This window comes from Macaca mulatta, chromosome 15 (genome assembly GCF_049350105.2).
Source record: "Macaca mulatta isolate MMU2019108-1 chromosome 15, T2T-MMU8v2.0, whole genome shotgun sequence".
NCBI classification, from domain to species: Eukaryota; Metazoa; Chordata; class Mammalia; order Primates; family Cercopithecidae; genus Macaca; species Macaca mulatta.
In genome coordinates, this window is record NC_133420.1 from 44,971,328 (window position 1) to 45,251,599 (window position 280,272).

A 280,272-nucleotide genomic window follows, 5' to 3' on the forward strand; every position below is an offset into this window, starting at 1 on the left:
CAGCCTGGGCGGTGGGTGACAGAGTGAGACTCTGTCTCCAAAAAAGGAAAAAAGAAAAAAGAAAAGAATGAAGAAAAAAACAGAAAACATGCTCTTAGTGAGGTTTTTATTGTTCTTTCAATTACCTGTATATAGTTAAACAAAATGAATGGAAGGCCATTGTTTTGTACTGGGCTTCTACACTAGGCCTCACCAGACTAGACCAAAACAAAATGGAGTTACTCATGCTAAATTTCCACTTCACCAAACCAAAACTAAGTTGTTTATCTGAACTTCCAAGAAATTGAGAGAGAAAAGAGAAAGAGAGAGCATATTAAAATCCCCAAACAGTACAGAATTAGCTGGAATGATAAGGAAGTCCTCTCTGTTTTAACCCTGAAAGGAAATTAACTTTGAAATGAGCAATCCTCTTTTTTTTCCCCTTATTTCTGTTTTTTTTTTTTTTCCAGCTCTTTTCTACGTACCTATAAAGCCCATCTCCTCTGTTCAGCTCATTGGAATATTCTGTTTTATAGAACGAGGTGTTGCCTGATTCTAGAAGTGCTAATAAAAGCCAATAAGGTCACTTAACTACATTTGTTGTAATTTTGTCTTTGGCCTACATATACATATATATGCACTGTGGAGAATGAATGTATTTCTTTATGAGGTTAAAAAAGTTTGAAAGCTGCTTAGAGCTCTTAGGGGACCTCTGGAGGCTTCATGGGCACGGGCAGGGCTGTATTTGAACTTCAGGCACTCTGAGCTAGGGAGAGAAGAATGGACACCTTTGTTACATTTTAGTCATTCAACAGATTTATTGAGCCCCTGGCCTTCGACACTGGGGATACAATGGTCAAGAAGAACAAAGTCTACTTTCATGAACAAATAAAATGCAACAAATGGATATGTAATATAATGTCAGTAATGATAAGGGCTATGAAAAAGATCCAAGTATTACAGGAAAAAATGCATGATAGAGGTGCTGGTGTAGAAAGGATGGTGTAGAAGGCCTTTCAGGTAAGTGACACTGGAAAAAGCAAGGCATGAAAACATCTGGGGAGGAGCTTTCCAGGCAGAGGACTAGCAAGTGCAAGACGTTTTTCTGTACCATCAACTCTGCTCCCCAATCTTCAAAGAACCTCACACGATTTACAATGTGTGAAAACCTGCTACAAATATACTTACAGGTCCTCACACATAGGTTAAAGCATTCCTTAGCTCCCACTATATGATACAAGCTGGAACGTATTTATTTTATAAGATTGGGATTATGTGTACAACCTGCTCTCTAACCTGCCCTTTCACTTGCTCACTTATAACATTTGGTTTGGATCTTTTCTAAAAAACTTAAAAAAAAAATAACTTCTGGACCAGGCACAGTGGCTCACACCTGTAATCCCAGCACTTTGGGAAGACGAGGCAGGCAGATCAGGAGGTCAGGAGATTGAGACCATCCTGGCTAACACAGTGAAACTCTGTCTGTACTAAAAATACAAAAAAAAAAAGAAAGAAAGAAAGAAAGAAATTAGCTGGGAGTGGTGGCGGGCACCTGAAGTCCTAGCTACTCGGGAGGCTGAGGCAGGAGAATGACATGAACCTGGGAGGCGGAGCTTGCAGTAAGCCGAGATAGCGCCACTGCACTCCAGCCTGGGGGATAGAGCGAGAGCGAGACTCTATATCTCAAAAAAAAAAAAAAAAAAAAAAAACCGAAAAAACAAAACCATAAAAAAAACTTCTGTAGAGACCTGAGTCTTGCTATGTTGCTAGACCAGTCTCAAATTCCTGGCCTCAAGTGATCCTCCCACCTCAGCCTCCCAAATTGTTGAGATTACAGGTGTGAGCCACCAGGCCTGGCCTAAACTTTTTTATTGTAATGAACATTTTGGAAAGTCTTTTGGAAAGGACTATTCTTCCCTAGCCTTTACTTTCCCTCAGGCCTTCTGCTCGGTGTCAGGCCCAGCCTTTTCTGCCTGCCTGGTGGGGCCCTGGCCTGGCCCAGCCCAGCCCCCTTCTGCCTGGGCCTGTGTCCATTCCTCCTTCCTTCTCAGACACTGATCCAATATCTCTGGTGCCAGGACTGGAAGTCATCTGACTGGAGTTTGCATGGTTTCCAGGAATAGCAATAAGACTACTAACACTGTGGCTTCTTTTCCTCCTGGGGTATTTTCACAGTACAGCCAGCTTTAACCATCACTTTTAAGAGGGATTTGGCAGCCTGCCATGCAGACAAATTCAGATCACATGGGTCCTCTATGGTGAAGTCCAAGTCTTCCAATGACAGAGTCCTCTCTGCTCAGCCAGACTGAACTAGATGAGAACAGCTCACTTCTCTAGAGGGCTCCTTAGACCAGCCCACTTCACAGGAGGGATGTTATCAATCTGGGCAAGTCCAGGAGAGAACAACCAACTCAGGCCATAAAGAGCCAAAAACTAGGATTATATTTAAACAAGGCAGAGCCACAGGCTGCTGTGGTTTGAACGTGTCCCCCAAAGTTCATGTGTTGGAAACTGAATTCCCATTGTAATAGTGTTGAGAGGTAGGGCCTTTAAGAGGTGATTAGATCATGAGGGCTCTGACCTCATGCATGGATTAATGATGTTATTGTGGGAGTGGGTTCCTGATAGAAGGATAAGTCTGTCCCCTTCCCTCTCTAGCTCCTGCACGTCACCATGTGATGTCTTCCACCATGTCATAATGCAGCAAGAAGGCTCTCACCAGATGCAGCCTCTCGATCTTGGACTTCCCAGTCTCCAGAACCATGAGCCAAATCCATTTCTGTTTGTAATAAATTACCCAGTCTGTAGTATTCTGTTATAGCAGCACAAAATGGACTAAGACAAAGGCACTGGTAGTGTAAAGTTGAGGGGATGTGAAGTGAGGAGCCAGAAGAGGTCAACATGAAATTATGTTGCTTATACCCATAGCATTCTATCATGTCCTGTCTGTCATGACTGTCTTTCTCTTTTAATCTTTGTTCAAAAATATTCAATGGCCATCTACCATGTGCTAGCCCTACACTGTTCAATACCATAGCCACTAGCCCCATGTGGCTATTTAAATTTAATTAAAATAAATAACTTTTAAAATTCAGTTCTTCAGTTGAACTAGCTACATTTCAAGTGCTCAATAGCTAGTAGGGCTAGTGATTAGTGTATTAGACAATGCAAGTATAGAACATTGCCATAATTGCAGAAAGTTCTATTGTAGTGCTGTGCCAGACCCTGGGTTAGACACCAACAATACAAGTGTAAATGAGACTCAGTCACTGCCTCTGTTGCTTGCAGTTGAGTGAGAGAGAGAAGTAAATGAAAAGTTATACTATGTGGTGGAAAGTGTGGGAGCTTTGGAAGCACAGAAGAAGAATAGTTAACCCAGTCTGGAGAAGGGGAGAAAGGGTTAGGGAAGACTTGGGGCATAGAGAGGGAAATGGCCTCTAAGCTGAGTATAAAGTCATATCCTGCGTAATAACATTTTGATCAATGATGGACTGCATGTACCTGGTGGTCCCATAAGATTATAACACTGAGTCGGGCGCAGCGGCTCACACCTATAATCCCAGCACTTTGGGAGGCTGAGGCGGGCGGATCACGAGGTCAGGAGTTCGAGACCAGCCTGACCAACATGGTGAAACCCCGTCCCTACTAAAAATACAAGAATTATCCAGGTGTGGTGGTGCATGCCTATAATCCCAGCTACTTAGGAGGCTGAGGTAGGAGAATCGCTTGAACTAAGGAGGCGGAAGTTGCAGTGAGCCGAGATTGCACTACTGCACTCCAGCCTGGGCACTTACATGGCTGGCATTTGGTGCTAGCTACTGGATGGGCCATGTCTCTCAAACAGACTAGCCTGGTCCTCTTCCCATGCTGGCAGTGTTCCAAAAGGATAGGAGCAGAAACTGCAAGGCCTTTTGTAGCTTAAACTCAAGAAGTCCCACAATGTCACTCATGCTGCATTCTATTGGTCAAAACAAGTTACAAAGCCAGCCTTAATGGGAAGAGCTACAAAGAAGTCGTGGTCGTTTTTAATCTATCACACCCTGATGTTGGCCTGAATCCAGGTGGTAGGTAGAGAGAAGTGAACAGATTTTTATTTTTATAATGTTTGGGAGGCAGAATTGAGAAGTCTCGAGGGTTGTTCTTGAACGAGGAAGCGAGGGTAAAGTTACAAATGACTCCTAGATCCTTGACTTGGGTGACTGGTGAATGGTAGTGCCCAGCACTTAGAGGGAAAAGAGGGGGAACAGGTTTGGGGGGAAGATGATGATGTTTCCAGTATGAGTCATGTCAAGAATGAGGTGTCTTTTAAACAGCCAGTTGCAGATGGGCGGGTGGCAGGTGGATATACAGGTGCGGCTCAGGGAGAGGCCTGACTACAGGTACCAGTTTGGGAGTCTTTCATGCCTTAAACCTAAAGCCTCTCTCTCAGAGGGAAGAACATTCCCAGAGCAGGAACATTTTGGGGGCAGAGATCTAGTAACTCAACTCTGTAGCTGCACTGAGCCTAGCCCAGAGTCCCAGGACAAAGCAGTAAGTCTATCCTGGTTGTGGCTTGCCCAGCTGTTGTGGGGAAAAGGGATTAAGTCTGTAAGGAGAGCCATCGGCTCTGAACGAAGATCAGAGTTTCAGGTGGCATAGGGGTAGATACGTTCTCCTGCCAGAGGGAAATCTCCCAACAATAGGTCACTAGCTTAGAAAGTAATGAGTGCATCATCACAGAGCAAGCATCAACTAGGGATACAGATACCCCATCAGGGATGCCATGGAGGGGATCCCTTCCCTGGATTGGAAAACAGACCCAATCGCCAGTATGTGGAGGCAAACTTCTCTCACCACTCCCACATCCTCAAAGGCACCCAATTTTCAGAAGCTCCACAAATCTTCATCAAAGGCTGTTTTGCCAGATCAACACTGCAAAGGCACCTACTAGGGTTCAAAATAAATGTTAAGGCCAGGCGCAGAGGCTCATGCCTGTAATCCCAGCACTTTGGGAGGCTGTGGTGGGTGGATCACCTGAGGTCAGGAGTTCGAGACCAGCCTGGCCAACATGATGAAACCCCATCTCTACTGAAAATAGAAGAATTAGCCGGGCATGGAGGCCTGCACCTGTAGTCCCAGCTACTTGGGAGGCTGAGGCAGGAGACTCACTTGAACCTGGGAGGCAGAAGTTGCAGTGAGCCCAGATCACATGACTGCACTTCAGCCTGGACGACAGAGCAAGACTCTGTCTAGTAAATAAATAAGTAAATAAAAAATGTTGGCTAGGATCCCTGCCATTCATTCATTAATTCAACAAACATTCAACAAGCCCCTACTATATACCAAGCCCCATACTGTGCACCAGGAATACGGAGATGAATAGACTCCAGTCTGGAAGCAAAGAGACTACAGCTGTAAAAACTGTTAGTTTCTACAACTGTCTTCCCATTCGGATCTCAAGAAGTTACTGAGGGGTCTCTTCTTGCTATGGTACTAGGCTGTAACGGCTCGATGAAAAAAATAATGAAAGGGATAGAGGAGTGGGGGGCTGGGAGAGTGTCCAAAGGAGGAATTTCTAGTCGAAATCAGGGAAACTCCAAAGAAACACGGCAACATGTATATCTGAGCGACTAATAATTTAAAAGACGACCTTTATTAAGTGCTTTCTCCATAGCTATTACAAAGGTACCCGCTTTCCTTGGATTGTCTAGATTCTTCTGGCAACGTGGTCCTGGGCACAAGCGTCCTCTTCTCTGGACCTCATCAGTGCATTGTTACACGAAGAAAGTAGCACTGGGCGCTCAGTTCTGTCCCAGCTTTACGCTAGCGGAACTGCGGTTCGGCTGCCGGCGAGGGTGCCCGGAGGCTTTTCGTCAGCACTCCCACCCTAGCAACGTGCGCCTGCTGCTAGGGGCGGAGGCGGGGGAGGGCTCGGAGGCTGCTCACACCCGCCAGCTCCGCGTTCCCGCTGGCCCCAGCTCCAGCCCCCGAGCCCGCCGGTGGGTACTCAGCCTGAGGTGGGAGAAAGGGGCTAAGCGGCAGACTGGGAGCGGGCAACCTGCGCCCTTTGGCCGAAGCGGAGAGCGGTTATGAGGGCCGACCTTGTGTTGGGTGGCGCTAGGTTCCCATCTTGGGGGACTCCTCTCCCCTCTTTCCACATACACATCAAAAATAAGCTTTAGGCCGGGCGCGGTGGCTCGCGCCTGGAATCCTAGCACTGTGGGAGGTGGGTGGATTGCCTGAGCTCAGGAGTTCGAGACCAGCCTGGGCAACACGGTGAAACCCTGTCTCTACTAAAATACAAAAAATTAGCCAGGTGTGGTGGCGTGCGCCTGTAGTCCCAGCTACTTGGGAAGCTGAGGCAGGAGAACTGCCAGAACCCGGGAGGCGGAGGTTGCAGTGAGCCGAGATCGCGCCACTGCACACTAGCCTGGGCGACAGAGGGAGACTCGAGACTCCGTCTCTAAAAAAATAAATAAATAAAAAATAATAAACTTTAGTTGTTCGTATAATGGGCAGAGAGAGGAGCACTTGTGATCTGAAGCAACAGAAAGGAAAAACCACACAAGTCCACATGTCATCCCTAAAATTTGAGGCAACCTTGAGAGTGGCGGCCTAGAACTGGCTCTCTATGTGACTCTAGGCAAGACCCTCTTATTCCCTGGGCCTCGGTTTCCGCTATCTGTACCATTAGAAGGTCGAACCAGACCAGCTTCCAGGTGTTTCTACTCATACTTTTCTTTCTTTGAGCATTGTTTTGGCAGCTAAAGATGCGTTGGTCTCCCAGAGTGTAAGATAGAAGTGTGCAGAGGGAGATTTCCGGAGACGGAGGGAGATAAGATATCAGCGTTTGCATGAACAGGGGACCAGGGAAATAAGGTGCAGTCCACCCAGCTCTGCCCCTGTGACCTTCAGCAAGTCACAGCCTTCTGAGTCCCAGTTTCTTCATGAAATAGAGCAGTTGGATAGGTACTGGTGTATATCAAGGAATATTGCACTGGAGAGTTAGAGAATTCTCTGCTTTATGTTTAGGGTGGTTTAGAGTGACTACTGGATATCTCAAGGCCTTTGGAAAGCAGATTAGAATCGAAATAAGTGCTGGGATTCAGACTGAGGCCTGGTTTCAACTGGAACCAATGGGGACATCCAGAGCCGTAATTGAGTCTATAGATTTTCCCATGTCCTCTCCAGCCTTTCTGGGTCTGGAGTCTGGGATGAAACAGGGTGACTGCTCTCTAAAGGATACGTTGTTGGGCAGGTTAAAAGGGCCCTTATGTTGTTGGATCCTTAAAAAGTGTACCACTGGGCTGGGTGCAGTGGCTCACGCCTGTGATCCCAGCATTTTGGGAGGCCAAGGCAGGCAGATTACCTGAGGTCAGGAGTTCGAGACCAGTCTGACCAACATGAAGAAACCCTGTCTCTACTAAAAATACAAAATTAGCTGGGCATGGTGACAGGTGCCTGTAATCCCAGCTACTCGGGAAGCTGAGACTGGAGAATCGCTTGAACCTGGGAGGTGGAGGTTGCGGTGAGCCGAGATCGCACCATTGCGCTCCAGCCTGGGCAACAAGAGCCAAACTCCAAGCTGACTCTTCATCTTAGTATTCCATTAATTAATTCAACAAATATTTATTTGCCTTGCATTCATTCTCCTAGGCTAAGGTCAAATCATAGATACAAAAATGAACCAGAAATTATATCTCCTCTCAAGTATATTACATGTTCATAATAAAAATAGTGGAAGAAAACTTAGCAGTATTTTTATTTCTTAGTCTACTCATAATAAGTTACAACAACGTAGACGTAACCCAAATTCATATACTTTGTTCTTGAGACTTTTTAATTGCCTTGCTATGTAACATAATGAATTCTTAGCTTTATTGGGTCCAGTCACTCTGATCAGAGGCCATAATTTACTTCAGCTTTAATATCCGCTAGATTTATATATCCATTTGTATATGTTCTCTGTGTATATTTGTGCATTAATATTTGTGCATTGGCCGGGCGCGGTGGCTCAAGCCTGTAATCCCAGCACTTTGGGAGGCCGAGACGGGCGGATCACGAGGTCAGGAGATCGAGACCATCCTGGCTAACACGGTGAAACCCCGTCTGTACTAAAAAAATACAAAAAAAAAAAAACTAGTCGGGCGAGGTGGTGGGCGCCTGTAGTCCCAGCTACTCGGGAGGCTGAGGCAGGAGAATGGTGTAAACCCGGGAGGCGGAGCTTGCAGTGAGCTGAGATCCGGCCACTGCACTCCAGCCTGGGCGACAGAGCGAGACTCCGTCTCAAAAAAAAATGAAACAAAAACAAAAACAAACAAAAAAAAGAAATCCAAAATGCTTCAATGACTATTTCCTTCTTATGTCATGTCAGTGCTCAAAGAGTTTTAGATTGTGGAGCATTTTGAATTTTGGATTTTTGGATTAGATGCTCAGCCTGTAGTAACGGTATCTCAGAGGCTTGTGGAATAGATAAAATGAGTTAATAAATATAAAACCTATAGCAATTCCTGGTACATTTTAAGTGCTATTTTTAATCTTCGCAGAAGTCAGTGATGGAGTTATTATCCTATTTTACACATAGGAAAGTGAGACTTAGAGAGGTTCAACAACTTGCCCAAGGCCACATTGAGCTATAATTCACAACTAGTCCTGTCTAATGCAGATACTAATGCATTTAATCAAATGTTGTTCTGACTATTCTGTGCTGCCCTTAATTCTCAGAATAAGCTGTACTGTCAATCAATATTTAGAATTTATTTGAATTCTTAAAATTAAGTTATTAAAATGCAATAAAACTGTTTATTCTTTGTAGACATTTATAATGGAAATTCTGGACTAGAAGTCAAGAGATTTACTTAGTTATAATTTTGAGCAAATAATATTTCTATCCTTATTCTGCAGATCTTTAAATAAATGGTCGTAGTTATAATTTTGAGCAAATAATATTTCTACCCTTATTCTGCAGATCTTGAAATAAATAAATGGTTTATATATGGTGATTTTGAAAAGCTCTTCCATCTCAAATTCTAGGATAATTATTTAAAACAGGAGAAATTGCCTTTTTCACAAAAGCAGTAAACTCTGAAGTAAGCAGTCAACTCAAGATTTTTGATGAACAGAAGTACTATGTTAGGAGCAAAATCAAAATGTTTAATGATGTATTTAAATATATTTTGCATATTTTAAAAATAGATATATAATTAACATTATAGTATACTTTCCTGAATTGTGGAAATGTGAGAGAGATAATCTTGGAATTCTGTAAAATATTTCTTTCTTTGTGAGGGAAAACTACACCTAACCATCTCTTTAATAAACAAGGTCTTTATTTATCTTGTAAATCTCTTTTCAGTGCAAACATGCTTAGACAGAGAAGAGATTAACTTCAGTGGCTTCCCACTAATTACAGAGATTAAGAAGTGCCTGCCTGAATTATTTTCCAAAGGATACACATTACAAATTATTGCATAGGGGCAGCTCACCAAGAAGATCCTATTGGTTTGGGGGTAAGTAATTCTAAAAGTTATCTTTTCCTTAGAATGTCCCATGAATATGCTTTTCTTGGGAAGTATGGCTCTCTGACTATACCAATCAGTTTTGAGCAGAGCCAATCCATTTATAGCACCTGCAATTTCCAGTGACCTAGATCTGTGGATGACATCTGTCGTTAGTTTGATGACAATGTTGAAAAATAGGTTAGGCTGGCAGATAAGAAGCCCTGCACCCTCTATCTATAAACAATACCACATCCCAAGCTTTTTGAAAACTATCCTGAATTTTGCCTCTCAGCACATCTTGTGGTCTCTTACAGAAAATCCTGGACTATCTGAAGTGGAAGGGACTTTAGATTCGCCACTTCACAAGTATTTTTGTTGTACAGTACTGTGCAAGCCACTCGGGGTACAAAGATGAATAATGAAAGACCTTCTCTCATTATACTCATAGTCTACTAAAAATCATTTCATCTAGTGTCCTAATTTTTTAGCTGGGGAGACTGAGGCCAGAGTGGGGAATGGAGCTGCTCAAGGACACATAATGGGACGAGGCAGGGCTGGGGTAGATCCTGGGTCTCTTGATGCCGCTCACATTGTTTCCATTGCATTATGCTTTTCTGTATTGGTTATCTCGTCTTGTCAGGAGGTAATTCTATCTACTTCTCAAAACGTAGGCTGAAATTCTTCTGGAAAGCTCTATTTTTTTTAACGCTAATGGTATGAATGAGAATATTAAGTTGGTGCGTTTTAGCTGCTGTTCTCTCCTGTAGACAGTTCTTCCTAGAATTAGGTTGGTCATGCCCATAAGAAACTCATTTCCTAGAACTTTTAAGCAGAACCTCAGAAGAAATGGGGATTGGGTGCTCCCACTGCCCCCCATACTTCCTTCAGCTCTTTGATATCACAGCTTGTTGCAGGGGACACTTGACCTGGAGTAGTTGAGACTGGTCCTTAGGTTCCTTGGGTCCCAGCAAATGTTCATGCTGGTCACATCTTCAGGTTTCTCTTTTTTTCAGTTTCACCAGCAACTGGTGTAGGACCTACATAAATAGGGTGCTTAGGAGGTGTTTCCTGAATGAGTGGAGGAGCATGTTTGAATGCATAATACATTCTCTTTCTTTTCAGTTCTAGCCTTGTTAGTTGAGGGGGATGATACAAGTAAATCTGGAAAATGTTTCACTATTCTTTTTATTCTAATATGTAATCCAATATTAACATTATTTAAATTCTGGGTCACTGGCTCTCAAACTTTTTGGTCTCAGAACTTCTTTTCATTCTTAAAAATTAAAAACCCCCAAAGAGGTTTTGCTTATGTAGGTTATAGATTGGATTTGAATCCTGCTCTGCTACTATTGTTTGACATTAAAACTGAGATTGAATGCCACATGCAGGGTTTGTTAAATTTAAAAATAAATAAATGAGGCAGGCATGGTGGCTCACACCTGTAATCCCAGCACTTTGGGAAGCCAAGGTGGGTGGATCACCTGAGGTCAGGAGTTTGAGACTAGCCTTGCCAAAAAATGGTGAAACCCCATCTCTACTAAAAATACAGAAAAAAAAAAAAAAAAAAAAAGCCTGATGTAGTGGCGCATGCCTGTAGTCCCAGCTACTTGGGAGGCTGAGACAGGAGAATTGCTTGAACCCAGGAGGCAGAGGTTGCAGTGGGCGGAGATCACGCCATTGCACTCCAGCCTGGGTGACAAGAGTGAAACTCCGTCTCAAAAAAATAAATAAAATAAATAAGTAAATGAATTAATTTAAAAAAACAAATTTTAAAGATATTTACTTATTAATTTTCAATTAGTAATAAACCTATTGCATATTAACATAAAACATCATTTTATGAAAAATAAATATACTTTCCAAAACCAAAATATTTAGTTAGAAAAAATGGTACTGCTTTATGGTTTTGCAAATTTCTAATGTTTCCCTTAAACAGGAGACAATTTGACTCGGATATCTGCTTCTGTATTCAGTCTATTGTAATCTATTGTTTATGTTGAGGTATAAAAAGAAAAGAAGTCCTGCACTTTGGGAGGCCAGGGAACGTGGATTGCTTCAGCCCAGGAGTTGGCGAAACCCCATCTCTACAAAAAACACAAAAAAATTAGCTGGGCGTGATGGTGTAAGCCTGTAGTCCCAGCTCCCCGGGAGGCTGAGGTGGGAGGATCACCTAAGCCTGGGAGGTGGAGGGTACAGTGAGATCACACCACTGCACTCCAGCCTGGGTGATAGAGTGAGACCCTGTCTCAAAATAAAAAAGAAAGGAGAAGGAAGAAGGAAAAAGGAAGAAGGAAGAAGGAAAAGGAGGAGAAGGGAGAAGGAAAAAGGAAGAAGGAAGAAGGAGAAGGAGGAGAAGGAAGAAAGGAGAGGAAGGGAGAGAGGGAGGGAGAGAAGGGCCTCACCGAGAGATGTAGTTGGAAAAGGGAAGTCCTCCCAAACTCCCTAAAAGGCTCTCAGGAATCCCCCATGATCCATGGATCACACTTTAAGAAATGCTAGTCTAGGTCGTTACCTATATTGTCTCATTTAGTGTCATTATTTCTAGCATCTCAGAACATCTATTTCATGATTCTGGCACACTGAGAGGTGCCGTAGTGAAATTATTAAGAAAAAAAAAATCCAGCAACCAAGGAAGGTTACAACCTTTTAGAATAACTGAGGCTTTTCTTTTTCAAGAAGCTTCAGTAATGTGAATTATTTTTTATTTTTGATTACATCTTCTTAGTATTTATTTTATTGTGGCAGAGTGCATGTAACATAAAATTTATGATTAGTAACATTTAGTATATAGAGACAATGTTGTGCAACCATCATCACTATCTAGTTTTAGAACACTTTCATCAGTCCAAAAGGAAACTCTGCCTCTTAGTTTTTTTGTGTTGCTATAAAAAAAAAACTGAGCCTAAGTAGTTTATAAAGAAAAGCAGTTTATTTGGCTCACAGTTCTGCAGGCTGTATAAAAAGCATGACACGGGCTTCTGTTTCTGGTGAGGGCTCAGGAAGCTTCCACTGTGGCAGAAGGCAAAGGAGAGCCGGCATCCCATGGCAAGAGAGGAAGGAACCAGGTGAGGAGGAAGGTGCCAGGCTTTTTTAAAAACAGTTAGTTCTTGTGGGAACTAATAGAGTGAGAACTCACTAATTACCAGGGAGATGTCACCAAGTATTCATGAGGGATCTGGCCACATGACCAAAACACCTCCAACTAAGCCCTACCTCCAACATTGGGGATCAAATTTCAACATGAGATTTGGAGGGGGCACATATGCAAACTATATCTAGTCTATTAAGATATTCTATATTACATTCTATCTGTATCTATTAAGTAGTCACTCCCCAATCTCTTCCTCATCCCAGCTCTTAGCAACCACTAATCTGCTTTTTGTCTCTAGGTTTGCCAACTATGGATATTTCATATATATAGAATATGAACTATGTAGCCTTTTGTGTCTGGCTTCTTTTGCTTAGCATGATGCTCTCAAGATTCACCCATGTTGTAATATGTATGAGTACTTCATTCCTTTTAATGGCCAAGTAATATTTCATTGTATGGATTGACCACATGATGTTTATCCATTCATTTGTTGATGAATATTTGAGTTGTTTTCACTTTTCGGCCACTGTGAACAGTGCTGCTGTGAACATTTGTGCACAAATTTTTGTTTGAACATCTGTTTCTGTGTTTTTGGCTGTAAACCCAGGAGAAGAATTGCTGGACCATATGGCACTTCTGTTTTTTAGTTATTACAGGACTTCTTAGTCTTTTTTAAAATCAGTTTTGTTTTGTGTATCTGCAACCTCAGGGCCGTAAGGGTGAAGCAGGGTGAGGAGGAAAAGCAAAAGCATACAATTAATTAGTCTGAAAAAGGATTTATTTTCAACACCATACTACCATTATTGTGCCTAACAAAATTAACAGTATGTATTCTTTTTATTAAACAGGGAACGCAACTTCCAGCAGCCACAAGGAATGCTGCTACTCAGGTACCAACTGAAACAAGCTCCTCCACAGAAGGTTTGGTGTAGGTTTTGTGCTGTGATGGGGAAACTGCAAAGCAAACTCAAACACAGCACTTACAAATACAGGTACAGCAATCTTCCCCTGGGAGCCCAGGTTTTATCATGCTCCATTAAAACTCTCCACTAAAGAAAGAGAAGACCCAGGGTGAATGTTGATGGCCTTCCCTGAACAGTTTAGTGTGTTTTCTTTTGGATAAGAAACAGTCAGGGCTGGGTGTGCTGTCTCACGCCTGTAATCCCAGCACTTTGGGAGCCCGAGGTGGACAGATTGCTTGAGGTCAGTAGTTCGAGACCAGCCTTGGCAACATGGCAAAACCCTATCTCTACAAAAAATACAAAAATTAGCTGGGCATGATGGCATGAGCCTATAGTCCCAGCTACTTGGGAAGCTGAGGTGGGAAGATTGCTGGAGCCCAGGAAGTCAAGGCTGCAGTGAGCCATGTGTGCCACTGCACTCCAGCCTGGGCAACAGAGTGAGACCCTGTCTCAAAAGAAAGAAACAGTCAGTTTATTAGCTAGTGGCTGCACCCATACACAGAGGGGCCTAAATCTTTAGGATTAATTGCTAGTGTGAGCAAAGAAAGACTCCTGGCTTCTTGGCTTCAGGATCCCCCTTTATCAGATTCCAATCCTTCAGTCATTCTGCACATTTTCAGAATAAATAATACCATTGCTGACAATGTCAGTGGGTCTCCCTTCTCTTCTCCTTTTTAAATATTCCTCCTTAGTCTGGCCTGAATTGCCTTCTTAACCCACATTCTTCTCCCTACCCCACCACACCCCTATCCATTCCCATGCCATTGGGTCTCTCATTTTCTATACTCTTTTTAGCAGGCCTGATGAAATTATAGAAGAGAGAATTCAGACTAAAGCTTTTCAAGAGTATAGCCCAGCTCACATGGATACCGTCTCTGTCGTTGCTGCTTTGAACTCAGATGTTTGTGTCTCTGGAGGGAAAGATAAGGTGGGGTTTGCAGTGTTTCCTGGGAAACGAACTTTATTGCAGGGAAAGGAAGATATTTTGAAAGGAAGTCTAGGGTTTGCATTTCTGGAGCAGGGTTGATGAGTATAAAAATATGAGCTTTAGAGTTAGGAAGACTGGGTTTAAATCCCTGCTTGGCCACTACCCATTCGTTTGGACAAGTCTTTAAATTTTTTTGAGCTTCAGTCTTATCTGTTAAGTGGGAATAATAATGCTACCTCACAGGTGGTTATAAAGATTAAATCAAAGAACGTAGGTGAGATCCTTAACACTGTGCCTGACCACCCACATGTTTTCTATAAATGGCAGAGATCATACTTCCCACCAATGCCATGTTACACCTACATGGAGGCACAGGAGTTAATTGTCAGCAAAAGGAACTTTCTAATCTCTTCTTTTATGCTCTTTACACTGATATGCATTATGATTCCTCCTGTGTTTTTGTCCTCTTTCCTCCCATTCTCGCATTTCTCTCCTTCATATTTGGATCTATCATAGCACTCACACCTGGGATACTGGTAGCACAACTGCTAATTCTTTTTGTAGTGAATAATACTAATAATGGGGCGGGTGTGGCGGCTCACACCCATAATCCCAGCACTTTGGGAGGCCATGGCAGGTGGATCACTTGAGGATAGGAGCTGAAGACCAGCCTGGACAACATGACGAAACCCCGTCTCTACTAAAAATACAAAAATTAGGGGGGGCATGGTGACGCATGCCTGTAATCCTAGCTACTTGGGAGGCTGAGGCTCAAGAATTGCTTGAACCTGGGAGGTGGAGGTTGCAGTAAGCTGAGATCGGGCCACCGTACTCCAGCCTGGGTGGCAGAGCAAGACTCTGTCTCAAAAAAAAATAATAATAATGTCTCTCATTTTCAATAGCCTTTTAGAATCTTCAAATTCCATTTGCATACTGTATTCCACTGGTTCTAAGATGCATGTTTTCACATTTTATTTTATTTTATTATTATTATTTTATTTATTTATTTATTTTTTGAGAGGGAGTTTTGCCCTTGTTGTCCAGGCTGGAGTGCAATGGCTCGATCTTGGCTCACCTCAACCTCCGCCTCCTGGGTTCAAGCGATTCTTGAGCCTCAGCTTCCCGAGTAGCTGGGATTACAGGCATGTGCCACCATACCTGGCTAATTTTGTATTTTTTTTAGTAGAGATGGGGTTTCTCCATATTGGTCAGGCTGGTCTCGAACTCCCGACCTCAGGTGATCCGCCCGCCTTGGCCTCCCGAAGTGCTGGGATTACAGGCATGAGCCACCATGCCTGGCCCTGTTTTCACATTGTAACACTTCTTAAATCAGGATGCATCTAAGTATCCTAATTTAATTGGCAGTATTTTGTCTTAAAATCTAGGCCGGGCAGGGTGGCTCACTGCAGTCTCCACCTCCTGGGTTCAAGCGATTCTGCTGCCTCAGCCTCCTGAGTAGCTGGGATTATGGGCATGTGCCACCATGCCTGTCTTATTTTGTATTTTTAGTAGAGATGGGGTTTCTCCATGTTGGTCAGTCTGGTCTCTGACTCCCGACCTCAGGTGATCTGCCCACCTCAGCCTCCCAAAGTACTGGATTATAGGCATGAGCCACTGTGCCCAGCTTGAAATGGTAAATTTTTTTAAAAAGCACCACAACAAAAATATACAGCGCAGTAGGAAAACAAATCTAACCCTATGTGGAATTCTCCTTCACCATCTACAGCCAGAACCTCCAGTGGAATCAGTTCTCCTTGGGGAATGTTAGCCCAAACCCATCAGTAAGTTTAGAGCAGTGGTCTAGTGTGAGAGGGAGAGAGAGAGAACCACCAGGAGGAAAGAAAAGAAACTCAAAGGAGGGGCACATGAGGAGGGATGGCCACAACAGGGAGCCCCTAATGCTTTGAGCAAGTCCCTGAACAGAGAGGGAGTGAGTGAAGAGGGAGAAAGTAAGGTGGGAATGCAGTAGAGGCTAGTGTCACTTTAACAAGAATTGAGTAATGAAACTAAAATCTTCACTCTCTTCAGACAGTTGTGGCCTATAATTGGAAAACTGGAAATGTGGTGAAAAGGTTCAAAGGACATGAACATGAGATCACCAAGGTAATTGTCAAATGATTATTATGAAGGCAATCTGGAACTGAATAAAGGATAGCTAATAGTTCTAGATATTAAGGGTGACTGAATCTTTGATCTTAAGGAAAAATGCAAAGGCTTTGTTTGATGCTGTGAAGTCCTACTTCAGGAGAAACAGAGCAAACCATTCACTTAGTTGTTGTTACAGGCATATCGAACACAGTTTTTCTTTTGTCATTAAGCCCTTAATAGCACAGGTAGTAAACAGAACACAGCTAATAACAACTCTCTCTGACCTATCCTGACTCAGCAGGTACAGTACTGAAGGCTTACCCTGTGCTTACCATAGTTAGGAAAATGACAGAATCCCTGTGCTCAGCAACCTTTTAGTCTAGTTGGGGACATTTAATGAACATTCAATAACAATGAAATAAAAATTAATTTGTTAGATAGCATTACAGACCAGAGTGAGCTTCCAGCAAAAATGATAGAGAATGCCAGTTTATATATAATTCCCTGCTCTGAAGTCCACCTAAATGAACCAAAAATTAAGATACACACTTCTTTTATAATGAAACTAGGCATCAGCCACAATCCCATAGCACAGAATATGATAGTTGCTCGCCAGATACGTTGTGTTCTGAACTAGACTGATAGGGAACACCATGCTCTATTCACTTATCCCCAGATATTTGACAGAGTGCAGATTTCACTAAAAGAGCTGGTCCTGAATGGTCCTCCCAACAGCCCTTTATTTAGAAAGATGAGGACTAAGGATATAGATTGTTTACCAGTAAAACAAGACAATGTAACAAAATCGAGGCTGCTGCCAGCTTGCTTCTCTTTCTTCTAGTCACCCTAAAATGCCGAAGGACTGGCCAGGCATGGTGGCTCGTCCCTGTAATCCCAGTGCTTTGGGAGGCTGAGGCAGGAGTATCATTTGAGGCCAGGAATGTTTTGTTTTGTTTTTTGAGATAGAGTCTCACTCTCTCTGTTGTGTGATCACAGCTCACTGCAACCTCCATCTCGCGGGTTCAAGCTGCTATTCTGCCTTGGCTGCCCAAGTAACTGGGATTACAGACGTGTGCCACCACACCCGGCTAATTTTTATATTTTTAGTAGAGATGGGGTTTTGCTTGGTTGGCCAGGCTGGTCTCCAACCCCTGGCCTCAAGTGATTTGCCCGAGGCTGGGAGTTTAAAACCAGCCTGGGACATAGCAAGACCCCATCTTGACAAAAAATAAAAAAAACTAGCTAGGCATGTTGGTGCACACCTATAGTCTCTGCTATTTAGACAAGACATAATCAGCCATCAGTATTCAGGATGACAAATCAAGACATAATCAACCATCAATATTCAGCATGACAAATCAAGTTATAGTAGACCTTGGACTGAAAGGAAAGAAAGTGAGAGAGAATTGACTGTGTGTGAGTGTGTGTATGTGCGTGCACTTGTGTGTGTGTGCACATGCATGTGTGTGTGTGTGTGTGTGCATGTAATACTTGAGCATGTATCAAGCCTTGTTGAATTTACTGCCAAAGATTGGACTTGCCCTCATTCAAAGATGAAAAGATTAATAAGCAGAAAGGATCCAAAGTGAGGTCTATATGCCTAGATTTTTTTTAAATACACATATAACAAGCTAATGTCAGATGAAAATACACTTTGAAGGAAGAACTACTCAAGAAGCAAACATAAAATGTGATTAATGCTTTTTTACTCTATAAATTAAGAGAACATATACTCTATGAAACAATAAGTTGAAAAAATAAGACAAGCCAGGTGCAGTGGCTCCTGCCTGTAATTCTGGCACTTTGGCAAGGCAAGGCAGGAGGATTGCTTGAGCCCAAGAATTTGAGACCAGCCCAGGCAGCATAATGAGACCCCATCTCCACAAAAAATTAAAAAATTAGTTGGATGTGGTGGTGCGCGCCTATAGTCCCAGCTACTCAGGAAGCTGATGTGGGAGGATCATTTGATTCCATGAAGTTGAATTCATAGTGAGCTGTGATTATTTCACTGCACTCCAGCCTTGGTGACAGAGCAAGATTTGTCTCAAAAAAAAAAAAAAAAGTGAGACAATAGAAGAATTATCTGGGGGAGAAAAGATTTGAGGAAAAATATTATTACAAAGTAAAAATTGGCCAGGCAGGGTAGCTCATTCCTATAATCCCAACACTTTGGGAAGCTGAGGTGGGAGCATTGCTTGAGCTCAGGAGTTCAAGACCAGCTTGGGCAACATAGCAAGACCTGTCTCTACTACAAATAAAAATACAAATACATTCAGTGGTCATAGTGGTGCATGCCTATAGTCTAAACTACTTGGGAGGCTAAGGCAAGAGGATCGTTTAAGCCAGGGAGATGGAGGCTGCAGTGGGCTATAGTTGCACCATTGCAGCCCAGCCTGGGTGACATAGCGAGACCCAGAAAGAAAGAAAGAGGGAGGGAGGGAAGAGGGAGAGAGAGAAAGAGAGAAAGAGAGAAGAGAGAAAGAAAAAAAAGAGAAGAAAAAGAACGAGAGAGAGAGAAAGAAAGAGAGAGAGAAAGAGAAAGGAAAGGAAGAAAGAAAAAGATTATTTATGTGCGGAGAGTGTTGTTCATATGTAAAGGCATGGAAAGACATTCTTAAATCCGTAAAATCTTGCCATATGCAAAGCATTCCTGAATAATATAGTTGAGGGTATATTATTAAAGAATGTGAATGGGCCAGGCGTGGTGGCTAACGCCTGTAATCCCAGCACTTTGGGAGGCCAAGGCGGGCGGATCACCTGAGGTCGGGAGTTCAAGACCAGCCTGACCAACATGGAGAAACCCCATCTCTACTAAAAATACAAAATTAGCTGGGTGTGGTGGCGCATGCCTGTAATCCCAGCTACTCAAGAGACTGAGGCAGGAGAATCGCTTGAACCCAGGAGGCAGAGGTTGTGATGAGCTGAGATCGCGCCATTGCACTCCAGCTTGGGCAACAAGAGGGAAAGAAAAAAAAAAGAATGCGAATGAATGATGAATAATAAAGCCAACTAATATTAAAGAAGTTCCAAACTGAATTCACTGTATGAGTCTTCAATCCAATTAAACACAGAATTATGTCTAAAGAATTGTCAAAACTAGGGCTATGAGAAGAAATGTAATTGTTTTAATTCTTTAAAAAATTTATATGAATAAAATGCAAAATATTAATAATATGATAATAGACTGGATAAAAATCCAAGAGAGTACCTACAAAAGTGGGAATGAGTCAGAAGTAATATAATTGTGCTAATTAAAGAAAAAATTGTTTTTCCTTATAGGAGATTCTTTTCTTTCTGAAATTAATACAATGAGAATATGAGTTTAAAGATATTAATACATATATAGAGGTATCATGAGAAGAACTCAGGTTACATATTATTTAAATTAAAAATATAAAGAAAGGGAAAAATAAATCTAAAAATAAATATGCAATTTTATAGAAAAAGAAGACAATGAAAATATGACAAAATGTTTTTCAAAACCAGCAGAAAAGATGGAAGAAACAAGATCAAACATATATATGATAGCAGTAAATGTAATTGGGATAAATTCACTTATTGAAAGGCAGTACTCTTACTGAGTTAAAAACTAAAGCCACCTATACATTGTTTAAAAGAGACATATCTAGGCTGGGTACAATGGCTCATGTTTGTAATCCCAGCACTTTAGGAGGCTGAGGCGGGTGGATCACTTGAGGTCAGGAGTTCAAGACCAGCCTGGCCAACATGGCAAAACCCCATCTCTACTAAAAATTAAAAAAAAAAAAATTAGCCAGGCATGGTGGCACACACCTGTAATCCCACCTATGCGGGAGGCTGAGACAGGAGAATCACTTGAACCTGGGAGGCAGAGGTTGCAGTGAGCAGAGATCATACCATTGCACTCCAGCCTGGGCGACAGAGTGAGACTGTGTCTCAATAAATAAATAAATAAATAAATAAATAAATAAGACATATCTAATGCAAAGCACCTTTAAAATTTAAAGTGAAATAGTAAACATAGAACAGATATTTGTACATGCGCACACACACACACACATACACACACACATATATATAGCAACATTGTTTAGAATAGCCAAAAGCTGGAAACAACCCAAATGTCCTTTGACAGATTCATGGATAAACAAAATGTGGTAATATACATACAGTGGGCTATTTTTCACCCTTAAAAAGGAATGAAATAGGCCAGGCACAGTGGCTTATGCTTGTAAACCCAGCATTGTGGGAGGCCCAGGCAGATAGGTCACTTGAGCCTGGGAGTTCGAGGCCAGCCTGAGCAACATGGCAAAACCCCATCTCTACAGAAAATACAAAAATTAGTCGGGTGTGGTGGCACACACTTATAGTCCCAGCTATTCAGGAGGCTGAGGCAAGTGGATTGCTTGAACTCAGGAAGGGAAGGTTGCAGTGAACTGAGACCAGGTCACTGCACTCCAGCCTGGGTGACAGAGCAAGACCCTGTCTCAAAAAAAAAGGAATGAATTTCTGATACATGTTACAACATGGCTGAACCCTGAAAACATTATGCTAAGTAAGAGCCAGACACAAAAGGACAAATATGGTATGATTCCACTTATATGAGGTACCTAGAATAGTCAAGTCCATAGAGACAGAAGTAGAATAATTGCAGGTGCCAGCAGCTGCGGGGAGAGGAAAATGGACAGTAATTGTTTAAAGGTTGTAGAGTTTCATTTTGGGATGATGGAAAAGTTCTAGAGATGATAGTGGTGATGGTTATACAACAACGAATGTACTTGTTGCCACTGAGTTGTACATTTAAAAATGGTTAAAATTGTAAGTTTTATGTATATTTACCACAGTTCCAAAAAAAAAAAAAACAAACACACAAAAAAGAACACGATGGAAGAGATCAGAACAGGAAGAACAGGTCAGCAAAGATATATCAGGCAAATGTAAACAAACAGAGCAGGAGTTGGGATGATGATATCAAGCGAAGTTGTATTCAAGGTAAAAAGCATAAAATGGAACAGCGATTTACTTCAAATTCATCATAAGTACAACAGAATCACCTGTCATAACAGTACAGTATCCATTTTTGGGGTGCAGTGATGATCAGGTGTAAAAGGAATCCCACAGGAGGAAGTTCTATAGGAAGCCCAAGAAGGGAAACATCCTCACCAAGGTAACGTGATCTGAGGAGGTGAGATTTTTAACCTTACCCTGAAGGACAGGAGGAAATCTGCTACATAAAGGAAAAGGTAGCACAACATTGAAAAAGGTGGAAATTCAGACTGGCCCATGCTTTGCATTCATAGATTTCAAGCTTAGGTATTACTCTTGAGAAGTGTGTGTGGGGGCTAGGCGTGGTGGCTCACGCCTGTAATCCCCGCACTTTGGGAGGCCGAGGTGGGCGGTTCACCTGAGATCAGGAATTGGAGACCAGCCTGGCCAAGGTGGTGAAACCCTGTCTCTACTAAAAATATTAAAATTAGCTGGGTGTGGTGGCTGTCGCCTGTAATCCCAGCCACCCGGGAGGCTGAGGCAGGAGAATCACTTGAACCCGGGAGGTGGAGGCTTCAGTGAGCCAAGATCGCGCCACTGCACTCCAACCTGGGTGACAGTGAGACTCCATCTCAAAAAAAAAAAAAAAAAAAAAGAAGTGTGTGGGGAGGGAGTTATGCAGACTCATCTTTTTCCCCCAATTTGAAGTCCAGTCCAACTAGCACACCAGAGCTATTTCAGTGTTACTGTTTTTTCCCTGAGCAGGTAACCTGTATTCCCAATTCCAACCAGTTCTTCAGTGCCTCTCGTGACAGGATGGTCATGATGTGGGACTTGCACGGTTCCTCACAACCAAGGCAGCAATTGTGTGGCCATGCCATGGTGGTCACCGGATTGGCTGTGAGTCCAGGTAAAACAAAGTGAACCTCTTCCCAACACCTTGATACTTTGTGAAAAACCCTGTTCAGGTCCCATCTCACAGGCTGTCTTCTCACCATTGTTTCCAAAGACTCATCACAGCTGTGCACTGGCTCTCGGGACAACACCCTGCTTCTGTGGGATGTGGTGACAGGACAGAGTGTGGAAAGAGCATCTGTCTCCAGAAACGTGGTATGAACTCGAACTTGGTACAGAACAGGGCAGCAGAAAGGAGCATGGGGTGAAGGAAAGGCTCAGGAGAGAAATCAGGAGGCCCATGAGCAGAAATTAGAGCCTGGGTCCCAATTGCTGTCCCCTAACCTGCTGTGAGACCCTGGCCTCTCGGGGTTATTAGATTAGATGGTCCCTTGAGTCTTCTGCTCCAGACAATGATTTTACTCACTCATATGGGAATTAAAAATGGTCTTCATTATTTCACTATTACTTTTCTTCTGTGGGCCAGACACTGTGCTAGGAACAGGGTTAGTGACCAAGGACAGAGTTCCTGTCCTCCAGGAGCTCACAGCTTATGCTTATTGTATGTTCATACATGTAACATCATGTGGAGAAATAAACATTACCTTTTGCTTTATGTAGAATTTGCATTGCTTTTGAAGGACCAGTTGTTTTCTAGTAGCAGACTGGTATAAACTGCAGAGCCTTTGGAGTCAGTCATACCCAGGTTCAAATCATGGATCTATTACTTACCAGCTATGTTATCTCAAGGAATTTACTTAAGCTCTTAGAGTGTCTATGTCTTCATTTATAAAACGGGGAGAATTCTATCACCTGCTAAGGTTCTTCAGAGGGTGAATTGAAATACTAGATGTGAAATACCTGTCGTTGTACCTGACCTATAGTAGATGTTCTTTTAGTGGTCGTCAAATTTCAGTCCCAGTCATCTTTTCTAATTTTGAAGATGACTGCCAATGGTCAGATGTGCTTGCCCCATGCCCTCTATATTGGTGGAGTTTACTGGAAGAAAAGAAAATCCTGTTATTTTGGGTTATTTTGGAAACTGTTTTATGCCTGTCCAAGCAGGAGCCTGCAGGGATAAAGAGAAACATGAATGCGCTTCCTGATCCCCATGAGGTGTTGGGCTAGAGTTTCAGTGAACCCGCCTTACAACAGGGGCTGTTCTATCTGCCACACAGCTGGGGTTTCAGGCACTCTAAGGGTGCCTGCATGTATTTTGGTGCTCACAACTGGCCCAGCTGTTCCCTTGCTGCTGCTAACCTGGGAGATGCAGGTAGCATGACTGATAGGTATCTGCAAAATGTAAGATGCCTGTAAATGAATTTGCTAGTTCAGAATCCTTGAGAAGAGGCACAGTGATGCTAGTTAGCACATTTGACAGGAATTACAGCAGAGGAATGACTTGGTGTGAGAAGTTCTGAACATTTTGCTTTTTCTAGGTCACTCACCTGTGCTGGGTCCCCAGAGAACCATACATACTACAGACCTCTGAAGATAAAACCCTCAGGTGGGCTTACTGAGCAGCAGTGAAAGTGTTTCTTGTGAGGTTTGTGGCTCCCATGTGTACATGGCTCCATTCCCACTCTGCTTCTCCACATTGCTCTGCCCTTCCCAGAGCCTTCTGTTCCTCTCCCCTTCACTGGTGGTGGGGCCTCTCTGCTCTGGCCCCATGGATCATTAAGGTAGGGAGGGACTGTATACCATGAGATCAGGCCTGGTAAAAGCCCCTGTTCTAGATGGTTTCAAAGCATCTGATTCAGCCAGCTCCTGCTATGTGAATGTGTTCAGATTAACCCCAGAATCAGTCATTTGCTTGTCCCACCCTGTCAGGCTGCCTGGCTCTCCTTGCTACTCCTGCATGGCTCCTGGTGTTCTCAGTCACCCAGCCTTCAGCTGAAGCCCTCCCTGGGGAAGCAGGGTCGAAATCAGCATCAGGGGAGTCAGTAAAGTCAATAGTTCTTAGACCGGAGAGCATAACTAGAAACTTTGGATCTCAGAAGAGATTCTCCTTAGAAAATGATAGGAATGGGGTAAAGAGGTAAAAATAAAATAAGGAGCAAAACAAAATACTCCCCAGTGGACCCCATAGCCAAGGTTGGCCATGACCTATATGTAAATCTTCTGTAACTGATTCTGAATGATGACTGATCTTCCGTATCGTAATAAGTATCTTTTTAAAAATTTAAGTCACAGGCACAGAAATATCCTTTTGTCCATGGAAAGCAGTGCCTCAAAGGACCAAATTAACAAATTAACTTGTACAATTAAGATGCCTGGTCTCAATTTCTATTAACTGATCTCAAAATAGAAAGAACTCAGATGTCATTCAATTTGGTTACTTCCTGCCAGCTTTAGAGTCTCAGAGATTGATCTGGTTCATGCTGCTGTTTTTAGGTAAATCATGCCATTCCAATCTGGCTGGCCTACACAGCAAAGAGCCAAGACTTTTATGGTAGTGGGACAATACGGGTATATTTCAGCCACATTTACTACAAGCTAATTTCCTGCCCTAATCTCTTTCAGATTATGGGACAGTCGGGGGCTGCAGGTAGCTCATATGTTTCCTGCAAAGCAGTACATTCAGACCTACTGTGAAGTCAGTGTGGATGGACACAAGTGTGTCTCCTGCAGCAATGGCTTTGGAGGAGAAGGCTGTGAAGCCACGGTAGGAGACTGTGTGAGGTCCAGGTATCTGGTTGCTGATGAACAGATCACTTACTCTGGCCTCATGCCTGTAGCTGTTCTACACAGGCGAGCTCTGCTAATGGCTCAGGCCTCTTTCAAAATCATACTGTGAGTGATTCTTTGCATTCCAGTTGCTTCATTTAAGAAACATTCATAGGGGAGGCCGAGGCAGGAGGATTACTTGAGCCCAGGAGTTTGAGACTAGCTTGGGCAACAGAGCAAGACCCTGTCTCTATATAAAAATAAAAAGTTAGCTGGGCATGGTGGCGTGTGCCTGTGATCCAAGCTATTCAGAGGCTGAGGTGGGAGGATCAACTGAGCCCAGGAGTTTGAGGCCAGCCTGGGCAACAAGGGAGACCCCATCTCAAAAAAATAAAGAAAGAGAAGAAAAGAAACATTCATCAACTTAGGGCTCTCTGAATTGGTAGTAGGAAAGAGGAATGGGATGAGAGTCAAGATGGGGAAGAGCTAAACACAGAACTAGTCTGCTGATGTCTCTACTCGCAGCAGAGCTTGGAGAGGGGAGGGACTGTTTGAAGAACGAGATTTATTCCCATTATAGGCATAGCCACAGTAAAAGAAGCTCAAGCTTTTTAGGAAATTTGGAGCTCTAGTGTTGGTCCAGGGCCTACTCCATCCCTTACACATATACCTTCCTTGCAGTTAATTTTGGAATAGATTGCCTAGGCTCCTCCAAAGCACCTTAGATTCATAATTGTAGAATATCAATTAAAAGGGTTATCTAGTATTCAAATAGAACAATTATGCCTCCTATTTTATCGAACATTTCTTGTGTGCTGGGCACTGGGCTGAGCACATTACATGTAATATCTCATTTAATCCTTAAAAACAACCCCATGAGTTAGGTACTATTATAATTCCCATTTCACAGACAAGGAAATAGAGGCATGGCAAGTTGACATTTCTTGCACAAGACCATATCCCTAGTAAATGGTAGATTGGGGTGTTGCAGCCTTTGAATGTAGCATCTCTTTTCTAAGTGAAACATTTCCAGCTCCTACAGCTATTCCCTGGATAACATGCTGTCCAATAACTTCATTATCTTTTTGGACATAATTCAATTTGCTGTCCTCTCTGAACATTATTCTCCAGCTGTGATCTGATCTGTATCTATGAGAGTGGGACTGGCAGCACTGACTGGCACTTCCCTCTTGTAGACACTAGTCTTCACACATCAAGGTTCAGCATCTAGGCATTAAATCAGAATGTCTACATCTATATGTACTTATACCTATGAGGTACTTCTAACCATGGGGTCCCCACAGGACCCACAGATGCCAAGAGGTTGAAATAAGGCAGCTCTTGAGTTGCCATGAAAGCAAACAACCCCATACTGTTGTTTCGGGTTCCCCATGATGGAACACCATCATGCTGTAGGACTAGGAGCTTTTACTTCCCTAACCATTAAAAAGGCAAAAACTTATGACACATTCTTAACCAGGGTTGTTTGAGACATAGTTGAGGCTTAAAATAATCACTAGATGGGGGTTGTTGGGTCTGTGGATGGATGAAGATATGTGAGCAGGTAAGTGGAGGGAATAGGTACATCATGGGAGCGGGGGTGATGGATATTGGTGGACGAAGCTAGGCTAGTAAGTATGAGCTGGTACATGTCATTACTTTGCAGTTGTGGGACCTAAGACAGACTCGAAACAGAATATGTGAGTATAAGGGGCATTTCCAGACTGTTGCATCCTGCGTCTTTCTACCAAGAGCATTGGCCTTGATGCCTTTAATTGCTACCTCATCACATGATTGCAAGGTGAAGATTTGGAACCAAGATACTGGAGGTAAGGAGCCTGCTGTCAGTTCTCTTTGAAAGACACATGAAGTCCTAAAACCTTCTTTAAAACTCCCTCTTCCCATTGCTCAGCATTACAAAGCCACCCATCTTCTGCCACTGTCTAGTCCTGTGGTTAAGAGGTGATGTCAAGATGCTATCCCCATGTATCCCCTGGTACCATGTTGCATAGACTCATTTCTGAGAACTCACATAGATTTGGCTCTTACATTCTTTCTACCTGAAGTTCTTCATCAGATTCTAATTTGTGACACTTAAAATACCTGGAAAAGAGAACAAGAATTGCCACTTTTGAATTCTTCTTTCGAGGACTAAAATGAAACCCTCAGCTTTTGGTGAGGTTAAGGGGGAGTCAGGATAGTTTCAGAAAGTCTCTGCCCTGTTTTGATTCTGTAGCTGAAGTTTAAGAACACGGTAAGCTCATAACATTTCAAAGCATCAGAGAAAAAGGATGTCTTATGCAACCCAGGTCCCCAGATTCCTGGATCTGCTGGAGCCAGCCCCTGCTGGCCAATTGTTAAATATTCAGGATTTTTGTGAACTGGTTTTTAAACCTTTGGTGGCCTGAAATCTGATCATGGTGGAGGTATTTACACCATGAAAATTGACAAGTGCTATGAATCGGTGGTGGTAGTGTTTTTTCCTCCAGAAAGCTGGTTTACCAGCACGTCACTGCCTCCATCTGTTCTGTCCTGGACACAGGGTTCTGCCAGACAGAAATAGCATTGACTTAAAGAACTTTAAACCAAATCTCTCCTACAGCAGTCTTCTAGAACTCAGCTCCTCTCAGGGGAGACAGGGTAGTTCCCTCAGAGAATAGAGGCGGGACCGTGTCTTGTGGGCACTCTGCAAATAGCTGTGGCCACAAGCCAAACTTCCATAGTAAGGACAGCCTGCTGTACCGTCACCTGGAGCGGCTTCTCCAGCCACCCAGGTGTAATAGTTGCTTGAGGAAAAAGAGCAGATGTTTTAGACTTAATGATCATAAACCTTACCAGGGAGAACGAGGTCTGAAAGTGTTGACCTGACCAAGTGGCACAGATTCCCTGCCCACCAGGTATGAGCCTGTAGATTTCAGAAGAGTGGCCTCTAAGATGCAGATGGAGGGAGATGGGTCAGCTGAAACCCCTAAAGAATGCCTTTCAGGCTCCCCCATTATCCTTCATCTCCAAGGCATCAAGACCCCAGGAAGCCAGCAGCTAAAGATCAGTATCCTTGTATGTTTTTCCCTGCCTGGGCCCTGCTTTATTCTCTGGGCAGGTGACTGAGGGCAGCTTTGTAACATGTCTTTAGCTGGTGAGACCCTGATATTTCTTGGTGATGGTATGCATCCTGTTTGGCCCATGTGCCATTCTCTACCATTGATGTCGTGGGGTTGGCCCAAGTTCTGACCTCCCTGATATGCTTTCCTCTGAAGAAGTGGGGCCTCTCTCATACTGGTTAGATATGTACAGCAAATGCTTTATTTCCTTGCATTTCTCATGAAGACATCACGTTTCATGATGCTACACTCTTGGCCTAATCTGCTGGTTCCCCTTTTCCCCCCAGCCTGCCTTTTCACCTTGTCTCTGGATGGATCAGGACCCTTGACTTCTCTGGCTGTTGGTGACGCCATCTCCTTATTGTGTGCAAGTTTTAACAGAGGAATTCACTTACTCAGAATGGACCACAGCCGAGGGCTGGAACTGCAGGAAGTGGCAGCATTCTGAGGCCAAGAGACACTCACTGGACAATATCAAACCATGGCCCTTTCTCAGCGTGGCTTTGTGTCTTTCCCAGTTATCTTGTGGGGAGTGGGATGTAGGGCTGGTATTCTTTGTTTAGGTTCACTTAGAAGAGGTATCAGTGTTGTAAGTCAAATAATTTAAGTCCAGTGATTCAAAATCAGGCATAGAGTCCAGAAACATGGACTACACATAAGGTTCTCTATTTAAGTTAAATACAAATGCAACTTTTTAGTGAGCTTGTAGGACTACTCTTCAAAAAAAGTTTATTGCTCAGAATGATGACCTGTAAATGTAAGAGTGGCAGGCCTCTGTCTGTGAAAGTCAGAACACAGGGCTCAAGCCTCTGAAACTGACCCTTTCCAAGTCTTCACAAAAGAAAAAAGGCAATGGGGAGAGAGAGTGTTTTGGTTACATCAGAAATAATTGAGATGGGAAAGAATAGTGCAGCTCCATAGAGGAGACAGACTGTAGACAATGAGATTAAGCTTCAGTCACTGCTCCTCAGCAATGTGAAGAATCAAAGTCAGGGCAAGCAAGCGAAAGCTTGGACTTCTATTCAAAGTGGCAGCAGAGTGGGAGGGCGGTGCCCTTCTAGCCCAATGCTGCTGAACTTGTGTGAAAATCAGACCTGAGATGGCTTGAAGCGGCCAAGAATCACATGGGCATTGCCCAGAATTATAGGAGTTAGCACATCTGCTCTACAGATAAGAAAACATTGAAATTCAAAGATTAAGGCCAAAAATATCTCACTTGCAATTTTAATATTTGTATTTGGATTTATATAAATGAAACATATATATATATGTTTTGGAATGGCCAGAGTGAGGCAAAGGAGATCCCTGAAATAACATTAGAACATACAGGAAAAACGAGGCAGGCGGATCACTTGAGGTCAGGAGTTGGAGACAAGCCTGTACGCGCGTGCCTGTAGTCCCAGCTACACAGGAGGGTGAGGTGGGAGAATCACTTGAAGCTGGCAGGCAGAGTTTGCGGCGAGCTGAGACTGTGCCACTGCACTCCAGCCTGTGTGACAGAGTGAGACACCTTGTCTTGAAAAAAAACACATACAGGAAAAAGAGGGATGGAGTCAACTGTGCCCCAGACATTAAGCCCCCTTCAATGAGGAGGGGCAAGGTGCTCAGGCCTGCCTGTGTGGCCCCCAGGAGTCAGACCTCAGCCTCGTGCTCACAGGCCCATTTTCATCCAGGGAAAATGGAGTCCTTTCTGCCTTCAGAGATGCCCACACATAAGGCACATGAGGCCTGGAGATTCCCTTTCTGACAAGTCCCAGCCAAAGAAAGATTTTGCTTTTGTCTTCTCTGGCCTCTGCTTGTCTCTGATACCAGTGGCTGACAGCCACCTTCCTTGTTCCCTCTCTTGGTGTGATCATGGCTAACTGCAGCCTCAATCACCAGGGCTCAATCAATCCTCCCTCCTTAGCCTCCTGAGTAGCTGGACTGCAGGCATGCACCACCACACCTGGCTAATTTTTTGTGTGTTTGTGTAGTCTCCTGGGCTCAAGTGATCCATCTGCCTCAGCCTCCTCAAGTGTTGAGATTACAGGTATGAGCCACTGCATCCAGCTGAGAGTCTGTTCTTAAGCTAGTACAAACAGTCAGACCGGACTTTGAATCTCCACTTCTCCATTTAGCTGGATGATCTTGGGCAAGTTATAAAATCTGTTTCCTCTTCACTTTATAACATGGGGCTCATGATCATACCTCACCACAGGGCTGTTCTGAAGACTGGACATAGCTATTTTAAATGCTAGGAAAGGCCAGGTGCTGTGGCTCCTAGCACTTTGGGAGGCCGAGGCAGGAGGATCACCTGAGGTCAGGAGTTTGAGACCAGCCTGACCAACATGGAAAAACCCCATCTCTACTAAAAATACAAAAATTAGCCGGGCCTGGTGGTGCCCGCCTGTAATCCCAGCTACCCGGAAGCCTGAGGCGGGAGAATCGCTTGAACCTAGGAGGCGGAGGTTGCAGTGAGCCGAGATTGCACCATTGCACTCCAGCTTGGGCAACAAGAGTGAAACTCCATCTAAATAAATAAATGCCAGGAAAGGTGCTGACAAATGGTAACCATAATTATTTATTGTCCTCTCTGTCCAGACTAAATATTCCCTTTCCATATTAAACATTTACCGTTCTGCCAGATGAGTTGGCTCATGCCTGTAATTCCAGCACCTTGGGAGGCTGAGGCAGTCAGATCACAAGGTCAGGAGTTCGAGACCATCCTGGCCAACATGGTGAAACCTCGTCTCTACTAAAAATACAAAAATTAGCTGGGTGTGGTGGCGGGCACCTGTAGTCCCAGTTACTCAGGAGGCTGCGGCAGGAGAATCACGTGAACCCGGGAGGCGGAGGTTGCAGTGAGCTGAGATCATGCCACAGCACTCCAGCCTGAGCGACAGAGAGAGACTCCGTCTCAAAATAAAATAAATAAATAAAAATAAACGTTTACCATCCCTTCATCCATTCTTGGATCTTATCCTCTAACCCTTTGGTCTTGTTTTGCTCTCCTTTGATTCCTTGTTATGGGTCTTTCAACTCTGGAAAGACAAAGAGGTAGTGGGAGAGGAAGCTAGAGGACTGAATACATTTATTCTCATTTGTTATTCCCAGTATTCCCTGTGTTGTTATTTCCATTTCACAGATGAGGAAGCTGAGGGCTAGAGACATGCAGTACTTTGTCCAAAGTTACATAGATATTAAGAAGAGCTGAGATATGAATCTGGGTCTGCCTGACTCAAAGCACTTTCCATTGTATCATGTCACAAAGTCATAGACCATGACATTGTTTGTATCTTAAAGACCAGTTATTAACTTTCTGGCTCCAAGGAGATCCCCTGCCCAAGGGCCTAGGGGTAGTAGACAGCTGTCTCAGGGACAGTCTTAGCGTGTGCTGGATTATTAGTGCATCAGCTGACACTTTTTCCCAGAAGGGAGAGAGGCAGCAAGTCAGAAAGTCCACGGGAATGAGTTGGGAGGGGGTTCCAAGGAAGGGGGACAGGCTGCCAGGAGAAGGAAAGTACACGTGAGAAAATAGTAGGGCTCTGATGAGTTAGTAGGGTTATGTTACCAATAAAATTGTTTCCATAAACTGTATGTGTGCTTGATGTCAAATTACACATTTTAAGTAGAAAATAGATTAGTAAATGCTAGTGTTTGTAGAGGACTTTTTTCAGTCCGATATGCCCTAATCAGATACTCTCAGCACCTAAGATATAGGCTGCTAAAATTCATTCATTCCTCGAACATTCATTGAACACTTCATTCTAGAGGCTGCCCCTCTAAAATCATGTCAAGGAATTTTCCAAAGACAGTTGACTTTTTTCCCAGGAAGGTGGATAAGCCCTTGGAACCTGGCCAATTGCATATTTAAAATTTAAATAAATGTATACATTTACTTACATATTTATGATTTAAATATATATACTTAAGGGGAAATGGATGCTTATTATTAATGTTCTTCATTTTGGCACAAAAAAGTGTAGAACTTGGGTCACTTGGTGTTTTTATAATCCAACAGTGAGAAAAAAACTATTTCCAAATGGCCTTCTGAAAACATAATTATTAAAGAGCAGCTTTATCATTAGAAATGTAGACTGTGGCTGGTGCAATGACCCACACCTGGAATTCCAGTGCTTTGGGAGGCCGAAGCAGGCGGATCACTTGAGGTCAGGAGTTTGAGATCAGCCAGACCAACATGGTGAAACCCCATCTCTGCTAAAAATACAAAAATTAGCCTGGTGTGGTGGTGCACACCTGTAATCCCAGCTACTCAGGAGGCTGAGGCAGGAGAATTGCTTGAACCTGGGAAGCAGAGGTTGCAGTGAGCTGAGATCGCACCACTGCACTGCAGCTTGGGCCACAGAGCGAGACTCTGTCTCAAAAAAAAAAAAAAAAGAGAAAAAGAAAATAAAAGAAAATCCCAGCTTTGGATCAGGGGGTTGTTGTTACTTGGCACTGCGTGTTCAGATGCTGGACTCAGTTCCCCTGGATTAATTTTTTGGTAACTGGCTAATTTCATGCAATAACAATGCAGATGTTTAAAATGAGGCTGCATGGAAGCTGTCTGTGATTCACCCTACATGAAAAACACAGGAAACAAAAACCATCGTACAGCATCATCCTGTTTTGGTAAAAATACCTCCATACACATGTCTGTACATTCATAGATAAAGGCTTGGAAGAAATATGGCAAAAATATTAACAGTGTTGTACCTGGGTATTGAGTTTAAAAATGAATTTATTTTCTTCTTTGTTCCTTTCTATATTTCTTAATTTCTTTTGCAGTGAAGATGTATCAATTTTTTCAAATTTTAGTTTTGAAATAGAGAATACATTCACAAAGTAATAATCAAGAGTCCAAAAGATTATACAATAAAAATTCCTTCTCTCGTCCCTGTCTGCCTTCCATCTGGCTCCCTCCAGAGGTAAACAGTGTGACCAGCAACTAGTGTATCCTGTTAGAGACTTTATGCACATATAAGCAAATATATGTTTGTTTTTTACTATTATCACTTTTACAACCAAAGTAAAACTACCTTGATTTTTGAAGAAAAGGCTGTAGAAGACTCTTTGATTATATAAAAAGATGAAAAGTGAAAAACAGAGGCTGGAAAACTACGTACAGTGTGACATTTTATATGAAATTATATAAAATAATTATATATTATTTTAAAATATATAAAATATATATTTAAAATATAAAGAGAGAGAAAAGTTATAATCCAAATGTGTGGGCAATTATCTCTGTGTCTAAAGTTTTAGGTGAGTTTATTTGTTTATTTGCTTTTTTTTTTTTTTTTTTTTTTTGCAACAGAGCCTCACCCTGTTGCCCAGGCTGGAGTGCAGTAGCATGATCTCGGCTCACTACAACCTCCACCTCCCAGATTCAAGCAATTCTCCTGCCTCAGCCCCCCGAGTAGCTGGGATTACAGGCATGTGCCACCACACCTGGCTAATTTTTGTATTTTTAGTAGAGGCAGGGTTTCACCATGTTAGCCAGGCTGGTCTCGCACTCCCGACCCTGTTATCCACCCGCCTCAGCCTCCCAAAGTTCTGGGATTACAGGTGTGAGCCTACCACGCCCAGCCTGAAAACCAAGATTTTTCATTAAATTTGGTGCCAAAATTTACCTGATCTTGTGAAGTTTATTCTTTTTGGTGTCAATATTCATAATAAACTGGAGGATATTAATGTTTGAATATAGGGTACTGCCCCAGATCCCACTGGGAGAACTGGGAGAGTTGGCAAATGCATCATCTTACCTTCCTAAAATATGAACAATTCTGAATTCTGAAATACACTTGGAACCAAAGGTTTTGAATAAGGGATTGTGACTTGGAAAGCACATTCAGATGCTGCACGCAGTAGAGGCCGGGGGTGCCCATCCCCAGGTTGGGATTCACATTGCCCTGCCTAGGGGTCAGGTTCTTGGGAGCCTTTATGAATCCGAAGCCGAATATAATCAGAAGGTGTCAAGAAGTATATGTTGGAGGTATTTCTCCTAAATCAGTACTCTTCACTTTTAATGTCTCTCTGAATCTCCCAGGGATCTCGTAAAAATGCAAATTCTGCCTCTGTAGGTCTGGAGTGGGTCTGAGATTTTTCATTTCTTTTTTTTTTTTCTTTTCTTTTTTTTTTTTTTTTTGAGACGTAGTCTCGCCCTGTTGCCCAGGCTGGAGTGCAATGGTACAATTTTGGCTCACTGCAATCTCCACCTCCCAGGTTCAAGTTATTCTCCTGCCTCAGCCTCCCGAGTAGCTGGGATAACAGGCACCCGTTACCATGCCCAGCTAATTTTTGTATTACAGGCGCCTGTATACCACCCCCAGCTAATTTTTGTATTTTTAGTAGAGACGGAGTTTCGCCATGTTGTCCAGGCTGGTCTCGAACTCCTGACCCCAAGGGATCCACCTGCCTCAGTCTCCCGAAGAGCCATGATTACAGGCATGAGCCACCAAGTCCGGCCAGATTTTGCATATCTAACAATCTCTAATTGAAGCCTATGCTGCCGGAACTGTCCTAAATGCTAGATAAATCTCAGGCAAGGCTCTGAGTGATGATGACAGGGTGGCCCCTAGGGAGAGTTGTCCTCCGCCCTTGACTGGGACCTGCTAAACACTGACCATCCCGGATTCTAAACCTGCTGCAGTCTTCACCTTTTCTCCATCCTTCTGCCTCCTGCCACCTCTTCCTTCCCAGACGGGTTAAAACCACCCCACGCCTCTGCTCCAGACCTTGGCTGGGCTCCACCGAGTCTCATGACTGTTCACTCACTCAGGTCTAAGGTACTGCTTAGGTGAGGTGCCTTTCCGGATGGCTGACCTTGCCCCCACAAGCATGAACTTTATAAATTAGTTTTACTCTCAAGTTCCTGAGATGCCTCACTATCTGTCCCAGGTATCTCCCTGGAAAACTTTTCCAGTGTTGGAAAAGCACTCCTTAACCTGACCACCCACAGACATTATGATAATACACTGACTCACTAGACAATTAGTGACCTGGAAAAAGGCCACGACTTTTTAAATTTTATTTTCTTTTTTTGAGACAGAGTTTCACTCTTGTCGCCCAGGCTGGAGTGCAATGGTGCGATCTTGGCTCACTGCAACCTCCGCCTCCTGGGTTCAAGTGATTCTCCTGCCTCAGCCTCCCGAGTAGCTGGGATTACAGGCACCCACCTCCATGCCTGGCTAATTTTTGTATTTTTAGTAGAGATGGGGTTTCACCATGTTGGCCAGGCTGGTCTCGAACTCCTGACCTCAAGTGATTTGCCTGCCTCAGCCTCCCAAAGTGCTGGAATTACAGGCCATGCCTGGCCATGACTTATTTTATTTTTATTTCAATGCTTACAGTGTCATGACTGACTTCTTACCTGCCCTACCTGCTTATCTTTTTAAGTTCTGGATACCCTGGTTGCAGAAAACTCAGACTTAACTTACTCTCTAAGTGAACTTTCTTACTACAAAAGTAATACATATTTGAGAACTTAGAAAATATAAGAAGAAAGTGAAAACATGAAAACATGAGGGGCCATCACCCAGAGATAAATATTGTGACATTTTGCCTCACGGCCTTGCAGTCTTTATATATAAATTATGCTTTACAAAATCTGGCTTATGCTACATACTCTTTCTTTCCTTTTCTTTTCCTTCCCCTCCCTCCCTCTCTTCCATCCTTCCTTCCTTCCTCCCTCCCTTCCTTCCTTCTTTCCTTCCTTCTCCCTCTCTTTTCTTCTTTTCTTTTCTTTCTTTTTTACTTTTCTTTCTTTCACAGGGTCTTTGCTCTGTTGCCCAGGCTAGAGTGCAGTCGTGAGATCTGGGATCACTGCAGCCTTGACTTTCTGGGCTCAAGTGATTCTCCCACTTCAGCCTCCTGAGTATCTGAGACAACAGGCATGTACCACCACACCCAGCTAATTTTTTATTTTTTGATTTTTTGTAGCAATGGGATCACTGGTCTTGAAGTCCTGGGCTCAAGCAATCCTCCAACCTCGGCCTCCCAAAGTGCTGGGATTACAGGCGTGTGCCCAACCAACATGCACCTTTTTTTTTTTTTTGAGCTGGAGTCTCTCTCTGTTGCCTGGGCTGGAGTGCAGTGGCATGATCTCAGCTTACTGCAACCTCTGCCTCCCAGGTTCAAGTGATTCTCCTGCCTCCTTAGCCTCCCAAGTAGCTGGGATTACAGGCACCTGCCACCACGCCTGGCTAATTTGTTTTTTAGTATTTTTTTAGCAGAGACGGGGTTTCACCATATTGGCCAGGCTGGTCTCAAACTCCTGACCTTGTTATCCGCCCGCCTTGGCCTCCCAGAATGCTGGGATTACAAGCGTGAGCCACCCACCGCGCCCTGCCAACATGCACCATTTTTAACACTGCTTTCCCCCTCCATTTACAGTGTACTGTGACCATTTTTACAAGTCAATGAAAATCTTTCTATATCTTCATTTTAAATGATTATGTAGTTTTTCACTTAATTGATGGGGTTTTGGAATGCTTTCAATCATTTGGGATTCAAATAAAACTACAATGAATGTCCTCACTCAACCAAAATTATCTTTTTGATACTTCTGGGGAATTACATGATCAGGTCAAAGTAGATGAACTTTATGTTTTCTTATGTTGCCAAGTCAGAAAGCATGACTTCCAAACTCTCAAATACAAACCAGGTTCTTTGGACTAAATCAGTGTCTCGAAACCCCACTAACCTCAGTTAACCAGTAGTGACACCGAAAAGCAGGGAATTCCAAAGCTGAGAGGAACTTCGAGGCCATCAGTGATCAAATACCTCTCATCTCCAGCTCCGAAAGAGGAGAATTACTCAGACATTTTGTTTAGAGATCTAAAACTTCCCAAAGTCCACAGTTTTATTTTCACACAATTCTAGGCTAACTTAAAATCAGCATTTTTGCATTATTCTTTCATTCAATATTTATATATTTATAATCAGGGGATTAGATCAATAGGGGATTGGTGAAGTGATTTATGGTACAGCCATTCAATGAAATCTGATACAACCATTAAAAAACTGAAGAAGGTCTTATTATTATTATTATTATTATTATTATTATCTGAGACAGAGTCTTGCTCTGTCGCCCAGGCTGGAGTGCAGTGGTACAATCTCAGTTCACTGCAACCTCAGTCTCCCAGGTTCAAGCGATTCTCCTGCCTCAGCCTCCTGAATAGCTGGGACTACAGGTATGCACTACGATGCTGGCTAATTTTTGTATTTTTAGTAGAAATGGGGTTTCACCATGTTGGCCAGGCTGGTCTTGAACTGCTGACCTCAAGTGATCTACCCACCTTGGCCTCCCAAAGTGCTGGGATTATAGGTGTGAGTCACCGCGCTGGGCCAAAACCGAAGAAGGTCTTCATGTACTAATACAGAATGGTATCTCAAATACATCATCAAATGAAAAAAGAAAAAATGCAGAACAGGGTACATAATACGCACATTTGTGTAAAAAGGAGGTAAGGGAATACATAGATGTTTTGCCATGGACATGCTGTTTGTGTATGCATAAAACATCTTTGGAAAGATACACAACAAACTGATAGTATAATACTTTGATTTCCAGGGAAACTAGGTGGCTGCGAAGAGAAAGTTTTCACTGTGAAATCACACCTTTCACATGGTCAACCATGTAAATATATTACCTATTTAAAAATCAAATGTGGGAGCGGTGGCTCAGGTGTAATCCTAGCACTTTTGGCAGGTGGATTGCTGGAGCCCAGGAGTTTGAGACCAGCCTAGGCAACATGGAGAAACCCCATCTCTACAAGAAATACAAAAATTAGCCAGCCACGGCCGGGCGCGGTGGCTCAAGCCTGTAATCCCAGCACTTTGGGAGGCTGAGACGGGCGGATCACGAGGTCAGGAGATCGAGACCATCCTGGCTGACACGGTGAAACCCCGTCTCTACTAAAAAATACAAAAACTTAGCCGGGCGAGGTGGCGGGCGCCTGTAGTCCCAGCTACTCGGGAGGCTGAGGCGGGAGAATGGTGTAAACCCGGGAGGCGGAGCTTGCAGTGAGCTGAGATCTGGCCACTACACTCCAGCCTGGGTGACAGAGCGAGACTCCATCTCAAAAAAAAAAAAAAAAAATTAGCCAGCCACGGCGGCATGCACCTGTAGTCCCAGGTACTCAGGAGACAGAGGTGGGAGGATTGCTTGATCCCAGGAGGTTGAGGCTGCAGTGAGCTGAGATCACGCCCTGCACCCCAGCCTGGACGACAGAGTGAGACTCTGTCTCAAAATACATAAATACATAAAAATTATTGTTAAAAAAAAAAAACACAACATGAGGGGACTAGGGCGTTTGATTACATCACCAAGCAGATACATTTATTTACTTATTTCTCAAGTACTGCTGAAAATGTCAGTAAAGAAATAAGGGGCCAGGCGTGGTAGCTCACACCTGTAATCGCAGCTCTTTGGGAGGTCGAGGAGGGTGGATTACCTGAGGTCAGGAGTTCAAGACCAGCCTGGCCAACATGGCGAAACCCCGTCTCTACTAAGAATGTAAAAATTACCCGGGCATGGTGGCGCGCACCCATAGTCCCAGCTACTCGGGAGGCTGAGGGAGGAGAATTGCTGGAACCAGGGAGATTGGGGTTACAGTGAGCCAGTATCGCCCCACTGCACTCCAGCCTGGGCGACAGAGTAAGAATATATCAAGAAAGAAAGAAAGAAAAAGAAAGAAAAGAAAGAAGAAAGAGAGAGAGAGAAGAGAAGAGAAGAGAAGAGAAGAGAAAAGAGGACCATAGGTACAAAAATAATAGGTGCAAAAAGAATTTGAGCAGGAACAAAAGACGGGCCATGTGAACAGACCGGTCGTATAACAATAATAGTTCTGGTTAACATTTACTGAGTTACTGTGTGCCAGGCACTGTGCTATTACGCGATCTCGACACATATTACCTCGTTTCATCTACAGATCAAGTAGGTAGGGTACTATGGCCGTTTTCAGGTGAGGAAACTGAGGCTGGCAGATGTTAACTAATTTGCTCAAGTCTCCATCGCTAGTTAAATGGAGTTTGGATTCTCAGTGAGGATTGAACTCTGACCTAGAAGTGTGCCTTGCTTGAGAACCCTGGCTCTTCAGGCAGATGCTCAACTGTCTCCTGACTATTTTTCTGCTATATTAGTGGCAGCGTTTGTTAGTATTTTGCAAGAGCTGTTTGTATTTTGGTTGCAGGGGCTCAGCATAGGGAAGGATCTATCTGGGCAAAAGCCAGGAGTCCAGGCGGGTCAGCGCACAAAGGACAGTGGAATCCGAGGGGATGGTAGGAGATCAACCGAACCCAGAACAGAGGCCTGCAAGGATGACTGCGCTTGACCCCCTCAGAGAAAAAAGCCAGAGTCACTCACAGGAGAAAGACAAAGCAGCCAAAGCTTCCCGGGTGTACAGGAAGTCCAAAGTCATCAGAAGGAAGAAGAAAACCTGAAACAGTGAGAGCTGGCCAAGCGCTGCTAAGACCTATGCAAATGAGACCCACCCACGCTGCCTGGAAATCGGGCCTGGGAAGTCAGAAAACAAAGTACTTGCGTGCAGGGCTGCAGGGAAGGGAGGCAGAGGAGGCGGCTCCGAGGGAGCAGGTAAGGAGACAGAGAGGGTCGCGGAGGGACGGGTCACAGGGCCCCAGAGTCCGGAGAGGCAGCAGCCGTGAAGCGCGTGGCAGGTGAAATCTGGCCTGGGAGGGCAGGCTACTGGGTTCATCTTTCAAACTCAGCCACTCTTTAGCTGGGAAGCCTTCAGCAAGTCGCCTCAACTTTCTGAGACTTGGCTTCCCCATCTAGAAAATGGGTCCAACAATAATCATGCTAACCAGACTTGCATGTCTTCTGTATTCTACCGGGCACCTTATAGACTAGTCCTTCCCCAGAGCAACCCTGTAGGAGTGGGATGATTACCCTTTTTTACGGAGGAAAATGAAGTTCAGAGAGATTAAGCCATTTGTCCAAGACAAATGGTTCCAAATCTGGTTATAAAGCCGGCACACTTTGTCCTCCCCATTCAGCCTCTCTCACAGGGTGGTTTTAGAGTATGAAATGGCCTTCTGCAAACAACAAAATATCCTAAAAGGCAAGTAACCTATCTAGATGGATCACCACACTTAGATCTTAGCAAGGGCCAGGAACCTCTGTAAACTGTGAAGTGCTATGAAATGCCAGTTCCTGGGTGAAAACAATGGAGTGATGCTGGAGACAACTGATATTTGGTGATGACTTGTTCACAGACCAAGGAGATGACTTTGTGACAGTGTTTAGGATTTACTGTAGCTGAGATGTCCTGGCTTGGGGTGGGGGTGATACGTGGCCAGAGTCTCTCCCCAGCTGATCCTGAAACAACAGTGGATCCCTGGAAGAGCAGCACAGATAAAGATCCAGGCAATAATGATCCTTCCTCCTCTTGGACAGCCTTTTACAGCTCTGGCCATGGAATTTCAGAGAATGTAGGTCTGATCTGGGGGGAAACAGGAGATCTTGACGTGTAGTAATACAAGCTTACTGGAGTGAAGTTAGAATTTTCAGGTAAGAGAATTTAAAAAAAAAAAAAAAACTTATAATCTTGCCCCCAGAGATAACCACTGCTAATATTTGGTTATTTATCTTTCCAGACATTTTTTTCCATTGTGCACACATTTTTGAAAATTGGATTATATTGCAATATGGTTTTGTTGCTGGTTCTTTTTTGCTTAATGACATTATATCCTAGGCATATACCCATATTAATAGTTTTACCACATCATATTAAAGGCGGCATAATATCTCTTCCTATGGATGGAGCAGAATCTACTTAATCAATGTCCAATTACTGGATGATGACGTAGTTCTCCATACGTCACTGTTAAACCAGCGCCCAGATGGGCGTCTCTGTACTCACATCTTTGCAGAAGAGTCCTTGATGATTTCCGTGGAATCAATCCCCAGTGGGGGAAATGATGAGTCAGGGTTACATACAGTTTAAGGCTTCTGATAAGTATAAAAGGTCTGCTTCTAACACACTCTGGGATTCAGGAGCTCCTCAAAGCTTGATGCAGAGAACTTTGCTGTGGCTTTGAAGTCAACCTTGACCCTTCCTTTCTCTCAAATCCATTTGCATTAATAATTTCAGTTGCCTCATATATCCATAACAATGCTTTGGTCAACAGTGGATTACATATGTGATGGTGGCCACATAAGATTATAATACCATATATTTACCGTGCCTTTTCTAAGTTTATGTTGAAATACACACGTAATTATCATTGTGTTACAATACCTATAGTATTCAGAACCTAATAAGTTGTGTGGGTTTGTAGCCTAGGTGTAGCAGGCTAGACCACACAGCCTAGGCACGTAGCAGGCTCTACCATCTAGGTTTGTGTAAATACACTCTGTGCTGTTCACACAACAATGGGTTTCTCAGAACATATTCCCGTTGTTAGGTGCTATGTCGCTTTGTAGTCTTTACTGGGTGCTGGGCTCTAACTAAAAGCTTTACTAGTTTTGGCTTCCTTTTCACAAGGGGAAATAGAGGCACAGAGAGGTCAAGCAATTCAACTGGAATCGCAGCCCTAAATAGCCATGGATCTGGCATCATGAACCTTGACATAAACTACAACTGGATCCTTAGAGCTCCACTGCTTCTTGGGAAGTGGCGTTGATTCTGTCACCAAAGATATCACTTATCCCATCCCCTTTTATCTTCTCCGCCACTGCCTAACCTGCACCACCATCGAATGCCTGAGCCACACTGCTACAGCCCGAACACGTGCTCCCTTCCCGGTCTTGTCCCCTCAGTCTGTCCTCTGCCCTGCAGCTAGAATGGTGTTTTAAAAATGGAAATAGGATCAGGTACCTTACCCTACCGCTCACCCCTGTAATAAAATCCAGATGAGCTTCGCTCACAGGTCCTGCGTCCTGTCCCTCCCCACCTTGCCTACCCTGGCTCCAGCCACCACACCTTGATCACCCTGGGCTCCTTTCACTTTCTCAAATTGGAAGAATTTTTCTCGCCTCAGAGCCACACACGCTGTTCCCCGGGCCTGCAACGCTCTTCCTCCACTCTGCGTGGCTGGATTCTTATATACTTTGGTCTCAGCTCTTCTGTCACCTCTTTGCAGAAACATTCTCTGGTGGTCTCATCGGGAGCAGCGACCAAGCACCCGAAGCCCATTTTCCTTTTTGCCTTTTATTAACAACCATTAAAACTGTGTATTTATTTATTGCCCACTAATCATTAAATATCTCTTTGCCTCACTACACTCTAAATGTCATGAGGTCAAAGACAATGTCTATTTTGTTCACCATAATACCTAATAATACCTTGCACAGCACCTGGGCTAGAGTAAGACCTCAATAATGACCGAGTGGATGAATGGGCCGCAGAAGAAAGCACTGGTGCAGAGCCCTGGTAAACTACCCTAGTTTCGCTTAGGGCTCCATCTCCCTCCACATATCTTCATTTCCTCCTTCCCTGTTTGGAGCAGTGCCAGAGGTCTAGAAGAAAACCAGGAAGCCACGGGTCAAAGAGTATAAAGAGCAGGTTTTGCTTCAGACATTGACTCAGTCAGGATAGATGATATCATATCAGGGGCTTTAGGGAGACTCCCTTCCCCCCAGATCCCCTCTTGCACAGTTCCTGGATTTCTACCATGAGTCTTCTGGCTGTGAGGGATTCCTGATCACATGCAAACACTTATTATCTAGCTAGTAACACACACTGAGTAGGTGGACGGCGTGGATGTAGCCTTCCGTCTTTTCGAAAACCATGAGTCTGAAGACATGGGTCCCACGTCACCATTAACTAGCTGGGTGACTTTGGGTGAGTCACTTCTTGTCTCTCATCTGCAACATGAGTAGTTCAGATGGAGAATTGGTTTTTATTTTATTTTATTTTATTTTATTTTTATTTTATTTATTTATTTTTTTGAGACGGAGTCTCGCTCTGTCACCCAGGCTGGAGTGCAGTGGCCGGATCTCAGCTCACTGCAAGCTCCGCCTCCCGGGTTCACGCCATTCTCCTGCCTCAGCCTCCCGAGTAGCTGGGACTACAGGCGCCTGCCACCTCGCCCGGCTAAGTTTTTGTATTTTTAGTAGAGACGGGGTTTCACCGTGTTACCCAGGATGGTCTCGATCTCCTGACCTCGTGATCCGCCCGTCTCGGCCTCCCAAAGTGCTGGGATTACAGGCTTGAGCCACCGCGCCCGGCCTTGAGAATTGGTTTTTAAACTTTTTCTTTTCCCCAGTAGCTCAACTCTTCAGATTATTCAAATGACCTATATGAAAAACAGAGAAAAGCCAAGTATTTCTGGTTGAAATGGAGAAGCAGGGCTGGAGTGCGCCTCCCTCCAACTCGCGCTTTAACTCCCTAAGGTTGGTGGGACGACCAGCTCTAAGATCTCAGAAGGCTGACCCGCTGTGTGCTAAGAACAAAGCAGAAGGCAGCAAGGTTTGCACACGCTGCTTGCAGTTACTTAGGCACATTAAAAGATCAGTGGGTGACTGGACTGAATCTGATAGTCGGAGCTTTTAAGCTTCCAAGTAGGTGACTTTCACAGCAACCGAAGTGCTGAGCAGGCAGCCCCTTTGTGCAAGGAGGAGGTTCCAGCCACGTTCGAAGAGAAATGAGGACCCCAGAGAGAGGAAGCCCAGAAGACTCCCTTACCCTCTCCACATCTAGAAAGAGGAAATTGCCACCCTACCTTTCCAGACCAGGGGCTCCAGGTCTTGAAGGGACTGCCCACAATCTCACAGGTGTTTGGCTTCCAGGTTCAATTAGTTGCCACGCCCTGGGGGGAACTCAGGTCCTCCATCTCCCTCCCCACCCCACCCCCTAGGAAGCTCTCTGGCCTTGGCTCCAAGCAGGTGTGCTCAAGAGGCTGCAGACTGGGCCACCTGGCAGCCCCAGGTGCTGCGTGCCTGCTGCCATGGAGACAGGCCCCTGGGTTGGTGGCAAGAAGGCAGTCTCCCAAAGCTTTGCCAATTCAGGGGAGGGAGCGACTGGAGCCTCAGGCCCTCCAGTGTAGTCTGCCTGACCACCCTGGAACCCACAGAAGCCCAGGTGCGTGCCCTGAAGGTTTCCCAGGACAAAGGGAGGGAGGAGGAGCCAGGGTAGGCAGAGGACCGGGAAGAGGCTTTGGAAGGGGAAGAGGCTCTGGGAGGGCTGATCTGGGAAATGGGGCAGGGGAGCTTCTACAAGCCTTCCAGACAGGGAGAAAAGCCTTTCCAGGGGTCCCCTTGCCAGGCCAAGGACTGGGTGAGTAGGATCTGGAGGGTTGGCCCTCTAGCTCAAGGGGAGGAGGGAAAGAGGGCTGGCATTTGTCCCCATAGGAGGGATAGACCAGGGAATTCACAAAACCCATCTCTGCGCTAGTCAGGGATTTGAGGTAGCAGGGAAGGAAACATTTGTCCTCTAGCAAAATCCACAGACTGCAGCTTACCCCTAGCTCCCTGGGTTCAGGGCAGCCACGGCCACAGACACCGACCATAAGGAGCATTTGCGTCCAGCTCCAAAGCCCGGGGCACTGTCTCCTCCAATGCCGGCCCACTTGGGGGCTCTTGGTAGGGGTGGCCCAGGCCTTCACCTTGACAGAGGGGAGGCTGCAGGAGCATTTGACTCCACTCGATGGCTTAGGAACTGGTGATCAAGAACAAAACGCTTTTGAACCTGAGTAAAACATGGTGATGACACCTTTCAACACCCACAGAACACTTTGCCCCAGGCTAAGCACAGGGATGGGGCTTCATGGCTGTTCCTTTGCTTCTTTCCCCATTCTGCCAGGACGTCTCCCGCGAGGCCTCCCTGTGTGCGGCTGAGGATGGCTGAGCAGGAGGGCCGGGAGCTTGAGGCCGAGTGTCCCATCTGCTGGAATCCCTTCAACAACACGTTCCATACCCCCAAAATGCTGGATTGCTGCCACTCCTTCTGCGTGGAATGCCTGGCCCACCTCAGCCTGGTGACTCCAGCCCAGCGCCGCCTGCTGTGCCCGCTCTGTCGCCAGCCCACGGTGCTGGCCTTGGGGCAGCCCGTCACTGACTTGCCCACGGACACTGCCATGCTCACCCTGCTCCGCCTGGAGCCGCACCACGTCATCCTGGAAGGCCGTCAGCTGTGCCTCAAAGACCAGCCCAAGAGCCGCTACTTCCTGCGCCAGCCTCGAGTTTACACGCTGGACCTCGGCCCCCAGCCTGGGGGCCAGACTGGGCCGCCCCCAGACACGGCTTCTGCCACCATGCCTACGCCCATCCCCATCCCCAGCCACTACTCTCCGAGGGAGTGTTTCCGCAATCCTCAGTTCCGCATCTTTGCCTACCTGATGACCGTCATCCTCAGTGTCACTCTGTTGCTTATCTTCTCCATCTTTTGGACCAAGCAGTTCCTTTGGGGGGTGGGGTGAGTGCTGTTCCCAGACAAGAAACCAAACCTTTTTCGGTTGCTGCTGGGCATGGTGACTGTAGAGCCTCATTTGGTGGTGTCTTCCTTTGTAGTGTTGTTTATTTTACAATCCAGGGATTGTTTAGACCACGTGTTTGCTTCTGGGAACAATTAAAAACAAACAAACAAAAAACCGAACAGCTTGAAAGACTGGGAGATGTGGAGCAACCTCCGGGTGTGAGTGTGGCGTCATGGAAGGGCAGACAAGCAGTTCTGACCACAGAGCTCCACAGCAAGTTGTGCCAAAGGGCTGTACAATGGTATCCAGGAACCTGACTAGCTCACATAGCAAGTTGCATTTCTCACTGGAGCTGCTTCAAAATCAGTGGATTTGTTTTTTGCATTGCTCTTTTTACTATGGGTTGCTAAAAAAAAAAAAAAATTGGGAAGTGAGCTTGAATTCTGTGGGTAAATGTGTGTTTGTTTCTTTTCAGCTTTCTCTTTGGATGTCTTGCCGCCGGTTGCAGTAAAACTGTTCTGCATTCATTAATTCATTCACTTATTCATTCTATGACCATTTACTGGGCTGGTGCTGAGTGCCAGAACTAAGGGAAGAGAAGAGCAGGATTATCCAGGGGTAGCAGATGGCCCTTACTAGCAGGAAGGGGTGTGCTCATTCAGCTGCTGCTTCTATGAGACAACCTCTTGCCACCATGTAGTTCATGGAGTGTTAGGTGAAGTCTAACGGTGAAAGATGTTAGATCAGTGGACTAGGGGAAGTCTGGGATTTGGAGGAATAAGTCTTTCTTCCTCCAGGCAGATACAGAGGCCCTGATTAGAATGGACACAGGGTAGAGTTCTGATTCCCCTCCCCCAAGCTTAATAATCCTGGCTTCAAGAAGATGGAAACTCTGGACAGAGGCAAAGGCTTAGCTCCCATCCTGGATGGGATAGAATCCAGGAACCAATCAGATAGAATTTGGGGGCTCAGGCTATTGCTTGGTAAGTTGCAACCTTGCAGTGTCTAAAACCCTGATTTCTGTTTCCCCAGTTTCAACCTTGCCTGGTGGCTTAAGGCTCTGACACAATTTTAGAGTGGTTAAGATACCATTACAGCCTGGGCACAGTGGCTCACGCCTATAATCCCCAGCAAAGATGAGCTGGGCGTGGTGACGCATGCCTGTAATCCCAGCTACTGGGGAGGCTGAGGCAGGAGAATTGCTTGAACCCAGGAGACGGAGGTTGCAGTGAGTCAAGATTGCACCACTGCACTCCAGCCTGGGTGACAGAGTGAAACTCTGTCTCGGGGGGGGAAAAAAGATATCATTGTACAAAAAAGATACCATCACAAATACGTAAGGATAACATTTTGAGGTTTTGTGGTTTTTTTGATACGTGGAATAAGCTTTCAGAGGCCAGAATTTGAGTTGGTTGATTTGCTGCAAATAATGTTAGATTCCCCCCCACGGGTTTTAATGTACAAAATACATCAAAATATCCAAGACGTATATTTCACGTTTAGAAAAACCAAATGGTTTTAAGCTCCAGTATAAAGAAATATTCTCCATTACAAAGTTGGAAAACTGCCTACATACTCCTCTAGGGGACTAGCAACTGTCTCTCCATTTGTGCCATCAAAGATAATTACACTAAAGCTGGGACTCCACCTTTCCCCATTTACTTCATTTCTTTACACAGCTTTGCTCCTTAAACTTGTGGCAGGTAAGTTAGGCAATGATCTCACCATGTCCCCTGAGCTAAGAGGACAGGCAAGGGCAGCTCAGGACAGGAAGAGCTGAGGAAAGGCCAGGAAGGAACATGGGCCTCTGCACTAGGGCCTACTAATCTCAGCAAGCTTAATCCCCACTTTATAGATGAAACCGAGGCTCCGTGAGTTTAGCTACCTTGTTCAAGGTCACCCAGCTAGGAGGTGGGAGAGTCTTTTAAGTCAAAAAAGAACTTAGATCCTTGGAGTGGTTGATACACCACCCAAATAAGACAAGATGTAAGTTTGAGGGTTTTTCTGATAGGTGAGGATATACAGTCATCCCTTGATATTCAGGGGGAAATGGTCCCAGGATATCCTGAAGATTCCTGAATACAAGGATGCTCAAGTCCTTGCTATAAAATGGTGTACGTGTTTGCATATAACCTAGACACATCCTCCTGTATATTTTAATTCATCTGTTAATTATTTACAATACCTAATACAATGCAAATGCTATGTGAAGTTGCTATACTGTATTGTTTAGGGGATAACAAGAAAAAAAGTCTGTATATATTCAGTAGTGTATTTTCGACCTATGGTTAGTTGAATCCTTGATGTGGAACCCGCCGGTACAGATGGAGGGCTGCCTGAACATTATGGTGTCTCTCATTTTCACATTCAGTAGCTCCAGCCTTGCGGCAGCCCCATCCTCTTCAAAAGTATCTGGAAATGCACGGGAGCATCTTTTGTACTCAGTGGAGGGGGTGAACTGCGCTGCTGACATTTAGGGCTCAGAGGTCTGGGATACTAACACCTGCTGCAATACTTATGTTGCCACAGTTCCACAGGATGAAAGATCATCTAACTACAAATGCAAATAGCTATCTTGTTGATAACAATAGGCTCCTCATCCGTTCGGGATGTGGGGGAGTTACTTTAACTCCACTGGGCATGAGCTCAGAGATGGAAGTGACTTGTCAAAAGAGCAGTATACAAGGTGGGCACAGTGGCCCATGCCTGTATCTCAGCTACTCAGGAGGCTTAGGCAGGATGATCGTTTGAACCTAGGAGTTAGAGATCCTATCTTTTTTTTTTTTTTTTTTTGAGATGGAGTTTTGCTTTTGTCGCCCAGGCTAGAGTGCAATGGCATGATCCCAGCTAAGTGCAACCTCTGTCTCCCGGGTTCAAGCGATTCTCCTGTCCCAGCCTCCTGAGTAGCTGGGATTACAGGTGTCCGCCACCATGCCTAATTTTTGGTATTTTTTGTAGAGATGGGGTTTCACCATGTTGGTCAGGCTGGTCTCAAACTCCTGACCGAAGTGTTGGGATTACAGGTATGAGCCATTGCACCCAGCCGAGATTCCGTCTTTAAAAAAAAAAAGTGAGGGGCATTATACAAAGTGGAGAGTCCTTAAAAAGCTCAGACTTCGTACAGGAAACAGGCAATGCTGGCTGCACCAGTCCTTTTGTCTGGTCAGTGTGGGGAAATCTGTGAAACCTTCACAAGGTCACCAATGGTCAGATGACAGTTCAGATTCAGGCTCCATCACTTGCCAGTTGGGTAAACTTGAGCGAGTGTTTCTTGGAGCCTCAGTTTTGTCCGTAAAAAGGGAATAATAAACTCAAAAGATGGTGGAGATTAAACTAGGTATCTGAATGTGCTTGGTACACCATCTAGGTAGGCACTAAGTGTTCTGTGAACACTTCTGTGGCTGTTTATCTTGCCATTTTCACAAATGCCACGCCTGGCTTTGTGCTTCTTAACCACTTTCTTACAATGATGTTTTAATTCCTGTGAAGAAATAGCCCACGAGGTATCTGTTCTGTCAAAGGCTTAGATGAAATGTTTTCACCCAACTGCTACCTCTTGGAACAACCAAAAAACACAAACAAGTAGAAGGGAACTAATAGTAAAATTCAAACCTGAGAAACGAAAAATCTTTGTTAGCACATTATATCCAATTGCATGCTAATTCACCAGCGTTCATTATTTTACACATACTACAAAGGTAAGAAAAAAATTTCTCTTCATCGCAGTCTATGAAATAGAATTCATTAATACTTGAACAATAGTGAAGTGAGCAATAGAGGGTAGTCCTGACAATTCGGAAGCTGAACAACTACATACGAAATGCAACTACTTGGTTATAATTGAAATCAGATTAAAAACAGTATGTTTAGGTCAGGCACAGTGGCTCATGCCTGTAATCCCAGCATTTTGGGAGGCCAAGGCAGAAGGATTGCATGAGCCCAGAAATTTGAGACTGGCCTAGGCAACAAAGTCAAATCGTGTCTCTTCAAAAAATCAAAAAAATCAGCCAGGCATGGTGGCATCCTCCTGTGATCCCAGTTACACAGGAGGATGAGGGGATGAGGCAGGAGAATCACTTGAGCACAGGAAGTCAAGGCTGCGGTGAGCTGTGTTCTCATTACTGCACTCCAGCCTGGGCGACAGAGCGAGACCCAGTCTCAAACGGAAACAAAACAATCCAGCTGTTTGGCGATATATCACACATTCAGAGTCCACAGAACAGAGCTGACCAAAGCCATCGCCAGCCTCTCCGCAGCAGCAAATGAAAAGTTTTTTTTTTTTGAGATGGAGTCTTGCTCTGTTGCCCAGGCTGGAGTACAACATGATCTTGGCTCACTGCAACCTCTGCCTCCCAGGTTCAAGCAATTCCATGTGTGAGCCAATGTGTCCGGCCAAGAAGGCCTTTAATAACTCTGACAACCCTTTCTTCTTCCAAATGCCATTTTTTTTTTTTTTTAATTTACTGTGTAATTTGAGAGTTCAGAGGTTGTACAGTTGAGGTGAAAAGAGGAGCATGACAGGCAAGTAAGAATTGTAATGAGTCCAGACCTGGCTTACTGGTAGTCTGGCCCACAGCGTAAACAGCCCTCTATTTAAAAAAAATTGTTAACAAGGTGCTAAGGAGACATAAATCAGAGTAATCCATATTTGAGATCATCCATTATATCCCCAACCAAAAAAAAGGAGACCTCTATGGACCAATGGCTAGGATTCAGAAATGCTTAACTATAGAAAATAATTCTCTATAGCCTAGTTTTTGTAACTGGATTTTACCGTAGCAAATGTGGAATAAAGAAAAAGTTTAGGTTTAGGAATACCCATTAGGGTTTTTTTTCCCAGTTACTTTAACATAAAGTACCCTTTAATATATGAAGTGCATCCTTTAAACAGCCAACAGAAAGGAGGTTGTACAACAGAGACGTCATGTTTGCTTTCTAAACATTTGTTTGACTCCTGACACAATGGTTTTGCTTTAGGGTAACATGAAGGTTGCCAAACTTCAAAGTAAAATAAAAGAGATTTTCTGACAAAGCAAATGTTCAGTTCAGAGTTTCCTGATGCAGCCAGCATTCCAAGCAAACTCAACAGGAAGAGGTGAAGTCGTCTTCACTGCATAACCATCGGCGTGGCTGCGGTCCACTGCTTCACATCCCATTCTCCAGGGAAAGGAAGTGTTCGCTGTTATGCATTGTTTAACCAGTAAGTGGTGAGACGCGCCTCTTTACCTGAGGGCTTCCCGACTATAGTTCAGCCACCTTGCTCTCTGGGTCACATGTAGTCCTGAAGCATGGACCATGTTATGGAAAGCCAAGTTTCAATAATTAAAAATGCAGTCAGTCACAATCCTGGGCGCTGTGAGGATGGCTATAGGGCATTCGAACAAAAGATTTTTTTTTTTTTTGGAGACAGGGTCTTGCTCTGTCACACAGGATAGAGTGCAATGGCACAATCTCAGCTCACTACAACCTCCATCTACCAGGCTTAAGCAATCCCTCCTACCTCAGCCTCCCAAGTAGCCGGAACCACAGGCACAAGTCACCGCAACAGGCTAATTTTAGTATTTTTTTTGTAGAGACGGCATTTGCCATGTTGCTCAGGCTAGTCTTGGACTTCTGAGCTCCAGTGATCTGCCCAACTCAGCCTCCCAAAGTGCTAGGATTACAGGCATGAACCACCATGCCTGGCCAAACAAAAGATTAATAAAAACAATGTCTACACAGTTCATGGCAGGGCATAAAAAGGTAATAAATTTTCAACCATGAGATGGGTTCACCATTACCTAGGGATTGGGCCGCCTGCCTGGAGTGGGGGCTGACATGGAAATCCAATTCTAGTGAGGGTCTACGCATGGTAATTGGCAGAAAACATGATAGAACTAAACATTTCAATTCTTCTCTTTTGAGGAAAACAGCTCCTTAGAAAGAGCTTGAGGTTCAAGTCCTTTCTCCACTGTCATCTATTCAGCCATCCAGAGCTTGAAGGTCCTATCATATGAGCAAGTGGCTATGAGCTGCCCATCGGAAGAAATATCTAGGCCCATCACTTTGCCTTCATGGCCGGCCAGAGTCTTCAGCGGGGACCAGCCTGGGTGCGTCCAGATCTTGGCTGTGTTATCATAGGCACCCGTAAGCAAGAAGTTCCCATGGATAGCTACAGAAGAGAAGGGGAATTGCTTGAGGAATTCAGGTATTCAAAAGAGAAGACAACAAAAGCACAAAAGTCTGCAAAAACATACTATTTTTAAAAAACTTATTTCTACATTCAGAAAAAGTCAACATTGATTCTGTCTTCCTACTAGGCCTCCAGGTAAAGGGGATAACCCAAGGCAGACTTAAGGGAACAAATAACAGTAAGGTCCTCTGGCTCATTCCCTGACTGTAAATCTGTTCAGAATAATATTTAGAATTCAGTGCTCAGAGCATCCATGGGGGAAAGAATGAAGCAAAGCACTCATGAAAGTCTTTACTTCCAGCAACGAGAAGCATGCTTTCCCACAGATCTAAGGGTATGGCAGGGGGAAGGAAATTATAATTTGCTCCTTTACCAGTAGGTCAAATTCTCTCCTGTTCTACTTCTCAGTTTAAGCTAAAGTCTGGCCTGTATTGCACGGGAACACAATACTGTTTGTCTGTGTCATTTAGATCTAAAATAGGAGGAAAGCTTACGCTCAAACTTCACACCAGTCACTAAGTTCTGATGAGCAGGGATGGTGTAGACGCAACGCCGCTGTCGAAGGTCCCACACTTTGCAGGTGTTGTCACCACTGCCGGTTGCAATATGATAGCTGTGGATCGGATGCAGTACTGAAGTTAGAAATAGAGTACTTTCTGACCCAGAACCCTTTTTCACCCCTCATTCAGTGTGTTTATTTTACCCATTGGGGGAGAAATTTATTCCATAGATTTCTTTCAGGTGGCCTTCTAAGAACATGATACAACGTCCTGTGCGTAGGTCCCAAACTCGACCAAATGCATCCAGTCCCCTGATAAAATAATTTATAAATGAACACTTTGAATCCAGTTCTCTGTGGAAGCACGCATACATAAGAGGTGAGAGTACTGAGCTGCCCCTGGCTACATGGGAGAAGCCTTACCCAGTGCCAGCCAAAGAGCCATCTTGATGGAAGGCAATGTCATACACACCCATGCTGTGGCCTTCCTGATGCAGGATCTCCTCTTGAGCCTCCAAATCCCATAATCGCCATGAACGGTCATAGCTAAAACCAAATCACACTAACAATCAACCAGCTGGTATTTATCCAGTTTCTACAACATATAAAGTATTGTAAGTCATTATAGCTTGTTATTAATGCTTCTGAAACTATTCATATAACCATATTAACAGGAAGCTCCTTTCTGACATAAACAATGACTCAACAACTAAGCTTATCTGCCTTAGGTGCTGACTGAAAACCATGGACTCGCTATAAACCTCTAGTGCCTATTTATTTATTTATTTATTTTTGAGACAGAGTCTCACTCTGTTGCCCAGCCTGGAGTACAGTGGCGCAATCTCGGCTCACTGCCAGCTCCACTTCCTGGGTTCAAGTCATCCTCCTGCCTCAGCCTTCTACGTAGCTGGGACTACAGGTGTGCACCACCATGCCCAGCTAATTTTTGTATTTTTCGTAGAGATGGGATTTCACTATGTTGGCCAGGCTGGTCTCGAACTCCTGAGCTCAGGTGATCCACCTACCTTGTTCTCCCAAAGTGCTGGGATTACAGGTGTGAGCCACCGTGCCCAACCTAGCGGCTATTTTAACAGGATTCCCCAAGAATGGCCCAGCAAAGACTGTGTTGCCTTCTTCCTTCTTCCACTGTTATGCTCTTTCATTTATCAAGCATTTATACATTTACTAGGCCCTAAAATGGATGTTGGGAATACAAAAATCACTCACAGACAAATAGATCAACGGAAGAGAATAGGAAGTACAGAAATAACCACACATACATGGTCAGATGATTTTCAACAAGGGTACTGAAACATTTCCAACAGAGAAAGGAAAGTCTCTTCAGTACACAGTGGTGTAACTGACTATGCACATGGAAATAAAGACAAAAGAGACAAACTCAATTAAAAAAAACAGGCAAAGCATATGACAGGGCACTCAAGAGCAACAGTGATCAGGGTAATAAGAATGAAAATCATGGGAGATCACTACACACCTGCTAGATTGGGCAAAATGGTAAGTCTGACAATACCAAATGTTAACAGGGATGTGAAGTAACCAGAACTCCGGGAATGTAAAATGGTGTAACCGTTTTGGAAAACTGGTGGGGAGTTTAGAAAAAGTTAAATATACGTCTAATACCTCTACCCTATGACCCAGCAATTTGTACTCATGTCCACAAAAAGCCTGGTACAAGAATATTTATAGCAGCTTCATTCCGACTGGCCCAAACCTGGAAACAGCCCAAGTGTCCATCAACAGGAGAATGGATAAACTATGGCACAGTCATAAAAATGAACAACCCCCAGCAATAAAAAGGAATTACTGATACATGCAACAACATGAATGACTCTTAACAATGTTATGCTGAGAGAAAGAAGCCTGCCACAAATGAATTCACACAGTATGAATAGACGTAATTAATTTATGGTGATAGAAGTCAGATCAGCAGTTGCTTCAGAAGGGGAGTTGGCTGGAAAAGGGCATGAGGGACCTTTCTGGGGTGATGGGACTGTTCTCTACATTGACAGGGGTGTGGGTCACAGGAATGGTACACATTTGTAAAGAATGATAGCTTTGTACACAAAATAAATCCATTCCATTGTATGTAAATTACAGCTTAATGAAAAAGTTCTCTAGCAGATTCTAGCCTCTCTGAACTTACAGAACCAGGAAGGGAGACTTACATACCTGTAGCATTGGACAAAAGTGAAAATCCTTGTTTTCTGGTAATTTGTAACTCTGAAATTTCAGATCAATTGTAATTTAAAGGCAAATATGACTGGGTGCGGTGCCTCATGCCTATAATCCCAGCACTTTGGGAGGCCGAGGCAGGAAGATCACTTGACGTCAGGAGTTCAAGACCAGCCTGGCCAACATGGTGAAACCCTGTCTCTACCAAAAATAAAAAATTAGCTGGGCGTGGTGGCACGTGCCTGTAGTCCCAGCTACTAGGGAGGTCGAGGCAGGAGAATCGCTTGAACCCAGGAGGCAAAGGTTGCAGTGAGCTGAGATCGCGCCACTGCACTCTAGCCTGGGTGACAGAGTGAGACTCTGCCTCAAAAAAAAAAAAAAAAAAAAAAAGGCAAATATACTTAGCCCTCACTATATTAAACATTCTCCTCTGATTCCAATTCTCTGCAGCCCAAGAAAATCCTACCTAAAGATCTCTGCTCTAAAAATTTACCTGGCACATAGCCATAAAGAGTTAAGAAGATGCCACAGGCCTATATGGATAAAACAGTAACAGGATGGCTCACCAGGTGGTGCCCAGGAAACGTCCTGATGGATGCCACATTACCCGGGCCACACGCACTGTATGGCCTTCAATATCTGCCACTGGTTCATCACTGGAAAAGAACCAAACATATAAACAATTTTATAGACATATAAATATTCCCAAAACTGATTACCTTTTGTGCAGCTATACCCATTCTTTACAACATGAGAGGCTAAATTGTAACTACACTTGTAAAATACTTCGGCCCAATAAGCAAAATAGTCATTCTGTACCAAAGGAGTACCTGAATTCTAGAAAGAAAACATGCTTTGGAAGAGACATAAGGACACAGAAATCACACAGTTTTGGTACAGGATTACAGATAAACCTTTTTCAAATTTAGGCCTGTTCTAAGATCCAAATGAAAAAGGAACTCCTAACTAGAGATGAGGCTTAGTCTCCTTTTGGTGGCTATTAAATTCTACAATCCAGCAACCACCAAAAGATCTGAAACATCAGCAAAAGGAAATAAACATGAACTCTAAGGAGGGTAATTAAAAAGGGAACTTTGTCAATGTGCATACACAGAACAAGCCAAAGCCCGAAGGGAATAAATATTGCTAAGTATTACCAAAGCCAATTAAAACTCGCTGTGCTCGTAAGTCAGACCCTGCCTGGTGAGGAATGAAGACATTAATTAGCTCTTATAAAAATTCTCAAGTAAAAACCTTCATGTGTTTTCCCAAAGAAAGAAAACTAAGCAATTAAATTCAGATGTCTTTTGGCCAACGGGGTGCTTCCAAAGTTTTTTTTTTTTTTTTGAAAACAATCACATAAACACATGTTAAAAAACTGTTGTAGTTGGAAAATACATTCTAGGTAAAGGATGACGCTACTGGGAGGAGACATCTCCCTGGTAATACTGCTAGACAGAACCTCACTTTCCTCTCCCCTGTGGCTGTTTGCTAAGAACCAATGAATTGCCAAGAATATTATCTTTAGTTCATTGTTAATCATGTAGGAGGTAGCCTGGATCTTTCTGGAATAAATGGAGCCAGGAAATAGTGGTCACTAGGCTACAGGCAAAAATCAAGATCCAAAGTTAACAGGTAAGAAAAAACTGACGTAACTCCTTTAGTAAGAAAAGGCCTAAGAATGAAATCTTCCACTTACTTCATTTTCACACTAAGTTACCTTGACTCTTAAACCATCTTGGGGGTTAAATGCCAGATTTTTTTTTCTTTCAAGACAGAGTCTTGCTCTGTCGCCCAGGCTGGAGTGCAGTGGTGCGATCTTAGCTCACCACAACCTTCACCTCCCAGGTTTAAGCAATTCTCCTGCCTCAGCCTTAAGGTGTGAACCACTGTGCATGGCCTAAATGCCAGATTGTTAACCTGAGGTCCTGGGGACCAACCAATCAAACATCTTCTTTAGTGATGGCAGTGTGGGCCGCAGAACAGTGATATTCACCTGTCGAGACTCCAAAGCTTCACAGAGCCATCAGCCGCACAAGAGGCCAGGTTGACATCTTTTTGGTCCAAGGAGACAGTAGATTTGGGATGGAATACAATTGCTCCTACATTTGTGTTATGCCCTAAAGGAGTGTAAGAGATCCAAGTTAAAAGGTTCCTGCCTCTTTATAACCTGTGTACAAATACAGACTATGATGAACATCACAGGTAAGTATATACTAGGGAACATGTGGACATAGAGAGTATGAAAGTGACTATTCAACTATTAAAACATGAACTATTTTAAGCTACCATTTAAATTATATTTTTTAAAAAAGCAAAACAAAAAAAAAACCCATTGTGGTTTTGGTTTAGAGATTACAAAATGCCAGAGTGTGACTGGACATGACAGAAAAGTGGATGTGTATGAAGTTGTGATAGTCCAGTCTTGCAGCCAGAGAAAACCAAGTCAAATCAAATCAAGAATTAATGCTGTGTGTATGGGGTCTGAGTGTCAAGCAGAGTTTACGGTGTAACTGAGTTCACACTGGGAAAAAGACTGAGATTTAGATAAGACTCTAACTTACCTCGAAGAGTGTGAAGGAGGTTGCAATCAGGAACAGACCAGAGCTTGCAAAGCCCACTCCTATCAAATACAAAGGAAAGCATCTCAGCCAGGGTTGGTCTGGGAAGGAAAAGGTACCTTGGTAATATTACTAAAGGACAATCTCTTCTCAACCCCAACAAACTTTACAATGGCTGACAGAAACATAAAAGCCTTATAGTTGGAAGGGTTATAGAAGAAAAAGCTACCTCCAGCCTGCACGCAACTAGAGGCTTTTACTGGACTATAATTAACACTACACCAGTAGCCATTTTCCTTAACTTTTGGATCCACTTGTGAGGGAAGGTGGGGCAAATTAAACTATCCAATAATACTAATATTAATAGTGATACTATCCTTAAATATGAACAGTATTTTGCTGATTACAAAGTATTTAAATTTTTTTTTGAGAAAGGGTGTCACTCTGTCACCTAGGCTGGAGTGCAGTAGCATGATCACAGTTCACTGCAGCCTCAACCTCCCAGGCTCAAGCAATTCTATCACTCAGCCTCCTGAGTAGCTGGGACTAATAGGCGCATGCCACCACACCTGGCTAACCTTTAAAAAATTAAATAAATTTTTAAAAATTTTATGGGCCAGGTACAGTGGCTCACGCCTGTAATCCCAGCACTTTGGGAGGCCGAGGCAGGCAGATCACAAGTCAGGAGATTGAATCCCTCTTGGCTAACACAGTGAAATGCTGTCTTTACTAAAAACACAAAAAATTAGCCGGGCATGGTGGTGGGCGCCTGTAGTCCCAGCTGCTTGGGAGGCTCAGGCAGGAGAATGGCATGAACCCAGGAAGCGGAGCATGAAGTGAGCTGAGATCGTGCCACTGCACTCCAGCCTGGGCGACAGTATGAGACTCCGTCTCAAAAGAAAAAAAAAAATGTGTAGAGACAGGGTCTCACTATGCTGCCCAGGCTGGTCTCAAACTCCTGGGCTCAAGTGATCCTCCCACCTCGGCCTTCTGAAGTGCTGGGATTACAAGCGTGAGCCACCCTGCCTGGCTGGCCTTAAACTTTATTTAGGCCAGCCTAATTTTTGGAAAATTTTGGAAAATTTTCAACAAATTACTTTTATATCTATTATCTCAGATGATCTTTCTAACAGACCTGTGAAGTAGGTACAGCAGGAATGATCATTTATACTTTACAGTGAAGGTAATGAGGCTTGGAGAGGTGGACTGATTTGTGCAGTCCCTTGGCTTTCTCCTAAACCAGTCTCAAGGTCGGCCTAGTCAAGTAGCTCCTGTGTATTAAATCTAAGTTTCCTTTCTCTTTAGTTAGCCATGTCTCACAAAAAAACACAACCATTTGGGAGGCCGAGGCGGGTGGATCACAAGGTCAGGAGATGGAGACCATCCTGGCTAACATGGTGAAACCCTGTCTCTACTAAAAATAAAAAAAATAAAAAAAAAATAAAAAAAAAAAATTTGTCAGGCATGGTGGCAGGCACCTGTAGTCTCAGCTACTCAGGAAGCTGAGGCAGGAGAATGGTGTGAACCCAGGAGGCGGAGCTTGCAGTGAGTGGACACTGTGCCACTGCACTCCAGCCTCGGCGACAAAGTGAGACTCCATCTCAAAAAAAAAAAACCAAACCAAACCAAACAACCAAACTCAAACAAAACAACAAAGTTACCACATCCTGAGTTTTCTGCGTATGTGGTGATAAGAAAATAAAACAAAGATAAACCAATAATTAACATTTAATGAGCCCTTACTACATACCAGGCACTGTCAAGGCAAAATGCTTTACAAACACTACCTCATCCCACTTTACAGATAAGGACACTGAAGCTGACAGGGATTAAGTATCTTAGGGAGATCACATAACTGAAAAAGAAAAGCCAGACTGAGTTATGGATACTAGTTGGTCTGTAAACTCACTACATGACCTGCTCCAAAATACTAGTGTCAAGAATGTGACAGAGTGCTAGAGTGTAATGAATCTCTGGGGTCACTGGTGAAGACTGAGAACGGCTAAACCAAGTCTGCATCATATTATACAACAGGTAGAGCACTGACTGATATCTGTAGTTTGGTGTGATCATGAGAAGCAGAGAAAGAGGACGTACAAATAGACGTCTAAGACAAATGCTAATATTTTCCTGAGCCTGTTCCCCATTTAGGAAAAAATGTCACTGTAAAATGGAACTTACCAACAAGCTGTGGCCAGCATCTTGGAATTGGGACTAAAGTGACAGTAGGAGATAGGCCGATCATCCCCAATCTGACTGCAAAAATTATTCAAAGACTTAAAAAGAAAAAAAACACACACACACGATGATCATTAATAGGTTAATCTGAGTTCCTTGGCTTTTCCACCAAAAAAAGAACAACAAAGCAACTTTTCAGTTTTAACCCATCCCAAGATTCTTCTGTGGTTTTGAGACAGAGTGTTGCTCTGTCGCCCAGAGTGGAGTGTAGTGGTGTGATCTTGGCTCACTGCAACCTCTGCCTCCCAGGTTCAAGCGATCCTCCCATCTCAGCCTCCCAAGTACCTGGGATTACAGGCGCATGACACCATATCTGGCAAATTTTTGTACTTTTAGTAAAGACAGGGTTTCATCATGTTGACTAGGCTGGTCTCAAACTCCTGAGCTCAGGTGACCCACCCACCTCTGCCTCCCTAAGTGCTGGGATTACAGGCATGAGCCACTGCACCCAGCTGTTTTCTATAGTCTTAGTATCACAACTTCTGAGTCAGATAAATATAAACAGAAAACCCCAGAGAAACTTTGACGTATTAACAGGGAGAAATAAAGAAGAGAACCATAGGCCTCTGCTGAGTACAAAGCACAGCAAGCTCCTGTCACGTTAACTGATTGCTCCTTCCATGTCACAGCAGCTCAGCTCAAGCAGGGAGGGATCGCTCTAGTCACCTCTACCTTCCCAGAGGTGGGCCAAAGTAGAAAAATCACACAAATATGAAGAACCTTTAAGACGTGGGACAATCACTGGGAGCATCTTACCCGGAGAGACTTGTGCAGCTCTTGCATCTGGGAGGTCCTTGTTGTCTCAGGAATCTCCTTATGGAGTCGGGCCTCTTCCAAGCGTTTCATTGCCCTGTGACACAGAAACACCATCACCAGGAGCAACAGGGTTGTAAACAAGGGTCCACATGTATCTCTACCCCTCAATTTCATTTAACAACCACAGTCATTATCAAGCACTCAGTTCCTGAAACACACACACAAAATATGCTTCTTTCTTCTACTGGAGGCTCTCTTTACCTGGGCAATGAATAATTAGCAATCCATAGTCTTGCCACCTTCAAGCTATTTGGTCCTTCATGGTACCAGGTCTGCTGATACTGAAAGGCAAATTAAGAGCAGAAAGGTCAAATCTGAAGCATTCTACTCCTGTCGTTTCTCCATGTTAACTGCCCAGAAGGAAGGTGAATTCGTTTGGTAATAGTATGAAATCAGGCATATGGCTTTCTACCGTATTTTTTTTCTATGATATGTAAATAGATGGTTATACCAGGAATGCTATGATTCTTTCCTGACTGGAAAACTCACTTAGCTCCATTCATACTTACAAAGGAACCAAAACTACTGCCAGCAACTATTCTTGAATGGTAGAGCCTTCAAAGACACTTCCCTCCATCATCTTAGCAAAGCAAACCATTGAAAGCAGAAAATGAGAGACCTATCTCCTCATTTCCTTCATGTTTACACTGTGAAGTTAAAGACATGTTCTACCTCTTCTTTGGACTTCTTAGACTTCTCATCATCCTTTTTGGTCTTTTTCAAGGCATCAGTACCGACGACTGAGAGGATATTTCTTAACCTGTTAAAAAAAAAAAAAAAAAGATCAGAATTTAAACATGGTTGACATAACACTGTTTTTAAAGTACACTTTAACACAGTTTTAAACACTGTTTTTAAAGCTCCCCTAAGATGGGAGCAAGCCTCTACTATTCTCTTACTGTTCAAACCACCTAGCAACCTTTTTTTTTTTTTTCTTTTCAAGAGATGAGGTCTTGTTGTTGCCCAGGGTGGAGTGCAGCGGCACGGTCATGGGTCACTGCAGCCTCAAACTCCTGGGCTCAAGCGATCCTTCCACCCCAGCCTCCTGAGTAGCTGGGACTACAGGTATAATGCTACAACTGGCTAATTTTTAAATTTTTCTGCAGAGACAAGGTCTTGCTATGTTGCTCAGGCAAGTCTTGAACTTCTGGGCTCAAGTGATCCTCCTGCCTCAGTCTCCCAAAGTGCTGGGATTATGGGCATAAGCCACTATGCCCAGCCCTCCAACAACCTTCAAAGAGTCAAGTGGGGATGGCTAAACTCCCACTGTGGTTTCTCCCACTCAGTCTTCTCTATTTGGAAATTCCCAAAATTCAACTATAAGCAATTACTCTATGCAGTTTAGAGTCAATGAGCCCCTACACTGCTACCACTTGGTTTGTGAAGACTGCCAACTTTCACTCAGTGCCACAATGTACTGGATACGGACTCAGGTGCTAACTGTACAGTGATGACTAAGAATCCGTTCTTGATTTCAAGTAGCTTAGTCCTGGGGAAACGACAGAGAGTACTGGCGAACTATATTATATTACCTATCACGACAGCAGTAAGCACACAGTGCTAGAGGGGACTTTGTAAGGGGGATCTAACTAGGCTTAGAGGATCAGGGAAGGCTTCATTAAAAAAAGGTAGTATCTAAATTGAGTCCTCAATGAATCAGGTCAAGGGGGTTAAGAATGAGAAAATGTCAGGCAGAGGGTTAAACAAATAAGGCCTGGAGGTAAGAAAAACATGTTGAGCTTGCAGTCATAAATAATTCAGTATGGCTGGAGCGTGGAACATAGAAGAGGACCGGTGAAGAACAGGGCTGCAAATGCGAGGAGGGGCCAGGTCACAAAGAATTGCTAATGCAGCACTCAGGAGGGCTTACAGGTGAGAAAGATCACCGAAACAGTACGAAGAGTGGATTAAAAGGGAAGAATAATGGCAGGGAAATCAGACAGTACTGCTGTAGTGACCCTCTGAGTCACAACGGTGGACTGAAATTCAGATAGTAGCAGTAGTGACTCAAGGGATTCATTTAAGGAACATAATAATGAATAAGACTTTGCTGGTGGAAAAAACAAACTAAACAGTAATAAAAAAGTATACCCTTCGAAAAGGCTAATAAAACAACATACTATGACAGAGAATGGAGGGGTTAGGTGTGATGAAAGGCTTCTTTGAATGGGTGGCATTTATGCTGAAACAAAAGAATAAAGTTTGACAGGGATCCAGATTCAATAAAAAATGAAGAAGAAAGGCTCAAGCCTGAAATCCCAGCACTTTGGGAGGCCAAGGCAGGCGGATCACTTGAGGTCAGGAGTTTGAAACCAGCCTAGCCAACATGGTGAAACCCGTCTCTACTAAAAATACAAAACTTAACCAGACATGGTGCCACATGCCTGCAGTCCCAGCTACTTGGGAGGCTGAAGCAAGAGAATGGCTTGTACTTGGGAGGTGGAGGTTGCAGTGAGCCGAGATTGTACCATTGCACTCCAGCCTAGGTGACACAGCAAGACTCTGTCTCAAAGAAAAAAAAAAAGAAAAAAAGGAAGAAAAAAAGGTTCTAAAAGCCAAGAGAGAGGAATAAAAATAGACCAATTATGTGGGAAAACATAAAAAGAACTAGCATATTCCAGAAGGACCAATGTGGCTATTCTAGTAAATTGGGGAAGGGTGGTATGGGTAAGGCTGAAGACCTTACAGACCATGAAAAGAGTTTTTTACTCCAAGTATGAGATGACAATCTAGGATTTTAAGCAAGCAATCAACACAACATGTTTGGGGCTATCACAACAGTGCAGATTTGAAAGCAGTAAAGATAGAGCAATGATAGATTGGAGTTGTAGCTCGCAAGCAGAATAGATTAGATTTTGCTGATGAATTATAAAGGAGGCTAGGTAGATTTTCAACTAAGAACTGTATGAGTATAGGAGAGAGCTGGGGAAATATTTCAATTCAGATGCCTCAAGTCTGAAGTACCTGTGGGATGCCTCAGCTACAACGAGAGATCTGGGAATCAACAGAACACACACAGTGAATGATGCCAAGGGAGTAGATCTGATCATCAAGGGCAAGTAGAGAAGGCAGCCTGTAAAGGGTAGGCAGAGAAAAAGAGGTTTAGAAGGTAAGCGAGAAGAACTAGCTAGTGAGAGACAGGAAAATCAAGAGGATTTGGTCTTAGGAGAGTGAAGGAAAGGGAGTATTCCAAGGAGGGAGTGGCTGGCAGTATACTAGGGCTATTCTTAGTAAAAGTGGGTTGGTGACCTTAATAAGGAGCAATTTTAATGTGGCAGGGGTCGGTCAGTTTGCAGCAGGTTGAAGAGTAAATAAGGGTAAGGACCTCAAGAGAGTAATAGAGAAAACCCTTCCAACAAGCTGGATGATGAAGGGGAGATGAGACAGTGGATAGAGACCAGAAGGGCTCTTCATAATTGTGTATGACTAGACCACAACTAAAAGACTTTGCAACCTGTAAATCATAAGAGGGCATTACCCGAGGACCGTACCCCTCTTCAATAAAATCCAAAAAACATTTATCATTGTTTTAGGTTACTGACATAGAATGCATTTGATGTCTAAATTTTCAAAGCCCCAAAACAAATGTTTATCCAATTCAAAACTTGCACTGGGGAGGGGAGGCAAGGGAGCATGTTAGCACCCTCTTCCCAGTCTATAAAGAAAAACTGGCCAGGCGTGGAGGCTCACGCTTGTAATCCCAGCACTTTGGAAGGCTAAGGTGGGTGAATCATTTGAGGTTAGGAGTTCAAGACCAGCCTGGCCAGCATGGTGAAACCCTGTCTCTACTAAAAATACAAAAATTAGCTGGGCATGGTGGCGGGTGCCTGTAATCCCAGCCACTTGGGAGGCTGAGGCAGGAAAATTGCTTGAACCTGGGAGGTGGAGGCTGCAGTGTGCCAAGATCATGACACTGCACTCCAGCCTGGGTGACAGAGCAAGACTCTACCTCAAAAAAAGAAAAAAAAAATTAATAGTAGAATAAAAATTGGCCTAAGATAGATGATAGGCTAACTCATATAAACACAGTAAGATATTGGTAACATGATAACATGATTTGAGACATTCTTTTTTTTTTTTTTTTTTTTTTTTTGAGACGGAGTCTCGCTCTGTCACCCAGGCTGGAGTGCAGTGGCCGGATCTCAGCTCACTGCAAGCTCCGCCTCCCGGGTTTACGCCATTCTCCTGCCTCAGCCTCCGGAGTAGCTGGGACTACAGGCGCCCGCCACCTCGCCCGGCTAAGTGTTTGTATTTTTAGTAGAGACGGGGTTTCACTGTGTTAGCCAGGATGGTCTCGATCTCCTGACTTCGTGATCCGCCCGTCTCGGCCTCCCAAAGTGCTGGGATTACAGGCTTGAGCCACCGCGCCCGGCCGATTTGAGACATTCTATTCAAGTTCAACTAAAACATCAACCAAAATTTGGAGTAGAACCCTGTGATTATAATAAAGAAAAAAAGTAAATGTTTAGAAAGGTGACCTTTCTCTTCTTTCAGCAGGACCCTCTCCAAAAAGTGTGATGGGTTCCCCCAAGGCTCTAAGGCAAGCCTTGACCTCTGAGTCATCTGTGGAAACATTGATCTGCCGGGCTCGCTTCCTTCTCTCAAACTCAGCCAATACTTCTGCCTGTCGCTCACTGATATGCTCTTCAATTTCAAACACTTCTCCTGTCAAAAAGAAAACAGGCAACATCAGCAGATCTTCTTCAAATGGAGAGAAATAAATAATTGCAGTCTGTGTATGCCCTGAGAGAAAGGTAATGTCTAATATATTACACATTTTATAGTTTACTGCTTTTCAGTTTATTAAATTATGCCAAACACATAAACCTAAATGACACAACTTCAAAAGGCAGGAAAATGGTTCAAGCCACCTCTGGTTTCATTTATTAACTTTATACCTCTACATAACTTTACAAAGCTATTTATTCTCTAAAGGAGTCCCAGTATAGGGATACTTAACAAATAATTAACTAGTAAACTGCAAATAATTACCATGAAAATGAGAGTTCCACAACTATAAGGATTTCTGGAAAATCTAGCAATAGTTTTGAAACCCACACCAAAATACAAGTGTGATAAAAAATGAGAGGTACAGTGGTGACATTATGTTTAAAAACAGTATAAAAACTTTAAAAAGTCACTAGGCTACAGCACATGTGTTTAGAAAATGTGTGGGAGGATCAATGAGAAACCTGACAGATGTCCCTACTGCAGAAGAGTCTTCAGTTTTTTGAGACGGAGTCTCGCTCTGTCGCCCAGGCTGGAGTGCAGTGGCGCCATCTCAGCTCACTGCAAGCTCCGCCTCCCGGGTTCACACCATTCTCCTGCCTCAGCCTCCCGAATAGCTGGGACTACAGGAGCCCGCCACCACACCTGGCTAATTTTTTTGTATTTTTAGTAGAGACGGGGTTTCACCATGTTAGCCAGGATGGTTTCCATCTCCTGACGTCGTGATCCACCCACCTCGGTCTCCCAAAGTGCTGGGATTACAGGCGTGAGCCATCACACCCAGCCAGAGGAGTCTTCATTTTATGCCCTCTGGTATTGTCTGAATTTCTTATGACAAATATGCGTAATTTTATTTTAAAAATAGAGTGGACCTCTCATTACTGACATGGAGAGATATCCTCAATGGTATATAAAATGAAAAATGGGGGTTATACAACAATTTACATATCATGTTTTCACTTATGGAAAAAATGACGTATTTTTATAGCTGTATTAAAATTCTAAGATATACAATCAATTAATTAAAAAATACTGGATTTTCTACTTCACACATTCATACACTGTTTGATCTTTTAAAAGAAAAATAACTATTACCTTTTTTTTTTGAGACAGGGTCTCTCTCTGTTGTCCAGGCTGGAGTGCAGTGGTACAATCATGACTCACTGCAGCCTTGAACTCCCACCTCAGAACCCCAATTAGCTGGGAATACAGGCACGCGTCACCATGCCCGGCTAATTTTCTACTTTTTTGTAGAGATGGGGTATCACTATTTGCCCAGGCTGGTCTTGAATTCCTGGGCTCAAGCCGGACTCCCACTTCGCAGCCTCCCAAAGTGCTGGGATTACAGGTTTCAGCCACCAGGCTTGGCCACTATTACTTTTATAATAAAACAAGATATCTCAGCCAGGTGCAGTGGCTCACGCCCGTAATCCCAGCACTTTGGGAGGCCGAAGTGGGCAGATCATTTGAGGTCAGGAGTTGGAGACCAGCCTGCGCAACATGGTGAAACCCCGTCTCTACTAAAAATACAACAATTAGCTGGGTGTGGTAGCCGGCACCTGTAATCTCAGCTAATCGTGAAGCTGAGGCAGGAGAATCACTTGAACACAAAAGGCAGAGGTTGCAGTGAGCCACGGTTATGCCACTGCATTCCAGCCTGGGCAAGAGAGTGAGACCCTGTGTCAAAAAAAAAAAAAAAAAAAAAAAAGATATTTCCCTTTGGGTAAAAAATAATTGGAAAACTTCAAAAGGGAGATTATCACGAACCACTCTAGCTGCAAACCAATGCCAGAACTATGTTAGATCTCCAGAAGACAAATGGAATCAATCTGAATCCAAATGTACACTGAATTTTTGATAAGACTGCTCACTCGTAGAAGCAAAACTATGTAACACATTGTAAGAAAAAGGCTCTCTGCATGATTTTAAGGGGGTAGGCAAAATACAGCCTTATAGATGCAAGTTTAAGAATTGAAATTCTGCCAGGCGCAGTGGCTCACGCTTGTAATCCCAGCACTTTGGGAGGACGAGGGGGAGGGATCACAAGGTCAGGAGTTTGACCAACATGATGAAACCCCGTCTCTACTAAAAATACAAAAATTAGTTGGGCTTGTTGGTGTGCGCCTGTTATCCCGGCTACTCCGGAGGCTGAAGGAGAACTGCCTGAACCCAGGAGGCGGGGGTTGCAGTGAGCAGACATCGCGCCACTGCACTCCAGCCTGGTGACAGAGCGAGACTCCGTCTAAAACAAAAGAACTTAAATTTTTTGACATTATAAAACTGATGATATTCAAGTTTAGGAAAGTATTCATTACACAAAGAGGTAAAGATGGGTTCACAATTTGCATCTTACCAGAGGTTATATTAATATTTCCAGCTTCGATCCCTGCTTTAAGTCCTTCTTTCCCCAAAATCCCAGACTCTCCTTTGGCCAGACGCTCCCTCTCCTTCTCTTCCAAACTTCCATAATAGATGTGTGGTTTCTTCACAACCGGAGCAACTAAGTCATCGGGTGTTTTAGTTTTGGTTGCCTGCCAAATCAAAAATCTGGATTAAATTGAGGTTTAATCTTGGCAATTTACCGGATTTCCCGAGGATGAAGCTCGCCCTGAGTTTCACAGTCCTATTTCCTTCATAATTGAAAGGACAAATTGGACACTACTTAAGATGTTCTTCATCGATTTGAGGTGAAGGGGAGGGTGTTTCAGTCCCTCACTTTAGCTGACGGGATTGATAAAACTAGTGAGGTTCTCTCGAGTATTTTCATATGAAAGGTTTGCTCTGGAATCTGTTTACTTTATTCTGCTGGAAACGTGGAATCTCGTGTTTTACGATGTATCCAAGATTACTGCTCATCACTGGGGAAATATTAAGGATAGATGAAATAACCAACGCGGTGCTAAAGGATAACAAGTTACAACATTACGAGTGTATACATTTCAAACGTTTCTAGACGTGAGGTAGAAGTTAGTAGGTCTCATTAAAATTTTGAGATCTGCCAAACGCATAAACCTTGGCCAAGACACTTCCCTATTTCAGAGCACCGTTACTGGATGAGTCGGAAGAGATGTTTGCCCTTTGGGGCTGTAGTGGGAGAGGTGCAAATAAGCTACAGTCCACGAAAGCGCTTAGGGGTCAGGAAAACGGTGGTCCGCTGTGTAGAAGACCACTGAGTCCCGCAGCCTTCCTCCTCAGCCCTCCACCGCCTTCTCTCGCTCCCTAACGGCCCCTTCCCGCAGAGATCCTCTTCCCCCTCCGCGCTCCCTGCCAGAGTGAGTTGCGATCCCGGGCTCTGTACCGTGGAGGAGGTTCGCGAGGAAGCCATGCTGGGCTCTGGAGCCGCGAGGCCCCAGCGAAATCCAAGCTCTCCGTTTCAGACCTTCCACCGCGCGCCCAGCAGAGCGGAAGTGCGTCACTGACCGGAAGTGTGTCGCAAACAGGACATGGGCCAAGAGCCGTCGCTGCGCCCGGAGCGGCGCGGAGCATGATGGAAGTCGTAGTAGGAAATGGCGTCGTGGCATTGAGGGGCATCCCTCCTAGAACCTCCAAGAAAAGCTCGCGGAAGACGAGGTTCTGCTGAGAGAGAGGCTCCAAGCCGTCTGGGAAGTGTAGTCCAGTTGGCGTAGCAGTAGTTTCGTGGAGGGGAGCCGAGGTTCCGGGAAGGGGCTGAGCCGACTTGAAAAGAGGTAGGTAAGTCGACTCGCGCGGCTCGGGGCTGAACTCTGGAGCGAGTCGAGGGCTTCCGGGGCCCGCTGTGCCTCCCCGGGCCTACGGGGGCGTTTACGTCTTCTGGGAGCCGAGGACCGTGTTACCATAGAAACCCTGGGATCCGAGGTACAGGCCTGGAGCTAGGGGACGAGGACTGTTCTCTTCCATGGTCCGGAAGTCTTCCCAGGGGCCACCTATGAGCTTGATGGCTCGGCGGTGGATTTGGGCTGCAGCGAGAGATTAAGCTAGAAGAGCCCGCTGGTGCCAAAGTCAAATAAAGACCCGGCGGAGGAGCTTCGGCCTGATTTTGTTCATTTGTCTTCAGCCTGGTCTTTGTATCAGATTGAGAGTAAGATGATGGTTAGGAGGGTGTCAGGGAACTGTACGTCTCTCTGCCCTGCTGGATGCTGGGGTATTAGAGACGAACAGCATAAGGTTTTTATCTCCACGTGGACGGTGGGAGATCCTCAAAATATTGACGTTTCCGTAGCTGGCCAGATCCTCATCCAACCCCCTAGAAAAATTACAGCCATAATAGGTGTTATTTATTGAACATTTATTAAATGCCAAGTAATGTTCCAAGAGCTTACTCTGCATTACGTTATTCACTTCCTACAACAGCAAAGTAGGATACAGATGAGGAAACTAAGGCCTAGTTAGAAATGAAACTAATTGTTCAAGATCAGTGGCGCAGTGGGATTAGAACCTGTGCCCTTTAACCTCTACAGCCAGCACTTTTAACTGCTACTCTATACTGCTCCGTAGTGGCCAGTTTTTCGCAGTTTGCAGAAAAGGTAAAATGTATAGTAGACCTTTTTTTTCCTTTTAGGTATCCCTATCCCTCTCTTTCCCTCTTTGGAACTTTGGCTTTCTCTACCATTTGTCTGCATTGGAATCTGGTAGAAGATAATGCCTGATTTAGTACAAAGCAATTTGAAATGTAATGTGCCAGTGTTTTGTGTTGATAATATCGCCTGTAATATCCTAAGCTTCATGGGAGAAGGAAATATTTCTTCCTTTGTATACTTCACAGTCCCTAGTTTCATCCTAGATACATGTAATAATTTGTATCTCTATATACTTTCAAGGAGTTTTCACTTCCATCATTCTCACTTAATCCTTATCATGTTGACCTGTATAATTTTTATAGGAGGCTAAAATTATTAACCAAACTGAACAGCTTGCTTCGATGACTTCTTTATGTGTGAAATAGGAATCATTTTGTCAACTTCACAGGTTTTTGTGTTAAGAATGTAAAGAATGGGAATGGAAAAAGAGCACAGTGCTCAAGAATGATCTCACCTTTTATTCAACAAACATTTACTGACTGTTTTTATAGATACACTCTAGGGGATGCTGTGGAGAATATACAAATGATGCCATCAACAGATATTAAACTCAATTGGGGGAGTTGTGTTTTCTCAAAAACAAAACAAAACAAAACAAAATGGTTTTTGTTAACACAGTATTACCTCGGGATTTCAGGCTGTGGAATGCTCTTTTGAACCTCTTTTCTTCTTCTTCTTTTTTTTTTTTTTTTCTGAGTTGGGGTCTTATGGTGAGATCATGGCTCACTGTGGCCACCTCAAACTCCTGGGCTCAAGTGATCCTTCCATCTCAGCCTCCTGAGTAGCTAGGACTACAGGTACACACTACCAGCCTAGCTAATTTTTTTACTTTTTTGTAGAGACAGGGTCTTGCTATGTTGCCAAAGCTGGTCTTGAGCCTCCTTGTGCACTCTTCTCTCTGCCTGCCCTTCAGAAGTCAACTAAGATATCATTTTCTCCAGGAAGGCTTGCCTGACATCCTTGTCCACCCCACACTCAGCCCAGACTGGATTAGGTGCCTGTGTGATGCCAGTGCCAGTATCCTCATTAGGGTTCTCGTTATATGATATCACAGTTTTCTTTATTTTCCCCACAGATTATGACTGTACCTTTTAATTCTGTAGCTGGAGCACAAGAAGTGTTTGTTTAATGAATGACGTACACACATTTAGGATCTGTTTGGACGCTGAGGATAATCCTGTGAATTGGTGAGTTGGAGTCTTCATGAGATTTAGCAAACTGATTTTAGCATTCAGGAGTGATCACAAATCTCTGACAGTTCTCACGTAGAGTAGATTAAATTCACTGGTTTGTCCACTTTCCCCTCTAACTATACTGAGATGTGATAGTTTATTCTTTTAGCTAGAGTATTTCTTTGAATGTGACTAGAACATGAGATTAAAGTGATAGTTTGCTATTTTAAATTCTTACTGAAAGAGTTTTTGATTTTACAGAGCTGTAGATCTCCATAATGTAATAAAAATGTAATAATCATATACCTAAAGACTTTAGAAGTTGGCTGGGTATAGTAGCTCTTGCCTATAATGCCAGTACTTTGGGAAAATGAGGAGGGAGGAACACTTGAGCCCAAGAGTTTGAGACCAGCCTGGGCATCAGAGAGAGATCCCATTTCTACAAAAAACACAAAAATTAGCCAGATATGGTGGTGTACACCTGTAGTCCCAGCTACTCTAGAGGCTGAGGCAGTAAGATTGCTTGAGCCCAGGAAGTTGAGGCTGTAGTGAGCTAAGGTCATGCTACTGTGCTCCAGCCTGGGCAAAGAGCAAGATCCCATCTCTTAAAAAGACTTTAGAAGTCTGTGTGAATTCAAATAAAGTTTTAATACTTCCATTCACTTTAGTACACAGGCTTGCAAACTGATTTTATGTTTTGTATCTGAGACTTTATTACCTTCAGTTTTTCCTCCTCTCTTTCATTTTTATCAGCTAATAGTTCACTGGGTTTGGCCCTTAGTGTTGACTTCAGTATGCTGAGACGAAAACCAACACGCCTAGAGCTAAAGCTTGATGACATTGAAGAGTTTGAGAGCATTCGAAAGGACCTGGAGGTATGAATACAACTTTGTGTTTTTTTGAGATGGAGTCTCGCTGTGTCACACAGGCTGGAGTATAGTGGCATGATCCTTGGCTCACTGCAACCTCTGCCTCAGCCTCCCAAGTAGCTGGGACTATAGGTACATGCCAGCATGCCCGGGTCATTTTTGTGTTTTTAGTAGAGACGGGATTTTGCCATGTTGGGGCCAGGCTGGTCTCCAACTCCTGACCTCAAGTGATCCATCCGCCTCAGCCTCCCAAAGTGCTGGGATTACACATGTGACCCACTGCACCCAGCCAGTGATTGATTGCAGAAATCATGTCTGTTTGCATCACCATTTCCTACCATCTAGCTCATGGTAGGAGCCCCATATGTATTTTTAAGTGTGGCCTTGCTACATGGTATTAGATGTCCATTAATAAGACTTAAATTATTCAGTGGTCTACAGAATAAATTCCAAATTCCCTAGCATGGCATATGAGGTCCTTTGTGAGCTGGTCCTTGCTTATCTCTCCACTTTCACTGCTGGGTTATCTTTAATCTCAATGCCTATACACAAGTGTTCCCTTTGCCAGAAAAGTCCTTTATTTTTCTTTGCCAGGCTAACTCTTACTTCTTCCAGCCCCCAGCTGGGTTAGGCTCAACCTCATCCTCCTGTGCTAACCTCTCTCATAAGCACTGTTAGTCTCTGTTGTAATTGTCTGTTTGCTTTTGTTTTCCCTCACTGGGCCATAAGCTCCTTGAAGTCAGGGATTAGTATATTTCTGTCTGCATCTGTTCCCTGCAATACCAGGCCCAAAGGAGGGCTCAATACAAGTCTATTTTCATTTGCTGTCCTAGCAGATATCTTGTACTATATGGCAGAGGACAGTACATTTTGCATGTATTTACCAACAGCTTTATTATGGATTGTATATGCTTCATATTAAGACTAATAACTTAGATTTCTTCCCCCTGCTTCATCCCAAGACACTTTAGTGTTCTCGAAGCATCATAATTTCTGCTTTTAAAAAACTCATATATTATTAAGGATGAGCTTTAAAGTATGGCTTAAACTTCAGTTGTTACAAATCTCATAAAATGCTAGCATGCCGAACTTTGACTCTACAGAGTCAGCTCACTATTGAGTTAGTCTTTTCACCAAAGGCAGTTATCTAGTGGGTTTTGCCCTGTTTTAGAGTAACTTAGGAAGCAGGGACAGTCATGCCCTAAAGTGAAACCAGTAGAAAACTGGCCTGTTTCATTTATTACCAACATGAGTTTGATTATCTACTGTGACTCTAGCTTCTGAAACAGCAGTTGCTCAAAGTGGGAACCCTTTTAAGTGATTTCATTCCACTTGGATATTCTCAGAATGATAGAGTTGTTTGCCTTTTAGAACTTGTTTTCACAAAGATATTTAGGTAGAACTTTCTAACATCACTTACTAGTAATCAGGAAGGTCATTTGCCACATAAAAGGCAATACCTTATTTTATTCACTGTAATACTTTGTGAGTGTTGGCATTTATTTTATTTTTTATTTTTATTTTTGAGACAGGGTCTTGCTCTGTCGCCCTGCTGGTGTACAGTGGCATGATCACCACTCACTGCAGCCTCTACCTGCCAGGCTCCAGTGATCCTACCACGTCCGGCCCCCTGAATAACTGGGAATACAGGCATGTGCCACTATGCCTGGCTAATTTTTAAATTTTTTGTGGGCCGGGTGTGGTGGCTCACGCCTGTAATCCCAGCACTTTGGGAGGCCGAGGCAGGCGGATCACGAGGTCAAGAGACCATCCTAGCTAACATGTTGAAACCCCATCTCTACTAAAAATACAAACATTAGCTGGGTGTGGTGGCATGCACCTGTAGTCCCAACTACTTGGGAAGCCGAGGGCAGGAGAATCGCTTGAACCTGGGAGGTGGAGGTTGCAGTGAGCCGAGATGGCGCCACTGCACTCCAGCCTGGTGACAGACCGAGACTTGGTCTGAAGAAAAAAAAAAAATTTGTGGGGACAGATGGAGTCTCACTATGTTGCCCAGGCTAGTGTCAAACTCCTGGGCTCAAGCAGTCCTCCCAAAGCAGTGGGATTTACAGGCATGAGCCACTGCGGTCAGCCCGATGCTTGGCATTTAAATGCCCACAGTCCAGCAGCAAGTGGTGAAGAATGGTGGTAATTCCAGTGATTTGAGTAGCTGAGCCATTCTATTATTATTAAGGAATTTTGGATAAAACATCATTTCACTCTCTTAGAGAAAGTTATCATCTGTTGTCCTTACAGTCAGGTAGTGGCAGTTACGGGATAAGTGTTTCTTTTTGAAAATGATCAAACTGAGACATACTTTGTGGATTCTGCAGTCACATGTGACTTAAGAACCAAACCTTTTATCTGAAAACAAAATGAAGCCACAAAACCCAGACCTTTTGATAAGATAGCATAAAACCTTCTCATGTTACTTTTAATCTCATGGGATCAGTTAGGCTATAGATTTTTGGTGGTTATTTCTTTACCAGTCAATTTATTTTTCTGTCTATTCTCTAGAATAATAAATTTGTTGAAATACCCTTTGCTCCCCCTTGTCTGCTCTTACATCTTTCCAGTTGTAGCTTCCTGTTGTACCACCACACCCCAACTCCTTACCTCGTCTCTTTGGCAGTGTTGACTTCCCTCTGTCATAGGTCATAGCCCGGATCACCCTATAATCGTCTCTTTGGCTGTTTACCTATTAGACTGTGACATCCTGGAGGGCAGGGGTTACATCTTTTTTTTTTTGAGATGGAGTCTCACTCTGTCACCAGGCTGGAGTGCATCTCGGCTCACTGCAACCTCCGACTTCCTGGTTCGAGTGGTTCTCCTGCCTCAGCCTCCTGAGTAGGTGGGATTACAGGCATGTGCCACCATGCCCAGCTAAGTTTTGTATTTTTAGTAGAGATGGAGTTTCACTGTCTTGGCCAGGATGGTGTTGATCTCTTGACCTCGTGATCCGCCTGCCTCGGCCTCCCAAAGGGTTGGGATCACAGGTGTGACTCACTGTGCCCGGCCACATTGTTTATTTTTAGTAGAGATGGGGTTTCGCCATGTTTGCCAGGCTGGTCTCGAATTCCTGACCTCAAGCGATCAGAGGTTACAACTTTTAACACCGTATCCTCATTGTGCCCCTAAGTATTCCAAACCTAGGATTTCAGTTTATTGTTCTTTACACCCTAACTCTATCCTTTACCCCATGCCTAGTACATGGTAGGTACTCTAAATAAACGTTTGCTAATTGAAAGAATGTTGCCTTAATCCTAAAACGTTTATACTTTCAGACCCGTAAGAAACAGAAGGAAGATGTGGAAGTTGTAGGAGGCAGTGATGGAGAAGGAGCCATTGGGCTCAGCAGTGATCCCAAGAGCCGGGAACAAATGATCAATGATCGGATTGGTTATAAACCCCAACCCAAGCCCAATAATCGTTCATCTCAATTTGGAAGTCTTGAATTTTAGAGATGGATTATCTTGCATGCCAGAGCGCTGGAATGGAATAAAATGATGGCAGAAGTACAAACCAGATTTAGAGAATTGAGTGCTTGCAGTCAAGCAGAATGTACCTCCTGCAGAGACACATCCTTCTGCATGAGATTACTGATGCTTCACTTGCACGCTAAGCCGGAATCCAAACTGTGGTTTGTCTCTGGAAAATCTGACTCTATAAAACTGATCTGAGTTTTTGTTTTTAAAAATAAATATATTTTTGGAAAAATGTGAGGCATCCTTAATGAAGTATAACAGCACTGTTAACCCTCAGGCTTTAAAAGATAATTGCTACAAGATTAACATCATTCTTTCCATCTTTATTAAAAGACCCTAAGCACAGGACACTCTAGTTGATCCCTGCCACTTTCATTTAACCCATCTATTCAACAAGTATTTATTGAGTGCCTACCATGTGCCACTCAACAAAGATCCCTGCCCTTGTAGAAATTAAAATCTAGTGATATTGTGTAAATCTGAAGAAATTGTAGGTACCAGATCTCTTTACAGAATGGCTTTGTAACTAGTTTGGGTACAATGTTCAGAGGACAGACAATGGAGGGAAATAAGAGGAATGCTTCTAAACAGTTTTGCCATTATTCCAACTTTCCTTCCTTTCTCAACTTGCCTAAGCATTTTTCCCAGAAAGAACCAGTGAGGCAGCTCAGAGGATAATTTTGAATGTTGCCCTAATGTTTTGGAGTTAAATTTTTTTTTTTTAATTTTTATTGTTTTACGTAGAGGCAGGGATCTATGTTGCCCAAGGTGGGCTTGAGCTGCTGGCATTCAACAGTCCTCCCAAAGTGCTGGGATTACTATGCTTGGCCTGTTTTTACTAATTCAACCCAGGGAATCGCCAGCTGTGATCATAAGAGCCTCTTGAATCATCAGTTCTACAGAGACTCTTAGCAGGACGTTAGCCTTTTTGGGGTAGTTTGAGTAATACGAGTGGGAGAGGGCCTGGTGTGGTGGCTCATGCCTGTAATCCCAGCACTTTGGGAGGCCGAGGTGGGTGGATCATCTGAGGTCTGGAGTTTGAGACCAGCGTGACCAACATGGCGAAACCCCGTCTCTACTAAAAATACAAAATTAGCCAGGCGTGGTGGTGTATGCCTGCAATCCCAGCTACTTGGGAGGCTGAGGTGGGAGAATTGCTTGAACCCGGGAGGCAGAGGTTGCAGTGATTGCAACCTCTGAGATTGCACTATTGCACTCCAGTCTGGGCAACGAGCAAAACTCCGTCATAAAAACAAAAATGAAAAAAACAAAAGAACAACAACAAAAAAAACTAACCTACTAACCTTATCAAGAAAAGTGTACTTTTCATTTTCCTGAAAGCTAGATTAACAATAATCATAGATAAAAAAAATACACTAAGGCTTGAATGCGTATTTTGTGCTGGGTGCCTGATTCAAACAGGTGTTATGGTCAGGCATAGTGGCTCACACCTTTCCCAATCCCAGCACTTTGGGAGGCCGAGGCGGGCGGATCACTTGAGCTCAGGAGTTCAAGACCAGCCTGGCCAACATGGTGAAAACTCGTCTCTACTAAAAATACAAAAATTAGCCAGACATGATGGTGTGTGCCTGTAGCCCCAGCTACTTGGAAGGCTGAGCAGGAGAATCACTTGAACCCGGGAGATGGAGGTGGCAGTGAGGCGAGACTGCACCATTGCACTCCAGCCTAGGTGACGAAGCGAGACTCCATCTCTAAGAAAACTAAGGCTTAGGGATCATTAGACTAACTTCCTAAGGTCATATTGCTAGTAAGTGGTGGAGCCAGAATCCAAACCCATTGACTCCTCTAAGTCCACGTTCATGATACTACACTAAGAGACTAGGAATAGTGCTGACGGTAAGATACCCACTGGTAGCCAGTGGGAAGAGCAAGTAACGTCAGCATTTTGGCATTACTGAAGGGACTGGCAGGGTCACTGTGCATCTCAAGGTTTGGCGGTAAACTTCCTACAGGCCCAGCTCAGAGCCTCTTGCCTGACAGCAGAAACACGGAAGGGATTATGATGTGACAAAAGTTGGCTTTTAAATTCAGGAATCCTCAGTATATTGAAATACTTCTGGCTTTATGAAGACCCTGTCTCCTGTGCAGAAGGTCACACGGATCTTCTGGCATGTACCAGGCATGTCATTTTAAGTAGAGTAGGAGGAAGTGAGATGAAAACCTGAAAGGATCATACCACCTAAAATACTGACATCTTAAAAACTGATGTTAATGGCCAGAATCTATGCAGACTATGAAGAGACTAGCTTATTGCGTTATCACTCTGGGCAGAAAAACTTGCATAGAATCACAAAATCAAAATATTTATTTTGTTCTTTTTCATATGACACTGTTAAAACATTCCTACTACAGCAATACTGTTCTCCAGGAGCTTACAATCTAAAACAGTCAACATTAATTGTAGACCCAGTAATTAAGGCATTATATCAAATGCAGACTTTGTATCTTTTTTTTTTTTGAGACAGAGTTTTGCTCTTGTTGCCCAGGTTGGAGTGCAATGGCGCCATCTTGGCTCACTGCAACCTCTCCCTCCCGGGTTCAAGTGATTCTCCTGCCTCAGCCTCCGGAGTAGCTGGGATTACAGGCATGAGCCACCACACCCGGCTAATTTTTGTATTTTTAGTAGAGATGGGGTTTCACCACGTCGGCCAGGCTGGTCTCAAACTCCTGACCTTAGGTGATCCGCGCCCCCCTCGGCCTCCCAAAGTGTGTGAGCCACTGTGCCCGGCCGAGTTTGTATCTTTTGATGTATCTTTTGAAGGAGCAGCTGGAGAGGGCAGGATCAAAATTAAATGATATGAAAGTGTACTCCCCTCCTCGTGCTCCTTATAAGGAACCCCTTCTGACTAGAACCTAAGACCAGTACCCACAGCCTGAAAGGGAATTTCAGACAACCCTACCATAGAAGTAGTGAAGAAACCTTAATTTCTAATTTCCTAGTGGATACAGTGAGGATTCCATTTGTGGGCAATGGGGATGCTGGGAGTTCCTCCATCACAGACTAGAGACAGCACCTAAGATTCTGTAACTCTGGGAAGGGTACCATCCTTATAGAAATTCCAGTGGGGCAACTGCCTCTTGAAGCATGGTTAAAGTCTCTAACAGGTTTATAAATGCCAATTTCTGGTTGATATTTATATCCATAGCATAGCACTGTCTACTGCATCAACAGGGCTATGGAGATGTAATACACTAGACATGAGATTAAAAAAAAAAATTAAAGAAAAGGGAAAGGACAGCAGAGTAAGGGGGCCGAAAAAATGGTGATGCAGTCTTCTAATAGATGTGAATGGGGAAGAAAGAAAAGTTTGGATTCAAAATGAACAAAGAAGCATTAAATTCCAAATGAACAGGTATACAGAAATGAAAAGTTAATGAGATCATTGTATTATCACAATCCAAGAGCTCAAGATGGAATTTAAGCTTTTTCTCCTTCACTAGCTTCATCCTTTGGCACCTAGTCTAAGAATCTCTGAAATTCAGGTTTTAATACCTGTCTCTCCTGAATACCTGAAGACCTAATCTAAACTGATATTTCTGTGAATTTCAGTCATAGCATTTTGTCTTAACTGGCCTTGAATTTTCTTTCTTTTTTTTTTTTTTTCTGAGACAGGATCTTGCTTTGTCACCCGGGCTGAGTACAGTGGCACAATCATGGCTCACTGCAGCCTCGACCTTCAGGGCAAAAGCAATCCTCCTGCCTCAGTCTCCCAAGTAGCCAGGACTACAGGTGTGCACCACCATGCCTGGCTAATTTTTCATTTTTTATAGAGATAGGATCTCACTATGTTGTCCAGGCCTGTCTCGAACTTCGGGGGACAAGGCATCCTCCCACCTTGGCCTCCCAAAGTGTTGGGATTACAGGCATGAGCCATTGGGTCTAGCTGGCCTTACTGATAAGGTTCTGTTGCTGGGAGGGTATTCTATAGCAGTTCATGCTGAGATTTCTAGAGAGCACCAGTGTCACTACTAACTATTGATTCCTATTTATTTATCATGGTTTTAAGATTCCTTGGCTTGAGACAACAGGCTGTATTACACCTTTTTGTTGGACTTTGTCAGTACCTGTCATTCACCCTGCTCATGTTAAGTATCATCATTACAAGGTGACGGAATGAGAGAAAAGCGCAAAGCTCTAAATGTTGGTTCTTGGATTTTAACCTCAATCCAGTAGGCTTATAACCCTCTCTTGGTTCAAAGCCATACAAGTACACATTCCTTGCTCTCCAATATTTAACTGGCACCCATGGAGAAAGTACAAACTACAAAACCACGACACAGGCCAACAGGATAAGTTTCCTCTGCCCTGAGGCACAACTGGATCTAGCACCAAGAAGGGCAGGATTTAACAGACCAGCACAAGACAAATCAATTTAAAGAGGTAGTTTGAACCGGGACTAAGACTGCAGTGTAGACTACAACTGAACAGAATAAAAATCCAATGTGGTTCTTCACTGAGAACAGGGGTTTTGGCCACTTGTAATGTAATTAAACCCCCACGAATAACAAAGATGGTTATATGGAGGATGAGGATCTGCTTGGTATGAGCACAGTTGTTGGAGCCTGAGGAAAATCTGGCCATCAGCAAACCACACCCTGAGTCTTTCCAAAGAGAAAGCTGGGCTTTTGCCCTTTTGGCCCATGACTGGTAGATTTACACTGCAGATCAAAGGTCTCTCTCAACAATCAAATTACTTCCAAGAAACCACAGACCTTTAAAAATAAGGACTAGTGACTTCATACAGGCTAGTAAAAATACTTTGGCTACAGCCCTTCACACATGTATGCTTGGGTATACACACACACAGGTGGAGCTCAATAAATGTGGAATGATTAGGTATTGATCAGCAGTATTTACTACATGAGTTAAGTCCAGACACACCATCTACCAATCAGCAATTCAAATTTCCATGCCCAGTATCAGGCAGCCAGCCCACCAGGCAATATTTCCTTAGCTTAAAGCAGAGATTCTCAAAATGTGGTCCCTTGTAACATGAGCAGGAACTCAGAAGTGCCACTCTGGGGGCTTTGGGGTTGAGGCCCAGCAGTCAGTGTTTTAACAAGCCCTACAGGTGATTTTGATGCACACTAAAGCTTGAAAATCACTGTTTTAGAGGCAGACATGCGAAAACGGTAATGGAAAAAAATAATTCGAACTCTTTTGCTTCACTTCAGCTGGGACAAACCAAGGTATCAAGCCAAAGTAAACTGCGAATGGTTTTATTTAAAAATACCTATTTCTATTTTCTAAAACTGATTGTCATTTTTTGATTGGCAAGTTCATGCTAATCAAAGTGTTAAGTGGGAATGCAGGTTGATGAGTCAGCCATCCAAGAATACACACTCTGCAAGCTCTAAGCCTGTATTTAGTCTGAAACCACCCCTCTGCACACTACTAAAATTTTGGTATAATGCATCACATCTGGACAAAGGCACAATGTATTTCCCACTCATTGAATCCAAAAACTGGACCTTGTTTTCTTTTTCTTTGAGATGGAGTTTCACTCTTGTTGCCCAGGCTGGAATGCAATGGCGCCATCTTGGCTCACTGCAACCTCCACCTCCTAAGTTCAAGTGATTCTCCTGCCTCAGCCTTCTGAGTAGCTGGGATTACAGGCGCCCGCCACCATGCCCAGCTCATTTTTGTATTTTTAGTAGAGACGGGGTTTCACCATGTTGACCAGGCTAGTCACGAACTCCTGTCCTCAGGTGATCCAGCCTGCCTTGGCCCCCTAACGTGCTGGGATTACAGGCGTGGGCCACTGTGTCCGGCCCTGGACCTTATTTTCTAATGTTAAGTTTGAGTTCTGGGTTTAGTTGGGCAAGAATTTCCCTCAGCTGCCATCAATCCTGGCTGAAGTTAACCCCTTTCCATCGCTGACCCAGGGAAAAAAACTACCAAATTTACTTACTATCTGTTAAAAATTCAAAAAGGAAGCAGATGATCAAGTCATTGAACAAAAAGCTACATGGATTAGACAAGAACATATAACATGGCTCTAAGATGATGGAGAAGGAAAAGACATTTCATGGGTGGCTTCTCCTTAAAAGAAATGGGAAACTCAGCTTATTAGAAAAAACAATTTGGGAGGTTACTACTTTAGCTCAGAGACTGTAAACTAAACCTCTGTTGAGCAGGAGGTGTGTGTGTGTGTGTGTCTGTGTGTGTGTGTGTGTGTGTGTGTGTGTACGTGCACAAAGAGGAGCAAGAAGGGGTGATTGGAGCAGGAAATCACGTCTTCAAGTCTTGAACAGCTTCCCACTGCAATCGATAAGGCCACGCCAGAGTTTGACATCAATGGCAATGCTCTGTGATGTCCACTACCACTGCCTTCTTCCAGCTGAAGAGGAAGTATCCTGTACCGGCCCCTGCTGCTACTGCAATGCAGAGGTACCCGTTGTAGGTCATGAAGATAAGCATGAGGAAGTAGCTTATGACCACCTGGATGATGTGCAGCACTGTTTGCAGGAGGTGAGGAAAGCTCAGCATCTGCTGCCTGGAGAGTAAACAGGGACACAACAATCAGGGACTCCTAGGAGTTCTGCAGATCAGGAGAAAGAGGGAAGAGCTCTTGCCATGAGCTCAGCTGGAACTGGACAGCCACTCTGGCAACTCATGGGTACTTGAATGTTCTTTGATTGGTCCATGGAAATGAAACAGCACAGGGCTGTCAGGCTTATAAACATTGGTCAGATATGGCTGTGAGGAGGAACCCTTTTCCGGAGAAGGAGAAAAGGACGAGCAGTAATCTAGACTTATCTCCACCTTAGATCCTGAAAGGGAAGCGTAAACCCTCTCCCGCTCATCTGCCCGAATGTTTTTAGGTTTCCCACCTTTGTAAAGTTTACATTCTACAAACACGGAAACAGAGGCTGGGGGTGGTGGCTAATGCCTTTAATCCCAGCACTTTGGGAGGCTGAGGTGGGCTGATTGCTTGAGCTCAGGAGTTTCAGACCAGCCTGGGCAACATGGCAAAACCTTGTCTCTACAAAAAATAAAAAAAATTAGCTGGGTGTTGTGGCTCATGCCTGTAGTTCCAGCTACTTGGGAGGCTGAGGTGGGAGGACCACTTGAGTCTGGAAGGCAGAGGTTGCAGTGAGTGAAGATCGTGCCACTGCACTTCAGCCTGGGCAATAGAGGGAGACCCTGTCTCCAGAAAAAAAAAAAAAAAAAAAATAGAATTGAGGGTTGGGTAGTATAGAAGAAATTACTTAATTAGGGATAAGGAGCCCTGGCTATTCATCCCCTGTGCCACCTTAGGTAGGTCACAATCCTTCTGGGCCTCAGTAAGCTCATCAGTACAATGGAAATAAATAACACTGCTTGTTTGAAAGCAGGATGTCGGTCTATAGGATTTCTTAAGGTCCAATTTGGTTTTAAGACTTACATTTTTATTAAAACAATCTCAAAAAACATTTGCCAATCCATGGGAAAAACCAATAATCACCCAAATACTTTCTTCGACAGAACACAGAAATTAATACAGTCTTATATTGTAAACAAAAAGAGGACAGAACTGACTAGGTGTAATTTTATAGAATCAACTGCAATCTGCCATTCTTTTATATCTTGACCTGAATTTCTTAACTTGTTCATTATTATTTTGGTAAATATTTTAAAATATGGATTCTTCACTTCCCTTCTTCTGAAGTGGCCAATACCTACAACTCAGAACAAACATTCATATTTGCAGAAGACTTCCTCTCATTCCTCCTTTGGCCTGCTCATGACCTACAACCCAAACCTCTAAGGACAGTTTTGATCAAGGTCATACAGAACTCCTAACTCAAGAAGAGGGCTGCTGCTGATCACATAGCTGCACTTTGCTGCTTAACTGATCAAGCTCTTTAGGACTTCATCTGGATCTGTTCAGTTCTTACCCAACAGTTTTGTGTGTCTCCATAAGGATGGTTCCATTTGGTCCTGGGACAGGCATGGAATTGTAGCGAATGCTGACTTGTGACTTACGCAGCAGGCTCTCTCGGGCTATCTTGAGTCCTTCATAGAACATTGCTAGTAAAAACACTGCCACAAAAGCTCCAGCCATTTCTAAGTATGGAAGGAAAATATGGTGGTACTGTCAAACATGTGCAAAATCATTAGCCAATGTGCTGTCCAGCTAGAAAGACACACAGAAAAAATGCTACTCTCAGTTTTTGAAGACATTATATTATTCCCTCTTCTCTTGCCCAGATAGGAGAACAGCTAAGATGGTGTAACTGAAAACTATTGCCTCTGCCAAGAACATGTTTACTTTTTGATTAAGATAAGAAAAAAAATCAGAACAACAATAACCTTTTGGTCAGACTGCTTGATGTCATTAAATTAGGTTTGTTACACTGAAACACACAATGTAGAATATTCCTGAATAGGCATTTCAATTCTAAGTCTTTCACACTGGGAAGTGTTGGTAATGACATAAATGTATTCAAACTGCTAATTTAACACGTTACCTGAACGAAATGCTCTCCTTCTTCCCAAAACAAATTGATTTTATGGCTCCAAAGAGACATCTGGTACCTAAGGCAGTCCAACTGACTACTGAGTTTGCGCAAGTTAAATTTAAAGTATACCATACAACATAATAGACACAAAGAGATGGGTAATCATCTACCTCAAAACTAGGAGTGACTAAGATGGGCCATGCCAAGAATCAGGAAGGATGTGGGCCATAGTTTGGTAGACTAAAAGAACACTGGTCTAGGTAGCTCTGGAAGGTCTGGGTCCTTGTCCTAGCTCTGACATATTAACTCTATGATTGAGGGCAAGTCATTTCACTCTTTGTGGCACTTAATTTATCGTAAAATTGAAGTATTATATTAGAGCAATAGTTTTAAACTTAGAGTTATTTTGTGGTATTTAACTTGACTTAGTCTTATGTCCAGGACTAATAACTTATTAAATAAGTAAACACTCTGAGGCCAGGCATGGTGGTTCATGCCTGTAATCCCAGCACTTTGGGAGGCCGAGGTGGGTGGATCACCTGAGGTCAGGAGTTTGAGACCAGCCTGGCAAACACGGCAAAACCCCGTTTCTACTAAAAATACAAAAATTAGCTGGGCATGGTGGTGGGTTCCTGTAACTCTAGCTACTTGGGAGGCTAAGGCAGGAGAATTGCTTGAACTTGGGAGCGGAGATTGCAGTGAGCCAAGATAGCTGCCATTGCACTCCAACCTGGGTGACAAGAATGAAACTCCATCTCAAAAAAAAATAAAATAAAATAAAAAATAAACACTCTGGAAAAGAATGAAAGAAAATGGATTGCAAAAGACTTCTATCTGGTATCTAAATTATTTTTTAGAGCTCCAAAACATACAGGTTAGTTAACAGAGGTTTACCAGAGGACCAAAAAAGTACTGTGTTTCCTACCTTCTAGGTAGGAAATAGGAACCAAGATGGTTATGCATCATTACCATGTTGACTCAGTAGTTAGGACAGAAACAGGTGCTGGACTTCCAAATTATTTGTCACTGTCTCTCATGTGACTATCACCTTCCAGCACTACCTGATGGCTTACTCACCTCCAGCTGTATTGATCACCAAACCGGAAAACAGTAGTTCCACATTCTTAAAGCCAAAGTAGAAGGTCATAGGCTGCCAGAAAACCAAAACAAGTCAGTTAGAGATGAATGAAAATTCTAAATGAGAATTTGGGGCAAAGAAGCTTAGAACATTTAAAAGTAGAAGATCTGGATAGTAAGAAGAGACACTCACGTGAGTGGGAAGCCCTCATTTTAGTGTTACTACCACAGGCACCGAGCATGAGTACTCTACTGGGCCCCCACCATCAACATTTATCTTTCTTTCTTTTTTTTTTTTTTTTTTGAGACAGATTCTCTCTCTGTCACCCAGGCTGGAATGCAGTTGTGAGATCTCAGCTCACTAAAACCTCCACCTCCCAGGTTCAAGCAATTCTCCTGCCTCAGCCTCCCAAGTAGCTGGGACTACAGGCACATGCCACCATGCCTGGCTAATTTTTTGTATTTTTAGTAGAGACAGGGTTTCACCGTGTTAGCCAGGATGGTCTCGATCTCCTGACCTCGTGATCCACCTGCCTCCACCTCCCAAAGTGTTGGGATTACAGGCATGAGCCACTGCGCCTGGCCAACTTTTGTCTTTCTCTCTTTTCCACACAAGGCATAAAGACCAGAACTTAATTCAGAAAAGAGTTGATTTTAGACGGGACTACCAAAGAAAGAAGCCTAAAATCTTGGTTCTGGTGTGACTCTGTAAGTAGCCTGCCATGTAATCTTGGGCAAATTACTTGCTTGGGTCTGCTTTAGTTATCCTCACTGGTAAACTGACCTTTAAAGATAATAAGCTTCCAACACTAAAATTCCATTATTTCTATTACCCAAGTGGGTGGGAAAGGGCCTGCATTGCCCCTCCTATGGCACTCACCATCATCATCATGTGGCTGTCTCCTCCACCATGGGAGTGTGAGGCTGAAGTGGCTGGGTGATGGTGAGAAGGTTGCATGGTACTGTTGGAGTCCATATAGCTCATCCCCATATGGTGGGAATGATCCATTTTTTCCAGGAAAAGTTGAGAGTCAGCAGAAGATTCTTTTAAGAGAAAGAATTATATATAATAATTTAAGGATATAAAAATCTTGTTTCTTTTTTTTTTTAATTTTTAGAGATGGAATCTTGCCATGTTGCCCAGGCTGGAATGCAATGGCTATTCACAGGCATGATACCGCTACTGATCAATACAGGAGTTTTGACCTGCTCCATTTCTGACCTAGGCTGGTTCACCAGGCAACCTGGTGGTTCCCTGCTCCTGGGCTTGTTTCTTGGTAAATACTTTGTCTATATGGAATTTGTCTAATAAATGAATGCTCTCCTGGCATCTTTACTCAGAATTATTTTTCATAATCTACAGATGGAGAGAGAAGGAATTCATGCTAATAGAGATCACTTTTGGAGACTGTAGCAGAAAGGGTTTACATGTAGGGCTACAGATGCCTAATCCTTCCTTATTCTGCAGAATTGTTCCTTTTTTTTTTTTTTTTTTTGAGACAGGGTCTTGCTCTGTCACCCAGGCTGGAGTGCAACTCACTGCAGCCTCAACCTCAGCCTCCTAAGGAGGTAGAATCACAGGCCTTAGCTTAGTCCACCACCACCACCATGCCTAGCTAATTTTTTGTTTTACGGTACAGATGAGGTCTCATGTTGCCCAGGCAGGTCTCAAACTCTTGAGCTCAAGCAATCCTCTTGCCTTGGCCTCCCAAAGTGTTGGGATTACCCATGTAAGCCACTGTGTCCAGCCAGTATAGTTCCTTTAATAGGTATTGCTTAATATATGTTCAAACTTAAATATTAGATAAGGAGAAGAAAAGCAGCTTCTTTGGATTGCAGGAAACAGACAATCTGTAATAAGATACAAATGAACGCCGTTAATGAAATTTAACTGCTTTAAGGCTTTCTAATCATAAATGTCAGCAGATGAAAAGCAAGGACTTCAGATAAGTCACCTAATTGGGATGGCCTGTGCCTAATCTGGATATTTTGATTACATTTTCACATACAGGACAACCAGCCTTCAGCTAATTTAAATTTGAAGAAAGGTCTACTGTGGCCCTAGGCAAGCAATGTGCTCAGACTTTAGATATAATTTCAATCCTACCAGGACATTAGAGTGAAGAACATGAAAAACAAGGTATAAATTGGATACTCTATATTAAATTAAGTCCAGACAACTGCAAATTCAGCCTTGTTTCTTTACTACCACATCACTGTATTGCTGCAAAAGTCATCTAAGACATAAACCAAGGAGCAATAATTCCCTTTTCTTTAAATTTTTTTTTTATTTTTGAGACAGAGTTTTGCATTGTTGCCCAGGCTAGAGAACAGTGGCGTGATCTTGGCTCACTGCAACCTTCACCTCCTGGATTCAAGCGATTCTTGTGCCTCAGCTGCCTGAGTAGTTGGGATTACAGGTGTGTACCACCACACCTGGCTAATTTTTAAATTTTTAGTAGAGATGGGGTTTCACCATGTTGGCCAGGCTGGTCTCGAACTCCTAAGCTCAAGTGATCTGCCCGCCTCAGCCTCCCAAAGTGCTGGGATTATAGGCTTGAGCTACTGTGCCTGGCCCAGAAGCAATAACTCCTATAGCTAGAGTTGGAGTGGGAGAGTGGGAAGCTGGGGTGTGTGGAAGGGAAGGTGTTGATGGATTCTCTTTATGTGTCCCTCAACTCCGGTCTGTGGAAGAAAAAGTGGTTTTAAAAATTCCAAGTAGGTATTCGTGTTCATGAAACCAAGTATGCTTTTCATTATTCATGCACTCAATAAATATTTATCAAGCTCCTATTACATACCAAACTCTAACCTAAGTGCTAATAATTCAACAGTGAATATGACAAACAAGGTTCCTAATAGGGAGAGAAACAATAAACACAATTTCATGTTGTGAAGGAAATAAGCTGAGAAATAAGACACAATTACTAAGAGGTAAAGAAGAAATTGGCTAGGTGCGGTGGCTCATGCCTGTTATCCCAGCACTTTGGAAGGCTGAGGCGGGCAGATCACTTGAGGCCAGGAGTTCGAGACCAGCCTGGCCCAACATGATGAAACCCCATCTCTACTTTAAAAAAAAAAAAAGCAACAAAAATATTAGCCAGGTGTGGTGGTGTGCACTTGTAATCCCAGTTACTCGAGTGGCTGAGGCATGAGAATCACTTGAACTTGGGAGGTGGAGGTTTCAGTGAGTCAAGGTTGCACCACTGCACTCCAGCCTAGGTGACAGAAGGAGACTGTCTCAAAAAAAAAAAAAAAAAAAAAAAAGACTGTAGGTAGGAAATTTATATCGATTCAGGGAGCTATCTATTTATCTATTTTCTCCTTGTTAACTCCTACCCCATGGTTCTATGACAGCTGGCTTAAGAAATAGGTTCTTATTTCTAGTGAAGGATAAGGCAAAGCATCAGGTAGGCATAATCAAAGATCCCCTTTCATGCCAGACACTAGATTATTTTATAATTATAGAGCTTGACAGTGAAACCCCGTCTCTACTAAAAATACAAAAATTAGCCAGGCATGGTGGCATGCGGCTGTAATCCCAGCTTCTCAGGAGGCTGAGGCAGAGAATTGCTTAAACCCGGGAGGCGGAGGTTGCAGTGAGCAGAGATCATGCCGCTGCACTCCAGCCTGGGCAGCAAAGCAAGACTCCATTAAAAAAAAAAAAAAAAAATTACAGAGCTCAACAATCTGGTATTATTGATACCATTACCATAAAGAGATTAGATTGGAGGTATAAAAACATACATAACAGGGTCTTTGTCTACAACATTTTTAGAGTAAACACGAAAAAATACAATGCACAATAAAATAAAGACCACGCTCAAAGTGTCAATGATGGGACAAATGGCAGGTGGGCAGCTGTTTTCAGATAAAGAGGTAATCACGGTAGGATGGAGAGATCACTGGCATCTGAGTGATCATAAATTATGATATTGAACCAAACAAATGCAGTAAGAATGAAAAGACTTTCGCTAGCCAGGAAGACTATTAACACATCCTTATAAAAAGATAAAGGCAGAAGACACAAATACTGTTCTCTTCCAATAAGAGTCTGAAAAATGATTATAGCATAAGAAAACCATAAAGGATTATTTCATTCCATATTATCAATATGAATCGTGGTCAGGAAGAGGCAATGAATATTTGCAAGAGTGCCTTCTTAAGACCAAAGGAAATAAAGAAATGAACATGGAGTCTTTCCTCAAGGAGCTTTAAGGCTAAAAGCTAGAAAGGGAAACTGAACAGTCATAATTTTCATTTTGGGATATAAGATAACATGTAAAGGACTGTTAAAAAAGCAAGACTAGGCCAGGCACAGTGGCTCACCCCTGTAATCCCAGCACTTTGGGAGGCCGAGGTGAGCGGATCACCTGAGGTCAGGAGTTTAAGACCAGCCTGACTAAAAACCCCGTCTCTACTGAAAATACAAAACTTAGCCAGATCTAGTGGCAGGCACCTATAATCCCAGCTACTTGGGAGGCTGAGGCAGGAGAATCACTTGAACCCGGGAGGCAGAGGTTGCAGTGAGCCAAGACTGTGCCATTGCACTCCAGCCTGGGCAACAGACTGAGACTCCATCTCAAAAAAAAAAAAAAACCAACAAAAAAAGACTATAGTACCACAAACTACCTAAAAGTTGTAACCCTGATGATTTCCTTGATGAACTTTCATAACATTAATTATTACCATGAACTAATTTCGAAGACCCACAGGTTCTTAATTATTCAGGCCCCTCATTATCAATTAAGAGAAATCTACTCAATGATGACACATTATCAAATCTCTTCAGACATATCAGTGACTCAGGACAAGGTATATACAAATTTCCAGAAAACCTTTCAAAGTATGCACCTGTTTTGAAGTGTCATCTGTGCAGGATATATTTCACATCCAAATATACTAGGAGATAGAACAAGAGCAGAATCTACTTGCTCTCACTGTCAGTAGACAATGGATGTAATGTAATGGAATCCTATGCAAGGCTTACCCAATGGTGTATGAATAGGAAGGTACAAAGCTGTTGGAGATTACTATATAAACATACACTGTAGGCTCAAACACAAACCAATCCTGATAAGTCCTTAAGCTCACTAAAAGCTTTATTTTAGGAAAAGATCCCATGGGAATATGCAAAGCTAAATGACATCAAAAAAGGAAAAACTTACAAATTAATTATTAAAGCATAATAAATGAAAGTGATTATATTTTTTTATCTTCCCACTTAAATTTTCAGTGATGTGCTGTATGTATTTGGATAACTTATCTTCTAAAGCAATCAAACACACCTAACCCATTCTCTCTAGAATAGAAATTCAACTTATAGGAGGTAAACTACCATTGGTTCTTTTTAGCCTGTTCCTTTGGTAGCTTTAATCTAAGATGACTCAAGCTCAGCTGCTTCCAAAATAAAAATGGGTATTGATGTAAAAATAAGTTAAAATCCAGGGTCATAGCAATCTTTTTTTTTTTGGAGATGGAGTCTCGCTCTGTCACTCAGGCTGGAGTGCAGTGGACGGATCTCAACTCACTGCAAGCTCCGCCTCCCTGGGTTCATGCCATTCTCCTGCCTCAGCCTCCTGAGTAGCTGGGACTCCAGGCGCCCGCCACCTCGCCCGGCTAGTTTTTTGTATTTTTTAGTAGAGACGGGGTTTCACCGTGTTAGCCAGGATGGTCTCGATCTCCTGACCTCGTGATCTGCCCGTCTCGGCCTCCCAAAGTGCTGGGATTACAGGCTTGAGCCACCGCGCCTGGCCGGTCACAGCAATCTTTGCTCTACTTTTTTTTTTTTTAGATGGAGTCTCACTCTGTCGCCCAGGCTGGAGTGCAGTGGTGCGATCTTGGCTCGCTGCAACCTCCACCTCTCAGGTTCAAGCAATTCTCCGGCCTCAGCTTCCCTAGTAGCTAGGATTACAGGCATGTGCCACCATGCCCAGCTAATTTTTTATTTTTAGTGGAACCGGGTTTTACCATTTTAGCAAGGCTGGTGTTGAACTCCTGACCTCAAATGATCTGCCCACTTTGGCCTCCCAAAGTGCTGGGATAACAGGCATGAACCACCATGCCAGGCCAAATTTACAAATTATTTGTAAAGAACAATACTGTCTAAATCTGTTTTGTATGGCTATAACAGAATACCTCAGGCTGGGTAATTTACAAAGAAAAGAGGTTTATTTGCCTCATGATTCTGGGGACTGGACAGTCCAAGAGCATGGTGCCAGCATCTGCGGGGCTTCTGGCAGAGAAGCAGAAAGGCAGGTGGGCATGTGCAAAGAGATATGGACTCACTTTACAGCAACCCAATCTTGCAGGAACGAATCCATTCCTGTGAAAGCAATAACTCACTCGCTCCTGAGAGTGGACATTAATTTACTCATGAGGGTGGATCCCTAATGACCCAAATGCCTACCGGCTCTCACCACTGTTACAAATACTAACCAAAAAAACGTGAATATGTAACTCAGGGACAGAACTGAAAAACAAACAATAAAAAAACCCTTAGGATTCCTAACCTTTAATCTATGATAAAATCCACCTACAATATTTTATTTACCAAGTTGAGCTTATAACTAGGGTAGAAAGATTAGAATTACTGTGACCAGGTGTGGTGGCTCACGCCTGTAATCTCAGCACTTTCGGAGGCCGAGGAGGGTGGATCACCTGAGGTCAGGAGTTCGAGACTAGCCTGACCAACATAGTGAAACCCCATCTCTACTAAAAATATAAAATTAGCTGGGCATGGTGGTGCATGCCTGTAATCCCAGCTACCTGGGAGGCTGAGGCAGGATAATCGCTTGAATCCAGGAGGTGGAGGTTGCAGTGAGCGAAGATCCTGCCATTGCACTCCAGCCTGGGCAATAAGAGCGAAACTCCATCTCAAACAATAACAACAACAACAACAACAACAACCACCCCCAAAACAAAGAAAGATTAGAATTACTGTACTGCCCTTTCATTTACTTTTTTTTTTTTTTTGCCAATTGAGGTACACTAGTTTTCTTTAACATAATTCAAAATAGTTCAATACTGGAGGGTCACCTTTGCATTAAAATAATGGAATGACAGGATTTAACTACATAACTGAACACATCTATACAAAGAATTTGGAAGGTGAAGGTGAATTTTAAAAGAAAAGGAAGGTGATCTGATTGTATGTCCTGGGAAAGTTACTTAGCCATTCTGGAGCTGGTCTCCAGCCTATACAACTTGGAGGATTCTTGGGAGGATTATATGAGATAACATACATAAAGCATCTACCAAAGTGCCCGATAAATGGCAGTTATTATCATTATGTGGAAGATTAGGGGATAAAAGACCTTGCGTAGGGAAAATCCAATGAGTGAACTTCGTGGGAGAAGGCATTAGTCAAAATATTAGCTGGGTTTCTCTCCCCACTTGACTTTATTAAGACAACCCTTGACTTGTCTGTTAGCTTCTCTCCTACAAAGTATGCGAGTCAAGACTACTTTCAAGACTGGGCACAGTGGCTCACGCCTATAATCCCAGCACTTTGGGAGGCCGAGGTGGGAGGATCACTTGAGGTCAGGAGTTTGAGACCAGCCTGGCCAACATGGTGAAACCCCATCTCTACTAAAAATACAAAAATTAGCCGGGCATGGTGGCGGGTGCCTGTAATCCCAGCTACTTGGGAGGCTGAGGCAGGAGAATCACTTGAACCTGGGAGGCTGTGTTGTAGTGAACTGAGACTGCGCCATTGCTCTCTAGCCTGGGCGACAAGAGCAAAACTCTGTCTCAAAAAAAAAAAAAAAAAAAAAAAAAAGACTACTTTCAAGTCTCTTTCTGCCTGTCCTGATTCCTGCGACCATGCAGTGGCTATGAACACTCATGTGAACAGTTCATAAGACCTCTTCCTTCTAGCACAGAAATCTTGGATCTTTTTTTTTTTTTTTGAGACGGAGTCTCTGTCACCCAGGCTGGACTGCAGTGACACAATCTCAGCTCACTGCAACCTCCACCTCCTGAGTTCAAGTGATATAAAATAAAAGATGGCTTGGCCATCTTCTTGGATTATTAAAGAAGATGAGAAATGGTCTAGGAATTGACTATTTTAAAAAATTAAGCAAGAGGTTATATGGAATTTAGTTCTCATAAAATAGTTAAGAAAAGGAGTTTCTTTCTCAGGAAGGCTTTAAACTATTCAGTTTCTAGGGAACATTTATCTTCAGTTAGGTACCTGAAGTTGGCTATGTGCCAACTTGTTTCTGTTGCTCTGAATGCTATTAAATATAGGAAACAGCACATGCTATATTGACTCTTGAAGAGCTCAGCACTTCTATTGCTTTCCTCTCTCCCCCATTTAATAAGTACGGTATGATATTTTTCCAAATAACTTTCTTTTTTTTTTTTTTTTTTTGAGACGGAGTCTTGCTCTGTCGCCCAGGCTGGGGTGCAGTGGCCGGATCTCAGCTCACTGCAAGCTCCACCTCCCGGGTTTATGCCATTCTCCTGCCTCAGCCTCCTGAGTAGCTGGGACTACAGGCGCCCGCCACCTCGCCCGGCTAGTTTTTTGTATTTTTTAGTAGAGACGGGGTTTCACCGTGTTAGCCAGGATGGTCTCGATCTCCTGACCTCGTGATCCACCCGTCTCGGCCTCCCAAAGTGCTGGGATTACAGGCTTGAGCCACCGCGCCCGGCCCAAATAACTTTCAAAACCTCCTTATAGTCAAGGGTCTTTCATAGTCAACCTCCAAAGATTATCAAAAAAGTTTTCCCTATACCTGCCCTGTCACCTCCAAGACAGACACAGTCTGTAAAATCTAGTATCTTTAACAAAAATACATACAAATTTATGGTCAGGAGTTAGGAAATTAGCAAGATGGCTAAATTCTGATGCCTATTCTGAGTCTTAGCATTGAGTATTGGCCTTATTTCTATTGCACAATAAGAATAAGATATAATAATCCATAGGGACTATGGAGATTAGATTGCACAAAAAGACTACACAGAAGTAGTCATACATCTGCCACATGGGCTCTTTTCTCTAGCTCAGACAGATATAATCTGGAGCCCCAGACAATTCTTTTGGAGACTGCCTGTCTTTCCTGGCTTCCATGATAAGGAAGAAAGTCTTTATTCTTAAAATGATTAGGGTCATATTCCTTTTTAGATTTGTAAAAACATTAAAAAAAGAGAAATCTATCTAGTTTATCTTCTACTTTCTATATTCATTACTTATAATTGGTAACTGTAAGTTTTTGGCAAGCACTTATACAGAAAATTCAAGGTCAAAGACAGTACACTACCATAAACAGGGATGCATGCTTATGGACTACGTCCACATGATCAAGCAACCAGTTTAACTGGGCGAATCCTGCCTTTTGATGACCTGTATGGGGTTAGCAGACACTCTGAGAAATGACTCTGGCTTTGTTTTGATTGCTTCTATAGGTGAATTTTAAAATTACCTTGGTTAGGTACGGTGGCTCATGCCTTTAATCTCAGCACTTTGGGAGGCCGAGGCGGGTGAATCACTTGAGGCCAGGAGTTTAAGACCAGCCTGGCCAACATGGCAAAACCCCATCTCTACTAAAAATTAGCTGGGTATGGTGGTGTGTCTGTAGTTCCAGCTACTCAGGAGGCTGAGGCATGATAATCACTTGAACACAGGAGGTGGAGGTTGCAGTGAGCTGAGATTGTGCCACTACACTCCAGACTGGGCGACAGAGCAAGATTCTTTCTCAATAAATAAAATAAAATAAAATAAAATAAAAATAAAAATTATCATCCAGGTGTGGTGGCTCACGCCTGTAATCCCAGCACTTTGGGAGGCCAAGGCGGGCAGATCATGAGGTCAGGAGATGGAGACCATCCTGGATAACATGGTGAAACCTTGTCTCTACTAAAAATACAAAAAATTAGCCGGGCATGGTGGCACGTGCCTGTAGTCCCAGCTACTCAGGAGGCTGAGGCAGGAAAATCACTTGAACCCGGGAGGCAGAGGTTGCACTGGGCTGAGATCATGCCACTGCACTGTAGTCTGGGTGACAGAGCGAGATTCCATCTCAAAAAAAAAAAAAAATCTTAATGGCTGGGCATGGTAGCTTACACATGTAATCCCAGCACTTTGGGAAGCTGAGGCACGCAGATTGCTTGAACCCAGGAGTTTGATACCAGGCTGGGCAACGTGGTGAAACCTCGTCTGTACTAAAAATACAAAAATTAGCTGGGCATGCTGGTGTGTACCTGTGGTCCCAGCTTGAGAGGGTGTGGGAGATCACTTGTGCCTGGGAAGTCACGGCTGCAGTGAGTAGTGATTGCGCCACTGCACTCTAGTATGGGCGACAGGGTGAGGCCCTGTCTCAAAAAAAATTATCCTGATGGCTCAATAAATCCCACACACCTTTTGTGGAGGAGTGGTGGCAAAGGAGATGTAGGACAACAAAGGGGAGACCTTGATATAATACAGCAATAAACAGAACTTTGAGCTGGGTACAGTGGCTCACATCTGTAATCCCAACACTTTGAGAGGCTGGGGCAGGCAGATCGCTTCAGCTCAGGAGTTTCAGACCCGCCCGGGCAACATGAAGAAACCCCATCTCTACTGAAAATACAAAAGTTAGCCAGGTGTGGTGATGTGTGCCTGTAGTTCCAACTACTCAAGAGGCTCAGGTGGGAGAATCGACCTGAGCCTGGAAGGTCATGGCTGTAGTGAGCCGTGATTGCGCCATGCACTCCAGCCTGGGCAACAGGAATGATACCTTGTCTAAAAAAAAAAAAAAAAAGAAAGAAAAAAAAAAAGAACTTAGTGGCATTCTAGGTCAATATACTGGAGTTGCTTGGAAAAAACACAGTAGCTCCCAGTAAGTGGGAGGGGAAATACAATCTGATAAATTTTTAGGGAGAAGACTTTTCGCTTTGAAGGCTGTAATGTTTCCTACTCATTCCCTGGGTCCTGGCTTCATATTCCTATTCCAAACTAACTGACAGAGGTCGGGTGTGATGGCTCACACCTGTAATCCCAGCACTTTGGGAGGCCGAGGTGGGTAGATCACTTGAGGTCAGGAGTTTGAGACCAGCCTGGCCAACATGGTGAAACCCGTCTCTACTAAAAAAAAAAAGAAAAACAAAAAACAAACAAAACAACAACAAACAAAACCAAACCCAAATTAACCAACAGAAATGTGACCATAATTGGATGACGATAACCATATAATCCTTTTGATATTCTAGCTGCCTTTCCCTTGCCTATGTCTTTCTTGAGGTGCAGTGATCATAGGTATACTTAATTTGATCAATTCCTCTTATAAAAGGTAGGCTTGATTAAACTATGGGTCTCGGCCAGAACTGGCAAAAACTTAAAGACCCCTAAAGTTGTGCCATACCAATGTATTAAATATGGTAAGTAAAATGATCAGTGGAGGTAGTAAAAAAACAGGTCAGGTCAACAAGAAAAAAAAGAAATGTAAAATATCTTAAAATTATATACATTCAAACACATATTGTTCTCCCCAGATTAAGTCTGTCAAGTGACAGTAGTCCATATGGCACTTGCTACAACTGTAGTCTTACAAGGATAGTCTGTACTTAGGAAAGCAATTATCCCAAACCCACCATTATAATTACCTTTACCTCACACACCCACACACATATCTTACATTTTATCTTTTTAAAACTTCTCCAATAAAACCTAGCTACTGTTTTGCCTTTTGCCTTTGTTGATAATAACTCCAAGGGATCATCTATAATAAATTCTCACTTGCTTGTCTTCATAGCAATGTTGGGGCTGAGAAGGATATTAATAGAATTGGCCAAGAATTAATTTAGTGATTATCTGCAGATTTCAATAATCCTTATATTATTCTCTCTCATCTTGTTTTTTTCTGACCCTGACAGATGGAGATATTTTCTCTTCCTTCACCATATACCTTCCCTGAAGCACTTTTCATGTAGAAAAGCCAAACTATGCCATACTCAAGTAATAGCAGAATTTATGTGGATGAATTACTCATACATCAGACTAATAAGCTGCATCAAAAGTAACCAACTGTCAGAGACATAAAGGAGGAAACTACTTCAAATAATTACACTTAAAACTTTAAGTGCCTTCATTTATGAGTGGCCAATGATCTAGGCAAACAAGAAATGCTGCATGGATTGACAACTTTTTAAAATAATAAAACAAGCTATGAATTAGTAGGAATAGCTTTTTTTTTTTTTTTTTTTTTTTTTTTTTTTTTTTTTTTTGAGACGGAGTTTTGCTTTTGTCACCTAAGCTGGAGTAACTGGTGCGATCTCGGCTCATTGCAAGCTCCGCCTCCTGGGTTCAAGTGATTCTCCTGCCTCAGCATCCCGAGTAGCTGGGATTACAGGTGCCCACCACCACGCCTGGCTAATTTTTTGTATTTTTATTAGAGATGAGGTTTCACCATGTTGGCCAGGCTGGTCTCGGACTCCTGACCTCAGGTGATCCACCTGCCTCGGCCTCCCAAAGTAATGGGATTACAGGCGTGAGCCACTGCGCTTGGCTAGTAGGAATAGCTTCTTTACTCATAAGCTCTTGGCTAAAAATATCTATTTTAGCAAAAAAGGACGATAACTCAGGAGCTGCCCTGAGAATCTTACTTTGACTGTACTTATGGAATGATAAAAAACAAAAACAAAAAACCTGTGATTTAATTATAATCAGAACAAGACAGGAATAAGCTGGGGGCAGTGGTGCGTGCCTGCAGTCCCAGCTACTCAGAGGATCACTGGAGCCTGGGAGTTTGAATCTAGCCTGGGCAGCATAGTGAGACAACCCCCCCGCCCCCACATCTCTTAAAAAGAAGGAATAAGACAAAGAAACACTTTATCTCCAGTATCAGTTGAAGGTCATCCCCTTCTATCATAAATTTCATCTTTCTACATCACTCCAGCTTATTAAGCTGTTCAAACTCAGCAAAGGAGATGAGAAACCTGTTGAGGCAAGACAGATCCTGGAGAAAGTGATTACGTGATTAATTATACAGTCATTGAAGGCTATTATTTGAAAGAGAAAACATGCTAAAGTCAAACTCAATTTTTAAAATGCCCATTGTCCAATCCCTAGGTCACCTATGTCTTCTAAGTAAACATGAATGGACCATGTAATTACTATATAAACAACAAAATATAAAGGCAAGAACTAGTTTAAAGGTGAGAGAGGACACAGGTGACATACACTACATTGGGTAAGTTATTTTACATTTTAGAGCTTCATTTTCCTTAACTATAAGAATACTGAATTATATAATCCATAAAGTTTCACCTAGAGTTAAAACTTAAAAAAAAAAAAAAAGCCTAGAGTATAAAAACACAAAGCCCTTGGGAGGCTGAGAAGCCTAGAGTATAAAATACAAAGCTCTTGGGAGATTTGAACATTTACATTTTCTGGCCAAATTTACCTTCATAGATACTTTTGGAAAATATGTGTTTTGTGACAAATATGAGGACAGAGATTGTAAACAAAACTCATCCCTGTTTCTAAAAGAAGAAGGGAAGAGATTATACTGGCTGCTGTTGACTTTTAAGTGGTCTGAAATGCTAAACCAAAACGTTTTATGTGAATTAAATCTCTAAAGCATGAAGCCTTGACAAGTTCCATATAAAATGACATCAGGGGAAATGGAACAAACTGTAAGATAAGATCAACTTAAAAATGATTTTAGGCCGGGCATGGTGGCTCATGCCTGCAATCCTAGTGCTTTGGAAGGCCGAGGTGGGAGGATCACTTAAGAGTCCAGGAGTTTGAGACCAGCCTGGGAAATACAGTGAGACCCCATCTCTACAAAAAAGCAAAAAATTAGCCGGATGTGGTGTCATGCACTTGTAATGCCAGCTACTGAGGGAGGCCCTGAAGTGGGAGGATTGCTTTAAGCCTGGGAGGTCAAGGCTGCAGTGTGCTATGATCATGCCACTGTACTCCAGCCTGGGCAAGAGTGAGACTTTGTCTCAAAAAAACCAAAAAAACCAAACCCTACCTTTTCTGCCTATATGTACTTTATATTCCAGCCAAACAAGTCCAATGGCCAAAAGTTTCTAGTGCTCCTAGGAAACATCCCACACTTTTCTGTCTGGAATCTTTGCCTGCATTGTTTCTTAAGTCTGAAATGCCCATCCTTACTACCTCTAGTGCAACAAATCCATGCCATCCTCCAAGGTCTAGGTTTGTTTCTGTTTTTTGTTTTGTTTTTTTTTTGAGACAGAGTCTCACTCTGTTGCCCAGGCTGGAGTGCAGTGGCGCAATCTCCACTCACTGCAAGCTTCATCTCCTGGGTTCATGCCATTCTCCTACCTCCCCCTCCCGAATAGCTGGCACTACAGACGCCCACCACCACGCCCAGCTAATTGTTTGTATTTTTAGTAGAGACGGGGTTTCACTGTGTTAGCCAGGATGGTCTCGACGTCCTGACCTTGTGATCTTCTAGTTTTAAGAGCTCTGAAGATCCATAGTATATTGTGCCTTTCCTAATAATTCTAACTGGAACTAGGTCTCAAAATACTCTAAAATGTTTTTATGATATTTTCAATCAATGCCCATATCATCATACTGATAGAATGGTATTGAGAAATGGTAGGAGAAACAGTTGAATGAAACTATTCTAAAATTCCTTCTCATCTTTATCAACTGCAGATGCTTAATGAGCCCCTCTTGGATGCTACTCTTTCTTGAGTCAGCTAAGAAGAGAAGTCTGGCTCCAAACAATTCGGTCTGGAAAGAGATGGATGAGCCATTTCTTCACCTATATGTGGATCACCTGAAACTGAAACCTGAGTGTCCCGTCTCTTAATTTGTGGGTCACAGAATCCCACTAAGAATTGGAAGGACCTTAGCAGTCATTGCATGGTGCTCCTCAGTAATACTCAAATTCTATAATAACTGTTCAAACACCTCTGGGAACTTGTCAGGCAAGTATGTTGCTCCCTTCCAGAAATATAAGGAAGCAAAATTATCTTCCTAGCCAAGCCAAATACAGAAGATGCCCCATAGGAATCTGAATCTTGCTATTTGACAGTGATGATGCTGATGAACCGGTACTCCAAGCTAAACCAGTATTTGTACTGCAGATACTATTTGCATGTACTTCTCAAGCTGTAATTTGCTTCTAAGGCTGCACTCTGAAGAACTAATTTCTGGCCTGCAAAAAGAAACCTAGGTATCTTCACCCCCACTTTTGATATCAATACACTGATTTTTAAGCTATGTGGCATTTAAATCTGTTGCAGACTTATCTTTCCAGACTAATCTCAATCTACTCTCCTTCACATTCATATGTTCCACTGAAACTGACCTACTCACTGTTCCTCAATAATTTTTGTTTTTTTTTTGAGACAGTCTTGCTCTGTCGCCCAGACTGGAGTACAGTGGCGCAATCTTGGCTCACTTCCACCTCCTAGGTTCAAGCGATTCTCCTGCCTCAGCCTCCAGTGTAGCTGTAATTACAGGCAAGCACCACCACGCCCAGCTAATTTTTGTATTTTTAGTAGAGATGGGGTTTCACCATGTTGGCCAGACTGGTCTCAAACTCCTGACCTCAAGTGATCCGCCCGCCTCGGGCTCCCAAAGTGGTAGGATTTACAGGTGTGAGCCACCGTGGCCAGCCCCTCAATAAAATTCAGCACTTTGACATTTGTATGCGTTTTCAGGCTTTTGTAATTCCCTGGAATTCCTTTTATTTTTTCCCCCTCATTTTCTATATAGGTACTAATCCTGCCATTATTTATTCAACATTTATCATGCAATAAAATGTGCCAGAATTAAGGATAAAGCTAAAACATGGCCCTTGATCCTTTTGATTTATAACCTAGCTCATTCCAGGAGGTTTTTCTTTAATTCTGAAGAAATCTCTCTTTTTTGAATTTCCCTAGCAATCTTCTCTTACAGAAATTTTGACTTACAGTTTTTAAAATACAAGATAAAAAATGCCATATGTACACAGCAAGCTTCTTGAGGGCAAGAAACTTTCTAATTTCTACTTCCTTACAGCATCTGGAAGAATACTCACCAAATACTCATTCATTCAAAAAGTATGTATTAATTCTTACAAAATCCATGTAGGTTTCAATATCTACCTATAAGGAGTCTGATGCAAAAAGACAAGGTAATTGCCTTTGTGGGGCTACTCAAGAGGAAAAAGTCTCTCTCAGTAAAAATGTAAGCAAATAAATATATATAGGAATGTATAATTACCATTTGTGTAAGTGGTATGAAGGAAGTACAACAATGAACTGTGGCAGAAAATAACGGTGAAAGAACTAATTTAGATGGAGGACAGGTGGGAAGAGAAAGAGAGGCGTTTTCTTAAAGGAGCTGACTTTAAACAGACTGATAAAGTAATTATTGGAGTTTAGTAGAAGGAAAGAGAAGAGCCTTCCTGAGTCAAGAGAAGAAGTAAGAGATCAAGGTTAACATGAACAGAACATACTGAGTGAGTGGAGGACAGGCTAATGAGGTTGAAGAGGGAAGCATAAGGAATACTCAATTAAGAATGTCTGGGCGCGGTGGCTCACACCTGTAATCCCAGCACTTTGGGAGGCCAAGGAGGGTGAATCACTTGAGGTCAGGAGTTCAAGACCAGCCTGGCCAACGTGGTGAAACCCCATCTCTACTAAAAATACAAAAGTTAGCTGGGTGTGGTGGCGCATGCCTGTAGTCCCAGCGACTTGGGAAGCTGAGGCAGAAGAATCACTTGAACCCAGGAAGCAGAGGTTGCAGTGGGGCCAAGATCACACCACTGCACCCCAGCCTGGGTGACACAGCGAGACTGTGTCTCAAAAAAAAAAATCTTAAAGGTCATTTTAAGGATTCTAAGTTTTATTTCCAGGGCAATTGGAAGCTATTTAAAGGTAATATGCAGGGACTCATATTTCCTGTTTAAGTTCTTTGAGGCAGATTTACAGAAGGAAAAAAAATCTTTATAGATTAAATCCTTACGGCTACAGCTGTTTAGTTTGCCAGGATCCAGAATGGCATCTGTTAAAACTTTAGAAAGGTGAGAAGAACCATCTAATTTCTGGGCATAAAATGATTTGAGGGGCACAACTTAAGAATATTCTACAAGAACTAGTAAGGAATTTAAAATTTTTAAATTCCTGGATTTTAAGAGCTTCTAAAAGTCACATGCCACCCTTTGCAAGTGAGATTTGATCTTACAGACTATTGTTAAGAATCTGGGGGTAGGAGTTAAAAAAAAAAGTCTGGAGTCAGAAGGTATTCAAATCCTGGCTCTACTAATTTCTAGCTGAGTCTCCTGGTGACATTTCCTATAAAAGTCCCATGGGTCTTTAGTTTGGCAACAGGTACTACACATAGAGATTGCTACAGGGATCGTGTCCAGATTTCAACAGCATTTTGGTAAAATGACTCAAATTTGGTACTTGCTCAATAAATAAATCAATAAATATGATGAAGGTGAACTAGCCTCTGGGAGGGACAGGGGCAGCAGACTGTGAGACACACAGTAAGTGCTTAACAGACTACACAATCTATACTATACATCTTCAACAGTGATCTAAACAAACTCCACTTGTCACTCATACCTCTTCAAAACATTAGTGATTAATGTAAGACTTGTGAACTCCAGATTTATTTTTTAATTTAAAAAGAATTTTGAGACAGAGTCATACTCTGTTGCCCAGGCTTGAGTGCAGCGTCACAATCTCTGCAACCTCTGCCTCCTGGGTTCAGGTGATTCTTGTGCCTCAGCCTTCCAAGTAGGTGGGATTACAGGCGTGTGCCACCATACCTGGATAATTTTTGTATTTTCAGTACAGACAGGGTTTCATCATGTTGGCCAGGCTGGTCTTGAGCTCCTGACCTCAGGTAATCCACCTGCCTTGGCCTCCCAAAAAGTGCTGGGATTACAGGTGTGAGCCACCACGCCCGGCCTGTGAACTCTAGATTTCAATGCCCTGCTTTAGAGATAGTGAAAACACACTAGAGTGAGTCAAAGATGTGGATTCTGGTTCCAACTCTATCACTTTGAGTTCTTTTGGGGAAACACCTATCTCAGGGTTTCAACCTCAGCATTAACAACATTTTGGACTGGATAATTCTTTGTTGTCTGAGCTGTCTTGTGTATCACTGGGTGTTTAACAGTATCTCTGACCTCTACCAACTCAATGCCAGTAGCATTGCCCCAGTTTTGACAACCAAAAATGTCTCCAGACATTTCTCAATTTGTCCTATCCCCTTGAGAAGCATTTTCATACTCTGAATTTCAATGTCTCATCTGAAACTCATGGAAACATGGAGATAACATCTATTTTATCCTCCTTCAGGGTTACTATACGATTCAAATAAGATAATGAATGGGGAAAAAGAGGGGAGAAAAGGCCATATGTGTAAAAGCCTTATTATTACTCTGTGGTAATATTATCATTATGCTCTGTGAGAGCTCAACAATGAGGTTAACGCATTCATATCTTGTTTACAGAATTCACTATAAGGTTTAGGTAAAGGCTATATGCAGTCTAATATACCTTTTAGGTGGCTATTCAATAAATACTTGTTGATTGATCGATTCTAAGTCTGGGTCCAACAGTAACTTCATTTACTTTTGTGGCATGTTCTCATGCACACTTTTTCTGAGAATTGCTGAGTCACAACATTGCAGTATGTTTCCAAACTTAACTCCACTTAAAAGAATAGGCCTAGATTAAACAAGAATAGTTATTCATTTTTCAGATGGAAAACTGAGGTATAAAGGTTAAAGGACTAGCCAAGGTCACAGGGCAGTTAGTCTAGTGGTCATCATTACAAGCCTGATTCTGACCTCAAGCCCAGTGTTCTTTTTATTATTCGTAGCATGGTCTGTCTATCCAACTATCTCCTGTTCCTAATCTCTTAACACCAAGTTAGCTTTTTTTTTTTTTTTTTTTTTGCATTCTAAGGGCAACTCAGAAAAATGGAGGCAAGGAAACAGCTGTAGTTTTGAGAGAGGCTTGGAAAAAAAAATGTAGACCTATTCCTGTTGAGGCACAACTGGATATTCTCTACATTCAGGGTAAACCAATGTCAAGCTATCCTAGTGCTCTGACAAGTCTATGAAATCCTTGCCCATTAAGTTGTCCAGGAGCAGCTAAATCTAATCGTTACCCCCGCTCCAGAGCAGCTGTGTCCTGCAATGGTTCATACCATGCTGCTGGCATACAGTATGTGCTACAACTGTCATCTGCAGTATTCTTGGCTGCTCTACCTCTAAGTGGCTCTAAGTGGGGTGAAAATGGACTTCCATACAGCCCCAAGCTCTAGGCCACATTTTGGCATTCTGTGAGTAATGCGCAAAAGCCCCAAATGCCTTTCTACAATTTGTATTTTCAGGGTCAGAAACAGAACTTTTGAGAATAATTCATAAACATGTCACCATTTATTCTACTCCTTTAAAATGTCAGATAATCTCTGATTATCATGGCTTTGTGTGAACTTTCATATGCTGAATGTTGTCACAGGGTTGTCACTCTCAAACACTGACTCAACAGTGTTCTGGATAATTCCCAGGCAAGGGGAATTGGTGGGCTGGAGCCCACCTTAATCTTTATAATGATTACAATTTGAAAAATATAAGACTAGAAATTTTTGTTCTAGCCCTGGTTTTCCATTACACTAGGTAACTTAGCCTTTCTGGTCATAGCTTCCTGAGTCAAGGAACACACTGATTCATCTTTAGAGCCTATTTCGGTCTAAAAAGTTTAGGTGCGTACAAGAACAGTTTCAGTGAGAAACAAATGCATACTTCACTTTTCGAAACGCACTCTGAATAACAGGGCTGGGCGCAGTGGCTCACATCTGCAATCCCAGCACTTTGGGAGGCCAAGACGGGCAGATCACTTGAGGCCAGGAGTTTGAGACCAGCCTGGCCAACATGGCAAAACCCTGTCTCTACTAAAAATACAAAAACTAGTCAGGTTTGGTGGCGTGCACCTGTAATTCCAGCAACTCAGGAAGCTGAGGCTTGAGAATTGCTTGAACTTGGGAGGCAGAGGTTGCAGTGAGCCAAGATCATGCCACTGCACACCACCCTGGGCGACACAGCAAGACTGTCTCAAAACAAAACAAAACAAAACAAAACAATGAAATGCACTCTGAATAATGATAGATATACTTTAGCCATTCTAATATTTCAGTGGCTTTAACACTGATTAAACACATTCCAGAACATACTGTTCATATTACTTTCCAGAACCAATCTTAAACAATCATCTCCTCTGAGAGGCACCTTGCCAAATCAGAAACAGCAAGGGCAAGAGCCCACACTGTTCTCGGAGTCAGGCTGCTCACTGTTGCAGGACATTGCCATCTTTTTTCCCCCATAAAATAAGTACATTTTATTTAATTGTTACCCAGAACAGTAACTATTGCCAGTACTCCAGGAGCTCCCCTCCTGCCTCTCCCAGTCATGCTTCCTCCTCCTCTCCGGAGGGAACTTCTCTCCTGACTTCTAAAATCATACACAGTCTTCTGTGATTTTGAAATTTATATAAATGGAAGCAGATAGAATATACTACTGTGTCTGGGTCCTTTGCTCAACATAAGTTTTGTGAGGTTCATCCATATTGTGTGTAGCAGCAGTTTGTTATTTTTCATTGCTCTACAGTTTCCTTTGAATGAATATGCAACTTACCTTTCCATTTCGGCTCTGGCATCTAAACTGTTTTCAGGGTTTTTAGTAACGCCGCTGTGAACATTTGCAAATACTTCCCCTCTCCAAGACTGGTCACATTCTTCTCAGCACTTATTATAGTCAGTCTACTTAATTTTAGCCATTCTGGTGGGTATAAACTGAACTTTAATTTGCATCTTCCTAATGACTATTGACATGGAAACTTTTTCATACATGTATTGGCTTTTGGATATCCTTTCTTTTGTTAAGTATTTGTTCAAGTTTGTGGCATATTTTTCTGTGAGGTCTTTTTCTTATTGATTAGTGAAGGTTCTTTACATATTCTGAATGAGTCTTCTATCATCACATACATTGCAAATATCTTCTCCCAGTCTGTGGCTTCCCTTTTCATTTCTTTTATTGTGTCTTTTGATGAACAGAAGTTTTTTACTGTTAATGTAGTCTATTTATCATGCTTTATTTTTTATCCTAAGGGGCACTGTCATCCTTAAAACTCCTAATAAGTTACAAAAACTTTGTGAGGATAATAAGTACACGTAAAACTGGGATAAAATCTCACAACAGTATGAATATCAAATGTAAAAATACATATTGAAGAGATTGGCATGTTAATAACATATATAGTAAATAATAAATGTTAATTACTTTCCTCCTAACTCAAGTGCTTCTCAAAGTGTGGTCCAAGGACCGCCTGGATCAGAATCATCGGGGAAGTTTGGGTAAAAATAAAAATTATGGACCCTATGCCACACCACTGAATCACCTCTCAGGGAGTAGGGCCTCAAAATTTAGGTGCTTATCAAGTTCCATGGACAATTCTTATGCACGCTAAAGCCTAAGAACCACAGTTCTGAATTATAGAGATGTACAACATAGATACATAGTACACAGAATCTAAGAACTAGATGTTCAACAAGTGAGAGCTAAAAAAAAAAAAAAAAAAAAAGATGGCCAGGCGTGGTGGCTCACGCCTGTAATCCCAGCACTTTGGGAGGCCCTGAGGTCAGGAATTTGAGACCAGCCTGGCCAACATGGTGAAATCCCGTCTCTACTAAAAATACAAAAATTAGCTGGGCTTAGTGGTGGGTGCCTGTAATCCCAGCTACTCAGGAACCCGGGAGGTGGACCCAAGATCATGCCACTGTACTCCAGCCTGGGCAATAGAGCAAGACTCAGTCTCAAAAAAAAAAAAAAAAAAAAAAAAAAAAGAAAGCTAAACAAAAAGACAAATATTGCATGTTTTTAGTCATATGTGGGAGCCAAAAAAGTTGATCCCATGGAGGTAGACAGTAGAATAGTCACCAGAGGCTGGGAAGGGTGTATGTGTGTGTACTCAAGGTGGCGTGAGGGTGGGATAAAGACAGATGAGTTAACAGTACAAACAGTTGCTTAGATAGAAGGAGTAAGTTCTAGTGTTTGATAATAGCACAGAAGGGTGACTACAGTCAACAACAATACATTGTATATTTTGAAATAATTAGAATATCTGAAATGTTCCCAATACAAAGAAATGATACATATTGAAGGTGATGGATATCCTAAATACCCTAATTTGATCATTATACATTATGCAATTATTTATTGTGCCCATAAATATGTGCAATTATTATGTGTCAGTAACTAAAAAACGAAAGCCAAGATTCAACCAGGAACTAAAATAATGCATTTGTTTATTTTGAAATTCCAAAAAGGTCACAGAGTTAGCCCAGTCTCACATAAAATTTACACAGACCACCACCTAATAATCAAAGAACCTTGGGGGCTAACACTGAATTTAATACCAAATCACTCATCTTTGGAATCTGAGAGAGGTTTTCTAAAGCACTGTGTAAGTAAAATCTCTAAATCCCAGATGAAGGGGAAATTACATATTTTTGTAGTTTTATTTTTGTAGACTAGTTGTGAAATACAGGGATTGATCTACCAGAAAGACAGACCTCAAACAGGAAGTACACCGTTTTGCTGAGACTTTTACATTTGTTCCCAGCTGACCTTTCCAGAGTCTGTCAACTGTCTTTCTGAGATTGGAATTTGATCTGAGATCCTGAATAGCCCACCAAAAACAAAAAAACACAAGGAGGAAGCTGTGGGTAGAAAAGATATTTCCCCTTTCTTTATTATGGCAGCTATTTAAATATGCAAGGAGATCTTCTCATTCTCTAACCAGTAAAACTGTACCTACTAGTTGTGGGCCCTTTGGCAAATTACTTAACATTTTTGTGCCTCAACTCTAAAATTGGGAAAATAAAAGTAACCTATTTCATAGGATTGTTTTAAAGAATTATTAGCAGGAGTTCACTGAGGCAAAAGCACAGTGGTTAAGAGGGTAAGTCAGTTTCCTCTAAACTAAGGATGTTTATAGCAACTACCTCTTGACAGTATACACTTAAACACTTACTTAAGCACAGTCTCTAAACACAGGAAGTTCTTGATAAATACTCATAATTTTTACTTCTGAATCTACTGTTCTCTGTATATTTGGTATAAGTACAATTCCCCAAATCCTTGATTTGTCCACCAACTACCCCATAGCTAACCCTTCTTCCTAATCTCTGCTGTTTTTTTTTTTTTCGAGATGGAGTTTTACTCTTGTCATCTAGGCTGGAGTGCAGTGGCGCGATCTCGGCTCACTGCAACCTCTGCCTCCCAGGTTCAAGTGACTGTCCTGCCTCAGCCTGCCAAGTAGCTGGGATTACAGATGCTTGCCACCATTCCCAGCTAGTTTTTTTTTTTTTTTTTAATTTTTAGTAGAGATGGGGTTTCACCATGTTGGCCAGGCTGGTCTTGAACTCTTGACCTCAGATGATCTACCCACCTTGGCCTCCCAAGTGCTGGGATTACTGGTATGAACCACTGCATCTGGCTATCTCTGCTGTTCCTGATTTGGGAGTTTGCAGGGGTGTGCACATGAATCCCACCCATTTAAATTTACCGACAGAGGTGGCTTTTACCTATGTTGAATCAGGTGGTCAGTCATTTTTTTCAATTTGATTCCCATCTGTATCACATTTTCTTTCAAATGTTTTAAAGTTTCTGGCTTCTGCCTCCCTGTTTTCTGACTATAAATAATGCTTCTTCATATTTCTATGTTAATTTTACTAGGCTTTTGGGAAGGAAAAGAGATGAGGTCAAAACGCCATCTTGAAATGGAAATAATGATACATTATACTAGGTTTTTGTCTATCTTTTCTACATTCTAATTTTTTAAGAGTAGTAGCAATTCTAAGCTATAACATAGAGCCATGTATTCTGTGGTATTGCTAAAAACATAATGAAGGAACTGTTTTCAGGGCTACTTTCTAGAAAGTTTGTAAGCTTTTACAAGTTGCCCAAATAATAGACAGGAAGAAGTCCAGTGAGGCACCTAGTTTCAACTACCCAGCAGCAATTTTCCCTGGGAATATGGCATTGAAGAAAACATTTGGAAAGGTAGGACTGCCTAAGTGCTGCATGCTAGACCATACAATTCTGTTATCTATAACTTTACAGGAGTTATAGTCCACACGTGGGCCTGACTATCTCCTATCCCAGAGTTTATCACAACTCTTCCACAGAGATACTATGAGTACTTAATATATGGCCCACAGACAAGTTTTTTAAATCTAAAATCAAAAAAATCAACACTAATCAAACTCTATCTTCTAAATGTCCAATAAGCTAGAGTTCATATTCATCGACTATTCACTTTGATGATTTCATACACATAAAATAAAATTCATGTGAATAAAAAGATACATGTGTATTTTGAATTATATATTCCAATGCTGTTCCTACCAAGTGTGCCTAACTCCACAGCTACCACTAATGTATAACTAAATAAATAATTTCCCCATTTTTTTTTTTTTTTGAGACAAGGTCATATTCTGTTGCCCCAGCTGGAGTGCAGTAGCATTACAGCTCACTGCAGCCTACACCTCCTGGGCTCAAGAGATCCTCCCACCTCAGCCTCCAGAGTAGCTGGGACCATAGGTACGTACCATTATGCCCAGCTAATTTTAAAACTTTTTGTAGAGAGGGGGTCTCCCTATGTTGCCCAGGCTGGTCTTGTACCCCAGCCCTCAAGTGATTCTTCTGCCTCAGTCTCCCAAAATGCTCAGATTACAGGTGTAAACCACCGTATCCAACTCCCAATTTTTAAGTACAACACAAAGAACGGCAGTGGGAGCCAGAAAGACAGGTGTGTGTGCGCATTTACTTAAACATAGCCAGACATAGACTGCTCTTCAAAATAAATAATTTACTTGGCCTCTTGTCCTTTCCTGAACCAAATTAAGCATGTAAAGGGATGGCTTGACAGGTGTGTCAAGGCTGAGCAGGGAAAGGGAAGGATATGGCACTTGAGAGAGGAGCAAAGTAGAGGTCAGATCACTTTGACATCTACCTCAATTCAACTCAACAAGTATTATGAAGTAGCCTCTGCCCCAGAGGCTACAGGGAATTCAGAGATGAAAAGGATGGAGGCTCTGGCTTAAACTTGCTAATGAACAGAGAAAATTTCACAAATGGCTTATTGTACCTAGAAAGAGAATGAGGGAGGTGAGATGGGGAGAAAAGAAAAGTTAGTAGGTTATAGTCAAGAAAGTATGAGGGGCTGATACAATTCTGACCTACTTTATGGTCCCTAGCTTCCCCAAAAGACTAGTGACTATAGTAAACAATGTTATTGTGGATATTTCAAAATATCTAGAAAAGGGAATTCTGAATGTTTTTACCATAAAGAAATGATAAATTTTTGAGGTGATATATATGCTAAATACCATCGTTTGATCATTATGCAATTTATATACGTATTAAAATATCACACTGTACCCCATAAATATGTACAATTATTATGTATTAATTAAAAACAAAACAGGCAGCATATAGTGCTCATGCCTATAATCCCAGAACTTTGGGAGGCTGAGGTGGAAGGATTTCTTGAGTCCAGGCGTTCAAGACCAGCCTGGGCAACATAGTGAGACCTTGTCTCGACAAAAAATCAAGAAAAGTAGCCAGCTGTGGGGATGCAGGCCTGTAGTCTCAGCTACAGGCTGAGGCCATAGGATCTACTTTTGTACTACTTTGGCAGGCTAAGGCAGGAGGATCGCCTGAGCCTGGGAGGTTAAGGCTGCAGTGAGCTGAGATCGCACCACTGCACTCCAGCCTGGGTGACAGAACAAGACTCTGTCTCTCAAACAAATGAACAAACAAATCCCCAAAAGATTAGTAATTTTTATGGTATCATACATTTTGTAAAGTTATCACACACCTCATAACCATCCAAAAATTTGGGAAGACAGTAAAAAACAGATATTAGTTAGTCTCTCTTTGTTTTATCTTTCCATTTTCATTCCCTACATAAATTGTAATAAAGGGCAAATCTTCTGAATCTTCTGCTTGGTAAATACTAGTAAAGATAGTTGGGAGACAGTCTTGTTTTGTTCTGAGTTTATAATATTCACCTTGCAAATTAGCTTCAATAGTATCATACTGAAAAGCACTAGAAAAATATACAAGACCACGATGCAGAATTCAACATAATTTTGATGAGGTTACCTATTCTTGGTTCTTACTTAAGACTTAGTTCTGAATAGTAAGAGATAAAAAATTAAGATATTACCAAGAAAATGATACTTTTTCTTTTCCACTAATCATTTTTCAGTTAGTCTCATAGAAGATTAAAACTAGAACAGTCATCAGTCTGATGCCCACACTCTTTAACACAGTAATCCCACTTCTAAATATTCATTCTATAGATAAACTGGCACATATGGGAAATGTATGTGTATAAAGTTACTTATAACAGGATTGTCTGTAATAGCAAAATATTGAAAATACAACCTAAATGTTCACTGATAGGGCACTGATTAAATGAGTTATCCTATTTTCATACAATGGAATACTTTGCAGAATAAGAATGAGAATGCTCTTATATATTGATATAGAATGATCTCCAAGATATATTATGAAATGAAATAAAACCAGAGTATACTGTATGCTGTAATTTGTAAAAAACTTAAAAAGGGAACAGAGTATGTACATTTTATTTTTATATACCTATACTATCTGCAGGGGAGTTGGGGGGAAACAACAAAGTTGTTGGTTGAGCCTGGGAGGCAAAATAGGACCGTGGTCCCTAAGGGGAACTGGTCAGAGGTGGGTAGGAGTAAATCAAATACTTTTCACTGAATATCCTTGTGTACTTTTTGAATTACAAACCATGTGAATATATTTCCTATTTAAAAAATTAAATTATTGGCCGGGCGCAGTGGATCACGCCTATAATCCCAGCACTTTGGGAGGCCGAGGCAAGCAGACCATCTGAGGTCAGGAGTTCAAGACCAGCCTGACCAACATGGAGAAACCCTGTCTCTACTAAAAATATAAAATTAGCCGGGTGTGGTCGCGCATACCTGTAATCCCAGCTACTAGGGAGGTTGAGGCAGGAGAATTGCTTGAACCCGGGAGGTGGAAGTTGCAATGAGCCAAGATTATACTATTGCACTTCAGCCTGGGCAACAAGAGCAAAATTCCAACTCAAAAAAAAAAAAAAATCATCAACTCCAACTCCTCTATTTTACAGATGTGGAAACTGAGGCCCACGTTATTAAATAATGACACTAATACTCTTTAGTTAGGTGAATCCATAACATCTGCTTCTACTAGAAGGCTCCATAACACTAGACTAACCACTTTCTCCAGTCCCATTTCTCCGATGGCTTGCTGGGAAGCAGCTAAGCAGGAGGGGTTTCTGAGCTTTACATATCCTGTTCTGGTGGCACGTAACACAGAAGCTCCTATTTATCTTGCCCGCTCCCACCCTTCTGTACAAAGAAGATCAAGTGTACAACTACATTCTTCCAAAGGCCTTTAGAAAAGCTTTTATTTGCCTGGTTCTAATAGGACAACTCAAATTTGATATGTCAAACAAACAAACTGAAAAGGTCTTTTAGTTATGTAATGATAGCAGGGCCTAAGTCCAATGGGGAGTGGATCTCCCAGCTACTTTACTCCATTTCTGTGATACCTTTTGTTGTTGGGTAAGCCACATCCTGGAATAATGTAATCACAAGAGGCACCCTTTCATGCTCCTCTTACAGGATCCTTTTGTAGTCCTGACGCACTTCCAGTCTGCTAACTGTGCTTTAGTATGATTTATGTGAGGATTTCAGTGTTTTCTAGGTAGTATCTTAGAGTGGAGAAAGCATGGAGCACTAGGTATCAAAGGCTCTGAGCTCTGGACCCACATTTGCCATATACTAGCCATATGACATTAGGCAAATCACCAAAATTTGCAAAACAGATATTAAAATACCTACGCTGCCAATCTCATAGTATTGTAAGGGTCAAATAAAATATGCTAAATACTTTCCAATTTTAAGGTACAGTAAATATGAACTATAATAGCTTGCTTGCTCATTAGATGACAAAGTCTCCAAAAGAAGCTAAGTCACACATAAGGCTCACTTTCATGTCTTTTGAACTATACAGCGTTTCACAGTTTGATTTAAACAAAACTAGCTAGTCAGACAAATACACATTGGCAAAGCATTGCTTTAACTGCATTATTGTTATAATGAAAGGCAGACAATGGTCCTCCTTGTCTAAACTTTGCTTTAATTATATTATATAGTATTTAAACTCTCTGGATAATAATGTTGTTGGTTTGCCTATGAATAATATTGGGAATTAATATGGCATAAGACACAAACTAGAAAACATTTGAACTGTTCCCTTTATTTTACTCAGTAGGAAAATGCAATTAAATATGTTACACAAGATAACAGGAACTTGATTTAATGAAAATGCAATACGAGAATGAAAATGAGGCTGGGCATGGTGGCTCACGCCTGTAATCCCAGCACTCTAGGAGGCCAAGGCGGGCAGATTGCTTAAGCTCAGGAGTTTGAGACCAGCCTGGGCAACATGGCAAAGCCCCAACTCTATCAAAAATACAAAAAATTAGCTGGGCGTGGTAGTGCATGCCTGTAGTCCCAGCTACTCAGAAGGCTGAGATGGGAAGATTGCTTGAGCCTGAGAGACAGAGGTTGCAGTGAGCTGAGATCGTGCTACTGCACTCCAACCTGGGCAACAGAGCAAGACCCTGTTTCAAGAAAAAATAAAAGAAAAGAAAAGAAAAAAGAAAATGAAAACGAAAAAGTTGTTCAATATCTCAGATAGAGGCTGTATGGTGTGGCAGTAAAAGTACTGGGCTAGGAATTGAAAGAGGTTCTAGATCTGGCTCTTAGGTCTCATTTGCTATGCAACTCCGAGGAACTCAGACTATTCTTTCGTTATTTATTGCACACCTATTGAATGAAGGTACCACGATGAAACTCTAACCTTAAGAAACCCATTCTGGTGAAAGAGGGACACATGTAAATAATTTAAAAATAATGTAAAATGTACTAAGGTATAGATTATGCATATGGGTTGTATGAGAGCTCATAAAAAACCATCAGAAAAGGTAGGAGAGAGGATGCGGGTGTACGAGTTACAGCATTTCTCTTTCGTTTCATAAATTAAATGACTACATTCTAGATGCTCTAAACTGCTTCAAAATTATATAAACACTCATCATAGTTCTACGGTAACTCTTCTATCTAGGGAAATATGTCACCTGTTACTCTAATTTTGCACTCTTTATATGTTCCCTCCGAATCACTTCTCATATTTACTTTTGAGATTCAGGCTTCCATCTTACCATGCTGTATTTCATAATGTCCTTAGCCTACAAAAGCACGTTGTATACAAAAGCCTAGGGCCATTGTGTAAAGGAAAAGAAGTAGGGTGGACCCTTCTCAACCCTTTCCTTCTCTGCAGGGCTTTGCATTCCTAAGGATGGGCCCCTCCTCTGCTTGGGGATGTTACCTAAATTATAAAATGATATTACTCAAAGCAATGGAACTTCAAAAGCATTTCCTTCCCAGGCCCTACTATAAGATTTCTTTTGGCATAAACTGTTCATTGTAATGTATTAAGTATCAGACTTCTGATGACTTGTCATACTTAAGTCACAAAACTACAAAAAACTTTTAAGTTTTTAAAATGGCTTTGTTTTAAGAGCTGCATGCGGGAGGACAGGCATCAGCAACCCCCTACCCCTTCCCTCCCTTTTCCCCAGTCAGGCCTGCCCTGTCAACTTTAAAATGCAGTTATTTGGGTGATACCTTGTTACTAACTTATCTGACAACTGCTAGTTGAAATCAACTTGTCTCTGTAAATACTTTGCTTTTCTTTTTTTTTTTTTTCTTTTCAGATGGAGTCTCGCTCTGTTGCCCAGGTTGGAGTGCAGTGGCGTGACCTCGGCTCACTGCAACCTACGCCTCTCCAGAGTTCAAGCGATTCTCGTGCCTCAGTCTCCTGAGTAGCTGGGACTACAGGTGCCCGCCACCATGCCCAACTAATTTTTGTATTTTCAGTAGAGACGGGGTTTCATCATGTTGGCCAGGCTGGTCTCGAACTCCTGATCTCAGGCGATCCACCTGTGCTGAGATTACAGGCAGGAGCCACCATGCCCAGCCGAACGCTTTGCTTTTCTAGTGATAATTATATCATGTTTCTCTCTTGTAGCACTTCTGGTGGGAAAAGTGCAAAAATGAATTAACAGTAGAGATGAGTCTCTGATTCCTAAGTCCTTCTCTACCAAGACTTCCAAGTTGGAAACAAGAGGTAGAGAAAGACTTAGGAATCAAAGACTCTTATGAGTATGATATCTACTTTCAAAACAGTCATTTCATTTTATTCACATTCAGTATGGAAACTTTAGTTTTCTCAATTCAAAATTGAGACTATAATCCAAAGGAAAGCTGAATTGAAAATTTTAACAGATTAATACCAGTACCCCAAGTAGTGTTTACCATGCCTTCAGAACAACCCCATGTTCTAGGGGCCATTAAAAAATGAAATGGCTACTGACATGGAATGGAGCTGGGGAAATTTAACTTTTTACTTCATACATTCCTGAGCCATCTGAACTTTTTTACATCAATCATGCCATTTAGAACAAAAAAAATTCCACTTCCTACCAAGCTAAGTACAAACTTGTCACCTTGACCTTCAAGGTATTTGACAAATATGGTCCTGGATTCCTTTTCAATTTTAATCCATTACTTTCTTTTGGGAACTGTTGCCTTATACTCCTAGCAAACTATCCCAAAGAACTCTCTTATCCAATTTAACTGACACCACACCACGAGGCTATTCTCCAATGTGATGGGAACAACACTTCTGGTTCCCCCTCTGTGAAGTGTGCTTATCAATGGTGACAACGTGTTTATTCAGAAACCAATTTATGCCAGTTGTGCTTATTATTGAAAATATGTAAATACTATGTAAAGCAATGAAGTATAAATGAGAAGGGAAAAATGACAGCGGCAATTAACACTGAGTACCTACTACTTGCCAGACACTGTTCTAAATGCTTTACATGAATTAACTCCTATAATCTTCACAAGAAACCTAGAAATGGATACTACCATTATGCCTATTTTACAAAGGCAGAAACTGAGTAACTTGCCTATGGCCTATATAACTAGTAAGTGGCAAAGCAATTTGGCTCCAGAGCTCAAGTACTTAACTACTACAAGACATAGCCTCTCTAGTAGTTATTTCTATAAAATCCACATTGAATGCTTTGGAAAGACTAGATAAAAGTGAGCATACAAGGCCAGGTGTGGTGGCTCACGCCAGTAATCCCAGCACTTTGGGAGGCCAAGGTGGGTGGATCACCTGAGATCGGGAGTTCCAGACCAGCCTGACCAACATGGAGAAACCCCATCTCTACTAAAAATACAAAATTAGCTGGGCATGGTGGCACATGCCTGTAATCCCAGCTACTCAGGAGGCTGAGGCAGAAGAATCGCTTGAACCCGGGAGGTGGAGGTTGTGGTGAGCCGAGATCGTGCCATTGCACTCCAGCCTGGGCAACAAGAGCAAAACTCCGTCTCAAAAAAAAAAAAAAAAAAAAAAAAGTGAGCATACAGATAACACATAAACTTGCTGTTAGGTGTGGGAGACAACAGAAAAGGCTGGAAGGGCATTTCATAAACACCTAGAAAGATTCTGCAGTGAGACTGCTTTGCAAGTGACTTTAAGTATTCATTCTATGTTAAAAATACCATAGATAAGGTAGGCCAGGGGCTAGCAAGCTCTTTCTGTAAAGGGTCAAAAGTAAACATTTTAGGTGTTGAAGGCCATGTGGTTTCTGTCTCAACCACTAATACTCAATTCTGCCTTGTAGGCTGAGAGTAGTCATAGACAATACATAAACAAATGAGCAAGGCTGTGTTCTAATAAAGCTTTACTTATAAAAACAGGCAACAGGGTCCTACATTCCAAGAAAAGGCTGAGGCCTTATGTTAAAAGAATGGCAAAAGAATGTTTATGTCCTCGTTAAAATGTTATGTATGTAACTATTATCTGTGTGATTCCCTGCTTTAACGTACTTCTTCAGTTAGCCAACTAATGGCCCTAAAAGTCTGCTTTCAGTAACTGAGTGAATGTTATAGATGCCCTAGAAGCTGCATTTAATTCATATTCCTGTCATTATACCTGATATAACTTGGTTATAACTTTAAACTACTAATTTTAAAATGCATGCATCAGTACAGATTAGTATGGGCATACTCGTATATAAAGACTGTCATCTCTGTTGCAAAATTGCTGATAATTTGAAAAGTATTAAAATTGCTGCTTCCCTGAGGGAGGAAGGAGGGTGGAGGGTGGAGGAAAAAAATTGCTGCTTCCTGGCCAATCTTCAGAGGGTTGACAATACATTTCATGAATATTCTAAAAGTTGTATACTTAAGCAAAACAAATAAACAAAAATGCTTACTTTAAACTTGAGATCAAGGTTGTGCCTTACTTGCTTTTGTATCCCCAAGAATTACTCAGTAGAAGTCCAGGTCTAATCCACTTGTTTTACGGTGTTTAGGGAGCCTGGACCAAACTCAGAGTTGAGTTAGAAGGGCTGGGACAGGAATTCAGATTTCCTGATTCCTAGTCCAATATTACCAATCTGAAGATACACGAATTTAGGAAGACAGTGGCTTTCTTTTCTTTTTTTTTAGGTGCACCCAGTCCTGCAGTTCAAAGCCTGGGAAGACTCACCATCATCTTCCTCCTCCTCATACTGCTAATAAGAATCAGCAGCTGTGTTTCTACAGTGATAATCTGGGTATGCACGTTCGTGATGTTCCAATCAACAAAAAGGCTATTGATTTTAGGATTCCTGAGTACCTAAAAAGCTACTTAAACATCCAGGATAAAAACACCTCCACCCAAGAATACAAGATCAGAGTTCAAATATTCCCTTGGCCATTTTTTTTTTTTAAAAGAAAAGGCTGGAAGGACATTTCATAAACAACTAGAAAGATTCTGCAGTGAGACTGCTTTGAAAGTGACTTTAAGTATTCACTCTATGTTAAAAATAGCATAGATAATGTAGGCCAGGGGCTAGCAAGCTCTTTCTGTTAAACATTTAGATGTTTCAGGGCTGCAATCACAGTGACCAGTATTGGGGAGAGTGATTAAAAAGTGCCATGGTACTTAATCCAGTTATTCCCCCAACACCTCTAAGAGGTAGCCAAGTTCACACACTAAACAGAGCTACTGCAACAGTTCTAATGCTAGTCCTTAGATTCTAGTTCCATTTCCGGTTCTAGTGCTTAGATTCCAGTTGCATCATTCCAACTGTGAGGCTTCGCTGCTTTAACATCTTTGCCAGGAGGTGCAAAGTTCTCTGGGAGGGAGAACTTCGCTTCAATTTCATACTGACAGATTGAAACATTCAGGTAAGGGACACCTGTAGTACCAACCTGACTGTGAGGGGAAGCCCAAGAACTCCATTGAGTCTGTGGACGCTACACTGGGACACTATCTCCTGAGCCACACCTTACCTAAGCCAGGACTACCCCAGGATTGTTTCGAGAATGAAACCAGGTTAACCAAAAAAATACTTAGGTAAGATACAGATAGGGTGGAAACTGGAGTCAGAGGAGTCCGTCACAATTGATGTTGATTTAGGACTGTCGCAGGAAGACCCAGGGAAACCCACGCCAAGGTTGGGCTGGGGATGTGTCTGCCTCCAAAGTATCCTCCTTTCCATCACCCACCGCCAGAATATCCTAGTTCTTCTGCACCTCACCTGCGTAGAATACAGGTGGACTCTAGAAAGGGAATTTTCCTCGAGGTGTATGCTACAGTCTTTCAATAGCCATTCTGTAAGGGCACACAGTGCTTAAGGGCTGGTAACGTTCTTGTTCACGCACTAGCTCACTATGTCCTGAATCAAAGGACGAGGAATCCAGTCTCAGTCTGCCCTTTACTCTTTGTGACCTCGGACTAGTCACCCGGGTGCTTAGTTCCTTCGTCTCCCTATCTGTAAATTCTGAGATTACGAGGAGGCCGGGATCGAAATCGATGGCCTCTGAGCTCTAAAAGCTTCTGGACCAGCCGGCACATGGAAGCACTGGACAAATGGCCGGTTGCACACACGGGGAAACTGAGGCACCGAGCACCGCGGCCCAAGGTCACTCTGGCTAAGCCACTGCAGGGACCGGGTCGAAGCCCAAGTCTTTAACCCTCCAGTCCCGCGCTCTTTCTCCTTCCGCGGAGCTGAGGAGAGCGGCCAGAAGGGTCCTTGTCCCGCTGGGGAAAGCACGGTACCCATGCACAGGGGTGCTAGAGAGGGACCGGGAGAAGCCTTACCTTCCCAGGTCGAGTCCAGCCACTGGCGCCTCTCTCTCCCAATCTTAACCCGTCACCCCCTCACGACTCCTCGAACGGCCCGTCCACTTCTACCCGGCTCGACGTGTCCACGACAGCCTCCGAGGCCGAGGATTTCCCGCCCCCTCCCGCCCCCTAGCATTACCGACCAATCCCTGCACGAGACTGTGAAGCTCCGACCCCCTGCGGGCTGGAGAGGCCTGACGTCTGGCGGCGCGAGCCTCTCATTTGCCTTTGCCCCACCTTCTCCAGAGCCTAGACTACTTTCAGCCCAGAGACCGTGAGGGAGTTCACCCTGCCGGAAAGCAGCACGCCGCCGCGGCATTTTACGACGTCGGCGGTGACAAGCCCTGGGACTCTGGAAATACCCAGCTTCCTCCCCGCAGCCTGGTGAAAGCCAACGCAATGTTCGGTGCGGGGGACGAGGACGACACCGATTTCCTATCGCCCAGCGGCGGGTGAGTGACTGAGAAGTATGCGCTGGAGGGCGTGGCTGAGAGATACCGGCGGATTTTTGGAGGGGGGTCGATCTCTTCTCAGGCCTTTTCCCAACTTCCGGGGGGAGACTCTTGACACATTCCGGTGCTCTACACCTCTCAGAATCTGGGCAGAGCTTCCAACTGTGCTGACTCTGCCAATCTGAGGTTCGGGACCCGGCATCTCTCTTGGCGCGAAGATAACCCTGGGGTTTGCCTTTTGCATTCTGGGTCACAATTTCTCCTGTGAAATGGGAATGATTGCTGATGAAACTTCCTGCCTCAGAATTTTTGTAGGAGTCACCTGGGGCTGATAAGAGACTTTCTCTTCTCCGTGGAGAAGGCGATGACACTTTAGAACCGGGCCCTGGTGGGTCAGCTCTAGCATTCTTCAAGGCCCAGCTCGGATGTCACGTTTTGGATGCTTTTCCTTCTCCTGCAGCCTCAGGCAGAATGAATTGCTTTCTCTTCCTTATTCCTACAGTTAGGTGTGTTTGCCTCTGTTCTTGTACCCCAAACCTATTAGATTATGAGTCCTCACAGGACAGGGACTGCTTATGTTGTTCATTTCTGTCTAGCACTCAGCATGGTACCTAGCACATAGTGAGTGCTCAGGAAGTGGCTGTTGAATGAATAATAGCTGCGAAACTGCACTTTGTAAAGTTTAAAGCTTAAAACCAACGTAACAGACTTCCGTCATTCTCCAGTTTCTTCAAGCGTTATATTAATATATACCAGCCTGGGATAGAAATCTTTAAAGAGAGGCAGGGTTTTGTCTCTTTCAGTGGTCAGTTTAGCCTTTTCCATTGTGTTGTGCCGGTGGACAGCTTGACTTCCTCCAAACTTGTGAGCTACCAAGCTCTGATCATTGCAGAGCTTATCTTTGAACATATGCTTAACAAATTTTGTGCGTGCTGAAGAATGTACTGGAAAAATGACAAATACACCACATATGCTCCTTAATCTGCTAAATGCTAAGAGGTTACAAAAATTATTAAACTGCTGTGCCTCCCCTTAAGTTGCTTAGAGATCTATTGGGCCATGTGGTTTCTGTTGCAACCACAAATACTCAGTTCTGCCTTGTAGGGTGAGAGTAGTCATAGACAATACATAAACAAATGAGTTAATAGATGAATGACCATAAAATGACACTGGCCTTCTTTTGTCTTTAAATAGGAACTTTTGATTTACACTGACTAGCTCTGTATTACCTATCCTTAAGTCTTTTCACTCTCACCACTCTTTTCCCTTCGTATCCCCCTCTTTAGATGGCCTGCATTCACTTAGTTCCACTTTGAGTTCTTTCCGTTTCTCAGTTATTTTAGAGTTAAGCTGTGCTTTGGTTCCTTTTTTCCCTGTTCCACCCAAAACATTAACAAATCTCCATACAGTCCAAACTCCTTGCTGCTGTTGACTCTGTTTGTAGCCAGCCTTTTGAATTAATGTTCCTTCCAACAAACCTGTTTTGTGTATAGCCGTATATTAGACCACTTGAAAATTTCGAAGGTTATACTTTAAATTCACATCCTTCACTATGTGAAAGTATTTGGGAGAAGTCTGTAATGTTAGGGCTCCCAACTTTCTTGCAACAATCAGTCCAAGCTGACTGAAAATGATGGGATAAGTAATGACAGTCATGTGTTCTTTTCCAGATTCCTGGCCAGAGATAAATTCTTGGTGGCTCAACTATTCTTTTTTCCTGAGCAGTCTTCTCAAGGATCTGGGACACTTGAATTCTAGGCATGTGACTGTACTCCTAGACATAGACAACAGCTAATTTGATGATAAAAGACATGCTAAGCAAAGTTGCAGTTTATTTTTGTTCCCCACGGTTATCAGGAAAACCAAATCAAATTTAACACTGAGAATACAGAAAGTTTCACCAACATTCTCTGATTTAGCTATTCCTTTTTTGGTTTTCTCTAAGGAAGTAGAACATATGACAGTGAATACTGCATCTGCTTTTCACTTCCTCTTTTATAGCTATATATTACCATAAGTATACTTGCTTAAGTTCCAAGTCTCTTGATTTAAACACCTGACTTGCTTGGTTCCATTAAGGATATTCAAGCCTAATAGAAGTGGAAGTATCTGATAATCTGCCTTCTGAATTTCTAGGCCTCTTAGAGTTTACTATTAATGTAGAAGTAGTAATCAAGAGGCTTGCTTTTGTTTGTTAGTTTGTTTTAGCCCATTCCTCACTGTTGTGGGAAGTAATAGTAATGAAGTAATAGTACTTGGCTTCAGCTAATCCAGATAGGAGTAAAGCACAGTTTCTGTCCCTAAGAAACTTTTATTTTAGTAGTAGAATAAAATCAAGCCAGGAATAATAATTACAAAGCGTTTTTTAAGGGGCCAGTTATGTATATATTTGTTTTAGATTATAAAGGTATGTGTAGGCAGATCTGATTAGCATAGTAATGGTAAATCACCAATCTAAAGGGGTAAAAAGATAAATTAGCTGATCATCAGAAAGCATTTTATTTTTTAAAATTTTTTTATTTTTATTTTTATTTTTTTTTTGAGACGGAGTCTCGCTCTGTCGCCCAGGCTGGAGTGCAGTGGCACGATCTGGGCTCACTGCAAGCTCCGCCTCCCAGGTTCACGCCATTCTCCTGCCTCAGCCTCCCGAGTAGCTGGGACTACAGGCGCCCGCCACCTCGCCTGGCTAGTTTTTTGTATTCTTTTGAGTAGAGATGGGGTTTCACCGTGTTAGCCAGGATGGTCTCGATCTCCTCGTGATCCGCCCGTCTCGGCCTCCCAAAGTGCTGGAATTACAGGCTTGAGCCACTGCGCCCGGCCCAGAAAGCATTTTAAGTTCTGTAAAAGATAGGAAAAAGCCTAGATTCTAATGTTGATTCTATCCCCAGTTAGGAATGTGACTTTGGACAGATTATCTTCCATCCTTGTCTCTCCATACCCCAACCTATTCAGTAATGAGGTTTGACCTAGATAAACTTGGAGACTTTTCCCAGTTCTATAGTTTTAATGTTAATGCTAATATCAGTTTATGGTTGCAGGTCAACTTGTATGTCAATCAAGCATGCTTCCACCCTTGCAGGGGTATCTGAGTTGAACCACATTTTGAGATAATAGGATGTGTTCACAAGTATATAAATACATACTCTGTGCTTACTCAATGCTACACACTGTTCTAAGGAATACATAGACATTATTGTATTTATTCCTTCCTTCTACTCTATGAAGTAATTTTACCTACTATGCCCAGTTTACAAGTGAGAAATGTATATATACATTAGTGTATTTACTCTTCTCTATGAGGTACTATTAACTATTATATCCATTTTACAAATGAGAAAGGCTCAGAGAGGTAAGTTGCCCAACATCATGCAGCTAGAAAGTAATAGAGCCTGGATCTGAAATCAGGTAGGCAGATTCCACGAGACCTGCCTATGTGCTATTGTTGTTGTTATTGAAATAGATGTTTGATGTCAGTTTATTTAAAAAGTATTAATACTTTACCAACAAAAATAATCCATTTATTAAAATATATTGATACAATATAAATGCATGTGTTTTTGTTTTTGATGAGAAAGAAAAGTAATATAAAACTGAGGTGAGGTGAGGTCCTTGGTGACTAAATGCATTGTCTAACATTTTTTTTTAAATGTAGTTAATGTTGTAATGACTTTTCCTATGAATTATAAACATTGACTGAAGTCCAGAGTTTGCAAACTCATTCTTGCCAACATAAGGGAGAGTGTGTACATTTGAGAGTTCTTTAGTAGTGGCAAAATCTAAAAATTTATTCATTTTTGTTGATTTATTTATTTTTTGAGACAGGACTTTGCTCTGTTGCCCAGGCTGGAGTGCAGTGGTACAGTCATGGCTCACTGCAGCTTCGAACTCCTGGGCTCAAGCAAACCGCTTGCTTCAGTCTCCCAAGTAGCTGGGACTACAGGCGCATGCCACCACGCCTGGCTAATTTTTAATTTTTTGTAAATATGGGGTCTTGCTGTGTTGCTCAGGCTGGTCTTGAACTCCTAGCCTCAAGCAGTCCTCCTGTCTCAGCCTCTGAGAGTGAGCCACCATGCCCTGCTAAAAATTTACAAGTAACTTATCTCCCAAGTTGATGTAGAGTCCATTAAAAATATTAATAGAAAATGGGGCTGAGCGTGGTGGTTCAAACTTGTAATCCCAGCACTTTGGGAGAACAAGGTGGGAGGATCATGAGGTCAGGAGATTGAGACCAGCCTGGCCAACACAGTGAAACCCCGTCTCTACAAAAATACAAAAATTAACTGGGTGTGGTGACGGGTCTGGCCAACACAGTGAAACCCCGTCTCTAGAAAAATACAAAAATTAACTGGGTGTGGTGACGGGTGCCTGTAATCCCAGCTACTCAGGAGGCTGAGGCAGGAGAATCGGTTGAATCTGGGAGGCGGAGGTTGCAGTGAGCCGAGGTCGTGCTAGTGCACTCAGCCTGGGCGACAAAGCTACTCTCCGTCTCATTAAAAAAAAAAAAAAGGCTGGGCGTGGTGGCTTGCGCCTGTAATCCCAGCACTTTGGGAGGCTGAGGCGGGCGGATCACCTGAGGTCAGGAGTTCAAGACCAGCCTGGCCAACATGGTGAAACCCCGTATCTACTAAAAATACAAAAATTAGCCAGGCTTGGTGGCGGGTGCCCGTGATCTCGGTGATCAGGAGACTGAGGCAGGAGAATCGCTTGAATCCTGGCGGTGGAGGTTGCAGTAAGCTGAGATCCTGCCATTGCACTCTAGCCTGGACGCCAAGAGCAAAATTCCATCTCAAAAAAAAAAAAAAAAAAGAAGAAGAAAAGAAATTGGAATTAATCTGAAAACTAATTAGGTTGACCTGGCTTTTGGATTGACTTTGTAGTCTTCAGTTGGCTGGTCTTTAGAACATCTATGGAAACACAGTTCACTTATGACATTCTTGTCTTTCCTTTTAAAAAGGCTATACCTGCAAAATTAAAACAGCAAGCCCAATACCAATGGCTTACTGAAGCTAACAAGGACATTCTTTTCTTATATGTTATCTTAACTAGGTGCTAAGCTTTGTACATTTTTCACTATGTTAAAGACAGTGAAACCCGCTCTTCCAGAATCTTATTCCTTAGGCAATTTGCCCAAATTTTCCTGCCTGAAAGGAAAAATCTTGCTCTCTTCTAAATTCCATAAGCATTCCTTGATGTCTTTTTAGGCCAGTGCTGCTCTCACACAAGCACTGCATTTACAATCTCATTTGAACCTCTTAGTCCTTTACGGTAGGCATTTCTGGCCTATTTACAGGAAACAAACTTACACTAGACTACTTTGAGAAAAGAAGGTAATAGTTTCAAGTCATATCAAATTTATTTTGTAAAATGCTAGTGTATATTTCTCTATACATAAAACTAGTTTTGAAAAAACCTGAAAAGCCAAAATAACTTGTTGGGAAGTTTCAATGTTTACTTCACCTAAACTAAGGATGCCTTTGGAGAAGAGGCACTCAGAGCCAGACTAAGCTTTGAATTCATTTATTGAACCTATTACATACCAGACCCTGGGCATACCTCTTTTTTTTTTTTTTTTTGATTTGCTTTATTGTGCCTTGCAGATTTTTTTTTTTTTTTTAACAAAATAAAGGTCATGGCCAACCCTATGTTGAGCGAGTTTGTTGGCATAATTTTGCCAACAGCAAAATTGCTCCCTTCGTGTCTCCGTGTCACATTTTGGTAATTCTCTTAATATTCAAAAATATTCTCTTGGTCAGTTGCAGTGGCTCACACCTATAATCCCAGCACTTTGGGAGGCTGAGGTGGGTGGAACACTTGAGGCCAGGAGTTTGCAACCAGCCTGGCCAACATAGCAAAACCATGTCTCTACTAAAAAATACAGAAATTAGCAGGGCATGGTGGTGCGCTCCTGTAATCCTAGCAATTTGGGACGCTGAGACATGAGAATCTCTTGAACCCAGGAGACGGAGGTTGTAGTGAGCTGAGATTGTGCCACTGCACTCCAGCCTGGGCGACAGAGTGAGACTGCATCTCAAAGAAAAAAATAATAATAATTATATATATATATACACACACACACACATGCACACACACATATATCCTCTGAATATTGCAAACTTTTTCAATGGCATTATATCTGTTATGGTGTGATCTTTGGTGTTATTGTAATTGTTGTTGTCACAAACCACGCCCACATAAAATAGTGAACTTAATTGATAAATATTGTGTATGTTCTGACTGCTCCACTGACTGGCAGTTCTCTATCTTTTTTTCCTCTTCTTGGGCCTACCTATACTCCATGACTCAGCAATATTGGCATTAGGCCAATGAATAACCCTACAACCACCTTAAGTGTTTAAGTGAAAGGAAGAGTTGCACATCTCTCGCTTTAAAAAAGGTAGAAATGATCAAGCTTTGTGAGGAAGGAGTGTAAAAACAAAGACAAGTCAAAAATTAGGCCTCTTGTGCCAGTTAGCCGTATTGTGAATGCAAAGGAAACATTCCTAAAGGAAATTAAAAGTGCTTGCTCCAGTGAACACACAAATGATGAAAAAGCAAAACAGCCTTATTGCTGACATGGAGAAAGTTTGAGGGATCTGATAGAACATCAAATCAGTCACAAATTTTCTTAAACCAAAGCCTAGGCCGGACGCGGTGGCTCAAGCCTGTAATCCCAGCACTTTGGGAGGCCGAGACGGGCGGATCATGAGGTCAGGAGATCGAGGCCATCCTGGCTAACAAGATGAAACCCTATCTCTACTAAAAATACAAAAAATTAGCCGGGCGTGGTGGCAGGCGCCTGTAGTCCCAGCTACTCGGGAGGCTGAGGCAGGAGAATGGCGTGAACCCGGGAGCTGGAGCTTGCAGTGAGCTGAGATCGCGCCACTGCACTCCAGCCTGGGCCACAGAGCCAGACTCGGTCTCAAAAAAAAAAAACAACAAAACAAAACAAAAAACCAAAGCCTAATTCAGAGCAAGGCCCTAACTCTTTTCAATTCTGTGAAGGCTGAGAGAGGTGAGGATGCTGCAGAAGAAAAGATGGAAGTGAGCAGAGGTTCATGAGGTTGAGGGAAAGAAGCCATCTTCATAGTATGAAAGTGCTAAATGAAACAGCAAGTAATTTCCAGCTGCAGCAAGTTATCTAGAAGTTCTAGCAAAGAGAACTGGTGATGGTGGCTACACCAAACAACAGATCTTCGGTGTAGACAAAACAGCTTTCTATTGGAAGAAGATCTAGGACTTTCATGGCTAGAGAGGAGAAGTCAGTGCTTGGCTTCAAAACTTCAAAGGACAGGCTTACTCTTATTAGGGGATAATGCAGCTGGTGACTTTAAGTTGAAGCCATTGCTCATTTACCATTCCAAAAATCCTAGGGCCCTTAGGTATTATGCTGAATTTACTCTGCCTGTGCTCTATAAATGGAACAAAGCCTGGATGACAGCACATCTGTTTATACCATACTTTACTGAATATTTTTTTTTTCTTTTTTTTTTTTTTTTATTGAGACGGAGTCTCACGCTGTTGCCCAGGCTGGAGTGCAGTGGCGCGATCTCGGCTCACTGCAAGCTCCGCCTCCCGGGTTCCCGCCATTCTCCTGCCTCAGCCTCCTGAGTAGCTGGGACTACAGGCGCCCGCCACCGCGCCCGGCTAATTTTTTGTATTTTTAGTAGAGACGGGGTTTCACTGTGGTCTCGATCTCCTGACCTTGTGATCCGCCCGCCTCGGCCTCCCAAAGTGCTGGGATTACAGGCTTGAGCCACCGCGCCCGGCCTTTACTGAATATTTTAAATGCACTGTTGAGACCCACTGTTCAGAAAAAAAAAAAAAAAAGCCTTCTTTCAAATTATTACTGCCCATTGACAGTGTACCTGGTCACTCACAAGCTCTGATGGAGATGTATAAGATTAATGTTGTTTTCATGCCTGCTAACACAACATCCATTCAGATCAGGTCTTACCATTTAAGAAATATGTTTCATGGCTGAGCACAATGGCTCACACCTGCAATCCCAGAACTTTGGGAGGCTAAGGTGGGTGGATCACTTGAGCCCAGGTGTTCAAGAGCAGCCTGGGCAACATGGTGAAACCCTATCTGTACAAAAAATACAAGAATTAGCCAGGTTTCTTGGTGCATGCCTGTAGTCCCAGCTACTTGGGAGGCTGAGGTGGGAGAATCCACAGAGTGTGGTGGTGCATGCTTGTAGTCTCAGCTATTTGGAAGGCTGAGGTCGGAGGATTGGTTGAGCCCTGGAGGCAAAAGCTGCAGTGAGCCATGAACACCCTGCTGCACTCTAGCCTGGTGACAGATTGAGACCCTGTCTCTAAAAAAAAAAATTGTTTTAAAGAGTTAACACAGCAAGCCTGAGACTATTATTCCTAAAAAGCCCTGCTTAGAAGGTTGGCTCTTGGCTGATATGTTAGTCTGTTTTCTGTTGCTTGTAACAAAATACCTAAAGTGCAATAAAGAAAAGGAATTTCTTTTTTACAATTATAGAGGCTGTGAAGTTCAAGGTCAGAGGGGCTGTATGTGGTGAAGGTCTTGTTGGTAGGAACTCTCTGCAGGGTCCTGAGATGGCATGGGGCATCATATGGCAAGCATGCTGGATATACTAGCTCAGATCTTTCTTCCTCTTCTTATAACGCCACTGGTCTCATTCCCATGGCATTTATGATGATCTAGTAATCCTTTTCTTTTGGTTTAGGGAAGACAGGGTCTTGCTGTGTTACCTAGGCTGTGATGCAGTGGCATGATCATAGCTCAGTGTAGTCTCAAACTCCTGGGCTCAATTGAGCCTCCTGCCTCAGCCTCTCAAGTAGCTAGGACTCCAGATGTTTATCCCCAAGACTGGATAATTTTTTTTTTTTCTTTTTTTTTTTTGGAGACGGAGTCTTGCTCTGTTGCCTAGCCTGGAGCGCAGTGGTGCAATCTCAGCTCACTGCAACCTCTACCTCCCGGGTTCAAGCGATTCTCCTGCCTCAGCCTCCTGAGTAGCTGGGATTACCTCCATGCCCAGCTAATTTTTGTACTTTTAGTAGAGATGGGGTTTCACCATGCTGGTCTCAAACTCCTGACCTCAAGTGATCCTCCTGTCTCAGCCTCCCAAAGTGCTGGGATTATAGGCATGAGCCACTGTGCCCAGCCAACCCATGCACTTTTTACTTTTGCTGATTTTGCTGTATATCCTTTTGTAATAGATTTTAGTCGTGAGTACCACTATATGCTGAGACCATTGAGTCCTTCTCTGGAATCCTTGAAACTGGCAGTGGTCTTGGAGCACAAAAGGAAGAACAAGTTTTGCTGGGGCAGTGGGCATTGGAGGATATGAGTTCTGGTTTGGACATGTTACATTTGTATTACCTGTGGGATATCTATGTTGTCTGGCACTTGGGAGCAAGTTCTGGGCTGGGAATACAGATCTGAGCATCATCAGCATTTGGATAGCATTTGATACCAAGGTAAATAAGTAGAGAGAGACAGTATGAAACGCTACCAAGAGAGAGAAAGCATGAAGCCCTGGAGACATGGACATTTAAAGATTGGGCAAATGAAGAAGAAGAGCCCAAGGAGTTAAAGAGAAGCCAGAGAAATGGGGCAAAACAAGCCAGGGATTGCATTAGTATTTATTGATATCTTATTTGGACCTGTTCCTTCCACAACTCCTGCAGAAGTCAAGAGAAGAATTTCAAGAACAAATTAATTAACTGTATAAAAAGGTGGTATGAGGTCAAATAAGATAAGGTCTGGTAAACTGGGTTTAGTAACAAAGAAGTTGTGATGATCGGACGGGCCTGGTGGCTCGTGCCTATAATCCCAGCACTTTGGGAGTCCAAGGTGGGTGGATCACTTGAGGTCAGGAGTTCGAGACCAGCCTGCCCAACATGGTGAAACCCTATCTCTACTAAAAGTACAAAAATTAGCTGGGTGTGGTGGCACATGCCTGTAGTCCCAGCTACTTGGGAGGCTGAAGCAGGAGAATTGCTTGAACCTGGGAAGCGGAGGTTGCAGTGAGCCGAGATCATACCACTGCACTCCAGCCTAGGCAACAGGGTGAAACTCCATCTAAACACAAAAACAAAAACAAACAAAAAGTTGTTAGTGATCTTAACAAGATGAGTTTCAGTGGAATGGTGGGAGCATAAGATTCCTTGTGTGGGATGATGAAAGAATAGTTCTGTTAGATGAAAGGATGTCAGGGACCGTGTTTGATGGGTAAGTTTGTATCATAGCTTCATTTCAATTGAATAAACTGGCAAAAGCAGGAGGGGGGGTAATCAGTAAGGGTGACTAGAAACTGTGATTTGCTAAAAGCAAGAATTTACAGTTTGAAGATATCATAGAGAGCATCTGAACTAATCACTTCAATTTACAGGTGGAAAAACTGAGGTCCAGAAAAAAGAAATAACCAAGATCCTGGGGATGAGCAGGGTCAACTGATGGTGTTCAAATCACATATACAATCTTGATTTCAAAGACACTTTGCTGTGTCCAGTATTTTTCTTTCTTTCTTTCTTTCTTTCTTTTTTTTTTTAACCAGCTTTCCTAGCTGGAAGTGCTTCTAGTATTGAATGGTGGGATGTCGTCAAGGAAGTATTTCTTCAAGGTTGGAGATGAGCAGCTTTTATAGTAATTTCAGGTTTGGGATATATCAATAAAATTTCATTTTTCATTTTCTATTGACAGTGCCAGATTGGCCTCCCTTTTTGGTCTGGATCAGGCAGCAGCTGGCCATGGAAATGAATTTTTCCAGTACACAGCCCCAAAACAGCCTAAGAAAGGCCAGGGAACTGCAGCAACAGGTAAGTTAAGAGTGTATTGCCCGGGCAAGGTGGCTCACACCTGTAATCCCAGCACTTTGGGAGGCCGAGGTGGGTGGATCACTTGAGGTCAGGAGTTCAAGACCAGCCTGGTCAACATGGCGAAACCCCATCTCTACAAAAAATACAAAAATTAGCCAGTCATAGTGGTGCGTGCCTGTAATCCCAGCTACTAGGGGGGCTGAGGCAGGAGGATCTTTAGAACCCAGGAGGCAGAGGTTGTGGTGATCTGAGATCGTGCCACTGTACTCCAGCCTGGGCAACAGAGCAAGACTCCGTCTCAAAAAAACAAAAACAAAAACAAAACAAAATAAAAGCAAGAGTGTATTAGGGTTCTCTGGAGGGACAGAACTAATAGGAAATACGTATGTATGAAAGGGAGTTTAATTGAGAATTGACTCACACGATCACAAGGTAAAGCCCCATGATAGGCCATCTGCAAGTTGAAGAACAAGGAAGCCAGTAATGGATAAGTCCAAGTCCCAAAACCCCAAAAGTAGGGAAGCCGACAGTACAGCCTTCAGTCTGTGGCTGCAGGCCTGAGAGCCTCTGGCCAACTACTAGTGTAAGTCCAAGAGTCCAAAAGCCAAAGAACCTGATGTTCAAGGGCAGAAAGCATCCAGCACAGGAGAAAGATGAAAGTCGGAAGACTCAGCAAGTCAGCCCCTTCCACCTTCTTCTGCCTTATTCTAGCCATGCTGGCAGTTAATTAGATGGTGCCCAACCAGATTGAGGGTGAGTCTGCCTCTCCCAGTCCACTGATTCAGATGTTAATCTCCTTTGGCAACACCGTCACAGACACACCCAGGATCAATACTTTGTGTACTTCAATCCAATCAAGTTGACACTCAGTATTAGCCATCACAACTGGCACTAGGATTGTGTCTTAACAGGTTAGATGGAAGGGTTAGCAACCTTCCAAAAGTGACATGCCAGGTTGTGTATCCTTGACCAGTCTGTCTAAGCTCACCCCCAGTGGTGGGTGCTTCTCTAAGATCTGGGATCCTAATTTCTAGTAGCTGGATGGTGTGCGCTTTCTTGGGAACTGATGGAGAGATTCGAAAGCAAGACTTTCTGCCCCATGTGGACACCGCTCTCCCAAACTCTGCCCAAGGCACTCTTAAGTAGACACTGTCCAGTGTTTTGGCAAGAAGGAAGACCTACTTTTCACTTCCTTTATCTGGGCAGGTTAGCTGTAGGCTCCATCCTGAGGCTCCACCCCTGTAGGGCCCCACTCATTAGCATTGTCAAATGATACAGTTATAACACATGTAGTTTTAAGATCTTGGTGGGCTTTTATTTGAGATTCTAGAATTGGGCAACACTTCATTCTATAAAATGGAATGTTGTGATGAGCTGAGCAGAGGAGGTTGGCTTTATAGGCAGAAAAGGGCTGAAGAAAGCAGAAACAGAACAAAAAACAACTGGTCACTTCAAAGTTACTTTTGTTGTGTAGGTTAAAGCAAAGGGGCCTTCCTTCCTTACCATGCTGGCTAAAATTGGATTATACAAAAGATGTTCCTACCACTCTTATCACTCAGGAAATTACAAGAGATTTGGGAGCACTGTGTCAGGAACCGAGGACAAAGAACAAACATATTTCATATTATACCACAACCTATATATAGGCCCTTTACAGAAAATGTTTGCTGACCCCTGCTTTAAATATTACCTATTACTTTAGGCAGTTTTGCTGTAGGTGCTTCTCTTGTTTTCTAAGTCATAACCTGGCCAGATTTCTAGTAGGCTGTGCTTTTATATTTCCCGTGGTGCATCTCTTCATCAACAGTGTGCTTCAGAATTGAAGTGGTTGAGTTAATGGGAAAAAAAGAAACAACCTTAGTCACCACCCAATGAAAACACTTGATTTTTTATTTTTATTTTTTATTTTACTTAATTTTGGAAACAGAGTCTTGCTTTGCTGCCCAGGCTGGAATGTAGTGGCTGTTCACAGGTGCCATCCCAGTGCACTATGGCCTTGAACTCCTGGCCGCTGCACCTGCCTAACTTGATTGTGTAAATCAGAAGACAGCAACTATGAGTTTGTTATGCTTTTAGCGGGGAGCTCTAGAGGCAAGATTGCCTATAGAGTTTTCTTTAGGCATTTACAAATAAATAAAGTAGCAATACAGAAGACCTTCTCTGTTCAAGTAAAAATTTTTTTTTTTTTGAGATGGAGTCTTGCTCTGTCACCCGAGCTGGAGTGCAGTGGCGTGATCTTGGCTCATTGCAACTTCTGCCTCTGGTGTTTCAAGCGATTCTCGTGCCTCAGCCTCCCAAGTACCTGGGTGTCAGACCTAGGCACTATAATGGTATAATTGTGTGAGGCACTTGGGTGATTAGAAGCTCAGTTTCTTCACCCCCAGACTAGATCATAGGGCTGCTTTGTGGATCAGTTAAGGATAATAATAATAAAAGCATTACAACACTAACTGTGATCTTTATAATAAGATCAATTTTGAAGCTAGTTCAGTGGTTAAAAATTAGTTTAAGGCTGGGTGTGGTGGCTCATGCCTGTAATCCTAGCACTTTGGGAGGCTGAGGCAGATGGATCACAAGGTCAGGAGTTCAAAACCAGCCTGACCAACATGGTGAAACCTCATCTCTACTAAAAATACAAAGATTAGCTGGGTGTGGTGGTGCGCACCTGGAATCCCAGCCACTCATGAGGCTGAGGCAGGATAATTGCTTGAACCTGGGAGGTGGAGGTTCCAGTGAACCGAGATCGCGCCACTGCACTCCTGCCTGGGCAACAGAGTGACACTGTCTCAAAAAAAAAAAAAAAATTAGTCTAAACCTAGAAGTGAATGACAACTTTGTTTTCTTGTTCATCTTCAGGAAATCAGGCAACACCAAAAACAGCACCAGCCACCATGAGCACTCCCGCAATACTGGTTGCGACAGCAGTCCATGCATATCGATAGTAAGTCGCTGAGAAGGAACGCTCTCTGAAGTTTGGTGAAAGGGTGTGCAGTTAAGCTACTTTTTCTCGAAAAACTCTGTTTGTTGCAAAATGGTTATTCAGCCCTTCCACGGACAAAATCTCAGTAGTACTTTTAACATCTGAATTGGAGATTTCTGCCGTAAAACTTGAAAAGCCATTATCTTGACTACTCTCTTTAGGAAGTGCTTGTACCCTCAACAACTGTCAAATACTCAAAGAAAGCCTCTCCACTGAGATAGCAAGAATGATAGATATTTATATTTAAAGAGTAAGGAAGTAGCATACGAGCTTTAAATTATAAACTGCTGGGCCGGGTGTGGTGGTGCTCGCCTATAATCCCAGCACTTTGGGAGGCCGAGGCAGAAGAATCACTTGAACCTGGGAGGTGGAGGTTGCAGTGAGCCGAGATCGTGCCACTGGACTCCAGCCTGGCGACAGAGCGAGACTCTGTCTCAAAAAAAAAAAAAAAAAACAAGTAACTGCTCACCTGTGTGCCTGTCTAGAGGCTGAATGACTATTGTTCCCACTTCTCTGTGGCAGAAAAGAAAGCTGGTTCTGCAGAGTTTAGGGAAGTGTTAATACTTGTTGTTTCTCTTCCTTCTATAGCACAAATGGTCAATATGTAAAGCAGGGCAAATTTGGTGCTGCAGTTCTGGGGAACCACACAGCCAGAGAGGTGAGAGTGCTCCCACATCTCATGTATATTCAGATGTCCCACATAATACCAATGAGTTGGCTTTTATCTGACTTGCCCAATGTTTTGTTTATCAGAAGATAAAGATGATTGTTTGTATTGAATGTTAATTTATAATATCAGGTATATAGTAAATGATCACATTTTCGTTACTATTGTGCATTCAAACAAATCCAACCATTCAAAATTGTTAAATTTGACCTTTGTGATATGATCCTACCTTACAAATTTGGGCATTTTTTGTTTGTTGTTTAATTGTGGGGTGTGTGTGTACACAGACACATACACGAAAACATATATATACACACATACATATGCATATATAAGATAAAATTTGCCATTTAACTGTTTTAAGTGCATAATCCAGTGCTATTAATTGCATTCATAATATTGGTTGAGCAACCAACACTACTATACATTTCCCAAACAGAAACTGTAACCATTAAGCAACAACTCTACTTCTTCCTTTTCCCAACTCCCCATAAGGTCAAATCTACTTCTTGTTTTTATGAATTTGCCCTTTCTGGGTACCTCATATAAGTGGAATCATAACAGTATTTGTCTTTGGTGACTGACGTATTTCATTTCGCATAATGTCCTGAAGGTTCACCCATGTTTTAGCATGTGTCAGTATTTCATTCCTTTTCATGGCTGAATAATATTTCATTATAGGTATATACCACATTTTGTTTATTCATTCATCAGTTGATGGACGCTGGGTTGTTTATACCTTTTGTCTGTTGGGAATAGACAAAGTATGTACCAGGAAGACTGACATAAAAGTATATGGTCAAATTCCTGTTTTGGCTGTATACTAAGAGTGGAAATTACTGACTCGTATGGTAATTTTATGTATTGCTTTTTGAGAAACTGCCAAACTGTTTTCCACAGCAGCCGCACCATTTTACATTCCCACAAGCAATGTATGAGGGTTTCAGTTTGTTCACATCCTTGCCAGCATTTTGTTATTATTATTATTTTTAAATTCTTCCCATTCTAGTACGTGTGGAATGGTACTTTATTGTGGTTTTAATGTGCATTTTACCCAATGTCTAATGTTGAGTATCTTTTCATTTGCTTATTGACCATTCATCTATTTTCTTTGGAGAGATGTCTATTCAAGCCCTTTGCCCATTTTAAAAATTGGATTTTTTTTTTGTTGTGGAGTTGTAGTAGTCTTTTAATATATTCTGAGTATGAAACGCTTATTTGCAGATATTTTATTTATTTATTTATTTTTTTTTTTTTTTTTTTTTTTTCTTTGAGACGGAGTCTCGCTCTGTCGCCCAGGCTGGAGTGCAGTGGCCTGATCTCAGCTCACTGCAAGCTCCGCCTCCCGGGTTCACGCCATTCTCCTGCCTCAGCCTCCCGAGTAGCTGGGACTACAGGCGCCCGCCACCTCGCCCGGCTAGTTTTTTGTAGTTTTAGTAGAGACGGGGTTTCACTGTGTTCACCAGGATGGTCTCGATCTCCTGACCTCGTGATCCACCCGTCTCGGCCTCCCAAAGTGCTGGGATTACAGGCTTGAGCCACCGCGCCCGGCCTGCAGATATTTTATAGATTATCTTTTCACTTTCTTGATAATGTCCTTTGATGTACAAAAGTTTTTAATTTTGGTGAACTCCATATTATTAATTTTTTTCTTTTGTTACATGTACTTTTAGTGTTTTATCGGAGAATCCATTACCAAAACCAAGGTCACGAAGATTTACCTCTATGTTTTCTTCCAAGAGTTTTATGATTTTATCCCCTATGTTGTTTTATATACAAGTTAGGCCTACAGTCAAAAATTACTTGACATGTGAAGAGGTGGGAAAATGTAACTGATAATCAAGGGAACAAATAAACTAGGAGCAGACTCACAAATAATCTAGACATTGAAGTTAACATACAAAGCACTTAAAACAACTAGGAATAATATCTTAAAGAAAATAGAGGAAAAAGGCCGGGCGCGGTGGTTCAAGCCTGTAATCCCAGCACTTTGGGAGGCCGAGACGGGTGGATGACGAGGTCAGGAGATCGAGACCATCCTGGCTAACACGGTGAAACCCCATCTCTACTAAAAAATACAAAAAACTATCCGGGCGATGTGGCGGACGCCTGTAGTCCCAGCTACTCGGGAGGCTGAGGCAGGAGAATGGCGTGAACCCGGGAGGCGGAGCTTGCAGTGAGCTGAGATCCGGCCACTGCACTCCAGCCTGGGCGACAGAGCGAGACTCCGTCTCAAAAAAAAAAAAAAAAAAAAAAAAAGAAAATAGAGGAAAAGTACAAACGGAATGAAAAGGTGGAGAATTTAAAAAATTAGAATCTGTAAGAATAATCACATGGCATTCTAGATTTGAAAAATACAATTTCTGAAATTAAGAACATATTGGATAGGTTTAACAGAGTAAGAATACAGCAGAAGACAGAATTAGTGACTTCGAAGGCAGTTCCATAGAAAATATTCAGACTGAAGCACAGAGAGAAGAAATAATAGAAAGAGACTAGGGCAAAGATTGATGTGGGACATGGTCTGACGTCCATATAATTGGAATCCAAAGACAGTAGAATTACATCTTTAAAGTGCTGAAAGGAAAACAAAACCCTGCCTATTACAGAATTCTGTAGCAACAAAAATGTCCTTCGAAAATGAAGGCAAAATAAATTTTCAGCCAAACAAAAGTGAGAGAATTCATTGTAGTAGATTTGGACTGCAAGGAACATTAAAGGACATTCTTTAAGTTGAGGGAAATGAATGTCTGTGTCTTTCAAAAGACATGGAGAGACTGGGCGCAGTGGCTCACGCCTATAATCCCAGCACTTTGGGAGGCTGAGGCAGGTGGATCACCTGAGGTCGGGAGTTGGAGACCAGCCTGACCAACATGGAGAAACCCCGTCTCTACTAAAAATACAAAAAAATTAACCAGGTGTGGTGGCACATGCCTGTAATCCCAGCTACTTGGGAGGCTGGGGCAGGAGAATTGCTTGAACCCGGGAGGTGGAGAGGTGGAGGTTGCGGTGAGCCGAGATCATGCCACTGCACTCCAACCTGGGCAATGAGTGAAACTCCGTCTCAAAAAAAAAAAAAAAAAAAAATGACATGGAGAATGTTCATAGAGGTATCATTCATAATAGCCTCTAGCTGGAAACAACTCAAATGTTCATAAACAGGAGAATGAATGAAGAATTTATGGTATATTCACATAATATAATACTACATGACAATAGAAGAGAACAAAGTACTGCAACGTGAAGTATCAAGGCTTACTCTTACAGATACGGTGAGTGAAAGAAGCAAGGCAAAAGAGTATACTCTGTATAATCCCATTTATACAAATTTAAGAATAGCAAAATTGGGTGCGGTGGCTCACACCTGTAATCCCAGCACTTTGGGAGGCTGAGACAGGTGGATCACCTGAGGTCAGGAGTTCAAGACCAGCCTGGCCAGCATGGTGAAACCCAGTCTCTACTAAAAATACAAAATGAGCAGGGCATGGTGGTATGCACCTGTAGCCTCAGCTACTCTGGAGGCTGAGGCAGGAGAATTGCTTGAACCCGGGAGGTGGAGGTGGCAGTGAACAGAGATTGTTCCACTGTACTCCAGCCTGGGCAACAGAGAGACAGTGTCTCAAAAAGAAAAAAAAAAAAGAAAAGGCAAAATTAATCAGTGACAGAAGTCAGAATATTGGTTACCTCAGGGTGGGGATTACTGACTAGGAAGGGCATGAAGGAGCTTCCTGTGGTGTGGGAAATGCTCTGCTATTTTAAAAATCCTGTTAATGGTCACGTGGGCATATATATGTATAATGTACATGTATTTTATGTTTTTCATCAATTTAAAAACAATTTGTATTTTCTTTTACACAACCAGTCACTCTCTCTTAGTCACCCCTTGTATAAATGAAAACACTAACAAAAGGAAGACATTGCCAATTACAGTTAAACAGCAAGGCCAAAATGAGAGATTAACGTGGATAGTGAGAAGATAAAATTTACAGTTGAGGCCTTAAAGGATGAAAAGATTTTGAGTTTAATAGCTGTATGAAGCACAACCCCTGATACATATTGCTGATTTTATGTTGCCTTTTAACTTCTGTTCTCTTTTTTTTCTGTCGTTGCTTGTCTACAGTATAGGATTCTTCTTTATATCAGTCAGCAACAGCCAGTTACGGTTGCTAGGATTCATGTGAACTTTGAGCTAATGGTAAGACTTCATCATGTAATCATTAGCTCCTTCAGGATAGGTTTACAGGAGAGATTGGTCTGATTGTACCTAGTAGAAATTAGATCCACTTGTTCATCCCTGCGTGTCCTTGTAAGTATCTAACAGAACCTTTCAGAAAAGTCTCTTGGCTCCTTCTGGGAATGTGGACTAAAGGGTGAATGGTGGAGGGTGAGAGGGAAGAAGAAAAATCTCTGATACTTCTCTTTGGGTCCACCTGAGTCGTGACCCTACTCTGTGAGCTTAGGCAGTCATGTTTATCTGGTATAATACTGCTTGTGGATGCATTATCTTAACATTTCTCCTTTCTCCAGGTTCGCCCCAATAACTATAGCACCTTTTATGATGACCAAAGACAGAACTGGTCCATCATGTTTGAGTCGGAAAAAGCTGCTGTGGAGTTCAATAAGCAGGTGATAATATTCTCCCTGTGAGAAGCCAGAATACTTGTTTGGATTTCCCTTAATTTTAGGGAAACATATAGAAACCCCATAATCTGCTGTGTTTTGTTGGTGACTAGCATTAAAAAACCCACTAAATTTGCCACTTCAGCCTGTTGTATGATTTCAGGAAAATAATAGGAATACTTACTGAAACTGCTTGACAATTTAGCCTTCCTCTTTTTTAAAAGAGAATGTTTTAGGCTGGGTGTGGTGGTTCACGCCACGCCTGTAATCCCAGCATTTTGGGAGGCCAAGGCAGGTGGATCGCTTGAGCCCAGAAGTTCAAGACCAGCCTGGGCAACATAGTGAAACCCCATCTGTACAAGAAAAGAGAGAGAGAGAGAGAGTAGGTTACTACATACTCATTGTAGAAAATTTAGAAAAGCATTAAAAAAAAAACACTCATAATCTTACTACTCAAAGTAACCACTATTTCCTTTTTTCTATGCATAATATACATAAGTAGATACAATCCTTTAATCGTTCTTTATCTTGCTTATTGTATTTAAAAATGTATAATTCATCTTTTCCTATCTCATGAAAAACTATTTGGAAACATTTTTGAAGGCTGCATAATATGCGTGTTGTCAGTTCAAGCTACCGTAACAAATTACCATAGAGTGATTAAGCAACAGAAAGTTATTTCTCACGGTTCTTGAGGCTGAAAGTCTGAGATCAGGGTGCCAGCATAGTTGGGTTCTAGTGAGACCCTCTTCTGAGTTGCAGACTATCTTCTTCTTGTATCCTTACATAGTAGAAAGAGGGTGAGATGGTTCTCTGGTATCTCTTTAATAAGGTCCCTAATCCCATTCATGAGGGCTCCACCCTCCTGGCTTACTTACCCCCCAAAGGCCCCACCTCCTAATACTGTCACACTGGGAATTAGGATTTCAGTGTAAGTATTCGAAGGGGACACAAACATTCAGCCCATAACATTTGTTTCTTAGTTGATGTAATCATTACCTTATGTTATGCACTTAGATTGTTTTCTATCTCTGCAATAAATGACACTGAGGTGAGCATTTTTTATAGAAGTCTGTCCTTTTTTCCTCCCTACATATTTCCATAAGCTTTGTTTCAGTGAGTGAGTGATTCAGTTCAGTCAAAAGGTCCAGATATTTTTAGTTTTTATTTTTATTTTTTTTTTATTTTGAGACGGAGTCTCACTCTGTTGCCCAGGCTGGAGTGCAGTGGCCGGATCTCAGCTCACTGCAAGCTCCGCCTCCCGAGTTTATGCCATTCTCCTGCCTCAGCCTCCTGAGTAGCTGGGACTACAGGCACCCGCCACCTCGCCCAGCTAGTTTTTGTATTTTTTTAGTAGAGACGGGGTTTCACCGTGTTAGCCAGGATGGTCTCGATCTCCTGACCTCATGATCCACCCGTCTCGGCCTCCCAAAGTGCTGGGATTACAGGCTTGAGCCACCGCACCCAGCCTATTTTTAGGTTCTTAATACACTTTGGCACACTGCTTTTTCAGAAAGATTGTACTATTTCACATTTATAGCAATTTTCTCATTGTACCTTTGCCAGCATTTAGAATGATCCTTTTTTTCTTTTGGTCTTCATCACTTGGTAAAAATAATGATGCCTCATTGTTTTTATTTGATTGCAATAATGAATTTTTTTTTTTTTTTTTTTTTTTTTTGAGATGGAGTCTTGCTCTGTTGCCAGGCTGGAGTGCAGTGGCGTGATCTCAGCTTACTACAACCTCTGCCTCCCCGGTTCAAGTTATTCTCCTGCCCCAGCCTCCCGAGTAGCTGGGACTACAGGCGCACACCTCCATTCCTGGCTAATCTCTTGAGCTTGTGATCCGCCCGCTTCGGCCTCCCAAAGTGCTGGGATTACAGGCGTGAGCCACCGCGCCTGGCCTCTGGAACTTTTTAAAAGAAAATGAGCAGCAAGTTTCTAATGGATACTATATTAAAACATTGATAAAATTGGGTCTTGAATCCACATTTTTCTAAACTCATAGTCTAAAGATCTTTCGTAGTATATTGCTTTTGAGGGCTTAATAATATTAAAACACAAGCCCAAGGATAATTATTCATAAATAGAATAATTATTCACAGAGATGCCTCTGACTCCTTTGTCTAAGATTTATGCTAAGATAATATGGCCAAATCTGTAGGTGGCATTGATGTGGATTCTGGGATTGCAACATGATTTTGTAAATGCCCTTTCTACTGCAGTCTTTAGAAGTGCTTTTTGACATTTTTTCGAAGTTTCCCTTTCTTTCCTAGGTTCCCAAAAACTGAAACAGTAAATCAGTATCATAATCAATAGCTAATGCTTATTAAGTACTTACTGTTATTTGCCAGGTACCTTGTCAAGTACTCTACTTATATTAGCTCATTTAATTTTCATAACCATCCTATGAGATGTGTGAAGCATTATCTCCATCTTGGGTACATAGAGATTATTTGGCCAGGGTCACAAAGTTAATAAGTGGCAGTACCTGGATCTGTACTCAGACATTCTGACTACAAAGCCACACTCCTAGGCACTTTTGATTCCTGGCAAGATAAGTAACTTTCATTTGGTTTACTTCTAAACATGTAATCTGTTTTGTTAGTGGATGAAACTATTTGAGAAAGAGCAGTAGCAATAAAGGAATGAGTACTTACTGAGCTTAAACTACATTTATGCTGCTTCGATTTTGTCTTGCAGGTGTGCATTGCTAAGTGCAACAGTACCTCTTCCCTGGATGCAGTGCTCTCCCAGGACCTCATTGTGGCAGAAGGCCCTGCTGTAGAAGTTGGAGATTCTCTGGAAGTGGCCTATACCGGCTGGCTCTTTCAGAATCATGTGCTGGGCCAGGTAAGAAAATGCACCTTGCAAGTTCTTTTGTAAACTTACATAGCATGAGGGCTATTCCCAGGGAAGATACTATTACTGTGAACTGCTGCTGTTGTCAAATAGGAGTCCCACTTTAGACACTGCAATTGCTTTGGGGGCACATTATGAAATGTGAATGTGTAAAAGATCCTCAGTGCCACTCTGTCACTTCAACTTAGGGAAAGTGGGAACCAGTTTCCCAAGTACTATTATTTTTGCTAGTTGTTCATGTGTATGCTCCTATACCAGTGTTACACTTGAATATATTCTTATGGAATTAAGTCTTAAAACTTCTTTTTAGACCCTCCTTACAGTTTTTCTTATAGTAGATACTGTAAATACATTGAGCTTATTATGTTTTAATATTGTTAAGCCCTTAAAAGCAATATATTATATGAGAGAAAGACCTTTATGAGTTTAGAAAAATCTGGATTCAAGATCCAATTATATACTAATTTGACCTTGATGAAGTCATTTATACTCTTATTTTTTTCCATTTGCGAATGGAGGTTAATGATCTTGCTCTGCTTACTCGGCAGGGTTAGTGTCAGCATCAAAATGAGATGATTTATTTGAAAGTATATTGTGGATGAAAAATGCTTAAATACATAGTTGTAGGAATGTGTTTTTTTCCTAAACCTGGAAAATCACTGTTTTAGAGATACTCATTATGATAACACCCTTTAGCTATGATGTCATCTAACATTTCAGGTCCTTTAGAAACTATCTTCTGAGTGTATTTAACAGTCCCTGTTCCAGAAGTGCTGTGTGGTATGTAGTTAGTTGAATGCCATAATGGTTATTATTATTTTTGAAATTGGCTGGCCTTATTTCCTTCAATCAAATTGCAGGTTTTCGACTCCACTGCTAACAAAGATAAGTTGCTTCGCTTGAAATTAGGATCAGGAAAAGTCATCAAGGTAAAGGCTGCACTGTTTTTTTTTATGGTTTTATCAGTTGCAGTGGGTTTAACTTAGATTAAATTGTGTGGAATTTCTTTTCTTTTCTTTTTTTTTTTTTGAGACAGAGTTTCGCTCTTGTTGTTCAGGCTGGAGTGCAATGGTGTGATCTCAGCTCGTTGCAACTTCCACCTCCCGGGTTCAAGCGATTCTCCTGCCTCAGCTTCCCGAGTAGCTGGGATTACAGGCATGCGCCACCACGCCCAGCTAATTTTGTATTTTTAGTAGAGATGGAGTGTCTGCATGTTGATCAGGCTGGTCTCGAACTCCTGACCTCAGGTGATCCACCCGCCTCGGCCTCCCAAAGTGCTGGGATTGCAGGCGTGACTTTTTGACATCTGGAAATCTTTTTGACATCTGGAAATGCTTGGATGAAGAATATGAGGGGAAAATGTGTTACATTGCATTTGGGATATTTTTATCTATGAATCATTATATTGAAGATGGTTACAATCGTTTTCTGTAGTCCTGACCTTTTCTTTTCTATTCTATGACTCTGAGCATAGTATTTCATCCTTCCTATAGCCTAGTAGGGGAAAAGGTGAGACAGTTTATTCTAGAAACTTGTCATAAAGGGTTGAATCTCATCTGTCTGGGTTGCTTTGAATCAGCACTTTCCAATCACTGTGGGAGGCAACTGTGACAATAGCAGGAGGAACACTGGGATTGGAATCCGAGAACTTGGGTTCAAGTTGTGAATTTTTTCTTTACTAACTGTGCAGGTGTTTTAAAAATAAAGAATGTTTTACACATGTGGTATATTATGGTGTCAGGACATAGTAGTGATGATGCATTGTGCTGTACTCATTCATCTGTGTGGTAAAAAGGTTTATTTTCATGACCGCTTTTCCCAGAATCCTATGGAGACTTTTTCCAATAGATCGTAGCAGTTAAGTCATGATCCCTGAACCTAGACAGATCTAATGTTGAATCTTAGCTTAACAACTTACTAACTGTGTGATCTTGGGCTACATACTTAACCTCCACAAGCTTCAGTTATTGAAGTAAAATGGGGACAATCCTGACAACCTTATGAAGTTTTTGGAGGGGCTTAAACAAGATCGTGCATGTAAAGCACTTTCCACACTTCCTAGAAAACAGTCTTTTTTGATGGGGGGAAATGGAGTCTTGCTTTATCACCTAGGCTGGAGTTCAGTGGCATGATCTCAGCTCTCTGCAACCTCTGTCTCCTGGGTTCAAGCGATTCTCCTGCCTCAGCCTCCTGAGTAGCTGGGACTACAGGTGTGCACCACCGTGTCTGGCTAATTTTTTGTATTTTTGGTAGAGACGAGGTTTCACCATGTTGGCCAGGCTGGTCTCGAACCCCTGACCTCAGGTGATCCACCCATCCCGGCCTTTCAAAGTGGTGGGATTACAGCTGTGAGCCGCTGTGCCCAGCTGAAAACATGCTTTTTTAATGATAGCTTTTCTTACTCTTACTGCTCTTCTTTTATTCCTCCCATTTTCTCTCATCATCTAAGCTAAATATATTTCATGCAACCCCAGATATGCCTGCTTTTACAAGTAGGTTTAGAGGGTGTCTTCTAGATATTCTTATAGCAACACGGGGCAGTAGTCAGACCCGACCTCTGGAGGCACTGAGTAAACCTGAAAGTGTGGATAAGTGAAACCTGTTGCTCCTGTACTTCACTTTGTCTTCTGAGGAGCTTCTTGTTTGATGAACTTTTCCTATCTGATTTTTAAAGGGCTGGGAAGATGGAATGCTGGGCATGAAAAAAGGAGGAAAGCGGTTGCTTATTGTCCCTCCAGCCTGTGCTGTTGGCTCAGAAGGGGTAATAGGCTGGACTCAAGCAACAGACTCGATCCTGGTGTTTGAGGTGGAGGTTAGGCGGGTGAGTGAAACTGTCTTTGTTTTGTTTGATGAGTCTTCTGCATGTCTTTTTGCTAGTTAAATAAATAAATAAATGAAGATATTTGAAAACTAGGTTCTGAAGACGTAGATTTCTTTGAAAAAGTAGAAATGGAGTAGTCAGAAAGAGCAACAGCTTTGAAATCTAAGGATCAAAGTATTATGTCCTTCCTGGCTCTCTGTTCAGAGTCTAGAAGTGGTTGTGACTTTAAGAAAGTCACATCTCATGCCTGTAATCCCAGCACTTTCGGAGGCCGAGGTGGGCGGATCATGAGGTCAGGAGATCGAGACCATCCTGGCTAACGTGGTGAAACCCCATCTCTACTAAAAATACAAAAAATTAGCTGGGCTTGGTGGCAGGCGCCTGTAGTCCCAGCTACTTGGGAGGCTGAGGCAGGAGAATTGCTTGAACCTGGGAGGTGGAGATTGCAGTGAGATGAGATCGTGCCATTGCACTCCAGCCTGGGTGACAGAACAAGACTCTGTCTCAAAAAAAAAAGTCACATCTTCACTCTAAGCTTTTTATTTTGTCTACAAAATAGTGACTCCTGCCCAATGTATATACTTTTTATTTAGTGATTCTATGGCTACAAACTTGATATCTTTACATAAGTATGCAAAGATTGCGTGTGTGTATGTTTTACTACGACTACCTCTGCCACATTGTAGTAGCCAAAAACTGGCAACAATGTAAATGTCCATCATTAAGATACTGGTTAAATTATGTTTTTTTTCATAGACTTTTATGTAGCTCTTAAAGAATATGAAAAATCTATTGTTAAGGAAGCAAGTTGCAGAACATTGTGGATAGTATGGTCTCATGTGCGTGTGTATGTGTGTGCATGTGTGTGTGTCTGTGTGTGTATACACATATACATATCCATATCCATAGTCATATGTACATATATGTGTATACACACACACGTAATACACACATATATGCTCATATATTCATAGAAAATTCCTGGAAGCTTTAAAAGAAATCATTAAAAGTGATTTTTTTTTTCTGTAGAGTGGAAATGGAGTTCAGAAAGTTTTACTTTTTGTCACTGTACATTTTGTACCATGTAAAAAACTTAACATGAATATATAGTTTCTGTGCAATAAATTGTGCTTAGTCAACTTAATACTACCTGTTCCCTGCCCCCAAATGATCCTGTTTGCTTTATACTGTTTGTTAGATTCAAATGTGATAGGGTTTGTTACTGTAAACTCTAAAATACAATACAAATAGGGAATATTATGGTCATCTTCTTTGTGGCTGTTACACCTGCCACAGAGAAAGGATGTGCTTCCCTTCTCAGTGATGCTTTCCTAACCGTTCCTAACTGGACACTTTCATCCTTCTGGGCTGCTCTAGCCCTCTTTCAATGACATGTGACCTGCTGCCTTTTTTCTTTATTACAACTTTTATATTCTCTGTCAATTTTCCTTTGAGTTTGAAAAATCATGGCTGGTGATAGGTAACAAACCAATTTGAGTTTATCATGACTGGCACATGAAACAAAAAATTTTCTGTTTTACCAATAATCAAACAATGACAAATTGACCTGCATATCAAATTCACAAGGCTGGTAGAGAATGATACCCCGTGTGGCAAGTGTTCAGAAAGATTTATACACTACTGTGGTGTATAAACTAGTTCACTCTTTCTGAAGGGAAATTTAATAGTATCTATTAACCCATTTATGCTGGAGGTTGCAAAATTTTGGGGAAAAATCAGACCTTGGTGATGACCTTGAGCAGTAGGATATAAATTACTCCCACAAGCTTAACGTTCCAATAAGGGACCACTTGGCATAAATGGGTTAAAAGCTTTCAAAATGAGCATCCCTTTTATCCAACAATTTTAACTAATTTATAGTTTGGAAATATTTAACTAAAATTTAACTAATTTATAGTTTGGAAATATTTAAGATTATGTACAAAAATACAGATACAAAGCTATTCATGGAAGCATTGTTTATGATAGAAATAAGCTGAATGTCTAACAGTGAGGAATTGGTGAAATATACTTTGTAATAGAATATGTATTTATGACTTTAGTTCCTAAAATCCTTTGGAGACTTTTTCCTATAGATCATAGCAGTGAAGGGCTGACCCTTGAAGTTAAATATACTCTTCAGTAGTTAAAAATAATATTGCAAATTATTATTTAATGATATGGAAATAGGTTAATATGTCAGTGAGTGAGCAAAACAGGTTACAAAACAGCATGGCCCATTTTTGTAAAAGCTGTATACAGAGACAGATAATATAATGGTAGTTGGATTGCAGGTGATTACTACCTTTGTCTTTTTGGCTGAGCTACATTTTCTGATTTGCCTGCAGTGAACAGGTAATGGCTTGTGTAATGAAAAATAAGTAAAATGAAAGGAGGGTGAAAGGGGAAGGGTATTTGTCGCCTATTCCACCTGCGATGACTCTTTCTCTAGGTGAAGTTTGCCAGAGATTCTGGCTCTGATGGGCACAGTGTTAGTTCCCGGGATTCTGCAGCCCCGTCTCCCATCCCTGGTGCTGATAACCTCTCTGCTGATCCTGTTGTGTCACCACCCACATCAATACCTTTCAAATCAGGGTAAGATACTCCAATTGTATGAAGCTCTTTTATGGCTCATAAAAATGATTCTTAGAGGGGTTCAGAAATAGAGATATAGTTAAAAACTAAAATAATTTTAAATAACTGGAAAGAATGGGATCAGGGAAATGGGGAAAATACTTGCATCAGATTTTTCTGACAAAAGTTTAATATTCATAGGCCTCAAAAGCACTAACTCAGAAGAATACTTACAAAATTCTGGAAGAAAACTAAGCAGAGGGCATAAATACAAAATTATATACTCATGGAAAAAATGTAAATAATAAACATTTGGATGGAAAGTTGTTCAACTTTACTAGCATTCAAAGATTATGCAAACTAAAGAAGAGTTAAAATTCTGTTTTACAGTCATTAAATTGGCACACATTTAAAAAAACAATTTGCTTATCCAATATAGTTTGGACTTGTGATTCTGGATTTTGTTTTCAATCTTGGAATATGGTCTGTTTGCTTTCAGGGAGCCAGCTCTTCGTACCAAATCTAACTCCCTCAGTGAACAACTTGCAATAAATACAGTAAGTATAAGAGTCGTGGCCAGGCATGGTGGTTATCACCTGTAATCCTAACACTTTGCGAAGCTGAGGCAGGAGGATCACTTCAGCGCAGGAGTTCAAGACCAGCCTAGGCAACATAGTGAGACCCTGTCTCTCCCTTAAAAAAAAAAAAAAGAGTTTTTCTCCCTCACCCCTAGTGTGCTGAGGTTTTATGTGCTTAGGATATGGTAGGTTAGAGAAAAAAAAAAGTTAAGAGGCTAAAATGTTTCTAGGCTAAATCAATGGTTACTTTGTTCATTTCCCCTTACTTGGGAGTCAGTGTAAGTTAGCCTCAGCTTCTGCATAGAGATTCAAATCTTGATTCTTATAAGCATGTGGCCTTGAGAAAATTGTCTAACTTCTGTGATCCTCAGCTTCTTCATTAGTTAAAAGGAATTCATTCTCATAGCCCCTTTTTACAGTTTTTGTGAGGATTAGAGATAATTTGTAAAGTGCTGAGCTCAGAGCCTTCGTTTAGTGTGTCTTTAATAAGTGGTCACCGTGATTATTATCAGGAGACTGATGTTCAACTGGGGGAGGAGCCTCTCTCAGTTAAAGTGCTCTTCAATTTTAGAAATATTATTTATTCCGAGGATTGTGTTAGTGGTTAATCCTAGGCACTCTCTTCTACTTGCTTTCTGTGACCTTGAACAATTTAGCTTCTCTAAGCTTCATGTTTAAATCCTCATCTGTAAAATGGAGATGTTGCCTATCTCAAACAGATTTTTATGACTTTTAAATAAAATAATGCCTATGGAGTTTTTAGTATTGTGTCTGGCATATTGTAAGCACTCAGTAAACATTAGCTCTTGTTATTATCATAAATGTTGCTAACATTACATATCTTTATACTTTCATTCTCACAGAGGAGCTCTGTATTAATTCACCAGCTGATTGACTTTGAGCAGGACAGTGAGCCTCTGTGTTTCCCCAGTTGTAAGATGAAAGTGCCAGCATGCTGTTTTAGTAAAATCTGGATTTGAATGCGTTTAAGAAGGATGCATATGGTAGTTTGCTGCTGGCCTGCCTGGTCTGTGAAGGCTTCTGAGTTTGCTGCCTGTGGACCAGACAGTGGCTGAGGCACTTCAAATTCTAAAGCCCTGTGGCCTTCACCTACTGCACTGGGAAACAGAATAGGTGTATGGAGTGAAATTGGTGCTAGCATCTCTCCAACCCTAGTTTACTTGTTTATATTCAATCCAACAGAATTATTAAGCAAATAATTGTTTCGAAGTGATCTCCTAAACCCAGAAGGTTAAATCAAAGAATCAGAGGAAAATTGAAGAATAATTATTATCTCAGATCTTTGAACAGTCACCAAAATGGTCCAATATTGGTTCCATTGTACTCTGTAGTCATAACAACTCTTGTTACCTATTTCTAAGCTATAGTAACTTCTAGCAGACTAATGGCCTCCAGCTATTTTTTTCTTTTCTTTTTTTAAACAAGTTTGTTTTTTTAATGGAGGCAAAATCTACATAACATGAAATTAACCACCTTTCTTTTTCTTTTTCTTTTCCATTTAAGTTTTTATCTTTGTTTTGAATAGGTAATTACATTTATATGGCACAGTTATCAAAACAATATAACAAGATCTACATTGTGAGGACTCACTTCTATTCCTGTCCTTATCTACCCTATTCCATCTCACACCCCTTAGGTAACTGCTTTTATTAGTTTCTTATATATTCTTTCAGTGTTTCTTTATGCAGGTGCACGCAAATAGGAATGTATATTTTATTCCTCCCTCCTTTCACACACACAAAGTAGCATACTCTGTATGTAATGCACCTTGCCTTTTCCATATAACTATATTATATAAAAAATGCAAAATCTTTTCATGTTGGTGTATAGAGAGCGTCCTCATTTTAATCTGTAGATCACAATATTCCATTGTGTGCATAGGGTTTATATAACTAGTCCTTTCCTGATGTATCCAACTTTTTTTGGATACATCATCAGTTAAGAAAAAATAAGCACACACTCCCAGTATATGTTTATTGACAAATTATGTACATAAAGTACCATCAGTCCCTGTAAGCAAACTCAATGTCTTACACTGGTAGCTTAAAAATATTAAAAATGCAGCCTGGGCAACATGGCGAAGCCCTTTCTCGACCAAAAATACAAAAAATTAGCGCCTGTGGTCCCAGCTACTTGGGAGGCCGGGGTGGGAGGACCTCTTAAATCTGGGAAATGGAAGTTGCAGTGAGCTGAGATCACGCCACTGCACTCCAACCTGGGTGATAGAGACCCCATCTCAAAAAAAAAAAAAAAAAGTAATCTTAATAAAAATGGAGGTTATGATCATTTCCTTCTACACCCAATAGCTCATGTTGTGCACCTTCAGGTGTACTTACTTGCCATTCTGAAATTTTGGACCAGTTAATGGAAGCTTCTAGCACAGGGTCTAGTGTGTAGTTAATGCTAAGTCATAGTTAAATTAACCTGAAGTTAAAACAAAGAGCTCCTGTTTCCTTTTCTTCACAGATCTCTTCTGAATATCTATCTACTGAATTGCTTCAGGCTTTTGAGTGAGGGTACTGTCATCTAAAATGCCTCCCTCTCTTAACATCTCTATGTTAGTTTTTCATCTGTAAAATGAGACTAATTATGCCTGCTGGGGAGACTTGATCGAATACGTGTGAAACTACTTTGTCCATTCCAAAGATACAGGGAATTATTTTTACTACTTTTAATTGTGATCCATGTATGCTTCTATGCAAGAAATCTTTGATTCTCATTTTCTAGAGGATATGTTTTTAAATAGATATGGTAGGGGGATTTGTTGAAGGATTTGATACAAAAGCCAAAGGGATAGAGCTGCCTGAAGGTGATAAACCTTGATCACAGTGATTTTTGTGACTTTCCTCTCTTTGTAGAGTCCCGATGCAGTCAAAGCCAAGTTGATCTCTCGGATGGCTAAAATGGGCCAGCCCATGCTGCCCATCCTTCCACCACAGCTGGATTCCAATGATTCAGAAATCGAAGTATGTCCCCCTGGCTGTATTAGAATGAATAGTAGAGATGTCGCCATCATCTTTCTTTTTATTTGGTTGGAGTGATTATGTTTTCTGCCTCTAAGGCAGAATTATTATTTAGACGGCTAATATGCAAAATGATACAGATTGGTATTGGTACATGTGTTTCTACTGTGATTAGTACTTCCCCTGAGAGATGGAAGCAATTTTGTAGATCTTTTACAAGAACCGGGCAGTTTTCAGTGGTTAATTTAGCCTTCTTTACTAGAATCTCTGTGTTACAAGAGATCACTCTCTGGACAGCATGATGCCCAGTTCATAGCAAATGCTCTATTCATATGTGTTGAGCGAATGTTTAGATTATTTTGGGAAAGGTTGGTCTTCTCACTGATGTTGCCTATCACTAAAGCTCCAATTAGTATGTCTTTTGACTTTGTATATGGTATTTTTGTGTTTGTTTTCTATTTAGAAGTTCAAGAATTTTATTGAATTCAAATCTGTCAACTTTCTCCCCTTGTTATTTGCTTTTAACATGCTTAGAAAGCCTCCCCACTTTCAGATTATAAATATCACATGTATTTTTAAAGATATTTATCAATATTTTATACTTAGATCTAAATTTTTAATCCATTTGGAATTTGGTGTTCCAAATTGATTTTTAGTATTCTTTTACTTTGATAGAAAACAAGGAAAGGGTGATGGTCTTGAAAAAATTTTTTCTGGAATATACTTTATATTTTACATTTTTGTTTTATTCTTGGAAAAGCTCTACATAGATTTAACATCTTAAAGGAAGATAGGATTTCTGAGGCCTACTGTTATAGGATTAATTTTTTTGTGGTCTGGAAATGCAATTTAAATAAGAATATTTTTATTAAAAATTTTGTATGTTTTTATTCATTTTAGAATACTTTAAAATTATAGAAAAGAAACATATTGAACAAAAAGGGCATTCATCTTTATATATTGCTTTGTAACCTGATTTTTAAACTTAATGTTATATCATAAACATTTACGTTAACATAAATGATTTAAGTAAATAAAGTGGTTTAAAGGAAACCCAGTGTTCTATTATATCATTTTATTATATTCCTTTCACTCTGTTGTTAGACATTTAGGTTTGTTAAGAGCTGCAGAAATCTAAAACTGGGATGTTTTTCTAGAAGAGAATATAAGGGGACAAGGGGAAGTTCTAAAGTAAAAGAATGTCTAAAACTTTGGTCCTTGAACTATAGCATAGCAGATTACAGTCAATATTGTGCCTCAAGATTTTCTGTTTCTTATATGAAGCAGGAGGATGTAGAATAACTTTGTTTAGAGTTATAGCTTTGATTTTATGAAACGAAAGATTGTTGGAAAAAACATCCTAAAACTATATGATCTAAATATAGCATGTTAATCAGGTGCAGTGAATCCTGCATTATCCGATTTTCATTGAGTACCTTGAGGCCTATGGAGATGATTTGTCAGAAGGGAAGAGGCTGGATTATTTCTTGCAAAAGACCACTTTTTTTGTAGGAATAGATTATATTTGTCTTAAGGTAGCTACTGGTTTGGAAAATGATATATTCTGAAGAGTGGTTAGTTTAGCTGCTTCAGACAATAGAACATCAATTTCTTAGAATATTTGTGGAAATGAACTATATTTACTTATTCAATATGATTTACAGGGAGAAGGACTCTTACTTTATTGCATAGCAGAGCGCTTTTTCTCCACAACCCACACCCTCAACTCATGGCCTTCCGCTTACCTTTCCTTCCTCTTCTTTGCCTAGAAATCCTGTGTTGGAAGCAGGTTTAGGGCAGACAGTCAGCCTTAGTCTTCAATGAGGGACCCCATACAGAGTAACTCAAACACTCGTTCCTGTTTCAGGATGTGAACGCTCTGCGAGGAGGTGGGCAGCCCGTGGTGACTCCGTCCATCCAGCCCTCTCTTCAACCAGCCCATCCAGTGTTACCACAGATGACCTCACAGGGTAAGGAACCTCTCTGAGGCTCTGTGGCCTTGAACTGGGTCAGCACAAAAATTATCATCACTGTTCCTTAAACTGTTAGGCTGCATTGTTTCAGTACTGAGGACTAAAGTGTAAATGTAAGAGTGGGACACTTGTCAGTTTGTCCCTGGGTAAGACATTTTCACACCCAGAGAGGGACCTGGCTGCTGGTTGTGACTTCTGCTGTGTTGCACTGTCAGTTTTGGGTATCTGCACTCAGCTATTGAGACATCTCCCTGGGTGTGTTCTGTACTTCCTGTCGGATGGGATCCTAGGGCTGAGTCAGAAGCACATGAGAGCACCCAGTTTCCTTCCACTGGCTCATTCCTGAGATTGCAGTAGAGCTGAGTGTAGGGAGACTAGGCAAGGAAAATAGTTGAGTCTGAAGCATGATGGTATGTAAGGTGCTAGTCCAGACTCACACCAAGAAGCAAGGGTGGATAACAGTGGAAACGTCTCCCTTTATCTTAGCACCTCAGGCATCTGTTTCTGGGCTCCAGGCACCTTCTACTGCCTTAATGCAAGTTGCATCTCTCGATTCCCACTCAACTGTATCTGGAAATGCCCAATCCTTTCAGGTAACGTTTTGTAACCGTATTAATTATATCCTATAATTTGCCATGGTTCTAGTCAGTCTTTTCTTTTTCGTGTACATTTCATATGGTAGCAGTTCCCCAAAGTCATAGTTTGTAATTGTTTTCCCTTCCTTGGTTACCACTTTCTCATCTCTAAACCAGGCAAAGGATTACCTACGTTCCAGTGTCATAAAGATTAAATGCAAGAACAAGTAGAGCCCCTAGTACAACGTAGTAAAGGTCCAATCAATGTTTGTTTCCTTTTCTTTCCACACATATCCAGTTGAAGGGTGTATATTCACGTTCTTCTGTATTTTCTACCAAAAGTTGGCAGGCTAACATTCTGCAGTAAATTCAGCAGAATGATATGATTTAAAAGTGGAACCGCATGGAAAATGTAACTGGGTTTTGCTATCTAGTAAACTTTTCTTAAAGAAGGCTTTTTTCCTGTTATCCACAGAAGACAATGGCAGCAGCCTGTTTGCCAGGGGCAGACCCTTTCTTCTGCCTCAACACACTTAGTGGATAGACATATTGTCACTGATAACAGCGGCTCACTCCTTGGTGATGCTTAATGGAGGTGTGGGAGTAATGGTAGCTAGGCTATGCCTCATTAAGATGGGGAGTCTCAAAACTGGAAAAAGTCCCACTGTTGCCCTCTTTCTCCCCATCCCTCCTCTCCTCCATGGACAATTACTATCCTGTAGACTAAGAATTTTTTTTAAGTGGATGGGTAGTTGTATCTATCCCTGGAAATGAGCTAGACTTCCTTATTTCAAGGAAGAGTAACCATCCTCATTAAAATAAAAGCTGCTGTTTATTGAGCGCTTACTGTCAGGCCTGTAACTTACCAGCTTTTCAGAACATTACCTATCTCACTTCATTTAGTACATACAACAGCCCTATGAAGTGGTATTATTATCTTCCTCTTACAATTGAGGTGACCGAGGTTCAGAGGAACATGAGAGCTCTTGGTCTTGCAGATTAGCTTCAGAATCTTGCAGGGGAGAGGCATCCTTGGAAATTGGCAGATTTGGTTTGGAATCTCAGTGAGCACTTCTTCCTTGAACTCAATGGAAGCTAAGCAGAGTTTATTAATCTAAAAACTTCTTAGACAATAGACCTGATAGTGGGGAATGAATCCCTACTTAGTTAAATCATCTCACCAGATGACTGGGTAGTGACCCAAGATACACTTTCTTTAGTTTCTGGGTAGGATTTTAGTGACTGGTTTCCCCTGGGTTACATAGATAACTCTCCTGCTGTAGTCCTTACTCACTACCAAACCCAGATCTCACCCATCTCTAGCTTCAGTAAGTTTGAGTCTCCTCCCAGCTCATCCACTTTATTCCACCAAAGAAAAATGTGAACAAAAAAGAAAGACATGAACGTTTTATCAAGCAGCGGTAACTCGTCAGTTTCTCAGCCCTATGCAGGTATGCAAGCCTACGCTTATCCCCAGGCATCTGCTGTCACCTCCCAGCTGCAGCCCGTTCGGCCTTTGTACCCAGCACCGCTTTCTCAGCCTCCCCATTTCCAAGGTAGGAAGTGAATCCCTCAGTTTCTCATCTTCGCTCTTGCTGTGCTTTCCCTCTTCTTGCTCCTCTTTCATTTTTACTCCAACAGCTCTCTACTCATTGTTTCTTCTCTTTTTTAACAGCTTTGTTGAGATATAATATGTATTCCATACATTCATTCATTTTAAATATACAATTCAAAAGTTTTTTAGTAAATTTGCAGAGTTGTGCATTCATCACTACAATTCTATTTTAGAACATTTCCATCATTCCCCAGTGTTTCCTTGCGTCCGCATTCTGTATTTTGTTCCTTGGATATTCTCCCCTGGCCCTTTTAATTCTTCTGTTAGAATAGCTAGAGTTTAGAGAAAATAGTAAAAGAGCAAAACATTGGAGGAAATTGGGAGAAAGTTGAATACTATAGGTGTTTAGTATCTCTAATGAAAGCTACTCTGTTAAAATTTTTTAATTATGAAAATAAGAGACTTTTATAAAAAAGTCAAGCAGTACAAAAGGGTGTAAAGTGAAAAGTTACTGTCCTTCCTATCCATAAACCCCCTGGCCTTGGAAAACTGTTGTTAACAGTTACTTGGGTAACTTCTCAGATATTTTTGTATGCATGTACAAGTATGAATATCTAATGTAAAAAAACCAAACCAAGATAAAGTATAAACTGCTATGATGGAATCCTGCCTTGTTCTGCTGTTTGTCTTCTGTTTAGTAATCAGCTTTGGTATTAGGACAGTGGTAGGAAAAAGCCAGGATGTCCTGCAACGTAATTTGTGGTTCTGGACTGGTCAGGATTTCCTGGATGTAGCCTTTATCTGGAAGCTCTGTCCTTCTCCATCTGGGATATGCTTTTTCATCCATCAAAACTGTCATCTCCCTCTGTGAAGCCTTGCCTGACTATTCTCTGTCCCTCTTTCCTCTCTTCCCACAAACACAACTATGTATGCATGTCAGCAAAGAGTTAATCATGCTTTTCTTTGTGCTACTTTTATACCTAGTATATGGTTCATTGTTTTGCACTTAATACACTCTCTTGTAATGATTTTTTTACATGTCAGTCTCCCAACCAGACTAAGAGCTCACCAAGGGCAGAAGCTGTGTTTTGTTTACTGCTGTATTCCTTGTACCTGGTACAATGCCTGGCATGCAGTTGGATGAACGGGAAAGCAATCTGAGCTGCCAGTGCTATGGCAGTGCAAAGTGGGCATATTTGTGCCCTTGGACCAGATGTAGCCCTTGATGCATTTTGCATGAACACAGCTTAGATATTGTTTACTTTGAAGCCCTTTTGCCTCTACTCTCTCTCGTATATCTTCTGACAGGGTGAAGTCACCTATAGGCTTTCCTAGTGTATGGAAGTATTAATTTCTTTCTTTCCTCTACTGGAAGAGCTACTGGCTTTTCTTCATACAGTTTCCTCTGCTCCAGTTTCATAAGTTTCTTTTTGGCTTATATCTGTTTAGGATCAGGTGATATGGCTTCATTTCTCATGACTGAAGCCCGGCAGCATAACACTGAAATTCGAATGGCAGTCAGCAAAGTGGCTGATAAAATGGATCATCTCATGACTAAGGTGACTGAGTCAGGGTTGGGGCCATGTTGAAAGTGGGGATGTAAACAGGGAGCAGCCAGAGCTATAGGTAAACTCTTCTTTGGTTTCCTGTATTGGTAGTAGTTAGAGGTTATATCACTTACAAGGACAGTTATAATTATGTTGGGATCCAGTTACTTGCAGAGAACTCTAACTTACAGTTAGAGATTGTCTCAGGAACTCATTAACCCCCTTAACAACGGGGTCAAATCTTGGGTAAATTGTATTTCTTCGTTTTATAATTTCTCACAAGGTCTTTCTGGTATCCCTTTTGTAGGTTGAAGAGTTACAGAAACATAGTGCTGGCAATTCCATGCTTATTCCTAGCATGTCAGTTACAATGGAAACAAGCATGATTATGAGCAACATACAGCGAATCATTCAGGTGAGGGTGATTAAGAACAGACCACTCAGGCTGAAGGTCTTACCCTGCTGTCTTCCCAGAGGTACTACCCTTTAACCCTTCCACCCCAGAAATAGCCTGTGATAAATGCTACACTGGGTTAGACAATTCTAGAAAATCCATTATGGCTTAATTCCGTCCAAGTGACTTATCACTATATATTCTGAAGGAAACATTGCTTTTTTGACCATACTTCAGAATTTCACTCCTTTTTTTTTTAGCCATTTATTCACTCAATCCATTGGACCTAGTGATTTGTATCCGTCAGGTATAATCTGATGTGTTGTTTTAACATACATGTAGACATAAGTTCTGGTGTTTTGTCTCAAAATGTGTTAACAATGTCACCTGTCAGTTCAAGTTGATTCTCTTCTATCTGGCACTTTTCTCTTAAGACACTTAAATTGTACGTCATATATTTTGAATTTAGGAAAATGAAAGATTGAAGCAAGAAATCCTTGAAAAGAGCAATCGGATAGAAGAACAGAATGACAAGATTAGTGAACTAATTGAACGAAATCAGAGGTAATGACAGGTACGGGGCCTGGCTAGGATGAACAAAAGGGTTTATTGTGTATATGCCCAGCTTAAGTACACGTATTTGTTTAGGGCAGTACGTATGTATTTCTGCCATTTCTGTTTCCTGCCTGTCATGTGAATTATTGCCTGTTTTCTGAGAGGCATTGCAGTAGAAGGAGCTTAGTAGGCTGTGATGTAGGGCAGACCTGTGTTTGATTCCTGCTCTGACCCTCATTCATTTTGTGGCTCTGGGCATGTTATTGATTCCTGCTGGCCCTAGTTTCTTTATCTTTAAAACTGGTACTATTTATTACTTACAGAACTCTGGTGTCAACTCTTCTCTCTTCTGTGTGGGTTAACTCGGTTTTATCCACCAGAACTCAGACAAAACTTCACTGATTCCCATATAAAACCTAAGGATTTTGTATTTTTTGTAGATACTTCTGAAGATTTGGAGGGATGTGTGGGGAGGGTGAATGGAACACATCACAACACAGCATTTCACTTAAAAAAAAATCATTCTCCCATATTTCTCTTCTCTGCTGTCTCTTGTCTCCCACATGACAGAGCTGGGGGAGTGGCTTTCTCTTCTTCCCTCTTTCTTATAGCCTCTTTACTCCTGTCTCTTCCTCCTCATTCCCATTATCACACACCCTTCACGTTATTGTCCTCTCCATTATTCAGGGTAGTTCACTGCTGGCCCAGATTCCTGCTTCCAACCTGATTTCTTTAGATCCCAGTACTTCAGATCTAAGGAAAAGAAAATGCTTTCAGATAGCTTTTGATGAGCAGCAATGTTATGAGGACAGAATGGGCATTGGATTGTGCTCAGTGCTTGATAAGTGTTTTCTTTTTCCCTATTTCTTTCACAGGTATGTTGAGCAGAGTAACCTGATGATGGAGAAGAGGAACAACTCACTTCAGACAGCCACAGAAAACACACAGGCAAGAGTATTGCATGCTGAACAAGAGAAGGTAAAGCAACTGGGGAGAGAAAAGCCCAGGTCAGGATGGGTGGAGCTAAGGAATGTCCCGTGTACGTACTCACTAGTCAGCTTTCCAACAGAATTTTTGCCATCACTGCAAAAAGAACTAGAAATCTCCCGGCAGGTTTTCATGTATCCATCATCTACATTTCTGTTTTGTAATATACTTCGCAGTAAGGTGACTCAAAAATAATCACTGATCTTAGTAATTTGATTAGGTAAGAATTACACTGCTTATTAGAAACTAAATTTATTCTATTGACAAAATCAACAGAAATTTTCCATTATGCCAGATAACAGATGTTTAGGTTCTTTTTAGAGGAATTCAAGATTGTTTGCTCCTTCATCTGTGTTTGCCAAAGCATTTTAAAGTACTACTATTTGACTTCAATCCTTTCAAAACTAGGAATTTTGACCTGTTCCTGCAGTAGCAGTAAGGAAGACTAGTGGGTCTTGGGTTGGGATCTGCTGATTCTGAAACTCACTTCCCCCGTTGCTCCAGTGATGTTCTTTATCCTGAATGGATTCCTTCTTGTTTGGGCTACCACTCATCAGCTAGGAGATCCTGACTTTTTCATCTGCTGTCTTTCTTCTCAGAGGTTTAGAAATCGTTTATATTTTATATTAGTGTTTTCCTTGATGAAAACTTAGATTGAACACACTTGTAACTTGTGGAGTTTACTCACTTTCTCATATTCTGGTAATGAGGATTCCTTACTATGTCTTACGCTAATCTTTGTCTTCTCTTAGCCATAGAATCCAGGCAAGTAATGTGTGACCTCTTTTTCTCAGACAAGCAGTGCCTTATCCTGCACAGCCCTGTCCAGTGCTGACCCTGTTCTGTTCCCATTACTTTATACCATTTCTTATTTATGTGACTGACGACTCCTAATGCCTAGGTGAAGATCAGCAGCCTTTGACATTGTTATCATTAGGTAGTGCTGAAGTCACTTAACCGCTCCCCACCCACTAAATACACTTTTTACTATTTCTCCTTCCTCTACTTTTATTTCTTCTCTTCCTTTCCTTTACTCCTTTTGTTTGCTTGTTTGTTTTTTCTTTAGGCCTATACAGGGCATCTAAATATATTATTTGGCCTCACTGTTACTATTCAGGGCTAAAATGATTACTGTAACTTGTTGCAGATCAGTGGTCCGCAAGCACTGGCTGCCTCAGACTCACTTGGGGTGCTTGATTAAAACTAGATATTCTTAAATCCCGAACCTCCAGAGATTCTAATTTAGTATATCTAGCTGGGATCTGAATCTGAACTTTTAAAAAGATCCTATAGATTCCAGGTGTAGGAATTACTGCTCTTGTCAGTGATTTCTTTTGTCATAATCTCTGGAGGGGCAGCATTTTTAAGAAGTTCAGCATGTGATTCTCATGTTGAGAAGCACTGTTTTGTGTGTGTATGTGTTCCAATAAAACTGTATTTACAAAAATAATAGGTCAGTTTGGCTCATAGGTCATAGTTTGCCAGCCCCTGAATTAGCTCAGTGATCTAACCAAATGTTTTTGTGTTGATAAACCCCAGAGATGTCTGATACCATGCATTGAGCCCAGTAGATGCTCTGTTTATAATAGCAAAACAGTAGAAGTAATAACAATAGTAATCATAGCTAGTATCTGCCACAACCCACTGTGTTATAGATACCATGCTTCACACAAATTTTTGAGGGAATCTCATGAGAAATGTGACTGGGATGCCAAGTACCATATGTTTTAATTGATCATCTTTATTTCAGTGAAACTTTTTGAGCCCTGACTCTCCCCTCTTTTTCTTTTGATCCACTTCTCACTTAACAGTTTTCCTGTGATCTCTCCTTTTAAAGGGAGATGGGCAAGGTCCTTTCGTCCCTGGAGGCAATTTTCTGCCTTCAGACACAGCTCAGAAAGGTATGGTTAAGGGCTCAATGAATATTTGGTGAATGAAATTATTTTTCATTGTGATACAGTACCACAAAAAATCATGGAATAATGGCTAAAACTGGAAGAGCTATTAGAGGTCACCTTTTTAGTTTAACCTTTTTATTTTAGAGGGACAAACCAAGACTCAGAAATGAAAGAGTAAAAGACCTGCATAGGACCCCATTTCCATTCAGCTATATTTCTTTTCCTGTGTCAAATTACTATCTCTCTTGAGTACTGTTTTCCTGCTTTTACCTTGCAAGCTTTATTCACTGTTTTTCTGAACTCTTGGTTCTTCCTGTCATTGCTTTCTTTTTCTCACTCTCCATGTCAGCAGTAGAATTTGATCCACGGTAGGAACCAGGGAGCCATCCCATCCACTGTGTAGATTTTTTTGTGTTTTCCCTTCTCACTTGATTATACCCTAACCTTAAAAAGAAATTATAAATACACCTATGCACACACACACACACACACACACACACACACACACACACATACACACACATACACATTTTTTTCTGATCATAAAAGTTGCATCTGTTCAGTCTGGAAAATTTACAAATACAGATAAGCAAACATAAAATATAAATCCTTCCACTCAAAAATAATGATATCCATTCCCTTATTTTCTGTGTACATGTGCATTTGGGGGATAGCATTAATTTTTATGCTTCTGATAGGCCTTTCTAGCTAAAGACCTGAGATAAAAAGAGCTTTTGGGTGATTTTCCACTCTGCTTAACCTTTAGCAAGAGAGTGACCCTCCATTTCATTGGCGTGCCTTTGGAATTTGTCCCTTCCAGTGTTTTAGCTGCTGCAAGTGCTCGTGAGAGAGGTGCATGTTTTGTTATTAGTGAACTCTCTGAGCTATGAATAGATGCAAAGCTCTCTGAGCTCTGAGTTAGTTTTGTTTTCATTAGGCCATTTGAAGCAGGACAGTGAGTAGATGAAAGCCACTCCTATATCTAGAAGTTCTAGATTTCATTGTCATCTGTGTTTAGGAGGTGAAAACCTAAGCCTACTGAATAGCAAAAATAAATATCTTAAAGCTTAGTCTAAAGGTTACATATACTCTCAGATACTCATTTATAGCCTATTTATTTTTATTTATTTTTTAAAGTGAAAGCAAGTTTATTAAGTAAAGGAATAAAAGAATGGTTACCCCATAGGCAGAGCACCGGCATGTTATTTTTATTTTATATACAATTTTATGTTCTTGTTTTACTTATTTATTTATTTATTTTTCTTTTGAGACAGAGTCTTGCTTTGTTGCCCAGGCAGGAGTGTGATCTCAGCTCACTGCAACCTCTGCCTCCTGGGTTCAAGTGATTCTGCTGCCTCAGCCTCTGGAGTAGCTGGGATTACAGGCGCCCACCACCACGCCTGGCTAATTTTGTATTTTTAGTAGAGACCGGGTTTCACCACATTGCCAGGCTGGTGTCGAACTCCTGACCTCGTGATCTGCCCGTCTTGGCCTCCCAAAGTGCTAGGATTATAGGCGCGAGCCACCGTGCCCGGCCTTTATTTTTGTTTTTTAGGAGAGTCAAAATATCAGATTTTAAATGTAATCTATAAAACTGATAAAGACTTTGGAATAAGGCAAGGAATAAATATATTTAAAACAAGTGGGTACAGTGAACACAATAAGAAGAGACAAATGATAATAAAGAAATAGACAACTGTAAAAATGTATGTAAGGTGTAATAGAGCCAGGCATAGTAGCTTGCACCTGTAGTCCCAGCTACTCCAGAGGCTGAGGGGGGAGGATTGCTTGAGCCCAGGAGTTTGAGGCCACAGTGAGCTATGATCATGTCATTGCACTCTAGACTGGATGACTGAGCGAGACCCCATCTCTAAAAAAAAAAAGTTTTTAAGTATACTTGTATAGGTATAATAGTATAGGAGTTGTAATAACAGTAGTAATATAATTGTATAGGCGAGATGGTCCACACCCATAATTTGAGTTTGGTTTAATACAAATTGAAGGCAGCCGTAACTCCCTGTTTACTAGTTCAGTCTACATAGAGTTATGTGAGGTTGGTTCATTACTTGCATGAAGAACACCTATGTTTAAAGTGACATCATACTTTGTTATTATTCAGGCCAAGGTGACAGAGGAGTTAGCAGCGGCCACTGCACAAGTCTCTCATCTACAGCTGAAAATGACTGCTCACCAAAAAAAGGAAACAGAGCTGCAGATGCAACTGACAGAAAGCCTGAAGGAGACGGATCTTCTCAGGGGCCAGCTCACCAAAGTGCAGGCAAAGCTCTCAGGTATGTGCTAGGTTGGGGATGCTGGGATTGTTGCCATTTAAACTCAAGGAATTAAGCTGTTTTCTTCCTCTCAATCTTTTTGGCACAATGCTTATGAAGTTTTTGAAGGACTGCACCAAAAATTAAAGGAGACTAGTATAAAATCTACATGATTATTTTACAGAAGGAACAATAAAGAACTGACTATTCATGTGGAATTCATCAGTGCCACAGTTCCCTTTTGTTTGGGGAGGTGTTGGCTTCAAAATCTTTGGTACCTATGATTGGCTTCCAATACCTGGAAGAGTTAATGTGTTGTTCTAACTCATGACTCAGTGGAAGTTTAAAAAAGAGATGCTTCCTGGTGTGGTTTCTTCTTTCCTAGAGGATGGATTGCAGCTCTTCAGCCTGACACTCAAGGCCCCTCCTGCTTGGCTTGTCTCCCATTATATTGTTCAGTTCATCTGGCCCTGACCATACCAGCAAGCCTGCTGGCTGCTCTTCAGCTCATCCTGTAGTTCTTGTCTTGCTTCTTATCCATGCTATTCTCTGGACTTGACATGCCTACCGTTACCAATATTCACCTTCAGTCCTCTTCAAAGTCTGCCTCTTTCAGAAGCTTTCCTAGTTTTCTCTAGAACATTTGATCCTTTAAAAAAAAATCCTTTATCTCTTAGTGCATTATTATAACCCTTATCATAGTTTGATAAGCGTGGTGTTTTGCTTATCTTTGTGAAGTCCTCTCCTCCATATTAGTGTTCAGTGCCTGGCAAGACATGGTGATTGGATAGAAGATTGGTGAAGACCAGCAGGTTAATTAATCTACCGTGGTGTATAGAAACAAATATGGAAGGCAGAGATGGGACTAATGGGCAGAGGGTACCTGGAGCCGCAGCAGAGTTGGGTGGAAGCAAAGTTCATTTGCCTAATAGAGAACTAAAAAACAATGATGTCAATGGGTAAGGTGCTACCTTGAAGATACATCCCTTCCCTTTTATTTTTTTCTTAAATTTTTTATATTTTGCAGAGACAGGAGTCTCACTATATTGACCAGGCTGGTTGTGAACTCTTGACCTCAAGCCATCCTTCCGCCCTGTTCCTCCAAAGTCTTGGAATTAACAGGCATGGGCCACTGCTCCCAGCCCATCTCTTGCCTTTTAGAGCACGACTGGGCCCACATGAGGCAAACATGTTAGACAGTCTTAGATTTGAATGTTATTCAGATGTCTCCTGCTTTTGTGGTGCCTTATGACAATTACCTCAAGAGCCATAAGAGTCTCAAAAGTTTCCCAAACAAATTTTATTTATTGCAAAGAGCTTTATTTGAGATGGGATGTTTTGAAAGCAAATTCTTGGTAGAATGCCCCAGCTACCAAGAAAGTTGAGACTATCTTACTCAAGCAGTGAGAAAGAACCCAGACTAATACTAAACAGTGATCGGTCCAGTGTGTTAAGATGGTGGCCAAAATGGAATTGTGGGAGTGATCTGTTTCAAAGGTCATTTCTGACTGCTGGGGACATTTCTTTCCCATTTTGTATGTGGAGAAGGTGACATGTACACACAGAGATGACTTTCTATGGGGTAAATATGGGTTGATGGAGGAGTCAGCTGACAGCTTGACATATCTTATTGCTGGTCAGTGAGGTGATGTTGAAAGAAGTGAGCAGAGGCTGCTTGTGTGGTAGAACTGGGAAATCAAAGCGTGCAACTTTGAAAGAGCCACTGGGGCCAGGCACAGGGGTTCACGCCTGTAATCCTAGCACTCTGGGAGGCTGAGGTGGGAGGATTGCTTGAGCCCAGGAGATGGAGGCTATAGTGAGCCATCATACCACTGCACTCCAGTCTGAGTGATGGAGCAAGACTGTGTCTCCAAAAAATAATTTAAAAAAAGAACTGCTGGGATAACACATAGCCCACTACAGCACTGGTTCTGTAGCCAAGTCTTTCTGCTCCTGTATCCCAGAGCTCCAAGAAACCTCTGAGCAAGCACAGTCCAAATTCAAAAGTGAAAAGCAGAGCCGGAAACAACTGGAACTCAAGGTGACATCCCTGGAGGAGGAACTGACTGACCTTAGAGCTGAGAAGGAGTCCTTGGAAAAGGTAAGCTCTACAACCCAGTTGGCCAGAATTAGCTGTTTAATAAACATTTTAATTTTCCTTTTACAAATTACAATAGTATGTGCTTATTATAACAAATACAAATAATATAGAAAAGTGTAAAATTAAAAAAAAAATTTCCCCTCTCTAATCTCATACATTAGAGGTGACAATTATAAAGTATATGATCCTTCCAGATTGTTTTCTGTATGTAGAAAACATACATTCACACTCACACACACATACATGTATGTATACTGACAACTTTTTTTACATCACATTTTATGCTTTTTAGGAAAATATCATGGCCTTGTACTACATAAGATCTTTCTCATATTTAACTGCTGCATAGTAGCCAACTGTGAGGCTGTACCATAATTTATTTAATTATTCGGATGGATATTTATGTTTTTATTTTTTCATTATTTTAAACATTGCTTCTATGGACTTTCTCATATAACTGTTTTTGCAAATTTGTTTCAGCATTTGTATAAGATGGATTGCATGAGTAAGAATCATGGGATCAAAGGGAAGGCTACATATTTGAAGTTTTATAAATATTACCAGATTATCCTCAAAGAATAGTGCTTACACTTTCAGCACTATGTGAGTGAGCCCATTTGTCACATTCTTCCCCATTCTACATATATCACTTTTTCTAATCTTCATTAGTCTGACAGGTGAAATATGTTATCTTGTTCTAATGTGTTTTTTATTAGTAGTAAAGCTTTCATATATTTAATACCTATTTATATTTCTTAGGTATCTCTTTTTAGTGTCCTTTATCCTATTATTAGTTTGATTTGTGAACCCTTTTAAGGGTATCAATCCTTTGCCAGTCATAGATGTTGTAAATATTTTTCTAGTTTGCTGTGTTTTCACTTTATTTGTAGTATATTTTGTTGGTTAAAATGTTAATATCAGGAAAGACTAAGTGAACAAAGTGAGGACATTTCTATCTTTTTGTATGTTCTGGAATAGTTGAAATATGAAAAGAATAAACTGCTCCTGAGGGTTCAGTAATCGCATTAGTAAGACTGTTTTGGCCCAGTCCCTTTTAAGAGGGTAAATCTTGGTCTGCAATTACATTTTTTTTCTAGGATTTTTTTTCTATTTTATTTATTTATTTATTTATTTATTTATTTTTTATTTTATTTTTTTTTGAGACGGAGTCTCGCTGTGTCGCCCAGGGTGGAGTGCAGTGGCCGGATCTCAGCTCACTGCAAGCTCTGCCTCCCGGGTTTTTACGCCATTCTCCTGCCTCAGCCTCCCGAGTAGCTGGGACTACAGGCGACCACCACCTCGCCCGGCTAGTTTTTTTTTTGTATTTTTTAGTAGAGACGGGGTTTCACCGTGTTAGCCAGGATGGTCTCGAACTCCTGACCTCGTGATCCGCCCGTCTTGGCCTCCCAAAGTGCTGGGATTACAGGCTTGAGCCACCGCGCCCGGCCTTATTTATTTATTTTTAACCAATTCCTTCTAACCTCTTGGCTGTTTTCAGTTTGTCATTACTTTAGATACTACTATAGTGACCATCCTTGTAACACACTCTTTATGACTGTGACTTATTGAATCCTTAATTACAATTTGTGGAATTTCTGGATATGTATGTTTTTAAAGGCTTTTCAGAGGATTACTATCCAAAGAGAGTATATCCATTCATTTTCTTACTATCAGGGTATGAGAATGTCTGATTTCCTGTACCCTCATTAAAGTTAGGATGGGTTCCCTAGCTCTTAATAGAGGGGTAAAGTTCTTCTTGTCTTCCTTCTCCTGTCACCATTTTCCTCACCCAGTAGCTAAGAATGTTAAATATTTAGGGGAAAATTAAACTAAAAAATGAAGTTTCCAGAAATGGAGTAAGGATCCCACAAGGTAATTAACTGCCACCGCCATCATCCCTTTTGATTCTCCATTAACAAGCTAGAGCTGATGATGGTTCTCCTGTTCTAAGAACCTCTCAGAAAGGAAAAAGAAGTCAGCTCAAGAGCGTTCTCAGGCCGAGGAGGAGATAGATGAAATTCGCAAGTCATACCAGGAAGAATTGGACAAACTTCGACAGCTCTTGAAAAAGACTCGAGTGTCCACTGACCAAGCAGCTGCAGAACAGGTAATGGGAAACTGAAGCACTTTGGAAATAGAGGGAAGGTGTGAAGGACTCAGAGAGAAAAGCTTCTAGTTTCTTCCTTACCCTTTTAGGATGACATTTCTCATAGCTGATACTCTCACTTTGGAGAAAGGTAGATAAAGTAATCCAGATATATGCCAGACAGCCAGGAATTGAATGGAGAATCTTCTTTCTTTTTTTAAAGCTTAGTTAATATTTAATTACATAAGTAAAAATGAAAAATACTTTCCTTACAAAAAAAACTCCAAACATGATAAGGCCAAAGCCATCAACCATCAGACACCATCCTTCAGGCACATTATCATCCTTGAAAGGAAGGGATTTATTTAGGTCATCAGGAAGGGAACCAGGGATAGTGGCAGGACACAGCTGGATCTCTAGTCTGTGCAACAGCAACCTTTCTCATTGTAAGTTTAAAATTTATATGCATATGTTTGTTTAATTAGAGTTCATTGGTGCCCTCGGTTTGACCACCTCTGGGAATTTTGGTGAAAAAAAGTTTCTGAACCTATAAAATTTAGGGTTCAGACCCTGAAAAGCAATGATCACATGACCCTGCCCTCCAGGAACCTATCTAAATAGGCACACTTTTGTCTGCTTGGAGTACCTTTTGGAGTCCTGACAACCAATGACATCTTAAGAAGTGCATTTACTTTAAAAGTAATGAGAGTCTTTTAAACAGTTTCCCAGTTAAATCTGGGCTGTTAGCTTATTCTTTTGCTTTTTGAAAGATGGGCTTCCCTAGGTGCAATGGAATCTCACTCCCCTGCCCCCAAGGATGGTATGGTCATTACTTTCTCTTGGCAGCTGTCTTTAGTACAGGCTGAGCTACAGACCCAGTGGGAAGCAAAATGTGAACACTTGTTGGCCTCCGCCAAGGATGAGCACCTGCAGCAGTACCAGGAGGTGTGCGCACAGAGAGACGCCTATCAGCAGAAGCTGGTACAACTTCAGGAAAAGGTACATATTTTTCTTGAGCCAAACAGTTTAGGCAGCCCAGTTAATTTGAGGCAAGCAGGCTGTTTGAGTCCTGTTGATCCTTCTAAGCCTAAAAGTTATTAATAGCTAGAAGACAAAACCACACTTGTTTTTAGCTTGTCAGGTATCTTTTACATACTTATTTGGCGTGATAGGTCAGTGACCTGGAAGAAGAGAACAGCACCAGTGTTCTGGAACATGTTTTCCATTATTATTGGATCCTTCATTTATTAAACAAATATTTATTGAGAGTCAGTTGTATTCCATCCACTGTGTTAAAGAAAGTGCATACAAGGAACCTGTCCCTCACGTATCTCACAGTCAAGAAAGGGAGACAAAGAAACAAAGATAGGCGTTAAGTGCTGTGGGGCCCAGAAGAGGAAGTACCCAGGAGAGCTGGGAAGGTTTCCCAAAGGAGGTGACATTTGAGCAGAGCCAAGAAGGACAAATAGCTTTGGTAAGGCAGCAAAGGAGGCAGAACATCTTGGGCAAAGGCACTGAGATAAGTTGGAGGCTGGGGTGTGGTGGGATCATCAGGCCTGAAAAAGAAAGAGATGGGACATGGCTTAGGGTCATGGTATGAAAGTCCATATTCGAGGTCAGTTTCTTTCCCTAAAGTGTCCAATTGAAAACTTTTGGCTCAGAGATCTTGGAGGCAATCTTGCAGACAAATGGGTTGCTGTTAATGCTGAATGTTTATGTCTAAATGACTAGAGTTATTACCTACCCTCCTGCTCTTTTTTCATTATATTTTTGACCTGATTAAGAACAAGGCAAGCGACCTTCTTGGGAAAGAGAAAGTGAAGTTTTGAGTTGAAATTGAGTGATGAGGAGATAGAATTCTCTGAGGCAGAGGGCCTTGGGTGGGGGCTGAGGGAGTGGACACCAACAGACCTAGGTGAGCTTAAGACTTGATGTTTAGAGATGCCGGAGAGGATGTGGAAAAATAGGAATGCTTTTACACTGTTGGTGGGAGCGTAAATTAGTTCAACCATTGTGGAAGACAGTGTGGTGATTCCTCAAGGATCTAGAACTAGAATTACCATTTGACCCAGCCATCTCATTACTGGTTATATACCCAAAGGATTATAAATCATGCTACTATAAAGACACATGCACACGTATGTTTATTGCGGCAGTATTCACAATAGCAAAGACTTAGAACCAACCCAAATGTCCATCAATGATAGACTGGATTAAGAAAATGTGGCACATATACACCATGGAATGCTATGCAGCCATAAAAAAGGATGAGTTCATGTCCTTTGCAGGGACATGGATGAAGCTGGAAACCATCATTCCCAGCAAACTATCAAAAGGACAGAAAACCAAACACTGCATGTTCTCACTCATAGGTGGGAATTGATCAATGAGAATACTTGGACACAGGGCGGGGAACATCACACACCAGGGCCTGTCAGAGGGTGGGGGACTGGGGGAGGGATAGCATTAGGAGATAGACCTAATATAAATGATGAGTTGATGGGTGCAGCAAACCAACATTGCACATGTATACCTGTGTATCAAACCTGCACGTTGTGTACATGTACTCTAGAACTTAAAGTATAATGATAAGAAGAAAAGAATCTGAAATAAAATTGTCTTTTTATTATATGCAAAAAAAAAAAAAAAAAGAGAGAGAGAAAGAGACTTGATGTTTAGGGTGGTTCTCCTCCCCCTGGGTTTTCTGACCTTCACCTGGTAATCCAGGTTCCTGAGGCCACAGCCACAGTCTGTTTGTTTTGCAGTGTTTAGCCCTCCAGGCCCAAATCACAGCTCTCACCAAGCAAAATGAACAGCACGTCAAGGAACTAGAGAAGAACAAGTCCCAGATGTCTGGGGTTGAAGCTGCTGCATCTGACCCTTCGGAGAAGGTGAGCTGATATTTCAAAGGAGAAGCATTCAGAAAGAACATGGCCAGTATGTTGTGTTAGTAGCTCTTTTTCTAACTTTAGTGATGTTTTATTTGTCTGATGACTTTAAAATGAACCAGATTTGGTGTTTGCTTGTGTTTAAGACGGAGTCTCGCTTTTTCGCCAGGCTAGAGTGCAGTGGCGCGATCCTGGCTCACTGCAACCTCTGCCTCCCAGGTTCAAGCGATTCTCCTGCCGCAGCCTCCTGAGTAGCTGGGACTACAGGCATGCGCCACCACACCCAGCTAATTTTTATATTTTTAGTAGAGACGGGGTTTCACCATGTTGGCCAGGATGGTCTCAATCTCTTGACCTTGTGATCCGCCTGCCTCAGCCTCCCAGAGTGCTGGGATTACAGGCGTGAGCTACCGTGCACGGCCCAGATTTGGTTTCTTGAGTTTAAGGAGCTTACAGTCTAGTGGGGAAAAAAAATACATACTTATATATTAAATGGCAAACCCAAAAGAACCCTATCTTTCTGAGGTTTTGACAGGTATAGGAAGGGCCTCTAACCACAGGAGAGAATGGGACTTGGGGCGTGTGCCCAGCATCCACTGGCCTCTGACCCTTAGAGCCTATGGCAGCTCCTAGTGGTGCTCACAGTGGGAGGGGGACATTAAGCAATGGTCTTTAAGCAGTCCTGGGCACACGGACCACAGCCTGCCTGCGCTTAATAGGTAACTCTCATGACTAGCCCTTCTGTCAAAATGCTGCTCATTATTTAATATCATCCTCTCCACAGTGACAGACTTCAGTGTCTCTCTGCTTATGACCAGCGGTATCCGTGTAGAGATCTAAGATGGCTTCATTTTGGCCTTCCAAACACCTCTCTGGGATTTAATGCATCCTTTAGTGACTTGATTTTGGCAGCATGTGTTTTGATGTTCACACAGGTCAAGAAGATCATGAACCAGGTGTTCCAGTCCTTACGGAGAGAGTTTGAGCTGGAGGAATCTTACAATGGCAGGACCATTCTGGGAACCATCATGAATACGATCAAGGTACAGCCAGCCAGCTGTCGATTGTTTCATCGGAATGGGCGTTTTGTTGCTTAAGTACTTGCTAAGGGATCATGAATAAAATAATTGTTCAAGGAAGGCACAGTGGCTCATGCTTGTAATGCCAGCACTTTGGGAGGCAAAGGTGGGAGGACTGCTTGAGGCCAGGAACTCGAGACCAGGTTGGGCAACATAATGAGACTTTGTCTCTACTAAAATTAAAAAATTAGCCGGGTATGGTGGCATGTGCCTGTAGTCCCAGCTACTTGGGAGGCTGAGGCTGGAGGATCACTTGAGCCCAGAAGTTCAAGACTATAGTGAGCCATGATTACCCCCGACTGCACTTCAGCCTGGATAACAGAGCAAGACCCTGTCTCCAAAGAAAAAAAAAAGAAAGAAAAAATTATTCAGGACTGTTCCTCAGTAATTAGGATTCCTGGAGTGACTTGACAGATACAGTCAGCCTCTTTTAACAGAAAAGAAGCAAGGTCATTTAAACTAGATGACCAGTAGTGTTAATAAGAATTAGTAGTGGCTACTGTGTTCCTTTCAGTGATCATCTCCTCCTTGGCTTTTGAACAGATGGTGACTCTTCAGCTGTTAAACCAACAGGAGCAAGAGAAGGAAGAGAGCAGCAGCAGTGAAGAAGAAGAAGAAAAAGCAGAAGAGCAGCCACGGAGACCTTCCCAGGAGCAGTCAGCCTCAGCCAGTTCTGGGCAGCCTCAAGCACCCCTGAATAGGGAGAGGCCAGAATCCCCCGTGGTGCCTTCAGAGCAAGTGGTCGAGGAAGCTGTCCCGTTGCCTCCTCAGGCCCTCACCACTTCTGAGGATGATGTACACAGAAGGAAAGGGGACTCAGAAGCAGAGGCACTCTCAGAAATAAAAGATGGTTCCCTTCCACCCGAACTGTCTTGCATCCCATCCCACAGAGTTCTGGGGCCCCCGACTTCAATTCCACCTGAGCCCCCAGGCCCTGGAACCATGGACTCTGAGTGTGAGGAGTCACTTGCTCCCAGCCCAGTGGCAGCTAAGCCCAACAACCCACCAGGAAAGGTCTGTGTCAGAGAAGTAGCACCAGATGGCCCACTACAAGAAAGCTCCACAAGACCGTCCCTGACTTCAGACCCCGAGAAGGGGGACCCACTGGCCTTAGGGCCTGAAAGCCCAGGAGAGCCTCAGCCTCCACAGCTCAAGAAAGATGATGTCACTAGCTCCACTGGTCCCCACGAGGAGCTGTTGAGCACAGAGGCAGGTTCCACAGTTGCAGGAGCAGCCCTCAGATCCAGCCATCATTCCCAGCATTCCAGGTATGTTCCTCTGAGCACTGCTTCAGGGACAGGGTGGCTATCTGTGGTGAGGAGTGTCTCTGTTTTTTCCAGGGCTGGCAACTCATCCCTCAGAGACTAATTTACTGATGTCTTCATTCATTAGTTGATGTATTAATTCAGCAACACCTACCACGTAGAAGGCTCTGTGGTAGGCACTATGATAATGTGGTGGGCACTGCGATAGTGCAGCGGGCGCTGCGGTAGTGTGGCGGGCGCTGCAGTAGTGTGGCGGGCGCTGCGGTAGTGTGGCAGGTGCTGCGGTAGTGTGGCGAGAGCTGCCGTAGTGTGGTAGGCAAGGCAGGTTTGGTTCTTGAGTTTAAGGAGTGACAGTCAAGTGGAGAAAACAAACAAATACATACTTATATATTATAAAAGTATAGTAAGTCCTTTTAAAAAAGAAACAGGGCACTATTCTAAAGGAGTTGTTCCACTTTAGATAGGGTGGCTAGGGTAGGATTCTGAGAAGGTCACATTGAAAAGATGACTCTGGCTGTAGGTTCTGAAGGGGGCCACTGTAGGGTGTGGGAAGAGATGGTGGCAGCGGAGGTGGGAGGAATTCCTGGGCAGTCACCAACGCTGTTGAATCCTTACCCAAGGGCCGGTGACCCTTGTAGGTGGTGGGCAGTGTGACCTGGAGCAGGAACAGTAACATTTTCTATGACTTGATTCTCCTTCAGTCTCTCTCGGGATGAAGAGGATGAACTGTCTAAAGGGGCAGCTCTGAAAGCTCTGAGGCCCAAAGCACAGCCTGAGGAGGAAGATGAAGACGAGGTGGTAAGGAAATCCCAGGCACTGTCAAGTCCTCACGCAGCCACCTGGGGGCTCTTCCCCACTGGCTCTGAGAAGAGAAATGGAGCCTGTTGGTGGCCCACTCCCTGGGCTCTGTGTGCAGGGCCCTGTGGGAGCAGGCTTGGGGCTGGGCTGGGAGGGCGCAGCTCTGTAAGCAGATTAGGGGACAGTCACATACCACTTTACTTTTGAGAAAGAATCATAGTCTCTGTCCATGCAGGAATTCGTTCCCTGAGAGCAAGAAAGCTGAGCTGCTTAGTCCTATATTGGAATGCCGAAGCCTTAGGTTTCCCCAAATCTGCTGGGATATTATTTATATTTTAGAATTGGAAAGGACTTTGAAGATCATCTTGCCTGGCATCCTTATTCATAGATAAAGAACCTGAGGCTCAAAAGGATGATTTACCCAAAGCCACAGAGTAAGTTAATGGCAAAGCTAGGACTAACCCCCAGGCTCCTGTAAAGACTGCCTGTTCCTGAGCATTTTCCACTTAGCCCGCTTTCCTCCTGCCTTGTTTTGTCGTCACAATATCCCTGGGCACAAAATGGGTTCAGTATTAATAGCACAGCTTCATTTAACAGAGAACAAGAGTGAAGGCCAGGAGAGGAGGGCACTGATAGGGACTGAATTAGAACCCCGCTTCTCGCATCTGCAGTTCCCTACTGTGCTCGGTTACAACCGTTCTGGCTGTCCCTAGGCCATTCTGACGGCTCTGAAATGCATATGGAGAACACAGGTGGGCTTCAGGCTCAGTCCATCCAAAGGACAGAAATATGAGAGTGAATGGGGCAAATTTTGTCCCCTCATATATCAGTCAGAGTGGATTTTGCCTTTTGCCAAAACCTTGAGCAGAGAGCTGTGATAGATCTGGACTCCAGCTTGTATGTACCAGAGCCCTTCCCTCTTGCCTGTGTTCCTTTGGGGAATGTACCAGTTCCTTCCATTAGCCTTTCTTCCCAAGAGTTAAATTTTCATTTGAGAATCCAGAATACCAATTCTGCCCTAAAACAAAAGGAAAAAAGGGGGGAAAACCCAACTGAGTATATTCTAAGTGACTGCCCTAAATATAGTTGGAAGCTTTTGATTATATTGTTGGTATTAGTACCAATACCAGTATTTTACTGGTATTAGTATCAATACTGTCAAGTTAACATGTATTTCTTGGGTACTCTGAAAACGACTTCACAAATGTTCTCATTTAATCTTCTACCAATCCAATGAGTTAGGTACTTTTATCCCATTTTATAGATCAGAGGGCTGAGGCTCAGGAAGATTAAATAATTTAACTAAGCTTATATAGCTAGTAAATGTGGAACCAGAACTTTAGTCAGGACAAAACAGAAGCTGTGAGCCACACTTGAAAATCCTGTACTGTCAGAGTTAGAGATCACTTCATTGATGTCCGGAGAGAAGTACGAGGTCTGGTTAATTGGTAGTGACATGGGAATTGCCCAGAGACTTGTGTACACATCACACTGCCTTCCCTTTTGCCTGGCCCTGTGAAGATGGATCCTGGTTGGCAGTAGCTCACCAGAGCAGAGAATGCCTTAGTAGAGACTCTTCGGTTCGTGCCTGTCTCTAGCATCAATCCCTTCTAGCCGGGTAGGTCCTGTTCCCTTGCCAATCCAGAGGAGAAAGGTCAGGAGCTCAAGTTGTGAAAAGAGTGGGTCTCTTATGGCCCATCAGTCCCTTTCAACCCCACTACCTTAGCTGGGAGGAGCAAGGGTAGTGCCAGTCAGGCTAGAGGTGTGGGGGGCTGTGGCTCCGTGTTCTTCACCTCTTAGGATTCTCCAGTTGGCCAAGCCTCCACGTTCAACTCTTTTTCAAATGATGAGATCACACCCAGAGCCAGTCAGGCCACCTTAGGCCACAACAACAGTGTTTTTTCATATGTGGTTGTCTTCTTCCCAACCTCCCTACTTCCCACTTCCTCTCGCTCTCTCAGGGCTGCTTTGCTTCTGTTTCTTTCTCCTGCTCCAGTGTTTCCTCTTTGACCCTTCTTTCTTCACACAAAATATGTAAGTTACTGCATGAGAGGAAAACCTGTCAAATCAATACATGTGCTTCACAAATAAATGACAAGATCAGCCAAACAAAGTTCGTCTTTTGTCTCTGTTGAAAAGATGGCCTCCCTTCTCTACCTGCTTGTCTCAGCTTTATCTGAAAGCCTAGGTTTGCTGGCCTCAGAGTTGGCCCTGTCAGTACAACCTCCTTTCTGAACCAGAGCTGGGAACAGAAGTTGGATTGCTTCCACTCACAGGTGGAAAGTTGAGTGGTGCAGGGACAAGTGAGGACTGACTGCTCTTTCCTGTTTTATCAGAGCATGAAGGGACGCCCACCCCCAACACCCCTTTTTGGAGATGATGATGATGACGATGACATTGACTGGCTGGGATGAAGACCCAGGAAACTGGTGCAAAGGTTTCTCTGCAACCCTTCCCTAAGCATGATTTTGCACAGCCAGCCCTGGGTCTAGGTGAGCCACAGGGTGAGGTCAAGGTGAGCATTCTGGGAACAATAGTTTGGGCTCAGACAGTGGCTCGGCCACCTTCTGAGCCCCACCCCCACCAGACCTGGTGAAGAGGATCATAACCATCTTCAAAAACACTGGATTTTCAGCAGCAAGTTGGAAGAAGGACTGGTAGATTCCCCTCCAGCCAGTCACCTGTAAGAGTCTTGTCCTCTGCCAGACTTTTAAATCTCTTCATTAACTCTCAGACTGACCTGGGAGCCCTCCTCTACCTGAATCCAGTGCTCAACTGTGCCCCGGCAACAAGTCAAGTCACCTGGGTTGAGGTCTTCCTGGTAGAACCAAGGGAGATTACACCATCTTAATCCCGGTGCAGTTAACAGCCTGGCCTATAGTCCTAGGACATGTATCTTCTTCTCTGCCTTAAATCTGATATAAGAGGCCAATGACTATTTGAAAATAAAACTAAAATGAATGTCTATAATGAAACTTGACTCAAGCCCTTGGAGAGAAATTGAGTTTGGTTCCAAGGGCTGTCTGTGCTCCTTTATGGGAATCTAAGGGTAGGAGTCTTACAGATCTGGGTCAGTTAACGTGCACAGAACGTTGTGGCGTATTTACTCCCTTTGTTACCTAACCTTGGAACTTTTAGGCTTTCAAAGAAAGTCACCACTGTAGTACTAGCCCATCCCTGGGGCATGATGGCTCTCTTGCTCCTGCAGGCTTAGTCCTGCAGTCTAGGAAGCCATGCAGAGAAGGTGGGAGGGTCCCTTCTTTCCATTGTTCATGGCACCTGAGGGATTCTTCACTTTGAGAGCAGCTTCCATTCCCTTAGAACTCATGGGACCAGGACTAATGCAGAAATTAGTCTTCATCTGGCCTGGCATCATCCTTGCAGGCTTTGGATGTCTCCCAGGTGCGGGCCTGGGGGGCAGTGAGAACTAATTATTTCTTTGTTGCTTAACAAAAGGCAGTGCTGTTTGGCACTTTATACAGACTGGCTTATCTCCAGCAACCACTGCAGAAGACAGTGTTATCACCATTTTATAGAGAAAACTGAGACTTAGAGAGGTAAAGTAATTTGCCCAAAGTTACATAGCTAGGAAGCCTCAGCACAAGAATTCAAATCCTGGCCATCTGATTCCAGAGCCTGGGCTGTTGGTCAGCACAGCAGCATTCCCTGCCTGACTGTCACTGGTTGGGGGAAGGGGCGGTGATGCTTTTAGAAACACAGGCTTCTGGGCTCCACCTCAGATCTTCTGAAACAGAATTTCCACCATTAATGGTAAAATAGAAAGAGCATGATCTGCGTTCACATCCCTGTTCCACTGGGTGCTGTGTGGTGTTAGCCAAGTTACTTACCCTTTCAGCCTTGGCCCCCTCATCTGACTTGAAGAAATGGACTTGGGGTCAGGCTGCCTGGCTCTGAATCCCGGCTCTGCCACTTATTAACTAGTGACTTTACTTAACTTCTCTGTGCCTGAGCTTCTCATTTCTAAGATGAGGACAGAAATAGTTTCTGCCTTGTCATGAAGATTAAATGAGTTAATTTTTGCAAAGTGCTTAGAAGACTGCCTAACAAAGAATAAGCACTATATAGATATTTGTTTGTTTTTGAGTCAGAGTCTTACTCTGTCACCCAGACTGGAGTGCAGTGGCGCCATCTCGGCTCACTGCAAGCTCCGCCCCCCTGGGTTCACGCCATTCTCCTGCCTCAGCCTCCCAAGTAGCTGGGACTACAGGCGCCCACCACCATGCCTGGCTAATTTTTTGTATTTTTAGTAGAGACAGGGTTTCACCGTGTTAGCCAGGTTGGTCTTGATCTCCTGACCTCGTGATCTGCCCACCTCTGCCTCCCAAAGTGCTGGGATTACAGGCATGAGCCACTGCACCTGGCCAGATATTTGTTAAATTTAAAAAAATTTTTAATTAGGAATTTAGGAAAAACATCACCTTTTGTGACTGGGCTCTGAAGAGTGAAGCAATGGACTGCCTACTAGGTCTACCCATATAATCACTGTTTCTAAAGCACATATATATATATATATATATATATATTTTTTTTTTTTTTTTTTTTGAGATGGAGTCTCGCTCTGTCACCCAGGCTGGAGTGCAGTGGCATGATCTCGGTTCACTGCAACCTCCACCTCCTAGGTTCAAGTGATTCTCCTGCCTCAGCCTCCTGAGTAGCTGGGATTGCAGGTGCCTGCCACCACGCCTAGCTAACTTTCGTGTTTCTAATACAGATAGGGTTTCACCATGTTGGCCAGGCTGGTCTTGAACTCCTGGCCTCAAGTGATCCTCCTGCCTCGCCCTCCCAAAGTGTTGAGATTACAGGTGTAAGCCACCACACCCGGCCTCTAAAGCATAGATTCTTAAAAAGAAAAAAAAAAAATTAAGTCCTCTATTCTATAAAAACTGCAAGTGTCTAACCACATTTAAAGAGATTGTCAAACTGAAGAGTTTTACGAGATGGACTGTTGACACTCCATCAGTGAGAACACACCTGCTCTACAAAATCTTAAACTTATTGAGACACCAGGCAGCTTTCCAATTCCCTGCAAACATGGGGGAATGCCCTGATCAATCCTAAAGGTGTGACATACTCTACTTTCTAGGGCAGTTATTTCTTATTATATATTAACTAGTGGCTATTATATTTGCTTCTGCCCACAGGTAGAGAAGATGCTAAATAATTGTGCCAACACAGGTGTTTATAGTCTGTGTGACAGTTACTTTTCTTATAGCATGTACTCAATTAATACTTGTTATATGAATGAGGAACGACTTGCCTCAGTTGGCATTCTGGGGTGTCTACCTGGGTGCAGCATTTCAGGGCTGGGTTTCCCTGAGCAGAGTTGTCTTTGTAGCAGGTGGATGGACTCTGTTCTCAGACAGGCTTATAAAGAGCACTACCAGCTCTATTAGCCCCACTCACCCTCTGCAGTTGTTATAAGGGTTCAGGTGCTTTCTGTTGGAATGAGGAGAACAGAACAGTCATAGACTATTTAAAAATATATATTTACTAAAATGTATTTGTTTTTAATTCCCAAAGCTTACAACCATCTTTTCATCTAGTCTGTGAGGTATTTAGTATACAGCAGTGATTTTTCTCTTTCCTTTTTTATAAAGTGAAGAGGTTCAACTATCCAGAGAGTCCCATCTAACTTAAAAAATGTAATGGCTTTGGTTGGATTGCATCTTCAGTCAGTACCTGCCATGGCTTAATCAATATTTTAAGTGAATGAATCATGTTTCCCCACCAGATCATTACGAGTAAGCAGTAAGTAATAAATAGAGAACATTAAGTATTGAACATTATTAGATGCAGTTTTTTGTTTTGCAGAGAGGAAAGATGAGGATAAAGAAGGGCATTAAGGCCATGAAGAGCTTCCCAGACACGCACGGCCATCAGATGATCTTCTTCCTGCAGGCAGTGCCTTCTGGTGGAAGGAGCTCAGTCTATCAGAGAATAAACCAGGAGCCTGAGAGCAGTCCTGTGTCTCTGTCTTTAATCAGCTGTCACTTATTCTCCCCCAAAGAAAGGGAAGTAGGTCTCAGCAGTTGCTGCCATCCATCATGAATAAAATGAAATCATTTCATTAAAATTTTTTTTGTATGAATGTGCAAAATTGCCAACTAGGAGTTCAATGGGAAAAATAAAGTTTGTTAACATGATCCATAGAAGAGATGATCTTCATGTGTTCCAAAGGCAGAAAGGTGAGAAAAAAGATCTAGCTTGGTCTCTGTCCCTCAAAGACAGAAGAGGTCAGGAAGTCCAATGGGCGATGCTCCTATAGATAAGGCACAAAGCAGGAGAGCTGAGGGTGTCCAGGTTCCATGCCCTGCATCACCAAGAACCCTTCTCCCTGGCTTGAAATCTTTGGAAATTCCTGGTTTGAGTCACAGAAATGCATTGTCATGGGCTCAGTAACCCTGCCACCCCTGTTCTCTCCATTCTCCCTTTGGTCACAGCAGCCATCTTAAGACACAAGACCAGGCCTGGGCCCTATGCAGGCTGGCTGAGAAGGAAGGTTGATACAATGGCCTCCAAACTCCAGGGAGAAAGTGCTGGCTTCAGCTCAAAGTTTCCAGGGGCTGGGAATAAGGTGGAGGAATAGCCATCAGAAGAAAGGGCAGTTGGAAGTATAGTGTCTGGAAGAGGGGTCCCTGTGTCCCTCCAGCCTCAGTGCCTGCACATTCCTCACCAGCTAAGCTGTGCTGAGAAGTGGGTAAGCTAGGTAGTAGCCCACAGCAGAGCCCAGGACCACACCAAGGAAAATCCAGGTGTTGTAGGACATTACGGCCAGCATGATGAAGTAGCCGATGACCACCTGGATGACATGGATTAGAGACTGGCCAAAGTGACACAAATACCACCTAGATAAAAAGGAGAAGCAAGTTAATCCTGGTAATGAGCTGGTAATGAGGAAGCTGGGAGTTGATATCAGGGAGTAGAAAGCTGTTGAGTTATGTGACCTGATTATTTATAACTTATATGCTTAACCCAGGAGAGATTTCTTTCTGCCCCCCCCCACCCCCCCCACCCCCAGAAAAAACTCAAGAGATTTCTTTTTAAAGAGACATATCTTCACTACATTTGGTGCCGAGCTTCCTGGCATCCTAGACAAAGGGGAAAATGAAGGTATCTGTAATCTGTCTTTCTGATAAGGAATAAGAAAATCATCAGTAAGGCATATTTTCCCCATGAATCTACTTTGGGAGGCAGTATGACAATGGAAAGAAAAAGCATGGACTTAGGTGACATATCAGTTCCTAGTCCTGCCACTTACTAAAAGTGGCCTAGACAGATGTCTTAACCTCTCTGAACTCAAGACTCCTTATCAGTAAAACAGGAATGAGAATACCTCCCTTGCAGTACAGTTGTGAAGATCTGAGACACCCATGTAGGGTGGCTAGTGATGGAGTGGGCAGGCTTATTAAGCACAGGTGAGGCTGGGGCTAGGCAGAGGGCAGAACAGGGACCCTAAATGGTTGCCTGATTTGAGTGGGAAGGGAGGAGAGGAGAGCTTGTCTTCCTCCTCCCACCAAGTGGGATACATTGCTTCAGGACAGCTGCAGATCCCCTCCTGGATATGGGAGCCTAGTGACCCATGGAACTGGTGAGATTTGGGGGAGGGTGGGTGGCCACCCCAGTTGCTAGATAGGGGCCTGCATCTGAAGATCACAGTTCCCTAAAGAAAGCCTTCTGAGCCTTTCAAGTGGCTGTTCACAGAGAGTGCTTTGGCCTGGGCATCAGGAGACATAAGCTCTAGTTGACTTGGCTATTTATAACCATTTGTTGGCAAGTCCTGGTCCTTCCCTGGGCCTTACTGTCCCCTCTGTGAAGTGGGGCTAATGCTGTCCAGGCCAGCCTGTCTCCCAGGGTGAATGTGAGGCCTCTGCCCCTTTCCCATACCCACTGCCTGTACCTGTGGTGGGTTCTGCCAACAGGGGATGAATCTGAGCCTGCAGAGTCTCCGTCTGTCTCTGCGATGGTCTGCTGGCTGATAGAGGTAGGCAGGTTCACCAGCACCTGGTGGAGCAGCTTGGCTTTGCCAACCTTGATGCCTTCATACAGTACAGCCAGGAGCAGGAGCACCAACACCGAAAGGGCCATGCCTGTCAAAGGAGGCAGAGTTGTGGAGACCTGGCCAGGCCAGCACTGTTTCCCTTCCAGCACCTCCACCTGTTCATGGAATCCACTCCATCCACCTCTCTCTTGCATCTTCTTCCCCACCCTTGCTGAGCTCTGAACTTCTGCACTGTCTTCACCAGACCTTTCTTAGCAGGATTGGCCTACTGGAGTGTGGCTTTGAGATAAGGAAGAGAAGCCGCCTGAAAAAGCCAGGGGCTGAGACTGAAGAAGCCATGTGCCATCACCCCAGCCACTCCCCTGGCAGGCTGCACAAATCTGTTGTGACTTCTTGTTAAGGGATGAGTACTGCAAGGTCCTGTTTATATGTAAGTACGCGAAAAACGTCTAGAAGGAAAGATAAACAGCACAAGAGTAATAGTTATCTCAGCAAAGTAGGATACGGATGGTTTTTATATTCTTGCCTAACTTTCTAAGGTTTCTTTTTTTTTTTTTTTTTTTTTTTTGAGACGGAGTCTCGCTGTGTCTCCCAGGCTGGAGTGCAGTGGCGTGATCTCGGCTCACTGCAAGCTCCGCCTCCCGGGTTCACGCCATTCTCCTGCCTCAGCCTCCCAAGTAGCTGAGACTACAGGCGCCCGCCACCACGCCCGGCTAGTTTTTTGTATTTTTAGTAGAGATGGGGTTTCACCATGTTAGCCAGGATAGTCTCGATCTCCTGACCTCGTGATCCACCCGCCTCGGCCTCCCAAAGTGCTGGGATTACAGGCTTGAGCCACCGCGCCCGGCCCTAAGGTTTCTTTTATATATATTACTTTTATATTAGGGGGAAAACCCAATAAATTATTTTACAGAAAATATAAAGTGCTTATTAGAGCTGCTGTGTAAAATATAACTGTTAATTACTACTTTCGTTTCACTAAGAGGGATAATAAGAGGTCCAGCTAAAGTATTTTACTGGACTCTGCAACATAATAAGAGATATATATCCTGTTTCTGCCCTGGTTTCCTGGCACACGACTTCTAGAGCCCTTGGAAACTCTGAAGTGGTGTCTTTTTATATGCTAATGAGATGACTGATGGCTGAGGTTCCTGGATGGGCTCTGGATGGGGGCTGGTTGCCAGGGGAGCCAACCTTGTGCTTGGAGGTTGGCACTTTCAGCCCACTTCCTACCTCTGGAAGGAGAGACGGACTGAAGGTTGAATTGATCACCAGTGGCCAGTGAGGTCATCAATCATGCCTCTATATGAAGACTCCATAGAAACCCAAAAGAATGCAGTTAGAAGGAATAAGTTGTTGTATTCAACAGTACAGTAGGGAAATTATAGTTAACCATAATTTATTGTATATTTCAAAATAGAATTGTAATGTTTCCAACACAAAGATAAATGTTTGAGGTGATAAACACCCCAGTTACCCTGATTTGATCCTTGCATATTGTATATAGGTATCAAAATATCCCATGTACCCCAAAACATGTACAACTATTATATATGAATAATTTCTTTAAAAGGACAGGATTTGAAAAGCTTCCAGCTGCTGAACACATGGGGGTACCTGGAAGGTGGCAAGCCCAGGGAGGGCCTGGAGGCTCTGAACCCCTTCCTACATGCCTTGCTCCATGCATCTTTTCCTCCCAGCTATTCATTGTACTTTTTATTTTTTTCGAGATGGAGTCTCGCTCTGTTGCCCAGGCTGGAGTACAGTGGCGTAATCTTGGCTCACTGCAACCTCTGCCTCCTGGGTTCAAACAATTCTCTTGCCTCAGCCTCCCAAGTAGCTGGGATTACAGGCACCCCCCACCACGCCTGGCTAATTTTTTTGTATTTTTAGTAGAGACAGGATTTCACCATGTTGGTCAGGCTGGTCTTGAACTCCTAACCTCAGGTGATCCACTCGCCTTGGCCTCCCAAAGTGCTGGGATTACAGGCATGAGCCACCGCACCTGGCCCATTTGTACTCTTTTAAAGTGTTTCCTTGAGTGTTGTGAACCATTCTAGCAAATAATTGACCCCAACGAAGGCGTTATGGGAACCCCGATGTATAGTCAGTTGGCCAGAAGTATGGGAGACAAGCTGGGACTTGCGATTGGTGCCTGAAGCAGGGGGCAGCCTTGTGGGACTGTGCCCTTAACCTGTGGGATCTGCACTAACTCTGGTTAGTGTCAGATTTGAACTGAGTTGTAGGACACCCAGCTGGTATCAGAAAATTGGTCACTGAGGGAAAGCCTACACATCTGGTCACAGAAGTGTGTTGAGTGTAAGAAAAGGAAAAACAGTCGGGTTTTTTTTCCCAAAGGCTCCCGGGAGAAAATCATCTGATAGATGCAGGTTTTTAAAATATAAAATTATAGGTAATTTCATGTACATGGTCAAACTTCAAACAGTGCAAAAAAGAATACAGTGAAAATTCAGGCCAGGTGTGGTAGCTCATATCTGTAATCCCAGCACTTTGGGAGGCCGAGGCGGGTGGATCACTTGAGGTCAGGAGTTTGAGACCAGCCTGGCCAACATGGTGAAACCCCGTCTCTACTGAAAATACAAAAATATTAGCTGGGCATTGTGGTGCATGCCTGTAGTCCCAGCTACTCGGGAGGCTGAGGCAAGAGAATTGCTTGAACCTGGGAGGTAGAGGTTGCAGTAAGCCAAGATCGTGCCACTGCATGCCAGCCTGGGCAACAGAGACTCCATTTAAAAAAAAAAGAAAAATCAGTTTTCTTCCCACCCCAATCTCCCTTCACCCCAATTCTCCTCCTCAGAGCAACCTCTGTTGCTCAATGTATATATCAGCCTCTGTTTGTCCAAATGACAGCATCCTATCTACACATACTCCTTTGCATTTGACTTTATCATCCAGTTTTACCTCAGTTCACACAGATTTACCTTTTCCCCAGTGGCTTCATCGTATCTGTGATAGATTATATTTTACAAAGACAGCCACTCCAATATATCCAACCCCACATCCCCTTCTTATGATGTCAACATTCTTGCCATCAAGCAGTGGGGTCCATGTTTGTTCCCTCTCCTTTAGCCTAGGAAGACCTTCGTGACTGCTTCAGCCAAAGAAGGCAGAAGTAATGCTATCTGATTTCCAAGGCTAGGTCTTGAAAATTCCACATACTTCTACCTTGTTCTCTTGCGACACTCGATCTTGGAATCTAGCCACTCTGCCATGAGGAAGCCCAAGCCATAGGAGATGCCACACGTAGGTGTTCAGCCAACAACTCCAGCTGAGGTCCTAGCTAACAACCAGTATCAGCCACTTGGCATGAGAGTGAGGAACTCTTCCAAATGACCCTACTTCCAGCCACAGTCTGACTATACTGCATGAGAGACCTTGAGTGAGGACCACTCAGCTGGGTCCAGTCAACTCATAGCACCTTGAGAGAGAATGATAAAATGACTTGTTGTAAGCCACTGTTTATTTAGCAATAGATAACAAGAAATGGTAGCCCATTGTAGGGATGACCATACTTTATTTAATCTGCACCCGCAATAACGGGCATTTGGGCTGTTTCCAGTCTATTTTTAAGATGCAGTTATTTAACTTGAAAAATAACTTTTTCATGAATTAGTGACAAACTCTGCCTTTTCAAATCAAAGGAATATTCTTCCCTTTCAAACTGGTGTCTCATCTCCAGCAGCTGCTGTGGACTTCTGAACTGGTGCAGAACAATGAACGCTGGATAAGGAAGGTGCCAAGTGGCACCCGGAAGCCTTGATCTAGTTGTGGCTCTGATGCATACTTATTGTGTGACCCCGCATGAGTCTCTCTTCCTGTCTCTGGGCTTTAGTTTCTTCCCCTGTAACAGAGAGAAAAGCTGCCTCCCTGCCTCTCTCGGCCTTTGTGAGGATCAGTAAGATAATGGTGCCCTTTGCGATCTGAAAGGGAGTGGTTGCAAATGGAATTATGAATGTGAAGTTCCTGCTCAGTGTTTATGCCAGAGGAATCAGCCTCACTTAAATGCCCACCGAGAATCAAGAGAACCCGGATTCTCCCTTGCCTCGTGCTACAAGGCTTTCCAAGCTACAAGTTTGAGCTTCCCAATTCTTACCAGCAGGACTGTGGACACTCCAGAAATCAAACAGAAGCACCACCGTATCTGAGAAGATGAAATGCATCTGAAAGAGAAGGGAATCGGCATCATGGGGCGCGGGGCAGTGGAAGTCATGGTCCTTAATGCTCTCCAGCGCCTCCTCTGGGAGTCCAGAAAAATGGAGTCTTTGGAAGTGTCGAAAGGGCCATCAGAAGTCATCAGGGCCAACTGAGGCCATAAAGAGCTGAGACTTGCCCAGGAGGGTCAGCAGCAGAGCTGTAAGTGAGCTGGCCCTGCTCCATATGAGAATAGAGGTGTGGGAGTGCCCATCCTCACTGGGCCAACTGGCTCGGGATGTGACAGTGTCCTCAGACTATGTGGGGATGTCCCCTCCATGCCTTCCAAGTGCAGGTGCAACTGCCTCCTCTTACCCCCTGGGGCCCTAGCCATTCTACTGCAGCTCCGAGACGGGCTCCCATGTGATGGGAACCTAGAGTCCTCTTTGTTCTGCGGAGTCTAGACAGATCCCACAGTGTTTATCGTCAAGGGCCCCAGAGGCAGCTGTCTTCACTGTACTCCACATCTGTCCACTCATTCACTATACATTTGCTGAGCCCAGTTCGTGTGCCCGGCATTTTGGAGGCAGATTAATGTATCTGACCCTGGTGAGTTCACAACCTTACAGGAAAGACTGCAGGTAAAAGCAGTGACCATGCAGTGCCTGTCAGATGCCTTTTCAAAGGGTGCTTGCTCCACGCTGTGTTCAGGGTGGCATCAAGGGCTTTTTCTACATCATCTCATTTCATTGTCACAACAGTCCTCTGTGTGACAGGGACAGTTAGGCCCATTTTATAGGAAGGAAAGCTAGGGAAACTAGCCTTAGAGAAGTAATTTGCGGGTGGTCCCAAAGCTAGTAAGTTGGCAGAGCTGGGATTCAAACCTGCGTCTAGCTGGATTCCAGAGCCCTGGACATTCCAGGACACGGTGCTTCCTCCCAGTCTCCAAGAGAAGAGGGTACGGTGGGAGCTGGATGGTAAATTTAGACGCCCACACCAGGCTTAACGACTGTTTGGAAAGATGAGGACCCAACAGATCTATCAGTTAGTTCACCCTCTCAGGGAAGGGAAGGCAGCCTCTGGTCCCCAGGTAAGCCCTTCTCAGCCAGCACAAGCAGTTCAGCAAACACTGTCAGTGTTACCCACCTAAGGAGATCCTGGCTGAGTTGTAATCAGCTCGTGGAAGCCTCTGCCTTCTAAGACAATGGCCAAATATTAGAATCCTTGAATGTCAGCACTAGATAGAAGTATCCTCAGAGTTTTTAGTCCCATGGCTTTCAACTTTTTTTTGCCAGGGAACACTAGCCAATTTAAATCTTTCTTGTAATTCTGTGATATAAAACATAGGGCTCAGGATGAAGAGGGGAGAGAAATCTAAGCTCCGCTGAAACTCAGTTTGAAAAATGCTGATTTGGCCCAACTTCAGTCCCTCTCCATCGCCTCTCATTTCCAGATGAGGGAAATGAATACAGAGAGAGAAAGGGATTTGCCCGACTTCCTTAGAAGCGTGATTACTCTTAGTTTGTGTTCAAGGGAGGAAGATATGAACCCACTGAGACTGGGTTCTTGTGAAGGCTGTGGAGGCCATCAGTTCTTACAGAAAAGGAGTTCCGGTAGAGGCAAACGTCAGTGGGGGGTGGAAGGATAGGCAGATTTGATTAGCTGCCATTTTGTCAGGAAGCTGTGCCATGTGGGTATCCCGTAGCCTCCCGGAAACCAGAGCCACAAACTTCTGCTTGCAGATGACAGCCCTAAACCACGGGCCTTGCATGTTCTAGTCGTCTCCAATCCTCCCCCTCTCAATATTTAGGACCAAAGGAGATAGTAAATAATAGTAGACTGAGTCTAGGATTTGGAACAAAACAGATTTGTTAGCCACAGCCTCTCTCTGGTCTCAGTTCCCTCCGAGGGGAGCTGGGGGAAAACTCTGCAAAGCCATCCACACAAAGTGACACACAGTAAGGGCTCAATAACCCCAGTGCCTTTTTTTCCCCATACATGTCAAAGCTGGAGGGGTGTTTCTCAGAAGTGTTCCATGGGAGAAGCACAGGATACTGGGGAAAATGGATTCTGTGGTCAAGGGAGTTTGGGAGAGACTGGAATTGGACAAAAGGTTTAACAGCTTTCAGCACTGCCAGAAGCCTGTACCTCTGAAAGCCTGTAACTCTCTCCTCCCTTTTTTCTTGCTGAGTGTCCTCTGGGAGAGAATCTCATAGACTATCCTCTAGGAAGTACTAATCTAGAGCAACCGTCTTTTTTCATACTTGGGAAGGAAATGACACTTACTAATTATTCTGTGCCAGGCACTCTTCTAAAAATGTTATATGTCTTCATAGGTGGGAATTGAACAGTGAGATCACTTGGACACAGGAAGGGGAACATCACACACCGGGGCCTATTGTGGGGAGGAGGGAAGGGGGAGGGATAGCATTAGGAGATATACCTAATGTAAATGACGAGTTAATGGGTGCAGCACACCAACATGGCACATGTATACATATGTAACAAAACTGCACATTGTGCACATGTACCCTGGAACTTAAAGTATAATTTTAAAAAGTTGTATGTCTTAACTCAGTTAATTTCAAGGGGAGGGGATGATGCTTAGCTCCATTTCATAGATGAGAATACTAAGGCAGAGAGAAGTTAGGTAGCTTGCCAAGTTGCTGGCTAGAATTTTGCCTGGGTGGGCTGGCTTCAGATTCTGTGCTCCTAACTGCTCTCAATGCAGCTTCTCAGGGGAGCACCAGAAGTCCAAGGGGCAGTTGTGACATGCCCAGGGTCACATTGTGAGTTGGTGGCAGCATCAGGACTGGATCCTGGGTCTTCTTACCAGGCCCTCATTTGGCAAGAGGAAAACAGATGCTACATCGCAGAGAAGAGCCCACTTTCTTGTGCAATACTAGACAGAGAGGAGGGCTATGCTGTCTTTTGGTTGTTTTAACATTTCAGGAAGATATGCAAATAGCAGAAGAAGCTGATATGGCCACTTTGGAACAAAATATGGGAAGAAATTGGGGAGGGGAAGGAATGTATGAGAAAAAGTCTCTGTGCAATTAGGATAGTCATGCTTAGCCCCTCAAGGATGCTCAGCCAGTAGCTGGCCCGTATTTCCTGAGAAAGGTGAAGAGTACACCTTAAATAAAGGAAACAAACAAGGACCAGTCTGGGGATGGGAGAGTAAGACCAGAGCCCAGGGACAACAGTGGTACAACAGGATGAAAAGGCAAAGAGGATAGGGTGGGAGGGAGGACACTGGAGTGGATCACAGGTGTGGATGACGATGCTGTTATAGCCATATCCGCAGAGGCAGAGTCAGTCCCGGGTGAATCACTGGGAAACCACAGGCCAGTCATGAGCTCCACACACACTGGCAAGTGGCTTAGTGTAGAGGGATAGCAGCAGCTGCTTAGACTCCAGGGCCTTATTAAAAGTGCAGATTCCAGGCCCCTAATTAGAGTCCAGGGGCAGAGCCACAGGAGGCAGGGAAGACATAGATATTAACCAGCCCCCTTGAGGAGATTCTGAGGCTCAGTTCACTTGGTTGCAGTTTGAACACAGGCAGCAAGGCTAGTGGTTAGGGACACGGTTTCTAAAGCTGCACTGCCTGGATCTGCCTCCCAGCTCTGCCAGGAACCAGTTGCGTGGCCTTGAGCTGCAGACACACAGAAAGCCCCCTGTGGACCCCAGTCTCTTCATCTGTAAGATGAGGATAGGACTCTAGGAACCCTTTCCTTTGGTTTGGCCTCACTTTCACAGGCTCCCATCTTGAGCTCTATCTACTGTTTTCCTGAAACCTTGTAAAAGAAAAAAGTGCTAGCCTGGGCAACATGGCAAAACCCAGTCTCTACGAAAAATACGAAGATTAGTTGGGCGTGGTGGCATGTGCCTGTAGTCCCAGCTACTTGGGAGGTGCTGAGGTGGGAGGATCACTTGAGTCCAGGAGGTGGAGGTTGCAGTGAGCCAAGATCGTGCCACTGCACTGCAGCCTGGGTAATAGAACAAGACTCTGTCTCAAAAAAACAAAAAACAAAACAAAACAAAACAAACAGTGAGTGTGCCTCTGTTTCCAGGTTGGATGGGGCACCACATCTATGCATCTCCTCTCAGATTTGGACACTGCAGCTTTGGGTTTGGTAGAGACCTGGGACTAACCTGGCTGTTCTACTCCCTACACACAGCTAACATGCCTTTCAGTGCCAAAGGGGGTCTGACTTGTGTCACCAACCCCTGCCTGCGCCTACCCAGGGACTGGGCTCACTGGAGATGGTGGAGCTGCAGGACAGAGAAAGAAATGTGAAAGCATCTGATTGGAGAGAACAGCCACACAGCTCCGTGTCTCCTGAGGGCCTGCATGTGCCTGCACCGTGTTCACCTTCCATTTTTTATGCCTTACTCCCTGTGACATCTCTGCAGGTGCCTACTATTATTAACCTCTTTAAATTAACAAGGAAGGCACAGAAAGGCCCACTTATCTCCCCACGGTCACTCAGCAATCAGGTGCCCAGAGCCAGAGATCTTTCTGGAAAGCCTGTACTGGTTCTCAAACCTTAGTGTACAACAAGTACTCTGGGTGTTTCTGGGACAGGTGTTTGTGGGGGTCACACTCTGAGAAATCATAGGAACCATGATGGTCTCCTGTCAACCAACAGGGACTGGTCAAGTAAATTATATGAGAGCCTCAAAATGGAAATCTAGGCGGTCACATCACAACATGATAAAAATCATGTTGAAGAGTTTTAAAAATGTTGAAGAGTTTAAAAATAAGAATAGCTTTTACATCCGCCCCCCTCCCCCAACCCAATGGCACTAGCTCAATGTAAAAAGCTGACAGAGTACCGAAAAGAAAGTAAAACATCATTTTGAGTCCTACTGCTCAGAGATCTCTCCTGTTAGGCTTTCAAAAAACATTTGTTGACATAGCAAAATGTTTACACAAGATTGATATACAAAAGCAAACAGGTACGAACAATACTGTGAAACTCCATTTACACTGGAGATGGCCTCATCCTCAGCAGAAGCCACTAGCACCATCTCTGCCAGGTGGAGGTAGGGGTGACGCCCGTGGATCACCCCTTCTCTGAGTCCATTTGGTAAAGCAGATGGCATGAATGGAATGTCCCTAGTGGCTAATTAATCAGTCAGGGAGTTGCCACAACTAGTTTCCTTCTATCATCCTTGGGCCTGAGCCAGTTACCTTAGGAGCCCAAAACAGCCCAGACATGTTTTGCCATAGACCTGAACCCCCACGGAACAGTAAGAGTAATTTGAAAGATTTCTTTTTGTTGTGCTAGGGCTGTGCAGACCCTTGCGATACAGAGATGAATGGGACAAGTCTTTGGCCTTTAGGGAGCTACCTGTCTATGATGGGGGACATTTAAGTGAGCAAGTAATTACAACAGGTTGTAGGTCAGAAAGAGAGGCACAGTGGAGGCTCCCTGGGGGTGCTGGGGACTAAGCTGCCTGAGAGACACCTGCCCTGGCCAGAGAGCAGTTGGCTAGGACAGTCCTGAAGTCAGAGAAGCAGGAGACAGCTGGGAAGATGAACTGTATGGTATGTTCAGGACTGGAAGTACCTACGGAGTCCGAAGCCCCGGAGGAACAAAGATTCACCTGTCACTCAACCCTTTCTACTTTTGCCTTTTTGCTAGAGGAAAAGATGGAAATCAGCACACCCTGACTTGAGAGAAGAGATCTGGGCTACAGTTTTCAATTAAAAGACTTTGTGGTCAGATAGGCAGGGGGCAGGGCCCCAATCTTGTTTTCCTCCTTGGGATGAATCTTGGCCTCTGACAGTTTAACTGATTTGTGCTTTTTTCAGGGCGGGGCTGTGGTGAAGGAGGGAGCAATCCCTGGAACTTGTTTTCTTCTTTATTTTTTCATTTGAGGTTACTTACACTTTGAGAAAAGCTTCCTTTTTTGTAAACAAGGGTTGGGAAGGAGATGAAGGTCCCAGTGCTAGGCTGACTGGCTGGGGAAATTTTGCAAGTGCTTTCCATCTATTTCCCTTTTTAAAGGACAGTTGATCATTTGACTAAACGGCCTATATAGACTTCCTATATCTTTTTTGTTTTTTGTTTTGTGTGTTGTTTGTTTGTTTGTTTGGGAACGTCTTGTTCTGTTGCCCAGGCTGAAGGTCATGGCTCACTACAGCCTAGAACTTCAGGGCTCAAGCAATTATCCTCATCCTCCTGCCTCAGCCTCCAGAGTAGCTAGGATTACAGGCGCCTGCCACCACTTGTGGCTAATTTTTGTAGAGACGGGGTCTAGCTATGTTGCCCAGGCTGGGCCTCCTGTATCTTAAATTCTATGACATTCTTCATGGGATGAAGAAAATGATATGACTTCTTCAAAGACGAACGAGTCTTGCAAGCTGTCGTTCTCTCCAGCCCAGGTGAACCCTACCAAGAAAAACAGCTTGTCCGAAACGCTGTTTTCTGACTGAAAGTGCAGGGAAGCTGGAAAGGAGCTGGGTCTGTTTTATTCCCCAAAGAATCAGGCTACAAACTTAAGAAGAGCAGTGTGCGCGCCGGGCTGCAGGCTGAAATGCGCCGGGGCTTTCCCTTTCGTGGAAGCCTACCTGGAATCTCCCAAGGCGCTGCCCTCCGCCCTGGGGCGCCGGCCAGAGGTCCGGGACTGGGGACCCCGGACCCAGCTGTCTTCAGCCACCGCGCCCCCACTCTCAAGCCGCGCCACCGCGGGCCCTCGGTAACTGCTCGCCTAGCCGGACTGCCTCCCAGCAGGAGGGACAAATAGAGGAAAACCACAAAGCCACGGCAACCTGTACCTGCCGCGTCCCCCCAACCCTGTTCCGGCTGTTGGCAATGCTGCCAACACACCCCTCACCAGCCCCGGGCCAGCGACAGCGAGGATTCGGGGTGCCCAGATGGCAGCTCCAGGAGACCCCGCCCCAGCCGCCCACCCGCGTCCCCTCCTCTCCCTAGCGCCCGGAACTTACCGCCATGGTGAGCGCGCGGGGCGGGCGTTAGGGCCGCGTCTGCTCGCTCGGGTCTCCTTGCTCGGGTCTCCTCGCTCCGAGTCAGTTCAGCCGCCGCCGCCACCGCCGTGATCGCGACCCGCGCCGCGCGGATCACATGGTCCGGGCGAGGCGGCGCGCGGGCGCCTGGGAGTTGTGGTCCCCACGCGCGCCCCACGTCGGCGGCCTCAGGCGCGACCCCTGGCCCGGACCCACGTGCCGCGCCCCAGGTTCCTAAGGGCAGAGGCTTGGCGTTCCCGGAGTCGCGAACGAGTGGGGCCACCTGCTGCCTTCTGTCTCCGCCCTTGCTGTTTTGCACTTGGCTTATCTTGGCAATTATGAGAATGCTTATTGTTCATTGTAATAAACTACCCCAAGCGTAACATGTTGAGTTGAAAATGGAAAAAGTCCGTGCTATGAACACAGTAGCAACAAATTTGGAGTAAATTAAGTTAATTATGCCCTAGATTTTTAATGCAGTCATTACAAGATAATTACATTTTTCTTTTAAAAAAAATATTTTCCAATCTGATAAACCAAAAGGAATACACACATGTAATTTTGTTTTTCTTTGATTACTAGGGTGGTAAACTATTTTTCTTATCAGTACTTCCATTTCCGTGTATTGCTTGTTAATTTCACTGCTCCAGTTTTTTTGTTGGGGTTTCTTGTAGGGTGAGGGATTTTTAATGGTTATTGATTTTTTTTTTTTTGAGACGGAGTCTCGCTCTGTAGCCCAGGCTGGAGTGCAGTGGCCGGATCTCAGCTCACTGCAAGCTCCGCCTCCCGGGTTTACGCCATTCTCCTGCCTCAGCCTCCCGAGTAGCTGGGACTACAGGCGCCCGCCACCTTGCCCAGCTAGTTTTTTGTACTATTTAGTAGAGACGGGGTTTCACCGTGTTCGCCAGGATGGTCTCGATCTCTTGACCTCGTGATCCGCCCGTCTCGGCCTCCCAAAGTGCTGGGATTACAGGCTTGAGCCACCGCGCCCGGCCCCGGTTATTGATTCTTAACCATATTTAGGAAACCTTTGCCGATCAGCCTGTGAGTAAAGAGGCTCTTCAGAGAAACCTTGCTAAGGACAGTGTTAGCAGAGACCTTGAGCCTGGAGCTGACCTCAGTTCATATCCGTATCCATCAACTATTGACTTTGAGACCATAGGCAAATAGCTTACATTTCTGAACCTCAGTTTTCTGGTAAATAAAATGAAAATAATAATAAAATCTATGTCATAGGGATTAAATGAAAACATACATGTTAAATTCTCAGCTCAGTTTTCTGGTAAATAAAATGAAAATAATAATAAAATCTATGTCATAGGGATTAAATGAAAACATACATGTTAAATTCTCAGCATGTAACCTGGCAGTGGGAGCTTGTTCAGTAAATGGTAGAATTCTCAGGGTCACACAGCATTTTTTTTTTGACAGAGTCTCGCTCTGTCGCCCAGGCTGGAGTGCAGTGGTGCAATCTTGGCTCACTGCAACCTCCACCCCCTGGGTTCAAGCGATTCTCCTGCCTCAGCCTCCTGAGTAGCTGGGACTACAGGTGCGTGCCACCATGCCTGGCTAATTTTTGTATTTTTAGTAGAGACAGGGTTTCACCATATTGGTCAGGCTGGTCTTGAACACCTGACCTCGTGATCTGCCTGTCTTGGCCTCCCAGAGTGCTGGGATTACAGGCGTGAGTCACCTCACTAGGCCCAGACAGCTTTTTTTTTTTTTTTTTTTTTTGAGACAGAGTCTTGCTCTGTTGCCCAGGCTGCAGTGACCTCGGCTCACTGTAAGCTCCACCTTCCGGGTTCACACCATTCTCCTGCCTCAGCCTCCCAAATAGCTGGGACTACAGGCACCTGCCACCATGCCCGGCTAATTTTTTTGTATTTTTTTAGTAGAGACGGGATTTCTCCGTGTTAGCCAGGATGATCTCGATCTCCTGACCTCATGATCCACACAGCTTTTAAGATCCTCAGTCTGAAAGCTAATGGGGGCTGGGAGCAGTCAGGGATTAGAACAGCTTCAGGGAGAGAACATGGGCCATGACACTGTGATGGGGCTGGGGAGGGAGAGCTGCTGCTGTTGTCGTTTACTGGAACATGGGGAAGCACTGGGGAGAAGCGCTAAGGGTATCTCTGAAGCATCTGGGTTCCAAGAGCTGGGGAGGGCTCTGGGTGTAGCTTTTTACCTTTCTGGGCCTTACATGGGAAGCAGGAGTAAGATGATCTGACCTTCACATAAGTAGGCTCCGTTGCACCCCACTCCCCACACCTGCATTGAAGAATCTGCAACACAGCTTTATTCATTTGACTGTTTTTGTTGACTTTGTCACAATCTGATGACCTTTACACTTACTTACAACTTCCTCATGGATGTTTTGGTTACAACACTTAGCCCGGAAGTCCTAAAATGCCCCATTTCTTACTGTACCACCAGAGACACCCCTTCCCTGTCCCCCAGGCAGAGAGCTTGTTGCAAATCATGGGATCCTAGATCGTAAGATCACAACACAGCCACTCAAGCCTGGGTCCATGGCAAGAGATTCTTTCCGGACTCTGTGTTTTGACAGGCCATGACTCCCTTCCTTTCACGGAGCAAGAGTCTGTTGTTGTCTTTCCAGCGCACACCTAGACCCCCGAGACAGAATCCTCCATCAGGAAAGATGGCGTTGCCTTGGGCATCACAGAGATTATCGAGAGGCCCTTTAGCCTGGGCTCCTTTGTAGTCAGTTGGTAGAGCGGAAATCCAACCAGTCATTTCTCCTTCTGAGGTTCAATAGAGGAACTTGAGGCTCACGAAAAGACCACATGCACAACATGTAATTCCTGCAGAATGTTGGGTCTTTATGTGCAGGTAAGGCTGCATGATCCCCAAGGATGCCACCACCCATCTCTGGGACCCTGATGTCCCCATCCATAAAGTGAGGGGTGGAATGGATGACCTGCAACTGCCCTCCACATGCTGATCTGCAGTTATAAGTGAGCCTGAGGGTGGAGTTGAACACATTATGGCCAGGACCTTTGCATATTTTCCCTGTAACTCCATCAGCTAGCCTTCCATCTTCTCTCCAACAATACCTCTATTATTTTATATTTATGCCATGAGCAGCATTGTGGATCGGATATGTGTGACACAGGGGGAGCGTGCACATTCAAGGTTGGCCTGTGTGGAGACAGTGGGTGTGTGTGTCGTAGGGGCGAGTGTTTACTGGATCTTGTGCTGGTAAGGCTGGAGGAAGCAGGAGCCAGGCCACCAACAACCCGGAGGCCATGTTTAAAGTCAGAAATTTATTCTGGGATAAGAAGGAACTACCAATGGGTTTTTAATATGTATGTTTTCTAGCTGCATTTTTTTCTTTTTTTCTTTCCCAAATGTCACTTTCTTAGGCCACTCTGACCACCCGATTATTTATTTTAGAGACAGGATCTTGCTCTGTCACTCAGGCTGAAGTGCATTGTTGCAATGATAGCTCACTGCAGTCTGGACTCCCGGCCTCAAGTGATCCTCCTGCCTTAGCCTCCTGAGTAGCTGGTACTACAGCATGCCCAGCTAATTTTTAACAATTTATTTATTTATTTATTTATTTTTGAGACCGAGTCTCGCTCTGCCGCCCAGGCTGGAGTGCAGTGGCGGGATCTCAGCTCACTGCAAGCTCCGCCTCCCGGGTTCACGCCATTCTCCTGCCTCAGCCTCCCGAGTAGCCGGGACTACAGGTGCCTGCCACTACGCCTGGCTAATTTTTTGTATTTTTTTTTTTCAGTAGAGACAGGGTTTCACCATGTTAGCCAGGATGGTTTCGATCTCCTGACCTCGTGATCCGCCTGCCTCAGCCTCCCAAAGTGCTAGGATTACAGGCCTGAGCCACCATGTCCGGCCAACAATTTTTTTTATAGACAAGGCCTTGCTGTATTACCCAGGCTGGTCTCAAACTCCTGGGCTCAAGCAATCCTTCCACCTCAGCCTCCCAAAGTGCTGGGATTACAGGCATGAGTCACGAGCACCCAGCCCCCACCCTATTTAAAACCACAATTTCCTTTGTATGCCTTGTTCCGCTTCCTCTGCTTTATCTTCCTCCTATCGCACTTATCACCCTGTAGCGTATGATGTAATACATGCGTTCATCATTCCTTTCCCTCCACTCACGCGGAGGCTCAACTAGAACAGGGATTTCTGTGTTTTGGTTTAGGAAGGCATCCTCAGTCCCTAAAATACTGCATGTCATGTAGGAGACCATTGATGGATATTTGCTGGATGATTGAATGAAACCAGGTAGGCAGCCATTCTGTGCTTCACTGCTTTAGAGGGGGGAACCGGCAGAAACAGAAGCAGCCTCTGAGATGTGATGGTTTTGTTTGCCATGAGCATTGTGGCTGTTTGGGGTTGGTTTGTGGGAGAAAAGAGAAAATAATTTATGGAGAAGCAGGAGGAAGAGCAGCCCCTCCCACAACCCCCACCTCAAATGCCTGAACCTAAAGGAGGGAGAGATAACTGAGGGTCCTAGAGCAATGGGCCTGCACCAGCTTTGAGTAGGGTCACCAAGGGAGGACACCCCAGGAGCCAGCTGGGGCTGTGCAGACAGAGTGGACTGTGTCCATGGGGAAAGAGCAACAAAGGCACCCTGAGGCCTTGCAGCCCAGGACAAAGATAGCACAGCGCTGCCTCTTGAGCTCAGACCCAGGGAGAGAGACAACTCACCCTGGATAAACAAACAATCCATTTAGAGGGGGTTTAAAAAAAGAAAGGAGGGTTTCTGCAGCAAGCCCCAGTCTTGAGTTGTGAGGTCTAAGGAAAACTTAAACAGAAGAGAGGCAGGTGGGAGATAAGATCTTGGCAGGCATTTTGCACTGCAGCCCTCTCCCTTGACACTTTCTGGGCCATAAATAGCTTTCACTGCTCACCTAGGACATTTAGATGGGCCCGATTCTCTTGTATCAGCGTGGAGCCGAGTCCACATTGACAATTCCCTCTGTAACCTTTTCCCCTCTGTTTGCAAAGGCTCTTATTGTCTCCCTGGATCCTTGCAGCATTGTTGGGGCCAGGAAGGCACAGGTGACCACACTGGAAAGAGAGCGGAATTGCCCAGGGTCTACCATGAGTCAGTGGCAGCTCCAGGCCTCCCACATTGCCCCTGGTTCAGATGGCTGTGAGCTGCTGCTTTAGCCTCATACTTAGATGTCTAGACCAGCCTCAGACTAGGATGCAAGACGAGACCTTGACTATGGTGAGAAAAGGGGTGGCCGCTGGCCTCAGAAAGGTCCAGACATTTTCCCCAAATGTACCTGAGATACTTTTTAGGATAATCCCAAACAGGGTCTTGAGAGCCCATTCTTCATTTGTGTGATAGTTTGAAAACCAGAAATTCTTTGACATTCCTCCCATTTCTGTGGTTTCTGTTCTCTCTGGGCCAACCTTAGTTTAAAAAAAAAAAAAAAGTGTTCTGGAGATGTGTTGCAGAACAGTGTGAGTGTGCTTAACACTACTAAACCAGACACCTAAAAATTGTTAAGATGATACATTTTATGTATTTCACCACAATTTTCAAAAATTGTGCACCATTCAGGTGCCTGAAGAAACGAATGAAGGAATAAAGGAATGAAGTACTGATACACGCTACAATATTGATGAACCTTATCGTACTTATCACCCTGTAGCATACAATTTAATACGTTAATTCATCATTCCTTTCTCTCCACTCAAGTGGAAGCTCAACGAGAACAGGGATTTCTGTGTTTTTGTTCAGGAAGGCATCCTCCGTCCCTAAAATACTGCATGTCATGTAGGAGACTATCCATGAATATTTGTTACCTGAATGAACGAAGCCGAGTAGGCAGCCGGTCTGTGCTTCGCTGATTCAGAGCAGGGAAATGGCAGAAACAGAACCACCCTCTGAGACGTGATGATTTTGTTTCTCATGAGCACTGTGGCTGGTTTGGGGAAAGCATATGTTAAGTGAAAGAAGTCAGTAACAAAAGGCCACATGTTACATGATTGCATGTATATGAAATATCCAGAATAGGCAAATCTATAGAGACAGAAAAAAAGAAACCATTGGTTTCCAGGGGCTGGAGGAATAGAGAAATGGGGAGTGACTAGTAATGGATATGTGGTTCCCTTTTGAGTGATAAAGAAATATATTCTGAAAGTAGATAGTGGTGATAGTTGCAAAACTCTGTGACTATACTAAAATGATATACTTTAAAAGGGAGAATTTTATAGTATGTAAATCATATCTTGATAAAGTTATTTTCTGAAAGGCAATGCAGTTTTTACCTTGTACATTAGGTACACTTTCAGAGTTCTGAGCTGCCAAGTATAAAAACTCTCAATTCTCTGAGGCCACCATGTTGTGAGGAAGCCCAAGCCATATGAAGCTACAGGTAGGTGTTCCAGCTGAGAGCCTGACTGATCTCCCAGCCACCAGCCAGCATTAACTGCCAGCCCTGTGAGTGATGCCATCTTCGACATCCAGCCCAGCTGAGCATTTATTTGAGTGCAGCCTTGGCTAATGTCTCAGTGAAATTTTATGAGAGACTCCAAGCAAGAACTGTCCTGCCAAGTCCTTCCCAAATTCCTATCCCATGATATCTTGACCAAAATAAGATGGCTACTTGAAACTAAATTGAGAGGTAATCTGTTAAGCACTAGTAGAGAACCAGAACGCATATAATCCAGTTTATTTCTTTGTCATCCCTTGAGTTCATTCAGTGGAGATGAGGCCAGGGGTGAGGAATGTTAACATTTTCTTCTTCTGAAGGGTTTTTAAATAAATGGACCATTTAGGCTGAGCTCAGTGGCTCACGCCTGTAATTCCAACACTTTGGGAGGCCAAGGCGGGTAGATCACTTGAGGTCAGTAGTTCGAGACCAGCCTGGCCAACATGGTGAAACCCCGTCACTACTAAAAATACAAAAATTAGCACATGCCTGTAATCCCAGCTACTTGGGAGGCTAAGGCAGGAGAATCACTTCAACCCAGGAGGTGGAGTTTGCAATGAGCTGAGGTCTCGCCATTGCACTCCAGCCTGGGCAACAGAGTAAGACTCTGTCTCAAAAAACAAATAAATAAATAGATTGACCATTTGTTGATTTATTAATGTATCCCGCCTCCACACAGTCTTTGAGGGAGCTCACAGAGACAGTCAAGAGAGGAAAACAAAAACTGAAATAAGTGAGGAAACGATCCACAAATATCAGAGAAGAAAAGCAATAAAGTTACTCAGAATAGCCCATGATGGCAGTCATTTTAGCATGGGGCACACAGTGGGTGCTTACAAACTGGCAGCTGTGACAGAGTTGTGGTATGGGCATCCCAGGCTCTTCCCCGGCCTGTCCCAGTGAGGATTCACAGCGCAGGGTCAGGACATGTGCATGGAGGAGTCGTATGTGGTCTTCAAACCTGGACACTTTGCCCCTTTCAAAGGCTGGGAGTGTTGGTTCTGGGCCATTTTGCTGTTCCTACGAATGATCAGAGCCTGCGTTCCTCACTGCATGAGACCTTTCTACCTGGCTCTGCCACCACTGGGATCCTGATGTTTTTCTTTGCTCCTGAACATGACTCTGCTCATCCTGGGTGGCTGAGAACTTGGAGGGTACTCCCCAGGGTTCCTGTTCCATGATTCCTCATTCCCAGGGAGCCAGGACTAGGCTGGTGCTCCTTTTCCCTGCTGGGGAACTTCCCACACTGCATCCAAGTTCCAGGAGAGAGCCCTGAAGAAGGCAGGGAACATCCAACTGCCTCTGTGCCTGGGAGTCTGGACTCCCCATCCATCCTCCTCTGGTGGTTCTGAAGCCTGTTGGGGTGAGAGAGGACATGGACCAGCCAGCCCACCTGAGTGGGAAGTAGGGGTCTATTAGTTTCTTATGGCTGCTATGACCGATGACCACAAGTGTAGTGGCTTAAAACAACATGTGTTTATTCTCTTTCCATTCTGCAGATCAGAGGGATGAAATCAGTTTCACTGGGATGAAATCAAGGTATCATCAGGGTTGCACTCCCTCCAGAAGCTCTATGGGAGAACTTATTTTCCTGTGCTTCTCCTTTCCAGCTTCTAGAGCTGCATTTCTTGACTGGTGGGAGGCCTTCCTTCATCTTCAAAGCCAGCAGCAGTGTGGCATCTTCAAATTTCATATTGTCTTCTCTCTTCTGTGTCCAGTCTCCTTCTACCTCCCACTCCCCCCACCCTTTTTTTTTTTTTTTGAGACAGTCTTGTGCTATCGCCCAAGCTGGAGTTGCAGTGGTACCATCTCGGCTCACTGCAACCTCTGCCTCCTGGTTCAAGTGATTCTGCTGCCCCAACCACCCAAGTAGCTTGGATTATGGGTGCCCACCACCACATTTGGCTAAATTTTGTAATTTTAGTAGAGATGGGGTTTCACCATGTTAGCCAGGCTGGTCTTGAACTCCTGACCTCATGATCCTCCCACGTTGGCCTCCCAAAGTGCTGGGATTACAGATATGAGCCACCATGCCTGGCTGCCTCCCTCTTTTAAGGATCCTTTTGATTACATTTAGGACCCACCAGATAATCCAGGATTATCTCCCCATTTCCACATCCTTAATTTAATCACGTGTGCAAAGTCTCTTTTGCCAGATAACATTCACAGGTTCCGGGCATCAGGACCTGGATAATTTTTAGGGCCATTATTTAGCCTATTGTAGGGGGCATCCACATTTATAACTTTCCTGACTGTCCGAAAGGGCTTTGAGCCAAACCAGAGCAAACAGCAGGCCTCTGGACAGCTGAGAAAGAAAACAATGGTTTGTTTTAGTTTCGCAAGGAAGGTAAATGCTGTGTGGATCCCTTCACTGTTGATGCCAGGGCTGAAGGGGGCCACACCCCTGAGAATTCACAGGTGTAGGCTCTTTGCCTCAGTTGTCTTGACAGATTCCTTTCATAGCTGCTGCAAGGTTGTCCACTCCAGCTGCCCGGGACTCCCAGGCCCTGCATGCCTGCCTCCTTCAGGAAGACTGAGCGGTCTGGTGTCTCCAGCAATGCTGCACTGAGCTCGGAAGGCCAATGCTTAGACTCCTCACATTTGCAGGGTAAACATGTTTGAAAAACAGCTGTCCATGTCCCATCCAGCTGATGACAGCAGATTTACAAATACTTTTTAAGCAAACTTGAAGCAAAATGCATATAACATAGGCCGGACATGTTGGCTTACGCCTGTAATCCCAGCACTTTGGGAGGCTGAGGCAGGCAGATTGCTTGAGGTCAGGAGTTTGAGACCAGCCTGGTCAACATAGTGAAACCCCATCTCTACTAAAAATACAGAAATTAGCTGGGCGTGGTAATGGGCGCCTGTAATTCCAGCTACTTGGGAGGTTGAGGCAGAAGAATCGCTTGAACCTGGGAGGCAGAGGCTGCAGTAAGCTGAGATCACACCACTGCCCTCCAGTCTGAGCAACAGAGCGAGACTCCATCTCAAAAACAAAACAAAACAAAAACAACAACAACAAACACACACACACAACATAAAATTTGCTCTCTTAACCATTTTAAGTGTACAGTTCAGTATTGTTAATTATATTCATTAATTATATATTGTGTAACCCATATCCAAGATGCTTTTCATCTTGCAAAGCTGAAATTCTATGCACATTAAACAACTCCCTATTCCCTTCTCCTCCTGCCCCCTGACAACCACCATTCTACTTTGTATATGATTTGAATGTCTCTCAATACCTCTTAAGTGGAATCACGTAGTATTTGTCCTTCTGTGACTGACTTATTTCACTTAACATAATGTCCTTAAAGTTTATCCATATTGTGGTGTGTATCAGAATTTTCTTCCTTTTTAAGGCTGAATAATGTTTCATTGTAAGTATATATCACATTTGGTTCATTCATTCATCCACTGATGGACACTTGGGTTGCTTTCACCTTTTGGCTATTGTAAACAATGCTGCTGCAGTGAACATGGATCTATAAACACAATGTTTTAAAAAAGTGAGTGCTTATCCAGAAGCTTGGCCCTGTACTTCCTTTCAGTCTCATGAAAAGAAGATAGGAATGGATCCCCTCTCTCTGTCCCTGTGTAGGCTTCCTGCTGCATTCAGAGTTCTGAATGTACCCCCAAAAATCTCTACCTGATCCAGACTGTATGCCATTTCCCAATCTTAGGGAGATTTGGCAAAGCAGGTTTCAACTTGTGTATGGTAAATTTTCTCTACAGCAGCTTTTCCTCCTCTTGAAGAAATAAATGGATTTTCACCCCTAGGAACGCTAAAACAGTTCAAACAGGAGCACCCTGTTGATATGCCCTTGTTGATCTACTATGTATCTTATGTCTTCCGAGGTATCACAAATCAAATGATCATTTGGTGCTGGAGGAAGGAACTAACTGGGAAAATGTTCTTACTTATCTCTCGGAATAGGATAAAGTATTCATTTGACCAGATGAAATGGCTGACATTTGACCGTTTTTAACCTGAAAAAAAAAAGACATTTTCTTTTTTTTTCTTTTTTTTTTTTTTTTTTTTTTTTTTGAGACGGAGTCTCGCTCTGTCGCCCGGGCTGGAGTGCAGTGGCCGGATCTCAGCTCACTGCAAGCTCCACCTCCCGGGTTTACGCCATTCTCCTGCCTGAGCCTCCTGAATAGCTGGGACTACAGGCGCCCGCCACCTCGCCCGGCTAGTTTTTTGTATTTTTTTTAGTAGAGACGGGGTTTCACCATGTTAGCCAGGATGGTCTCGATCTCCTGACCTCGTGATCCGCCCGCCTCGGCCTCCCAGAGTGCTGGGATTACAGGCTTGAGCCACCGCGCCCGGCCAAAAAAGACATTTTCATATATAGTTCAACCAATAGCTGAGGCCACTGTAGGTAGACTCCCCACCCACTGTGCCTGAGTCTGAGGAGGAAGAATGCCTAGCAGATGCAAACCACCTGGTTCTGACACATTGCCCTGGGGGAGACAGGTAGGGAGAAGCCGGTTCTGCTCTGCTAACAAAGGTGTTTTTCTGGTGGTGGGGAGACGTCAGGGAGGCACTTGGATGAATCTTAGCTCTGGTCACAGTCTGAGGTTGGTGGCTAGTATTATGTGTAGCCACCAGGACAATAACTTTGAGACACAGCCCTGTCCCTTCTGTTCTCTCTGGATGGGGAGGATGGGACTCCAGTAGCTAATCAGTGGCCCGGGAGGAACCTATTTGTATCATGTCTGTTTTGAGCAACCTGCATTCTAAGAGGCAACATTGCCGGATCTCAACTCTGCAGCCACCAATTAGGGATCGGGGTGGAGGGGCTGGATAATTAGTGCCACTTCATCTTTTTCTTTTTGGTTGAGACTCCCCATATAGAAGCTCTTCTTTTTAAAGCAATTAGTATTGAGAAATATTTAATTTAGCCAAACAAAGAAGGTGTGTAAATTTGGCAGTAAGTTGTTAACACATAGATGTCACACTACTACCGCAGTGACTCAGAGGCAAATCTGAAGAATAGGATGACCAAGCAGTTGATACCTCGTTCACTCAGCAAACACCTTGCACTGTTTGGGGTCCGGGTTTTGCAGAACAGAGAACCAACCACCTGGAAGTTGACAGGTCAGGGAGACTTTTTTGGGGAAAACTCAGTGGTCCAGGCATCTCTCCCAAACATGCCTAAATGGCCCCTTTGGAGATATCGTAAGTGATTGGTGGAGAAGGGTCAGCAAAGCATTGCGGATGAGGTGTCACCTGTGCGTGCATGGGATGTGAATGTGTGTGCAGAGTGTGTGTGCAGATGTTACAGTATGTGAGAATGAGTGTGCGTGTAACTGTGTGGGAGTGTGTGCATGTGTGTTTGGTGGATTTATGATTCCATGCCTGGGAGTTAGAGTGAGTACTAAGCCTCTGTTTATATGAGTGGATGTATGAGCTGAGAATGTGGGTAAGTGCTGGAATGATGTGTGAGTGAACCTGAGGGTCTGAGAGTGTGGCATTTCAAATAAAGAAGAAAAGGCCAGGCCGGGTGCAGTGGCTCAGGCCTGTAATCCCAGCACGTTGGCAGGCTGAGGCGGGTGGATCACTAGGTTGGGAGTTCATGACCAGCCTAGCCAAGATGGTGAAACTCCTTCTCTACTAAAAATACAAAAAAAGGCCGGGCATGGTGGTGGGCGCCTGTAATCCCAGCTACTCGGGAGGCTGAGGCAGAGAATTGCTTCACCCCAGGAGGCGAAGGTTGCAGTGAGCCGAGATTATACTGCTGCACTCCAGCCTGGGTGACACACTAAGACTCTGTCTCGAAAAAAAAGAAGAAGAAGAAGAAGAAGAAGAAGAAGAAGAAGAAGAAGAAGAAGAAGAAGAAGAAGAAGAAGAAGAGGAAGAGGAAGAGGAAGAGGAAGAGGAAGAGGAAGAGGAAGAGGAAGAGGAAGAGGAAGAGGAAGAGGAAGAAGAAGAGGAGGCCAGGGGCAGTGGCTCACATCTGTAATCCCAGCACTTTGGGAGGCTGAGACAGGAGAATTGCTTGAGTACAGGAGTTCGAGACCAGCCTGGGCAACATGGTGAGACCTCATCTCTACAAAAAAAGAAAGAAAAAAAAGAAAAAAGGGGGAGGGGAAGGAGAAATGGGTGGATGCTCACTGCTGGCCATGAGAAAGCACCTAGGAGGCAAATCCGGGGTGTGAAAGCTGCTTGGTTAATGGAAATCCACATCCCTATTCCCTTATTTGGCAAACTCCAGGACCAGCACTGCTTGCAGCCAGAGCCTGGATGTGTCTGTCTAGACCTGGAGCCAGTCTGTCTGGGTTTGCACTCTCATATCAGCTCTTGAATAGTCTGTTCCCATTTCTTCATGCCTGGAGACAGCTCCTTTATAGACTATCTCCGTCTGTAAGGCCCCTGCCTACTTTGCAGAGGTGAAGGTAGGGCTGTCAGCTTCCAGAAAGCAGCCTAGAGTTGCTTCTGTATAAATAGGTTGAGCATAAGGACCATGTAAAGAGGTCACCTAACCTGTTTCTCCAGTAACTGACAGATAGCTGTTTCCAGAGAGTGATAAACAGAACTCTAGAGAATTCAAAAGAGACTTTTCCTTCAAAGGGATAAAGTGTAGCGGATGTCTCCCTGGGCTGAGACTCAGGAGACCTGACTCCAGACTGTGCTGAAGATAGGAAAGTCATTTTCCACCTCTGGGGGACCCCTGTAGGAATAAACATAACCTATAGCATAGAATCGCTAAATCTCATTTGTCCGCATCATTAGCTCATGATACTTGTAATAAGCTGTCAACTTGTCTGTCTCTGCTACTAGAATATGGAGTTTTCTTCTGAATTTCCAGGGCCTGCTTGAGCTTTCCATGTATATTAGGGACAACAATAATTGTTATCTAACAGTTATTGCACAATTGCTGTGTATCTAATTCTATGCTACCTACTTCACGTGGATTATTTTTTATAATCAGCACAATAACCAATGATATAGGTGCCATCATGATCCCTGTCTTTTTAGAGAGGCCAAGTAGTTTGCTGTAGGGCACACAGTTGGTGAAGGGCAGAGCCCAAACACTGATTCTGGAGGCTCTTTCTTAGGGATGAGCAACAGGACCTTTCTTAGGAGGCATATCAAGGTGCTCAAAAGAGGATTAAATGTTGTTAAGTGGAAGAAACTGTTCCCTGCATTTGCCTGCCCCCCAATCCCTCACCTGTGAATCCCATTTCAGGGTTCAGTTTCCCTCACCCTCAGTAGGACACTGCACTGTGTTGTGGATATTTTTTTCTGAACATCCTTATGGCATTTTTTCCTCATTCTTACCTTAGTGATCCTGACTTCCTATATGTCATTATGGGCTATTCCAGGATGGGTGTGATGGCTCACACCTGTAATCCCAGTGCTTTGGCAGGCCAAGGTGGGAGGATCACTTGAGGCCAGAGCTCAAGACCAGCCTGGGCAACATAGGGAGATACTCCCATCTGTACAAAAATCTAAAATATTAGCTGGGCATTCTGGTGCATGCTGTAGCTCTAGCTCTTCAGGAGGCTGAGGTGGGAGGATCACTTTAGCCCAGGAGACAGAGGTTGGAGTGAGCTATGATTGTATCACTGCACTGAAGCCTGTGTGACAGAGAAAGACCCAGTCTCTAAAATGAAAAAAGGAAAAAGAAAAAACATGTTAGGTTGACTACATATCAAAAAGCCAAGGATCATTCTGAAAGTCTTCCTCAAAGTGACCATGTTATATATACATAATATTTGTTAGAGATATATAATATTAGTTGTTCTGCATATGGTTCCACAGGCTAGTGATATATATTAGTTAGATATATATTTCTATAAAATGAAAGCATATGTTCACAGAATCACTTGTACATGAGAGTTCATTGTTGCTGGAAACAACCCAAATACACATTGACAGGGAAACTGTATCTACACAGTGGAACCCTACTCAGCAATAAAAAAGACCAAACCTCATAGCTCAGTCTAATCTCAGAGACATTGAGTACATACTGTATGATTCTATCTAGATGACCTTCCAGAACAGACAAAACAAAACTGTCTTGTCTTGAATAGTTGTTCAACCATCTCTGCATCTCAGTTTCTAGCTTGTAAAATGGAGATGTAAACTAAATAAATGAGTTTATTTATACACAATTGTGTATAAATATTGTATACTGTATACTGTAAAATGTCTTGTACATTATAAAATGGAGATGTAAACTAAATACATACATACATATATATATATATATATCTAATATATATCACTAACCTTTGGAACCATATGCAGAACAAAGTGTGTGAGTGAATAGAGTTATAAGGAAAACATTTTCCTAAAGTAACTCTTGCTCTTTCCTCAATTTGGACTTTTAAAAATGAAGTATAATTTTTAATAATACTAAAGAAGTTTAGTATTAAATATTATTATTTAATACTAAATAAATAAATAATTATTAAATATTTAATAATACTAAACAAGTTATAACATACACTTTGGTGAGCATTGACAAATGTATACATCTATAAAACTATCATCCCAAACAAGATATAAACTTTTCCATCACCTTAGAAAATTACCTTGTGCCTCTTTCTAGTCGATTATTCACACAACCCCTCCTCCCCTCTACAACCATTGTTCTGATTTTTATCACTATAGTTTTTACTTTTGTCTGTTCTGGAAGGTCATCTAGATAGAATCAAACAGTATGTACTCATTTGTGTTTGGCTCCTTTTGGTAAACCCAGTGTGTCTGAGATTAGACTGAGCTATGAGGTTCAGTCTTTTTTATTGCTGAGTAGGGTTCCACTGTGTGGATATATTTTTGCTGTCAGTGTATATCTGGGTTGTTTCCAGCAACAATAAACTCTCACGTACAAGTGATTCTGTGGATATATGCTTTCATTTTTATTCAGTAAATACCTAGGAGTGGAATTGCTGTGTCAGGCTATTTTCTCTGACACTCAGAGGTCCTTTGTAATTCTTAGAAATACTGCTTTATTTAAAAATGTGATTACTTAAAATGGCAAGTCATCACCATAGGGCCTGGAGATTTCCTGGAGCACAAATGCTTGTGATCCTTTAATTATATTGAAGGGCTCCATTCCAGCACATGAGGCAGTATATTCAGGGCTCTGTTGTAGTTTCATGATAGCTCACAGTAAGCACAGAAAAACAGAACAAAGAAAGACTATGACCTTCACACAGAACTGTATAAAACTTCTCAGAGTATTTATTATTTGAGTCGAGCAATGGAAGACACTAAAATCACTTGGTCAGTATAGTCCTTTGGAGAGAAAACTTGGACAGGACTATAAGGAATCAAAAATAATAGTTTGGGTCTTGGCTAAGTTGTATCCTAGCTGCGTGACCTTATATAAAGTTGTTCAACCATCTCTGCATTCAGTTTCTAAATTGTAAAATGGAGACGAAATCTTGTGAGATGATGACAGATATTCTCTGTCCCCTGCACAGGGATTCTGTAGGGATGAGGTAAGATAAAGTCTGCCTAAGTCTTACTCTGGATAAACTGTAAAGTGCCATGCAAAATGAGATAGCATCATGTGAAGAGAGGCAGGAACTCATACAGAGCTTGTTTTGTGCTCTGATGCCTGGCATTGATTGTCATGAGAACTCAGCTGCCCTTGTTTCAGGGACGTTGAACAAGGTCAGACACAATGACAATAACTCTTTGTGAGCTGCCTGCTGGGCCCGGTTGTCCCTCTCCATTGTGTTCATCTCTGCAACAGGGGACTGTTGGGCTCTGGATTCTTCTACATCTGTAGGAGAATCTTTCCCAATAGCACAGATACCTTCCCACCTCCCAAACGATAGGCCCTCAACTCTCTCAGCCCTCACTCATCTTTGTTTACCCAACCTATTCTCAGTTCCCCACTGCAGGTGACAAAAAGTTGAATATTTTATGAAAAGTCTATTTGGGGTAGTTCTAGCCAAAGATGTCATGGATAAACCTTAAATGGATATAGAAGGTAGTGCAGGCAGCATCCTATAATGGCTGTTATTGATTGAGAGTTTATCTCTAAGTGCTAAGGGCTCACAACTACCCTATGAGTTGGGCGCTATAATTAGCCTCAGCTTACAGATGATGAAATGGAAGCAGTTTTATGGGAAGAACTCGGGACTAGGAGTCTTAGAACCTGAGGCTTCCACCATTGTCGCTACCTGGGCCTCAGTTTCATTATCAATAAAATGACAGTGAGGATTATCTTCTTTTAATCTCTGACATCTTTTCTAGCGCTGACATCCCGTGAGTCCATGTCTGACTTTGAGTGAGTTATACAGCCTCTCTGAAACCCTTTCCTCGTCTGTAAAATGCGAGAACCATCACCACCTGGCTGCTCTTTCCCAAAGTGCCATTGTGACAGTGCCCGGTAGGGAAGGAATTATGCTGAGATGTTAAGTGTATGTCTCTGTTTTCTCCCCAAGGGACCTGAGCCCATAAAAAATGAAGGGTACCTGTGATAAGCAGAAATCAGGCACTGCCTTAGAGGTTCCCACATTTGCTTGGTAAGGAGTGAATAAATAACAGAGATTATGAGACACTTTAATATGAGAAAGCCTTGGGGATCATTGTGTTAAATACTTTCTATTTGATACTAGAGAAAACTGATGCCAAAAAGAGAGTACCTTCCCGGAGGACACTTAGAGGGCAAAGGAAGAGCTGGGGCTGCAGCTCTGGCTCACTGACTTCAGGTATTCTGGTCTATCAGTAATACTTCCAAGCTTCTTCTTTTTATTTATTTATTTATTTATTTATTTATTTATTTATTTATTGAGACAAAGTCTCCCTCTGTCACTCAAGCTGGAGTATGGTGATGCAATCATAGCTCACTGTAACTTCCAACTCCTGGGCTCAAGCAATCCTCCTACCTTGGCCTCCCAAAGTGCTGGTATTACAGGTGTGGGCCACTGTGTCCAGTTGAAGCTTCTTACCCTTCAGACACTGACCCAATGTGAGATCTAAATCTCCAACAGGACACCAAAGTGGGGACAATACCTTGGCTTCAAACTTTTGGAAGGCTGATGGGGGTCATTTACCATTTGTATCCCTTTTTAGGGACAGTACAGAACATCTGTTATGCTCTGTGAAAGAAAGCACAGTGTGAGCTCCACACCTGCACTGTTGCCCTTCTCTGAGGTTCTTGGATGTGGTGGAAGCCTTTATTCAAGCTTGGATCTCTCCTAGGAGGCAGCCTGTTTCCTCAAGCGTGACTTTCCAGGCGTGGCTCTGCAGATGAGCCCACGGCAGTGGTACAGAACAGGGAGGGAGGAGTGCTGGCCTGGGATCAAGGGACCTGACTTGCCAAGGACACAGCAGCACTGGTGGCAGAGCAGAGCTGGAAGCCAGCCCTGATTCAACACCAGAAGGCCTCTCCACCTGTCTCTGACTGCTTCACAATTGTACCTATTCCCACACCAGTGCCATGCGTTGAGGGCAGCTGAGAGTGTCTGAGGAGCAGCAAGGGTGAGGGAAGAGCTATTCAAAGGCAGACTTTTGCCTGGACTGTCAACTTCGGTAGGTCTGAACTGAACATTCCCTGGAGATGAACCAGAAGTTGAGAGACAGGGAAGGCTACTGGCACTGTCTAGACTGGCTTAGCCAGTGTAATCAAGGATCAAAATCTTGGCTTCTGAGATGCTTCAGAGTTCAAGCATTCCTTTTCTGGATTGTTGCAACCCGGATTCATAGACTTCCAGGTGTAAAACAGCCACAGAAGTTATATGCAAAACTTTATGTGTGTCAGTGCAGGGGCTCTTCTCTCTCGAAAGGATCCATAATTTTAATCAGATTTACAAAAAAGAAAATGGCAGCAATTCCTGCGTTAAATATTTCTGAGCAAAGGAGAGAAATGATCTCAGAGGGTTGTAGAAATACCATCTTGACAATTCTTCAAGGAGTAATGAAGTTCTACCAGTTTCCTTTTTCTTCTCAGAAAAATGGGCTTTGTGAAAGATAGGGTGTAAATATTTAAATTTCAACAGTTGAAATTCAACTGTTTGAATTTCAGTTGAATTTCAACTGTTGAAAATACTTAAATTTCAACAGTTGTCTGGTTGAACATGCTTTTTTTTTTTTTTGAAACAGGGTCTTGCTGTGTTGCCCAGCTTGGTCTCGAACTCCTGGGCTCCAACGATCCTCCTGCCTCAGCTTCCTGAATAGCTGGGATTACAGCATGCACTCCTGTGCCCAGTTTAGGAATCTACTTTTCATCTGTATTGTCTCACTGAGCATCCCAAAGGTGATAGTCCACAGAGGCTAAACAGATTTTCTAGGTTGCACAATTTCTAATGACCAATTTCCAGATCTTCTGACATGTGTTAATAATCTTTCAACTCCAATTCTGAGACCTGGGCTCGTCCTCCCGCCCTGGGCTGCAGCTGGCCCTCCTTGTCCTGATTGTGAAGCTGAACCAACTCTTCTCTTACAGAAGAGATACTAAGGAGGGACTGGCCTGCACAGGGTCTTGCTGCTGAGGTGTCTGGAACACTCCTGAGTTAAAAGAGACACTGAACTGTGGCCTGATGTGCCCAGCATGGCAGTGGCAATTTTTCATTAATATTAAGCAATTATCTCCCATGCACATGGAGAGGGGCTGCTTGTGTCCCTGAGACAGAGATGTCCTCACATGCGTGCTCTGGATGGGCACCTGGGAAGGGAAGGGTGAGAAGGGCCACGGAGCCTGTGTCCTGTGCCTGGACCTGTCTCAGCTCATGTAGCTACTTTTGCCACCTGGAAACAGAACAAGCTTCCTGGCTCCCAGACCACAGAATTTCCCCTCCCACCAAACCACGCCTCTGAAGTGTCTTCCCTAAACTACTTGAGTAAGCCCAACAGTTGGAAGAATGACGCTTGATCTCAACTTCCACACCACCCCTCTACTTTCCGTGTCATTTGAGGAATGTGTGAGTAACCTCTGAGGTGCAAGAATATCCCCAGTGGAGAAAAAAAGACAAAATAAGATCATGATTTTAGCTGAAGCCACTTAGTTTTATGAGTAAAAGTGTCCTTTATTTCTAAAACAGTATTCTAGAGCAGATGAGATACATTCACATACTTTAAAAATCTCTATGGAGCGTACCTATGTGCCAAGCACAGTACTACGTGATTAGAATTCAGTGGTGAATGAGGCATTTACAGTCCCTGTCTTTGTGGATTCACAGCCTTGAGAAGAAAGTCTGGAGGAGAAATGGCTGGTCCAAGGTCACACGGTTGCTGGTAAAGACAAAGGCATCCTCTGAAGGTGGATCATCCTCGTATTGTCTCCTCTGGCCAGGCTGCGGCAGATGGGGTCATAACCTCCAGACTGTCTGTCTCCATTATGTATTTCCCAAGCCAGAGAACACAATTCCCATCATGGTTGGAAGCTGAAACCAGGTTTGGCTAGGAAGGGCATTTCCTCCCTCAGGCACTGGGCTGGATGCTGGAGCTGAACGACCTGCCTGGTTCCATGAGAACGGTTGTGTCCCTATCCAGGTGTTTCATCCTGGCAAAGGAATGAAGCCCCGAGCCCTGGGCAGGTTTCAGCAGCTCATGGGGAAGCCACCTGACCTTGCTGGCTGGCAGGGCTTCTCTGTCCCTTCCCAGTTGTCAGGCCACTTTCCCTGCCCCAGGCACCAGGTAAGGACTGCACAGTGAGCAACCGCACCCGCACAGTCATGCTGAGGCCCAAAGATGTGCAACTTCTGCATCTGTACCCTGTCACCAGCTTATTAAAATGATGTTTTAAATTTCTGTATTTTTCACTACACTATGAGACCCCAGAAGGGATTAAATGTTACTTGCCTTAATCAGAGGGAGGATGTGTGTACTCATACCTCAAATACAGGGGAATGAATGCCCAAAGCTGAGGAGCCATTTCAGATCAACAGTACACTGAGACGTATTAAATGCTTGGTACTAGACCAGATGGTGCAAATGCAAAGATAGATAAATCATGCTTCTCATACACATGAGAGGCAGGTATTCACATGACTACATTACAGTGCGCCAAGATAGAAACAGTGCATTGGGAATGTAGTGATACATTTAAACTTGGGAGAAGAGGAGGCGGAGAAGGCTTCCTGAATGCAACATTGTCACCGGAGCTGGGCCCCAAACATTGAGCAGACATTCCAGGAAGGAAAACTACTAGAGCAAAGTCATGGAGGTCTTACAAAAGGGAAAGACCACCACTGTAGCTTGTAACACTCTGGTACAACCTAGGGGCCTGGTAATTGTGTGTGCTGAGTGCCCTGCCTAGTCTGCTGGGTACTGATGCTGCTGGTCCCTGGATTAATAGAGGCAGTGATGGCCTCCACCCCAGGCAGCCATCTCCCTCTCCACATCAATCGGGGAACAACTCTCTTGAGGATTTCTTAGGGGTCATCCAACCAACAGCCAGTTGGCTTATGACCAAAGATATGAACAGGGTCCGCTCACATACCAGTGGGTTTGCTTTGAGGAGCACGTTGTCCCCTGGATGCTAGGATGCCTAAAATTACCAAAATGTTCTCCATGTAACATTCAGTATGTGACACTGCAGGTATGGACATGTGCATACTTTTGTCCACATGTTCATATATACACAGGCATTTAATACACATACGCATTTGTGTTCGTAAAGACATCTTAATGCAAACGTATACATGCAAATGTAATTGACCATGTGCACACATGCCCATACCTGCAGTGTTTGCAATATGCAGTATTGATCCAGTACCATATGTACATGCAACCAACCTCTTGTGCCCAGGGTGGGGATAGCTGCTGCCCTTTGGTCTTGCTCTGTGCCACCGTCCACTCAAGTTTCTGCTCTCTTTTACATTTGGTCTCCTTTCCACCTCTCATCTCATTGCCTTTATTTCAGTCACTGCTTACATCTGACTGTCTTTGAATTCTCTTTTGAAGAGTCCTCTGAAAATGCTATAGGCTCAAGTGAGACTTTAGGGAGCAGAGGAATACTTCCTAGATTCACTCCTTTAGTTGTACCTTTTCCTGTGTGTGGTGGTGGTGGTGGTGGCAGCTACTTCTTCATTCCTGACCTATAGGCAGAATAAAGATGTCTGTTTCCTCACACTCAGGGGACAATGGAGGGTCATGAAAAGATGGCTTTAAGAGAGGTTCCTGAGATGTGGTCTCTCTCCTTGGCACAGCTAGGTTGGCCTGTCCTTGTCAAGTCACTTGGAACCAGCGTGGTAGGGATCTCTATATTTAAAGTGCATCACCAACCTGAAACTGCCATTCCTGGAAGCAACCTCTATCTGGTTCTTCTTGTAAAAGAACCTCTTGTGAGGGGAAAATGAGGAAGATCCACACTGGCTGCCTCAGACAGGGATCTCCACTTGGAAAGTTGCACCAGGAGCTTCTCACCTTCCTCTCCTGAAGGGTGGACCCACAATCCAGGATGGCTCCTTTCCTTCTGGAACCTGTGTGCCTCCCTGGCTCCCATGAACTCTAAAGCTGGTATTTAAGATGTTTAAGAGGAAGACATAATACAAAGGATTATTCCTAATTCTGAAAATTAACTCTTTAAATCCAGTGACTTTATCCACTGTTCAGTGGATAAAATGTGTGTGTGTGTGTTACCCACTGTTTACTGGATAAAGTGTGTGTGTGTGTGTGTGTGTGTGTGTTGGGGGGTAATCTAGTATGTCTTTACTTAAAAATATTAGGTTCCCATGAATTTTATAGATGTAAAGATGAACTTCAGCTATACTTTTTATAATGGAATAATTTGATTGAGCTGAAGAACCACATTTGTTGCTACTGTTTTATGGTGCCAGATTGTGAGTTAGTTCAGAGACAAGAATATCTAAGTGCATTTGTTTCCTCACAGTCCCAATGCCACTGAGTTGCTTCTTTCAGAAGATTAGGAAAAGTGGCATATTTTATTTTATATTTCTTTAACTGCTGGTGAAAGTGTCATTCTTCTCACCACTTGAAGATCTACAATCTGTGTTTTGTCTAACATGCATATTATACATAAATTTGGTATATATTTGAGTGGGAACCTTTTTTTTTGAGATGAAGTTTCACTCTTGTTGCCTTGGCTGGAATGCAATGGCGCTAATTTTGTATTTTTAGTAGAGACGGGATTTCTCCATTTGGTCAGGCTGGTCTTGAACTCCTAGCCTCAGGTGATCTGCCTGCCTTGGCCTCCCAAAGTGCTGGGATTACAGGTGTGAACCACCAGGCTCGGCCAAGTAGTAACCTTTTATCATGTCAGCTCTTACAACTTTTACCCATTCTATTCCTTTATTTTATACATTCCATTATATTTTATATTAATAGTCTCAGAGAATGTTAATTGCTAGGAGCGTACTACTCACCAAATATTTATGGACTGAAGATATGTTGAATTAGAACAGATAGGGGGCATTGAGGTCATCTAGTTCAGGAGCCTAAACATTCACACATAGAAAATAAAGCTTAGCAGTCCCAGCTACTCAGGATGCTGAGGCAGGAGAATTGCTTGAATCCAGGAGGCAGAGGCTGCGGTGAGCCGAGATTGCACCACTGCACTCCAGCCTGGGTGACAGAGTGAGACTCTGTCTCAAAAAAGAAAGAAAGAGGAAAGAAAGAAAGAAAGAAAGAAAGAAAGAAAGAAAGAAAGAAAGAAAGAAAGGAAGAGAGAAAGAAAGGAAGAGAGAAAGAGAGAAAGAAAGAAAGAGAGAAAGAGAGAAAGAAAGAAAGAAAGAAAGAAAGAAAGAAAGAAAGAAAGAAAGAAAGAAAGAAAGAAAGAAAGAAAAGGCTTAGAACAGTTTAGCGACTTATGACTTAGCCAAAGTTATAATGGTAAATCCAGATCAGTGAGCCAGACCTATGTCCAGCAAAGTTCTAATTACTGCACCAACTGCCTCAACTCTAAGACATGGTTTCTGTTTTGGTGCTACTGATGTTTTGGGCCCGATTGGCCAGATAATTCTTTGTTGTGGGGAACTATCCTGTGTATTGCAGAATGTTCAGCAGCATCCCTGGCCTCTATCTTCAGGAGCCACCAGCAAATGCCCCCTACCTCTGAACTGTGACAACTAAAAGTATCTCCAGACATTGCCAAGTGTTCCCTGGGGGACAAAATTGGCCCTGGTTGAGAACCACTGCTCTAGCAAGAGCTAAACATTTCCTATGCATTTGTGGGAGTGATGTGAGTTTCCACGGCAGAAGTTCAGAAGGGGAGCCCGGCACTCCTCTCAGGCAGCTGGAGAACATGGAAAAATCCATCAAGTTGCTGGCTGGAGGCAACAGTTCAGACCCCTGCAAAGTGACATGGCAGAGAGCCAAGCAGGCTTTCCTAAGATAACAAGAGTTAAGCCTTGGTGAGATCAGAACCAAGGACAGCTCCAAGGACACTGGCTTTTCAGACACTTCGAACTAGAGTTCCTTTAAGCACAGGCAGTTTGGATTTGAATATCCTTTCCCCTACTCACCCACTCCACCAGAAACTGTCTGCTCTTTAATGTTTCCATGTGGAGATCCCTGTCTGAGGCAGCCAGTGTGAATCTTCCTCATTTGCCCCTTTACAACGGGCTCTTTTATAAGAACCAGAAAGTGATTGCTTCCATTAATGGCAGTTTCATGCTAATGATGTGCTTTCAGAGCTAACCAATGTAAGCTTCACCCCTACAGTATGAGATTACTATTATTATTCTAATGTTACAGATCTGGAAGCAGGCTTAAAGGTTACACAGCTAGAAGATTCTGGGCTTCAAGGTTGGAAAAAGAATATTGGCTTCAATGTCTGCTCTTTCCCCAATGCCTCTGCCAGGCAAAGTTTAAGCATCGTATCCTCTATGAAGAACTTCCAGAAATTCCTTATCCTCATTAGAATTGGCCACTCTCTTCTCTGCCCCACACCTTAAACACACACACTTCACACCACCACAGCATCTATAATCCTTTATGGCACTTGTTTCTACACCTTCCTGTGCTAAACTGTAGACCTCCCTAAGGACAGGTCACGTGTCCCCAGTTACTAATGTGGCATCTGACACACATGAAGGACTTAATAAACATTGTGAATAGATAGATTTGGAGGAGGTACTGAATCAATAATACAGACAGGCTTCCACGATCAAATCCTTTATAGGCAGGTCCGCAAGAACAGTTCTCTAATTCCTGATACTGAACCCTTTTCTTTTAGTCTTAAAAAAACACGACTCAAGGGATGATTTTGGTAAATGTGGAAAACAAAGACTACTGACTCCTAGTATGATTTTCTACATTGTTCACACCACTGTCAGAATGACAAATTAAAATGAAAACGTGAAAGCTACTGAACAATGTAACAGATTTAGGTTATTGAATTTCCCATTTTTAAGATTAGAAAAGAAAATCCTTAGAGACAAAAAACAATAAAGGGCAGAATTAGTCCCTGAGTATCTCTCTAAGACAGGAAGGTCAAGCTTTGGAGAGAGTCTGGTTGATCTTTGGGGTTGGATACTGCTCTTCAAGGCATGACAAGCATCAGTTGACGGAGAACAGGCTCTCTTGTTTGTAGGGCAGCTGGTCTCACTTATGTCAGATCCTTAGCCCCTGTGTAAGGTGGTGCTCAGGTGTGCCACCCACACAAGCCGTCTGTCCTGAGGGACTATTTTTAGGCTACAGAAAGACAACCTAAGGGCCAACTATGGCCCGGAGACCTGTTCACTCCGGAGTCTTGGACAGCCCTTCACCTTTCCTGTCACCCAGGCTGGAATGCAGTGGCTTAATCTCGGCTCACTGCAACCTCCGCCTCCCAGGCTCAAACGATTATTATGCCTTAGTCTCCCAAGTAGCTGGAATTACAGGTGTGTGCTACCAGGCCCAGCTAATTTTTTGTAGAAACGGGGTTTTGCCATGTTGCTCAGGCTGGTCTCGAACTCCTGGGCTCATGTGATCTGCCTGCCTCAGCCTCCCAAAGTGCTGGGATTACAAGTGTGAGCCACTGAACCCGGCTGCTATTCATCTTTCTTACTTATTTACCTTCTAGCTTAGATGTCCCATATAGAAATGCCTTTCCACTCCAGGATTATATAAATATTTATTTCCTTCCTTCCTTTCTTCCTTTCTTCCTTCCTTCCTTCCTTCCTTCCTTCCTTCCTTCCTTCCTTCCTTCCTTCCTTCCTTCCTTTCCTCCCTCCCTCTCTCTTTCTCTCTTTCTTAGACGGAGTCTCACTCTGTTGCCCAGGCTGGAGTGCAGTGGCACGATCTAGGCTCACTGCAAGCTCTGCCTCCCGGGTTCATGCCATTCTCCTGCCTCAGCCTCCTGAGTAGCTGGGACTACAGGCGCCCGCCACCATGCCCAGCTAATTTTTTGTATTTTTTTTTTTTTTTGAGACGGAGTCTTGCTCTGTCGCCCAGGCTGGGGTGCAGTGGCCGGATCTCAGCTCCGGTGAAACCCCATCTCTACTAAAAAATACAAAAAACTAGCCGGGCGAGGTGGCAGGTGCCTGTAGTCCCAGCTACTCAGGAGGCTGAGGCAGGAGAATGGCATAAACCCGGGAGGTAGAGTTTTTTGTATTTTTTTTAGTAGAGAGAGGGTTTCACCGTGTTAGCCAGGATGGTCTCGATCTCCTGACCTCGTGATCCGCCTGCCTCGGCCTCCCAACGTGTTGGGATTACAGGCATGAGCCACCACGCCCTTCCTCCCTCCCTTCTTTCTTTCCTTCCTTCCTTCCTTCCTTCCTTCCTTCCTTCATTCCCTCCTTCCTTCCTTCCTTCCTTCTTTCGAGTTTTGCTCTTGTTGCCCAGGCTGGAGTGCAATGGTGCTATCTAGGTTCACTGCAACTTCCGCCTCCCGGGTTCAAGCGATTCTCCTGCCTCAGCCTCCTGAGTAGCTGGGATTACAGACATGCACCACCACGCCCGGCTAATTTTGTATTTTTAGTAGAGACGGGGTTTCTCCATGCTGGTCAGACTAGTCTTGAACTCCCGACCTCAGGTGATCCGCCCGCCTTGGTCTCCCAAAGTGCTGGGATTACAGGTGTGAGCCACCGCACCTGGCCACCATTTTGTCTTCTGTTGAAATTCCCTCATAGTATGAGCTGGGACTCATACTATCCCTGTAGATAGTACAGATGCCTGTGCTGTTATTCGGGATTGTCTTGTGGTTAGTGCATCAGCTAGGTTTCTCTTCTGTGTGGGCATGCTGATGACCTCAAATGATAAACTGAGGCTTCACACTGTAAATGTTTTCACCATCACCATAGCCACAGGGCTGATCCAGGGGCTCTCTGAACAGGGTACGGTGGCAGAATATGTCACGCTTGAACAACAGAGAGGTTTGTTAAACTAAGCCAGTCAGATGCTGAAAATGGAGTTTCTCCAAATCACTTTCCATGTGAGGGCTTCCCGCAAAGATCCAGCAAGGATTTCCTGGATTACAAAGTGCTCTTCGTGTCCCTGAAAAGTCTTTGCCTCACTGTCCTTCACAGAGTGGCAGGTGAGTATCTGTGAGCTTTCCAAGAGCTTTCCAAAGTACAAACTCCTGCTTTTCTAATTTCATGGAGTCACCCTTTTGAGGGTTCATATCATTCTCATTTCTTTCAGTTGCTGAACAAGACACCCTTCCCCATATTTTTGAGGAAAGGATTCCACAAAAAAAAGTCCCTCTCATCCTTCCCTTTGACAATTTCCCATGTTGTTTTCATTCCAGTTTTCTGTAAGGACAAGCTAGATTTTCGTAAGGAGAAATACTAAGTGCTTTGTTCAGATTTCAAATGACCCACGGGCTAATTTTTGACGAGGAGTGGTTAAAGCATGAAGTGTTTCTAAAGTAGGGAAATACTCAGCTTTGTTTCTAGATTTTAAGAAAGGAAAGTAATAGACACTGGTTCTTAGGAACAATGGGAAAGAAATACTAACATGACTCCACTAAAACTACTAAAAGCCACAAACTAAGAATTCAGAATGTTCAAAGCAGTTAGAGATGCCCAGAGAAAGTTTTACAGACAGAACTCACCCCCTGCCTAAAGGAGGAGTCACCAAACATCCCTTTCCTTTTTTTTTTGCAAAAGAATTCTAAAATGTAAAGAATAAATTCTAGGTTTTGATCTTTGTCTATTTCTTTCTACAATTCAATTTGCATCTTTAATTTCCTTCATGTTAAATTTACATTTATTCAGTACATACAGAATGACAAATTCTGTGAAGCTCCAGGAATATGACAGACATATAGAAAGCTGAATGGGGACAGGCATGGTGGTTCATGCCTGTAATCCCAGTACTTTGGGAGGCCGAGGTGGGTGGATCACCTGAGGTCAGGAGTTCAAGACCAGCCTGGCCAACATGGTGAAACCCCATCTCTACAAAATACAAAAATTAGCTGGGCATGATAGCGGGCACCTGTAATCCCAGCTCCTCAGAAGGCTGAGATGGGAGAATTGCTTGAACCAGGGAGGTGGAGGCTGCAGTGAGCTGAGATCGTACCACTGCACTCTAGTCTGGGCAACAGAGCAAGACTCTGTCTCTTAAAAAGAAGAAAAATAAATAAATAAATAAAGAAAGAAAGAAAGAAAGAAAGAAAGAAAGAAAGAAAGCAAGCAAGCAAGCAAGCAAGCTGGATGGATAAATGGATTGAAGAATGAATGGAGAGAGATCAGTCAGGAAACCAGTCCTGGGTAAGAAATAAGGCACAAACTATGAACAAATGGCAGTTGGAGTGGGTAGAGGGACACCTCTTCCCCATTTGTGAAATTTCCTTCCAGGGTAAACTATGATTTGCATGCCCTTTCTCCACCCTTTTGTTCTTCCCCAGGGAGAAGTAACTTGATATGATTTGGAGAATAAGAAACTCAACTCAGCTCCTCCCTTTGCCCTCTTGGAATCAAGCTGCTCCCAACTGCCGTGACGCCCTGGGTCCTCTGCTTCTCCTCTGTGTAATCCGTCCAGGCAGTCTTCTACATAGGAGTCTTACCCAGGTCCACTGCTGCCTCTGATGGTGGGAAGTATGTCTAATTCCAGGCTGCAGGCAGTTGGCTCATTTTGTTCTTACATTCTGCTATAGCCTCCAACTTAACTTACTCTTTTTTTGTTTTTTTGATGCCACTTGTCTTTGTGTTACTTCTCAGCTTGTTAATAACCGGGGCTTGGAAGGGGATGCTACTGATTGACTACCTTCTATAGCCTACAACAGGAAGTACAGATAGAACAGGAGAGAGCCCAGAAATATTAAGGAGAAATAATGTGTTTATTCAGCAAATATTAACTAGCTCCCATTAATGTCAGGATCAGTGCCAGGTGTTAGGGAATCAGCAGAGACCAAAGAGGCAGCATGCCCTCAGGATGATTACAGTCAGGCTGGAAAGTTAAATAAGTAAATAGTTATGGCAACATGCAAAAAGCATTTTAAGAAAGGAATGTGTTCCAGGCAGAGACTAGAAAGCCACCTAATCAGAAATAAGAATTTACATTTTTGTTTTTAATTCAAAAGTAACACATGCTTACTGTAAAACTGTAAAAAAAAAAAATCAAGTAATGCAAATGAAAAGTAAAAAGTTTAGAATATCACCTCCTCAACCCATTCCCTAGAGGAAATGACTATTAACAGTCTGGTATATGGTCTTTAGGAATCTTTTCTTTATAACCACAAAGACAAAATGTATTTATAGAAAATGGGAACATACCATACTTATTGAACTAGAATATTTGCGTTCTTCATTTAACATACTGTGGTCCCCTTTCCAAGCCCGTTAATAGTGATTTAATTATTTTTAAAAGACCTGCCTTGTATTGCATATCCACATCTTATTATATGGATATGCCATAACTTATTTTACCAATCTGACAGGTGAATGAATCTTATTCCCTTTAGTTGTATTTCTTTTTGTTTTCTTTTAATTCTTTTTTAGACAGAGCCTCTCTCTCTCACCCAGGCTGCGGTGCAGTGGTGTGGCCTTGGCTCACTGCAACCTCCTCCTCCGGGGTTCAAGTGATTCTTGCATCCCAGCCTTCCACGTAGCTGGGACTACAGGCATGTGCACCACACCCGGCTAATTTTTGTATTTTTTTGGTAGAGATGGTGTTTCACCATGTTGGCCAGGCTGGTCTTGAACTCCTGGCCTCAAGTGATCTGCCTGCCTTGACCTCCCAAAGTGCTGGGATTACAGGTGTGAGCCACTACGCCTGGCTGTTATTTCTTTATTATTGAGCTTGAACGTTTTTTCTGTGACCTGCCTGTTCGTATTTGTAAGTATAAATACAAGGTAGACACAAAAGAGGTGAATTGCTCAAGCTTAGGAAATACCTGGAATGCCAAATAAGCATTCTTCTTTTCTCTGAAGACTTCTTGCACATTAGAATGTCTTGAAAGTAGTGGGGGATAATATTGAATCTAGACACCTGAGAAGACAATGTACTTGGCTAATCAACAAATTTCTTTATTATTTTAATAACATTCCAGTATGGGATAAAATCTGGGATTGTCATCCCTTCATAATCCTGCAGTTGTTACCAAATAAACCACAATGAACAGTGATATGTCCTTTCAATTGTAGTTAGAGCTTTATGGATATGTACACACAAATGTCTGTATGTGTATGTACATCACAATTCTCTAACATATTTCATAAGCATCTTCCCAGGCTGTGTAATACTGCACCGTATGAATGTAATATAATTTATATAATTTGCTCCCTTAGGTAGGACAATTAATTTACTTTCCATCTTTCCCCATTATAAATAATGCTGTGAATGCACATGTCCTTTGGACCAACAATCCTGCTTCCAGGAATTTATCCCGTATATAAAACTAGCACATTTACAAAATGGCATTTTACACAAGATTGTACACTACAGTGTAATTTTGCTGTTACAAACAATCTAAATGCTTGATTATAAGGATCTGATTAAATAAATTATGGTCCATATTTTCATAAGTACAAGGAAAACATCTGAAATCATTTCCAAAATACCCCGTTAAGTGAAAAAAAAAAAAAACAAGACACATAGTCACATGAATAGCATGTCACCATTTGTATGAAAGAATATGTGTGTATCTCATAAATGCACACTTATGTATTTGCTGGATACGTAAAGAGTACTTTCAGAAATATACATAAGAAACTGATAGGCCGGGTGCGGTGGCTCACGCCTGTAATCCCCACACTTTGGGAGGCCGAGGCGGGCGGATCATGAGGTCAGGAGATCGAGACCATCCTGGCTAACATGGTGAAACCCTGTCTCTACTACAAATACAAAAAATTAGCCGGACGTGGTGGTGGGCGCCTGTAGTTCCAGCTACTTGGGAGGCTGAGGCAGGGGAATGGCGTGAACCCAGGAGGCGGAGCTTGAAGTGAGCTGAGATTGCGCCACTACACTCCAGCCTGGGTGACAGAGCGAGACTCGGTCTGAAAAAAAAGAAAAGAAAAGAAAAGAAAAGAAAAGAAACTGATAACACTGGTTACTTCCAGAAGAGGGAAACTAAATGCGGGGGAGACAGGTGTGGGTGGGAGATCATTCTTTGAAGTCTTTTGTACCTTTGGAATTCTGAAGCTTGTAAATGTGTGACCCCTTCAAAAAGTTAGAATTTATTTTAATTAAAATTAAAAGACAAAAATTATGCACAGAATTATTGATCTGTATTTCTGACTCTTTCCTTAGGACTTCTAGAGATGAAATTGCTAGGTGAGAGTGGAGCTATTTTTAAGGCCCTTGATGCATAATTCCAAAATATTTTCCAGGAAGCTTATGCCAATCTAACACCTACCCAAATTTTCTTTTTTGGACAGTTATGGCAGGTATCGCTGATTGTCTACCCAATATCTACTCTTTCCTCTTCCCTGCAGACAGACCCTGATTTTGTTCAGAATAGCAATGTACCCAACTTAAAACTTCTCAGCCTCTCCTGCACCCAAACTGGCCACATGACACAGTTCTGGCCAACGAGATGTAAACCTAATTTGTTGGGTGGGGCTTCTAGGAAAGTTCTTTACAAGGAGGCAAACTCAACTGGAGCAAGATTTTTGCCCTTTGCCTTTTCTTTCTTTTCAGGCTGGAAGTGGGATCCTATGCTATAGGTTATGGGCATCTTGTAAGCAGAAGGAGATGAGCATGAGGACACAAGCCACAAGGTCAGCCTGGGCAGGCAGAAACAGAAGGAAGCAGAACTTTTGGTGGCACAGCAGAGCCATCATTCCAGTCCTAGACTGCCTGCCTCTATTCTCCATGTTACCTAAGAAAAATAAAACCTAAGTCACTATAAATTGGGTTTTCTGTTGTGAGCATTCGTACCTATTCCTAATGGATACGACAGAAAGATTTGTGCATGTCTGAATTTAAAAAGAAAAAAGTTATGTATGGAGGAAGATCTGGGGATAAGAAAAATGAAGACATAATGGAAACACAGTTTCTTTTTGGAAAAATGAGAGAATAATGAGAGTCTGTATCAGGAACATGACATGTCAGCACTATACGGAGGTGAGGGGCAAGCATGGTGGCTCACACCTGTAACCCCAGCATTTTGGGAGGCTGAGGTGGGAGGAGTGCTTGAGCTCAGGAGTTTGTGACCAGCCCGGGCAGCATAGTGAGACCCTGTATCTACAAAATATAAAATTAGGTGGGCATGGTGCAGTGTGCCTGTCGTCCCAGCTACTCAGGAGGTTGAGGTGGGAGGATTGCTTGAGCCCAGGAGGTTGAGGCTGCAGTGAGTCGTGATTGTATCATTGCACTCCAGCCTGGGCAACAGAGCGAGACACTGTCTCAAAAACAATTTTTTAAATAAAAATGATATGGGGGCCAGGCGCAGTGGTTTATGCCTGTAATCCCAGCACTTGGGGAGGCTGAGGCGGATGGATCACACAGTCAAGAGATCGAGACCATCCTGGCCAACATGGTGAAACTAAAAATACAAAAATTAGCTGGGCGTGGTGGCATGTGCCTGTAGTCCCAGTTACTCGGGAGGCTGAGGCAGGAGAATCACTTGAACCCAGGAGGTGGAGGTTGCAGTGAGCCAAGATCACGCCACTGCACTCCAGCCTAGCGACAGAGTGAGACTCCATCTCAAAAAAAAAAAAAAAAGATATTGGGGTGGTCTGAAGATGTTCTCACCAATGGCCTAAGGGATCTTCACTGTCCAGGTAGGATTAAAGAAGCTCCCTTAATGCTTCAAAGGAAACTGTTCTTCTGCACATTCTCATTTCCTTTTACTTTCTGTGTGGATCCTAGGTAATTCTTCCTTGGGCTTTTGCTTCCATATCTTCTACCTCACTGAAGGACTGAAGAAGGTTGACTGTGTTAGAAATTAAACTGAGGCACAATTAACAATTCAAAGAGTTTATTTGAGCAAACAAAAATCCATGGATTGGGCAGCACCCAACCTTGGCTTGGGGCTCCACTTGAGGGGCCTGAAGGAAAGGCTTTTATAAGGTGAATGAGGAAGCAAAGCATGGAAAATAATTGATTCTTTACAATGATGTTGTTGCCTTATTTGGATTATCCAGATGGAAAGTCCCCTAGTTATGTAATTAGAGGTTTGCTGTAGGTTTTGGATTGGTGAAGCTTAAATTTCATTTCCTCTCAGTCAGTCATTTATAAGAAATGCATTTGATTTAGGTTTTGGTTTGCTTCTGTGGGAACCCAAGGCATTACAACCACTTCAGTCTGATGGTTCCTCTTTAAGTAGACCAGGAGATAATGCTTAAGGATGGAAGAGTAGTAAGAGGCCCCGAGCCCAGAAAATGCCTGTCTACTCGCAGATGCTAGGTGCTTGGGATGCAAAAATGCTCAGGCATAGTCCCTGTCCTTAGGGAATCCCAAGAGGTTAGAAAAAGGGACATTAATTTTTCAGTGCCATAAACAAATGTAGTTGAGGTTACAGGAAAAAAATGGGAAGCATCTCCCCAATCCAAGGGAGACAGGTCTATGACTTGGAAGGAAAGCAGGAGTTGCCACTACAACAACTTTTGGTGGCCTGCCTGTCTCCGTGTTCTTTGCTGGCTCCTCTTTACCAACCCTGTCTCTTCTGAATTTTGTTTATTATTTATTTAGAGACAGAGTCTTGCTCTGTTGCCCAGGCTAGAGTGCAGTCTCAGACCACTACAACCTCTGCCTCTCAGGTTGAAGCAATTCTCATGCCTCAGCCTCCCAAGCAGCTGGGATTACAGGCATGCACCACCACGCTCAGGTGATTTTTATATTTTTAGTAGAGAAAATACAAAAATGTTCCCCATGTTAGCCAGGAGTTGGTCTCAAACTCCTGGCCTCAAGTGATCCACCTGCCTCAGCCTCCCAAAGTGCTGGGATTACGGGTGTGAGCCACCATGCCTGTCTAAATTTGCTCTTATTAACAGACAGGATCCTGGGATCCCAGACCTCCTGCCAGCCAGGTTACAAAGGCCAAGAGAGCATGGGAAACAGAGATGAATTCTGACAGGAGAATTCCTGGAGTGAAAAAAGAGATGTGGCAATTATGGGAAGAAACAGGAAGGTCCCTGCAGGGTTAGGAAAAGACTGAATAAAAATTCCTAAGTGTCTAATCAGCACTGTAACTGTAGATCACCCATAGAGTCCTGGTTCTTTAGGAAGAAATACATCTGGAGCATAGGAAAGCAATTGGTTAGCTTCTACAGCTTGGAAATATCCCTCCAGAATAACTACTCCCTTATGCTTTGATTTGGTCTCCACTAGCAGCATTGGGCTCTGGACCTGTTATGAGCTGGGCCCACTTGTGGGGCACATAGGGGGAAGCAAGTTACTCACCCGGGTCACAGAAAGAAAGGACTCACACCCTTGATGCCCCACTGCCTCCATGCATCCAAAGGGTCTGAATGTGTTTCCCAGGACATGACATCAGGTGTCAGATGACAATTCCCATGGCCATCCTGGCGATGCTTGGGCTACTAGTTTTGCAAGGAGCCTCTGATTATCTGAATGTATTCAGCAATGCGAGAGTCATACATCTACGATTTGCTTTGTGTAGTCAATATGGTGCAAGCTGGCCTTGTATAGAAATTTGTGTAAGCATTTCTGCTTAGCCCGAATAGGACGAGTAAACAATATTAATGAGTTTACTGTAATGACTAAATGTTATAATACTCAAATATCTTCTATCATTTAATAGCTCTCAGCGACAGCTGTTTATTTATTTAATACAAGTCTGTAAAATAAAATCAATGGAAAGTAAATGAAAATGAATCATAGGGAAAGTTCACCTAGGATACTCGAAATTTCAGTGACTGGTTATGGGTTGGGAAATAAGTTTGAATAAAAAGAAAATAATAGTATGTTATACATTGCTTAGAGATTAATTCTTTACATTCATTTGAATTTTTGAATCATTGATTTTTAAATTTCTATTTAAACAGAATTTAAATTAGAATATTCTTCAGGCCAGGCGCGGTGGCTTATGCCTGTAATCCCAGCACTTTGGGAGGGTAAGGTGGGAGGATCATGAGGTCAAGAGATCAAGACCATTCTGGCCAACGTGGTGAAATCCCATATCCACTAAAAATACAAAAATTAGCCAGGTGTGGTGGTGCGCACCTGTAGTCCCAGCTACTCAGCAGGCTGAGGCAGGAGAATCGCTTGAACTGGGGAGATGGAGGTTGCAGTGAGCCGAGATTGTGCCGTTGCACTTCAACCTGGTGACAGAGCGAGACTTGGTCTCAAAAAAAAAAAAAAAAAAATTCTTCAAAGATATACCATTTATGCTGGTACAATGTAAATTGAAGCAGGAGATCACGTTTATTGAACTAAGGATAAAAAGGACATAGAAATGGAATAAAATGAGGCTTCTCTTAATTCCAGAGGTGTCTTCCTACAGGGAAAGAAAAACAAAACCCAAGCAAACAAACCAAAACAGCCCCACTCTCCAACTTAAAGGGAATTTATTGGTATTAAAAAGGCACATCATGCCCCCAACAAAACAAAAATAAACTGTGCATCATGAGAACTAACACACTCTTAAGGATAATCTGAGATACTTTTCTCATTGTGTGATACTGTATTACCACAAAGAGAGAATAGTGTATGAAAATAAACTGCTGGAGCTGTAGTTCCAGTCTTGGGTAAAGGATGGTGGGACCAGACACAGATCAAAAGACAGAAACTGGAAAAAGTTTTAGTTTCATTGCTGACAGTTCCCTGGGGAAATCACTGCACACTGCAGGGCCACTCGGGTAAGCCCAGGGTGGGTCACCAGGCCAGGAAGATGGGAAACATCAGACAAGTGCCTTTACTGTGGTCTCCATGGGAGGGAACAGGTGATGCAGGGTTAGTAGACTTAGGGCTGGCTCGTTGGAATAATTTCAGTGGGCTCCGGGATAGAGGCGAGTCCATGGTTGTCTGGTGCCTGGCTCTGGGCCAATCAGGGCCAACGTATACAGGCATGGAGTGTGGCCCCTAACAGAGGTGGCTGGGGATGTGGACTGCTCAAAAAGGGAAACTGGCCTCTACCTAGACCCTCAAAACTGGGTCAATACGACATTTAAAAACTATATGACAATCTGGGCATGGAGGCTCATGCCTATAATCCCAGCACTTTGGGAGGCCAAGGTGGTTAAATCATGAGGTCAGGAGATCGAGACCATCCTGGCCAACATGGTGAAACCCCGTCTCTACTAAAAATACAAAAATCAGCTGGGCATGGTGGCGCATACCTGTAATCCCAGCTACTTGGGAAGCTGAGGCAGGAGAATCGCTTGAACCAGGGAGGTGGAGGTTGCAGTGAGCCGAGATCACGCCACTGCACTCCAGCCTGGTGACAGAGTGAGACTCTGTTTCAAACAAAACAAAACAAACAAAAAAACGAAAAAAAAATTATATGACACCTGCATATTTGTATTCTTCTTCATATTTAACTACGAATATTCCCTTAGTTATCCATGGGGCTAAGTACCAACATTTGGGTAAGCCAGCCAATTATTTAAAAAGTATCTCCTGCCACAGTCATGGCCTCTGTTGATGACTCTGTGTGTGTGTGTGTGTGTGTGTGTGTGTGTGTGTGTGTGTGTGTGTGAGACAGAGTCTCACTCTGTCACCCAGGCTAGAGTACAGTGGCGTGATCTTGGCTCACTGCAACCTCTGCCTCCCGGGTTCAAGTTATTCTCCTGCCTCAGCCTCCACAGTGGCTGGGATTACGGGTGCATGCCTGGCTAATTTTTGTGTTTTGAGCAGAGATAGTTTCACCACGTTGGCCAGGCTGGTCTTGAATTCCTGACCTCAAGTGATCCGCCAGCCTTGGCCTCCCAAAGTGTTGGGATTACAGGCGTGAGCCACCATGCCTGGCTGGTTTTCCTTATATAGGGGTCTTATCTATGTAAAAGCTAAGTTATATCTATGTGTGGGTGGGCTGACAGTGTGACGTAATTTATTATTTTTCCGATTTAAAGAAAACTATCTTTGGCATTTTAGTGTCTAAGTACATCAAAGCATGTCTGTAATCATCTGAAAAACATATACCGTTATGTGATATTGGGAGAACGGGACATTCTGCTGTCCTAGAATTTTATCCTTGTGGGTATTATTAAGCTGTTTACCCAGCCATAAACATCTTAAGACCATGGGTGGTGACTGGCAAGGAACGTGCCTTGCTAGTTTGAAGATGGAGCTGATTTTACACTTGATCTTAAACAAAAGGCCGAGAAGCAATAAGATAGAGTTGATTTTAAAATGGTGTTACTCTGGCTCTCCTATTCTTCTGTTCCCCTAACAATACCACACCATACAATTCATCCTTTTAAAGTGGACAGTTCAGTGTCTTTTAGTACAGGTGTTCCTCGGCTTACAATGGGGTTATACCCTGATAAATCCACCATATTGAAAATATTGTAAGTCAAAAATGCATTTAATCCACCTCACCTACTGAACACCATAGCAGCCTTGCCTACTCTAAATATGCTACTTACATTAGCCGACAGTGGTCTAAAATAATCAGACACAAGCCTATTTTAAAATAAAGTGTTGAATATCTCATGTAATTTATTAAATATTGTACCAAAAATGAAAAACAAAATGTCGTATGGGCTCTTGAAGTATGGTTTCTACTGAACGCATACTGCGTTTGCACTGTCATAAAGTCACAGAATGGTAAGTCAGCTGGGCATGGTGGCTCACGACTGCAATCCCAACACTTTGGGAGGCTGAGATGGGTGGATCACCTGAGGTCAGGAGTTCGAGACCAGCCTGGCCAACATGGTGAAACTCTGTCTCTACTAAAAATACAAAAAAAAAAGAAAAAGAAAAAAAGAAAATTAGTGGGGCTTGGTGGCGCACACCTGTAATCTCAGCTACTCTGGAGGCTGAGGCATGAGAATCGCTTGAACCCGGGAGGCAGGGGTTGCAGTGAGCTGAGATTGCGCCACTGCACTTCAGCCTTGGCAACAGAGCAAGACTCTGTCTCAAAAAAAAAAAAAAAAGTTAAGTGGAACCACGGAAAATTGGGGACCATCTGTATAGCCATCTTTCCCTTTGCCAAGCATCCATACTTCCCACAAAATTATTGGATCGTTATACATCATTCACTCTGAAATCACCTTTCAGAGTTGGGGTTTACTTTGTGTCCACAATATTGTGCTCCATCACTGTTGCTATGGTTGTATGTTGACTTCACTCAACCACATGCATGAGCACCAGAAACTCTTCTAGAAAAAAAAAAGCTTTTGACTATTTTCCTTAAAAGGCCTTAAAAATGGCCTTTAAATTGATAGGGGAGCATCTGGGTTTGTCATTGTCTAAAAATAGCCTCTATATACAGCTTCTCTAAGTAGAAAAAAGGCCACCTTATCTGTGCCACTGTGCAGAGAGTAAACAACAACAAACTGTTCTTGGCAAACATCTCCCACATAAGACGCTTACTTCTTCCAGGTCTTAAAAGGAACACATGAAATGAAGAACCCCAAGGAAACGATGCCTTTAGCTTTTTTTTTTTTTTTTTTTTTTTTTTTTTTTTTTTTTTGAGACGGAGTCTCGCTGTGTCTCCCAGGCTGGAGTGCAGTGGCCTGATCTCGGCTCACTGCAAGCTCCGCCTCCCGGGTTCACGCCATTCTCCCGCCTCAGCCTCCCAAGTAGCTGAGACTACAGGCGCCCGCCACCACGCCCGGCTAGTTTTTTGTATTTTTAGTAGAGACGGGGTTTCACCATGTTAGCCAGGATAGTCTCGATCTCCTGACCTCGTGATCCACCCGCCTCGGCCTCCCAAAGTGCTGGGATTACAGGCTTGAGCCACCGCGCCCGGCCTTTTTTTTTTTTTTTTTTTTAATGGTCTTGTTCTGTCCTTCAGGCTGGACTGTAGTGGTGCAATCATAGCTCGTTGTAGCCTTGACCTCCTGGTCTCATGTGATCCTCCCACCTCAGCCTCCTTCCTGAGTAGCTAAATAGGTACACGCCACCATACCTGCGTAATTTTAACAATTATTTGGTAGAAATGAGATCTTGCTATGTTGCCCAGGCTCGTCGTGAACTCCCGGCCTAAAGGGATCCTCCTGTCTCAGCCTTCCAAAGTGCTGGGATTACAGGCATGAGCCATGGTGTCCCGCCTGGCTTTCCAGTTCTACCAAGTGGTTGAGCGGTTCACAAGTGTGGATGTAGGACCTACAGCATCAGCATTGCCTGGAATTGTTTAAAATGCAACCACTCCACTTTGGGAGGCTGAGGCAGGCAGATCACCTGAGGTCAGGAGTTTTGAGGCCAGCCTGGCCAACATGGTGAAACCTGTCTCTACTAAAAATAAATAAATAAATAAATAAATAAATAAATAAATAAATAAAATTAGCTGGGCGTGGTGGTGGGTGCCTGTAACCCCAGTTACTTGGGAGGCCAAGGCAGGAGAATCGCTTAAACCCAGGAGGCAGAGGTTGCAGTGAGCTGAGACTGCACCATTTCACTCTAGCCTGGCAACAAGAGTGAGACTCTGTCTCAAAAAAAAAAAAGAAAAGCCAACTACTCAGCTCCATCAGACCTACTTGCTCAGAAACCTGGGGGAGGGCCACGCGATCCGTGTTTCCACGAGCCCCCCAGGTGGTTCTGATGATGCAGTCTCAGATTTGAGGCGGCTGAGGAAGGATCCTCAGGTGAAGGAGGGAAGGAACTGCCTTTACAGCCTGTGAAAGCATCTGATAGGTCTCTAGAGCAGGACATACTTCTTGTTTTATCTTTTAAATTCAAAATAAAATCACTTTTGTGTGGGTATACTCATACCAGTTTCAGAAAAAATAGCCCATTTTCCAGTGTGCAAACACTTTATTCCAAGAATACCTTACCCAAGGCAGAAATTCAAAAATTAAATGCCTAGAGGAAAACTAGAGTATTCTCCATCATTCCTGTTGAGGAAACATTATTAATATCCACATTACCTTTTATTTTTTGTTGTGTGTGTGTGTGTGTGTGTGTGTTTTCAGATGGAGTTTCACTCTTATTGCCCAGGCTGGAGTGCAATGGGACAATCTTGGCACACCAAAACCTCTGCCTCTCGGGTTCAAGCAGTTCTCCTGCCTCAGCTGCCCGAGTATCTGGGATTACAGGAAGTTGCCACGATGCCTGGCTAATTTTTTGTATTTTTAGTAGAGACGGGGGTTTCACCATATTGGCCAGGCTGGTCTCGAACCCCTGACCTCAAGTGATCCAGCCACCTCCACTTCCCAAAGTGTTGGGATTACAGGCTTGAGCCACCGTGCCTGGCTCATATTACCTTTTAAGCCATAATATTTTACAGAGAACTTGATTATGTCCATTGACAATAAAAACATAAATTAATTTTTAATGTTTTATTACACATTTCCTTTGAAATTTTCAATACAATAATGCATTTTTAATCTGCATAAAATGTTACAATGGTAGTATCTATGCACACAATAATATACACAAACATGTAGGAGGTGTGTGTTCACATTTTTGGAAACGGACAGAACAAAGGGGAAGAAGCCTGCACCGCAATAGTCAGGGCAGAGACAGGCCCCTCTAGGGCTGAATTTGAGGTCAGCACCAACTGTGTCCAAAGCTGATCCGGGCCTTCTGCAGAAAAGAGGCTAAACTCATGTACCCCACCTGGCCTCACTTTCCTCCTGTCCTCTGTGAAAGGGACAGAGGAATAATGGTCCCTTACCTGCCACGTAGCAGCTGTGGCCCTTGGGCAAGTAAGTCCCTTTCCTGCTCTGAGCCTCCCACTTTCCCAAGGTTCTGAGCCACAGAGAGAGGCTAGACCTGAGGGGGACATGGAGACACCACACCTTCCCATGAAAAGCAGTGGGCATCCGTCACCACCTCCCACAGCATGCAGTTAGCCCGTTTTCCAAACTGCCATGATCTGTTTCACAGCCCAGTGTAGTGGGGGGAGAACAGGACTGTGCTGGGGCTCCTGGCTGGATGCCTGCTCTGCCTTTTGCTGCCAGCAATGCCTTGGCCAGGACACAGCCCCTGTGTCCCCAAGCTTTCTCCTCTGTCATATGGGAACGATGATCTCATAGGGTTATGGGGATGATTAGATGGGACAACAGCAAAGGTATAGAATTGTGCCCTGTGTAAGCAGTCAGCGGTGTAATAGGTCAGGAGAGGGTGACCTTCAGGGCTCAGCAGTGATCGGGAGAGGTGATCACAATTAGCGACTGGAGAGAGCCTCTAGGTCTTGGGAAACACTGGGTTTCGGCACAGGTGGTGGTTTCACAGGTATTCAGTTTGAGACAACATACACACCACATGCTTAGATACCCGGACTAGATGCTGTTGCATTATTCCTTTCAGAAAGCGTTTTAGTTTTAGTTTTGTTTTGCGCAAGACATGAGAATTAGAAAACGATCCTGGGAAAGGTTCAGGCCTCTGTAGGCTGAGATGGGGCCCAGGACTATGTCTCTGAGGAGGAAAGAGGAACCCAGTGAATTTTGAAGAGCACAGGGGAGCAGAGGGAAATTGCACTGTGTGTGCGTGTGTGCGTGTGTGTGTGAGCGCACACACTGCGGGGCTGGAGGAGGAAATCAGCAAGGCCCAGAGAAGGGCAGAAGGATCTTCAGGCCCGAAGGGCTGCTGCTGCACGTGGCTGGATGGCAGCACAGCGGCCTGAGGTTCCTGGGTCATTTTTGTCCCCTCTTCATGCTCATGGACTCTTGATGACTGTCCAGAGCTCTGAGATGCGGGCCCTGCAAGCTGGAACCAAGCATGCTCTCTGCCCGTTTCTGAGGCAGTCGTTGGGACTGTGGGGCCGTGGACCCCTGCCAGGCTCGCCTGTCCCCGGGACACTCAGGATGCACTGCGGCCTCCTGTCTCCTGCAGGCACCTGCACAACCCTCCTTTTGAAGGTAATTTCAGGAGTTGTTACAGCAACACCTGTGCACTGAGGCGGACGACAGGGCCACCACAGAGGTGACACTGTGTGCAGGGAGGGCAGAGGGGAGTCGCCTGTAGCTTTGCTTCCTGCACCCCCAGGGAGTTGCCACTCATAGTGGGCTCCACCCTCCTCCCGCCAACACGTTCCCTATCATCCTCCAACAGTCACTGACACCGTGCCCAGGGTCGTCCTCACCGCTGAGTCCTACACACACCAGGGACCATTGGTCACCCCATCACTTTGAGTTTCCTTCTGTCTGGGCCACATCCAGATTCTGGGATGTTTTCCACACTCAACCTCACTTTGTCTTTGACGTGCTATGGCCTAAATGTCAGTGTCCCCCAGATTTATATGTTGAAGCCTAATTCCCAATGGGGTAGAAAGAACAGGTGGGGCCTTTGGGAATGCCCTGAAACCAGACGGACATTCTCAATCATCTCCTCCTGAAGGAGGTTTAGTGCTCTCATCAAACAGGCTCCAGCAACCTCCCTTGTCCCCTTCGGCCACATGAGGACACAGCTGGAGGCACTGCCCTAAGGAATGGGTCCTCACCAGGCACTAAATCCTCAGGCAATTGATCTTGGACTTCTCAGCCTTCAGAACTTTGACAATACATTTCGGGCGTTAGTAACTCCCCGGGCTAATGTACTTTGTTAATGTACTTTCCCTTCTCACCTGACGTCACTTCCAGGATCCGCCCCTCACAAATATTCACCCGTTGAAGGAATGCTGTGGGTGAAGGGGCCAGGAGAGGCCCTGTAAACTGCTCACAGGCAATCAGAGGTCCCTCAGAATGGGGAGGACAGCAAGCACGACCAGAATCTATCAATGATGCACGACACACAGGACTCCAGCAGACCCTCACAGAAAAGGATCAAAGAGGGGAGGCAGGAGAGGGTGAGAGCCTCCTGCCCAGAACAGAGCAGTGGCAGAGGACGCAGGGAAAAGAGCCAACAAGAAGAAAGTGAGCCAGAAGATGCATCTCACAGGCCCAGAGTGGCTCTTGCTGTGTGCAGAGCCCAGGAACACCAGAAATCAGAGCTGTGTATACGGTCCAGAGGGATATTGACACTCTGAAGAACGAGTCAGTCATTGACCACATCCTGCATCACCAAACAGGGGCCTTTTCCAGAGTGAAGGCAAGGAGAGAACGTATTCACCACCCAAGAATGTATTCACCACCGAGGTGAACTCACAAGATTTGTGGGACTGCCAGGCCCACCTTTTCTCACAGAGGAACAGGCTGAAGCCGCATTCTGCAGGTTCCAGCAGGCTCCCAGGTTGGGGCTGTGATCAAGAATAGGAAGGTCACACTCAGGGTCGGAAAGGCCCAGAAAGCTAGGAAGTCCCTCCGTCAGCTACTGTGCCCCAGGACACCCCCGTCCACACATCCCAGTGCCTCCTGCCCCAGGGAGAAGAGTCTCTGGGCCCAGGACCCGAGGTCTGCAGAGACTCAGGAGACACAGAGCCCTGGGGTTCACCACAAGCTTCATCCAAGGGTAAAATGCAAACCAGGATGAGGCATTTGATTCAGGGTCCTCCTGCACTGAGAAGAAGGAAGGACAAGAAGAGCCATGGCCAAAGCAGGGCGAGTCAGGATGACGCACAGGCCGAGCTGCAGGCACAGCCACCTCCGTGGCCGTAACCCGGGGATGCCAGGTTCCTCCGGCCACCACCTCCCCATACTCCCTAGCTGGCTTGGGAGGAGGCTTTCCATCACTATCCCGAAATTCTGCTCCAACAGTAGGCATATAGAGCTTCTGACTCTCTAGAAGCAACGTCTGCATACACCGAGACAACTTGAATGACCCCCACGTAGCGCGGCTCTCTAGTGGCGCCCTCTGTCTGGCCTCAGCTGGACTTCTGTGTCTCTTCTATCAGCCATGCTGGCTGCCGTCGAGGCAGCGCCTGGGTTTAAGGGATCCCAGGACTTTGTGCTCAGAGTGTGCAAGGCTCCACCTCACCCTTCCTGAGTGCCTGCCTGGGCTGCCCACACCCACCTGCACTGGGGAGGGGCAGAGGCGGCCACACCCATCCACATCTACCTCTTCCTCTGGGCCAACTGTTCACGGACCAATCACTCAACATACCACCCGTTCTTCATACATTTCCAAAAGAAGGAATGAAGAACACGGTGGCATGTCCAGAAGCCTTTTTCTTCTGGAGGAAAAACAAAACTTTGACCAACGACATAGATAAACCAAATGTCTGCCCCGCTCCCTGACAATCCTTCACTTTCTGCAGCCGCGTGCAGAGGGGGACACGGACCAGGCCACTGAGGCTTCTGTGAAAACCAATCTCTCAGTCACCCTGAAAGATGGCTAAGAGCCATGGAGCTTCCTATTTCACCAAATGTGGAGGGGACGTTTGGGGGTGGCGGGCCCTGCATTCAGATAGGAAAGAAGAAACAGGACCCACTGCTGGGATCCAGGGCCAGCGGCCCCCAGGAGTCCCTGGGCACTCAGCTGGAGACGGCAGCCCCTGCATTGCCACCCACGGTGCAGCAGTCTCCCTGCTGTTTCCTTCTGTCCATCAGGACCCATGGAACTGGGCACCCGGCTCTGCGGTATGGAGAGCACACAGGAGGCCTGGCTCCTCCTCACCCCTGACTCCACAGAAATGAGTCTCAACTCAAGGTCCACTTAAAGGTCTTGGCTTTCTTTCCTGTTCCAACTCCAGAGAGGGTGCAGATGTCCACAGTGAGGGGATGGTTACTTGACCACCAGGTGTGGAGCGGCCCTGGCCAGCTGCTGGGAACCCCGCAGACCGAGGCTGTGGCTGGTGCAGGGGAAAGTGAGATCCTCTCCTCCTCTCTCCTGCCAAGAGTGGGCCAAGGAGAGAAAGGCCAGGGAAAGGTCCACTCACAAAACCGAGTGGGAAGGAGGGGTGACAGTCACAGCTTTCTACACGGAATCCTGCATGCCACAAGAAGTGTCTCCACTCCTCTTCAGGGCACCTACTTCCATGCTGGGAACACAGTATTAGACCTCGGCACGAGCCACATGTCCCTGCCCACCCCTCGCCCAGAAGGGATCAGGAACAGGAAGGAGTTTCCAGTGCCATGGACAAGCCCTGGGTGAGCACAGGATTCGGGGTCCTGCTGTGGCGGGTCCGGGGCTGACCAGAGCAGGTCCTAGAAGCAGGCGAGGTGCTGTGCAGTCTGCAGCGTAACTCTGAACTTGACAATGAGGTCTCCCCGCTGAGTGCATACCTTGAGGAAGGGAAGCACCTTTCCATGGAGTCTGCCAGGTTGCCTGCCAGTGGCATTCGTGCCCAGCTAGAGGACCAGCCACCACCCCTGCTGGCCGCAAATGTCCTTTCAGGCAAACACGGCACCTTGAGAAAATGAGGCAGGGAGTGAGGGAAGGGTTTGGGTAGGAAAGTCACCGGCTGGGACTGACAAGGACGCTGAGGGTACAGTGGTTCCATCTGAGCAGAAGTGTGTGCCAGGGCTTCTCTTGGAGCACGAAGACAACGCTGCAGGGATGGCTTCTGGCTTGGAGACTCCCTTTTGGGAAAGTGACCTGTGGCTCCACGCAGCTGTTCTGAGTGCGATGCTGCTGAATCTCGTCCTTGTCCTTGGTGGGACCCCTTGTGCTCAGGGTGGAGGAGCACTCTGTGACCTCCCTGGACCAGGCAGCGCCACAGGAGATCCCCTTCAGGCACTCCTGCACACAGATCTGCCCCACCATCTGCAGGAAGCGTGTGGTGCTCCCGGCTCTCCTTAGACACTCTCAGCCGCTGAAGTCAACTCACCAAGCATCCAGGGGAGGCTTCTCCCTGTGCCTCTGGGTCATGTGGTCAAGGCCAATGCAGGGCAGAGGAGTGACTGCTGGAAAAGAAGAGCCCAGATGAAGTGCAGTCACCTACCTGAAGTCGGGCTCCCCTGGAAGTCCCCAAGAAGTAAGTCTAGGAAGAAACCACCAGAGCCACTGAGGGCCGCTAGATACCCAGTGGGGAGGGAAATTTCGGGCAGCGCGGCTCGTCTTCATGGACGGATTGCTGCAGTGCTGGGATTTCATCACGCCTGCTATCTTCATTAATTTCTATTCCCATGAGAAAGTAAGATAGTAATGCAACATTTTATTTTATTATTATTTTTTAAGATGGAGTCTCTCTGTCGCTCAGGCTGGATTGCAGTGGCAAGATCTCGGCTCACGGCAACCTCTGCCTCCCAGGTTCAAAGAATGCTCCTGCCGCAGCCTCCCCAGTAGCTGGGATTACAGGCATCCGCCACCATACCTGGCTAATTTCTGTGGTTTTAGTAGAGACGGGGTTTCACCATGTTGGCCAGGTTGGTCTTGAACCCCTGACCTCAGGTGATCTGCCCACTTTGGCCTCCAAAAGTGCTGGATTACAGGCATGAGGCACCCCACCCGGCCTTAATGCAACATTTTAAAAATCAAAATTCATGCTAAATAGTCCATTGTGAACAAAATATCCACATTTTAAATCAAGTCATCATCAGATCCTGTAACTGCAACACTCTGAGAGCTGTACAAGCGTTGGGCACGGTGGGAAACGAAATCTTGGCAAATTCCATTCAACGCATAAAATTGTCCCCAAAGAAAAGGAAAAGTACTCACTTGCGGAATGTTCCAGACAGCGCCCAGGTGCACTGCACTGCCAGAGATGGGGGATCTGCTCCCCGAGGACTGGGACTTTTCCAATGAAGGTCATTTTCCAGTTTCATCTAAAAGCACAGAAGGACTTCGTGAAATGTTTGGCTTTTTCCTAAGGGAAGGAGGTGCCTACAGCGTTGCCATCACTGCTGCTGGCCACAGGAAGATGTGTACATATCGTCCCGCCGTAAGATCGTGTTTTGAAAGGGGACGACATTGGAAATTAACTGAGGATGTAACTGCAGAAAAGAGCTGATGGGATCGGGGAGCTGCTCCGATGAGTCTCCAGAGCGGCTGGGTGACCGCAGGAGCTCTGAGTCATCAAAGACCGGGCCCAGGGAGCCTGGAAGAGGAAGGGCCCGCTGCTCCCGGGCCACCCCGGGGCGCATGAGTTACGGGCAAAATTTCATGCCGCAACGAAGTGACTCATTTTTTTGGAACTGAGGCTGTTTCAGAACTTTTTACTCACTCTTGGCTCCGCCCCAGCGCTTCCAGGCCCCGGGCCCGCCGCAAACACCGCTGGACTTGGACCCAAAGCGGGGTCCTGTCCCGCCGGGTCTGGTCATGCGCTGTTGGAAGTGGCGGTTGGGCTCAGCGCCAGGCGCGCGCCCTCTGCTGGCCGTTGGGAAGCAGCGAGGGAATCGCTGAGCTCACGGCTGAGCGGTGGTCGCTCGTCCCCTTGCGGGCTCTCGCGGAATCTCTGACATTCTCCGTCGCTTGTTCTCTGCTCCCGGCTGGGGACACTCTGCTCCAACCTTGCCGGCTCCCTTTCCTGGGACACGCCTTAGCGCCATGACTTAAAAGTAAGGACATCTTCATGCCTTTGAGATACCTGAAGAGTAGATGTCTGAATAGTATCCCCTTTCAGTCAGGCCTGAATGCAAAGACCTGCTCCTAGTTCTCTTGGGAAACAGGACATAACCTCAAAATCCGGAAGACCCAAGACTCCTGTTCCCACCACCACATTCTCCAGACTTCAACCAGCTGGACACGGAGGGCCACGGTGGTGTGTGAGATAAGATCTCCTGGAGAAACCACCCTCCAGCCTTGATCACAATCAGGAAGATGAAAGCAGAAAATTTACTTTGTCCCTGTTTGGGAATCGCTGTCTAAAGGTTCTTCTAAAAATTTGCCCCCATCTGAAGCCAAAGAAATACAGTCTTTGCCTGGGAGGTTTTAGCAGTGAAATTGAAGTGCTCTTTTTCCACCAGGCGTGGTGTGTCATGCCCGTAATCCTAGCATTTTGGAGGCTGGAGGTGAGAGAGGTGAGAGGCTGAGGGGGAAGGATCCCTTGAGGCCAAAGTTTGAGACCAGCCTGGGTAACATAACAAGACCCTATTTAAAAAAAAAAATTACTTTACATGAAAATATGTTTTTATTTCCCTTCATTTGACATTCCCCACAGGAAAACTGTAGAGGAAGTTATACTTGTGGCTCTTTCTAATCAATTATATAGATTGTTTGCCCAGCTCAAAAAGAAATCTCAACTATTTTGCCCCAGGTGGCAAATATTAGTACCAAAATCATGGAATTATTTTGACAATATCTTGTACATTATGAGTTACGAAAATGTGTAGAGAAAATTTGTATTCCTTGAATAAATATTGTAACATTCTTTGATCTATTACAATGATATAAAATAGCATTTGTTGTTCTTTTGTTTGAATTTATCTTGTGACACTTTCTTCAGAATAGTATTTTCTTAAAACTGGTAGGTATTATAAAGATAAACAGTGATCAGTAGCTTGATTGTATTACAAAATTATCTTTCCTATAAGAGGTTGGGGCAGGTACTCCTTATCACGTGACTCACCTGTTTGACTTCCAACCAGTGATTTAGAACATGGGTTACCTGGTGTTTTGAGGCTTTGATTAACGTATAACTGATTTTGTAATTGCGGTGCTTAGATCTATTCCAATCCATGTAAATGGAGCATCCCCAGCCAAGGAGCAGAGAGCAAGGGACGGAGAATGTCAGAGATTCCGCAGGAGGCCACGAGGGGACGAGCGACAACCGCTCGGCCGCTAGCTCAGCGCTTCCCTCGCTGCTTCCCAACGGCCAGCAGAGGGCGCGCGCCTGGCGCTGAGCCCAACCGCCACTTCCAACAGCGCATGACCAGACCCGGCGGGACAGGACCCGCTTTGGGTCCAAGTCCAGCGGTGTTTGCGGCGGGCCCGGGGCCTGGAAGCGCTGGGGCGGAGCCAAGAGTGAGTAAAAAGTTCTGAAACAGCCTCAGTTCCAAAAAAATGAGTCACTTTGTTGCGGCATGAAATTTTGCCCGTAACTCATGCGCCCCGGGGTGGCCCGGGAGCAGCGGGCCCTTCCTCTTCCAGGCTCCCTGGGCCCGGTCTTTGATGACTCAGAGCTCCTGCGGTCACCCAGCCGCTCTGGAGACTCATCGGAGCAGCTCCCCGATCCCATCAGCTCTTTTCTGCAGTTACATCCTCAGTTAATTTCCAATGTCGTCCCCTTTCAAAACACGATCTTACGGCGGGACGATATGTACACATCTTCCTGTGGCCAGCAGCAGTGATGGCAACGCTGTAGGCACCTCCTTCCCTTAGGAAAAAGCCAAACATTTCACGAAGTCCTTCTGTGCTTTTAGATGAAACTGGAAAATGACCTTCATTGGAAAAGTCCCAGTCCTCGGGGAGCAGATCCCCCATCTCTGGCAGTGCAGTGCGCCTGGGCGCTGTCTGGAACATTCCGCAAGTGAGTACTTTTCCTTTTCTTTGGGGACAATTTTATGCATTGAATGGAATTTGCCAAGATTTCGTTTCCCACCGTGCCCAACGCTTGTACAGCTCTCAGAGTGTTGCAGTTACAGGATCTGATGATGACTTGATTTAAAATGTGGATATTTTGTTCACAATGGACTATTTAGCATGAATTTTGATTTTTAAAATGTTGCATTAAGGCCGGGTGGGGTGCCTCATGCCTGTAATCCAGCACTTTTGGAGGCCAAAGTGGGCAGATCACCTGAGGTCAGGGGTTCAAGACCAACCTGGCCAACATGGTGAAACCCCGTCTCTACTAAAACCACAGAAATTAGCCAGGTATGGTGGCGGATGCCTGTAATCCCAGCTACTGGGGAGGCTGCGGCAGGAGCATTCTTTGAACCTGGGAGGCAGAGGTTGCCGTGAGCCGAGATCTTGCCACTGCAATCCAGCCTGAGCGACAGAGAGACTCCATCTTAAAAAATAATAATAAAATAAAATGTTGCATTACTATCTTACTTTCTCATGGGAATAGAAATTAATGAAGATAGCAGGCGTGATGAAATCCCAGCACTGCAGCAATCCGTCCATGAAGACGAGCCGCGCTGCCCGAAATTTCCCTCCCCACTGGGTATCTAGCGGCCCTCAGTGGCTCTGGTGGTTTCTTCCTAGACTTACTTCTTGGGGACTTCCAGGGGAGCCCGACTTCAGGTAGGTGACTGCACTTCATCCGGGCTCTTCTTTTCCAGCAGTCACTCCTCTGCCCTGCATTGGCCTTGACCACATGACCCAGAGACACAGGGAGAAGCCTCCCCTGGATGCTTGGTGAGTTGACTTCAGCGGCTGAGAGCGTCTAAGGAGAGCCGGGAGCACCACACGCTTCCTGCAGATGGTGGGGCAGATCTGTGTGCAGGAGTGCCTGAAGGGGATCTCCTGTGGCGCTGCCTGGTCCAGGGAGGTCACAGAGTGCTCCTCCACCCTGAGCACAAGGGGTCCCACCAAGGACAAGGACGAGATTCAGCAGCATCGCACGCAGAACAGCTGCGTGGAGCCACAGGTCACTTTCCCAAAAGGGAGTCTCCAAGCCAGAAGCCATCCCTGCAGCGTTGTCTTCGTGCTCCAAGAGAAGCCCTGGCACACACTTCTGCTCAGATGGAACCACTGTACCCTCAGCGTCCTTGTCAGTCCCAGCCGGTGACTTTCCTACCCAAACCCTTCCCTCACTCCCTGCCTCATTTTCTCAAGGTGCCGTGTTTGCCTGAAAGGACATTTGCGGCCAGCAGGGGTGGTGGCTGGTCCTCTAGCTGGGCACGAATGCCACTGGCGGGCAACCTGGCAGACTCCATGGAAAGGTGCTTCCCTTCCTCAAGGTATGCACTCAGCGGGGAGACCTCATTGTCAAGTTCAGAGTTACGCTGCAGACTGCACAGCACCTCGCCTGCTTCTAGGACCTGCTCTGGTCAGCCCCGGACCTGCCACAGCAGGACCCCGAATCCTGTGCTCACCCAGGGCTTGTCCATGGCACTGGAACTCCTTCCTGTTCCTGATCCCTTCTGGGCGAGGGGTGGGCAGGGACATGTGGCTCGTGCCGAGGTCTAATACTGTGTTCCCAGCATGGAAGTAGGTGCCCTGAAGAGGAGTGGGGACACTTCTTGTGGCATGCAGGATTCCGTGTAGAAAGCTGTGACTGTCACCCCTCCTTCCCACTCGGTTTTGTGAGTGGACCTTTCCCTGGCCTTTCTCTCCTTGGCCCACTCTTGGCAGGAGAGAGGAGGAGAGGATCTCACTTTCCCCTGCACCAGCCACAGCCTCGGTCTGCGGGGTTCCCAGCAGCTGGCCAGGGCCGCTCCACACCTGGTGGTCAAGTAACCATCCCCTCACTGTGGACATCTGCACCCTCTCTGGAGTTGGAACAGGAAAGAAAGCCAAGACCTTTAAGTGGACCTTGAGTTGAGACTCATTTCTATGGAGTCAGGGGTGAGGAGGAGCCAGGCCTCCTGTGTGCTCTCCATACCGCAGAGCCGGGTGCCCAGTTCCATGGGTCCTGATGGACAGAAGGGAACAGCAGGGAGACTGCTGCACCGTGGGTGGCAATGCAGGGGCTGCCGTCTCCAGCTGAGTGCCCAGGGACTCCTGGGGGCCGCTGGCCCTGGATCCCAGCAGTGGGTCCTGTTTCTTCTTTCCTATCTGAATGCAGGGCCCGCCACCCCCAAACGTCCCCTCCACATTTGGTGAAATAGGAAGCTCCATGGCTCTTAGCCATCTTTCAGGGTGACTGAGAGATTGGTTTTCACAGAAGCCTCAGTGGCCTGGTCCGTGTCCCCCTCTGCACGCGGCTGCAGAAAGTGAAGGATTGTCAGGGAGCGGGGCAGACATTTGGTTTATCTATGTCGTTGGTCAAAGTTTTGTTTTTCCTCCAGAAGAAAAAGGCTTCTGGACATGCCACCGTGTTCTTCATTCCTTCTTTTGGAAATGTATGAAGAACGGGTGGTATGTTGAGTGATTGGTCCGTGAACAGTTGGCCCAGAGGAAGAGGTAGATGTGGATGGGTGTGGCCGCCTCTGCCCCTCCCCAGTGCAGGTGGGTGTGGGCAGCCCAGGCAGGCGCTCAGGAAGGGTGAGGTGGAGCCTTGCACACTCTGAGCACAAAGTCCTGGGATCCCTTAAACCCAGGCGCTGCCTCGACGGCAGCCAGCATGGCTGATAGAAGAGACACAGAAGTCCAGCTGAGGCCAGACAGAGGGCGCCACTAGAGAGCCGCGCTACGTGGGGGTCATTCAAGTTGTCTCGGTGTATGCAGACGTTGCTTCTAGAGAGTCAGAAGCTCTATATGCCTACTGTTGGAGCAGAATTTCGGGATAGTGATGGAAAGCCTCCTCCCAAGCCAGCTAGGGAGTATGGGGAGGTGGTGGCCGGAGGAACCTGGCATCCCCGGGTTACGGCCACGGAGGTGGCTGTGCCTGCAGCTCGGCCTGTGCGTCATCCTGACTCGCCCTGCTTTGGCCATGGCTCTTCTTGTCCTTCCTTCTTCTCAGTGCAGGAGGACCCTGAATCAAATGCCTCATCCTGGTTTGCATTTTACCCTTGGATGAAGCTTGTGGTGAACCCCAGGGCTCTGTGTCTCCTGAGTCTCTGCAGACCTCGGGTCCTGGGCCCAGAGACTCTTCTCCCTGGGGCAGGAGGCACTGGGATGTGTGGACGGGGGTATCCTGGGGCACAGTAGCTGACGGAGGGACCTCCTAGCTTTCTGGGCCTTTCCGACCCTGAGTGTGACCTTCCTATTCTTGATCACAGCCTCAACCTGGGAGCCTGCTGGAACCTGCAGAATGGGGCTTCAGCCTGTTCCTCTGTGAGAAAAGGTGGGCCTGGCAGTCCCACAAATCTTGTGTGTTCACCTCGGTGGTGAATACATTCTTGGGTGGTGAATACGTTCTCTCCTTGCCTTCACTCTGGAAAAGGCCCCTGTTTGGTGATGCAGGATGTGGTCAATGACTGACTCGTTCTTCAGAGTGTCAATATCCCTCTGGACCGTATACACAGCTCTGATTTCTGGTGTTCCTGGGCTCTGCACACAGCAAGAGCCACTCTGGGCCTGTGAGATGCATCTTCTGGCTCACTTTCTTCTTGTTGGCTCTTTTCCCTGCGTCCTCTGCCACTGCTCTGTTCTGGGCAGGAGGCTCTCACCCTCTCCTGCCTCCCCTCTTTGATCCTTTTCTGTGAGGGTCTGCTGGAGTCCTGTGTGTTGTGCATCATTGATAGATTCTGGTCGTGCTTGCTGTCCTCCCCATTCTGAGGGACCTCTGATTGCCTGTGAGCAGTTTACAGGGCCTCTCCTGGCCCCTTCACCCACAGCATTCCTTCAACGGGTGAATATTTGTGAGGGGCGGATCCTGGAAGTGACGTCAGGTGAGAAGGGAAAGTACATTAACAAAGTACATTAGCCCGGGGAGTTACTAACGCCCGAAATGTATTGTCAAAGTTCTGAAGGCTGAGAAGTCCAAGATCAATTGCCTGAGGATTTAGTGCCTGGTGAGGACCCATTCCTTAGGGCAGTGCCTCCAGCTGTGTCCTCATGTGGCCGAAGGGGACAAGGGAGGTTGCTGGAGCCTGTTTGATGAGAGCACTAAACCTCCTTCAGGAGGAGATGATTGAGAATGTCCGTCTGGTTTCAGGGCATTCCCAAAGGCCCCACCTGTTCTTTCTACCCCATTGGGAATTAGGCTTCAACATATAAATCTGGGGGACACTGACATTTAGGCCATAGCACGTCAAAGACAAAGTGAGGTTGAGTGTGGAAAACATCCCAGAATCTGGATGTGGCCCAGACAGAAGGAAACTCAAAGTGATGGGGTGACCGATGGTCCCTGGTGTGTGTAGGACTCAGCGGTGAGGATGGCCCTGGGCACGGTGTCAGTGGCTGTTGGAGGATGATAGGGAACATGTTGGCTGGGGGAGGGTGGAGCCCACTATGAGTGGCAACTCCCTGGGGGTGCAGGAAGCAAAGCTACAGGCGACTCCCCTCTGCCCTCCCTGCACACAGTGTCACCTCTGTGGTGGCCCTGTCGTCCGCCTCAGTGCACAGGTGTTGCTGTAATAACTCCTGAAATTACCTTCAAAAGGAGGGTTGTGCAGGTGCCTGCAGGAGACAGGAGGCCGCAGTGCATCCTGAGTGTCCCGGGGACAGGCGAGCCTGGCAGGGGTCCACGGCCTCACAGTCCCAACGACTGCCTCAGAAACGGGCAGAGAGCATGCTTGGTTCCAGCTTGCAGGGCCCACATCTCAGAGCTGTGGACAGTCATCAAGAGTCCATGAGCATGAAGAGGGGACAAAAATGACCCAGGAACCTCAGGCCGCTGTGCTGCCATCCAGCCACGTGCAGCAGCAGCCCTTCGGGCCTGAAGATCCTTCTGCCCTTCTCTGGGCCTTGCTGATTTCCTCCTCCAGCCCCGCAGTGTGTGCGCTCACACACACACGCACACACGCACACACAGTGCAATTTCCCTCTGCTCCCCTGTGCTCCTCAAAATTCACTGGGTTCCTCTTTCCTCCTCAGAGACATAGTCCTGGGCCCCATCTCAGCCTACAGAGGCCTGAACCTTTCCCAGGATCGTTTTCTAATTCTCATGTCTTGCGCAAAACAAAACTAAAACTTCTAGTCTGGGTATCTAAGCATGTGATGTGTATGTTGTCTCAAACTGAATACCTGTGAAACCACCACCTGTGCCGAAACCCAGTGTTTCCCAAGACCTAGAGGCTCTCTCCAGTCGCTAATTGTGATCACCTCTCCCGATCACTGCTGAGCCCTGAAGGTCACCCTCTCCTGACCTATTACACCGCTGACTGCTTACGCGGGGCACAATTTTATACCCTTGCTGTTGTTCCATCTAATCATCCCCATAATGCTATGAGATCATCGTTCCCATATGACAGAGGAGAAAACTTGGGGACACAGGGGTTGTGTCCTGGCCAAGGCATTGCTGGCAGCAAAAGGCAGAGCGGGCATCCAGCCAGGAGCCCCAGCACAGTCCTGTTCTTCCCCCACTACACCGGGCTGTGAAACAGATCATGGCAGTTTGGAAAACGGGCTAACTGCATGCTGTGGGAGGTGGTGACGGATGCCCACTGCTTTTCATGGGAAGGTGTGGTGTCTCCATGTCCCCCTCAGGTCTAGCCTCGCTCTGTGGCTCAGAACCTTGGGAAAGTGGGAGGCTCAGAGCAGGAAAGGGACTTACTTGCCCAAGGGCCACAGCTGCTACATGGCAGCTAAGGGATCATTATTCTCCTGTCTCTTTCACAGAGGACAGGAGGAAAGTGAGGCCAGGTGGGGTACATGAGTTTAGCCTCTTTTCTGCAGAAGGCCCGGATCAGCTTTGGACACAGTTGGTGCTGACCTCAAATTCAGCCCTAGAGGGGCCTGTCTCTGCCCTGACTATTGCGGTGCAGGCTTCTTCCCCTTTGTTCTGTCCATTTCCAAAAATGTGAACACACACCTCCTACATGTTTGTGTATATTATTGTGTGCATAGATATTACCATTGTAAAATATTTTGCAGATTAATAATGCACTATGCCATTGAAAATTTCAAAAGAAATATGTAATAAACATTCAAAATTATTATTTTTGTTCTCAATTATTAAGAGATATAATCAGGTTCTCTGCAAAATACTATGGTTTAAAAATAACAACGATAATATGGATATTAATAATGTTTCCTCGACAGGAATGATGGAGAATTCTTCAGTTTTTCTGTAGGGATTTAACTTTTGAATTGGGATTTTGGGTATATCTTTAGGATAAAATATGTGCACACAAGAAAATAGCGTATTTTTCCTAATAATTTGTTTTTTATGCATTATTATATACACAAGAAAATGGTTTTATTTTGGCTGAGCACGGTGACTCATGCCTGTAATCCCAGCACGTTGGGAGGCCGAGGCAGGTAGATCAACTGAAGTAAGGAGTTCGAGACCAGCCTGGTCAACATGGTGAAACCCCATCCCTATTGAAAATACAAAAAAAATTAGACGGTCATGGAGCGGGCACCTGTAATCCCAGCTACTTAGGAGGCTGAGGCAGGAGAATCGCTTGAACCTGGGAGGCGGAGGTTGCAGTGAGCCAAGATAGTGCTGTTGCACTCTAGCCTGGGCAGTAAGAGTGAAATTCCATCTTAAAAAAAGAGAAGTAGTTTTATTTTAAAATTAGAAGCAAAAAGAAAATAAATGTATCCTGCTATCGAAACTTGTCTTCGGATTCTTATGACCTCTTGTAAATGCAGTTCCTCCCTCATGCCCATCTAAATATCCTTCCTCAGCCTCCTCAAATTGGAGCCTGCATCATCAGAACCACGTGAAAGGCTCTAAAAACATTGACAGCATAGAGGGAGACCTTGTCTCCAAAAAACAAAACAAAAAACCCTTTATTTTTTATTTATTTATTTATTTTTTTTGAGACGGAGTCTGTCTCGCTCTGTCGCCCAGGCTGGAGTGCAGTGGCCTGATCTCAGCTCACTGCAAGCTCCGCCTCCCGGGTTCACGCCATTCTCCTGCCTCAGCCTCCCGAGTAGCTGGGACTACAGGCACCCGCCACCTCGCCCGGCTAGTTTTTTGTAGTTTTAGTAGAGACGGGGTTTCACTGTGTTCACCAGGATGGTCTCGATCTCCTGACCTCGTGATCCACCCGTCTCGGCCTCCCAAAGTGCTGGGATTACAGGCTTGAGCCACCGCGCCCGGCCAAACCCTTTATTTTTAATGGGATAAATAGTTAAATGGTAGTTAGATATTCAACTTTTGTATGCTCCATGAAAAAACAAACAAACAAAAAATACAACACTTGAAGGAGACTACAGACCTGCGTTCTGTACCTGACTTTGAGGCAGTGATTGGATGGGATGGTGTGCTTCCTGTGCCTGTCCTGTCCACTCTGTGTTTAATTTACTCGCAGTTGGCCATTGTTCTTTCCATGATCTTATTTCCTAGGCATTGTCCTAGGACCCAAGGTCTCTTTCATTCTTACATGTAACAATAAGAATTCTTACAATAAGAATTGAGAGAGTAGAAGCTATTTTTCCTATGACTTAGAACTTTGGGGGAAGTTTAAAGGGAGATACTGCATATATTCTATGTAATCATCCAACTTCTACAGACCCTTCTTAAGGAACTGACATTAATGTTGTACTTAATTCTTCAGTCAGTGTGGGCCAAAAATAAAGCCAAATATACATTTAGTCTAAAAGTACAAGTCATATTATTTCCATCAGTGGATTCCTATAATCCTATGAATATAATCTTATACTTTGGCTTATAAAAGACCCATTGACTCACTATTAATCACTATATTTATGTTCTCACTGGGCTGAAAAAAATTGAAATTTAACCTGATGTGTTTCCTGTGCTTTGAAATCTTACTTTTTTTTCATGGTTCTCTTGCCTATTTCCTACCCCACTGCACACATAGAAAAAAGAATATCAATGGTGGCAGTTCTTATCAATCAGAAAACAGGTTAAAAGCCATTCTGGTTCTTGGGCTAAGTCTCAGTAGCAGAGAGAAATAGAAGAGGAAAGGAATGGGATAGAAGTTTATTCACTACCACTCTCTCTGGTCAAACCTTGGAGGGGAGCAATGGAGTCCCAGATGTATCCAGGAAGAGGGTCTTGCTTATAGTTTTTACAGCATTTCCTGGGTTACAACAGATAATTCCTAGTTCCTATTGTGGGCTACGAATGAGCTAGAATGGGTCTATATGTCAGTGTGGCAGGTGCTAGACAATTATGTTTAATGATGCCGTTTTCTTTGACATGTAGTCTCCATTGTTGCTACAGATGGAGAAGAGAGACAGGAGGATTGCATACAGAGAATATACATAGCCAAGTACAAACATGGCATCCATGACTTTTCTTCATGTTGTATTGATGCAGACTCACTCATGCGGCCCCAACTAACTGCAAGGGATGCAATATTTTGTTGTGTCCAAGGGGAAAGTGAATTGGGCTTGGTGAACATATAGCATAGACTCTGCTACAGAGTGGCCTTTAGGTCACCAAAGTTCATGTTTCTCTCTTCCCCTCATGTAGAGCACATTCACTGTATCTCCAGAGAAGAAGACGTGAGGAGCCAGCCAAAGCATTATCTAGTAATGCATCCACATCAATGATCTGCAGTGTGGGGTCGGTCATGTGTACTCTTCCCCATAGTGGCTGGATGTGGCTCTGTGTACACAGTGGAGACAGAGTAATGACGATAAAGACCCCCACTCAGATAGGGATGAATAGGAAACACACAGCAATTTTTATTGCCTACTAGATGAGCATTATAAAGGGTAAATATTTTCCTTGTTGAAAAGAAGAGAACTAGGTTCTCATGAAAAAGTGGCAAACTGGTTTTTACAAACTCCAGCTACTCATAAATTTTAAAGTTGCCTAATCAACTGAAATGTATGTATGTATGCATGCGTATATTAACTAAAGCCTAGAACTAATGATGACCTTAGCAGCAAAAGAATAAAAATATGTTCAATAATTAGTCAGATAGATTGAAATGTGTTTTCTTGTTTGTTTTTGAGACAGAGTCTTGCTCTGTCACCCAGGCTGGAGTACAGTGGTACAGTCTTGGCTCACTGCAACCTCTTCCTCTGGGTTCAAGTGATTCTCCTGCCTCAGCCTCTCAGATAGCTGGGACTACAGGTGCGTGCCACCACGCCTGTCTGATTTTTTGTATTTTTGGTAGAGACAGCGTTTCACCATGTTAACCAGGATGGTCTCTATCTCCTTACCTTGTGATCCACCCACCTTGGACTCCCAAAGTGCTGGGATTACAGGTGTGAGCCACCATGCCTGGCCTGAACTTTGTTTTTATGTGTTTATTTTGCAGATAGTATTTCTTAGAATTTATATTTTGTAGAACAAAAGGTACTTATGTACATGTATAATAGTTTTATTTTATAACATACAATTGCAAGCTCAAACTGAAAACTTTGAGGCCAGTATATGGAGTGACCTCAATGGACTCAAGTGACAGCAAGCTGAATTTGGTCCCCATCATATTTTTCTGTCCCCTATTGTTACTTCCCTGACTATATTACGTTTTGTAGCAAAACGGATTTTGCAGATGCAATTAAGGTTACTAATCAGTTGACAGAAAATGATCATCTCAGTGGGCCTAACCTAATCACATGAGCCCTTAAAAACAGCAAGCTTGCTCTGGCTGGCAGAGAAAGATTCCAAGTTTGAGACTCCACAAGTTGTTACTGCTTTGAAGATGGAGACAACTGTGTTAGAGAGAATACAGGAAGCCCAGAGGAGCAGATGTCAGCTCCCAGCTGACAGTCAGCAAAGGAAAGCCTGCCTCAGACTTGGAGGTGCAAGGAATTTGATTTTTCCCAACATCCTGAATGAACTTCTAAGTTGATTTTCCCCCAGAATCTTCAGACAGGAGCCCAAATAGCTGCAACCTGATTTCAACCTTGGGGATCATGTGTGGAGAGCCCAGTAGATTCCATCCAGTCTTCTGAATCCACCTACAGAATTGTGAGATAATAAATGGGTGTTCTTTTAAGAACAAAGTTTGTGGTGGTATTGCAGTGGCCATGGAAAATTAGTACAGTAGTTAATAGTATTACTATTATTATTATTAGTTTTTCATCTCCACAGAGTTACACCAGAGAAGGTACGTTGCATCTGCAGCAGGCCCAGCTCAGTCAATACCTCTCTGAGTACATTCTAAAGCCACAGCATGCATGAGGTTCTGAGGGCCCAGGGCCACTTCTGAACACAGCAGCCCCCCAAAGACTCACAAGGCCAATCACTGCCCACTGAGGCAGGGGTGGGGGATCCATCGGAAAGTGCTGAAAGAAGCTCCAGTAACCCAGAAGTGTCCTCCAGGACCTAATTTGTGAGGTTACACCTCCACTTCTTGTCTTCTGGAAGCCATGAAGGCAGAGCTCAGGTTCCGGAGGTGAAGCCTTTAGTGATCTCCACTAGACAGTTTGAGTTGGATACCTATCAGGCCTCCTTCCCTCCCCTTTTAGGATGGATCCATCCCAAGACATGACGGGCAAGCCCTATCCCCAGATACACCTCCCACCAGTCATTTGGTCCCCTAAGTGGTTCTTGAGTACCACATAAATGCTAAGCACTAGATGCTGGTGATACTAGATGCTCAGTAGATAGCAGTGAGCAACATACATAAAATGCATGGCCTATAGGAATCCATGGAGGGGAGCTCCCAGAATTGTATCAAGCACATGGAGATGGTAGGGAGCACCTAAACCCTCTTGGACCAATTATTAACACCATGGGCAACATTCTGCACATTTGTAATAAAGTATGGCAGGAAGGAAGGCAAAAATATCACTTATCCACAAAGAAATGTCCAAGCACAAAAACATCCATACAGACATTGTGTTTGTGTTCAAGACAAGCTCACACACCCTTTGGCCAAGATGGCACCATTATGTTCTATGGAGTCCTTTTTAGTCACAGCAAATAGGAAAACTAGGTCAGTGTGTGTGAGTTTATGTATGTGTGTGGTTTTGTGTGTGTGTTTGGCAGGAGAGAGAATGCCATAATTCGTGACTCTGAAAATATTCCTGTTTTCCACGAGCTGGGTCATTCTTTCTCCTCCTCACTGGTTTTCTTCCTTCCTAGGCACTCAAACCCCAGTATCTTCCTATTTGCCTGCAGGCACTGTGCAGGTGTCCTGTGAACCATCTCATTATTGAAGAGTATGTGACTTCCTTGCCTTTTGTCATCAAGCCAGATGCCATGTTGAGTCCCTGTAGGGAGGGGCTTCCCTTTTCCAAGATGTTGAGTTCCAAGTTTGTTTTAAGATAGATGAACCCCAGACATATAGAAGATCCTTAAGGAGCACATAACTTGTTCCTTGGCCTTGCTACCTCCACTGATGACCCACCTTAGCAATGACCCCCAAAATCTGTCCCCTTGAAGCTCACCCATCTCTGTGGCCACTGGACAGTGGCTACTTTTTCTAGCTTTCAAAAAACACTATTTTCTGGAAAATAATCTTATTCTTGAGCACTTTCAGAGTTCAGCTGTTTTGTGGTGGATGAGCAATTGGGCAAGGCGGCCCAGCTATAGACTGATTTTCATGTCCCTGGGTGGGAATCCAGCTAGCTTCCAGTGGCTGGAGAATGAGTTAAGTGTACTTGAAGATACATGGACACTTTTTGGGGGGAGTGTGTGGGTTTTATCTTTCCCAAGACGAGTAATAGTAAGTTCTTTCACTCTCAGCTTTGCTAAGACCTTACCCTTCCTCTTCCCTCTGGCCTCTTCCTCTGCCCACTTCCTAATCCACAAATAGAGCCAAGATTTCTCATTCCCTGATACTCCAGAATCTGTCACAAAGGGAGAGACAAGGGGAGTTGGTAGTCAACTGCATATTTTCATTAAGGCTATGTTAAGAATTAGGAAGCATCTCCCCAGCCTCCATCAGGAAAGGGATAGGATCTTGGGGGCAAGAGGTAGTTCTTCTTCACCAATGTATTTAGGTGGATTTAGTGTCTAATGAGGTCCTATCTTCTCACTGTAACCTCATATGGTGGAAGCAGCCAGCTAGCTCTCGGTGGTCTCTTTTATAAGTGAGTCCCTATAGGGAGAGGCTTCCCTTTTCCAAGATGTTGAGTTCCAAGTTTGTTTTAAGATAGATGAACCCCAGATGTACAGAAGATCTTTTATAAGGTCACCAATCTCACTTGTTCCTTATCCCCTAAGCTTAGGGCCTCAAGCCTCCCAAACTCCAGTTCCATGTTGAGACGTGTGAAGTTTCTTATCCCTTGCCCTGCCTGAGGGCTAAGTAGGATACTTGTGGCCCTGTGATGCCTATGCACCCCAATGAATAACACCATATGTCTGCATACAGTTCATTATGATGAAGGAGCATAGAATATAAGTCTAGACTGTGAGGGTTGTTCTTTAATAGATTTTATTCTCGTTATTTAAGCCTCTAAACACTTGTCCAGTTGGGTTTTGTGTTTATTAGAAAGGAGGTGTTCATTGAACAAATGATAGAACCTGGAAGAGAGAGAGGTGTGTGATGCCACTGTCAAAAGCCCTCCCAAACCCAAGAAGTCAAGTCATCAGTAAGAGCCGGACTTGACTTATTTTCTCTAAGCCCAGTCTTAAGATACTCCCAACTTCCTCCAAACATGGCAGAAACAGAAGAAACCACTTTCCTTTAAGGAGAAACAGCTATGTATGGTAAGAATGACTACCACTCTAAATGAGAAACAGAGACAAGACTCTTCAGAGGAACTATAATGTGAGCAGCAATACATTCTCTCTAATTGGGTGGAAATATTTCTTGAGAGAAATGTTGCTGGGAGGAGGGGATGGAGGAGAACGCTCTGGCTGACCTGAGGAAACAAACCTTATAAACGGAGCCTGAGGAGGCATGGGGTGGCCTGATGTCCCTTGGATCTTTGGTTCAGGCTGCCAGGGCCTGCCCAGAGATACAGGCTGCTCAGAGAAGATGGAAGTGGATTGCCTCAAATTGCTCATCATGAAACCACACCACATTCTTTGGTTTTCCAAGCTATCTGTGACCTACCTATTATTGAGATCATGCAGACTCTCATAATCTACTTGAAAGCTGCAGGATGCATATGTCAGCCCTTTCTTTCTTCAGGAAATAGGGAGTCTTTCAGTCACAGGAATATCTAACTCTGAGTTCTGCCTGAGCCCTGAGTTCCTCAACGAGTGGACATCTTTCCCTTGCATTAATTACACTTCTCAGCCCTACTGTTTTCTTCAGGCTCTGGCCAAATTACTGACTTGCTCTTTGAGTTTCAGCATCCTTTTGTCCACAGAGGCAGCCCTGATTTCTGGTGGGCTTGGGCTTTGTACAAAAAGGCTGGCATGCTCCTGGCCAGCCTTTTCTTTTCTTCTCTGTTCAATTGGATAAAAGCACTGAAACAAACACCTCATGTTTTTTTAAGATATGCTTTGGTGGAGTCCATAGCAAGAACTGTGCATCTTGTACCCAGAGTCTCTGCCAATCACCTCTCCTGTGCTGGATGACTCTTCTCCGTAGGGTGAATGGGCTCCAATCCTGCAACCCCTAATTTATCTCCTTCTGCTATGAGTATCCTAAGGTTCTCTTTCTCTTGATTTGTTGATAATACCTTGTCCAGGGTCACTTCTTCTTTCTGACCTGCTTGAGGTCTTCTTCCAGGAAGCTTCATGGGCACAGCTATAAAGTCAGCCCTTGAATCATATGTGGGTTGATGAGAAACAAAACTTAGACTGGGGAAGGGGTTGGGAGTGGGGTTTGTTAAACTTAAACAGTGTTTTGTATTTGAAGACTTCAAAAAGTGTATCTCAAGCCATGTAATTTGGGCTTCTAGAAACTTTTGAGGACATAGATAAAAAAGGAAAAATCTTGAGAATAGTTCTGATAATATTCCAGTCACAAGGCTGTCAAATGTCTGGTTCTGACTTCCTAGGATGAAGTTCCCTGGATTGGGTGGTGTAGGGTGCGCAGCAGTCTATGAAGGACACATCCCCTGAGAACTGATCTTCCCATATTCTTGCCCAACTGTATGTTCTAGATGTTTTCAGTCTTTCTGGTTTAGATTTTCCCTTGGGCCTCCTGATAATCCATTCTTAGAGTACCTTACCAAGCCACATTTGTCCCTTCCCAGAGGATCTTTCATTGAATAGATTTCTAAACCCCTCATTACGTTGCATTTAGGGCCCCTCGTGGACCAATTCAGGAGGACTTTGTCCAAGACCTTGCTTAGCTGGAACTTGGGTGGGCCTCTCCCATAAAGCCTTGTTACTGTAGGAAAACAAAACAATGAATTAATGGAGCCCATGGGCAGGTCAACTTGGTGAGAATTTGAGATCTTGAGAGAGTGTGGGGTCAGGTGAGGTGGTGAAGTCCAAAGACAAAGGCAGGTACTGGTTGCAAAATAGGATACCAAGTGTGTTCTGAGTATAGAAGGATCTGAGTGTGTTCTGTGAGTAGAAGGCAAACAGGGTAGCAAAATATGGTCCATGAACAATCTTGGTACCAGTATCACAGAGCGCTGTGGTTGCAGAAAAGCACCCAGTGGTGATAATGAAAAGAAGGAAAGTGAGGGGATACTTCAATCCAGTCTGAGGTCAGAAGTATAGAAGCAAGAATGAATGATGACTCAATTGAGCCCATGGGTAGAGAGAGGGAGGGGGAGGGAGGGAGGGGGAGAGAGAGAGAGAGAGAGAGAGAGAGAGAGAGAGAGAGAGAGAGAGAGAGAATATCTTCCCTCAGCTCCTGGCACTAAACAATATGTGTGTTATGGTTTGAATGTGTGAGTCTCCCAAAATTCATAGGTTGAAATCATAACCCCCAAGGTGATGGTATTATTAAGAGGTGGTGCCTTTGTGGGGTGATTAGGTCTTGAAGGTGGAACCCTCATAAGTGAGATTAGTGCCCTTATACAAGAGACCACCGAGAGCTAGCTAGCTGCTTCCACCATATGAGGTTACAGTGAGAAGATACGCCCTCATTAGACACTGAATCCACCTTGATCTTGGGCTGTGCAGTCTCCAAAACTATGAGAAATAAATTTCTGTGGTTTATAAGCCATACAGCTTATGGTGTTTGTATAGTCCACTGTCAAATGGACTCAGACAGTACATTTTCATGGTTGCTCTATCTTGCTCCTTAGAGCATGGATTTTGATGTAACTGCTCTATACATCTACCCTCAGAAGGAAGCACATGCAGGTGCCTATAGGATACAAGATGCAAAAAGTGTGTCCTGGAGGAGAATGGGGATAGTCTTGATTGGCAGGCTTAGCGAGGTCCCATTTTGCCACGTTGACAGCTGTTGTTGGACCTCAAGTTCTTGCCTTCTTAGTTAAAAAGAATTTAAACAAGAGACACACAGCAAAGTAAATGCAGTATACAGTAGTTTATTGCAAAAGAAAAAGAATTATTTTGAGAGTTAAGTGCAGAATAGACAGTACACCCTGAGGGAGAGAGGATTCAGGGTGGGCTACTCGTAAGAATAAGACAGTAAAGACTGGCACTAGGGCGACTCCCTTTGTGGGAGTTGGACATGATTATTCATAAGGGGTTGGGAAAAGTTGTTACCAGTAAGCATATTCTGGGTGGTGTTCTGAGTGCACAGACGCAGTAGCAGTACATATTTGTTCATAGATTGCACATCTCATTAGCATCTTAAATCTCCACCCAGGGGTGTGTTTTTTACTATTATAATGAGCAAAGAGTCAGTTTGAGGACAGGTGAAATCAAAATGCACATACTCTCTACAGGGGAAATTCCCTACTGGAGATAGTTTTGCTTGAATGAGCTGGACTACAATGGAATGCTGAGGCTTATGTGTTGACTGTACCATCATGGCTGCCATGTCCCGAGGACATTGCTACTTTCTTGACTAGCTATCCTGCCTCACCCGCATCTCTGAATTTGCCACACTCCCTTTATCACTTATCCCATGACTTCCTTTCACATTTCATTCCTATGGTTCTATTGTCAGGTCAACACCATGCTGCACAGGGGCCCTAGAATTCTATGAGGCAAGCAAGGAAGAGGGATACCTAGAATAACAGAAGAGATTAATCACCCTTTTCAAAGATAAAGTTGGTCTGGTACCACCTTAGAGACTTTCTGGTGAGCTCTCTGTGCTGGAATATTAGGAGCCCATGTAACATCAACTGAATGAAGGAGCAAAGGAAATATGTTGGAAGCTGAGTCAAATGCTTTATTGGGAATAGACTACTTCAATAGCTACCCTGAGCACCAGGAATTACTTATTCTAAGTCAAAGGGTCAGTGTCAGTACTAGTAGGAGTTATGTGTGTACCATGCTTTGTCATTTGCAAGCCCTACCATGCTCATTGTTCCAGGGAATCATCACAACAACCCTGTGATGTTGGCAAACCAGCTGCTCTCTCAAATGAGGAGTCTGAAATTTAGGGAAGTTGCAACTTGACTAAAGTCAGGACCTCAAATTTTTGCCTGCCAAACAATGAACGCTTCTTTTATTACATCTCACAACATCATCAAGCAGTGAAGACCCATTGCCCTGCACCATCATTGTTTAATTCACACAAAGCGGCAGAACAAAGATTAGGACAAGTATTCCAGGTTCTGACTTCCTTCCTTTGAGCCTCTCCTTGAAGAGCTCTGTTTTCTGAGGACCGTGTCTAAAAACTGAGGCCCTCAGCCATTGTGGACCTGAAATTTCATGGAAAGGAAAAATTAAGTCTTGGGTTGAATAGCAAAACCTGACCTTTTCAAGCTCTAGCTCTAATGTCTTCTTGTCACTGAGTTGCTGCTGAAAGACAAAAATATGAGAGTTTGGGACCCATTTCTCACTCTCATTCTAATCAAGCAGCAGATATCAATTATTAATGAAATATATCACTATGATAATTTAATTGATATAGGTATTGTTTCCAGGATATTCATTTAAAAAATACTTTAGTTTATAAAGCAGTTTTAGGCACACAGAAAAATTGAGCAGAAAGCACAGAGAGTTCCAATATTCCCCCCTCCCCTCACCACACAGCCTTTGCACTGTCAACATCCCTCACCAGAGTGGTACATTTGTTGCAGTCGGAGAATCTGAATTGACACATCATTATCACCTACAGCCCACAGTTTACATTAGGGTTCACTTTTGGTGTAAATTCCCTGGGTTCTGACAAAGGTAAAATAACATGTATCTACCATTATAGTATCATACAGAATAGGTTCGCTTCCCTAAAAATGCCCTGTGCTCTGCCTGTTCATCACTTCCTCCCCTTAACCCATGGTGACCACTGATCTTTTTGGTTGTTTTATTAGAGACTGGGTCTCACTCTGTTGCCTTGGCTTGAGTTCAGTGGCATAATAATAGCTCACTGCAGCCTCAAACTCCTGGGTTCAAGTGATCCTCCCACCTCAGCCTTCCGAGTAGCTGGGACCACAGGTGCACACTACCACATCTGCTAATTTTAAAAACCTTTTTGGAGAGATGGGAGTCTCACTATGCTGCCCAAGCTTGTATTGAACTCCTCGCCTCAAGCAATCCTCCCAACTCAGCTTCCCCAAGTGCTGGGATTACAAGTGTGAGCCACCACGCCTGACCAAAACCACTGATCTTTTACTGTCTCCATAGTTCTGTCTTTTCCAGAGTGCCATATAGTTAGAATCATACAGTATGCAGCCATTTTTTTTCACTTGGTAATATGTATTTAAAGTTCTTTCATATACTATTTGTTTTATTTTATTTTTAATTGACAAATAAAACTTGTATGTATTTACGGGATACAAATGATATTTTCATACATGTATACATTGTGGAATGATCAAATCAGAGTAATTAGTATATCTGTCACCTCAAATATTTATCATTTATTTGTGATGAGAACATTTAAATCCTTCCTCTCTTTTTTTAAGAGATAGGATCTCAAACCCCTGGCCTCAAGCAATCTCTTGCCTCAGCCTCCTGAGTAGCTGGGCTTACAGGAACGAGCCATCATCCCCAGCTTTAAAATCCCATCTTTTAGCTAGTTTGAAATATATAATACATTATTACAAACTATAGTTACCTTGCTGTACAAAAGAACACCAGAACTTATGCCTCCTAACTGCAACTTTGTACCCACTGACCAACATCTCCCCTTTCTCCATGCAACCACCTCCCACCAGCCATTAGTAACCACCTTTCTAATTCTATGAGTTCAGCTTTTGTACATTCTACATGTAAGTGAAGTCATATATCTGTCTCTGTGCCTGGCTTATGTTACTTCAAATAATGTCTTTTAGGTTCATCCATGTTGCTGCAAATGACAGAATTTCCTGTTGTGTTTTTTAAAGACTTAATGGTTTTCCATTGTGTATATACACTACTTTTTTTTTGAGACATGGTCTTACTCTGTTGCCCAGGCTAAAGTGCAGTGGCATGACCATGGCTCACTGCAGCCTCAACCTCCCAGGCTCAAGCAATGCTCCTGCCTCAGCTCCCACAGTAGCTGGGACTACAGGCATCTGCCACCACACCCAGCTATTTAATTTTTTGTATTTTTTGTAGAGACTGGGTTTCACATGTTGCCCAGGCTGGCCTTGAACCCCTGGGCTCAAGCAATCTACCCACCTTGGCCTCCTAAAAGTGTTGAGATTACAGGCATGAGCCACCATACCCCACCTGACTCCTGAACGCTTGACCAAAACCTGCAAGGGTATAAAATATCTAGTCTTTCTGCTTTCAGCAGGCTCTCCTAAATCAATTCCTAAATATCATTCAGTCATCCAAACTGCTTAAAGAATCTCATCACACTTTCAAGTTATCAGTCTGAAAAGAAGTCTTACACTGATGAAGAAACAAAGTAAATATAATTAATATAAAAGAATCAATTAATTAAAAAATCATTCATTTCAACTTGCAAAAAGGATGACTACACATGTTGGTAGTAATCAAGTTTGCAGTCTATTTCTCCCAAAATGCATACTTCCTTAAAGTATATAAAGTTTATACAGTAGAATCTCATATACTCTAACCTAAAGTTGGAGGTTGCCCTCCTTGCCAGTGATGAGCACTTGGTAAACTTTGGAGAAAGAGTTGGAAGGGGAATGTCCCACTGCATGTCTTGGAATAGTTGCTTCTTTCTTATGAAGAGAGATGCTATAGAAACCATGAGAGCACTACATAAAGTAGCTGAAGCTGATTGGGTGACATGCAGGTAGACAGCTTGGGGTCAACAGAGCAACCAATGCATCTACAATATTGAAGGGCAAGCTGGAGAGAACTTCAGATATAGATCAAAATATCCAGGTGGTAAATCAATACACATGAACTGCAGATCAGCCCTATTAATGCTGCATTTTCTTTTAGTGTATATCTTTCTTTCATTATCATCTTTGTTGGTAATGTAATATTTTTCCCAGATTCATTAAAGAAAACTATGTGTATATATATAATATATATGTACACATATAATATATATATGAATTATATACTCATTGGGGATTAAGTCAAACTAATTAATATTTATCATCCCACATGCTTCCAATCCTGTGGTGAGAATTCTGAAATCTGCTCTCATAGCCATCTTCAAGTGTACAATACATATGTATAAACTGTATTTACATTGCCATGTCCTAAATATCCAGAAATCTCTAAAGTTAACTTTCCGATAAATTGTACCCTTTGACCAACATATCTCCATGCCCATCTTGCCTCCGCCCTAGGCCATGAAGCGTAACTATCCACTCTCAACATCAATAGTTTTCACCTTTGTTGATCCCACATACAAATGAGATTACACGATATCAGCATTACAGGCCTGGATTACCCACTAGACATGAAGAACTTCAGGTTTATTCATGAAGTAAAAAATGACAGAATTTCCATTAAAAAATGTGAATAGTATACTTTTTAATGTCTCCACTGATGCCTAGGAAAATGTTGTACCTTACAAAAAGAAAAGAACCAACAATCAACATAACCTGGTAGATATTTGCTGTGTATACTGATTTCCTTAGGCAGTATGCCCAGACTGGGAATGCTTAGATCCCAGTTCCACTAATTATTAATTAAACGATTCCCATTGCTGCTTACCACCACTGGGCTAATTGACCATCTCAGAAACATTACACCAGGGTGCCCTTTCACCACATGTTGGACAACAAATATCTTCCAGGAATCTAGGAGAACAAGCGGGACAAAAACCTATACACAGGCCACACTACAATACATGCTGACTTCAGAGTGGAGGGCGCCTGAGATGTATATAAAAGACTTAACGCCATGAATCAATCCCATGAAACTGACCCTCCAGTAATTGAAATTTCTTTTCAGCTCTTTCCTTTAAGGTTAAGCTCTTTGTACACGAATTTTCTACAGCTTGCCAAAAACAGATAGGGCCCCACAGGTCTGAATATCCTTTCACAACCTTCAAGAGGTTTCCAACAGATTCCTGCATAGACTTGGATTCTTTCTTTGACTGAAGAGCTGAAGTAGCAAAGTAGAAGTCTATGGAGATACACAGATGATCTTATCAGCAGCATGGTCTGTCAAGTATGAAAGACAATAAATATGATACACATTGACCGCGTGAGACGTCTTCATTAGGGAGTTCGTTAGAATCAGCCGAATTCACACACTTATCGCCGCACATGCGTCCCCTGTCCCTGTTGGGAGAATTTTCAGGTCTACTCCCACAGGTATATTCAAGAGAACCTTACATTCCGATCCACCGTACTCACGTTGCCCTGCCATGGATATCCAGGAAGCACTCCACTTGTCTCTGGGACACTTTGTGCCCTTTGACCCACATCTCCCGTTGGCATCGCTTCCCTGCCCCTACTCCGGCCCCGGGCCCAGCCAACCACCTTTCTACTCTCTACTTTCATGATCCTCACCGCCTTCCATCCCGCCTCCCAAGGAGATCACGCAACACGGGTCGGGTGGGCCCGGCTGATTTCCCTGGGCATCATGACCTTTGGGTCCATGCAAGACGTCCCAGATGACAAGCTTTCCTTTCCTTTCCCTGAAGCTTTTCTTCTGCGAACACTATTCGTTTGTCCTTGTCTAGTCATCTGCTGACGGGTACTTAGGTCGATTCCACATCTTGGTTACAGGCAGCGCGCCTACAACCAACACGCCAGGACACGTATTTGCTCCACATCCCGATTTAGTGTCCTTAGGCGATAGGTCCAGAAGTGGGATGACTGGATCCCAGTTCCAGCGGTGATTTCTTGAGCAAGCCCCATATCGCTCTCGACCGCCGCTCCACCGACTCTTACTGTGTTGGCACCTCCCACAACCAGCTGGCCACGCAGCCCTGTCCTCAGGCCTCACTCCTCTCTGTGGCAGTTCCAAGGTGGAGAGAGTGAGCTTGAGATGTCCAATGAAAGCCTTCAGGGCGCGACCGGATCCCATGGCACTGGCCCTGCGGACAATCCTTTTCCTTTCGGCTGCTTCCTTTCTGGTGGAGGTCAGAGCGCACGTCCGTCTCGTGGTCACGTCATTTCTAAGACTGGCCTGGGACAGCCTGCACCTCACACGTCTGACTCTCCCCGTCTTCTCTTACCGAGCTTCTCCTCCCCAAACCCCGCCAGGTCCTGCCTAGAGTTGTGCCCCTCCCTTGATTCACATGCTCGCCGAGCGAGGCAGAGGGCTGTGGCCATCCACACACACACACACACACACACACACACACACGATCCCATCCGCAGCCCGGTGGGATGGTCCTGATCTCAGAGCAACACCCGTCCGGTACAGAAAAGGGAGGAGAAAATCAGATGGCGAAGCCTAGGAGGAACGAACTCAAACCTGGCTGGTCGTGGGCAAAATGTGGCCCTCTGGCCCACACTTCTCTGCCGCCTGTTTCTCCATAGAATACTAAGGTGGGAGGAAAGCACGCCCTGTCCTTTCCTAACATGGGCAGATGGATTCCGCCGTGGCAGAAACGAGTTTTTCCTGCGCAGACTGCAGGAGCAAGACAACCCGCAGGACTCGCTTTCCCTTCACTGGAAATTTGTCCGACTCTCGGCATAGTGTGCACACACCCAAACACACACGCACACGCACACGGACGCACACACGCAGGTGCACACCAGGAAGTGGAGAAATGGTGAAACGCGGAGGTAGAGAAGACTTCGCAATGGGCAACGAAGTAAGGCACTTGCTTTGAAATTACCGTGAAGCCCAGAGCTAATTTTGTCTCTGTTCTGCCACTCCGGAAAACTGCTCATCAGTTGCTGGAGAGGGAGTGGCAGGACCCAGGGAGAAAGCAGAAGCCCTCCAACCCACCTAACCTAATCAAGGTAGCCTGCCACTGTGGGCGTGTCCGCAGCAAACACTCCTGGGAAAACCCAGCAGGGCGTCTTGCCTCCCTATAAAAACCCGCTGGCTCTGCCCACCCTTTCATTTCCCCGTTTGCGCTGCTCAGGAGCCTCCTCACCGCCGGGAACAGAGAGCTGTCTCCTGGATTGGGAAACCTGTCCTTCCAAGAGAAGGGAGAAGACAGACCTCCCTGTGGAAACCAGGGGAGGATGGAGACCCGCAAGAACCGGGAGGGCTCTGAGAGAGGACGAGGACGAGGTGAGGCTCGAGGGTCTTGTCTGTGAGGATTGGTGTGGGGGAGGGGGTCGCAGGGGGCCAGGGAAGCAGGAGAGTGAGAGCTGGGGTGACAAAGGCAGCGGCCCCCGCCCCATGGGCCCTGATCTGGCAGGTGGTGGGGAAGCCTAATGTCAAAGAAAGGCAGACTTTTTGTGTGGTGGGTGGCTCGGCCAGCTGAGCCATCCTCAGGGTGCGCCCGCGGAGGAGGGTATGCTGGAGGGTGCCAGGCAGCTGGGGAACAGCCAGAGTCCGGAGACAGGAGGTCCTGGGCAGCTGGAGAAAGAGGAGGGGGTGGGGGGCACCCGGGAGCAGAGCCATTCCTGACTCGAAGTCACTCCGGGAGCTTGGCCTTTGCAACCCTCCCGCAGCCGGTCTGTGGACGGGTCATGGCCCACTCACTGTCGACCTCCTCTTCCCCCACAGGTTTCAGCGGGCACAGCCGGGAGGCCTCTGCGTCCAGGCACAAACGGCGGAGAAGCCCGGATGGCTCCCCTCGCAGTCCCGGCAGAGAAACCGGAAACCGAGGGCGGAAGGTCAAGCCACGAGCGGCCCCAGCCGGAGAGAGAGGCCACGACAAGCCCGAGCGCAGCGGAGCACGACGCCCCCATGAGCGCACAGGAGGCAGGTTTAGGGGCCGGGAGCTTGGAGGGGTGGGGAGGAGGGCGCAGGGTTCCGGGAAGGGGAGCGGGCAGTGGGCCCCGAGGGGGCTGGGGAAGCCCTCAGTGCGCCAGGGACCCAGGCCCCCGGTGGCCCCAGATGAGATGGGCTTCAAGTTTGAAAGGGCGGAGAGGAAGGCACCTCGGGCGGGGCACAGGAGTCCCCAGGATGCAGGAAGGGGCCAAGAGGATGGGGCGTGGAGGCGAGCTGCGGAGGGGTGGGGGATGGAGGGCAGGGGGAGGCGAGGTCGGGAGGGGCTTTGGGACCTTGGAAATGGGTCCCCTAGCGCCCCGCGCAGTCCCTCTGACACCTGCCGCTCTGTCTCCCGCGCAGGTTCTGTTCCCAGCCCGAGGCGCCTGGAGGGGCCAAAGCACCGGCCTAGATCGCCTGGGAGGACCAGCGGCCCGGAACGCCGCGTTGACGACCGGGAGGAGCTACCCACCTCCCCAAAGCGCCGCCGACGCCTCTCCCCAGAAGCCTGGGTCTCCCTCCCGTGCCCGCTGTCGCGAGTCGTCAACCACCTGGGCGGGCTGGAGGTGGCCCTGGGCGAGCTTCGGGCCCCGGGGGGCGCCTTCCTCCCGGGGCCCGCCGGCTGCACGCAGCCCGGCGCCTCGCAGCGCGCCTGGCTCGCCTGGCAGCTGGCGCACGCCGGGGCCGCCCTGCACTGGGCGCTGGCCACGCTCCACAACCTGCTGGCTGCGGGGCCCTGGCCCGCGGGCCCGCCGCCCTTTGCGCCCGCTCCTGGGCGGCCTCAGGTGCGCACGGGAGCCAGCACCGTCGCCTTGGAAAAGCTTGAACCCTCTGCCCCAGAGGCGATCCCGACTCTGCACTGCAAACTCTACGGCGCCCTGCAGGGCGGCGGCCTCCTGCGCTGGGACGCCAGGTGCTCCCAGGCAGCAGCAGAGCAGAAAGAAGCATGGCCCCGCCCCAGTTCGGCGCCGGGCAGTCTCCCTCCCGCCAGCTCGCGGAGATAGATGGCTGCCTCGCTGCGGAAGCCTAGTTCTTGTTCCGGGCCTCCAAAGGAAGACACGCTTTTTCCTTCTGGGGGCTCCCAACATCTGGGACTTTGACGACTCGGGACCTCTCTCCCATTGAATTTTTGCGTGTTTTCTGGGAAAGGAAGAGGTGTGGGCTCTGGGATTTGACGTGCGATTGAGCTTCTCGGAGCCGAGAGCGTTGAGAAGCCTACCCGGAATGACACCCGGATAGAGACGGAGCCATGTCGATTGGCGGAAGTGGGGGTGGGGGCTTGGGGAGGTACCTCGCCATAGGTGATTTGCAGGGGGAAGAGAGGTGCCCCCGCCAGAGGTCATTTGCAGTGGAAAGCAAAATGCTTTCCACTGGTCCGTCAGCTTCTTCGTGTGACCCAGGAAATGTCCTTAATGTTTCAAACCTCTGCCCCCAGGGTCAGGAAAATATTCCTGAGAGGGTTTGGTGAGCCTGTGGAATCTCTCCACCATTCCGTGTTTGCACCCTCGGCTTTGGCATGGATGAACCGCGTCCACTTGTTTGGAAAACAGTTTACAAGTGTTTAATGACCCATGTGGCTACCTCCTCGAGGGGTGTGTGTGTGCCCGCGCGCGAGAGAGTGTGTGTGTGTGTGTATGGCAGCGTCCTATGCCTTGTGAGTGAAACCTGGGAGCTTCTCTCCCTAACCAGTGATGAACACCTGGGCAACTCTGAAGAAGGAGGTGAAAAGGGAATGTCCCACTGGGTTTCTCGGAACGGTGGCTTCTGTCTTGGGCAAAGAGGTGGGATGGAGAGAATCCACCTGAGCTCTTTACAAAGCACCTGTACCGATGGGTGATAGGTAGCGTGTGCTCAGGACAGCAGGGAGAGTGAGGGGAGACACGCACGTGCCTGCAATAGTGGAGGGCCATTGGGAACAAGCCTCAGATGGAGAGCCACATATCCTGGTGTTCGGTCAATCTTTGTGAAACTGAGAGTGTTCCTACGGACGTTAGACTCTCATAGAAGTGATCTCTCTTGGAAGTTTTGTTTGGCGATTTAATATTTCCTTCCCCCTCCGGTGCCTTCAAGTGTGAATGACAATAAATATGATACACATTGACCGCGTGTGACGTCTTCATTAGGGAGTTCATTAGAATCAGCCAAATTCACACACTTATCACCGCACATGTGTCGCCTGTCCCTTTTGGGAGAATTTTCAGGTCTACTCCCACAGGTATATTCAAGAGAACCTTACATTCCGATCCACCGTACTCACGTTGCCCTGCCATGGATATCCAGGAAGCACTCCACTTGTCTCTGGGACACTTTGTGCCCTTTGACCCACATCTCCCCGTTGGCATCGCTTCCCTGCCCCTACTCCGGCCCCGGGCCCAGCCAACCACCTTTCTACTCTCTACTTTCATGATCCTCACCGCCTTCCATCCCGCCTCCCAAGGAGATCACGCAACACGGGTCGGGTGGGCCCGGCTGATTTCCCTGGGCATCATGACCTTTGGGTCCATGCAAGACGTCCCAGATGACAAGCTTTCCTTTCCTTTCCCTGAAGCTTTTCTTCTGCGAACACTATTCGTTTGTCCTTGTCTAGTCATCTGCTGACGGGTACTTAGGTCGATTCCACATCTTGGTTACAGGCAGCGCGCCTACAACCAACACGCCAGGACACGTATTTGCTCCACATCCCGATTTAGTGTCCTTAGGCGATAGGTCCAGAAGTGGGATGACTGGATCCCAGTTCCAGCGGTGATTTCTTGAGCAAGCCCCATATCGCTCTCGACCGCCGCTCCACCGACTCTTACTGTGTTGGCACCTCCCACAACCAGCTGGCCACGCAGCCCTGTCCTCAGGCCTCACTCCTCTCTGTGGCAGTTCCAAGGTGGAGAGAGTGAGCTTGAGATGTCCAATGAAAGCCTTCAGGGCGCGACCGGATCCCATGGCACTGGCCCTGCGGACAATCCTTTTCCTTTCGGCTGCTTCCTTTCTGGTGGAGGTCAGCGCGCACGTCCGTCTCGTGGTCACGTCATTTCTAAGACTGGCCTGGGACAGCCTGCACCTCACACGTCTGACTCTCCCCGTCTTCTCTTACCGAGCTTCTCCTCCCCAAACCCCGCCAGGTCCTGCCTAGAGTTGTGCCCCTCCCTTGATTCACATGCTCGCCGAGCGAGGCAGAGGGCTGTGGCCATCCACACACACACACACACACACACACACACACACACACACACACACACGATCCCATCCGCAGCCCGGTGGGATGGTCCTGATCTCAGAGCAACACCCGTCCGGTACAGAAAAGGGAGGAGAAAATCAGATGGCGAAGCCTAGGAGGAACGAACTCAAACCTGGCTGGTCGTGGGCAAAATGTGGCCCTCTGGCCCACACTTCTCTGCCGCCTGTTTCTCCATAGAATACTAAGGTGGGAGGAAAGCACGCCCTGTCCTTTCCTAACATGGGCAGATGGATTCCGCCGTGGCAGAAACGAGTTTTTCCTGCGCAGACTGCAGGAGCAAGACAGCCCGCAGGACTCGCTTTCCCTTCACTGGAAATTTGTCCGACTCTCGGCATAGTGTGCACACACCCAAACACACACGCACACGCACACGGACGCACACACGCAGGTGCACACCAGGAAGTGGAGAAATGGTGAAACGCGGAGGTAGAGAAGACTTCGCAATGGGCAACGAAGTAAGGCACTTGCTTTGAAATTACCGTGAAGCCCAGAGCTAATTTTGTCTCTGTTCTGCCACTCCGGAAAACTGCTCATCAGTTGCTGGAGAGGGAGTGGCAGGACCCAGGGAGAAAGCAGAAGCCCTCCAACCCACCTAACCTAATCAAGGTAGCCTGCCACTGTGGGCGTGTCCGCAGCAAACACTCCTGGGAAAACCCAGCAGGGCGTCTTGCCTCCCTATAAAAACCCGCTGGCTCTGCCCACCCTTTCATTTCCCCGTTTGCGCTGCTCAGGAGCCTCCTCACCGCCGGGAACAGAGAGCTGTCTCCTGGATTGGGAAACCTGTCCTTCCAAGAGAAGGGAGAAGACAGACCTCCCTGTGGAAACCAGGGGAGGATGGAGACCCGCAAGAACCGGGAGGGCTCTGAGAGAGGACGAGGACGAGGTGAGGCTCGAGGGTCTTGTCTGTGAGGATTGGTGTGGGGGAGGGGGTCGCAGGGGGCCAGCGAAGCAGGAGAGTGAGAGCTGGGGTGACAAAGGCAGCGGCCCCCGCCCCATGGGCCCTGATCTGGCAGGTGGTGGGGAAGCCTAATGTCAAAGAAAGGCAGACTTTTTGTGTGGTGGGTGGCTCGGCCAGCTGAGCCATCCTCAGGGTGCGCCCGCGGAGGAGGGTATGCTGGAGGGTGCCAGGCAGCTGGGGAACAGCCAGAGTCCGGAGACAGGAGGTCCTGGGCAGCTGGAGAAAGAGGAGGGGGTGGGGGGCACCCGGGAGCAGAGCCATTCCTGACTCGAAGTCACTCCGGGAGCTTGGCCTTTGCAACCCTCCCGCAGCCGGTCTGTGGACGGGTCATGGCCCACTCACTGTCGACCTCCTCTTCCCCCACAGGTTTCAGCGGGCACAGCCGGGAGGCCTCTGCGTCCAGGCACAAACGGCGGAGAAGCCCGGATGGCTCCCCTCGCAGTCCCGGCAGAGAAACCGGAAACCGAGGGCGGAAGGTCAAGCCACGAGCGGCCCCAGCCGGAGAGAGAGGCCACGACAAGCCCGAGCGCAGCGGAGCACGACGCCCCCATGAGCGCACAGGAGGCAGGTTTAGGGGCCGGGAGCTTGGAGGGGTGGGGAGGAGGGCGCAGGGTTCCGGGAAGGGGAGCGGGCAGTGGGCCCCGAGGGGGCTGGGGAAGCCCTCAGTGCGCCAGGGACCCAGGCCCCCGGTGGCCCCAGATGAGATGGGCTTCAAGTTTGAAAGGGCGGAGAGGAAGGCACCTCGGGCGGGGCACAGGAGTCCCCAGGATGCAGGAAGGGGCCAAGAGGATGGGGCGTGGAGGCGAGCTGCGGAGGGGTGGGGGATGGAGGGCAGGGGGAGGCGAGGTCGGGAGGGGCTTTGGGACCTTGGAAATGGGTCCCCTAGCGCCCCGCGCAGTCCCTCTGACACCTGCCGCTCTGTCTCCCGCGCAGGTTCTGTTCCCAGCCCGAGGCGCCTGGAGGGGCCAAAGCACCGGCCTAGATCGCCTGGGAGGACCAGCGGCCCGGAACGCCGCGTTGACGACCGGGAGGAGCTACCCACCTCCCCAAAGCGCCGCCGACGCCTCTCCCCAGAAGCCTGGGTCTCCCTCCCGTGCCCGCTGTCGCGAGTCGTCAACCACCTGGGCGGGCTGGAGGTGGCCCTGGGCGAGCTTCGGGCCCCGGGGGGCGCCTTCCTCCCGGGGCCCGCCGGCTGCACGCAGCCCGGCGCCTCGCAGCGCGCCTGGCTCGCCTGGCAGCTGGCGCACGCCGGGGCCGCCCTGCACTGGGCGCTGGCCACGCTCCACAACCTGCTGGCTGCGGGGCCCTGGCCCGCGGGCCCGCCGCCCTTTGCGCCCGCTCCTGGGCGGCCTCAGGTGCGCACGGGAGCCAGCACCGTCGCCTTGGAAAAGCTTGAACCCTCTGCCCCAGAGGCGATCCCGACTCTGCACTGCAAACTCTACGGCGCCCTGCAGGGCGGCGGCCTCCTGCGCTGGGACGCCAGGTGCTCCCAGGCAGTAGCAGAGCAGAAAGAAGCATGGCCCCGCCCCAGTTCGGCGCCGGGCAGTCTCCCTCCCGCCAGCTCGCGGAGATAGATGGCTGCCTCGCTGCGGAAGCCTAGTTCTTGTTCCGGGCCTCCAAAGGAAGACACGCTTTTTCCTTCTGGGGGCTCCCAACATCTGGGACTTTGACGACTCGGGACCTCTCTCCCATTGAATTTTTGCGTGTTTTCTGGGAAAGGAAGAGGTGTGGGCTCTGGGATTTGACGTGCGATTGAGCTTCTCGGAGCCGAGAGCGTTGAGAAGCCTACCCGGAATGACACCCGGATAGAGACGGAGCCATGTCGATTGGCGGAAGTGGGGGTGGGGGCTTGGGGAGGTACCTCGCCATAGGTGATTTGCAGGGGGAAGAGAGGTGCCCCCGCCAGAGGTCATTTGCAGTGGAAAGCAAAATGCTTTCCACTGGTCCGTCAGCTTCTTCGTGTGACCCAGGAAATGTCCTTAATGTTTCAAACCTCTGCCCCCAGGGTCAGGAAAATATTCCTGAGAGGGTTTGGTGAGCCTGTGGAATCTCTCCACCATTCCGTGTTTGCACCCTCGGCTTTGGCATGGATGAACCGCGTCCACTTGTTTGGAAAACAGTTTACAAGTGTTTAATGACCCATGTGGCTACCTCCTCGAGGGGTGTGTGTGTGCCCGCGCGCGAGAGAGTGTGTGTGTGTGTGTATGGCAGCGTCCTATGCCTTGTGAGTGAAACCTGGGAGCTTCTCTCCCTAACCAGTGATGAACACCTGGGCAACTCTGAAGAAGGAGGTGAAAAGGGAATGTCCCACTGGGTTTCTCGGAACGGTGGCTTCTGTCTTGGGCAAAGAGGTGGGATGGAGAGAATCCACCTGAGCTCTTTACAAAGCACCTGTACCGATGGGTGATAGGTAGCGTGTGCTCAGGACAGCAGGGAGAGTGAGGGGAGACACGCACGTGCCTGCAATAGTGGAGGGCCATTGGGAACAAGCCTCAGATGGAGAGCCACATATCCTGGTGTTCGGTCAATCTTTGTGAAACTGAGAGTGTTCCTACGGACGTTAGACTCTCATAGAAGTGATCTCTCTTGGAAGTTTTGTTTGGCGATTTAATATTTCCTTCCCCCTCCGGTGCCTTCAAGTGTGAATGACAATAAATATGATACACATTGACCGCGTGTGACGTCTTCATTAGGGAGTTCATTAGAATCAGCCAAATTCACACACTTATCACCGCACATGTGTCGCCTGTCCCTTTTGGGAGAATTTTCAGGTCTACTCCCACAGGTATATTCAAGAGAACCTTACATTCCGATCCACCGTACTCACGTTGCCCTGCCATGGATATCCAGGAAGCACTCCACTTGTCTCTGGGACACTTTGTGCCCTTTGACCCACATCTCCCCGTTGGCATCGCTTCCCTGCCCCTACTCCGGCCCCGGGCCCAGCCAACCACCTTTCTACTCTCTACTTTCATGATCCTCACCGCCTTCCATCCCGCCTCCCAAGGAGATCACGCAACACGGGTCGGGTGGGCCCGGCTGATTTCCCTGGGCATCATGACCTTTGGGTCCATGCAAGACGTCCCAGATGACAAGCTTTCCTTTCCTTTCCCTGAAGCTTTTCTTCTGCGAACACTATTCGTTTGTCCTTGTCTAGTCATCTGCTGACGGGTACTTAGGTCGATTCCACATCTTGGTTACAGGCAGCGCGCCTACAACCAACACGCCAGGACACGTATTTGCTCCACATCCCGATTTAGTGTCCTTAGGCGATAGGTCCAGAAGTGGGATGACTGGATCCCAGTTCCAGCGGTGATTTCTTGAGCAAGCCCCATATCGCTCTCGACCGCCGCTCCACCGACTCTTACTGTGTTGGCACCTCCCACAACCAGCTGGCCACGCAGCCCTGTCCTCAGGCCTCACTCCTCTCTGTGGCAGTTCCAAGGTGGAGAGAGTGAGCTTGAGATGTCCAATGAAAGCCTTCAGGGCGCGACCGGATCCCATGGCACTGGCCCTGCGGACAATCCTTTTCCTTTCGGCTGCTTCCTTTCTGGTGGAGGTCAGCGCGCACGTCCGTCTCGTGGTCACGTCATTTCTAAGACTGGCCTGGGACAGCCTGCACCTCACACGTCTGACTCTCCCCGTCTTCTCTTACCGAGCTTCTCCTCCCCAAACCCCGCCAGGTCCTGCCTAGAGTTGTGCCCCTCCCTTGATTCACATGCTCGCCGAGCGAGGCAGAGGGCTGTGGCCATCCACACACACACACACACACACACACACACACACACACACACACACACACGATCCCATCCGCAGCCCGGTGGGATGGTCCTGATCTCAGAGCAACACCCGTCCGGTACAGAAAAGGGAGGAGAAAATCAGATGGCGAAGCCTAGGAGGAACGAACTCAAACCTGGCTGGTCGTGGGCAAAATGTGGCCCTCTGGCCCACACTTCTCTGCCGCCTGTTTCTCCATAGAATACTAAGGTGGGAGGAAAGCACGCCCTGTCCTTTCCTAACATGGGCAGATGGATTCCGCCGTGGCAGAAACGAGTTTTTCCTGCGCAGACTGCAGGAGCAAGACAGCCCGCAGGACTCGCTTTCCCTTCACTGGAAATTTGTCCGACTCTCGGCATAGTGTGCACACACCCAAACACACACGCACACGCACACGGACGCACACACGCAGGTGCACACCAGGAAGTGGAGAAATGGTGAAACGCGGAGGTAGAGAAGACTTCGCAATGGGCAACGAAGTAAGGCACTTGCTTTGAAATTACCGTGAAGCCCAGAGCTAATTTTGTCTCTGTTCTGCCACTCCGGAAAACTGCTCATCAGTTGCTGGAGAGGGAGTGGCAGGACCCAGGGAGAAAGCAGAAGCCCTCCAACCCACCTAACCTAATCAAGGTAGCCTGCCACTGTGGGCGTGTCCGCAGCAAACACTCCTGGGAAAACCCAGCAGGGCGTCTTGCCTCCCTATAAAAACCCGCTGGCTCTGCCCACCCTTTCATTTCCCCGTTTGCGCTGCTCAGGAGCCTCCTCACCGCCGGGAACAGAGAGCTGTCTCCTGGATTGGGAAACCTGTCCTTCCAAGAGAAGGGAGAAGACAGACCTCCCTGTGGAAACCAGGGGAGGATGGAGACCCGCAAGAACCGGGAGGGCTCTGAGAGAGGACGAGGACGAGGTGAGGCTCGAGGGTCTTGTCTGTGAGGATTGGTGTGGGGGAGGGGGTCGCAGGGGGCCAGCGAAGCAGGAGAGTGAGAGCTGGGGTGACAAAGGCAGCGGCCCCCGCCCCATGGGCCCTGATCTGGCAGGTGGTGGGGAAGCCTAATGTCAAAGAAAGGCAGACTTTTTGTGTGGTGGGTGGCTCGGCCAGCTGAGCCATCCTCAGGGTGCGCCCGCGGAGGAGGGTATGCTGGAGGGTGCCAGGCAGCTGGGGAACAGCCAGAGTCCGGAGACAGGAGGTCCTGGGCAGCTGGAGAAAGAGGAGGGGGTGGGGGGCACCCGGGAGCAGAGCCATTCCTGACTCGAAGTCACTCCGGGAGCTTGGCCTTTGCAACCCTCCCGCAGCCGGTCTGTGGACGGGTCATGGCCCACTCACTGTCGACCTCCTCTTCCCCCACAGGTTTCAGCGGGCACAGCCGGGAGGCCTCTGCGTCCAGGCACAAACGGCGGAGAAGCCCGGATGGCTCCCCTCGCAGTCCCGGCAGAGAAACCGGAAACCGAGGGCGGAAGGTCAAGCCACGAGCGGCCCCAGCCGGAGAGAGAGGCCACGACAAGCCCGAGCGCAGCGGAGCACGACGCCCCCATGAGCGCACAGGAGGCAGGTTTAGGGGCCGGGAGCTTGGAGGGGTGGGGAGGAGGGCGCAGGGTTCCGGGAAGGGGAGCGGGCAGTGGGCCCCGAGGGGGCTGGGGAAGCCCTCAGTGCGCCAGGGACCCAGGCCCCCGGTGGCCCCAGATGAGATGGGCTTCAAGTTTGAAAGGGCGGAGAGGAAGGCACCTCGGGCGGGGCACAGGAGTCCCCAGGATGCAGGAAGGGGCCAAGAGGATGGGGCGTGGAGGCGAGCTGCGGAGGGGTGGGGGATGGAGGGCAGGGGGAGGCGAGGTCGGGAGGGGCTTTGGGACCTTGGAAATGGGTCCCCTAGCGCCCCGCGCAGTCCCTCTGACACCTGCCGCTCTGTCTCCCGCGCAGGTTCTGTTCCCAGCCCGAGGCGCCTGGAGGGGCCAAAGCACCGGCCTAGATCGCCTGGGAGGACCAGCGGCCCGGAACGCCGCGTTGACGACCGGGAGGAGCTACCCACCTCCCCAAAGCGCCGCCGACGCCTCTCCCCAGAAGCCTGGGTCTCCCTCCCGTGCCCGCTGTCGCGAGTCGTCAACCACCTGGGCGGGCTGGAGGTGGCCCTGGGCGAGCTTCGGGCCCCGGGGGGCGCCTTCCTCCCGGGGCCCGCCGGCTGCACGCAGCCCGGCGCCTCGCAGCGCGCCTGGCTCGCCTGGCAGCTGGCGCACGCCGGGGCCGCCCTGCACTGGGCGCTGGCCACGCTCCACAACCTGCTGGCTGCGGGGCCCTGGCCCGCGGGCCCGCCGCCCTTTGCGCCCGCTCCTGGGCGGCCTCAGGTGCGCACGGGAGCCAGCACCGTCGCCTTGGAAAAGCTTGAACCCTCTGCCCCAGAGGCGATCCCGACTCTGCACTGCAAACTCTACGGCGCCCTGCAGGGCGGCGGCCTCCTGCGCTGGGACGCCAGGTGCTCCCAGGCAGTAGCAGAGCAGAAAGAAGCATGGCCCCGCCCCAGTTCGGCGCCGGGCAGTCTCCCTCCCGCCAGCTCGCGGAGATAGATGGCTGCCTCGCTGCGGAAGCCTAGTTCTTGTTCCGGGCCTCCAAAGGAAGACACGCTTTTTCCTTCTGGGGGCTCCCAACATCTGGGACTTTGACGACTCGGGACCTCTCTCCCATTGAATTTTTGCGTGTTTTCTGGGAAAGGAAGAGGTGTGGGCTCTGGGATTTGACGTGCGATTGAGCTTCTCGGAGCCGAGAGCGTTGAGAAGCCTACCCGGAATGACACCCGGATAGAGACGGAGCCATGTCGATTGGCGGAAGTGGGGGTGGGGGCTTGGGGAGGTACCTCGCCATAGGTGATTTGCAGGGGGAAGAGAGGTGCCCCCGCCAGAGGTCATTTGCAGTGGAAAGCAAAATGCTTTCCACTGGTCCGTCAGCTTCTTCGTGTGACCCAGGAAATGTCCTTAATGTTTCAAACCTCTGCCCCCAGGGTCAGGAAAATATTCCTGAGAGGGTTTGGTGAGCCTGTGGAATCTCTCCACCATTCCGTGTTTGCACCCTCGGCTTTGGCATGGATGAACCGCGTCCACTTGTTTGGAAAACAGTTTACAAGTGTTTAATGACCCATGTGGCTACCTCCTCGAGGGGTGTGTGTGTGCCCGCGCGCGAGAGAGTGTGTGTGTGTGTGTATGGCAGCGTCCTATGCCTTGTGAGTGAAACCTGGGAGCTTCTCTCCCTAACCAGTGATGAACACCTGGGCAACTCTGAAGAAGGAGGTGAAAAGGGAATGTCCCACTGGGTTTCTCGGAACGGTGGCTTCTGTCTTGGGCAAAGAGGTGGGATGGAGAGAATCCACCTGAGCTCTTTACAAAGCACCTGTACCGATGGGTGATAGGTAGCGTGTGCTCAGGACAGCAGGGAGAGTGAGGGGAGACACGCACGTGCCTGCAATAGTGGAGGGCCATTGGGAACAAGCCTCAGATGGAGAGCCACATATCCTGGTGTTCGGTCAATCTTTGTGAAACTGAGAGTGTTCCTACGGACGTTAGACTCTCATAGAAGTGATCTCTCTTGGAAGTTTTGTTTGGCGATTTAATATTTCCTTCCCCCTCCGGTGCCTTCAAGTGTGAATGACAATAAATATGATACACATTGACCGCGTGTGACGTCTTCATTAGGGAGTTCATTAGAATCAGCCAAATTCACACACTTATCACCGCACATGTGTCGCCTGTCCCTTTTGGGAGAATTTTCAGGTCTACTCCCACAGGTATATTCAAGAGAACCTTACATTCCGATCCACCGTACTCACGTTGCCCTGCCATGGATATCCAGGAAGCACTCCACTTGTCTCTGGGACACTTTGTGCCCTTTGACCCACATCTCCCCGTTGGCATCGCTTCCCTGCCCCTACTCCGGCCCCGGGCCCAGCCAACCACCTTTCTACTCTCTACTTTCATGATCCTCACCGCCTTCCATCCCGCCTCCCAAGGAGATCACGCAACACGGGTCGGGTGGGCCCGGCTGATTTCCCTGGGCATCATGACCTTTGGGTCCATGCAAGACGTCCCAGATGACAAGCTTTCCTTTCCTTTCCCTGAAGCTTTTCTTCTGCGAACACTATTCGTTTGTCCTTGTCTAGTCATCTGCTGACGGGTACTTAGGTCGATTCCACATCTTGGTTACAGGCAGCGCGCCTACAACCAACACGCCAGGACACGTATTTGCTCCACATCCCGATTTAGTGTCCTTAGGCGATAGGTCCAGAAGTGGGATGACTGGATCCCAGTTCCAGCGGTGATTTCTTGAGCAAGCCCCATATCGCTCTCGACCGCCGCTCCACCGACTCTTACTGTGTTGGCACCTCCCACAACCAGCTGGCCACGCAGCCCTGTCCTCAGGCCTCACTCCTCTCTGTGGCAGTTCCAAAGTGGAGAGAGTGAGCTTGAGATGTCCAATGAAAGCCTTCAGGGCGCGACCGGATCCCATGGCACTGGCCCTGCGGACAATCCTTTTCCTTTCGGCTGCTTCCTTTCTGGTGGAGGTCAGAGCGCACGTCCGTCTCGTGGTCACGTCATTTCTAAGACTGGCCTGGGACAGCCTGCACCTCGCACGTCTGACTCTCCCCGTCTTCTCTTACCGAGCTTCTCCTCCCCAAACCCCGCCAGGTCCTGCCTAGAGTTGTGCCCCTCCCTTGATTCACATGCTCGCCGAGCGAGGCAGAGGGCTGTGGCCATCCACACACACACACACACACACACACACACACACACACACACGATCCCATCCGCAGCCCGGTGGGATGGTCCTGATCTCAGAGCAACACCCGTCCGGTACAGAAAAGGGAGGAGAAAATCAGATGGCGAAGCCTAGGAGGAACGAACTCAAACCTGGCTGGTCGTGGACAAAATGTGGCCCTCTGGCCCACACTTCTCTGCCGCCTGTTTCTCCATAGAATACTAAGGTGGGAGGAAAGCACGCCCTGTCCTTTCCTAACATGGGCAGATGGATTCCGCCGTGGCAGAAACGAGTTTTTCCTGCGCAGACTGCAGGAGCAAGACAACCCGCAGGACTCGCTTTCCCTTCACTGGAAATTTGTCCGACTCTCGGCATAGTGTGCACACACCCAAACACACACGCACACGCACACGGACGCACACACGCAGGTGCACACCAGGAAGTGGAGAAATGGTGAAACGCGGAGGTAGAGAAGACTTCGCAATGGGCAACGAAGTAAGGCACTTGCTTTGAAATTACCGTGAAGCCCAGAGCTAATTTTGTCTCTGTTCTGCCACTCCGGAAAACTGCTCATCAGTTGCTGGAGAGGGAGTGGCAGGACCCAGGGAGAAAGCAGAAGCCCTCCAACCCACCTAACCTAATCAAGGTAGCCTGCCACTGTGGGCGTGTCCGCAGCAAACACTCCTGGGAAAACCCAGCAGGGCGTCTTGCCTCCCTATAAAAACCCGCTGGCTCTGCCCACCCTTTCATTTCCCCGTTTGCGCTGCTCAGGAGCCTCCTCACCGCCGGGAACAGAGAGCTGTCTCCTGGATTGGGAAACCTGTCCTTCCAAGAGAAGGGAGAAGACAGACCTCCCTGTGGAAACCAGGGGAGGATGGAGACCCGCAAGAACCGGGAGGGCTCTGAGAGAGGACGAGGACGAGGTGAGGCTCGAGGGTCTTGTCTGTGAGGATTGGTGTGGGGGAGGGGGTCGCAGGGGGCCAGGGAAGCAGGAGAGTGAGAGCTGGGGTGACAAAGGCAGCGGCCCCCGCCCCATGGGCCCTGATCTGGCAGGTGGTGGGGAAGCCTAATGTCAAAGAAAGGCAGACTTTTTGTGTGGTGGGTGGCTCGGCCAGCTGAGCCATCCTCAGGGTGCGCCCGCGGAGGAGGGTATGCTGGAGGGTGCCAGGCAGCTGGGGAACAGCCAGAGTCCGGAGACAGGAGGTCCTGGGCAGCTGGAGAAAGAGGAGGGGGTGGGGGGCACCCGGGAGCAGAGCCATTCCTGACTCGAAGTCACTCCGGGAGCTTGGCCTTTGCAACCCTCCCGCAGCCGGTCTGTGGACGGGTCATGGCCCACTCACTGTCGACCTCCTCTTCCCCCACAGGTTTCAGCGGGCACAGCCGGGAGGCCTCTGCGTCCAGGCACAAACGGCGGAGAAGCCCGGATGGCTCCCCTCGCAGTCCCGGCAGAGAAACCGGAAACCGAGGGCGGAAGGTCAAGCCACGAGCGGCCCCAGCCGGAGAGAGAGGCCACGACAAGCCCGAGCGCAGCGGAGCACGACGCCCCCATGAGCGCACAGGAGGCAGGTTTAGGGGCCGGGAGCTTGGAGGGGTGGGGAGGAGGGCGCAGGGTTCCGGGAAGGGGAGCGGGCAGTGGGCCCCGAGGGGGCTGGGGAAGCCCTCAGTGCGCCAGGGACCCAGGCCCCCGGTGGCCCCAGATGAGATGGGCTTCAAGTTTGAAAGGGCGGAGAGGAAGGCACCTCGGGCGGGGCACAGGAGTCCCCAGGATGCAGGAAGGGGCCAAGAGGATGGGGCGTGGAGGCGAGCTGCGGAGGGGTGGGGGATGGAGGGCAGGGGGAGGCGAGGTCGGGAGGGGCTTTGGGACCTTGGAAATGGGTCCCCTAGCGCCCCGCGCAGTCCCTCTGACACCTGCCGCTCTGTCTCCCGCGCAGGTTCTGTTCCCAGCCCGAGGCGCCTGGAGGGGCCAAAGCACCGGCCTAGATCGCCTGGGAGGACCAGCGGCCCGGAACGCCGCGTTGACGACCGGGAGGAGCTACCCACCTCCCCAAAGCGCCGCCGACGCCTCTCCCCAGAAGCCTGGGTCTCCCTCCCGTGCCCGCTGTCGCGAGTCGTCAACCACCTGGGCGGGCTGGAGGTGGCCCTGGGCGAGCTTCGGGCCCCGGGGGGCGCCTTCCTCCCGGGGCCCGCCGGCTGCACGCAGCCCGGCGCCTCGCAGCGCGCCTGGCTCGCCTGGCAGCTGGCGCACGCCGGGGCCGCCCTGCACTGGGCGCTGGCCACGCTCCACAACCTGCTGGCTGCGGGGCCCTGGCCCGCGGGCCCGCCGCCCTTTGCGCCCGCTCCTGGGCGGCCTCAGGTGCGCACGGGAGCCAGCACCGTCGCCTTGGAAAAGCTTGAACCCTCTGCCCCAGAGGCGATCCCGACTCTGCACTGCAAACTCTACGGCGCCCTGCAGGGCGGCGGCCTCCTGCGCTGGGACGCCAGGTGCTCCCAGGCAGCAGCAGAGCAGAAAGAAGCATGGCCCCGCCCCAGTTCGGCGCCGGGCAGTCTCCCTCCCGCCAGCTCGCGGAGATAGATGGCTGCCTCGCTGCGGAAGCCTAGTTCTTGTTCCGGGCCTCCAAAGGAAGACACGCTTTTTCCTTCTGGGGGCTCCCAACATCTGGGACTTTGACGACTCGGGACCTCTCTCCCATTGAATTTTTGCGTGTTTTCTGGGAAAGGAAGAGGTGTGGGCTCTGGGATTTGACGTGCGATTGAGCTTCTCGGAGCCGAGAGCGTTGAGAAGCCTACCCGGAATGACACCCGGATAGAGACGGAGCCATGTCGATTGGCGGAAGTGGGGGTGGGGGCTTGGGGAGGTACCTCGCCATAGGTGATTTGCAGGGGGAAGAGAGGTGCCCCCGCCAGAGGTCATTTGCAGTGGAAAGCAAAATGCCTGGTCCGTCAGCTTCTTCGTGTGACCCAGGAAATGTCCTTAATGTTTCAAACCTCTGCCCCCAGGGTCAGGAAAATATTCCTGAGAGGGTTTGGTGAGCCTGTGGAATCTCTCCACCATTCCGTGTTTGCACCCTCGGCTTTGGCATGGATGAACCGCGTCCACTTGTTTGGAAAACAGTTTACAAGTGTTTAATGACCCATGTGGCTACCTCCTCGAGGGGTGTGTGTGTGTGCGCGCGCGAGAGTGTGTGTGTGTGTGTGTATGGCAGCGTCCTATGCCTTGTGAGTGAAACCTGGGAGCTTCTCTCCCTAACCAGTGATGAACACCTGGGCAACTCTGAAGAAGGAGGTGAAAAGGGAATGTCCCACTGGGTTTCTTGGAACGGTGGCTTCTGTCTTTGGAAAAGTGGTGGGATGGAGAGAATCCACCTGAGCTCTTTACAAAGCACCTGTACCGATGGGTGATAGGTAGCATGGGCTCAGGAAATCAGGGATAGTGAGGGGAGACACGCACGTGCCTGGAATCGTGTAGGGCCATTGAGAGCAAGCTTTAGATGGAGATCAACATATCTTGGTGTTCGGTCAATCCTTGTGATCCTGAGAGTGTTCCTATAGATGTTAGACTCTTGTAGACGTGATGTCCCTTTGTAGTTTTGTTTCACGTTTTAGTATTTCCTTCCCCTCCCTTTGCCTTCCGGTATGAATGACAATAAATATGATACATATTTACCGTGTGAGAGGTCTTCATTAGGGAATTCAGTAGAATCAGCCGAATTGATACATATATCTCTGCACATGTGTCGCCTGTCCCTTTTGGGAGAATTTTCAGTTCTACTCCCAAAGGTATATTGAAGAGTACCACATTCATACAGATCCACTGTACTCACTCATCCCTGCCACATATGTATATATGCTGCTTTTAATAAAATCATGGAGAATCTGACCTGCCTCTCCTTCTGATTTGTGTGGAAGAAAGGAAGAGAGTGTTATTAAAAAATATGTACCTTATTCAGACGGTAATATCAGGTACAATTAAAGTCAGGGCCATATCTGAGGGGGAAACAAAGCAATTGCCTACACCTACATAGGTGACGTTCAGAGAATACTCTGTCAGATACATGGTGTAGTGGGCTGTGTCCTAAGTAGATGAAAAGAAATTTCAACCCATCAATTATTTTTCAGTCTTCACTGAGTCCTTAGTTTACTATTGCTGGATAACAAATCATCACCAGCTTTAGAGGATTAAAGAATCACACACCTATTATCTCACAGTTTGTGTAAAATGGAAGTCTGCGTATGTCATAGCTAGGGTGATGGTTAACTTTATGTGTCAACTTGACTGCGCTAAAGGATGCCCAGAATACTGGTGAAA

The 280,272-nt window shown here is 44.7% G+C and overlaps 8 protein-coding genes, 2 long non-coding RNA genes and 2 pseudogenes across 29 annotated transcripts; 8 read left to right on the forward strand and 4 right to left on the reverse strand.

The window, feature by feature from the left end:
- Window positions 1-5,810: 5,810 nt before the first annotated feature.
- WDR31 (WD repeat domain 31) lies at window positions 5,811-31,725 on the forward strand. Of its 2 annotated transcripts, XM_001102129.5 has the most exons (11): window positions 5,847-5,957; window positions 9,314-9,467; window positions 13,398-13,541; window positions 14,307-14,439; window positions 16,468-16,542; window positions 22,258-22,402; window positions 22,502-22,602; window positions 23,826-23,893; window positions 24,910-25,051; window positions 26,720-26,882; window positions 28,442-31,725. In XM_001102129.5, the coding sequence occupies exons 3-11, from the start codon at window positions 13,426-13,428 to the stop codon at window positions 28,600-28,602; spliced, it is 1,104 nt and encodes a 367-aa protein (XP_001102129.3). In that variant the 5' UTR covers window positions 5,847-5,957; window positions 9,314-9,467; window positions 13,398-13,425; the 3' UTR covers window positions 28,603-31,725. The 2 variants fall into 2 exon arrangements, with proteins under 2 accessions (XP_028690797.2, XP_001102129.3); XM_028834964.2 differs by lacking the exon at window positions 14,307-14,439 and having other exon boundaries at window positions 5,811-5,957.
- A 7,663-nt stretch (window positions 31,726-39,388) lies between these two features.
- Window positions 39,389-46,047, forward strand: RNF183 (ring finger protein 183). 2 transcript variants are annotated; one of them, XM_015117045.3, is made up of 2 exons: window positions 39,389-39,729; window positions 44,900-46,047. In XM_015117045.3, exon 2 carries the CDS (start codon window positions 44,937-44,939, stop codon window positions 45,513-45,515), a length of 579 nt encoding a protein of 192 aa, XP_014972531.3. In that variant the 5' UTR covers window positions 39,389-39,729; window positions 44,900-44,936; the 3' UTR covers window positions 45,516-46,047. The 2 variants fall into 2 exon arrangements, with proteins under 2 accessions (XP_014972531.3, XP_077824442.1); XM_077968316.1 differs by lacking the exon at window positions 39,389-39,729 and adding an exon at window positions 44,041-44,179.
- Window positions 46,048-49,095: 3,048 nt separating this feature from the next.
- On the reverse strand, window positions 49,096-68,097 carry PRPF4 (pre-mRNA splicing tri-snRNP complex factor PRPF4). 2 transcript variants are annotated; one of them, NM_001261569.1, is given in 14 exon segments: window positions 51,169-51,663; window positions 52,179-52,297; window positions 52,388-52,495; window positions 52,607-52,729; window positions 54,943-55,032; window positions 56,373-56,496; window positions 56,941-56,999; window positions 59,119-59,213; window positions 59,932-60,025; window positions 60,193-60,272; window positions 60,664-60,751; window positions 64,470-64,656; window positions 67,073-67,250; window positions 68,018-68,097. In NM_001261569.1, coding segments are annotated over 14 exon segments (1,566 nt in total). In that variant the 5' UTR covers window positions 68,045-68,097; the 3' UTR covers window positions 51,169-51,469.
- Window positions 68,098-68,215: 118 nt separating this feature from the next.
- Window positions 68,216-75,033, forward strand: CDC26 (cell division cycle 26). Of its 12 annotated transcripts, none has more exons than XM_015116993.3 (4): window positions 68,216-68,409; window positions 70,351-70,462; window positions 71,201-71,322; window positions 74,601-75,033. In XM_015116993.3, the coding sequence occupies exons 3-4, from the start codon at window positions 71,242-71,244 to the stop codon at window positions 74,775-74,777; spliced, it is 258 nt and encodes an 85-aa protein (XP_014972479.1). In that variant the 5' UTR covers window positions 68,216-68,409; window positions 70,351-70,462; window positions 71,201-71,241; the 3' UTR covers window positions 74,778-75,033. The 12 variants fall into 12 exon arrangements, with proteins under 12 accessions (XP_014972479.1, XP_014972472.1, XP_077821322.1 ...); XM_015116986.3 differs by having other exon boundaries at window positions 71,229-71,322; XM_077965196.1 differs by having other exon boundaries at window positions 70,379-70,462.
- Window positions 75,034-80,983: 5,950 nt separating this feature from the next.
- SLC31A1 (solute carrier family 31 member 1) lies at window positions 80,984-118,770 on the reverse strand. The gene is made up of 5 exons (NM_001257506.1): window positions 118,634-118,770; window positions 85,225-85,388; window positions 84,345-84,417; window positions 82,704-82,872; window positions 80,984-81,319 (listed from the first exon to the last, which is right to left on the reverse strand). Exons 2-5 carry the CDS (start codon window positions 85,351-85,353, stop codon window positions 81,118-81,120), a joined length of 573 nt encoding a protein of 190 aa, NP_001244435.1. The 5' UTR covers window positions 85,354-85,388; window positions 118,634-118,770; the 3' UTR covers window positions 80,984-81,117.
- On the forward strand, window positions 84,959-99,524 carry LOC144335157 (uncharacterized). Its single transcript, XR_013405644.1, has 3 exons — window positions 84,959-85,052; window positions 85,463-85,621; window positions 98,956-99,524. It is a non-coding gene; the product is annotated as an uncharacterized LOC144335157 (long non-coding RNA).
- A 223-nt stretch (window positions 118,771-118,993) lies between the features above and the next one.
- On the forward strand, window positions 118,994-174,934 carry FKBP15 (FKBP prolyl isomerase family member 15). 3 transcript variants are annotated; one of them, XM_015117047.3, is made up of 28 exons: window positions 118,994-119,109; window positions 129,787-129,902; window positions 132,759-132,843; window positions 133,471-133,540; window positions 137,670-137,744; window positions 138,077-138,175; window positions 140,873-141,022; window positions 141,892-141,960; window positions 143,706-143,852; window positions 146,305-146,447; window positions 146,926-146,983; window positions 149,884-149,991; window positions 151,856-151,958; window positions 152,448-152,554; window positions 153,978-154,092; window positions 155,541-155,650; window positions 155,946-156,053; window positions 156,502-156,596; window positions 157,463-157,565; window positions 161,592-161,763; window positions 163,707-163,843; window positions 165,795-165,950; window positions 166,776-166,928; window positions 168,695-168,820; window positions 169,753-169,860; window positions 170,440-171,164; window positions 171,863-171,959; window positions 174,296-174,934. In XM_015117047.3, the coding sequence occupies exons 1-28, from the start codon at window positions 119,057-119,059 to the stop codon at window positions 174,371-174,373; spliced, it is 3,666 nt and encodes a 1,221-aa protein (XP_014972533.3). In that variant the 5' UTR covers window positions 118,994-119,056; the 3' UTR covers window positions 174,374-174,934. The 3 variants fall into 3 exon arrangements, with proteins under 3 accessions (XP_014972533.3, XP_077824424.1, XP_077824425.1); XM_077968298.1 differs by having other exon boundaries at window positions 151,856-151,945; window positions 152,447-152,554; XM_077968299.1 differs by having other exon boundaries at window positions 149,884-149,934; window positions 151,883-151,958.
- A 2,513-nt stretch (window positions 174,935-177,447) lies between these two features.
- On the reverse strand, window positions 177,448-191,447 carry SLC31A2 (solute carrier family 31 member 2). 4 transcript variants are annotated; one of them, XM_077968317.1, is made up of 6 exons: window positions 191,090-191,181; window positions 184,094-184,160; window positions 181,213-181,292; window positions 179,878-180,428; window positions 178,654-178,825; window positions 177,448-178,239 (listed from the first exon to the last, which is right to left on the reverse strand). In XM_077968317.1, exons 4-5 carry the CDS (start codon window positions 180,171-180,173, stop codon window positions 178,657-178,659), a joined length of 465 nt encoding a protein of 154 aa, XP_077824443.1. In that variant the 5' UTR covers window positions 180,174-180,428; window positions 181,213-181,292; window positions 184,094-184,160; window positions 191,090-191,181; the 3' UTR covers window positions 177,448-178,239; window positions 178,654-178,656. The 4 variants fall into 4 exon arrangements, with proteins under 4 accessions (XP_077824443.1, XP_077824444.1, XP_077824445.1 ...); XM_077968318.1 differs by lacking the exon at window positions 181,213-181,292 and having other exon boundaries at window positions 179,878-180,067; window positions 191,090-191,343; XM_077968319.1 differs by having other exon boundaries at window positions 177,448-178,825; window positions 191,090-191,184.
- LOC144335158 (uncharacterized) lies at window positions 179,506-181,759 on the forward strand. Its single transcript, XR_013405645.1, has 2 exons — window positions 179,506-180,518; window positions 180,834-181,759. It is a non-coding gene; the product is annotated as an uncharacterized LOC144335158 (long non-coding RNA).
- A 43,783-nt stretch (window positions 191,448-235,230) lies between the features above and the next one.
- Window positions 235,231-236,110, reverse strand: LOC106993645 (uncharacterized; annotated as a pseudogene).
- A 3,162-nt stretch (window positions 236,111-239,272) lies between these two features.
- Window positions 239,273-245,218, forward strand: LOC144335156 (uncharacterized). The gene is made up of 3 exons (XM_077968321.1): window positions 239,273-239,566; window positions 239,965-240,071; window positions 240,829-245,218. The coding sequence occupies exons 1-3, from the start codon at window positions 239,330-239,332 to the stop codon at window positions 240,854-240,856; spliced, it is 372 nt and encodes a 123-aa protein (XP_077824447.1). The 5' UTR covers window positions 239,273-239,329; the 3' UTR covers window positions 240,857-245,218.
- On the forward strand, window positions 241,275-242,030 carry LOC106993646 (uncharacterized; annotated as a pseudogene).
- Window positions 245,219-280,272: the final 35,054 nt, after the last annotated feature.

Bases quoted from the DNA above. Each gene is read 5' to 3' on its own strand.
- WDR31 (XM_001102129.5), top strand. From the start codon at position 13,426: ATGCTGCTACTCAGGTACCAACTGAAACAAGCTCCTCCACAGAAGGTT. The intron at 14,440-16,467 runs GTGGGGTTTGCA...CACTCTCTTCAG, and splicing joins TCTCTGGAGGGAAAGATAAG to ACAGTTGTGGCCTATAATTG. The intron at 23,894-24,909 runs GTGGGCTTACTG...AATCTCTTTCAG, and splicing joins TCTGAAGATAAAACCCTCAG to ATTATGGGACAGTCGGGGGC.
- RNF183 (XM_015117045.3), top strand. From the start codon at position 44,937: ATGGCTGAGCAGGAGGGCCGGGAGCTTGAGGCCGAGTGTCCCATCTGC.
- PRPF4 (XM_028834294.2), bottom strand. From the start codon at position 57,022: ATGCTTTCCTTTGTATTTGATAGGAGTGGGCTTTGCAAGCTCTGGTCT. The intron at 55,033-56,372 runs GTGAATATCACT...GTTCTTTTCCAG, and splicing joins AAGCTTTGGAGTCTCGACAG to TGATGAACCAGTGGCAGATA. The intron at 52,730-54,942 runs GTGAGCCATCCT...ATTTGGTTTTAG, and splicing joins CGTTTCCTGGGCACCACCTG to CTATGACCGTTCATGGCGAT.
- CDC26 (XM_015116986.3), top strand. From the start codon at position 70,404: ATGAATGACGTACACACATTTAGGATCTGTTTGGACGCTGAGGATAAT. The intron at 70,463-71,228 runs GTGAGTTGGAGT...TTTGGCCCTTAG, and splicing joins GAGGATAATCCTGTGAATTG to TGTTGACTTCAGTATGCTGA. The intron at 71,323-74,600 runs GTATGAATACAA...TTATACTTTCAG, and splicing joins GCATTCGAAAGGACCTGGAG to ACCCGTAAGAAACAGAAGGA.
- SLC31A1 (NM_001257506.1), bottom strand. From the start codon at position 85,353: ATGGATCATTCCCACCATATGGGGATGAGCTATATGGACTCCAACAGT. The intron at 84,418-85,224 runs GTGAGTGCCATA...GTTTTCTGGCAG, and splicing joins ACAGCCACATGATGATGATG to CCTATGACCTTCTACTTTGG. The intron at 81,320-82,703 runs GTAAGAACTGAA...TTTACTCTCCAG, and splicing joins GAGACACACAAAACTGTTGG to GCAGCAGATGCTGAGCTTTC.
- FKBP15 (XM_015117047.3), top strand. From the start codon at position 119,057: ATGTTCGGTGCGGGGGACGAGGACGACACCGATTTCCTATCGCCCAGC. The intron at 119,110-129,786 runs GTGAGTGACTGA...TTCTATTGACAG, and splicing joins TTCCTATCGCCCAGCGGCGG to TGCCAGATTGGCCTCCCTTT. The intron at 146,984-149,883 runs GTAAGTATAAGA...CTCTCTTTGTAG, and splicing joins AACAACTTGCAATAAATACA to AGTCCCGATGCAGTCAAAGC.
- SLC31A2 (XM_077968319.1), bottom strand. From the start codon at position 180,173: ATGCAAGAGAGAGGTGGATGGAGTGGATTCCATGAACAGGTGGAGGTG. The intron at 178,826-179,877 runs GTACAGGCAGTG...CTTTTTATCTAG, and splicing joins GTTGGCAGAACCCACCACAG to GTGGTATTTGTGTCACTTTG.
- LOC144335156 (XM_077968321.1), top strand. From the start codon at position 239,330: ATGTCAGAGATTCCGCAGGAGGCCACGAGGGGACGAGCGACAACCGCT. The intron at 239,567-239,964 runs GTGAGTAAAAAG...CTGTGCTTTTAG, and splicing joins GCGCTGGGGCGGAGCCAAGA to ATGAAACTGGAAAATGACCT. The intron at 240,072-240,828 runs GTGAGTACTTTT...CTTTTCCAGCAG, and splicing joins CTGTCTGGAACATTCCGCAA to TCACTCCTCTGCCCTGCATT.